Here is a 274,461-nt window from a genome sequence, read left to right as displayed (position 1 = left end):
ACCTCCCTTGCTTCGGTTGTAAATGGGATCTGACGTGCACTTCTCGTATGGGGTGCCAAGGATAAAGTGAAAATAAATGTCCTGAAACATCCAGCCGGAGCTGAGCCCCGTGAGCACAGGGGGGAGGACCTGCCAGAGAAGCGGCTTCTCTGACCCCTGGGAGCCGACAGAGATGGGCCGCAGCTGCTAGCAGGACCCTGGCGGGCAGGCAGACCTGCAGGAGAAGGCAGCTTCCTAAAGGGGTCTCTCTGGAGGCTGGACTGGGGCGTGGGGGGGGAGGGTTGGTGTTGCCTCCTCCCCAGTTCAGCCCACCCACCCACCTTATGCTGGTGGAGGTCCTTGAGTGGGGAACCAAAGCCTTCTACAGTCTGAGATTGTGGGGAGATGGAANGACCTGCAGGAGAAGGCACCTTCCTAAAGGGGTCTCTCTGGAGGCTGGACTGGGGCGTGTGGGGGGAGGGTTGGTGTTGCCTCCTCCCCAGTTCAGCCCACCCACCCACCTTATGCTGGTGGAGGTCCTTGAGTGGGGAACCAAAGCCTTCTACAGTCTGAGATTGTGGGGAGATGGAAAGAGAGAATGTGAGTTGCAATCAGAGGGTGCCTGGTTCTGACTCTGAGAGGTGCAGGCCTCAGAGAGGAAGAGGAGGGAAAGGAGAGAAGAGGGTGCCTATGGGAGAGTATAGGTATCAGGGAGGCTTCATGGGGTCCAGGGGGCCCTGCTGCGCGCTCCGCGCCCCAGGTGGGACACACACAGCGCATGCTGGTCAGGTGACTGTCGGGTCTGCAGCAGGGGCCACCGTATCCTTCCCCACAGGCCTAGCGAGATGTGCTCGGCCTTGCCTTTCAGGTGTTGGTAAGACTTATTTTTTTCACATGGCTGAAGTAGTGCTGAAGCTTTGCTTTGTGACTTCCAAACCCCAACTGCTTCTCTTCCAGGTAGCTGGTGCCAGCCCCTTCTGCTCCTCCTCTTTTTCTCTGCTTGTCGTCATGCCATGCCTCCGTCAAGGTCTTTCTCAAAAGTCACCGCTTCCCTGAAGCCTTCCCTGATCCCCTACCAACTCTCCACTCCGTGTGCTTTTTAAAAGAATGTTTATTGATTTTTTAAAGAGAGAGACAGAGAGAAAGGGAAACATTGATTTGTATTTCTATCCACTCATGCATTCACTGGTTGATTCCCCAATGTACCCCGACCAGGATGGAACCTGCAACCTTGGCACATCTGAATGACGCTCTAACCAACTGAGCTGCCGCGTCAGGCTCACTCCATGGGCTTTGGCCCTCTTCTGACGCCCTAAGTGCCTGCGTCCAGCTCTCTGGTGGTGCTTCTTGCATTCTCTGGCCTGGTTCTGATGTGTCCTTGTCCTAATGTCTTTGGTCACTCTCGTTGTCGTGGCTTCTGCGCTGTGGCCGACACAGCTCAGGTTTGGGAGGTGGAATGACCTGGGTGTAGCTGGTTCCTAGCCATTGGAAACTGGCTGAGGAAGTCAGCTTTCTTGACCTTACTGACCTGTCTGTCAGAGTAGGCTTGAAACGCTGTGCCTGCTTGGGTCCGTAGGACTAAATGAGACCGTCTCCATGCTGCCTACGTCGCTGTCCTCCCTGCCTTCCTGGTGCACGTGAAGCTGATTTTTGGATTAATTTAAATTTGTCACGGAGGAGTTCTTGGTCGCAGTGTTACTCAGTGGCCACAAAATGACTTATTATAAATACACCAAGAAGTGTCTAAGTTCTCATCAGTGCCTCTAATAGGTCCTATGGGAGATTTTGGTCAGTACCTTTGTGTTTGCTGCAAGTGAATTATAGTTGTTCTAGTAAAACTTCCCACTAGCAACAGATGTTGGGACCGAGCTTTTTAACTCTGGTGCTGGTTACCAACACGAGGAAGATGTGGGCAGTGCGTAACTCGAAAACTTGAGAATGAACTTTCTTTCCCAACCTACTCGGTTGGAATGGACACTTCTTCAAATGTGGCAGTTCTGGCCCACAGAGAGGGAGTCAGTAGGTTTGGGTGAACATTAATGAATCTTCTGCCAGTTCGTTTAGAACTAGGTTCTCGATATCACTGAAGCCAGCGCTTCCATTTATTCCCGGATCTGATGACCTTCTCTCTCAGTCCTTGGACACGTGTGAGTGAGAAACGGGACAGAGGGGTCACCGCTGCGTAGGGAAGAGCTTTAGGAGCACACTTCCGTCCTCCTGCTGGTCGGGAATGGGACTGGGGCACGGCTGTCCCATTCTCCGGGCCTCAGCGTCTCCATCTGGCCAATGGGGGCATCCCTGGGTGCCAGCCCGCCCTCCTAGTCCCTCCTTTTTGCTTCTGTGCTTCCGCCTTGCTACGCTCCTTTTGTGTGAAGTTCCTCATTTTAGTGAGTGCTAACACCAGGACGTCTTCTCTAACTTGACAATATCAAGGATTTTTAAAAAAAAATCTTTATTCAAAAGGGGGAAGAGTCAAGAAGATGCAGAATCAGGAAATCACTGAGAGCTGTTCTTAGGGTGGCAAGAAGCAGCTCTTGTGAGATGAGAGGCCTGGCTGGATGGCCACGTCCCCGAGCGAGGCCCTTCCCGGGCTGGGTGTGCCGTGACTGCCCATCCCCGGAACCGGCCCCTGCCGAGGGGCTGGGCAGGTGGGGGCTGTGCGAGCTGAGAGCCAGTGCGTGTCTGAAGTGGGCAGTGGTTGACTCCGCCTGTCATCGGTTGGGAATGTGGGCTCAGTTTTGCCAGGTCTCCTGAGTTTTCAGGAGAAGCTAGAGAGATTCAGATACTTAAAAGTTGGCAACTAATTCAGGTTTTTGATAAATACGGTGTGAGTCAAACAAGATATGTTTGCGAGCTCAATCTGGCCGAGGTGCTGTTCGTTTGTGCCCTGCGCTATGGACAGTGATGTCTTCTCGAGGCCCGGGCTCAGTAGTGCATAGAAAGTGTGCCGTGAATATCTGTAGAGTGAATATCACTCTCAGTGGAGAATGGTTCATAGCCTGCCTGAGCTTTAAAATGAACCTATAGTATAGTCACAGAAATATAAATTCTAGCACAGGGAATGTAGTCAATAACATCATAATAACTTTGTATGGGGTCGGGGGGGTCCTTGAAATATTGGGGTCAGTAGGGGGGGCACTTGGTTAAGGACATGCTTGTCCAGCCCCTGTGCTGGACACCCGACACTAATACAGAAGGATATTGGCTGGCGACTGTGATTGAAAAATAAAAAAAATATTTACTAATAAGTGAAATGAATTTCCAAAAGCCACGCAGGGATTAGTAACACACTTTGTGTGTTGGATTCAGAGCCCACGAATGGGCTGGTAAACTTTTCCAGCATTTGCACCCCAATGAGAGTCTCCCCAGAGTTGTTGATACTTCTGTTCACTGCCAGAAAGTCTCTCCTTGGGAAATTAACTCTCAAGAGAGCTTTCCCCGGTGGGGACCAAGGAGCTTGGAAAAAAATTAAATTAAAAAAGAGGTATTTTTAAACATGGAATTGTTGTATTAAAAAGCAAAAGATACCTTTAGCTGTAGAGGTCTGGGCGCTAGCGACGGGGGCGCGTTTTATTGCAGGCAGGTGGCTGGCTCCTGCTCACCTGACCCCATCGGCCGCCTGGGGGAGGAGCCTGCCCCGGGGCTGTTGGCAGGAAGACTGTGAGAGCCAGCGGGCCAGGGGCAGGGCTTTTTGACGGGACAGGGTGGGTGGGGAGCTGCTGCCCTGTCCGAGCGAGGCCTTCTGAGGTGGCCTCGCCTGAGTCCTCCATGTTCCTCTGAGGACAGTGTCAGGGAACACCAGGAGACAAGAGTCACATTTGTTCCGTCACCTCCCAGCCCAGACGCAGACACCTGGTGGTGGCAGGTCTGGGCACATCTGCAGCTCAGCTAGGCATTGGAGCCTGACTAAGCAGCATTTGGGCCAAGCTGCACCACCCCCCCTTCCCGCTCACCCCCCCGCCCCCCCCAGCTGTCTGCTGGGGGCCAGCCGGCCTGCCACAGGCCTGGCCCAGGTGTCCCAGCTTCCTTCTGCCAGCCCCGGGGTTGCTCCCTATTGAGAGAGAGAGAGAGAGACAGACAGACAGACAGACAGACAGAGGAGGTGAGGCCATTCCAAAGGTGGCGGAGGGTTTTGGTGTCAGAAAACGGTTCCTGTTCTTCTTCTACCTCTGACACAAAGCCAGGGGTTAAAGAGACAAAAATGCCTGCAGATCCTGCCGCATTGCGGGGAATGCGCTGTGCCTGGCATGTGGGGTCTTGACAGCGGAGACTGCCAGAGTCGGGGGTGGGGGGGAGGCTATCTGAGGAAGAGTGATCTGTACAGCTGTAAATTCCAAACTGAAACCCGGGCCTGCTTCCGAGCACCTTCCCCGGGTACGCCGGCCGGCGAAGCGACATGCGAGCATCAGGAGCGGCACCCTCCGCCGTCAGAAAAGGATGCCTATCTTTTGAACGCTTAGCATGGTTCCTCCGAATATAATGCTGGGAGAACACGTGGCAAGTCTGGCTGCCATTGTTTCGACGCGCCTGAGGCGTGGGAAGTTGGCAGCTTCTCCTGCGCCCTGTTGTCTGTGGCCTGTAAACAGTCAGCGACAGGGACGGTTTGAAAAGGGCTGTGTCCCGCCTTCCTAATAGCTCGTTCTCTCGTCACCAAGGCAGTGGGAGGAGAGCGTTAGAGGTGGACACCTCCCTGGACTCTTTCTGTAGTACAAGTGCACCCCTGAACCCAAGGAGCTGAATTTCTCACTTAAGTATGGAAGAAATGCTTAGTGGTTGGAAATCTCTCAGACCAGCCCTTTGCGTCTTGGGTTGAGTTTTATGAGGACAGGTCAGGCTCTGCTGTAATAAATCTGGGGAGGCTGGGGAACATGCATCTGAAGGAAGCTTCTAAGGTCCATACTTTGGGACGCGGTGTCTTCTGCAAATTTACTGACCCGTTATCCAAGTTGAAGGGGAAACTGTTTGGGTTACGGTAGTCCCGAATTAGGTCGTGTTGTTTTTGGAAATTGGGAAGAAAGGGTTAGGGAAGATGGGATGTTGGATGATTTTAAATCCTTCTCAATAACTGATATCAAACTTTAGAAGCCTTTTTTGGGGTGGGGGTTTCACTACATTCTTAGGGGAAAAGAGGACTGTGAAAAAAAACAAACTTAATGTTACCCATTTTACATTGTTTTATTTTTTTAAAGGTTTCATTTGTTTTTAGAGAGAGGGGAAGGGAAGGAGAAAGAGAGGGAGAGAAACATCAATGTGTGGTTGCCTCTCACACACCTCCTACCGGGGACCAGGCCAGCAACCCAGGCATGTGCCCTGACTGGGAATTGAACCGCGAGCCTTTGGTTCACAAGCCTGCGCTCAATCCACTGAGCTATGCCAGCCAGGGCCCGTTTTACTTTTTTTTTTTTAAATATTTTATTTATTTATCTTTAGAGGGGAAGGAGAGAGGGAGAGAAACATCAATGTATGGTTGCCTTTCGTGCATCCCCTGCTGGGAGTTGGCCTGCAGGGAGTTGGCCTGCAGGGAACCGGCCTGCAACCCAGGCATGTACCCTGACTGGGAATCGAACTGCGATCCTCTGGTTCACAGGCCCGCGCTCAATCCACTGAGCTACACCAGTCAGGGCCCGTTTTACATTTTTGAATAAGTAAAACCATCTTTACAAGTCTGACTAAGCAAATTTAGATGAATAGAGGAAATAGATTCCTCTTTCAAAGCTTATCTCTGACACTGAATAAAAATTACTTAGTAGCCCAGAGTTGATAAATGAAGGGTCAAGGCAGACACTGTGCTCTGACCGCATCCTCAGTTCCCATTCAGTCGTTTTCCAGCATAGAGCAGCCACCTCTTCTGGGTCGGTGACCAACCCCAGTCCTGCAGGTGATTGGTTCAGGTAACCTGTACTCAAACCAATCAACACCAAGATGTTTTTGTGGCCACAGGGATTGGTCCCAGAGTGCTCCAATCAGCTCAAAGCTTAGGACTTTGGTCTGGTTATTTGACTTCTCAGAACAAGGGTTCAGAAAAGTTAAGTTCTTCTCCCACAGCTGCGAAGAATGGATGTAATCGCTGGCAGCAGTTTGTGAATAATGCAGGAAAATGGGCAGGGGAACAGAACTGACACCTTGGGATGAGTCAAGTTGCGAGAATTGTGGAGAAATTCAGCTGAAGCTCCGAAAACCAATGCCTGAAGGCTTTGGCCCTTTTCGATTTGAAAACGAGTCAATCACGTTTGTCATTTGTACCAACCTGAGGTTTTTCCCCCTTATTTTCAGTAGAAAGCGTCTCCATGGATAGAGAAACATACATTCAGTTTTCCTGGAGGATTAGTCTGGGTTGAAGGATACATGAAATACCACGCGCCCTCAGTCACGAGAGTCTCGGTTCATCCGTTCAGTTTTAGATGGACATTGGGGACAGGAGATTAGGAGAGAACCTGGCCGGCCTTCAGTCCACAAACCCTGGGCAGAGTGAGGAGCTCCTTCCAACCAAACCATGTGGGTGATGCTTTAGCCATGGTTTTCTTCTTGATCTTAAGTAAAATAATGTCCACAGCGCACTGGCCACACACTTGAATTTTTGAAGAGATTTTCTTCATTCACTTTTGAGATTTTGGAGAGGAGAGACTGTTGATTTCCACTGAATTGGGCACAGTCCTCCTCTTCCGTACACAGTGGGCACTTCATAAATGTGGGCCCCGCCCATATACGAAGAGATTTAAAAACACGTTTTTTGACGTGTAGCTTCTTAAAAAGTAACTTCTTGTAAATGGCATAATTGAAGACTTCAAAAAATGTAATTGCTAACTGCACTTGGAAATCCACTTTGTCAAACGGTGGCTTCTAACACCTTCTCTCCCCACACCAATTCGGTTGTGATACCAGCGTTTCCAGAGGTGTGGCTTTTCATCTGCAAATTACAGCACAAGTTTTAACAGGCCAGTTTTGTCTGTCACCAGGAGTTTAGCAATTAACAGAATGCCCAGCACTAATGGTTTAAAGCAAGCGAGAGGCCTTATGCAGGAAACAGGCCTGAAGGAACTCGGTGAAGGAGCCTCATGGCTCCCCGTTCTGGGCACTGGCTCCCCTCCGGAGCCCAGTCACTGGCAGCTCAATCCAGGATGCCAGCGCGAGGCCAGAAAAGCGAGCCCTGGGCACAGATCCTGCATGTGAACACAATCCGGTGACCTTCCTGACACCCATTCTGGGGTCACACCCCCTCTGAATTACTTCCCCAGCTGGGAGTATGTTCCAGCAACACGCTTTCCTAAAAGCTAGCGGTTGCCCTCGGGAGTCTGACACAGGCCGCCGAACAGCCCGGGGGTAACCTGCAAACACCAGGGCCCCGTGGCGACACCTTTGCTTTGTTCGGTGGGAGCGCGAGAAGCCCAGTCAGGCAGGACACCGATCGCTCTCCGTGAGTGTCAGGAGAGGAAGGGTCCGCCCGTTCAAAGAGGAGAATGTTCTCTTTATCTGCGGTGGCTGCCAAGTCTTAAGTAGTAAAACGTGGAGGTGTGCTTGAGCGAAGAGAAGGCCCTGATGTTTCAAAGATAACAGGGCCGAAGGAAGGAAGAAAAGAGGGTCCGGGGCGTTTGGCAGAGATGCACGTTCACCCCTGGAAAGGTGACCTTTCTCGGAGCCTCGGGGCCCTCAGATCCTGACAGGAGGGTCCGCACACGTCCTCACACTTGCGTTTCTGCGGAGCAGGCTTTCTGCCTGGACCTCCTCTCTCACTTTCTCTCTTCAGGACACTCCCTAATGGGTTGCAGATGTCCCATTTGGTTCGAAGCACGTTTCAGATACATCTGCCCTTCTGGCTTTTATGCAAAAAACACCTGCAAATCTTTATCTTTGGTCAGATTTACCACACGTTTGAGGCTTTGAAATTTTGGTCCGGTGGGAAAGAGGAGCATGTCAGCACCCTCCTTTTCAGTCGGATTCCACAGCGGACAATGGCCTTCAGGGGAGATGGTTTCATTTTTCTTTCAGGGTGATAGTCAGGAAGGCTCAGACCTGCTCAGCTGAAGGCTAATTAATTTCTTTAATCCTATGGTGTCTGTGGAAAAAAATCTATGGTGACTGTGGGTAGACAGCTGCAGTGTGTGTGTGTGTGTATGTGTGTGTTTCTTCCTGTTTTTCTGAGTTTTAACGAAGAAGATGAGACCTCAGCACCAGGAGACAGAGAGCAATGAAATGTTGGCAGACTAACAAGGGTATAGGTTCCAGACCAGCTTCCTTGGATATACCTTGGATATACATCTGATACATTTCCAGTAAGTGAGTAAACCCCTCCAGGCTAAAAGCCACTCCCTTTATTCATTCAACTTTGGGATATTCCTTCCCAGCACAATGGAATGACAAATGCCATTTCAGTAGTTTTGAGATAATAAAATAATGAACTCCTCTGTCACCTCCAGGAAGGCTGGGGAGGAAATTCATGTTCGGTGTGGTTTTATACGGAGGTGGGAAGCTTTGGCTCGCCGAGGTGTCCCAGAAATATGTTTTGAGATGTCACGCTGGACAATACGTTTCGTGTTTTGGAGCCTCGGTTTTCTCATCCGTAAAGTGAGGGAGATGGATTGTAAGTCATTTGTTTAGTCCACGAATAATTGTTCATACTCAGTGCTCTCTGTGAGTCGGGCACTGTACGGAGGCCGAGGACACGACAGACCCAGCCTCTGTCCTGGCGAGGTGCCACTCGGCACGCCTGTCCCTTCTGGTCGTGTCCCCGCTGCCGTTCACTGCCGACAGCGGAGATTGGCTGAGAACTCCCCACCCTACCTGGATCTCCATTAAGTCCTGGGTTTAAGTGTCTGTGTGGTCCGCCCATCCAATAATGTGGGCATGCGATCCTTGCACCTCGTCGGGCGCCACCGTCTCCGCCCTTCCTCACGTCTCTGTTCACACTTTGACGCTGCGGAGACTTCCAGGTTCCTGGCCCCTCTGTTCCTCTCTCAGTCCCTGCCTGGCCTCTCTTTCTTACCTGTGGAGTCAGAACCCCGTGTCTGTCATTCATTTAACTCTCTCCCGTCACCCATGATTCCCTGGCCACCCTAGCCTTCTGTGGCCCCCAGTGCCCAACTCCGAACCTGGACCGGTACTGTCACCAGCCTCCTCAGCTTGGACATGCAGGCTGAGTGTTGACAGAGAAGCAGAGTGACCGCTAATTCCAAGTCTCTCCCTGAGTGCCACATATCCAGGGACATCTGTTCCTTTTATGTCCCTCGGTGATTTGAAATTATACACCCCCAGTTTTAATCTCTCTTCCTCCAGTCTCAGAGGAGGGTGCGCCCCTTCCCCCACCGGCCACACCCTCTGGGACCCTAGCACTAATTAATAATCTCCCTTTATTGTATCTTCCAAGTCTCTCTTTTGTCGAGTTCTTTGGGGCTCAGCCTATAGTCGTTTTTAACTCTGCTAGATTAAGGTGGGAAGAAACGCCCTTATAGTGGACTGTTTGTTATATTATGTTTTTTAATTTATTGATTTTGGAGAGAAAGGAAGGGAGAGAGAGAGAGAGAGACATTGCTTTGTTGTTCCACTAATTTATATATTCATTAGTTGCTTCTTATATGTGCCCTGATGGGGGATCGAACCTGCAACCTTGGTGTGGTGGGATGATGCGCTAACCAACTGAGCTACCTGCCATGGTCGGTTTTTCTGAGTCCGCCGGCTTCTATTTGCCCACTCCTGTCTCCTCCGTCCGATTAGCCTCACCCGTGGAAGTGGAACACAGCTCCCCACAGCTCCCTTTGGCCAATCCCTAGTCTTTTTAGACTCGGTTGAAGCACACCATCCGCCGAGGAGTCTTTGCCGGGAGAGCCGTGTTTTCTCTTTCCACGCTGGGCTAGATGTCCCCGCTCCTCGCTGTACCCTGAGCAGAAGTGTCATTCTCGTATAACTTTTACCTGTCCCCTCCCCGCTAGACTCTGAGCTCCATGGTGGCAAGGGCCGTCTCTGCTAATTTAGTGCCTCCCGGCGTTTTCACAGAGCTTGGCGTACCCTCTGTGCCCAGTGCTCGGTGTTCCAGGAAGGGTCATGGAAGGGCTGAGTGGCAGCCTCAGTGTCCTGTGAGGCTGGAGCTTTGCCTGTGGGCGCTGATGAGGGGCATCGGCCTGTAATCATGTGTGTGTGAGGCAAAGAAGGTTGGAGTCTGTGGGCACGTTTATTTTGTACAGTTGGGAGCTTCCTGTTTTCCCCAATGCCACAGAGAAGTTTTTCAAACTTCTCAAAACTTGAGAAGTTTTTCAAACTTCTCAAAACTTGAGAAGTTTTTCAAACTTCTCAAAACTTGAGAAGTTTTTCAAACTTCTCAAAACTTGAGAAGTTTTTCAAACTATACAGCATTCGCCAGTATAGTCACTTTCTCCTAGTGCGTGGTAGGGGCAGAGTTCTTGTTTCTGTAGCTTTTCTGTGTTCATTGTCTATTACTCTCTTCAAGTTTTCTGTTTCTTCTCCTTTTCACTTTTAAATTTATTTTTAGGGAGAAATGTCCATCTAATCACTCTTTTAAAATTCAGTAGCATAATGGTGCTATTCCGATGCCATTTTTCTCAATTCTGATTTCTCTTAATTAGATTTTCTACTGTGTAGTTAATTTTATTTGTTCCATCAGTGAGCCAACTTCTTTTGCCGTTATTATTTTCTTACTTTTATTTTCCTTAGGATTTCCTTCATGGTCTATTTCTAGAAATTTAAGTTGAGTGCTAAATTATTTTCAGAAAACTATTTCAGGCTACAGATTTAACTCTCAATGTATCACTAACCACATTTTCTGTGATTTCTTATGTACTATTTCCATAACCATGTTCCTAAACCATCTCTTATTATATCGCTATTTTTCTTTGAGTCAGATGTTGTAGAAGGCTTTCCAATATATTAATGACTTTTTTTGTCTTAAACTAGATGACTTCTCACTTTACTTCACCATGAACAAGGATTATAGCTAATATAACTTCTACTCATTTGAATTTATTGAATGGGCCTTACAGTAAACTGATTTGTGTTTCTGTTTATGAAGTCTAATCTACTAATTCCATCTTAAAATTGTAGTGTTCATATTCTCGAAGTATGTTTTGGGGTGCACACTCTGTTTAATCTGTCACAAGCTAATAAGAGTGAATTAAACATCTCTGCAATCTGGTGTGTGTTGGGGGGAGGTGGGGGAGGGGGTTAGGGCTTGGCGATCTTGGAGGGCTGCGTGCAGGCGGGTGCTGATAACTGGACAGCCCCAAATGGAAGAGCTTAAACACAGGAGGGCAGAAAAAGGGACCTCCGTCAACTTTCCTTCTGCCCTGGACTTTCTCCCTCGTCGCACTTACTATTCTGTGTTGTCATTGCTTGTCCGTATTCAGCATCAGATTGAGTCAACCAAGTTCCCCAGGAATCCCGGGACGGTTCAAGACATATTTGTTTACCAGATAAGTAAATACTGCGGGTTTCTCTTGTTAAAATCACCCCGATTGCACTTGTTCTCTGAAGTGGTACCCGATCTAACCCTGCACTAGCTTCGATGTTGGAGATTTCACAACATGCTTTCTCAGTCCCTCTTTTCTGTTTTCGTGCTGACCTGTGGCATATGCTCTGTTGACTTTTGGCTGTTTGGGAGCCAATCACCATATTGTTAATCCTACTAATAATGTCATAAAACACTTTATAACTTTTTTGATCTGTACTTAGTCAAAAAGTGGTATTTTTCAACTCTCTCTCATGGAAAAAAAAAGAAATATTATCGCCTTCTTTCTCTTCCTTTTCCCATTCTTCTGAAATCTAAAATATAACCAGACAACAGGCATATTAGTTCTATATCGCCAAGTGACAGAGCATCCTAAAATGTAGTTGCTTCGAGCAACGACCATGATTGCCTTACAGGACACGACCTAGCCAGGCCCTGTGGCTCGGGGTCTCTAGTACGACTGCATCGGGGGTGTTGGCAGGGGCTGCCATCATCGCAGGGCTTCCCTGAGTGGGGGGATTTGCTTCCAAGCTCACCACATGGTTGTGGGCAGGTGTCGATCCCGGCTGGCTGCTTGCCAGAGTTGTCGATTTCTTGCCACACAGCCCTGTCCGGAAGGCAGTTCGCAACCCGGCAGTGCTTCTTGGCTCGGGGCAAGCAGGGGGGAAAGCAAGAGGGAACAAAGGGTAATGAGCAAGATGGAGGCCGGGAGGTGACACTCCATCACCTCTGCCGTACTTCGTTGGAGGAGTGTCCCTGGGTGCAGCTCACGCTGCGGGGACCAGAACCCTCATCGTTCTTTCACTGATTCTGACTGTGACGGTGCGAACACGTTGAAGAATATCTGTACAAGCAGCACCGCGCTTATTAATGCTGTTAAGTCTCTCCGACTCTTAGAACATCTTCCTGTTTCCTTTACGATGCATCACCCGGCGGCTGGGACTGAACTCGTGTGTCACATCTGCACTGCAGGGGGGTGCAGAGTTTCTCCTTTCTCTTTTAACATGGACTGTTTTCATTTCTTTTTAATTCTCACCTGAGGACATTCTTTCATTGCTTTTAGAGAGGAGGGAGGCGGGTAAGGGATGAAGGAGAGAGAGAGGGAGAGGGGGAAATATCAATGTGAGAGAGAAACATCGATTGGTTGCCTTCTCATATGCTCCCCGACTGGGGATGGAACCCGAAAGCTGAGTATGTGCCCTGACCGGGAGTAGAACTCACAACCTTCTGGTCTACGGGATGACGCTCCGACCAACGGACCCGCACCGGCCAAGGCTCACGCTGACTATTTTAGGAGAGGTATATGAAGCAAGCTTGATTTTAACTCCTTTGATGTGAACTTTTTCCCTGTCCCCAACTGACTATCATATTATAATTATATTTTTCCCTTAAGGTTTAAGGACATATCAGGATATTGTTTCCTTTTTATTGATGTTTTTTTTCTGGGCTAAGGTAGGTCTTCCTGATTTACAGTTTCGGTTCCCTCCCCTCTCAAATTCTGGGAACTTGAGTAATGAATTCTTAACCCGCCGCTCCTCCTGTATCAGGACTCGTACAGCCAGGGTCTGGCTGTCAGGGTAGCATCCTGCCCTTCACGTCTGCTGTCTTCTCTTGCTTCATCTAAGATATTTTGTATGGCTTTGTTGGGCATTTGGTACACCATTCTCCACATTATTATGTGTCTGGCTAAACCCATTCTCTGTAGTTTTCATTCTGCTTTTTACTGCTTTTGACTGCTTTTAATGAAGACCCGATTTCCACTGCTACGGGTGTCGTTTTCACTGATCGATGCAACGAATCCCTTTATCTCATTGGAACTAGCAAGCCGCTTCACCTTCTGGTTAACCTCCTTGAGAAGGAGGTGCCGAATGTTCTCATGGCCCCCATGTTCCTTTCTCCTGTAAGCTTTACTTTTCTGCAAGTCTTTTCCCATGTTTGTCTGGGAGGCTTGAGGGACTGGGTTGCTTAAAAAAAAAACAAACCACATCCCATGATTCATTCGGACATGGAGAGCTCTCCCTGGGCCTGGTGCCAAAGGCTCAATCAGAAGCCTGCCAACGACTCCCTTAGGAAGTTTCTGGATCTGAAAATGAAGACGAGACCAGGAATAGCTGCAGGTTAGCTAACCTAAATCTTCCTTGGAATATCCTATTGAGTATAAATCAATCAGTAGATGCAGGTCTCTCATCCCTCCTCTGCCGAATGGCTGAACAGAGACAATGTCCAGCAGGTCGAGTTCCTCCGTATTAAAGTTGGTGAATCAATCCTTCCTTCCTTCCTGCCTTCCTGCCTTCCTTCCTTCCTTCCTTCTTTCCTTCCTTCCCATGTTTCAACATTTCCTTCTTGCCTTACGCATCTTCAGGGAGCTTCTGGCTCCAATTTATATACCACGGTTATAACCTACCAATGTACCTTTCCCTATGTTGGGCAGTCTTTGCACCCATTTCATCCCTCTGGGTTCACGTTTCTTTCTGCTGGAGTAAATCCTGTGGTAGTCTTTTCAGTAAGGATCTGTGGATGGAAAATGCCTGTACAGTTTGTAACTCTGAAATAGTTCTGCTCTCTCACGCATGAACGATAGCACAGCTGTGTGAGGCCAACCCTTTGGCTTTTAATAATATTGACGAGTGATGAGATTATCATTTTGTAACAGGCAGTCTGTCTTTAGCTCTAATTTTTCCTTCTTATCCTTGATTTTTGTGCAGTTTCGTAATGATGTGTCTAAGAAGAATTTGTTTTCAGTTTTCCTGCTCAGTATTTGGTACCTTCTTTCAGTATGAATGCAAATTCCTGCCAACCTTTCTCCCACTATTGCTCTCCCTCGTTTCCTCTATCCCCTTTCTCCAAACTATGACTAGACGGATGCCAGAAACTCTCCATCCACCACCTGGCGTCCTAAGCTGCTTTATCTTCCTCTGTCTATGCTCCGTTCTGGGTATGTTTCTGAATTTTGTACACAGTTTTCAATTTTCTCCTTTTCTTTTTGTGTCCAGTATGGAGGAGTCTTAGGAGTCTTATTTACATGAACAAGTATATATTCCAATTCTAAGTTTGATGGTAAGTTCTTTTTCATATGCCCATCCTTGTTTCATTCTGCCTATTTTGTTTCATAGCTTTATTTATTTTTTAAAAGATTTTATTTATTTATCTTTAGAGGGGAAGGGAAGGAGAGAGGGAGAGAAACACAATGTATGATTGCCTCTCGTGAGTCCCCTGCTGGGAACTGGCCTGCAAACCAGGCATGTGCCCTGACTGGGAATCGAATCATGATTGTGTGATTTGCAGGCCCGCGCTCAATCCACTGAGCTACACCGGCCAGGGCTTCTTTCATAGCTTTATATTCTTTTATAGATGTTATCCATGCATTGATCTCTTGAAGATCCTGAGGTCATCATTTTTTTTTAAGATTTTATTTATTTGTCTTTAGAGGGGAAGGGGAGGAGAGAGGGAGAGAAACACAATGTATGGTTGCCTCTCATATGTCCCCTGCTGGGAACTGGCCTGCAACCCAGGCATGTACCCTGACTGGGAATCGAACCACGATCGTGTGATTCGCCGGCCCGCGCTCAATCCACTGAGCTACACCAGCCAGGCCCTGAAGTCATCATTTTAAAGCCACTTCCGGACAGTTCTGTTATTGTCATTTCATCTGGAATGAATTTATCGACTCACTGTCGGTTTAAAACCTAATGTGAGAGTGGGGACCAGGTCTAGGGTCACCATATCAAACGTAAATTAAGTTGGGACACCCCTACTCTCGAAAGAAGCCTGAAAAAAAAAAACGCTAAGACTGCCACCTGCACCCAGGGCTCTTAAGAAAGCCACAGAGCCAGGGAGGCGGGGGCAGCGCCACCCAGGGTCCTGGACTTGAGCTCGTGGTTCAGGGTTTGGAACTCCGTTTTGCAATGATGCTGGCTGTGGCTCCCCCCTCTCCCAGGGTATTTTTGAACACATAAACTCTGCTTACCACACGTAAGCTTGTGTTCCTGATAGATTGATGGTCCGTGGAAGCACTTTATCTTCTTTTTGAGCATGGCTGTATATTTTTAGTGTTTTGTTTTTACATCGTATTTATCACTGTCGTGGAGTGAGGGTTGGAGAGGGACTGCACTTAATTCTGACTAAGAGTTTTCTTTTAAAATAATTTCTAACGGATTTGGGAGAGAGAGAGATTTGTCGTTTCACTTATGTACGCATTCAGGGGTTGCGTCTTGCGTGTGCCCTCACCGGCACTGAACCCGCAAGCACGGCACATCGGGACAGCACTCTACCCAGCGGAGCTACCCGACCAGGGTACTAACACCTCTTAAATGTGTACATTTGGCTCCTGAACAGCCCAGGGCACGGGGCACCGGCCCCACGCAGTCAAAAATCCACATACGACTTTGACGCCTCCATAACTTAGCTGCCCCTCCGTATCCGCGGGTACCGAAACCCACAGATGTGTAAAATGGTGGAGACTGTAGATCGACCCAGGCAGTCAATCCGCTGCATCTGCAGAATTCCAACCAGATTGAAAACAGGACAGATATTTATTGAAAAAAAATATGCAAAATTAAGTGGGCCCGTACAGTCTCAACCCACGTTGTTCAAGGCTCCGCAGTAATTGATGTTGGAAGTTCTGTGTATCAGTTATATATCTTCCCTGTCGCTCCATCGCCATGACATGTTCCAATTTCCAAGAACAGTTTTAAAGTTCACTTACAACAAACAAGTGTCGGAGAGGATTCTTTAGAGTTTGTCTTTTATTACCTGTGTTGAAAGTTAGCATCATCCTATGACACATTATCCCGCCCTCCCCCAACCACAGCATCTCTCTCAGCGTAAATACATGCCTCATGAATCTTCAGACTGTGGGTGTTTGTCAAGGGATGAGGCCCTTAGGTTGAACGGCGACCAGCGTGATTTATTTCCGGCCCATGGATCTTGTTTATGGAGATTTGGCCGATTCTCTCAGGCGGAGATGCTCACGGATGACTCTGCCCCTAGCCCAGTGCAGCATCGCGGCCTGGGAGCAACCCAGTGCATGAGACACCAGTCAGCCGAGGCCCCTCCGCACCTGGGGGCTCCGGACCTCAGTGCAGACTGGCCGTTACACAAACCCCTCGTAACAGCCCGAACAAAGCGATAACATGGGGAGAGGGGAGCTGAAGTCCCAGCTGCCGGCTGGGGGAAGGCTCCGAGGTGGTGGTCACTCATAACCTCTCCTTTCCATCCCCCACTCACCAATGATAATTGCAGCTTCTCCTCTCTCCTTCCTTGGCCCCGGGGAAGTCTGTGTGTGTACACATGTGCGTCCTCCCACACACGTCTGCACCTGTAGCTGCAAGATAATAACTTTTCAGAGGACTGTCTTATACCCACTGTCCTGCCCTCCAGGAAGGACTCCTGCCCAGCCTGTGTGCCCTGAGGTGCCGGGAGGCCAGAGAGAAAGGGCTCTTGGGCTCCTGTTAGGAGACAAATGCAGACTCCAGTGGCCAGTGAGGCTGAGTAACAGACAACGGCACCGGGTTCTGTGGGAGCCTCTAGGGCCGTGCAGCCTCGGGGACTGGCCCCACGCAGCCAGCCTGTGCGGGTTCTGAGACCAATGACGCGACAGGAGAGAGGATGCTGGGAAAATGTGGCCGGCAGAAAGAGCCCCTGGTCGGTCCTCATCCACTCAGTTGGGGATTTAAAATGAGGAGAGTCAGACAGATAAAGCCGTCAGTACCCAACCTAGCACGTGCACTCCATGCTAGATGGAGCAGGGGTTGATTGGTTCGCGTCCCTAGATTTGAGGGATGTGACAGAAATGTTGTGTCCTGTTTTGCTAATCTTACTGTATTGGAGTTCTGACACTCGGTTCTCCCTCTCAGTATTCACCCCTCTGACAAGAATGCACTCTGATATTTTTATTGTGTCTGTTCGGCCAGAGTCCTTTCATTTATTTATTTATTTAAGTCCGCCAAACGGTCATCAACAGGTGAATGGACAAATACAACATGACCTTACGTCTGTGTCACGTGTACATGGAAATGGCCCATTATCTCACCTTGAAAAGGGTGGAGCTTTTGTCACGTGCGACCACATGGATGACCGGTGAGGACATTATGCTCAAGTGAAATAGTCATGAAAAAACAAACACTGTATGGTTCCATTTGTTATACGAAGTACCTAAGAGTGGTTAAATCTATAGGGACAGGAAGTAGAATGGTCGTGGTTAAAGGTATAGGGACAGGAAGTAGAATGGTCGTGGTTAAAGGTATAGGGACAGGAAGTAGAATGGTCGTGGTTAAAGGTATAGGGATAGGAAGTAGAATGGTCGTGGTTAAAGGTATAGGGACAGGAAGTAGAATGGTGGTTGCCAGGGGCTGGGGGTGGTGGTGGGTGTGTGTGGGGGGGAATGGGCAATTACTGTTTCGTGGGGAGAAAGCTTCAGTTTTGCAAGACGAAAGAATTCTGGAGATGGATGGCAACGATGGTTGCCCCAAAATGTCAGTACACTTAACACTACTGAATGGTTAAGATACTAAATTCCATGTTATTTTTGCCCCTCTCCTCCCTAACCACACTGAGGGAATCACGACAAAGCAAGCGGGAACATGTAGCAGGGGGACCAGGGACCCTGTCTAATCTGGAGTTAGTCTGGGAGGTCTCCCTGGAGGCGGCGGCGTTGACACCCAGACCACAGAGATGGGTGAAGCGAACTGTGAAAGGGTGTTGGGGCTGGGGTAGGGGCTGAAGAGGGCTCCAGACTTTGAATAGGGGAAGCAGCCACCACCCACCCCTTATCAAGTCCCGTGGGGTTCACCGCAGTCCGCAGGCTTCCTGTGTTCAGTCTCTTCCCACCTGCACACTGATGGCAGGTTGATTTTCCCCTGGGTCCTGTCACTCTCCCACCTCCTCCATGGGTCCTCCCAGGGCTCTTGGCTTTGCTGGCTGAATAAGCCCTCTGCCTGGCCCTCAATGCTGCCTTCACCCGGTCCCGCCCGGCCCCGCCCGGCCCTCTGGCCTCTCTCTTCCTTCTGCTGCCTGTGAACTCTGGCACCAGGCCTGTCCCTCTGTCCTTGTTGGTGGGCTTCTTCGTTCCCTCCTCAGCATTTTTGCTTGTGTCTGTTCTGTTCCGTGCCCCCTGGCCTGGCCCCTTTTGTTCCTTCCGTTACTGCCTCGACTCCTTCCGCTCCCCTGGCATCCGTTCCCTGTCCGGATTCTGGACGGCGGAGTTTTGTGTTTGCTGCCCGGTCCTTTCACTTCACCTCTCCCTCCCCCGCTCCGCACGCATTACCCGGGAACGGAGTCTTACTCGTGTCCCTAGCGCTTACTGCTGTGTCCAAAGAGCCCACGGCATTCCCTGGTGTGCAAACAGTCACCCGATAATAATTAGTCCTTGTGGTCAGCAGCTTATCGCCGGCCGGCAGGAGCCGGCCGACCCGAGGCTGATGCTGACCAGGGGGCAGCCTGTTTTCCCTGGGCGCCGCGCCAGGAGCCCACCTCCAGCACAGTTCCATCTACTCCTCACATTCTTGAGCTGCACATCTCCTGACCAGGCCCTCCAGATGCTTAACAGGATTATCTGCCCAGCAGCACAGCCCTCCCAGGCGAGTGACTTCACCCCGGGCGGGGGGTGCGGGGCGGCGTGCAGGCCAGTAATGGGGCAAAGGCACATTTTTGGGAGAGGCCAGGGGAAATGCTGGCAGGGGCGATGGTGGGGAGGGCGGAGGAGTCAGGTGTGGCCCTGCACTCCTGAGAAGCCAAACGCCTGTTTGAGCTCAGGAGCAAAGCCTCTCTCGCAGACCGGCGTTTTTTGCACAGCACCTCACTGCCTAACTATTCGATTGGCAAATGCAACCACCACCGTGGCGGGCGGGCTGGGGAGAAGTGGGGGCGGAGAGCGAGGAGGCGCAGGGGTTGGGAAATCCACCTGGACGCCATCAGTCTTGCCAGAGTAAACAGAGCTGACAGGAGTGCTTGCCTGCAGCCTGGTACAGGTTAGGGGGGGTCACAGAAAGGGCCCGGTGACCCGCCTGCCTCAAGGTAGAGACGCTCTGGAATCTGTCACAAAGGACAGAGCTGAAAGCTCACTCCTAGCAGAGTGAACTCGGTTCCTGGCATTCCACACAGTGGGGAGTGCACACACCCACTGCACATGGCTTAAATGTAAATCTGAGCTGGGATCAAATACACATGTTTAGAGCCAAACAAACTGCAAAGATTCCCCCCTCCCACCCCCAGTGTGGGGACCCGTTGTTAGAGATGCCACTGGCAATAAAAAAAAAATAGTTGTTCAGAGCTCTTTCTCAGTTTTCGTGAGGGTTTAGAAAGAATAGCCAGATATGTAAGGAGAACCTGCCGCATGGTTATCTCGAATTCTCCCAGCACAGCAGCAGACGCGAAGGTGAGCAGTGATCCTTTAGTAAAATCCTATTTAATAGAAGATGGAAATCTCTCTTCATGAGAACAGAAAACCCAGCCCTGGTCAGGTGGTTCAGTTGGAGGACCGTCCCATAGTCTCAAAAGGTTGCAGGTTCGATCCCCAGTCGAGGTGCAGACCAGAGGCAATCGATCAATGTTTTTCTTTCACATCCATGTTTCTCTCTCTCAAATCAATAAATATAGCCTCAGGTGGGGATTAAAAAAACTAATAATGTATTAAAAAAGGAATAAACCCCCAGGCACTCAGTTCTTTTTTAGGGAGCACACAGGTGACCACACAGCAGCAGCCATTGGTGTGTGTGTCACAAGACACTCCCACACCATCCGAAGTGGTACAGGAATTGTGAACAGAAAGAGTTAGAGTAACTAATAAGGACTTTTCAGATTGGAAGTTTACTCTTCCCTCTAGCAGGCCCCGAGGGGCTGGTATGTGCCCAGAAATTGCCCAAGTGGACAGGGGCAGCCAAATAGTCAAAGTCATGGCTGTGGCCCTGTGGCTCGAAAGACGCACAAACGGTTCCCTGTGAGGCTGAAGAAAAACAGTCACCAGCCTGAACCTGCCTGTGCCCTCCCCAGATGTCCCGGTGATTTGTCCTGTGACCTTGGGCAAGTCACTTCACCAGCCCGTGTCTTATTTCTTCACCCATAAAACAAAGACAGTAAAACCCTGCCGCCTTCGGGGGATTTCTGGCCCTAATGAAGGCTCATAAAGTGCTTTGAGATCCCTGGGATGAAAGTGTCTTCAGAAGAGCGAAGCCCGGTTATTATGCCCCGGCCACGGCATTCCCATGAACGCCACGGTCAGACTCCCACCCCACCTCTCCGCGAAGATTTAATAGCAGAGGGTTGTAATAAAGTTCTCTAGCGACAGAGACCTCCATTACTGATACAGAATACATCGCGGCGCACTAGTATATTAAGGGCTATTATCATGAATAATTAAGGCCAGGTTCTACTTACAGATTAATGAACCAAGCGTCTGTTGCAATGTAGTGAACTTTCTTTGTGGCTCCCCCCCCCACCACCGGCTAACGTCACGAAATGTATTGATTCTCGGGGGACCCTCTAGTTGGCATGGGTTTCCTTCACACGGTGGGTGGGCGACGTGAACTTGCGAGGGTCCTTCTCTACCTATGGTAAGAGGTGAACCTGGCGAGAGGTCTCTTCGTAGGAACGAAAGAAGACAGTTCATCAGTGAGAAGGGAAGGGCTGAGCTACGTGAGGCCCCTACGTTAGTGATCACTCTCGAACACATCTTCCGGTTTAAAAATACCGAGGAACGTCAGAGTCGCATCCGTGGCTCCAGGCTCCCGCCCGTGCCCGTGGGAAGGGGAAGGCAGGCTCACGCGGAGCTTTTGGCCGACCCCGGACAATACTGCTGCTCCCGGGGACGCGTCCACTTTGGAAAGTGGGACCGTAGTGAGGTCCAACGAAAGCCTTTGGATAACTCACTGCGTTTGAGTGTTAAAAACTCACAATTTCTGAATTCCACAGCATTAAAAAAGATGTCTCGCTAGAGGAAGGGGCAAAGCGTGGATTTTAAAGACACATGGCACCGTGGCAGGGCGGCTTGCTTGGCGAGAGCACCATCCCGTGCACCAAAAAAGTGGGTTCATCTCCCAGTCCGGGTGCCCATGGGAGGCAGCCTATTGATGTTTCTCTCCTCCCCCTCCCCTCTAAAAATCAATGAATATGTCCTTGGGTGAAGATTTAAAAAATAAAAATAGACGAAACCCATGGCCAAGAGGAAGCACGGACATAATGTGTCTGTATTAATTGGGGGGATGACTTAGGGTATCACTGCCCCAAGACGATTTTAAGCCAATATCCAAAGTATTCGTGTTTATGCTCTGTGGGACAGTAGGCCGTTCTTTGTAACTTTTTTATATTTTTGAAGTAATGCCACCATTGGAATTGGCCGGTGGAAGGTAGCTAGTAATACCAGTGTGCCTCTGACTGTCTGTGGTGGGAGAGGAGAACCGGTTCCTTTCCGCCGGAGATAAGGGTCGCTTTCAGATTTCTGGAACGCTCTTTGAAAAGGGGGAGGTGCTGGGGGTGTTGCTACTCTCGTGAGCTTTGTGCATCCGGCAAGCAACTCCCCCCGATGGGCCAAATACTGAACAAAAATCATCAGGTCCATTCAGGACCATTGGGTTTATAGATAAGCAGGGTAGACCATCTTTCGAGGCAACCCACAGCTCTTTTCCTGGTTGGAGCCAAGTTTTCCGCACATGCCGAGCCAGGGTCCGCCCGTGCCTTTGCCCAGCAGGTTCCTCCGCCCACCCCTCGTGCTCTGCCTGGCAGACCCCTGCTCCTCCTTCCAGATGCAGGGCTAAACATCGCTGGCTCTGGGGTGTTTCTGAGCAGAGGCAGTGGCTTCCCTCCGATGGCTCTCACACACTCAGCTTGCACCCTGTTCTCTTGTGTGAGCAACACACTCCAGTGCGAGTAGTTTAGTGTTTATTCCCCCCCCACCCCCCGCCCCAGCCGTGAGCTCTCAGGCGCGGGGACCGAATTTTCTTCATGTCCGTTGTGGCTCCAGCAGCAGGGGTGGTGGGACCAAGGGCCAGGTGTCGCATGCAAGTCCAGCAGCTCTAATTCAAACGTTTGCCAACCACCATGACACAGGCACTGACCAATCAGAGCAGATGCTGGCTGTAAACAATCATTAGAGCCCTGGCCGGGTAACTCAGTTGGTTAGAGCATCATCTCGATGAGCTGACGTTGTGGGTTCGATCCCCAGTCAGGGAATCAACCCATGAGTGTGTAAATAAGTGGAATGACAAATCGATGTTTCTCTCTCTCTCTCTCTCTCTCTCTCCTTAAAAATCAATTAAAAAAACCCTGAACACAATCATTAAGCTGTTCTGGAATATAGCCCTCCACAGACTGTGTAACAGATGCTGAATGGTCATTGAGATAAACTCAGCTGTAGCCTGAGCCACAACACGGGGCTTGTACCTGGAGCCAGGTATCACCACTCTCCCACCTGGGAAAGGGGAGAGGCACGCCTCCTCCATGGTGCTGCTGTGCGTGTGAGGTGAGGAATCGGAGGAGGAGGCGCCTCATGCCCAGTGGGAGTTGACCGAGTCTGCGTGTGTCTGTGGCTAAATTGCCTGCTGCTAGAAGCTCTGGAAAAGCCCTTGGTCGTCATTTCTAAAGGGATCATCATGTCTCACGTCATCAGGGATCCTTTGGGGAGTTTGGCCTGGAGCCCCTTCAGAGGAGGTCAAATGGGAGGGTCTGTGTGAAGTGATTTTTCACCGGAGCAGCTGGCCCAGCCTCTATTAACACTGCTGCCTAGCCGGCACCACAGTAGAACTCTGGGGACAGGACCAGACTCGGGTATTTTTGAAAACTCCCTTGAATTATTCCACCGGGCAGCCACTGAATTATTACACCAGCCAGTTTGAGAATCACAGACTAGGGTGTAGGGCTCACAGACTGAGATGGCCACAGAGGCCTGGCAGGTCACAGGGACAAGCCGGAGGAATACAGTTGGGAGTAGTGAGGACTGCAGAAAACTGGAAAGCACGTGTTGTATTTACAGATTTCCAGCTTTTCGAAAACAAACACACTGCTCCAGCCAAATGAAACACAGCTGTGAGCTGGATCTGGCCCCTGGGACCGGGGCTTGCAAACCCCGCCCGCCCTCCAACCGCTCAGAGGCCACCGAGGGTTCTCAGAACAGGTCACCGCCAGGCCTCAGGAAGTGCCGCTGCACCGTAGGCTTCCCAAGGACTTCCCCCGCATTCCACTCCCTTCTCCCCAGGCAGCATCTCCCCAGACGGGGTGGTTAATTGGCTTTTATTTATTTTACGTGCGTTTACATCTCAGGTGCCTAGAAAATATATTTAAAAATGCCGCCGTAGCACATGCCTGTGAGGGTTGAATTTTGCCCTGGCAGAAAGTGTTCCACAGTGATTCCTGCCGCCACAGTTGTTCAATGAAGCTTTTATATAGGTTCTTCCATTTAATGGGGGGGGGGGGAAGTCGATCAGGTCAGCTGCGTGGGTTTTTTTTTTCTTTTTTTTTTCTCCAGCACAATGGTCGAATGTTCTTTATGACAGATCTCTTTTCTAGGCTGTCCTTGCCACGAGACGCATATCTTTCCTGGTAGAGGGCTGGGTGGGGTGTCCCGGCAGCAGCGGGGTGTCACTCTCAATTTTGAAGGCCCAGGTACAACCCCCACGGTGTTCCTTTAAGGTTCTTCGGGTTCAGAAGTGGTTGACTAAACTGGGTGTGGCCCGGGCAAGGCCGAACCAGTCCCGTAACGTTTTCCTCCCAGGTCATCTCCACCCGTTCTTAGGAAGTAATTCCCTCGCCACTCCGAAGCCACGACGTGGAAGGGGTGGCCTGGGGTGGGGTGGCCGGGGCACAGTGTTGAGCAGAACTGGCCCCCCCCCCCCCCGCNCCCCCCCCCCCCCCCCCGGAGGAGGACGACCCCGCTCCGGTTCCTTCGGCAGGTCTCTGGGGTAGCAGCAGAGTTTGTACCCTGTGGTGTCTGAATGTCTCTCGAGAAACTTCCCTGTTTCGTACTGGCTGTTCCTCTATCATTTGTGGAATATCTTTTGCAAATGGAATGGCCTAGATCAATGACGGGAGAAGAAAAACCATCACCGCCATGATGATGAGGATGAGCGAACGGACAAGCATACCTGGAATGAATGAATGATTGAGGAATGAATGAATGAATGAATGAATGGCAGTCACCCTGGAGCCAAGTTCTCATGCACTGAGCGCAGACACGTCTCATGGGGCAACACGAGCACCATGTGCAATTAATTCCATTTTCGGGTTCTCTGCTCTGTGTCACTTGCTGTGTCAGAGCCAGGGAACAAAGATGAACAAGTAAGTTCCTGCCCTCGGGGAGCTCCCTGGAGACGGGGTGACGGAAGACGCCCCAGTGTGCCCGCTGCTCGAACAGAGGTGTACAAGTCCTGTGGGAGCTGAGGAGGAAGTGACTAACTCCGCCTCGGGGCACAGGGAACGTCTGAGAGGAGCTGGGACATCAGGGCTGGGTCTCAGACACACCCTTTCCCAGCAGCAGCCCGACTCCAAGTTGGGGACCCGGGCTGGCCTCCGGGGAAAGGCCCGAGTTGGCCCTGTGCCTGGCTTGCCATCTGCTCTTCTCCCGTCTCCTGCATGGGGAGGGGGAGGGCAGACACAGCCTGGAAAGGCCGCTTCTCTCCTTCCTCCTCCATAAGCCTCCTCCTGCGCATCCATCAGTGGGGTCACCAAGGACCCTGGCGAAGAGAGAGGGCGCTGGGCCTTGGTGGTCAGACTCACCCAGAGAAAAGGCAGGAATGGAAGCCGGGGTGCCGCGGGTTTGCTGTCAGGGTGAGCGGGAGTGGTCCGGGGCGTGGTCCCGTTTACCAGGTGGGGGTCTTTCATCACGGACGTTGGTTGGAATCGTTGGCACATGGAGATAATGAAAAGCAGATAGGCTTTTAGTGAGTCAGTTCGGGTACTGTTTTAAAGTCCTCTGCAGAAAATGGGCCCCTTTATTCTGTGCGCCCCAGGTGGACTCTCCCTTCCCGTGCTCCCCCCACCCCGCTTGTCACGGCATATCAAACCACTTCCTGAAAATTCGGAGAACTGCAAGTTCAAGACCACTCCCCATGTCTCGGGATTTCAACCAGGGCGTGGCTCTCCATGTGCCCAGCAGGCAGCCCCGGGTGGGAGACGCTCGGGATCCGACCTGCAAGCTCTGTGTCCCCCCAGGATGCCACGCAGCACGAGGAGCTGTCACACCCCGTTCCCACCCAGAGACGTGGTGGAGGGGAGGGCGGGCTTTCTGGATTTTTTGTATCTCATGCACGTCTTACATTTTTTTTTTTATTTATTGACTTTAGTGGGGGAAGGAGAGGAAAAATACATTGATTTTGTTGTTTCACTTATACATTCATGGGTGGCTTCTTTTGTGTGCCCTGACCCAGGACCAAACCCACAACCTTGGTGTATCAGGACCACGCTCTAACCAATTGAGCTACTTGGCCAGGGCTCTTACATACAGCGTTTAAAACAAAAGTTGGCCCTGGCTGGTGTGGCTCAGTGGATTGAGTGCAGGCCTGGGAACCAAAGGGTCGCTGGTTTGATTCCCAGTCAGGGCACGTGCCTGGGTTGCGGGCCAGGTCCCCAGTGGGGGATGCACAAGAGGCAACCACACACTGATGTTTCTCTCCCTCTCTCCTTCCCTTTCTCTCTAAAGATAAACAAATAATTTTTTTAAATTGGCTCATGCTATAGATTCTAATTTGGAAACTCTATTTTCCACTTAATCTATCATGAGCATCTTTCCATGTCGATACGTATTAGTTCTACAGCATAATTTTTAGTGCTGAATAGTTTCATTTGATAGACGGGGCATTCCTCCAACACAGCCCTTGCTTCTCACATAGCTCCTCCCTAATTTCTGAAATCTCAAACAGGGTTGCCGGTCAGCCACCGGGAGGGTAGTTGTTTGGATACACTCTTTGCAGGGTCAAAGGCACCCTGTACTTGGAAGGTCTGAGCTGCATGTGGCCGGGTTGTGCCTCAGCCCCAGAAGTCTGGATTCTCATCTATGAAAGATTACTGTTGCCCTGGCTGGTGTGGCTCAGTGGACTGAGCGCCAGCCTGTGAAGCAAAGGGTCCCTGGTTCGATTCCCAGTCAGGGCACGTGCCTGGGTTGCGGGCCAGGTCCCCAGTGGGGGGCGCACAAGAGACAGCCACACACTGATGTTTCTCTTCCCCTCTTCCTCCTCCTTTCTCCTCTCTCTAAAGATAAACAAAATCTTTTTAAAAAGATAAGTGTTAAAAGTCTTCGTCCGCTGATTTAGGCCAAAATGTATCTTAGTTGAATGTATATTTTTGATAGCTAGTTAGGCAGCATATTTGCAATATGGTTACCAGCCAGGTGTGTTTCACCTTGTATGCCTTTAGTCTATTTTTCTACAGAGTTGTCAGTCTTTTCCTTTTTTTGTAACGTGTAAAGTCTGAAACAGTAAAATTATCGGCACTGCCATATTTGGGGCAAATCATGCTTTGCTGTTGACTACTTCCTTTTGATTTTAAGTTTTGTTTTTGTTTTTTTTTAAATGCATGAGTCAAATCTATAATCCGTTCCTTTTTAGTTTTGATCTTTCAGAGCCACTTATATTTTCTTTTGGCCATCCTTATGATTGTGTGTTTAAGTTGACATCTAATTCATATGCCGTAGAAGGTACCATTTTTAAATGCAGAATTGATTGGTTTTTCATATGTTCGCAAGGTTCTACAACTCTCACAACTATCTAATTCCTAAACACTTTCGTCATCCCCCCTCTGAAAAAAGCCCATATCCAGTAGCATCTCTGCTTATTCCCCCTTGTCCTGGCCCTTGAAAACCACTAATCTGCTTTCTGTCTCCATGGATTTGCCTGTTTGGGACATTTTGTGTAAATGGAATCACTCACCATGTGGTCCTTGTGTCTGGCCTCCTTCACCGAGCGTCCTGCTTTCAAGGTTCGTCGTAGAAGGAATCAACGTTTCATTCGTTTTTGTAGCGTTCACTGTATGGCTATACATCTTCTCTATCTATTCGTCACTTGCAATTTTATTAGACGTTTTCTATGAAGGACTATTGCGGTGCCCGACGTGCGGTGGTCAGATGGTCAGCGTCGTTTAGGAACCGGTTACGATGGCAGTTCTCAAGTGTCACTGAGACCAGCGGAGTCACAACCCCTGGGACGGGCAGTGGTGACAGACAATCAGATGCTCAAAGTTGGGGATGGGGTGGAAAACAGAACATTTCAGGGGGAGGAAACAGGAGGGGAAACGCCACAGAAGGCGGCATTATTTAGAGGTAACTTACTTTGTTAAAAATGACTGGGGGAGTCTCAGAGGTAGGAAGGATAAGTCTTCACTCCAAACCCCAGTTCTCCCCACACCTCTTGGTCTTACTGTTAAAACGGCATCACATAGCCCTGGCCGGTGTGGCTCAGCTGGTTGGAGCGTCATAAACTGAGAGGTCCTGGGTTTGATTCTCCGTCAGGGTGCATGCCTGGGTGGCCGGTTCTGTCCCCAGTCAGGGTACGTACGAGAGGCAACTGATTGATGTTTTTTCACATCACTGTTTCTTCCCCCGCCCCTTTCCCTCTCTCTAAAATCAACGAGCGTGTCCTTGTGTGAGGATTAAGAAAAAGGGGGGTAGCATACATGCAAAGAAAACTCACTTGAATATAGCTTTCTTTTGAACCAAAGCCTATTTTATTAAAGACTAGTGTGTCTGAAAAGGAGATTTGACTGAACTTCAAAGACACCAAGCTCGTTCATTCATTACACAGCATCTGTGTCTGTGTAGGTCACTGTCCCCCGCCACCGGGGAGGCACATGAGTGCGGGGGGCCTGAGACCAGCCCATCCCTGAGGATCCTAAAAACTCTGCAGCCCACCTAGTATGGCCGTGAAATGGTTAAGCTGCGGATTCCTGGGAAGGCCGCCGCTGTCGCCGCAGGAAGCTCAGGAGAGCCGATGATATCTGCCCAGTGGGGGAGACATTTCCAAGTTGTTCTCAGCCTGAAAATAGTTCCCTTCAAAAAAAAAAACAACCCCAAAAGCCAGATGCCATAAGAGCTCCCTCATGCAGGCTGCTTGATGGAGAAAGAGTTTATGGGCAAGACGTGCACGGTGCAAAGACAGAGCCCTGCCAGCGCCACGCCGGGCACTCTGCACCCTGTGGGCACACATCTGCAGTCACCGAGGCAGACAGGTCCTCCCCGAGCGCCATGAACCCCGTGGAGAAAGATACGCTCGCAGGGCGAACTCTGGGCAACTGCGCCTAAGAGCCAGAGCCTGTGGCCATGGATCTGAGAACAATGAGCACCAAGGCGGGGGCCTCCCCGTACGGCGTGGGGCACAGGACCCGGGAAGGGACGTGCGGGGCGATGTGAAGTTAAGACAGTGACGGGAGGAGATGGGAACAGAGCCTCGGCGGTGCCGGAGTGGACGTGACCCCCAGATCCTCCGTGTCTCGGGGGTTTTGAATTACAGCCAACACACACACACACACACACACACACACACACACACGATTAGTTTTTCTTACACCATATGGCACATTGCATAAGACGAATTCAAGTGTTAGTAATATAAGGTGCCTGGATGAGACCAGCCCAATAGACAAAAAACTCCAAACACGGGCATTCTTCGTACTGTTCTGAGAAAGAAGCTTCGCAGTGCGTTTTGGACAACGTGGCCTCTGCCCAGAGGCCAGGTCTGCTCTGTGGGTGGGGGTGTCCCCAGAAGCCCGCTCCGGTCTGACAGGGTGGTGCTCATGAGCCAGCAGCAAAGAAAACCCTCCTGGGTCCTCGCTCAGGGGTGGGGCTCCATTTCTGCCAAAGGGCCAGCTCTCAAAACACCCTGAGTTGGTGCAGAGTCGCCGTGCCGGTCCCCGGTGTGCATGGACTGTGGAGCTGGCCACCGAGAAGGAAAAGCCCACCCTCCTCATGTGGTCGGTGGAAATGAGGCCCTTCTGGGGGGGGCCCCCGGGGAAAGCAGGCTCTCACACATGGAAGCTGTGCTCTCTCCCTCCTGTCTGGGGGGTTTCAGAGTCGCCTGTCGAGTCCTCCCCTCGCCCAGGTCCCCCCGGAGAGTGCAGGACTGGTGACTGCAAGGCAAGCCCTTTGCTCGGAGCTGGAGTGGGAGGGACCTTGGGTCTAGGGCAGCCAGAAACCTCCTTGTTTCTGCCACCGACCCGTGTCCTTGGGGGAGCGGGAGGGCCTCCACCCCCTAGTTTTCCAGTTAGAGAAGCGGAAGGCTTTGAAAAGACTTACCCTGAAACCCACACTCCCAGTGGGCCTCCCCCACCCCCGACCCGAAGCAAAGCAGGGCTGCGTCAAGTACAGGTGGAAGCCTGGGGGCAGGACGCTGTGGCCTGTGTGGGTTCCCTGGGGGACCCATGTTGAACCTGGGCAGAAGCAGCCTGGCTCTGGGCTCCTGTTCCAGGCTTCCTCCCTTGGTGCTGTCCCATCCCTGCATCCCCCCACCTAACCAGAAAGCCTTCTAAGTGGTTGCCTTCAGCCCTAAAGGTAGAGTGGCAGAGGTGTGTCTGGGAAAGGTGCATCTGTGTGGCAGGGGCCGCTGGCCCCCCAGGTTGGTGCGGGCAGCTGTGGCCGTTTCAGACAGAGGGCACCTGGGCGGGCGGTGTGGGCAAGCACGCCCCTCCCCCGCCCCAGCCGAAGGGCGATGGCATCGGAGTGCAGATTCGGCCTGTGGGCTGCTCAGGACGCTTTAATCCTCTCCCGCGGCCTTTTCTCTAGGTATTTCCTGAGGACCGTGTGGGGCCTGCAGCAACTAGCTTTGGGTCTGACTAAGCGTTTTCTCTGGTGAGGAGCAAGCCGTGACGAGGCCCCATTCCTGGACGGGTGTACACGGCCGGGGGACAGGCGGAGTGACGATGCATCGGGCCTGGGCCTGGGAGGCCCTCAGGGAAGGGAGGGCCCGGAGGCATGTGGCTGCCCACGTAGGAGTGTGTGTGAACTTGGCCTCAGGACATTGGTGGGCTTCAGAAACCAGAACAAATCCAGAGTTCCCCCCCCCCCCCCCATGGCACCGGAGTTTTCCTCCAGGAATATATTCTTTCTTCATTGTGAAATCTCGGGTCTGGGAGAACCCTACCTGCTGTAACCTATAGGTTATAAAATCATTGTGTCAGAACCTTAACCTTGGGTCCTCTATGCGAGTTCATGGCAATTCATAAGATTTCTGTTGTTTGTGTATGGTGAGATATTTGTCACTAAGAGCCCCAAATGAATTAAAAAGGTGACCTTCCTGGGTCGGCCGTTGACGGGGGTGGGTACAAGGGGGCCCTCTGGCGAGTTGGGAACGTTCTAGACCTTTATCTGGGCGGTGGCTGCATGGGTGAGTGCCTGTGTAAAACTTACAAAGTCATCAGGTGTACACTGAAGCTTCGTGCCTTTTACTCTGGCAAGTAACGCCTCAGTAAAAAAAAAAAAAAAAATTAAAATTCTAAATGTCGTTTCCACTGCTTTGATAACCCGGTCGCTTGGGAGGGGTGCTCTCATTTCCAAAAGCTGCAACACACTTGACGTACACACTTGACATAGACAGCCAGGCCGTCCCTGGCTGTCTCCCTACGCCTCTTGTGCCCAGGCCCTTACCTCACAAAACAGGACCGACTTTTCAGGGTCCGGGGATGATTTTTCCCCATTTGTCATTCTCGTCCGTGGCAAATGTGGACATGTCATTCGGAATGTGGCGCAGGGGCCCTGATGAAATTGGGAAAGCATGCGGAGATAAAGATCACCCTGGGGTGGATCCAGGCACTTCCTGCCACTCTCCAGATGTCTCGGGGCTGGAAGCCGCCCTCCCGGGGGAAGTGACTCAGCCGGCCGCTGCCAGATGTGTAGGAAGCCGCCTCAGACGCACACGCTCGCGCCGTCCCGATCGTGCGCGGCATATGCTCTCCGTCAAGAGTGAGGAATGCGGGCAGGGGCGCATGCCAGGAGTCTCTCAAGCGTGGCCCACCGGCAGGCGGACGGCCCCGTGTGCTGATCTGGCCCGTCAGCAGATGTGCGTCGCTGCAGCGCAGGCTGAGGCTGGTTACAGCGGTCGGTCGGTGACTGGGCTCCGGGACCTCGGGCACACACTCGCCCGAGGTCCCGGGAGACTGGAGCAGTGCAGGGTGGCAGAAACGCCCTGTCCCGCACGGGGCGGCCGTGTGGCACAGACCCGGACCAGCAGACGAGCAGCCCTCTGGCACCCGGTGCAACGTTTTAGTTCCGTGTTATTTGGAGTCATCTTTTTTAAAAATAGATTTTTAGAGAGAGACAAGAGGGGGCAGAGAGAGGGAAACGTCAGTCTGTCGTTCCATTTACTGATGCATTTGTTGGTGGATTCTTGTATGCGCCCTGACCGGGGATGAAATGTGCAACTCTTGTGTATCAGGACGACGCTCTAACCAACTGACACACCTGGCTGGACCTCCTTTGGAGAAATCTCGAATACAGCCACACGGCAGGCTGCTTTGGGAGAACTGTCTGAGTCACTGAGGTTCTCTCCTGCTCTGGCTGCCCAGGGGTCCAGGCTGCCGGCAGGGGCCCCTGGGAACTCCCTGCAGGAAGCCTTCAAGGCCTCTACTCACCCCCTCCTCCCCTTTGCAGAATGCCCCGAGCGGGAATTTGTCCAGCTGTTCTAAACTCACAGAGACAGACTCTGCAAGAGTCCCGCCTGCTCCGAGTACAGAGGGGTGGCCGTGCCTGCCTACTTGCTCACAGGGGCGCGTGCACGCACTTGCACGCACACTTCCACGGGAGAGGGGACAGGCACCACAGACAATGTCATTCAGAGAGAGACAGGCACCGTTGATAAAGCCAGAGGCCTGGTCGGGGAAGCCTCTTCTGTGCCCACAAGCCCTCGGCTGGCCCACGCGCTGTGAGCTGCAGCTCGTGGTATGTGCTTGGCTCTCACGGGCCAATGCAGGTGGGCGGGTGCAGAAATGTTGCCCAACCGCTGTTCCCACCCCTCGCTCGGAGGTCAGGCTCTGCAGCGCTCTGCCCCCAGTGCTTCACCCGCAGACCTCCCGGCCTCGGTGGGATTCATGGATGCCGAGAGCCCTCCGCTCCCCGGGGGCGCCGAGGGAGCTTGGGGTCTGTCGTTTTGGGCAAAGGCACGTTCCCATTCTCTTTTCACCAGAAAAGCCAAGACAACTTCGATCATCACCTCAACTCATCAGCCAACTCTTGCCTATCGTCCCCGTGAAGAGCTTCCTTTGTGATGGTGGCTCTGGTTGCTTGCACGCCGATCCTCCGCCCGGCCTGGCCAGAGGAAGTGCCCCATGCTGCTGTCTCCCTCACCGGCCGTCCCGGGGACACACACTCCGACTGTGTGTGGCGACCCGCCTGCCAGTCCCCACGTCCGTACCAAGCACTCAGAGCAGTTGTTGAAATGTTGAGAAACTCAGTGTTCTTTCCCGTTTCGACCTCAGGTGGGACCACGGGTGACTTCATCTCCTGTTCTGTCTGCCCCCCAGCACCAGGCACCGGGAAGCCCCTTGAGTGTTTCCCTGGGGGTGGGGGGCGGCTAAGTGGCCCTGGCTGCCATGGTAACGGAGGAGGTGACAGGCTATGTCCTGCCACCTGCCCCTGTGTTCCCAGGTTGCTGCCTCCCCATGACACCCGGTCTCCCAAAAGCGTCTTGTCTAATAGCCTGGGTTTCGGGGCCCCTGAAAGGGCAGAAGGGGGCACCTGTCACTTGACATGAGGGTTCGTTTCATAGTCGTACCCTGGGTGTTTCTGCGTGGTCGGTGGGCACGATTCAGATGGTCCGTCATCTGCCGGGGGAAGGACTAGCGCAGGCCTTTGTGTTGTTTCTTCGGCACCTGAAACAGCCCTTCGTACACAAACGTCAGGAACAAACAACTGTTGAATGAATGAGGCGAACCAACCCTCCCGTCTCTGGAAATTCTGGGATTATTTTTCTCTAAGAAGAGCAAACAAGCACAAAGAGAGAGAGAGAGAGGGAACCCCAAACAAACAAACAAACAAAAAAACCCTCTCAAACCATTAACTCTTGATTTTTTGAGTAAATGGTAAAGAAGGGCCTACTTGGGTTTGTTATTCACTTCGCGTCTGCTTCTGACACCCCAGTCACGTGCCAAGCGCTGAGCCCCACAAACGGGGACCCCCGAGCGGATGGCAGAACACAGCCCCACCCTTGAGGGCGCCCCGTCCAATGGCGGACAGACGAGGGCCCCGATAATTACTGCACAATGTGCGGAGTGTTCTCCAGGCCTGCGGAGGGGCTCTGGGAGCCAGGGAGGGAGTGACTAACTTCTGACTCTGCCCTGGGGGCCTCGGGGAAGGCTGGGACTGGAAGCGGCAACAGGAGTCCACATGCCTGACGAGGGGCAGAGAGAGGGAGAGACTCCAAACTCGCGTCTTGGACCACGGTTCCATCAGATTACACACTTACCAGAGCCGCTGACAGAGAGCCAGACGGACAAGCACGTGTTGGCTCTTCTTCCCTCTCCTCCCGGGAGAGATGCTAATGAACAAGAGTGGCCAAAAGGCAGGTGAGAGTGGGAAAGAAACCGGATAATGGGCCAGTGGGACGGGTAGCCCCTTCCCAGTTGAGGGGCCTTGGTTGCATTCCACGTCAGCCATGGGGACGGAGGCCTGATCGCCACGCAGCTTCTCCATGGGGCCGGGCCCTCACGCAGCAGGGGCGCCCGCTGTGACGTCCACTCGGCTGACCGCCTGGCAGCGTGCCTGCCAGCCGCCGTGGCTGCCTAATCACCATGACAGACAGGGCTTCTCGAGACAAAGAATAACTGCTCCCCACAGAGTGTGTGCTGCTTAAAAACCTGTTGGCTGTTAATTGCTGTGGAGCGAGGAATATGCCAAGGTATCTTAATTCAGATCTTACCTCGCCGTGCTGGGGACCTTGTGTTGCTGTGAGTAAGGATGGCCCTCGGTTCCAAGAAGAAAATTAAAGACTGCTGCTCCCGAGATGAGCACAGTCATTTGGATGAAAGAAAACACAGGGTTGCGTTTTGAGATCAGACCTCAACAAGACGGGGCACCACCTCCTGCCCGGAGAGGAACGGCCCACGGGGTGCAGGTCTGGACTGTATGGGAGAATGCCCTGCCCTGGTTACAGCCCCTCTGGCAGGGGGTCTGGACACGCACGCCAGGCATTAGTGAGCTCTTGGGTCTGTAGCTGGGGGCGCCTCTTGTGCACGCCCACTGTGTTGATGGGAAGACTGAGGAGGAGGAGATGGGCGGAAAAGACGTTCCTGGAGGGAGTCGACACCCGCTGCCCCTGAATCTGTCCCTGAGTTTGAGATAAAAATGGCAGAGACCTCTGTGGGGGCTCCGGGCTCATCACACCGCTGCTTCCGAGGGGCAGTGAGGCGGGAGAGGGCGTGACCCCTGGGGCCGGCCTCGTGGGGTTCAGCTCCAGGCTCCGGCCCTTACTTCCTGGCTGCGGGACCTGGGCAAGTTTTTCGCATAAGACGTCGTGCCTTGGTTTCCCCAGCTGTCTCACGGCCCTGGAAATAACAGCTCTTTTCTCATAGGATCACCCCGGGGATTAACGTAGCATTTGTAAAGTTGTTGAAACAATACCTGAGCTGCCGTAACAATTGAGCATTAGGTTTGGTCCGTGTGAAATTACTGACCCAGGACTGCGTCTGACCTACAAGAGCAGTAATTTCATATGGGCTCACTCTAATTTGCCTCGTAATAAAGAAAAGGATGTTATGCATAGGCTATTTATAAAATGATCACACTTAACGTATTTTCATATTTTATTGTTATTACATTAGTTACTTCCACTTAGTTTATTACTTTATCATCATTATATAGAATACCGAATTGTTCTATGCCTGCTTTTCCTTCCCTCACTCGTTTGAGTAGACTTTGAAAGCAATGTGCAGTTCCCTTAAAAAAAATTATGTGTCACGGGGTAGTGTGGGATGTCTTGGGCCTGAATTCGTAACCACGGCCTGTGGCTACGAACCTTGGGGGCAGGAGCCGGCGTCCTGGGGTCAGGGAACTGCGGCCTTGGGCTGCTGGGCAAAGCCGCTTCTGCGGAAAGTGTGGGTGGCACCCCCCAGCCCCTCACTGCCTATCAGAGGAGGCCTGGAGGGGGAGCAGAAGGGGCTGCTTCCCTCTTTGGGGGCCAAGGGAGGGAGGCCTCAGGGCAAACCCTTGTCAAATTGATGGGACTCGGGTTCTGTGTGCTCAGGGACCTACACAGCCCTTGACCCAGCCTGAGGCAGCAGCGTCCAGGGTGGGGTCCGGGGTCTGGGCTGAGCTGTGTGTGGGGGCCACAGGAGACAGGGGCCAGGGCTGCCTCCCCATGCCCTGGCCCCTGGCCTGGAGTTTCAGTCCCAGCTGCAGCATAAAACTGATTCTGCACTTGCCCGTGGTTTACCAGCTGGCTGCTGTGGGGAGGTGAGTCTGGGAGCCAGTGACCACTCCACGCACGGTGTCAGATCCTGCAGCAGCGGCAGGAAGACACAGGCCAGGGGTCTGCAGGGACCGTTCCTGGCCATGGGAGGGACCACCTGCCAGCATCAAGTCCATGGAGAGTGTGTTACTTCTGGGAAGGGAGAGTGTCCCGCGGACTGGGGCCAGTGGGACAATAGCTGCCTTCTACTGCTTCCTGCAGACCCCTAGCACTGGCCCCATTCTGGACGGATGGAGCGAGAGGGAAGGTTGAGAGAGAGGGAGACCCCCAGAACTGCACGCAGGCAAGGCCACAGGCCTAGCCTTGCCTGGAGAGGCCGAGGAGCTTTGAGTAGCTTATAATAACAGCAGAGTTCACCTCAGTGTGTGTGTGTGTGTGTGTGTGTGTGTGTGTGTGGCTGGCACCCTTCAAGTGCTTTAATCTCGTTTAACGCTGGCAGCAGTCCTGTGAAGTAGGTGCTATCATTATCCCCATTTTACAGGGGAGGAAAACAGGGCGCAGAGAGGTCAGGAAACTCGCCTAAGGCGCTTAGCTAGTCAGGGCAGAGCCGGGATTCAAACCCAGGCAGCTGGCTGCGGACTTTGGAGCTTTCACGGGAGACAACGGGAATCAGAAGAACCGAAATAGTTCGGCGGTCATTCAAAGCAACACTCACAGACAGACGGACGAGCAACCAAGTAGCTGAGAAGGTACAGCTGCGGAATGAAGTATCATCAAGGGGGCTACTCCTGCTGAGGAAAGGGGGTGCCCTGGCCAGGTGGTCCGGTTGGTTGGAGCGTCGTCCCGATACGCCAAGGTTGCGAGTTTGATCCCCAGTCGGGCACCTGCAAGACCCCACCAATGAATGCATCAAAAAGTGGAACAGCAAATCGATGCCTCTCTCTCTCTCTCTCTGTCCCATCCTCTGTCTCTCTTAAGATCAACCATATATATGGAGGGTTTGACCAATTAGGACCAAGGGCACGTTTTAGGCAAACGAGACAATTTCTTATTTGCCACCCTAGTGAGTTGAGATTCCCTGATAAATGGCTCCCCATGGCTGCCTTTGCTCCAGCCAGCCTGCGAGGCAGGCATTGTGAGTGGCCTCATTTTGTGGAAAAGGAAAAGGAGGCTCAGAGGGGTTAAATGCGGTGCCCGGGCTTACCCAGCCCCAAGGAGCGGGCGTGTTTGAGACTAGCCCTTACTGGCTTGCGAACCTGAGCTTTGAACTCCACGGTTGCCGAGGAGGACGCCCCCGGGAAGGTGATGTGGGTTTTTAGCGTGTGTTGGGTCTGGTGACACGAGGCAGCCGGCCAGTGTCGAGGTGCCGAGGGAGGGAGAAAGGTGGAGTTGGGACAGCATTTGTTTTCTTGTTGGAACAGACACGGGTACGGGTTTGCCTTCCCTGCGTCCAACGCTTCTGACAGAGGTCCCACCCGGGGACCTACAGGGGGCCTCCTCCACCATCCCTGCATTCCGCACAAGACTGTTTCTTTTAAAGATGTGGTCTTTATTGATTTTTAGAGAAAGAGAGAAATGCTGATTTGTCGTTCCGCTCATTTACGCACTCATGGGTTGATTCTTGTACGTGCCCTGACTGGGTGGAGATCAAACCCATAATCTTGGCATATTGGGTCGACGCCCTAACCCACCGAGTGACCCAGCCAGGGCCCCACACGGCATTGTTTCTGACCAAGGAACTCACTGAAACCGTAGCTGGCCCCTTGCATTTGCTGAGGAGTATTTAGAGTTGCCACGCATCCAGCAAGTCCGTGGTGAACACACTGACGAAGCCCCGCCTGGTCGAACAAGGAAGAGGCAGGTACAGCTAGGGGACAAGGTGGGCACTCACTCTTGCCGTTGAGCGAGGCTGGCCCCCTCCAGGAGGTGATGAGTGTTTACTCGTGTTCCCCTAACGGCCACGAGGGAGGTGATGGAGCCCTGGAGAAGGGAAACAGTGGGGAGAGTCCTTGGGGGAAAATGAGGTGGGCGTCCTCTGTCCTAACAGCTCCTCCCCGCGTGGGGGAGCCAGGGCAGATTGTGCTGAGAAGTCGAGTGGGTAGGAATCATCAGGAGAGGAAGGGCAGAAGGACGTTTCGGCACAGGGACAAGCACGTGCCTGGGAGTGAACCAAGGAACAGGCGCCAAGGTCCAGGAGCAGCGAGCGAGGGTGGAGAAGAGGAAACCAAGGTGGGAGGTGACAGGTTGCAGGCTTTCTCACCACGCTGCCCAGTCAGCCCCTCCTCTCCGGCCACGCGCATCAGCCAGGGATGGAAATGAATGTTCATTCTCTCTAAGGGCTGTTGAGTTTTCATCCAGATTGGTCTCTTCGTTGTGGGACACACGGAAAACGTTTTTTTGAGCAGGGAACTTTCTGTACGGATTCCAGACCCTCCTGTCTCTCTGGGGAAACCGTTCCTGTCCTTTCCTGTCGCCTGCCACTGGGACTCATCGAAAACAAACCCGTATCGCTCACACTGGCACCAAGCACCACGAACGTGTTCACCAGCCCGTTAGTGAGGGCCTCAGAGGAAGAGAGCTGAGGTTTACGCGTTACCCCAGGTCGTCGCTGTTGGGTTGCGTGCGCAGTTGCTGCGAGAGTTCAAATATCTGTGTGCCTGCACCGTGACGCCGGTGGCGTGTGCCCTGGAGACGTCGTTTGATGAGTGTGAATTATGCGTGTGAACTCTCAGGGGGAAGTACGATGGCAGAATATAACTCATCTGTTTGATCCTCATAGAGCGGAACTTAAATCAACACCGCATTTTCCACTCCGCTCCTCGCTCAGTCGCCCCTTTTCCCTGTCAGTACCGCACGGTCTGTCTCCATTCCCCCTTCCTGGGTCCGTGGTGGACGTTGCCATCGGTCTTGAGGACTTGGAAGCACATTTTGGCCTCAGAGGCTTTGCAGCTTCCGACCCCCAAACATCATACTTGGTCGCCAGCCTGGTCTCTTCTCTGTGTTCTCTCTCTTTTCTGACATCGGAACCCCGGGGCCTTGAACACACCCCTCCCGCTCTGTTCCTTCCCAGGTGCAGGCCACGTCGGCAGGCTCGCGTCGGAGAGAACTCCGGCCCTGTTCCTTAACAGCGGAGCCTCTCGTCACGCCCACGTGACAGAAAGAAACATCGATGGCAGAATGGCCAGGTCAGGGATTGCTGTGCCTGCCACGAATCGCCTGCATGGCAGTGTTTTCCAGATCTGAGGAGACGAATTCCCAAAAGGAGCTTGAAGAAACCAGCCCCTGCTCCCAAATGTCCCCGCTGCGAGAGTCCCTGGAGGATTTCTGCGTGCACCAACCAGGTGGTGGAGAGATGCAGCCTTCGGGCACAGGAGGTTTTGCTTTCTAAAGCTTCCGTTTGAACTCGCACCAGACTATTTACATCACACAAATAGTGCGTATGTGTTTATTGCAAAAACAGCCACAGAGTGTAGAGTAAGAGGCGAAAGTCCCAACTCTCCTTTCCAACTCCCTAAGGGTGGTTAATTCCTGTCGGATCTTTAGGACAGTCTTCTGTGCACATATCACTGTGTCTGTCTGTATGTAGTGAGAACATTTTTTGTAAACAAGAGTGAGTTTGTATCATACATATGATTCTGAAATCTGCTTTATTTCTTTATGTGGTTAGTCTGTGTAGGCATGCATAGATATATAGGCTTCCTGTCAACACTTTTAATTATTTCTTTAAATTAAAAAAATTATGGATGAGAGAGAGAGGGAGGGACATCAGTTTCTTGTCCCCCCTAATGCCCTGACCAGGAATCGAACCCACAACCCTGGTATATCATCAAGACGATGCTGTAACCAGCTGAGCTACGTGGCCAGGGCAATACTTATAATTCTACCCCATTCTTTTAGTAGTTGAGTAAGTTTTCATATGTGGACGTCCTACATTTATCAAACTATTCTATAATTACTGGATTTCTACACTATTATAAATAGTGCTCTAAAGATCAGTTTTAGGTGCATGTGCATAAACACTTGTGTATTTATGTGATTGTTTTTACAGGAGAGCTAACCAGAAATGAAATTTCTCAATCTCAGGATATATGTTAGAAGATTTTATGAGAATATTCCCTTCAGTTCCACTAATATGGCATAGTATCAGTTTAATTTTTTGCCAAAATAGCAGTCTTGTACAATTTTTCACATTTCCCTACATATTTATTAGCTGTTTGCATTTCTGCCTATTTATAGGCTTTGCCCATTTTTCTATGAGGTTGTCTTTTTTTTTAAGATTTTATTTATTTATCTTTAGAGGGGAAGGGAAGGAGAGAATTATCAATGTATGGTTGCCTTTGGTGTGTCCCCTGCTGGGAACTGGCCCGCAACCCAGGCATGTGGCCTGACTGGGAATCGAACCACGATCGTGTGGTTCGCAGGCCCGCGCTCAGTCCACTGAGCTACACCAGCCAGGAGAGGTTATCTTTTTTAAAAGTGATTTTTGAGAGTGTGACAAACATTGACTTATTTATCTGCATTCGTGGGTTGCTTCTTGTATGTGCCCTGACCAGGAATCGAACCCACAACCCCGGCGTATCAGGACAGTCCTCTAACCAACTAAGCTACCCAGTGAGGGCCCGTGAGATTGTCCTTTTTATTGATATGAATGTACTTGAATGTGTTTAGTCTGGGGATCCTTGACTGTGCTCGTGCTATTGTACGTGAGGATGGTAAAACTGGAGCACTGAGAATTCCGAAGCAATACTGAACAAACTGGGGAGCCGACTGTATACACCGAGACGGCTGGACCCCACACATTTACACTCAGCGGGTCTTCAGGATGGTGTTGAGGACTCTCAGCCGAGTGGGATTCGTTCCGTCATCTCTCCCCTCAGCCGGCAGTTTCATAACCGTACCATTGGAAATGTCTGTACCAAGCGTTAACTTACAAAGAACTTTCACTGGCCTGGCCAGGTGGCCCCATGGGTTGGGCATCACCCCTGTTTACCAGAAACGGTGTGGGTTCGATTCCCGGTCAGGGCACATGTGGGAGGCAACCAAGTGATGTTTCTCTCTCGCATCTCTCTCTCCCCCCCTCATCTTTCTCCCTCCCTCCCTCTCTCTTCAGTAAACAGATCCTTGGATGAGGATTAAAAATTATTTTTTACTTTACTTTTTTACCGGAAGCTCGGTGGCTTTGACACAGTGGACACGCTGGAGTCACCGTGTCACACAGCACTTGCACCTCTGTCACTCCATTTAATGACCACAGGCCCCCTGGTGGGAGGCGAGACAGGTCCCTCTTGTTCACTGCTGGGCGAACTGAAGCTGAGCCGATTAAACGCCTTGTGCAGGGTCCCTCAGCCAGGGAGAGGCCGGGACTTGAACCCGGGTCTCCTGGGTCTCACTGCCGACCCCTGGTCTCCATCTGCTTTGCTGTATAAAACAGAAACGCCCGGAGGAAGGAGGGGAACGGACAGAAAGACCTTCGGTCACGGTTCTTCGAGAGGGAGCACCAAGGAGAATTGTTCTGCTTATTTGTTTTCGGTTAAAAAAAAGGGATGTTCAGCACCCTTGGACTTAACATTAAGATCTCTTTTGTTAAGTCCCACCATTTTCTATAAACAGGAATTTGTCCTCAAATGTTCCCAGGGGGAAACATACACAGAACAGACACATTCGGAGTCCCTCTTTGGTGAGGGGACGACAGGAGACCAAAACAAAACACTAAGAAGGCACGGATTTTCCTGGAGGACTTGGAAATGGGTAGGGGAGACGGTATGGAAATGTCTGCGTGTCCAGAGCCATGTGGGGCCCGGGAGGAGGGAGGTGTCCCTTCCAGTCAACACCGGCCTGGGCGCTGGGCCCGAGGAGCTGGGGATGGCGGTGCAGGAGACAGGAGGTGGCGTAGGGGTGCTGCCCCCTAACTGCGTGGGTGGCGTAGTGCCTGTATCCTAGGCTGTGTGCATTTCATTTAGAGCCGGGAGTGGGGTAATGTGGCCCATAATAAAGTGTTAACAAGCCTGAGTTTTAGCAGCACCAGAAACCAGATGGGGGGCACGGACGTCTCTGTTCCCAACAGGAAGCCAGCGTCCTGGGAACCCGGCCTCCGTGCCTGCGATAGTTCCTCTTGGTTTTTGCTTGGAATCCTGAAAAATTCTGTGCAGTGAAAGTGATTGCAGGGGGCTGGGGTGCTTTTCTGACTCCCGAGGCCACTCAGCAGTCTCCATCTTGATGGGAACTCGCCCCCTCCTCCCCTTCACTCATGTTTGAACTCGGCGACTCACAGGGTTCTCTGTGAGAAAACCGGTGTTTTAGGGACACGCAGTGAGGACACACACAGACGTGCATTCGGTCACTGTCGCCCGGAGCCGTTTACGAGACCAGCATCCTAGCCACTCTGCTGAGAGGTTTGCATCGAATTCCCAGCTGCTCGGCAGCCCTACCAAAAGCCAAATCCTCCATGGCCCACAGCAGGTCCCCTGGGCTCCGCGCTGGGGCACGCAGTGCCGAGATGCAGGGTCCCACCCCGAGACAGCCGGGTCCTCCACTTGGCCTCTCCAGGCCCAAGTACGAATAGTTCAGACACATACAGCATCTGGCAGAAGTAAGGCTTGCTTGAGTGGGGCGGGTGGGCTACGTGAGTGTCTCACACGAGATGGACAGCGATCTGGACATTTCACCTGCCGTGTCCTAAGGTGTGCTTGAGGGGGGACATTGCTAGGTCACAGAACTACACACTTAGTGATTTTGTAATGAAATAGGGGCGTTGTTTGTGCCGGGCCCTGTACCTACTTTGCATTAGATTTATTTTATTTTTCCGTATCTCCTGCAATTCGAGTGAGTGCGCCTACCCCAGACTAATCCGACGCTAAGCCAGGCGGTGCGTGAAAGCCAGCCCCGTCCCTCTGAGTCGTCACCCCTCAACGCGGCCCTCAGGCCTTCCTCAGGTGAGGGGTCCCCCTCCGGGGAGGCATCGGGAGCCTGCCGGGAGAGCCTGCACCTTCCGCCCTGGTTGGGACTCCCTCGGAGCGATCTCATCGTCCACGAAAGCCGAGGCCTGTCTGGACACGAAGCAGCCGGGGAAGGTCCTCCGGGCAAGGCTTCCCGTAGACGACTTGGCCAAATTCATACGTGAAGTTGAAAATTTGATCCTGCTCGCTGCCAAGTGGGGCTAATTAATTTCCGTAGAGACTGATGATCAGGAAGCACACTATTCACATTATTTCATCAACAATTAATTCGCCGAGCTCGGATTCATTAGTTTCCTGGCATTCGCCATCCTAAACAGTGTTGGAAGGCGTCCTCGGAGGGAGCCCAGCTATTTTAAGGCTCCCGGAGAACATCTGAAGCGCGGTCTCCATGGGGTGCCTCCACCCTGCCCTGGAGAGGACTCATTAGGGAGTGTTTTGTCGTCCCGGGAGGCAGGCCAGGCCAGTGATCCGTTCCTCCCCGGGACGTTCTGGAACTTCGTGGCCTTCCTGGCAGGGCGAAGCTGTGTTCTGGGCCTCATATTAACCACTGCTTCACTAATGAGCCTCGCAAAGGCTCCCAAGGACAGGAGGCTGGCAAGTGAGGCTCCAGCTCTGGGCTTAGGGTCCGTCTCCTCCTGCCCTCCTCCCCTCCTCAGATTCCCTTAGACCGGAGGCCCCCGTGTTCTGGAGCCAAAGGTGCCTAAGTCAGAGCCATTCCCCTGTCAATCAGGAGGCACTGGGTGCAGTCTTGGAAGGCTTCCTGGAGGAAGAACAATATAAATGCTCCACATTTATGAACATGGAGCTCCATAAAGGATGTTAGCCCCCCAAGGGGCCCTATCTGTTATACAATGCCCAGCTCCCAGTACACATCCTGGTGTAGAATAGGTGCTCAATAAATGTGAGAGACAGGAAGAAAGGCAAGGAGGGGAAAAAAGGAAGGGCAGAAAGGACACCCGAAAACTGAGATGACCGTGAGCCATGCCCAGATAGGAGAAATGGGGTGAGGATGGGAGTCTGGGCCGCGCCGCGTGGCCATATGGTGTGTACGGCCGGCGCCTGGGGGTGCCATTCATGGCGCCGTCCACACCCTGCCCAACCACACTCTGCTCTCCTAGCAACACCGGGTAAAGAGAGAGGATTTTAGCTTGGAAGTAAAAAACAGAAAGGTATGTCGAGTGGCTGAAGGAAGCTCAGAGCACCTCCGGTCTCCTCGAGGGTGGAAACCCTCTTTTCGATGTCTCTGCATCTCCCACACGGTGACTCACACGGGGTGGCAGGTGAGAATGCTCCCTGAATTTAGGACAACTTTGGGTTTCCTGCCAGAACACAGGGACCCCAGGCCCCCGTGATGGGGCTGGGACCTTGCCCAGCCCCATGTGAATTTCGGGCCAGCCCGAAAGTGGGCAAGGTATGGTCAGCGGTCCTAATCGGCTCTGAGGCTGGGTCAAGAGACGCTTTCTGTTCTTGAGCCCTGAATGACACCGCGTGGCTCAGTCCTAGCCACGTGGCCCCTAGAACCTTCTCCTGCAAGACTCAGCCTCAAAGAGCGTGTGCCATGCACGGTAGGGGGAAATAAGGTGAAATGGTTTGGAGAGAGCCACATCCGCCCCCCACCCCCACGCCCTTGGCCTGCCAACCTGGCTTGGTGACAAAGGGCGTCTCACTCGGACGGAGGAGGAACCAGAAGGAGCCCTGCAGAGACTCGCTGCCCAAAGCCACAGCCGTGGGCTGGCGCACAGAGCGGCAGGCAGGTTGGCTCACCTGGCCGGGCTCCGCCCTGGTGAATGCTCGAAGGCCGAGGAGAGGCCCGGCCAGGAGATTCTGGCTCTCTTTTTTGGCAGCAGCCACGCACTTGACATTCGAGCTGTTCGTGAATTTCCTTTTTTGTCTATGCATAGTAAATGGTGTGGCCCGAGCTGGCTGCGGCCCAGGGGACAGGCTGCCTCAGCAGCCCCGGACTTGCTGGTCCAGCGCGTCCGCGAGGAGGGACGACGTTCATCCTTCCGCACTCTGCTCCCGGGAGGAGATCGCTCCTTGCTGCTTCTCATTGCCCCCTTGGGAGTTCCCAGAAGCAGGATGCTACTGAGGCTCCGATATATGCAACAGTTTGCAAAAAAAAAAAGTTAAATATTGCCCTCTCTTACCACTGCGAACGGGAAGAAAGGTGTCCAAGTCGAAATAGTTTATGGAAGACAGTTTCCAGGCTGAAGGAGCCAAACAAAGAAATAGTGCACTCAGCTCTGAGGGCGACACGGCCCTTCTTCGCAACTGGAAATTGTGAGGGAGGACCCATAAAAGTGGGGGGACGTCTGCACTCACGTTAGAAGCCGGGTAAGGGCGCCAAGCACACGTCAGAAAACTTCAAGGCACTTGAGGGCTGCTGCGTTGGAAGGTCTGGTACCAAGGCAGCTTCCTCCAGCCTCAGAGCGCTGGCGTCACCGGGGTGTCATGGGAGCTGCTAGCTGAGGCCCATGCTTTTTTTGGGGGGGGGGATCTGAGGAGAGGCTCATGGTGAGGGCAGGAGGGGACACCAGCACCCTAGGTGGAGAGTCTAGGGACCGACACGTTCACCCACAGGGCCATTGCTCTTCCTCCATGCACTTGGGTGCCCGGGCCACTGAACGGCTCTCTGGTTTCAGATCAAGCAGGAAATCAGATGAGACGTGGCAACATGAAGGCCAAGCCGGGCAGGAGGAGGATTCGGAAAGTATTGAACATCCCGTTGTGATTTGTGTTCCGTAGGGACTCGGGAAACTGGTCTAAAGAAAAACTCTCATTGTACAAGAGGGAGAAATACCCAAAGAGGGTATTTCTTTTCCGAGAGCAGGGCCTCGGAGAAGACTGTAGACTCACAGTGACGATAATTGCAACAGTAGTGAACATTTGTTAAATAGTTACTAAACGCCAGATGCAGAGTTCTAAGGAGCTGTAAGGCTCACAGTCAAGCCCATGACACAGCGGTATGGCCATTATCCCCATTTGACAGACGGGGTAACAGAGGCTCAGAGAGGCCAAGGCACTGGTATATAAGGTAGTAGAGCAAGAAGGCATTTCTGAGAATTATTTACTGCCAAAAAAAAAATACATTTTACATGGCATCCGCTTTATTCTCTCTATAAAATCCAGGAATGCTTTCAAGATACAAAACGTGAATTAAGATGAAAGAAAAAACAGGAAGGAAGCCGGGTGACTGATGATAAAATGATGTGAATCGAAAATGTTATGGTGGAATCTGAAGCCCTCGAGGCGGGAAGGAGCAGAATTTATACCTGGGGGGAAAGGAAAACGGAGCCTATGCCCTCATCTGCTGAAGGCATGGGGAGAGGGGGGCCCATGGTAAAGGTCTAGAATTATTAGATGCCCAGGCTCAAGGCTCAATTCTTTCATGGGAAATATCTGCACATTTCCACTCGCCTGGGAGGGTCTGGATTCCATCCTGCCTGGGGAACGGATCAAACCAGATGCCCCCCCCCCCACTGGCTCCCTCCGCCCTTCCATTCTGGAAGTTTCTGTTCTATCGAGTAGCCTCCGTGACTTGGGAGATTTGGGGTGCGGTGATTTGAGGAGAACGAGACTCTTGGATCTCTCTAGCTTTCTTTTATTAAAAATTCCCTCCAGGATCATGCTTTGTCCGTAGGGCCCGTGCCTTCCCCATGCTCAGCCTTTGTACTTCTTTAGAAAAAAATTGGGGGGGGGGGGTATTTATTCATTTAGAGAGAGAGAGCTAGAGAACGTCCATCTGTCGTTCCACTTCCTGTGCGGCTGAATCAAACCTGCAACCCTGGCGGGTGGGGACAACGCTCCAACCAATCGAACTACGCGGCCAGGCCCTCAGCTTTGATGCTTTGGGGCAGGCTTCCTCCGCCTTCCGGTTACCGGGCGCTGGCGTCTGCACACCCTGTGCACTGTGGGATTTCCAGCTGAGCGGCCTCCGGTGGAGGGGGGGGGGATGCTGTCTGACCGCAAAATCAAAACGTGGAAGGACAGAGCAGTGCACAGTGCTAGTGACACTCACTGCCTGTCCCCTGCGTCCCCCGACGCCAGGACAGCCCGGTACCAGGAGCCGATATGTTTTCCCGGTCTGCTTAAGACAGCTTGAGCCGGGCTCTCTATCCCCTGTAACCAACTGCGTGGGTGGGGCCTTCTGACGCGATGCCACGGGGCCTCCAGGCAGCCCCGCTTCTCACAGAGCCGGCAGGTCTTGGACGCAGCATTAATATTAACATCTGTGTCCATCTTCAGATACTTTTGAAGATCTGTCGACAGGAGGAAGATCCATGAGAGGCACATGAAAGGCGCGTCCGTAAACAGGCCTTCGTCCCCCGCCCCCGCCGTGTGCTTTTTAGTTATTTCACTGGTCCTGAGGGGTCCCCAGCCAGGCGACAGACCCTCGGGGCCTCTGAGGCCAAAGGAGATGGGGAGCTGAACGGACGAAGCGACGGGACTTGCTTCCCTCCCCTGTCGCCAACCCCTCCCAGTCTGGCTTCCAAACAGGCAGAAACCCTCTCTCTTAAGACGTTCGACACAGCCTGTTCCCCGGGAAAGGAAAACAGGAGACACGCTCTTTTGTTCCGCGAAGAGCAGGCCCCGCGCTGCCTCGTGCCGTCTCCCCAAATTTGCCACACCTTTTCCTCCACGCAATGTAAAATGCTCACTGATGATTATTTGCTGAATGTCCCTCTCCCTCAGCTGTAGGGTCCACAAGGCAGGGGCCCCTATGTTTCAGTCTCTCTACTCACAGGGGCCCCCCAACAAAGTATTTGTTGGACAATGAATGAATGAATGAATACATCAATGAATGAATGAATGAATGAATGCGTGCATGAATGAATGCATCCAAGAATCAATGAATGCATCAATGAATGCATGACTGAAGGCTTGTTGCTTCTTTGAAGTTCAGGGTGATGAAGGAGTTTCTTCATAGGTTACTTCTGACTGAGGTTTTTTTTCCCTAACGCTTTTCTGTTAATAAAAGGTGGCTGGATTCTCCATCGGTTTCGATCTTAGATTTCTTCAGAGGAGGGGAGGGAAGGGGGGGAGGCTCAGAGCCAGTGGAGGAAGGAGGTGGGGATGTGGTACTGCATTCACACTGCTCGGCTCTGGGTTTGTCTTGCTCCGGAGGCGGGTTGTGTAGGGGAGGGAAGATGGCTACGTTGGCTCGACTTCCAGGGAGGAATCTAACAGATGCAGGTGGTGTGTTCTGGTGAACGGTCAGATTCTGATTCAGGGGAAAGGGACATTACTATGTCCACGCGGCCCAGAATTTTCCAGTTTGCCGTTATCTGGAGACCTTAGAGAACCATGGGGGGAGTGGAATGTGAAGAAAAACAAGTTCTCTCTCCCTCTTTTCCTCATGTAAAAGATGCCTCGTCCGTTGGGGAAATACTGTGTCTCCATGAAAATAGCTCACCGTAATGTGAAGCACATAGTGTGAAGTCCAAAACAAACACGGAAAAAGCAGGACCCGGTGTTGCTGCCGCAGAATAATGACCGCTTGGTTGATACCGGCCCCGCCCGGCAGGGCCTGGCCTGCCTCCCCAGCAGCGTCTTACCATCCCTCCCCCTGCAGCCCCCTGCCCCGTGCCTGGCAGCCGCCCTGCACCCGAGTCTCACTCAGGCTCCCCCCGCTGTCCCCTCCCCTCTCCTGGACAGCTCCCCTCGGCTCTGCCGGTCTCTGTTTAAACGGCTCTCCCTCTAAAACCCTGTCCTAACCCCGCCGTCTGAGGAAGCGCCCCTGAGGTCAAGTACACCCCACGTGCACTTCCCAGTCATCACACTCACCCAACACAGGGTCCGTCTCCCTGTGAGGGTGGACGGCGTCGTTCCTGTCTTGTCCCCAGTACCCAGAGCAGAGCCTGGCACGGGGTCTCAGTAAGCCCAGGCCGACTACAGACCCGACGGAAACAGGCCGCGGTTAGTGGCCGCCAAAGTGGGGTAACTAATGGTGATTCGTTTTCTGCTCTTTTGAATTTTCTACAATAAGCACGGATTATGTCTATGACAGAAAACAGAAGCAATGCTTGGGTGGTAATAAACCTGGAGAGGGCAGAATAGGGGTGCTGCCTTCCCCCCCGTTTCTTGTTTTTGCACAGAACAGTGGGATTTCACCCGTGTTTTTAGGTTTTCATTGAGGACAAAACACCCGAGGCCACGAGCAACTATAACAAGGCCAGTCGGCTGTGCAGGGCTCTGCTATGAGCCCTGAGCAAGGGTCCACTGAATGCCCTGATACCAGCTGTAGAAGTGAAACGGATGGAGGCTGGTGCCAAGGAGGGTCTGGGGCCCTTGTTCCGTACATTTGGGGAAATTTCACTCAGAAACAGTGGCACAGTGGGTAGGCGTGCAAAGCTACAGTGAACTCCGTTCCTCTGGAGGTAAGACTGAAGGAAAAGCCCCATCTTCCAGATGATGACCGAAACCAAAACTAAACAACAGCAACAAAAAAGAAAAAGTGAGAAAAAGAAAACGAGCGCACTGCTTTGCACACCCGAACACGCCCGCAAAGGCTGCGCCCTCTGGTTCGCGCCCTGCAGCCCTCTGAGCTGCTGTGGGCCCTGTGGGTGTAGTTCCAGCAAGCATAATCTTGAGCTGGACAAGAGTCCCAAATCGTCACCCATGAGAGGCGTTCCCCACCAGGGCTCACGGCCACACCCGGCACGTGACTGATGGCACCACGAGAAGACGGAGAAGCAGCACCATTAGGGGGGCTGGTGGGCCCATGCCCACTGACACAACCCCGAGAGGAAAACCGGGCTGTGACATAAACAACCAATACGCAAAAAACTCCCAGGCTCCCGACTGCCTGGTAACTTCGCCCCCGGTGACTGTAATTGAGGGCGGCACCACCAAGCGGGATCAAGGAAGACAGGGCCCCCATATCGTCAGGGGATTCCCGGCAAAAATGTGTTTACAATTTTTTAATTGGTTCTGACGCGTTACTATCCTCATTTATCAGCAGTGGTGGTTTCCCGGTCAAGTCCCATTGCCCACTCTGGACGGACAGAAAGAGAACTCCTTAATGGTTATTTACTTTTTCCATCTGTCATTGCAGAATGGATTTTGTCCCCCTCTCCCCCCTTCCTCCCCCTGCTCCAGACGTAGTTTTTCATGTCACTCCACCGAGCAGACCGGACGCTGGGTGGAGGCAGGGTCCAGCGTGCCCATTTCTGTACGGTGCCAGGGGCTGCGCTGTTGCTGGGTGAGAGAATGCACGAACGAGCGCGTGGATAAACGCTGAGGATGTACTAGCCCAGCTGTCCCAAGTCACTTCCCCTGCAGCACGTCGGTGTCTGGAGGCCAGCGCTCGAAATCCACGTCGTCGATGCGTGTCAGCGTGACGGGAAGCGATTCAACACCCCCTCAGCCGTGCAGGCAGCAGCTCTCAGCGCTGGCTTCCACAACCAGCCGACAATGTGGAAACGGCGTTTCTCCCTGTGAACGGGGCCACGCTGACGGTGTGGGAATGCAAACAGCTCCGACCACGCAATATGTAACCTGTCCTTGGGAAGAAGGAGACCGTGCAGAGTGGCGATCCTCAGATTCTGACGCCTGATCGCCGCAGTGTAGTTTCATGTTTCTTCTGCTAACTCACCTTTCCCTCCGCGAACGACTGTGAAGTCATTCTCTCCCCGAGTCCCCTTATTCAACACCCCCTCACAATTCAAGCTATTATTTCTTTTTATGAGCCAAACGTGGTGGTGGTGGGGGGAATGGTACCCTCCTGGGCACATCTCCTGCGAGACTACAAATTAACAGGCTCATGTCTAGACACCTGTGGGTGTCATTGGACTGCCTGATTTAAGCTGTTTACACCCCACTTCACTTTATTTATCCTTCAACATCAGGTCTCTGTTTAATTAAAATTTGCTTTGCTCCTCCTGGCAGTGCGCAGACGTTATCTCCGTCGCAGCCCAGAAGTGGTTTTGCTCTCAAATAATTCCATCTTTGCCCCCCCCCCCACCCCGTCTGCGCCGCCTGCTGCCCCCAGCGCCGCGGCCGCCCCGGTCCCGGGCTTGCTTTCCTCGGGTCTGCGAAAACCACAGGCGATTGCCAAGGATGCCTCCCGTTTACAAGCTGTTCTCCGGGCGGACGCTGATCTTCCCCAGACGCTAAATCATAATCTTCGTGTTTTTCGCATTTCACATTCTAGCCGCAATTTCAACATCCCATCCCCGTGACATTAGGGAGTGATAAATCAGCAGGCAGGACAGCTCCCCCCGGAACAGGCTGGTACGGGCGGCCCCGGCTCTGCCAACGCCCTGCGTCCTGCCAGATGTCTGCGCCCGCGGGGTTAACCCTTTACCACAGCCCTGCCTCCCTGCCGGCCAGAAGCTTCCCCAGGCAGCCCTTCTTAACAACTTGCAATAGCTTTCATTCCTTGCCTCACCAAACTGAACAGTCCTTTAAGGCAAATAAAAATATTGTCAGACCATAGGGGATGTACGTACATTCTCTTCTTCCATAAGTTAGTCCGCCTTCAAACTTTTTGCTCCCTCCTGTTCGCCGCATTTTCTCAGAGGAGGGCGAGGGTGAGCTGGTTGGAAGGTGGGTGAATAGTACTTCTTCCTAATTTTCTTTTTGCTTGTGTTATTTTTTAAGTCGCTTTATTGAAGTGTAACTCACATACCATGAAGTTCGTCCGTGTTACCGGTACGATTCAGAGGCCTGGGGTGTATTGATAGAATGGTTTCTCTGTCGTGGTCATCTAATTTTAGAATGTTTCTATCGCTCCCTGCCCCCGAAACACCCCTCAGTGCCCATCTGCATGTACTTCTTCTCCAGACCCAGGTAACCGCTAATGTTGCTTCTGTCTCTGTAGGTTTGCCTTTTCTGGGCGTTTCGTAGAAATGGAATCATACAATAGGTGGTCTTTTGTGTCTGGCTTCTTTCACTTAGCCCTAATGCTTTTGAAGCTCAGTGCTAATGGCTTTTATTCCATGGCAAAGCGTTTTGGACTGACCAAGCTGTCCCAGAAGACCGCACGATCGAATGTGTACAGGCTGCTGGCCCCTCTCAGAATGCCGGCTGCGGAGACACGTCCCTCCCAGGCAGGAGGGAGAGAACCTCCCTCCTCCGTTGAGGGTCAAGTTCAAGGTGTGTGTGTTTGGAGGGGAGGGGGGGGGAGAGGCGCGTCACATGCAAAGCAATGTCATTAGCAGTCGGCATTGGTTTTGTTTGAGAGAAAAATCTAAACCGTCCCATCCACCTGTTAATTCCAATGACAGACCGAGACCATTTACCATCATTAGAAAAATACCAGGGCTCTTAAACGCTCTCCTTTTCGTATTACCCAGTGAGATGGCGTATGTTCAAGTATTTTCTGCACTAAAATGATATGTCCGTGGGGAATGTAGTTTTTTAAGGTAACTTAGGTGATAGATACATCACTGAGGGACAGAGAGAGAGAGAGGAAGTCAAAGGCAGGTCAAAGGCAAGCTGACGGAAGGAGTGGGAGAGGGCCTGAGCGCTGTGGGGTGGCAGGGAGGGGCACAAATCCGGGGGGGGTGTCCTGTCTGTCCCCACCCCAGGGACACTCTCCATGGTTAGTGCCATCTCTGCCGCTTTTCGGCTTCTCTTTCAGACTCTCAAGGAGTCATGGAGCTACCTTCAGAAGGGGCCCCCGTCCCCCCGAGGGTCAGGGCCACAGCGTCAGTCTGCAGCCACGACCACACAGGCCAGTCCCCGGGGGAGTTTTGAAACCAAAGCCACGCCCAGGCCAGATCCTGCATCTGTTAGACCAGGGTCTGTGAAGGGCGGGCCTGGGCACCAACATTTTTGGAAACCTCCCCCAGTGATTCTCAAATCAGGGCCAGGAGTGAGAACCAGAGGGCTCAATAGAGCTGCAATGACCACACTCAGGTGGGCTCCCGGACAGTCAGCCCCTGGGACCATCTCCCAGGTCACGCAGGGGCTGCTGGCCCCAGACCACACTTCGCAAAGTAAGAACTTGGGAAAATCCTTTTTTTTTTTTTTTGCCGTGCACGAAGTTGCGTGGGATGTTCTCCTTCTGCTCCAGACCAGAGAAGCTCAATGTCTTGGGCCTCACCCCAGATTTATTGTCAGAAACTTTGGGCTTAGGGTCCAGTGACACATTTTAAATTTTTTCTTACTTATTGATTTGAGAGAGAGAGAGAGAGAGAGAGACATCAGTTTGTTCCACTTATTTATGCATTTATTGATTGCATTTATTGATTGCTTCCCCATGGAGTTTGGGAGCCTCTACCCCACTCCTGTTTCCTAAACATGTGATGCCCCTGAGTACGTATTCCTCCTGGCTAGAACGCCCTACTCCCTGACCCCTCTCCACCCCAGGATCTCCATCAAACTCCTATTCATCCTTCAAAACCCATCTCTTCTGTGATACTTTCTGCGCAGTGTCGGACTGTTAAGTGTTTAACAGTGGGGTGTCCAGAGTCCTGATTGTCTAGCATTTGTTCATTTCAAGGTCAGAAGTCAGAGTTGGGGCGAGTCTCCAAACTGCTGACCTTCACACAGAAGGTCGTCCTTGTTCACACCCTTGTTACACTGAACTTGACCTACATCCCATGCCCACAGCCTCACGTACAACTGGCATCTCCAAGCTGAAACCTGTTCCTCAGTGAGATCACTGTTTTCACTGAAAAGCATCTGTTTTAGGCTGAGTGTGCTACAGTGCGTCATCTGTGTTTTGTCCCGGGATTTGGGGATATGGCCCGGAGAACTATGATGGGGCCTGTCTGCGATTTCGGCAGTCAGAAACACTGTTTCAAGTAGTTTAAAAGTATGCGCAGAAGGGGAAGGTTCCAGATGGTGGCCTCACACAAGGGGGGGAGGGGACCTGGGAGCCCGGGGAAACACTCGCAGCTCTGCCACCGGCCTGGTTCGGGGGCCAGATCCCCCCAAACCCACACTCTCTGAGGCGGAGGAAGGTGCCCCCTTGGCCCATCAGCTCTCTAAAGATCTATTCCATCTCTATTGTTTTTTAATTTTTAAAGATAGAGAGAGAAACATCAACTTATTGTTCCACCTATTTATGCATTCATTGCTTGATACTTCTATGTGCCCTGACTGGGGATTGAACCTGCAACCTTGGCATATCAAGATGAAGAAGCTCTAACCAACTGAGCTACCTGGCCAGGGTCTATCTAACTCTGGTGGTTCAGTTACCGTTTGGACTCCAAATGCTCTTTACCCTGAGAAGAAACCGTGTAATTCAGAAATAACTTTTTTTTGTCTTAAAAAATAACCCTCTTTATTTTACGCAAAGGGCTAAGTACCTAACGTGCCCTCAAAACTCGAGGGCTTGTCTGGTGTCTTGTCCTGCTCTCTCCTGAAAAATTGCCTGACTCGTCCCCGGTCCCGCGGCCCTTCTCTTTAGAAAACAGCGTTGGGATCCATTCGCGGCAGAAGCCCGGGCTTTGCTGATTGAAGGCCACGCAGGAATGTGACAGCAAATTTAATTCGTTTCACATCTACGCACGCACGGGGTCCTGACATACGGATGTCAACCCAAAACGCTGTGTGCTGGCTGTGACCCGCAGCGGCTCAGTCACTCTCTTTAAGACAGGAGACTTGGGTTCGGGTACAGTTTCTTGTGTTGCTAGACCATGGGAAGACTGAACTGTCATTTCTGGGTTCGGGTTTCAATGGGTTAACTTCATCGGAAGAACAATTCGGAAACACTTTTTCCGTCATTCAGTGGATCTTGCCTTTCAGGGATCGCGCTGTTGATTCCATGGAGAAGGAATTTATCCGTACGTTGTACTGTGCGATTTTAAGATATCAATAAACAACCGTGCCGGGAAGAGACCCTTTTCCAGAGATTCTCCCGGAAGGATGAAGTATTTCTGGCAAGTAGGAGGTGAGAGTTCAGAGGGAACTATTCCTTTTGCAATTCGAAAGCATGCATTAGGATAATTGTTCTAGAAAACAGAGGCGATGTGCTGATAAATTTGAGCTCTAATTAGTAGCTTCTTTTTCAGCTCATGGTTTAATTTAACTTCTCCCTTTGGATAATCGGCCCCGACGCAGACCCATCCACTCCGAGACCCTGGGTATCTTCCTGCTCTCGGGTCCGCAACTAGGGTGTCGGCAGTAGGCAGGGGACGAGAACAAAGGATGGCTTTGAATTTAAACAAGTCCTGAATTCCAGGAAAGACCTTGGCAGCGTTTTTATTCATTTCCTCCCGGGGCCTTCTTAGCATTTCCAGCTGAAGGTAGAAAAGTGGAATGAATTCCCTTACCCACAGAAGCCAGCTCTGGCTCCTGCCGTGCGTGCGTGCGTGCACCGGTCCCTCGTTCTCCCGGGCTCAGCTTCCGGAGGGGGGCTCCTCTCCCAGCCTTCTGCCTCACATTCCAAGCCCAGACAACCGTTAACTCCTGCCAACGGTTGCTGTAATGCGTCTAGAACACATCCTCTCCTTTCTCAACTTGATACTGCGTCCTAGCCACCGGGCGAGCTGCGTAAAAATGTGCCATCCCAGGACTCCCGCCCCCTGCCCCCCAGGGTTCTGACTCAGGGTGTCTGAGGTGGGTCCCGAGAAATCTGCGTTTCTGAGATGGCAACCGGATGATTTGAGGGCCTGAGACGATGAGCAGTAGGACCCGGATTGAGAGGGGAAAGTATGTTCCAGGCAGCGAGGCCGGGAGGTGAGAACCCAGGTCAGGAGCTGATGAGAAGGAGAAGGCAGGGCCTTCCCAGACCCTTCGAAACGGGTCGGCTTTGGGGCCTGGGGTGCAGGTGAGTGTCAGCTAAAAATGCCCGTTGGGAGCAGGAAATGAGGGTCGGTAACTGTGGCGAAAAATCGGGGCTGGATTTGACCATGAACTTGTGAGGGAAGAACCCGTCAGTGAGGACAAGAAGGAGGTCAAGATGAAACCTTATTTAAAGTGATTGGGGACAATGAGCCAGCAAATAATATAGGAGGAAGAAAGAAAAGTAGTGTAAAAACTAAGAAAAAAAAGAGAACTTTAAGAAAAAAGGGAAATAGTGGACTATTTCGTAGTCACCTTAGTTTTTTTCTGCCCCCAACAGGGCAGGTACCTAATCAATGTTTTGGAATTTTTTTATTGATTGATTAGAGAGAGAGAGAGATTTGTTGTTCCACTCACTGGTGCATTCGTTGTTTGATTCTTGTATGTGCCCTGACCGGGGATCGAACCCCTGATCTTGGTGTATCGGGACGACGCTCTAACCAACTGAGCTACTTGGTCAGGGGCCCTTGTTTTTCTGAACACAATAGAAGTGCTGCCCGGAAAGGGCAGCGTCTGTGGAGAGGGCCGGGCAGAAGGTAGGTGGGGGAGGAGGGACTGAGTGTTCAGAAGCTTCCGAGGTCTCCCTGCACCAGGGACCGAGGCGTTGCAGGGCGAGGTATGTTGCCTGTGCAAATGAACGATTTTTCCTTTCCTGTTCGATTTTTCCCTGGTGAGGTGACCTTCCTTCCGTGGTTAAAACCATGTCCTCGCCAAAGTGGGTGGCATCGGCTTTCCTGGCCCAGTGACTCAGGACCTCCTATCTCCTGGGGTGATGTTACTGCGTGGTAGCCCCGTCCACACACCCTGACGCTAACCCCGTGGGGCGGGGGCTGCTCCGCACACCCCTCACCTGAGAGGCCAGCCTCGGTGTGCTGGGACTGATATGGGATCAGGCGGGGGTCCGCCTCCTTCTGCCTGATGTGAAAGCCTCGCTCCCTGACCGAGTCTGGGCGTTACAGTCTGCCTCAACTGTATAACTTCCAAAATGACACGGCCTGCTTTCTCCCCAAAGTTCCAGCCTGTTCTTTCTCACTGGGGTGTAGTTTCTTTCGTCACTAAAGACAAAACCCTTGCATCTCGGTCCCCCCCACCCCCACCCCGGGCCTCCCTGTCTGTCTCACTCACCCCTTCGCCAACCACACAGAGTCGGCAGAGGGGCTGCTGGCTGCTCCCCTCGAGGGGGAACCACAGGTCTGCCCCTGCTCCGTGCCTCTCGCCGGCGCAGGAGCACGCCCGGGCCAGCATCGTGGGTGGTCCGCAGCTCTCCCGTCCCAGTGAGAAATCACACTGGCGGCGCCCTTGTCGGAAGGCCAGGCACTGTGGTAGGTGCCTGCTGGAGTTGGTCTCTTCACTCCACCTGGAGCTGCGGGCCCGATGTTATCACGTCTCTGTTGCAGTAACTGTGCCTCGGGGAGGGAAGTGGCTTTAAGGACTCGTCCTGGAGGCCGTCAGAGCTGGCACCCAGCCCCGGTCCACCTGCATCGCAGGACCACCTTCCCGGGCCGTCTCTCAGCACGAGGGGGAAATCAGAGTCCACGCTCCTCTGGCTCAGAACGGGACAGCCTCAGGAAGGAGGTGGGAAGGAAGGAGTAGGAATAGCAACTGCTGAAGACAGTCTATCACTGCTGGGCGTGTGATGGTGAGAAGTGAACTGTGTAAGGGATGGACCCATTAACTCCCACCCTTCCCGGAGTCAGGGTCCCGCTTGGTGGCGTGTCTCTTCCACATGCATGTGCGACACCATTGCTAACGTTTATCCCATCTCTGGACCTGGGCCGAGCGTGTGGCGTGAGTCCTCTCCTTCGTCGCCTCCCCACAGGACGAGGAGGGGAGCATCGTGAAGGTCCACATTTGGCTGGGAGACGAGAAGCAAAGGCAGAGTCTGTGTGTGGAACTCACCCAAGCTGGGCCAGGGCAGAGCCGGGATGCAAGCCCGGATCTGCCCGGGACTTGCCGGGCCCCGCTGCCGAGCACCGCGTCATGTCCCTGGGCTCACCCAGGTCCTGTCACCGAGTCCTCCTGTGCACGCACCCTGCTCTCCCCACATGTGATGGCATCGGCCTCTGTTCTTGTCTGTTTTTCCCTCGGGACTGGGAATGCCCAGAGGCCAGAGATTCTGTCTGATTCATGGCGTCCTCTCCCACCCCTGCTGTGCGGTCGCCGCCAGCAGGGTGTTATTACCGCAGGGAGCTGGGCTGAATCGGGGACTGTTCCCAGCAAAGGGAGGTTTACCTCCCTGCATCGTTCATTCATTCATTCATTCATCACCCATTTGTTCATGCACGCATGCGTTCACTCATACAGTCATTCAACAAGTAGCTATTCAGTGTCTTCACTGTTTTCGTTGCAGGAGGCACAGCAGCGAGGAAAGCAAACCAGAGACGGACCTTCTAGGGGGAGCAGGCAAATGCATTCTCCGGGCCCCGGGCTCAGTTTTGCCTTTTGTTTTTCCTCAAGGCTGGGGCACTTGCAGGTGTTTGCTGGCAAACTTTCTTGTACCTCCTAAGGCTTCCCATGTCTTCTGTGTGCATTGCTCAGGCTAAACACCTAAAGGACCTCATGAAGACGGAACAGCCCTGGCCGGTGTGGCTCAGTTGGTTGGAGCGCCGTCCCGTACACCAAAGGGTCACGGGTTCGAGGACCAGTCAGGGCACATACCCGGGTTGCGGATTTGATCCCCAGTTGGGGTGTGTACAAGAGAGTGACTGATTGCTGTTTCTCTGTCTCTCTCCTCTCTCTAAAAGCAATGAAAAAATGTCCCTGGTGAGGCTAAAAAACAAAACAAAACAAAAACTGAACAGACAAGTAGTTTGTACTGAATAGACAAACTCCGAAGGCTCAAAAGCCACCCAAAGCCTGTGGTGAGTGTCAGCGTCCCTTCGGCTCGTCTCTAATCTGTGTGTCTCGATGGCTAATCCGAGTTACGGGAAACAGCCAGGCCGGGGTGGGGGGGTGGGGGGGGCGGGAGAGCCACAGGCACCCACCCGGCCCTCGGATGAAGGACGGCTACCTGGGGCCAAATCCCCTCTTCCTCCCCCACGTCCACACCCCCAGCCCGGGAGCCCACCTTGCCTCCACCCACTGTTCCCGGCACCATCCTGGGGGGTGGCGGGTCCTGCAGGTGTGTGGGCCTGCTGTTGGGGAAGGAGCTGGTGGGCGGCCACGTGGGGACGTGGAGTCTGCACCTCCCTGGGCACCCATGGGGGGTCCGAGGGACCTAACGCAAGGGGGTGTGGGAGCGGTTGGAGGCCAGGTGGCTCTGCTGTGCGGGGTGCCAGCTCCGGAGTCTGCAAACAGCCTCGGGCTTGCTTGGCGCCCCTCGGCAGGGGGACCTGCAGCAGTGGCCACGCACGTCCTGGGACAGGACTCTGCCACACCCAACACTGTCAGCATGAGGTCATGCTGCCAATGGGAACTTCTTGTCCCTTCAGCTCTGACTAGAGACGGTCCCCACCCTCCGCCCGTCTGTGGGCTCCCAGACTCACCTAATACCTGTGACGTTCAGTGCCAGGCAGCGCCGGGCCCTGCCCCGCAGGCCTCCTCCGCGCCAGGAAGGGTTTCTCCACCCCAGCAGAGCGGGAGCCGCGTCCGGGGGTGGGGGTTGGGTGGTAGGCATTCTCCGCACCAGATNGAACAGGCAAGTACTGAATAGACAAACTCTGAAGGCTCAAAAGCCACCCAAAGCCTGTGGTGAGTGTCAGCGTCCCTTCGGCTCTGTCTCTAATCTGTGTGTCTCGATGGCTAATCCGAGTTACAGGAAACAGCCAGGCCGGGGGTGGGGTGGGGGTGCGGGAGAGCCACAGGCACCCACCCGGCCCTCGGATGAAGGACGGCTACCTGGGGCCAAATCCTCTCTTCCTCCCCCACGTCCACACCCCCAGCCCGGAGCCCACCTTGCCTCCGCCCACTGTTCCGGGCACCATCCCGGGGGGTGGCAGGTCCTGCAGGTGTGTGGGCCTGCTGTTGGGGAAGGAGCTGGTGGGCGGCCACGTGGGGACGTGGAGTCTGCACCTCCCTGGGCACCCATGGGGGGTCCGAGGGACCTAACGCGAGGGGGTGTGGGAGCAGTTGGAGGCCAGGTGGCTCTGCTGTGCGGGGTGCCAGCTCCGGAGTCTGCAAACAGCCTCGGGCTTGCTGGGCGCCCCTCGGCAGGGGGACCTGCAGCAGTGGCCACGCACGTCCTGGGACAGGACTCTGCCACACCCAACACTGTCAGCATGAGGTCATGCTGCCAATAGGAACTTCTTGTCCCTTCAACTCTGACTAGAGACGGTCCCCACCCTCCGCCCGTCTGTGGGCTCCCAGACTCACCTAATACCTGTGACGTTCAGTGCCAGGCAGCGCCAGGCCCTGCCCCGCAGGCCTCCTCCGCGCCAGGAAGGGTTTCTCCACCCCAGCAGAGCGGGAGCCGCGTCCGGGGGTGGGGGTTGGGTGGTAGGCATTCTCCGCACCAGATGCGCCAACTTTCCCGGAAGCAGCCCCACCGTGTCCCTCCTCAGCTTCTCTCTCCCAGTGCTTGGCAGAGGCAGTACAGGAGTTAGGGTCACTGTGGAAACAGACCTGTTGAGGACAAGGGGCCTGGGGGACACCCTAAGGTGTGCACAGTTTCATGGAGCAATTAGGAAGTGAATCTTAGGCTAAGAATGTGGCCTCACACCACAGAATCTGTCTCTTTGTCGTCAGACGATAGACACAAACCTCCTGCTTGGAAGTGAACAGGGGGTGGGGGTGTCTCTGGGTGTCACATCCGTGTCAGACACACTGCGCGCACCACGGGAGTGTGGTAGGCCTGCGCCCGCTGTTGCAGCTGGGGGACACTAGTTGCGTGGTTTATCCTAGGACTTGAGCCCTGTGCATCTGGCTGAGGGGACAGGGAAGGGTCTGGAGCCAATCGGCGTGCACGTGTGTGTGTCTGTGTGCACATATGCGTGTGCGTGTTGGGTAGAGGGCGGGAGAGAGGGTAGAATGGCCTCAGAAGCAGCAGGCTCTGGCCGGTTGGGGTCAGGACTCCTGTGTGAGGTTCAGTGATGGCTGAAGGCAAGAGTGGAGGGTTTTTTGTGTGGGAAGTATAGGGATTCTGGGCATAATGGGGCCGAAGTGTCAGACTGGAAGGGAGAGGGGCGCTTCTCCTCACCCCCTGAGCTCCGTGGGGCAGACCCCAGGCAGCTGGACCGTCTTTGGGAGACGCAGCCTCGGGGCACGCCTGCTGCAGGGCAAGGTCCCTGTGGTCACAGCAGCGCAGGCGCCCCCAAGTGGCTTCTCAGAAGGAGACCAGAGGGGAAGGATGGCATCCAAGAAGGGGAACCCCCAGGACACGCCCCTCACCCCCAGAAGATCCCGGCAAGGTGGTCAGAGCTTTGCCCGTGGTACCTGCGGCAGAGGTCTGCGTGAACGGAAGTACTTCAGACCCCGACATTTTACTTCTCACCTGTCTCCCAATCCAATGACACATGGCGTCTGCCTGCTGATCACAAATCAGTGTTTGTCCAGGGAGGAAATTAGGGGAAACGAGAGAAGCCACAAAAGCCGATCAGAACGACTCACCAGCCGAGCGACAGAAGTCGGTCCTATTTACGTGATAATGATCGTTACACGTGGAGCTTTGTGACTCACGTGGATCCACTTAAACCTCTGCCATGGACCTTTTCCCATGTCAATAAACATTCTTTCTCATTATTTTTTAGTGGTCGCTGAACAGGCCTCTGTTTAGGTCTGCCCCAAAGTATTTGGTCACTCCTTGCCTTGGACATTGAGGTGGCTTTCGGCAGTTTAGCCACGAAACGAGGCTGTGAGGAGAAGCCCCCCGAATTATCATCGTGCGCACACGCTCCTGATGAGTCTCTCAGAGTGAATCCCCAGGGAAATGACTGCTGGCCGTGCGGGGGGCGCGTTTGTAAGGCTTCGGTGCACGCTGGCGAGCTGCCCACCAGAAGGGTTATCGCAAAGTTTAGGCTGTCACCTGCCCAGTGTGGGGAGGCCCGCGGCCCCACCACCTCGCCCCCCGGATTTGGTGTTCTCGGCCTTTGAGAGCCTTCATCAGCTCGGAAGTCGAACGTGATCGTGTCTGATGGTTTCGGTTCCCGTTTCTTTGGTTCCTCGTGAGGGTCAGCAAAACGTCTTCTCGCTGCTTTGTTTCTTCTGTCAGATGTCTGTTCACATCATCTCTTTGTTGTATTGGAGATTTATGATGGACACCAGACATTTCTACGGGGTGTCTTCAGCTTCCTGTCACTAATTTTCAGGAGCTCTTTATACATTATTATTAGCCCCTTATTTTCACATTACAAAGACTTCATTGATCCTGTTTGTCTCTAAGCTTTTTTTTTTCCTTGCGGAAGTTTTAAATTTTTATGTAGTCACAATTGTCAACCTTGCTGTTACATCAAGAAATGCTGGTGTGGCTCAGTGGATTGAGCGCTGGCCTGCAAACCAAAGGGTCACCGGTTTGATTCCCAGTCAGGACACATGCCTGGGTTGTGGGCCAGGTCCCCAGTAGGGGGCGCACAAGAGGCAACCACACATTGATGTTTCTCTCCCTCTCTCTCCCGCCCTTCCCCTCTCTAAAATAAATTAATAAAATCTTAAAAACATATAGAAACATAGTTTTCTATTTCCCCTAATCATTTGTAATATTCTCATTTACATATAATTTTTCACATTGATTTTAGAGAGAGGGGCAGAGGGAGAGAAACATTGATTTGTCATTCCACTCACTGAGGCCCTCATCAGTTGATTCTTGTACGTGCCCTGACCGAGGATCGAACCCACAGCCTCGGCGTATCAGGACGCTGCTGTAACCAACTGAGCTACCCAGGCAGGGCCCACATTTCAATCTGCAATCCTCTTGTATGTCTGACCTAACTAAAGACCCAGTTCAATTTTTTTCAACAGTTGGGCCATTTCCCCTAGCGTGATTGCCGGAACTCTCTCTCTTTTCTCCAAGAGTTGAACTGTGATCATTTTGATTAATTGATTTTCCTGTGTTGATGAACTGTTTGCATTTCTTCTTCGGTGAATGCCTTTGTCTTTCTCCTGTCGGCACCTTCATCTGCTAGGGATTGAGAAGATCACGCTGTACACGGGAGCCACAAACCCTTTTCTGCTTGCTAACGTTGCGAATGTTTTCTCTCATGGATTGACCTGCATGCAGTTTTTGGCTTTGCGTGGTCTCCAGTCCTATTAATCTTCTTATTTACGGGTTCGATTTGCTGGTTATGCTTGGAAAAGCTGCCTGCACGCCAGGGTCGTATACATTGCCACTTACTGTTCATGTAGTTTTCTTCTTTCTTTCCTTCCTTCCACCTTCTATTCTAATTTATATTCTGTCTTGATATGGAATAGCAGGCGAAAACGTAAGTTCGCCTTCTCCCTAAAGAGCTACGCTGTGGTCTCCCTACTTTTTACCAGACAACATCTTACTGTCTGACCTGAGAGGCCACCTGTATCACACTTTGAATTCTTATGCATCCCGGGTCCTGTTCCTCGCCAATATCTTGCCTCTGCACTGTTTTTTTTTTAAAAAAAATTAGTTTCCAGTTAGACATACAATATGATATTAGTTTCAGGCGCACAACAGGGTGATTGGACATTTTTATACCTTACGAAGTAATCGCCCCAATATGTGAAATCCATCCGGTGCCACACAGAGTGATTCTAGTGCGGCTGGCTGTATTCCCCGTGCCGGGCTTTACAGCCCCAAGACCGTTTTTATAACTGCCAATTTGTACTTCTTAATCCCTTTCACCTTTTTTTTTTTTTTTTGCCCAAATCCCCTCCCATCTGGCGACCATCAGTTCCGTCTCTGTCTCTCCGAGTTTGTTTCTGTTTTGTTTATTTTATTTTCCAGATTCCACGTGTAAGTGAAATCATCTGGCGTTTGGTCTTTCTCCGCCTGCCTTCTCTCACTGAGCGGAAACCCTCTGGGGCCATCCGGGTCGTCCCCAGTGGCCTCGGCTGGGTTTGCAATTCGGAGGTTGCCTCCCTGCAAAACCCCGGTCCTGGGTCGCCCCGGAGCTCTCTGCGTTTCCCCTCTGGGGCTGAGGGCTGCTGTGGAGATTATTCAATCCTGCTCGGTCGGCCTCGCTTCACATTCACCGTCTTCGGCCTCCCTGCGGTCACGTCANATCCGTCCGGTGCCACACAGAGTGATTCTAGTGCGGCTGGCTGTATTCCCCGTGCCGGGCTTTACAGCCTCAAGACCGTTTTTATAACTGCCAATTTGTACTTCTTAATCCCTTTCACCTTTTTTTTTTTTTTTGCCCAAATCCCCTCCCATCTGGCGACCATCAGTTCCGTCTCTGTCTCTCCGAGTTTGTTTCTGTTTCGTTTATTTTATTTTCCAGATTCCACGTGTAAGTGAAATCATCTGGCGTTTGGTCTTTCTCTGCCTGCCTTCTCTCACTGAGCGGAAACCCTCTGGGGCCATCCGGGTCGTCCCCAGTGGCCTCGGCTGGGTTTGCAATTCGGAGGTTGCCTCCCTGCAAAACCCCGGTCCTGAGTCGCCCCGGAGCTCTCTGCGTTTCCCCTCTGGGGCTGAGGGCTGCTGTGGAGATTATTCAATCCTGCTCGGTCGGCCTCGCTTCACATTCACCGTCTTCGGCCTCCCTGCGGTCACGTCAACTTCCTTTCTTAATCTTTGTCCGAACCTTCTCCTTCTCCCTCATCCTTTTACCCCCCCACCAGCAGAGAACCTCACTTCTACCGGGAAAAAAAAAGTGAGCTCTGTCGAATCTCTCTCCACCTCCACCCACCTACGACCTCCTGTCATCGGGGACGAGAATCTCCGTGGCAGACGCCCCTGCAACCCCGAAAGGCTCTGCCTCATGACAGCTCGACAAAGCGGCCCGTCCTTGTCCTCAGGGACAGGACAAGAAACCGAGCCCCCCCCCCCACCGCTATTGTCGCCAGTGGCCCAGAAGTGGGATTAGCCTCCTGAATGCGCCTTGAGAGGTCAAGTCCTTGACCGCTCCTCTCTGTGGTCCCTCTCAGCCTTGCTGTGTCGTAACAGATGGGGAGCACAGATGACCTTGGGTTTCACCTTCGTCCTCTGGTGTGGCACTAAAGTCGCTTACGGCTTCCTTCATTCTGCTGTCCCACAAACCTTTGTGGGCGCTTGCCCCTGTGCTGGGGGGACAGCCGGGGGCAACACTGGGCCCCGTCCCCGGCCTGCTGAAGCTGACGGTCCGTTGGGACCCACAGATTCACACCGACAAACAGCCAATAAAGGCCCCGAAAGAGAGGAGCGTGGTTCTGTGGGGGTGGGCAGTTCGGGCCTGGGACGCGGCGGGTGTTGGGAGAGGGCATTCCCATCTGTCTCACAGGCCTTGTATTCATCAATTGGTTCCATATCTGGGAGAGGAAAAAAGGAGCATTATTTATTGATTACCGTCCCCTCCCACCCCACCTGCAGGACACACCTTGTGAGGTTTTTCTCCATGTAAGGCTTTGCGGCACTCCATCAACTTCTCTGACTAACGGTGGGTGGAGACACCTTGAACACAAGGCCCCACGCCCACACCCGTCCTCTAGTCCCTTGAGGGAGGTGATGGGGGCCTGAAGGGAAGCCGGGGCCCCCCCTGAGGAAGCCGGCTTTCTGCCCCCTGTCCTCTGAAACCCCGGCATCGCTGCCTGCCATGCTGGGTCGCGGCTCCCTGGAACCGCCTGGGGGACCAGAATGGGGCCCACAGCGCACGGGCCCTTGGCCTTCGGTGTAAAAGGGAGGTGAAGCCGAGCACACTGCTCCTTTCCGTCCGTGACCCGGTTTGCCGAAGGATGGCACCTCGGAAGAGCAGGGTGGCCATGGACTTGGCTGGGAAAAAGATCTGCAGCATTAGGAGGTGCATGTGACCCTAAATTTAAATTCCAAAGGGGACCCTTTTCCATCCACTGTTTCATTCTAGCTCCCAGATTGGTACGTGGGACACATATTTGTCACTTAATAGTTTGACAGATGAGTAAGAACAAAAACAGCTTAGGCCCCAGTCGGGTAGCTCAGTGGGTTAGAGCATCGCCCTGACACACCCAGGTTGCAGGTTCAATCCCCAGTTGGGGCACCAAAAAAAAAAAAAAAAAAACCCCAGGCAACCAATGAATGCATAAACAAGTGGAACAACAAATCGATGTTTCTCCCCCCACCCCCTCTCTCTCTTTCTCACTCCCTTTTCTCTCAAAAAATATATATATATGTCAATAACATTAGTTTTTCTTAAAAACGACAAAAAGTTTACAATTTTTTTCTGTGAACAGGGATCAGGTTGTGAAAAGAAAAGGAGGTGAATGTCTGGGCCCACCCGAACCACGATGATACAACAAGGGTTCTGATTCCTCGGAGCCCAGGCTGGGCCCGCAGCGCTGCGTGGCGGCCTCACGGGACCCACGGGAGCCCGTGCAGCTGGGCTCCGCCCCACTCGCTGTGAGTTCAAGACCTGGGCAGACAGGGAAGTAGCTCAGGGCAGGCAGCGACCTTTCCGTCCTCATCCCTCGGCACCACGTTGGACAGCTGGCATCTCGCGGGCTCCAGGAAACGCCAGCGATGGTCCCCCCTGGGCAAGCCGGTTACTCCAGAAGTTAAAAAAGAAAATGCAGAAAACAGTGCACATTTTGACTTTTTAAAAGGAGAAAGGACGTTCTTGGCAGCCCTGTTGCGATTCAGAAAGAAAATCCTTTCATCGTGCGCTGATTAAAGGTAAGGCGCGCTCTTCATCTAGACACTCTGCCTGCACGGCCCGCACGCCCCCGCTGGGAAAATGATTGCCAAATGCCGCGGGATGCCCGGGCCACGCCGGTTCCGCCACGGGGCTGGAATTCAGTGCTCGGGACAGATGGAGGTCTGGGAAATCGCTCTCCTTCGAGGAATGTTGCCGACCCTGCGTGATTATCACCCAAACCGCCACTCACACACACACACACACACACACACACACACACACTTCCAAATCCTGACTCATTCCCCTGATCCGCTCCCCCCACAGCTGTCCTGACCGCTCCTCTTGTCCTTGGACTTGAAGACGGGTGCCTGATGTCCTTTGATATCCCCGTACATGACGTCCTAACAAACCCTTCCCTTTAATCAGAGGAACCGGGCGGATGCCACGGTCAGGAGCCGGGCGGGGCGAGCAGGCAGCAGATGCATTCCTGCAGGTCAGACGGAGTGAGTGCATTGGGAACATGCACTTGGCGGAATCTTTAAATTAACCCCGGGATCCAGTATTGAAATAAAACCCCACATTTTTTCCACAGGGCAGAGGCGTCGTAGCCAGCGGCTTTAGCCGTGGCAAGAAGGCAGAAGTCTTCAGGTCACTTGTCATAAATCCGTTCGGAGGGACCGCGTTAACGGGAGGAAGTTCTTGGGCCACGGGGGGTCTCACGTTTTTCATTATCTAAAGAAACGTAAACACCGCCTCCCTATTCAGACACCAAAACGGGCCCGTATGTGTCTACGCATTTCACAGCAGCCTTGCAATATAGGCGTCTATGCTACTTGCGCGCACATATTAATTTTTAAAAACCGTATCACCAGATGCAGGTCCACAGTCAGATGGGAATGGTAGTGGTTTTCTGACAACCCTGCGGCGCTGTTGTAGCCCTTTCTCAAGGGGGATGAGGTGTTTGACAGAGGGTCTGGTCTGGGAGGCGGGGCAGATGGTGGCCCCAGGGCTCAGGTTCTCTCGCAGTGGCCCCTGGAGTCCGGTGTCCAGCACGCCCGCCGTTCCCTCCACCCCCGCTCCAGGCTGCCGCGTGTGGCCGAGGCAGGGCTGTGCCCGGCGTGGCTCTCTGGGTGTGTGACCGGCTTGCTCTGCACCCCCAGGGCCGTCTGCCCAGTCTCAGCAGGGCCCGGGCTCTTCCCCAGCCCACCTTTCCGGGCAAATGTCTCTGCTCCCTCCCAGCCCTCCCTTTTGGCCATCAGCATCGTTTCTGAAACAGGAGCGACCAAATGAACGGCTCTCTCTAGAATTTCTCTCTCTTACCCACACGCAGGCTCCGTAGTCTCTCCCTTTTCCCTTTGGGAGGCAGGGTGAGCAAGACTATTCTTTGCTGGTGTGGCTTTGCCCCTTGGCTCTGCCCCTCACTGACCAGGGCCCCTGAGGAAGGCGGTGAGTTTTTGCTGGAGACGGGCTTGTGGTTGGAAGGGCGCACTCTTCGCTCCCGCGTGGGGACTGGATTGGAGGGGTGCGGGGCGGAGGGTCCGCAGAGAGGAGGCTGTGGGTGTAGCCCAGGGGAAGAATCCCTGGGCGTGGAAAAGAACCGAGATGGCGAGTTGGAGAAAGCAGATGTGTCTGAGGGAAACTGAGGTCAGATCAACAGAACATGACCTGTAGTTTTGACATGACCAGTGCGCGGGAAGAGACGCCCTGGACGGGGAGAAGAGGGCTCTGCCCGACCCGCTCAGGGTTTTGGGGCACAGTGGCAACTCCGGGGCGTGGGTCCTGCTTTCCTCTCCAAGTGGAATGGCGGGAACCAGCCTCTCCCACCTGGAAGCACTTCCCGGTTAGAAAACGATTCCAAGGAGTGGAAACAAGATTTGCTAATACGGCGCGACCCCGATGGAGGTTTCCAAACACGGCCGGAACCGCAAACCCTGTCTGAACAGAGAAGCGCCGCCCCNCTCCCCCCCCCCCCCCCCCCCCCCCCCCCCCCCGGGACATCAGGAAAGGAAATAGGGAAGGGGGGACCCAGGGCCTCCCCACGGGATTGGAATTGCACGCCAGCAAACACAAACCCTCACTGCTCCATTACTTCATGGACAAGGGGCCCCCCCGAAAGGGAGGGGGCGGCCCCGCCACAGTCTTGCAGGAGCAACCTACGTTTTCAAGAAGGCCATGGTCAATACTGGGAAATGCCTCCTGGCGGGAAGCTCGTCATCCCCGGAGACCATTAGACACGGCCGACGTGATGGAGCGAGCATCTCCGCGTCAGACTGTGAATGGATAATGGAACCCACCAGGGGGGATCAATGAGCCGCGGCCATTTGCGGGCACAGAGATGCACGGGTGCTCGGGGAGACGGTTAGTGCGCGGGGTTTGCCTTGGGAGCCCACCCTCTGGCTGTCACATGTGGCGGCGGCCGTAACATCTCTGAGGTCTCTGCGGAGGGGCCCCTCGGAGGCAGTGGCTCTCGGCCAGAGGCCAGTCTGCACCCGAGACGTTTTTGGTGGTCACGGCTGCTGGGGGAGGGGGAGGGGGCTTCAGTTAAAAAACCAGAGATGCTGCCCAATGTCCCACCCTGAGCACAGTCACTTCCAATCTCCATCACAGGGAAGAGCCACCGAGCCCGACCGTCAGCAACTCCCGGGCTGAGAAATGCTGGCCTCGGAGAAAAACGTCTCGGAAGGTGAAAAGGGGCCATAATCAGCAGCACCCCCAGACAGCCCAGTGCTCCGCAGCGTGAGGGGGGACCCTCCCCGTCCGTGGCTCCTTTTCCTTTCTCCACGGCGTCTCTTCATAAGCAGAAAACTTTGGTTTTAGGGCGGTACGGTTTATCAAAACCTTCTTCGTGTGTGTGTGTGTGTGTGTGTGTGTGTGTGTATGTGTGTTCCCCAATAAGACATTTTTTGCCTGTTCTCCTGTTTTTATCCCAGAAACTTCATTGTCTTGGCCTCTATGTTTTAATCCGCAATCCATCTCAAATTAATTTATGGACATGAATCCAGTTTTGTTTTGCTCCGTGTATTGAATAACTTCCTTTTCTTCCATGGAATGGTGTCGGGGCCTTGGTTGAAAATTGACCGTCTTTATCCCCACGGGCCTGCTTCTGGGCGCCGTGCCCGTCTGCTAACCTGTGTGTTCCTCGCTGCGCTACCGCCGAGTTTCCGGTTCCCGTAGTCCCCTCCCCCCACGGGGTCCCCAGGGTAGAACCTGAAACCCAGTGGTGAGTGCCCTTAGGCCCCGGTCTCCCCTTTTAAGATTGCTTTGCCTCCTCTGGGTCCTTCATCTTTCCACATAAAATTGGCCGTGAATGCGTCTATTTCAACCACAAAAAAATGTCCTTTGGGATTTTGATTGGATTCCCATGCGGATAGATTTGGGGGAGAATTAAAGCCTTGGCTAAAACGTGCCTTCCACCGTGTGAACCTGGTGCAGGCGTGAGTGAGGCCCCGGCCCTTTGGGTTTCTTCCTCGCCACGTGTGTGCACACGTGCGTAGGTGCGTGTCCCCACATCGGATGGTTCCGGTCAATAGAGGTTTCTGTGCTCTGCTTCCACGGAGGTGGAAACAGTAACTCCCGCCACTCGCACCTGCCTTTTGGGCTCAGAAGCGGGGCTGTTGGGTGTGGAAGCTGATTTGGGGAAGGGTTATTAGGAGAGGGGCGTGGCTGCCTGTGTCTGGGGTCTCAGGCTGTGGCTGAAATGGTTAGAAGTCTGGGTGAATATTACAGAATGCTGGCAGGGGGGGGGAACCACCTGAGGGGGCTGGTGATTTGACGAAGTGGATAGAAAAGTGTCCCCTCCCCCGTACCCCTGGTCAGATACACCCTGTGGACACTACACCCTCCCCAAAGGAGCACAGGGCCCACTCAGGGCCACAGGCTGCGTCGTGGGGTCTGAAATGTAAGCAGATTGTCCTCCGTGCTATTGTGTGGCTGTTTCCCTGCCGGGGGAAAATGCGCACCCCCCCCCCCAAACAGAGCAGAGCCGTAGCTAACAGGTGTCGGGTATCACGCCCGACACCTGAGTTGCGTTGTCGAGACAACCTTTTGGACCTTTGGGGATAGGTACTATCACCTCGATTTTACAGACGGAGAAATTCAGACCTTGCATGGTGCAGGTCACCAGGGCCCCCGTTAGCAAGGGGAGGGGGCCTTGCCCAGCCCCCCACATCTCCTGGTCTCTCTGCTCATCACCAGTCCGCAGTCAATTGAAACCTCACAGTGTTCAAGGCCCCGAGGCCACATCCTGCTGGGGGAAGCCCTGCTGATGTCGAATTTACCTTCTTGGCATCTTCTCTCCCCTGTACCTCTAACCCAAGGCCAGGGTGAGCGGCTCCGCCAGACTCTGTCTCCCCCGTCCCTTAATGAGCCCAATGAAGATGGAGCGCCATGGCCGCCGGGCCCAGAAATTAGACCTGGGGCGTCCCTGGTGGCCCTCAGGCCATTACCCCTTAGCCTGGGCTCGCTCCCGGGCTTTTACGCGCATTAGCGCACTTGGCCAGGACCTGCCGGCGGCCGCATGCCGGCTGACTTGACAAACCACCGCGCATTTGTGCAGCTGGCCTGCTGTGACGGGAGCTCCTTCCCGGCCGGGCATCCTCGGGGAGCTGCGGGCCGGCCTCCTTCTGCAGGTGGGGAAGCTGAGACCCACCGCCGGGGCCGGCGGGCCTTCTGTCTGCTTGGTTTTCCCCAGAGGCTGGAGCCCAGGTTCCCACCTGGCAGCTGAATGAGGCTCTGAGGCGGGGAGGCCCCATTTGGGGCAGCAGAGTGACGCGGAGACGGCCGATCCATTCATCCCCGCGTGCGGGCCCCTGCAGGGTGTCTTGGACCTGAGGGTTCACAGGGAGCGTCTCAGGTGCCTGGATTCACCGGCGGCAGGTCCAAAGTGACACAAATGTGCGCGTACCCTCCTGGAAGTGGGGCCAGCGGCTGCCCAGGGGCCCCTCGGTCAGCAAGGGGAGGCCGCCTTGCCTCAGCCCCGACACCTCCTGGTCTCTCTGCGGGACAGTGATTAGCAGCCACTGGAACCTCACAGTCCTCAAGGCCCCGGGGCCTCATCCTGCTGGGGGAAGCCCAGGACGGGGCTGTGTCCTTCAGACTTCACCTCTGGTCCACTGGGTGGAGGGAGGGGCTCGATGGAGGGGGAGGAGCTGTCTACCCATCAACCCACCCACCATCCACCCTCGTCACACCTACTATGTGCCACTTTGCCTTTACGCTCTGGACAGACACTGGGGCGGCGCTGGTTGGAAGGCAGTGAAGGCGACGGGTACCCAGCAAAGCATTGGTTCTGCATGAAGAACGCGACACCCAGACACTGGGGCGGGACCTCGGTCCCCCTGAGCCCTGGCCTGTTGTCAGAGGGAAGGATGGACCCAGGCCGGCAAAGCAGCCCCGCCCGCCGGGTCAGCTGCTGGGGGGGGGGCCAATGTTGAGGGCCCCTTCCAGTCCTCCTGTTACGCTCCGGAGAAATCCGTACATCTGCTGGCCATGAGGGGCGGCCGAGGGGTGGTCTAGTCGCTTCTCGGCCGAGAGTCTCCATGCACCTAAGTCTGCAGAACGTCCGACGAATTCCTTTTAAAAACGTCACAAGCTCCCCATACTAAAGCAATGCGTGTCCCTGACTTTCAAAGTCGGGCACCACGGGCCGCCCCCCACCCACGCCTTCCCAAGCCTCAGTCCCCGCTCTCCGATTCTCCCCGCCCAGGACACGTGCTGTGAACCTTGAAGTCTCCACACAGCACGCTCGTGTGCCTAGCCCTCATTATTGAAGTCTTAGATGCCGTCTACCGACGTGCCGTTAGGGAAATCCTGAACAGCCACCCATCCCCGCTCCCTGTCTTCTGTGCTTAAGTGATGTCGTGGTTTTTTGGTCAAATTAATATTTGCATTGTTGTTATGGCGGTTGCATGAATATTGCTCACGGTAAAACATGCAATATATTACGATTTTATTTCCATTGTTGTAACGCTTTTAATTATTACGTTTTTGTTCACTCAGGTTTCGTTTTTAAACCCTCACCTGAGGGTAGGTGAACTGATTAGAGAGAGGGAGAGGAAGGGGGGAGGGTTTTGACAAACATCCATCGGTTGCCTCCCAAACGCACCCTGACCGGGGATGGACCCCGCCAGCCGGGTGTGTGCCGTGACTGGGAATCAAACCCGCGGCCTTGCGGTGTGTGGGGACAACGTTCCAACCAACTGAACCACCCGGCCGGGCTGTTCGCTTAATTTTATATCATAGCGATTCATGACCACAGGTCCAGCGCCTGAACATTCTCAAATGCTCCTTCATGCAAACACGCCAGCCCAGCTGTCCCTTCCGTGGTGTCCCCTTGGGGACAGCCCTCCCAGAGCCAGCGAGGAAGGCGGGCCTCCATACTGCTGTCCACGTTGGGGCTCTCAGCCCCGAGAGAGCGGGTCTCCGGTCTCCTGCAGGGACAGGCCTCCGAGTCTGGGGCCCCAGTGACCCTCATCCAGACTGGAAATCGCCCCTGCTCCCCGCGGCTGCCTGGCCGTTGTCTCTCTCTCGGCCTGTGCTTTGGTTCCTGAGACTTCCTGGCTTGGTGGTGACCTGTCACCTCCCCTGCAGGCAGGCCGGCCGGGTTCCGCTCACACGGTGAAGTCATCTCCAGTTCCTCGACTGTTTTCCATTTCCTGGACCCTGGTGGACATCTGTCCTCTGTCACCTCTCACGGCCTTCCCTGTGCGGCCGGCATCCGATGCGATTCGGGGTCGAGGGGACCATAGACGTGTGCGTTTGCCTTGTGTCGCTAGGAACCCCCTTTGTTCACGTCTCACCTGTATGTCCAGGTCGCAGCCTGGATCCGCTTGGAGAACAACGGGGTGGCGGGGGTCAGTCTGTCCACTCGTCCCTGTGGGCCGCCCACCAGGGGCAGGCCTCAGTCCTCCAGTTTCAGGGCGTCCTTTCCGGACAATTGCGCTTGTCCGTCATGTTGGGATCCCTCCCCTGCTTGTGCTGGGTTGGCGATCACCCCGCTCGGTGCCCTGGTCCTTTCATCCCTCACCTTGTCCCTGACAGGGCCGCCCTTGGCGTGGCCTTGGCCGTGGCCTTGGGTGTGCACCTCAGTTGTGGGTGGAGCCTGTAGAGCAGGTGTCCCTCTCCGTTTGGAGACGGGGTGGAGGGGCCTCGCATCCTGCTGGCGGGACGGAAGGCGGCCGTGGTGCCCATCTGGCCTCCAGGTGGGTTACCTGCCGCACGTGAGACGCCTCCGCTGCTGGCCCGTCCCCTGCGTTTTATCATCGGGGCAGGGTCCGCCTTCCCCCCAGACGCGGGCTCTGTTGCGGGGGCTGCCTTTCCAGGGGCCTTGGCTTTGCAAAGCCCGGGCTCCAGGAGGAGAATGGAGGTGAGAAACCACTGGACTCCTTAAACTCAAGCAGATGACCTGGGATCTATGAAGTAGCGTCTTGCCTATATTTACGTTCATTGCTCTGAAGACAAAGTGCACGGGAGCCCTTCACTCACTGATGCTGCAGCTCCGGCTTCGCCACGCCGACCGAGCTCTCTAACTTAGCGTGAGCCCTCCGTGCGCGGTGGTTTGCTTACTCATTCCCTGTGGTGCGTCCAGCTCTGTAAAACCTGTTTTTAAATAGTAAAGTGACGGCGAGACACTTCATAAAGAGAGAGATTTGAAATCCTGGCTATACGTTCTGGGAATTCGTCAACTACCTCCTAGACACAGGAAAATATAAAGTTCGTGTCGTTAGAAGGAGTGGTGGCTAAAAAAGTAGTTATTGATGGGTCCAAAAGGCATCGAAAGCTCTTTGGTGCTGTCAGGAACACCCCCGGCCCTGGCCGGGTGGCTCAGTCGGTCGGAGCGGCAGTCTGTGCCGTCCAAAAGGCCGCGGGCTGGATTGCGGGTCAGAGCACGTATAGGAGGCAACCGATAGCTGTCCCCCGCCCTGTGTTCCTTTCTCTAAAATCAATAAAACATATCCTTGGGTGAGGATTTAAAAAAGGAGGCCCCATTTCTGTCTAGAAATTAAGGAATGCAAGACAGTGAGCAGGAGGTGAAGGCCGTGTCCGAGGGGAACTCTGCACGGGCCTCGGGGGAGAGTCCCAGCGACCTGCTGGGGGGGCGGGGAGGGCAGAGGCTGGAGTTCTTTTCCTGTGAGGGAAGACCTTGGATGGGGTGGGGGGGCAACATCCGGTCTTGGCTTCCTGCGGGGAGGGGACGCCCCCCTCCTGGAGGCCCGAGTCAGGGAGTCAGGGTCACCGTCGCCAAGAGTGAGCTGCACAGAGGCCAGGAGGGGACGGGGCGCCCTCTCCCCACAGTCGGAGGAGGGAGTGGGAGGAAAACGTGGGTTCCCGGGAGTGAGGCAAGTGCAGATGGGGGGGCCGGGGCAGGGGGCTGAGGGGAGCTCTCGCCACATGGACTCAATTTGCTGTGTAAAACTCAGGTGAGGTCATCCAGCGGCAGTGGCGCGGGGAGGAGGGCGGAGCGGAGTGGGGGGCGGAGAGCGGACCCTTGTTTCTGGAGTTTGGGGCCTCAAATGCGCTGCGGGGGGCTGGGTGGTCGGCCAGGACCAGGCTGTCCGGGATGAGTTGGTTTTTTTTTAAGCAGCCGGTGATGAATTTATGGAGGAGAGAACACAGGGCATTGGTATCATGGCCACTGGTCTATGCGATGATTCAATTCCTGGTTTCACGGTTGCTGCTCCTCGGGGCCGGACTCTTCCAAAGGGATGAATGTCGCGTTATTTCTTCGCACGTCTAGACAGCGCACGTGTTCTGAGGGCGTGGTTTACAGTGTTTTTCACGAAGCGGACCCTCTCGTGTGTCCTGCACCCGGACTGACAAACCCAGGCAGCCCCCACGAGCCTGGCTGTGGCCCCCTTCCAGTCTTGACCGCCCCACCCCCCGCCCCCTCCATGGGGACCCCGCCCCCTCCTTCCCAACAACTCAGGTCAAGTTTGCCTGGAATAGAATGAACTTCAAAGTCGCTCCATTCCTGTTCTGGAAGCCCGTGGGAGGACTTGAAGTCAGCCAGTGTGTCTCGGACGTTGTGGGTGACAGAGATCCCTGGTTCTGTACGCGTCAGGGTGTGTGGGGGCCTTTGCAGAGTTGGGCCGGATGAGCTCTGTGGTCCGGAAGCCTGCAGGAGGTGGGCTCTCAGGAGGGGACCAGGTGGCAGTGGGCTCAGGTCGCCGTGCACCCGGCCCCCCTCCATCACCTCAGCTGCATCTGCTCTTGTCCCCAGCATGGCTGTCAGGGTCAGGAGTCAGGACAAGTCACAGAAGGGGACAATGCTGGCTGAACTGGCACAGGCCTACGAAGCTGTTTTTCCGGCTCTGAGGGTCGCTGGGAGAAGGACGGCACAGCCAACCCCAAGAAAACGAGGGTCACAGGTGGACACAAAGTAACCCAGTCTCCAGATTTACGCCAGGCAGCCCCTCAGGACTTGGCTCAGGGGCCAGCGCTTTGAGGGGTCCGCTCTCTAGACCCCAGGTTTTTCCTAAGACCCCGGGGCTCTGTGTGGAAACCTGCCCACGTGCCTCAAATGTCAGCTCCACAGGACAAGCTCCGAGTCATCTGTGCTGGCCCAGCCCCAAGCCCAAGGCAGGGACACAGTAGGTGCTCAATAAATGTGTCTGATCAGTGAACCCAGTGTACTTCAGAGCACGGGACAAATACTCGAAGTCCTGATTCTCTGCAGGCTGACAGCTGGACTTCTGAGGCCAGAGCTGGAGCGGTGGGTCGGTCCCCCGTTAGAAGGGACACGGGTCCTCTCTCTGAGCTGGGTTTCCTTGTCCCTGAATCAGAGATCACCCCTCACAGCATTGCCATGACAATGCATGTGGGCCTGGCGTGTCACGGGCACACAGTGAACTTTCCTGCCTTGCACACCCAGGGCCTCCTATGGCCTGGGCCCCGGAAGGTGACACGAACCACCAGGTCTACGCTTCAGAGCGCGGGCACACTCTACTGTTGGTGCAGAATCTGCCCCAGCCAGGCTCAGAACCCCATACCCACCTTGGCCAAGGGCATGACAAATCAGATGAGCTTCTAAAGGTCACCAGCAAAAGAAAAAAAATGGCGTCCCTCATGGCCCAGGGGAAGACGTGTCTGGAGCTCCGCATGTTTCCTTCTGGCCAGTTCAGCAACCAGGGGAGCTGTGGGCTGTGAGTGTCCATTACTCATGCAAATAAAACAGCCATGTCCTGGGTGCCAGAGGCTCCCCGCACTTGGGCATCTGTGAGACACGCAGAATCTCAGGTGCTGGCCATCGCCTGCGCACCCAGGGAGTCAGACCCTGCATTCAACCACAGGCCTACCAAGTCTGCGTGCATTTTGAAGGCAGTGAAGTGCTGCTTTGGAGACCTTCAGGGGTCTGCAGTCAACTTCATAGTTTAGGGGTCTACTGTTTCATTTTGTGGTCTTTGCTGCCATCTCGTGGTCATAGTGGCAAATTGCAACAACCTATTAAAGACAGGGCAATCCAGGGGGAGATGCTGTTAAAAACTTTTTTTTTTAATGATTAGAGGCACATAGAGGACAAATGGGAGATTCTTGAAATACCAGATGCTGAGCGCATTGATGCTACATCTGTAAACACGGCAAAATTCTGCCCTTAGAGGGAACTAACCACAAAGGGCAGTAAAGAGAGAAATGGGAAGTTCTTGGGGAATTAATTCCCACCCCCTCACCCCCGCCCCGGAAAAACTGGGACTCATAGAAAATGGATGGAGAAAAGTGAAGTTTGGTTTGGTAGACTAGCAAACACTTCCCCTTTAAAATAGGGAGTCTGTGCTTTATTTTGAGGTTTTATTAGAACGGTTCAGGGATCTCTAATTCCACAGCAGTCACCTCTGCATCCTAGAATTGGTGTCTTTCATAGATTCATTTAGCACGTTTCACAAAGGGGACTGACGCCCACCCCCGAAGGAGAATGGGGACGAGGGGCACATTAGAACATCAGCCCCAGTGGGCGCCTGGAGGTGACAGAGGCAGAGGAATGCGTTCAAACTGGGCCCGATGGCGTCTAAAGCCAGAATCTCTCGCCGGGGAAGGGGGTGCAGACTTCGATGCAACCCTGAGCAAGCACCACGGAGGGAATCAAGGGTGTGTAGCAATGATACTACAGAAAGTATCTCACACCCGGGATTTAACAAAACTTCCTTGCATCCTGCAAGGGACAAGGCCTCACCGGCAGGGGTTCTCTGTCCGCTGTGACCGCACTGGGTGGACACCCACACAGGTGTTTCCCGGGGGGATCCCTGTTTCTTGGGCTCCTGCCTTTGCTGGCTGCCCAGGCAGGATCCCCCGCCCCCGGCCTTAGGTCCAGCCTTGGGGTGCTAATTCACGCCATTCCAGGGGAGTCGGTACTAGAGGACCCTAGCTTCCGTCCCCTGGAATATGCAGTCCGACCAAGGACACCTCATGTCTCTTGGGCCCTTTACCTTGGTATCCTTCACCACGCTCTTCCCTCATCACCTTGCTGATCTAGGTCCTCACATGCCCTCTTTGTAGGCTCCGATTCACTCAGGAAAGGACTGAGTGTATTGGGCAGCTCGGAGACCCCAGGTTCTCTTCCCGTCCAGGGAGAAGTGCATTCAATGCACTTCAATCTCTTGCCACCAGCCACATGCGGCTCTTTACATTTTATATTTGAAAATGAAATAACGTTTAAGAAAATTGAGAGCTGGATTCGGCCCCTTTGAAGGGATTGAGCAATTGTCAGCTGAGGGGGGCTAGCGTTGGACGGCTGCAGGCAGGGACGCCCTTGTCCCAGAAACTCCCGCGGGACCATGGTGCCTTATTCACAGGGGTCGTGGGGGTGGATGGGGAAAAGTTTAAAAAGGATATTACTATAGTACAGGCAGATAAAGAGCCACGAAGGAAGGTAAAGTGATTGAAAAAGGAAAACCAAGTGTGGTATTGGCCTGCAGGGTCCATGGTGGCAGCCGAGGCCTCCAACAGCCACTTCCTTCTCCTTGAAATTCCCCCTTCGGCGCCCTGACGCAGTCTGCTCTTCTGCGTCGTTGCCATGGCGATCAACAGCCCTTCTGGACATCCTTCCGCTAAGAACGCAGGAGGCCCAGGTGTGATCCAGGGTCTCAAGGTGGCCACACTGTAGCAACATTTGGACACTCAACACCATTGAAAAGAACATCTCTGATGCAAGATGCTCGCTAAAGGCTAAAGGTGCTAGCCTGTTCCTTAAAAACTATGAAATGTAGGCCAATGGATTGAAAATAACCCATGTCCGATACACTGATGGTTCTTAAGTTTCCTCACCTCTAGTTGCTATTACTCAGCTTCACCACACGGTGGCAGCATTAGCTTACGAAGGGAAAGGGCAGGAGCCTCAGCGCTGGCTGATAAATGCTTCTAGTTCCAGAAGATGTACCTCTGCCCTTTCTCAGTATCACCACGTGGGGACATACTTAGTTTATGGAAGTAAATGGTGTAAAACTCCTGGCTGATGTGTTTATGGTTTCTACAGGTTCACTCGTGCCGTATTTCAATATCACCGCAAGGAGACATTCGTTTCTAAATTCTGTGGCGGAAAACTGGTAGATATATATTGGGTTGGCCAAAAAGTTTGTTTTTTTTTTTCCCATGTGATGGCTGTAGTAGTGCTTAGTTGTCTTTAACTTCATTCGAAGTAATTTTGTTAGATTGTTTTGTGACAGCTGACCATCAGCGTGTATTAAAAAAAACATACCAAAGTTAGTGAATTTTTTTGCAGCCATTTTTTGAGGGGGGTGAAGGAGAGTTTTTATTACTTTGATGTACAGGAACCACAGGGCACACGCAGCCCAGCTTGGTGGCCAGCTCCTCAGCCTTGGCCCTTCTCCAGCCGCGCAATGCGAGCCACTGACTTGGGACCCAGCACGCTGCCTCCCTGGCGGCGGCGGGTCGCATCATATCTGTCATTGTAGTTGGTCTAGTGGCCTCCACCAGCTTGGCCAGAGCTCCGTTGTCTTCCGAGCTCACCTGTGTGAAGGCGACGGTGGTGCAGGGCTTCCTCCGCACCAGATGCCCCAGCCTGGCCTCCCCTTGATAATGCAGTAGGGGGCCCCCATCTTCCACCCCAGGGCGGGCAGGAAGACCACCAGCTCGTGGGATCCACGTCCTGTGCTGTGACAACCGGCTGGGCCTTCTTGTTCTCCACCAGGGTGGTGATGGTGTTAACCCCTGATTGGAGTTCAGGTGGCCTCTTGGTGGGGACATCCCCTTTGCCGGCAGCTTCTCTCTCGAGCGGCTGTGTAGCTGTTTGGCGGTCCGAGGCCTGGGCGAACTGGTTAAGGCAGGAGGCACTTTCAGCCATTTTAATGTTGGAAATGGGAAAGAATACACACTTTTGCCATATTGTGCTTTATTATTCCAAGAAAGGTTAAAAAACACAATTGAAACACACACACACACACACAATTTATACAGTGTATATGGAGAAGGTGCCGTGACTGATCGGAAAACGAAGTGGTTTGCAAGGTTTCTTGGTACTATTGATATTTGGGCCGGATAATTCTTTGCTGTGGGGCTGTCTTATGCATTGGGAGATGTTTAGCAGCACCCCTGGCCTCTACCCGATAGAAGCCAATAGCGGGAGACAGCCAACATACTCAGAATATCCCAATCAATGAAGTTACTGGTGAAAAGGAAAAATGTGTCTTTTAGTTTATGGAAAAAACTGAACTGAACCCCTGTTCCTAAAGGTTTAACTGTGCAGTTTCTCTGTATCTCCACTAGGTGGCAGCATAAGCTTACAAAAATATATGGCGTGAGCCCCGGCTGGTGTGGCTTGATTGGAGTGTTGTCCTGTACACTGAAAGGTCGTGGGTTTGACTCTGACCAGAGCACATGCCTAGGTTGTGGGTTTGGTCCTGGGTTGGGGGTGTGTACACGGGGCATCCGATGGATGTTTCCCACATCGATGTTTCTCTCCCACCCTTCCCATCTCTCTAAAATCAATAAGCAGTCTTTGGTTGAGGTTAAAAAAATATGGCACAAAAATAACCACTGGCTGACATACTATGATTTCTGTTTGCTTCTGAAATATCTCATGAGCCCGACCAGGTGGCAGCATTAACCTACGAAACGAAATGATATGAAACTAAGCACACTTACGATTCTTAAACGTTTACCGGTGTCATTTCTAAATATCACCACAAGATGGCAGCATTGGCTTACAAATGAACGTGGTACGCAACTAACAGGCTTCTGGTTCCTAAAGGTTTACCTGTGCTATAATATCTCTACGTCACCACGAGGTGGCAGCATTAGCTTACAAAAGCCACCACCCTGCGCGCGCTAATTCCGTATCTCCACCAGAAACCCGACATCGTTTTATTAAAAGTAAAAAAGGAGATCTTGGGGGTAAATGTGAAAAATAAAAAAGGCGTATCTGTAACGAACAACGGCCAAAAAGAATTACAGCATTACCCAGAATTCTAACTGAATATTTCTAGAGTCCAGAAAAGTGGAGTCATCCTGTATTGTAGATAATGAATCGATGCATATTAATTCACTAGTGAATTCTTTCTGTCTTCACTGTTGACATGGTACTCCTTCACGTAATCTTTGTTTTAAAATACAAATATTTCCGGGGTTTTTTCTATACATGTTCAAATGAAAAGATTTCTCTGGCCTCTTCTTGAACCGATTCAATGACTTTCCATCAGCTTCATGTAAAACCTCTACATGCATCCCCAGTGGGCACCTTTCAAGTTCAAGGCAAACCGCCATGGCCAGCATCTGGGATTCATCACGTGTCTGCCTTGTCACCTCCTCGGTGGGCACACGTTTTTCCCAGATGTCCAGATTGGAAAAGCCCAGCAGCTGGGGAGGAGAGCGCTTCGGCCTTCACCCGCTCGGCCCTCTGTGCGCCAGGTATATGCGGATATGAGCCGGAGGGAGATGCTGCCTCCAGGTCAAGTTTAAGTGAACACTCAGCCCACGCAGGGAGGCCGCACCGTGGGCCAAGCCTTGCCCTTTCTCTCTCCAGCCCCCGGCGCCGCCCCAGGATGGGTTGGCGGATGTTTGAGGCCACAGTGGAGTCAGAGCTAGAAAAGGGGAGGCCCTGGTTAAGTGAGTGCTCCGGGGTTATTTACGTCATCGGCATTTGAACTCGGGGCTCCAAAGGCTGCAAGAACTATGATCCGGAACTTATCTCAGGCTTCGGGTTTAAGGACAGAGAGGACCACAGCGTCCCTCTTGTCACTGATCTGTGCAAACCCCCAAATGCCCAAAGATCCTTCAGTTTAGAGTGTGACGCTGGCTTCGCCCTGTGTAGACGGCCGAGTCGAGTAGCCCAGGCCCTTAGTGTGGTCCTTCCCTGCACGGATTGAGGAGCTACAGGTCCTCGGGTCGCTGGGCGGGGGGAGGGGCAACATCGCCGTGAACAGGCTGACGCGGTTCCAGCCGGCACAACTGCAAATTCTGCCACTGAGCTCCTTGCTGTGCAGAGCGTGTGCCCCTGCGAACTGTCTCCCGGGCCCGGAGAACACACGGGCCGCAGGGTGCATGCAGAGGCGTTCACAGAACAGGCCAGGCGAAACGGCAACGTCAACCAGCAAAAGAGAAACAGACTCAGAGAGAACAGGTCGCCAGAGGGGAAGGTGCTGGGCTGGGTGAGGAGGGGGGAGGGATGGAGACGTTCAGACTGGCAATTACAGAGCAGTCCCAGGGTGGGGGGCGAGGTGCAGAGCACAGCCCAGGAGACACGGTCAGGAACGTGTAGCAACCGTGTGTGGGGCCAGGTGGGGACCGGAACTGTCGGGGATCACTCTGCAGGTGTGGGACTGTCTCTCCGCTGTGCTGTGCACCTGGAACTCATACAGAGCAGTACTGAACATAAATTGTCATTAAAAAAATTAAAAAAGATAAAGACTTAAGAATGAAAAAGATTTTCACTAGAGATACGCTCACATTTTCTTGCACACAAAAAAACCCAGCTCTGAGAACAGCCTTTCAAAACAGTGGCAGCTGCGTGTTGCTCTAAGGGCCGGTGTGAAGCGTGTCTAAGTATTAAAAGATGGTTTTATGCATGTTATTCCAGGGGTCGAGAGCTGCCAACACGGCCAGACAAAATTGCAGGGTGCTGTCTGGGTGCGGAGCGTGTGGGGTGGGAAGAGCCGTGAGCAGGCCGAGGGAGGGAACGTCGGACCTCGGCGGATTATAGGGGGTTTGTGTACTGTCTTTTCTCCCAGTTAACGAAGGTGATCTATTTTTTAAAAAAAGGGATTTCAAGACATGCTATTTAATAATAGTACTACAAGTCTAGAATTTAATACCCAATGAATAGAAGAAATGAAAACAGCAAGAAAAGATTTTTCATTTAGTTATTGATTTTAGAGAAAGAGGAAAAGGAGAGAACATTATTTTGTGGTCCCACTTAGTAATGCTTTCACAGGTCAAGTCCTGACCGGGGATCGAACCCTGCAACCTGGGGGCATCAGGAGGACGCTCTAACCAGCTGAGCTACCTGGCCAGGGCCTGAGAGGAGTGTCTCAAATAACATTTGGATCAATGGGGAAATGGAAACTGCAATGACAAGTTTATTAAGGAAATAATCAGAACCACATTACATGATGAAAACAAGGTCTGGAATGAAAACCATGTGCAGGAAGTAAATTCATAATTTCATACGTGTCAGTGATAAACAAAGAAGAATAAAGATAAACCACGCACGGAAGTGAGGAGGTGAAGGAGCACCCATATAAGCGTCTCTGAGCATTTGGGTTGCTGTTGTTTTTTTTAAAAAAATTTTTCAAAACCACAACTACTTTGACAAAGGAGAAAACGCCTATGAAAGATTCTGAGCTTTGAAAACTATGAGAATGGGATGTACAAATTCACACTTGATTAAGTGAAGTGGCAAATCACCAAAATGAACGAGGAGGGAAAATCGAAGATACTATCAGCCCTGAAGAAATGCCAGTAAGTTGTTGAAAAAAATCGCCCCCTACACAGAAGGCACGGAGTTGGATTGGTTTAGGGGGAAGTGTCTTCAGATCCGTGCTATTTAAACAACTCTGGGGCAGGGAGGGGGAAAGGCAGCCCTGGACTGGCGCAGGACGAGGGGGACCGCACCCCCAATCCTAGACTCAGCTGCCTCTGCCTCTTTTGGGGGGCGGGGAAGGGGCAGAGCCTTTAACCCAGTGAAGGCCACAGCCCTCAGCCAATCGGCACTAATTAACCCTCTGGTTGGCTGGTTTTGTCCCCTCCACCAGACTCACTAATTTTCTCCCGTATCAGAGGAAGGATGTTCCTGTCCACAGCTTCCACGGTTAAGAGAGGAAACTGAGGCACAGGGAGGTGCAGTGACCAGCTCGATCCTCACTAGGACGAAGTCAGGGTTAAGACAATCGGGAGCTAATGGCAAAGCAGGGCCTGGGGCCTTTCGCCCTGGAGAAACTCAGGCAGCCAGAAGCGGGCGCCAGGGAGCAGGCGGTAAACTGGGTGTCAGGGGCGCACGGGGGCGCGTGGTCTCCCTGGGTGGACAGGCCGAGGGCCCAGGAAGAGGAGCGTCTTTCTGGAGGGGGCGCTCGGAGGAGGAAGGTGGTTCAGAGCTAAGCGTTGCTGAGTGGGTTGTAGGTCTTGGGAGCCCTCGGGGCCTTTGAAGTCGTATTGAGCGCAGATGCTGACCTGCTGGGAGCCGCTTGGGCAGGAGGACGGGGACGAACCCGGGATGCTGAGGCCTGGGCCATGGGTGCGCAGACTTCTGGCCCCCGTGCAAAATGACACTAAGCGACGCACGAGTGAGCTGGGCCTGTCGTCTGGTGAATTCCCTGGGGGACTGAGCACGCTGTTTATGGCTCCTTGGAGAGACAGTTGCTCTTAATGGAGGTGACGGTGGCTCAGCCCTCTAGGGAGGCGAGCGCCGCCTTTATCAGTCAGGTCCCCAGTAACTGCGGCTCCCGGAGGACCGACATGGTTTGGGAAGACTGCACACAAGGCACGGAGTGGGGAGAGAGGAAACAGCCCAGCGCCCACAGGCCTCTTCCTCCTACGGGGGGTCTCTTGTCCTATGTGGCCTTTCTGCATTTTAGAGACTCCTTGCCTTAAAACATAAACCAAGCCAGTTGCGCCGGAGGGAGGCGATGTTGCCTGTGAGCGAAGGGAGGTTACGCACGAGTCCCAGAAACCTAGAGAGGTGGTGCCTGTCGCCCCTCGCAGAGCCATCCATCCAAAAGCCAGGTGCCTCCCCTTCTGCGCACAGCCAGAAGTGCGGTGTGGCTCCGCTCCCTGCACGCAGACCTCGCTACGCTCAGCTGCCCAGGCAGGTCTTCCCAGCCACTGGGGGTCCTCCCGGTCTCCACGCAACAATATGCGTGGGCGGCCCCAGCGGCCTCATTTGCATACGCCGCGGCTCCGCCAATGGGCTGCGCGGGGGCTTTGATGCGCGTTGTTGCCAGCTGCGTGCGCGCGTGTGTGCGTGTGTGACAGCGGCTGAGGCCGTGGCTGTGGCCGTGGCCGTGGGAGGCGGGCCCGGCGGACCCCAGCGCGCGGGGACCGGCCCGGGCGCCCGCTTCCCCAGCGCGTCGCGGCCACGCGGCCCGGCCAAGCCCAGAGACCACCCATCCCCGGCCGGGCGCAGCCGCGATGTCGGTGGCGGGCCTGAAGAAGCAGTTCCACAAAGCCAGCCAGGTAGGGGGCGCCGAGCCGGGATCGGGGTACTGGGGAGCCGGGTCGCCGAGGCCCCGGGCCTTTGGGAACTGACGCTCCTAGCTCCTTTCTTAGGCTCCATATCTTCCCGCCTAAGAGCGCGCGGGGATAGAGTGAGGGTCGCCGGCTCGCTCCTCCCCAACCCCCGCCCGCGCTCCAGTCGGAGCCGCTGGAATTCGGAGGATCTGTGGGGGCAGAGGAGGTGGCGGGCTGCAGGGTCTCCGCGCGGGTGAGGGTGGGCGTCCCGGGATCTTGCTCAAGCCTCTCTCACCGGGCATTGGGAGGAAGACTCAGGCGGTGCAGTGCTTGCGCAGGCGTCGGCGGGCAGGGGACGCCGTGTGCTGGGTCCCCGGGGCTCGCCCGCGCGCGCGCACGCCGCCCGCGATGGACCTGCTGGACTGCGCCCTGCTCCGGGCGGGGGCTCCCCACCGCCCTTCTTCCTCCCCCACCGTCTCCCCGGGGTGTCCGGGGATGGGTCCCAGGCTCTCTCTCTCCAAAGGCTGCCTGTCAGGTGTGGGGAGGCACAGAGACAGACACGTAAACAAACAAGTGTTAGACACACCTCTGCGCGCAGGATGGCAGACCACGCCGCGGGGGTGGGCGGGGGAGCTTTCGGGGCGGGGGTTGGGGGAGACGTCATCAGAGAATTAAGTGTGAGGAGCTATTTGAGATGGGGGGTGGGGGCAGGGGGGGATGAAGAAGGGTGATCCGAGCCAGGCAGACATGCCGGGAGGTGCGAAGATGGGGTGTGTTGAAGCCCAGTTTGTATTATTCCCACGCTGCAGCCTCCTCCAGCCCGGGCAGAGTGCGCATTGTTAATCTGTGTACACCTGCGCCTTGCATCTGAGGCTCCGCCCCCCCTTGCCCCGCCCGCGCCACTTGCCAAAACCAGGTGGACAGGCTCACTGGAAATCCACATTTCTGAGGTCTCAGCCTGTGTCTTCCACAAACTGGCCCCTGAAAAGCAGCTGGAACAAGAAGATTCTGTGCTTGTTTCAGCCCCAGGTTGGAAGGCACTGCCCTTCCCTCCCTCTCTCCCCTTCCATGAAGACACCTGGTTTCTGGCTTGGGGCCCAGGGCAGACCGAGCTCTCTTCAGGGAGATCAGAGAGAACCGGCTGGTTGGAGAGGGGTGTCGGTGGGCTTCCTGCTGGCCCCGGGCCCTTGAAGGGGTCTGGGGGACATTCAGATGTCACTGGCCTGGGGGCAGGTGTGTATCCTGTGTGCTGACCTGGGGCAGGGGCGTGAAGCCGAGACTGGGCTGCTGGTGGTGTGGCATTTCCAGCCTAAATGGAGGTGTAAAAATATAGGAACAAGTGGAAGTGAGAAAAGGCACAGTGAGTAGACTCGGGAGCTCCCACCCAGGGGCCTGTGTAGCCCTGGGACTTGGTGAGTGTGGTGGTGGCTGGGCAGAGGTGCATGCACACAGAATGAATGAAACTTTTGGGGTGAGGGCCCTGAGAAGGAAGGGCTGGGCAAACGCAGTGGGGAGAAGTGTCACGGAACTAGAAGAGAGGGAGACCAAATGTGGGCAGGGTGGTGACCAGGTCTTGCCGGGGCCCCTTCCCCCCGGGGAAGGGAACTGACCTCTTTGGAAAAATGTCCTTTCACTGTGATAGATGCCCCAGGAACAAACCTCAGCAATGGCTGAGACCTAAGGCCTTGGGGAAATCAGGGTGGTTTCTGACCACTCATCAGCTCGGCAAACAGAGAACGTCTGAGGAAGCTACTGGTATCAGAAACATTCCACGCTGGCCAGCGGCTTGGAGGCTTAACCCGCCCCCCCCTGTAATCAGTCCGTGAGAAATGCAATGAGCAGAGGGTCTAATTTAGCTTTTTTTTGCAGGAGCTGGACTCTTCTGCAACTTTATTCTCTCTGGCCTGGACAATGGCCGTTTTGTGGCCAGAGTCTAGACCTTTCTAAGAATGAATTTGCCATGGGGCAGATGAGGTGGAGAAATTAGACCGGGCTCACTGCGCTAAGAGGGAGCAGGGCGTGTTCATGGCAGGTGTTCATTTTTTTCTTACTTTTCCATGCTGGGAACGGGGGTATGGGGGTGTCCCGGACAATGGTAGGGGTGTAGTAATTCCCAGGCGTCCAGCCGGGCTCTGCCACCCACCAGCTCTGCAACCTTGAGATGCGACCCAGCCCGTCTGGACCTCAGTCTCTCTCTCTCTCTGGGGTGGATCAGAGAACTCAGAGGCGGCGCCTCCACTCTGGAGCTGATGATTTATTTGCACAGCTCTGGAAATATCCTAAATACCACTTAACGGGCAGATGGTGTCTTGTGTGTTTTGTATCTCAGTCCAGTGTGTCTGTGCATATAGTTCCCAGCTCTGAAAAATTTTTAAGCTACCCCCTTGACGTATTTCAGATGAAGACAAAGTTGCTAAGGTCAGTCCTTTGCAGACGAGGGGCCAGGACTGTGGCAAACAGACAGTCTCTCTGTCTCTCAGTGACAGGTGAATTAAAATGACTGATAACCTCCCAGCTTGCTGGTCCTTCTTTGCCACTTCCTCCCTACCTCCGAGGGAAATGTCCCTTCCTTTCAGGGAATGAAGACCTGAGAGCCCAGGGATTCTGCTCAGGCCGGGCCCACGGGGAGCCCAGCAGGAAAGAGGAAGAACAGAATGTAACTCTTGCCAGCAGCATTAGGGACCGGCACCCACATGCATATTCAATTCATTGTTAAAGCTTCTGTTGTTGGGGCACAGCTTGAGTTATTAGAGATATACACAAATGCCTTTTAAAATATGTTTACATACTGGTTTTAGGTGGGGAGGGGGGAGAGAAACATCTACTGTTTGCCTGTCATTTGCACCCTGACTGGGAATCAAACCCACTTTTTTGTAAATGGGATGGATGATGCTCCAACCAGCTGAGCCACACTGGCCAGGGCTACCTACAGATATCTTACAGACAGTATTGTGGTTTCCTGGGAAACGTGGTACCTGACCCATACAGGCCCTGGCTGGTGTGGCTCAATGGATTGAGTGCTGGCCTGGGACCCAAAGGGTCGCCAGTTCGGTTCCCAGTCAGGGCACATGCCTGGGTTGTGGGCCGGGTCCCCAGTAGGGGGTGCACAAGAGGCAACCACACATTGATATTTCCCTCCCTCTCATTCTCCTTCCTTACTTAAAAAAAAAATACTATGTACAATAACCCAGCGGCATTACCACTCAGCAATCCACATTCATTATTGTCGGGGCGGAACCTTCGGCCACAACCTGTCTTCCCAGCCTAAGCGGGTAGTGAGGACACTGTGGGCTTGTGTTAAATTGACTTTTTTTTTTTTGGTCCTTCCCTTAGCAGTGCCCTTCAACCTCTGACGCGGGACCCAGCAACAATAGAGAAAGTGGGAATGTAACACAGTTGGGGGTTTTTTGCAAGGGGGGTCACTTCCCCCCTCTCTCATTTAACGCATTAACCAGAAAAATGAGTGGTCACAGGGGGCCCAGCCGCTGATGGGTAAACACTTCTCAGGAGCAGGTTCTCTGCAGATTACGAGGCCCCCAGGGAGGTGATACATGTGTCTTGTTTCATTTTCTCGTTAGAGACACAGATGAGAATGCACTTTGCAAAATCCATAATGATGTGCTTTTTTTCTCCGGGATGCATTAGGAAATAGGTCAGGCTAAGTAAGGAGCGTGTGCCCCTTCCCCCACAGACTGCTGGACGCATTAATTCATAAACCTGTGCGGCGTTATTTTTTAAAGGCAGGGTGCCGGCGTAGACGTTCAAGCCAAATTGACGGTGGTTTTCGTTGTAGCTGCAGGGCAGGGTGCAATCCGGGCCTTTTTTACGTCTGGGGACCCTTTCCCTGTAAAATCCGTGTCACTTAGGGTATCGCTCGGAAGTTGACATAAAAATGCATCTGAAAGCAGGGATTTGGGGCAGAAGCGATTTTTTTTTTCAGATTCCTGTTACAGTTTTATTAGCAAATGGAACGTAAATTACATTTCCCCACAGCGACCTGGTGTGTGTGTGTGGGGGGCTTTTGTATTTGGGGAAAGTATGGTTGGCACGTGTATCCAGGAAATAAAACTGCCAGCAAACAGAACGGATATCCTATTTTATGTGCCTGCGTAGTAGGTATTCTGTGGCGTGTCCGTCAGCGACACGTGAAGAATTGGATTTTGTTTTCAGCAGAAACCCGGGAAGGGTGTGGAGTTAGGGAGAAGGGCCTGGGGACACAGTGGGCATTGCTGTGGTTCTGGGTGTTCCCTGCCCTTCCCAAGGCCATCCACAGGAAATTTTATCTTATTCTTAATCTTCGCCCGATGATATGTTTTTTTCATTGATTTGAGAGCGAGAGGAAAGGGGTGGGGGAGAGAGACATCGATGGGCTGCTTCTCGCGCACGCCCCGACTCCGGATCGAACCCCGGACCTTTCGGTGTACAGTATGCTCCCACCCACCCAGGGCCGACGGTTTTTTTAAAGGATGAAAAAGAGTATCAGAAGAATAACATTTCGTGGCACAGGACAGTCACACGCAGTCATCAGGTGTCATGGGCACACCCCCGGGCTCATTTGCGTCTGGGCCGTCTCCGGCCACATTCTCCCCTTCGCGGCAGCGGCTGCGTTGAACCGGATGGAGGGCCCAGCCTGAAAGGTTAGCATCTGGCCCTTTGCAGATAAAGCTCGCCGACCTTGGCTCTGAGCCATCTGTCGGGGGGACCCGTGGGTGCTGGGATGCGCCTCCCTGAAGCCCCGGATGGAGCTCTGCAAACGGTTTGTCTGCACCTGCACTTGGGCTGTGCAAATTTTTAAAAACATTTTTTGGAGAATCTCCAGTGACTTCACAAATGTGATCCAGCCCGGTGACCTGGGAAGAGCCTGGCGCTGGAAGACAGCCTTACTTGGTCATTCAGCAGGGTCCTCCTCCTTGTCACCCCTGCTCACGCCTCACCGGCCCACACACACCAGTGCCTCAGAGCAGAGGGTGCTGGGGAGAGGGGCGGCGTCTCTTTCCAGGAACTCCAGAGCGCTTGCAGGTGACCGGCTGCTTGGCAGAGCGCCGTGAGCCTTGCAGTAATTGCTCACCAGGAAAACAGCCCTCTCCGGGTTTCCCGCCCTGCCCTGCCCTGCTGGGTTCAGGCCACTTCCATCATCAGGCCTTTCTTGTTTCAATTATTCCGACTTTATTTTGCCTTCTTCCTCCTGGCCTTGTTTCGAAGGAGTCCCGTGCTATCCCCAGGGGCTCAGCAGGGTTCCCGAGGGCGATGTCGTTTTCGGGGTTAGCGTCCCTGTCTGGCATCACTTGGATGAAACGGGTGTGTTTTTTTTTTGTCTGTGAGCCGTGTTCTGACGGACACGGCTGCGGGTTTCAGCCCCAGGTCCCCGAGCCCGTGGGCACGTCGGGGGTGGGATGTTCTGTAGCCGCAGAGACCCGACCGTGGGCTGTAAGCTTTTCAGAAACTTCACGCGGCAATTATGCGAACCAGATGGTACCCTTTGGAGTTGCCAGACAGACACGCACGTTTGAAAGAAATACCTCCAGTGCATCTAGGGGGGCTCTTCGAGAATGCAGAGCAGCTGAGATGGCCGTCCTTGACAAGGGACGCAGGCAAAAGAAGGCATAATCCGTGAATGCTTTCCCTTTGATTTGCCCCTCAGACCTCGTAGGGGGCACTGGGGAGCGTGCTGGGGCAGGTGTGGGGGAACCGGTGGTGCCTCGGAGGGGAAGTCCCACACAGCTGGTGTCAAGAGTGTTCTGAGCAAAAGCAGCTCCCGGTGCTGGTGGCGTTAAGGTCTGCACGCCCCTGTTTGTTTGGGGTGACGCGGAAGGAGCCGGCCTCACAGAGGCCATCGGGGGAGACACCTCCCACCGAGCGCTGGGCTCTGAGCTCACACTGCGTTCATCGGTCTGGATGAGGGGATTGGACCACATGGGCGCGTCGGGAGAAAGTTTGATTCGGGCCGTCTTGGACAGTCGCGTGGAGGGAAGCTCTTTCCTGAGCGCCTGTGGCTGGGGTCTCTCGAGGCTTTTCCTGTGGTCAGGAAGGGTGCTTTTGCCCAGTCTGGGGCCCACGGGCCGCATGGGGCCTGGGCTGGCTGTGAAGGTGGCCCAACACAAAAGGATACATTTACATGAGACATGATGAGGTTGTTTTGGGGTTACATATCTCGGTGTATTTAACGTACACCGAAACGCCAGAAAAATCAGAGGGCCCTGGAAGAGCTTATGCGGGCTTTCTTCCAGAGCCGCGCCCACCTGGCCCAGCCTGTGCATGGCCCGGGCGGCAGGGCGGACCTTTCTGGGGAAAGGGTGTTGATAGGACATCGAGGATCGGAGCATCTCTCTGCTGTGGCGTTTGTTGAGACCGAAGTGCCACCAGAGTCTCACAGCAAAACTCACAGTCAGAGTCGTGCGTGGGGTGTGTGCACTGGTCTTCCCTGGGCGCTGGTTTCCACAGGATCTGGGTGTCGGGAGGGTGTGCTCGGGAGTGGGACACCTTCAGGGGTGTGGCCCTCGTCACAGCAGGTGCTGTTTGAAATCTGCCCACCAGGCCTGGGGACGGCACGGCTCTGTGTGTTCCCCACGCGCCCGTCTTCCGTCTCCCGCCGCGCACGGAAGACGCTGGCCCTCAGAGGCCTGTGAGGCGGTTGGGAAGTTGGGAAGATGCTGAATCGAGGAACATTAACCGACCCGTGAAAGACGAAATGGGATTGTCTCATGGGAGACAAACCCTTACATTTTTAAAAATGGATTTGAGAGAGAGGGAATCATGGACTTGTTCTCCACCTATTTACGAGTTCGTTCTTTGATTTCCTGCCCGTGCCATGAGTGGGGATCGAACCTACAACTCTGGTGTACCACACCTTCAGTTCAAAGAGGCCCTTACTTCCCGATGCAACGCTATTGGAAGGACACAGCGTCGCCTCGGGGTGTTCCCGTCAAAAACCAGAAGGGATCTGATGAGTCTCCTACAGAGTGAGTGCCTGGCACGTGGGAAGATGTGAAACACCACCTCGAGGACTCGATCTGCCCACTCTGCACCGTGGAAATTCTCAAGGCCCGACGGACACGCTTCTCCAGTAAATGAGCTGCAAAGAACAAGGAGAAATGAGGAGGAAAGGAATTTTTAGGAGACTGGGTAGACACCGCTGATGCCGAGTTCATTCCACTTTTATTTCTGCTACCTGCCCGAGGCGATTTGCTGGGGATGTCGGTGTCCCTTGGCCTGTGGGCTTCTGGGCTTTTATGCTGTGTGCAAAGTAACACGCCGCTCGGCCCTCTGAGCAGAGGGCCAGGGAATTAGTGACCTGGCGAGGGGATGTCTCTGGGATGGGTCCTCAGGCAGTGATGGATGGAGGGGCGTCCACACCCAGCTCCCTTCCTGTCCTGGGGGCCAGGACAATGCTCCGAGCTGCCACTGTCTCCCTGAGGAACTGGCTTTGTGCGTCCCTCCCTGGTGGGACCCCTCTTTGTGGGCTTCCCTTCCTGGGCTCCTGTCCCTGTCTCCCTGCCAGCGTGGCTGGCCCCAGCTCCCAGTAAGCTGTTTGCACTCGGGCCCTGTTTCTGGGGGAAGCCAAACCAAGGGCCAAACCAACTTGGCGCACTGTGCAGGCTTCATCTGCACCCGCTCTCAAACACACCATCTGCAGAAAGGTACGAGTCTGCTGGGGAAACGTGACCGCTGTGTGGACAGCTGAGCATCTTTAGGAATAGTCTTCCGGTTTTTTTTTTTTTAGGTGTGAGCATTGTTTCTGGGTTACGCTGAACGAGGGCTTATCTCTGAGATGTACAAGGAGGGATTTGCCGATGGAATCGTGTGGTATCTGGGATTTGCTTTAAAATAATCAACGGGGGTGGGTGGGGAAGGGTAGGGGGGGTTACTGGTGACATCACGCGGGCGGGATTTCAAGGCTGGGTGATGGCTGTGTTGTGCTTCATTACACGGCTCTGCCCCTGTTTGAGACGTTAAAAAAAATCTCCAAAATTTAATGTTAAGGGAAAATGTAATGAAGCCCCTGAGGCGCAGCCTCCTGGTCCTTCTCCTTCGAGTCAAGATTGTGTTACCCCTCCCCAGCCTTGGCTCCAGGGCACGCCAGCTTTCATTTGGGCTGGTTGCCCCCCAAAACATGGATTTGTTGTCCCACCTCTCGATGCGTTCATTGGTTGATTCTTGGATGTGCTGTGACCGGGGATCAAACCTGCAACCTTGGCGTGTCTGATCATGCTCTAACCTGCTGAGCTATCCAGCCCCGACTTGTACATGCCAGGGAGCCAGAGAGGGGCCTGGGGGTCAAGCCAGGTTGTGGGGCTTCTCCCGTAGAGCGCTGGCCAGCAGCTCTAACGGGCTGCCCACTGGGTTGTGGTGCCCAGGGGGTGGGGGCGAGGTGTTGGGGCAAGAGATACGAAAGTGCCACCCAGGAGGGGAATGGAGAGATCCGAGTCTGCCCTGTCCTTCTCACGGCCCTTCAGTGGCCCCAGGGGATAAACTGCCACTGCTTCCCACCCCTCCTCCATGAGTGTCTGCTCACCCAGCCTGCGGTCCAGGGCACCCTGTCCTGTCCGGCCACACAGAGGGCCAGGCCTGCGGTCCCCTCCGCCCCACCCTGCAGCATGTGGGCGGGAGTGTGTACCCACCTAGCCAGGCCAGGTGGGCCAGAAGGAGCTCCATTCCCCCCCTTCCCTTCGTTTTCAGTGGTGGAGGCTCCGAAAGGGGGAATCGTGGTCCCAGTACGTCACCCTCTCTAGAGTTCATGAAAGCAAGAGACGTGAAAACCAGCTCCGCCCTAACCCGAAAAGACAACGACAACTTGTCAGTCATGGAAGTTTATTTGTGAATCTCGCCACCGTTGCGTTAAAATGAAAACTTCTCCTTGCCCTCGCTCTTTGAAAGAGGCTCACTGTGTAAACTTCACCAGATTTCCCGACAACAGTTCACACCGCTGATGCGGTCCATCCATTTCTCGGAAACATTTTCAGCGTCAGTCACAAGCTGAGTGTGCGTGGTTCTCATCGAGCTGTGGATTCCAGCTGGGAATCCATTTATTTATATTTTCCGCTGTGTCACTTCTTCCTAGCTGTTCATCCAGGAAAGCGGACCTTCTCGGTAATTTGCTGCTCAATTGTGGGTTGAGTGGATAACTTTGTTTTTAAGTTAAGACTTGGTATTTCAGAGGCCCTTGTATAACTTGTCAGCCCCTGTTGAACTCAAGAAGTATACTAAAAAAACGTTTTTTTAAAAAAATTTATTTATTTTTAGAGAGAGGGGAAGGGAAGGAGAGAGGGACAGGAACATCAATGTGTGGTTGCCTCTCTCACGCCCCCTATTGGGGACCTGGCCGGCAACCCAGGCATGTGCCCTGACTGGGAATCGAACCGGTGGCCCTTTGGTTCACAGGCCCGTGTTCAATCCACTGAGCCACACCAGCCGGGCTAAGAACACTTTTAAGCAGAGGATTTAAACTTTTGGAATAGAAAAGAGGACCACCTCCTTTAAACAATACAATTTTTTTTTTAAAAAAAGGCCTCCCTAATTAGCTAGAAAACATGAATAATTCAGGGATTTTGCCCTAGAATAAGTAGACACTAGCCTGTCATTTCCTGAAGGAGTTTGCAGTTCCTTTGGGAGAGCTCCCGCCCCGTCCTGGCCTCTTCCACCAAATCTATTTTAAATCACACTCTTGGGAAAAAAGTCAACCAGAAACAGGGCCCGAGGTACCTCGGGCAGTTTCATCCTTCTGCTCTTTGGTCCGTGCACAGTCTCTGTGTCGGTAGCCACGCCTGGTGCCGGGTCCCAGTGAGGGCCTTAATGTGTGGGACCGGCCACCAAGGCCTTGTGATGAGGGAGAGACAGAAGAGGGTGTCATGGTAGTGTGTAAGGATTTCTTTTTTCCTTACTTGCTCCCACAAAGCGCTTTTTGTTGTTCATGCATGTGTGGTCATCAGGCGGCGCCATGCCCGATGCACAGCCGTGCCTGGTGCCAAACAACCTCGTCCTGTGTCGCGAAAGGCAGAACCGCTTGGAGGAGACAGAAGAGGGGGCGATCTTCGCATCATTCGCATGTGAATAAAACGTCTTTGTTCGTGAAAAAAGAAAAGTGCCTCTTATTGTTTGGGAGCTGTGTGAATTTGAAATGAAACTGATAGGCTCCGTAGTATATCTTTCAGGGGGAAAAATTAGCTTTGCTGATGCAACAACCTCCTTATAATAAGCATGAATCGTAATCGGGAAAACACAAATGCATTGTGGTAAAGTCAGGGCGACTTACGGGCCCTGTGGGAGTTTGTTTATGCGTAAAAGGCCACGTAACAAGGCCGGTGGAGTGGTGATTATCGGCCCACTATTTCGGTGTTGAGCTTCCTGGCAGCCAGAGTGAAAGTCAGAAGCAATGATATAATCCCCCCCCCCCNACCCCCCCCCCCCCCCCCCCCCCCCGCGGTCTGCCCGGCTGACATGGAATGAGTCCACCCCAGGCAGGGATGTGGCAGGGATTGGCTGTCCCAGAAAAGACCAGCCAATCAGAAGCGCAGGTTGAGTCCTGGACGCTGGGGGGGCGGGCACCCCAGTGTGGGCGGTGCCTCACCGAGAGTGCGGGCTACCTGCATCCTGCCGGGTGCCCAGGGCTCTCCAGCTCCTCCGGGAACATTGAAGTGCTCCCAGGCTCTCAGCAAAATGAGAAAAGATAAGGGCAAATAAGGGGGAAAAATGAGTTTCTAGCAAATCCGAACTTACTCGATTTCAGAGATTGTGCGCCTCCTAGAATTGTAGTAGTGAAAAGAAATTTTTGTTTTAAAAAAAATACTTCTTTCCCAGGAACAGGAAAAGTAGGAAAAGCACCTTGTTATTATTAGTAAGTTGTCGTTAATTATTAAATTTTATATTTATTTTTATAACAATATCTCATCATATAATTAGAAAATAATTATATAACTGATTTATAGTAATAAATGTGATTTATAGGACAAATCGATACATGGTGATTTTTACCTCATTAGAGTCTTGGATGGTACCTTTAAATGAGCCAGTTTGTAAAGTGCATTTAAAATAGGTTTCGAATTACAAAAACCAGGTTTATACATACATTTCCAGGGACCGGCCTGAGAGAGCGAAAAGAATGGTAACATTCATTTCCACCTTTTCTCTTATCAGCGTCTCAAAATAGACCCAGTGGCACTTCATTGTTACTATTTATTTGCTGCGATGGACGCCTCCCTTGACTTTAGTCCTTTAACCTTGAACTGAGGTGACAGGGTGGAAACACCCGAGTATTTCGAGCAGAGTTTGGGGGGGAGGTGCCAGGAGTGGAGGGCGAGGAACCTGCCTGACACCTGCTTTGTCTTCTCGGAGGGCGCCAGGGAGCAGGGGCGTGGGCTGGGCACCGGACCCTGTGCATTCCAACCTGCCCTCAGGCATCCTCACCATACGTTTTTTAAAGACATGACTTCTTTTATTTTTCAGTGACACTTAACACTCAATACTATTTGGTGTGCATTTCAAGGGTACGGCCAGGCAGTCAGCAGTCGCTGCATCCTGTCTCCTGTTCAGACGTGGCCGCTTCCTCATCCCTCCGCCCTCTGGGTCTGGGGCCTTAGGAATCCCTGCTTTGCAGGTGTTTCTCTCCGTGGGGCGCACTTGAACTCAGGGCCGTCTGGGCGTCTGCAGAAATCTCGGCTCCAGTCTTGGGTCTTACAGACTCTTCTTGGTTCCGGTCCCGAGCATGTCAGGGATTGTCAGACACCTCAAGAGGAAATTTCCGATGAGCGCTCAGGGTTACTTCTTTGTTTCTCCCTTTTTTTCCTGGACGGTTGGCCTCTGGTCCTTGTTTCCTAGGTGACAGGGCCCTCCGTTCTCCCCAATTCAGCCCAGGCCAATTCCAATTCCAGGCCAGGGCTTTCTGCCCAGCCTTTACATCCCTCCTCGCTCCTGAGTTGCAAGGGGACACTTGCCGCAAAGGGAAAGACTGTTCTCAGCCCACCTCCCTCCTTGGTGGCTCCCTGATGCCTTGGGAGAGTGTGCACCGTCTCAAACGTTGCAGTAATTTCAGTCTCACAGAGAGCTTCCCTCACCTCCCGCTAATGTTAACAATTCAACACCAGGGGCCCTAACTGTTTGTGTTTGTAATTGGGCACTGCCTGGTTCCCAGGCTGATAAAAGCAGAGCTGGAGGACCCCTCGGGCTGGAAGGACAGCCCGAGGGGCCAGGAGAGAGGGGGGTGTGTTTTGTCGCAGTCTCAGTTCGCCCCTCCTCTGTGACCCCTACGGGAGGGGGCGTGCTCTCTCTGGAAAGTATTCCAGTAAAGAAGTGGGCCCTGTTTTCTTTGTCAGAGTTAAATGGCCTAGGAGCCATCTTTGGGTCACATCCCCAGAGGCGGGTGTCTTGTGGCCCACATAATGGCAACATCCGGTTCCGCAGAACTCTCTCACCCGAGGAGGCACACCGTTGGCTTTTTCACATTTTCTCCTGGGATCTGGCTTTCTCGCCGTGTAAGTTGTTGCTCTGTAAAATTAGGGAAGATGACGGAGAAGCCAGGGTGTGTTTGGAAAGAGATCCTTGCCCCAGGAGAAGGCCGAGACGTGGCGGAGACGTTCAGCAACAAAACCCCAGCCATTGCCGATGAAGAGCCACACCCACAAGCTTCGAGCATCGCAAATAAAATCTCTTCCGTGGCCCCTCGGCTGTAGGCCTGGAATGCGCCCGGGCATCCTCAAAGGGCTCTCCCCGCCTGGTGTCTGATGGGCCCTACTGTTGGCTTCCACGTTTGAGAATCTGCATCGCCTGGCCCCGCCTCCTCTCTGCTCTCCCTACCCTTCACAGAGGCCAGGGATGCCGGGGACGGCCCTCCCACCCAGGACGGAGGAGCCTCTGCTCCGAGAGCCAGGAGCCCAGACGGGGACAGTCTACCTCTCCTTGGTTACTCTACCCACCTTGCCTCGTGCCCGGAGGCCCCCCCCCCCATCAATGCTACCTTCGAAATGCCCTTGGACAGGCCTGCTGAAAGGCCGCCCACCTGCAGCCTCTCAGAATCCCTTCTGGGAGTTGCGGACGTGCCCATCGCTTAGTACTATTGCCGGAATGCGTAACCGGGCCTCTTCTATTTTATTGTCTCCATGATTCCTCCTTGCGTTTCAGTCGAGTGTTTAGCTACTAAGACTTTGGTGGAGCTTTGGGCTCCTGGGAAGAAGGATCGTACCTTACTTATCTTCGTTTTTACAGGAGCACCTACTATGTGCCTTACATACAGTAGAAGCATAATAAATATCTGTCGAGTGAGTAAGATTGTGTGTCTTCCCGTGTCCTTAGGTACTTACTCCTTCCAGTGATTTTCTTCAAGGACTTAGACAAAAAAAAGAGAAAAAAAAATCCAACAAGGCAAATCTGAAGGGTTTCTTCCTTCTTGTGTGTTTGTGATAATTTGGGCCAGAAACTGGTCACAGATCATTGTCCAACATGGTTATTTGTCTTTATTTCGGCAGCTCTTCAGCGAAAAAATCAGTGGCATCGAAGGAACGAAACTAGATGACGAATTTCTTGACATGGAGAGGGTAAGAGGGCGTTTTCTTGTCTGCTGTGGCCCGAACCTGACCTTGACCCTGAGAGGGGACAGGTGGATGCAGTGCAGGAGACTAGGGTGGGGGTCCAGGGTGCCCGCGCTCAGGTGGGGGTGGTGGAGTCCAAGAGCCAGGTCTCTCGCACGCCTAAGCCCGGCCTTGGCTATGAAGATGGGGGTGCAGTCACCCCGTTTCTTAGAATGAACGGAAATCAGAGTGCTCCAAAGACGGTCAGTCCTGGCCCACAGCTGAAACGGCCCCAGCCACTGCAACTGTCTGCCTAGGGTGGTCTGTGCGTGTCTGTGGGGTGAGACCGTGCACCTGTATAAATGTGGGTTCCCCGGGCGGAAGCCCCGAGTCGGCCCCCGGGTCCCAGCAGCTGCATCACAAAGCACGTACGCCGTGCTGCCCTAGAGCCAGGTCCGTGACACAGGGTGACGGCGAGGGCCCTGCTCACCTCCCTCAGCCCCGCTGACAGCGAGGCTGAGCTCGCACGTGTGTGGTGGCATGGGGGAGACGACGGCGGGGCTCTCGCAGAAGTGACCTTGTCCCGTTCCAAAGGAAGGCAGCGAGTCTTTGTCCCTGAGCCTGCGTCCCACGTGGGGCGTCCCCGGGAAGCGCCAACCCCCGTCAGCTTCCTTCCCTTTGTCTTAGGGGAAAATGACTCCTCTGTTTGTTTTCCTGGGAAGTCATCGTTGGTCGTTTACCCGCACGTGATGTGTTTGTTTTGTTTTTTAAAGAAAATAGATGTCACCAATAAAGCTGTCACAGAAATTCTTTCCAAAGCCACGGAGTACCTCCAGCCGAATCCAGGTAAAGTCGGAACTTGCCTCGAACTGTTTTTCCATCGCTCCTTCCCTGGGACAGACGGACGCTGGTAGCCCACGCTGACTTGGCACTTGTGTGACATGATCTCGAGACAGTGCCCTCTGTGTCCCCAGAATGAGATCCGGTGTTTTCAAGGCAAGTCCCCCGCCACTCGGGAGCGGACAAGACCTGGAGCCAGGGTCACTCACCTGGAGGAGGGTCTGGTTCAGGCAGCCCGGCTCTGCTCGAGAAGGCTTGTTAAAAGACGCTTCAGAAACGCACTAGACGTTTTTTAAATGTTTGCCTGTCGAGCTGTTTCCTCTTTTTTTATAAAAAAATGTGCGCCACCCTGTTCTAAAGGGGCAGAGTTATTGGAAATGGCTTTCACGTTGTGGTTCCGATGTTCAAGTAACTCGGGCTCCGGAGTTAGTGGCAGCTTCTCCACGACGGGTTTTTGATGCCGGGGTCACAAAGCAGCATTCTCTAAAAATTTTTTTAATATAAAAATATGTTTATTGATTTGAGAGAGGGGAAGGCAGAGAGAGAGAGAGAGAGAGAAACATTTATGTGAGTGAGAAACATCCATTGGCTGCCTCCCTCCCATACGCGCCCGGACCGGGAATCGAACCCACAACCTTTTGGTGCAAAGGACGATGCTCCTGTAACAGAGCCGCCCAGCCAGGGCCAGGGAGCAGCATCCCTGATGGGCCGTAGATTATAGAAACCCGTGGAGGTGTCCAAGCCTTGAATCCTGTGGATTTCTGAAATTGCCTTTACTTTTTAGGAACTGATTATTTACAGTTACTGTGACGTCTCTCCCCTCTCCCTGCCCCGGGCCTTGGTGGTAGGAAGCAGCCCAGGCCGAACCATCTGAAAATCTAGAAAGGAAAACATTTAAAAACATGAATTGTATAAAAATCATGGCCCGGGCGGTTGGTGGGTGTAGCTTTCCTTAGGCCTGTGCAGATGGTTGTGGTTTTAAAGCAGTAACACCTCTCTGCCCGGCCTCGTGAGTGGTGGAGACGAAGCAGGCAAGTTCCTTTTGCTGATAAGTCGGCCAGCGCTTCCCGGGGTTCTGTGACCTGCGGTGAAGCCGCCTGAGATCCTCTCCTCCCGGGACTGACCCTGGGATGGGACGGGGAGACGCTGGCTGGCAGTGAACCTGTCCACATGGCCAGAGGCCCTGGCTGTTCCCGGAGAAGGAGAAAGCAGCCTGACAGCCTCTACTGCAGTGTGACGGCTACACTCACTGGCCGCTCGCTCCACACAGTTCCACCCTGGGAAGGAGGGGCGTGTGTGTGTGTGTGTGAGTCTGTGCGTGCCCACATGCGTGAGCGTGTTGGGAGTGTGACGGTGTTGCAGCCAGAGGCCAGGCAGGTCCGTGCTCGGAGGCCGAGGTGGGCAGGGTTCCCCACAGCCATCCCTGGGAGGGTCTGGAGCCTCGAGGCTTGAGGTGTGGTCCCCGAAACCCGCAGGGAATCCACTCACCCCAGACCGACTGCATCAGACGCTGTGTTGGCACAGGATCCCGGGGGATTGGTAGACAAATACGTGATTATTACAGTAAAAGAAAAGAAAAGCTTATACTTTTACTAGCTAAACTCATCTCACGCCCCGAAGCTGGGATGTGAGTCTGTTCAGTTCACACTCACATTTTTCGCAGCTGCCTTCCGACTGGGCCTGTACTAGTTTTTTCTGGGGTCCAACCAGCCTGCTCTTTAATGGGCAGATGCCTTAGCATCCCCTCTTCTACACCTTCTGTTTCGGGACATTTCAGAGGCATCTTTCCACTCTTTTCAGCAGAGTGCGATGTTTTCCTTTCCCCACACCGACCCAAGTCATGGGCAGGGTGCACCTTGTATAATCTGCCTTCCAGGAGCTCGGCCGGGCTCCCGAGGACGGACGCTGTCTTAGGTCCTGAAAACCCACGCAACGGAGCAGTGAGTCCCCCACTTCAGGAAGGAATGGGGAGCCCCACAGGAGAGACCCCAAAGGGTGCATACAGCCCTTTCTTGCCTCGGGTCCCTGACATTCGGACACGGCAACCTCGATTTCGGGTGCCGCATTTGTTACCTGCTCGGGGTCTGTCGCTCTGCCTCGTCACTCCGCAGAGTTACAAATGATGATGTTTTTAAGCATACAGAGCTAAGCTGGGAATGCTGAACACTGTGTCGAAGATCCGAGGGCAGGTGAAGACCACCGGGTACCCGCAGACGGAGGGTTTGCTGGGCGACTGCATGCTGAAATACGGCCGGGAGCTGGGGGACGGCTCCACCTTCGGTGAGTCTGCCCTGGGGCGCGCCCCTCAGGGGGCTTGTAGGTTATCTGTGAGGCCTTTCAGGGCTTGCAGGGTGGCTGTGAATAGGGTGTGAATTGGGGAAGAACTGAATTTCATATACCAATTCTTCCGGGAGGTTTTAGTACTTTTGCTTCTCAGGGGGTGGTAACAGGGAAGGGATATGGAAGTTGAGAATTCAGATAGGTGGCCAGAGAAATCCATCTTTGAAATGGGGGGGGGGGAGAGAGAGATTTTGAAAACTTTAAAAAAAAGAAACAACCAAATGTCCGCACACCAATTAGTCACAGAGGGCAACAACGTCTGTCAGAGAAGCATAGCGTGGGTTTTTTTTTTTGTTCCCTGTGAATGGGAACGAGGTGGGCTTTTTCTTCATTTTTTAATCTTGAAGGCAAACCCCTGGGGAACAGGTGAGGCTGCCAGGTGTGCCGACGCCCAGGGGCGTCCCTGCCGTGTGGCTGGTCACGGTGACCGGGTGGGGGGCATGGATAGACCAACAGTCTGGTGGCCTCCCAGGTGCCCAGTGACTTACGGGGACTTGGGGTGAGGAAGAGGGCTGATGTCAGGTGGGTGGGTTTATGCTGCTCGGAGGAGGGGCTGAGGGACGCTTTCTTGGGGCCGTGTGGCAGGACCTTCTCTGGGCCCTCCCTGACGTGCAAAAGCCACAGGGGATGCGGACGGAGCCTCAGGCCCCGCTGGAATCTGAAGCACAAACCTTGGGGCAGGGAGACAGAGTGCCTGATCTGTGCAGAGCGCCATCGTTGGGGCCTTCCACGAAAGATACCTGGAAATGTCTCTTTCCAAGCTAAATCACCTGATGTCCTGGGGCATGAGTTGCCAGAGTTGGAGCAGAAGCAGAAGCCCCTGGACTATCTCTGCCTTGTTGGGCAGGGAAGAATCGCCAGGCTGGAAAGGGACATCCACTCTCCATGCGGGTGACTTAGAACCAGATGCCTGAGACTTGGTGAAGGAAGCCGAGCCTCTCAGGGGGCAGGAAGCTGCCAGTGGGCCAGAGGGAGTCCCAGCCATATTTCCACCGAGATTTTGCAGGGTCCTATGACGTACACTATCTACTTCTTTAAAAAGAATTAAGACGATGATGCTATCCCAGCTTTACAGGTGAATAAGCTGTATCCCCCCTCAACCAATAGGTGAGACTGTTGAAGGTCAGAATTTGTTAGACAGACACATTTTATGTCTTCTAGCCTGGGAGTTGGGAGAGACCACAAGCCCTGCCTTTTTACAAACTCAATTTGGAAACGCCCTCCCCAAACAGGAAAACCAGTTCGGTCTGGGGCAGCCTGTCTCAGAGATGTTTGTAAGACAAGCCCCAACGTCACTGTGCGCAGCTGCAAGGACGCGGGTTAGCTGGTGCCCAGGTACCAGGGCTTCATCCCGCCAGAGCCGCCCGTCACGCCCGGGCAGGCCCCGCCCACGCTGCTGGGAACGCCCCCGGTGAGGCTGCAGCCAGGCTTTCTCTGACATCAGGGTGGGATGGGCGGCCTTGGAACCCTCTGAAGGGCAGGGGGCAGCCTCAGGCAGCCAAGATGCGATTTTGTTCCTTTATTTCTATTGTGATCTCTCTTGGTTGACGCTCAGCTCCGATGACGACTCCATCCTTTTATGGTTTACAAAGAGGGGCTGTGTTCTGAGGCCATTCTAAGAAACCCTTGGTACCAGCTCACAAAAGTGCGTGGGTTTTTTTTTTTTTTTGGTTTGTTTTTTTTTTAAATGGATCTTTACCTCCACCTAGTGGCCAGAATGGTGAGTGCCTCGGCTTGTCAGCCTCCAGGTGAGCTTTAGGAAGACATCGTTGAAGGTAGAGAAGAAACGTAGATTTTCAAACAATTTTTTTCCCCGAGTCAGTCTCAGAGCGAAGACCTTGTTAAACCATCCCCTGCGAACTTTGGGAAAGAAAGAAAGATTACCGGCAACCTCTGCGCCCTCTGCTAACGGCTGGCTCCTTTCTACTGGTATTTTCTATCCCAGGCGGCGCACTGATAGAAGTCGGCGAGTCCATGAAGCGCATGGCCGAGGTGAAAGACGCCCTTGATATTAACGTGAAGCAAACATTCATTGACCCACTGCAGTTGCTGCAAGACAAAGATTTAAAAGAGATCGGGGTAAGTTTTCTCGGCTGGAAACGTACCCATTGCTGCTTAAAATGAAGTTCATATTGAAAGCCATTAGGACGGTTCTGTAGGGACCCAGTGAAAGCATCAAAAGATTGTGAGCAGTGAAAGAAAAAAAAAAACGCCCAGTGATGCCCACCCGGCTGCCCGGGCAGGAGCTCCTTGTCTCGTAGCTCATCGAAGCCAGCGAGAAACCAAGCTGAATGCACTTATTTCCATGGCTGTTTCTCACGGGAAAGGAATTCGAAGGCTGCGTAGCGGGTGTTCGATCATGAAACCCATGTTGCAGTCATTCGCTCCTTTGGATACTTTGCATGAATGGTCGGCATTGCCCCCCGGCTTCATTTTTGTTTTGGGAGACTATTGCGGACGGCCACCCAGAGCACGCGCGTGGGTGCGTGTATCGCATGGCTCGTAGCTCGTGCTCAGCTTGCTCTGTCGCTGTCGGGGGGCTCTGTGGGAGACCCACAAGTATTCCTGACTCAGCAGGGGTGTCCAGCCTGCGGCCCCGCACAGCATCGTAAATTGACTTAAAACATTATGAGATTTTTTTTTTTGGTGGTTACACGTCGCACTGTGTTTACTGTGGGGCCCAAGACAATGCTACTTCTTCCCCTGTGGCCCAGAGATGCCAAAAGGCAGGGCACCCCTGTAAGAGGATGGCAGAAACTTGTGTTTTTATCATCTACTTCTTAGTGAGGAGTTGTGCCAAATAGTGCCAAAGGGATCGCCCAGGTTTTGGTGTGGTTAGTGTGGTTGGAAGTTCTTTGGACACGAGCAGAGCCGCAGTGAGGGAGTTCTGTGACAGGCCTCGGACGATGGAATCGGAGTGTGGATGCTGTGTCCTTCTGCCATCCATTCACTCACCCATCGGTCCGTCCGTCTGTCCACTCTCCATCCATCCATTCATTTCATGAATAAAGAACTCCTTGAGAGTTTGCAGGGAACTCTCATGGATGCCAAGGTGCTACCACAGCGAAGTGTGAGGTGGGCTCCCGCCCCCGACGGCGGGGGCCCAGGAGAAAGAACAACTCTTCTCGGAGCAGGACCGGGCGTCTCTGCGCCCCTGAAGGGCTGTTCCCTCTGTCCCTCAGCACCACCTGAAAAAGCTGGAAGGCCGCCGCCTGGATTACGATTATAAGAAGAAGCGAGTAGGTAAGATACCGGATGAAGAAGTCAGACAAGCAGTAGAAAAATTCGAAGAGTCGAAGGAGCTGGCTGAACGAAGCATGTTTAATTTTTTAGAAAACGACGTAAGTATTTAACCCCAAACGGGGCTTTTGTGGGGATGAGCCAGGCTGACTCGATGTTTATGGGGACGTGCTCTGGTGCCTTGGCTGTTGGAAAAGTTTCTAGTGGAAAAGTTTCTTTCCGCTCCCCTTGTCTCCTGCCTCTGAGATAGCTTTGCACATTCAGCAGGTCCCAGTTGGAGTCTCAGATCTTGGGGTGTCCAGTGGACCCCAGGATGACTTCCCAGCTCTGCCGGAGTCGGCCCCAGGGAGGTGGGGGGTCGCGGGAATTAGCCGGTTGACGGCCACTGTACTTGAGGCTGTAGCGTTGCTGGTTTTTCGGGATGCAAAGCCCACGTCAAGGGCCCACCTGCTGGTGGACCCTTCCCAACCCCACATGTGTTGGAAAGAACGCTCATTGCACTCTCTCGTGTGGTCCCGTCACCCTGTACACAGTGCCGAGCGGGTTTCAAAGCAGGTATTAACATGGAAATTCGTTTTCCCGAGGACAGGGCGGCGGGGTGCAGGTTTGCCCAGCACGCAGCCCTGGCTCTGTCAGAGGAAATTTCTTTCTCTTTGTGGCAGATTCTGCTCTGATCTCTTGAGGGTGAGGCGCTGGACTTGTTTTAAAAGTATGTGTCAGAGGCAAAGAGGTGAAGCGTAAGGAATCTGTAGGGTTTTGTAGGGGCCAAGCTGTCACAGGGTTGTTTATTTGGTTTTGGACCTGTGGGGCTGGGCTTGTGTTTTTCCGGCCACAGGGCGCACCAGACAGCAGTGGTGGGCTTTCCTTGTTCCCAGGCTGGTCCCGCCCGGCACAGACCCCCCCTCGGAAAACCACGTCCGTCTGAAATGCATGCTGAGCCCATGTTTGAAATGGTGTCGGAGTGGGTAGGGAAAGTGGGGTGCACGGAGAGAAAGCATGGTTTGTAACAGCGAGTGAAAGCGGTTTGACTCTTGGAGGCAGGCACATCGGTGGGTGGGTTTTCCCCGGGTGAGTCCCTGTGTGGGGGTGGGTGGGGGGGGTAGCGAACAGGGCGGACTTTGCCCCCAGCCGAGGAAGTGATGTGGAGGCTTCCGGGGCTTGGGAAGGAGGCGCGGATCTTGTCTTGTATCTGTGTCTGGAAACGGAGTGGGGGGGGGGGACCGTGCTGGGGCCCCTGTCCCCTCCACCCGGCAGGCCTGCCTCGGGGGCTTCTGGAGATGAGCGTATGAATCCCTCTTTTCTGTTGCAACCAAGGAAACTCCCAGGCCTGCTGGAAATGTCCTCCTATGATGCACTTCCAGGGTTTCAGGGCTTCCTCAGGTGACACAGCTTTTTGATTTTATTTTTTTTACATCCACTCTTATTTGGCCCAGCGTTCCCGAAGGTCTGGCGTCATGGGACAGAGCGGTACCCTGCTCTCTATAGTTTATTCCTTTCAGCTGTGTGCCTTAGGGGAGACCTTGGTACCTGCACGGGGGTGCCAAGCGTCTGCCCTGGCTTCCCTCCCTGCCGAGAAGCTCTTCATTCTCTCCATCTCCTGACTGGACCTAAGTAGAAGGGGACCGAAAGAGACACCCCCGTCAGGAAGCAGTTTATTGGCTCAGGGATGGTTTCCCTCCGAACGTCAAAAGCTTGCTCTCCGCTTCCAGATCTTTAGCTCTGTACCAGGGCCTGCAGGCCAGGACCGGGTGGGACGNGTGGGTGGGTTTTCCCCGGGGTGAGTCCCTGTGTGGGGGTGGGTGGGGGGGGGTAGCGAACAGGGCGGACTTTGCCCCCAGCCGAGGAAGTGATGCGGAGGCTTCCGGGGCTTGGGAAGGAGGCGCGGATCTTGTCTTGTGTCTGTGTCTGGAAACGGAGTGAGGGGGGACCATGCTGGGGCCCCTGTCCCCTCCACCCGGCAGGCCTGCCTCGGGGGCTTCTGGAGATGAGCGTATGAATCCCTCTTTTCTGTTGCAACCAAGGAAGCTCCCAGGCCTGCTGGAAATGTCCTCCTATGATGCACTTCCAGGGTTTCGGGGCTTCCTCAGGGGACACAGCTTTTTGATTTTATCTTTTTTACATCCACTCTTATTTGGCCCAGCGTTCCCGAAGGTCTGGCGTCATGGGACAGAGCGGTACCCTGCTCTCTATAGTTTATTCCTTTCAGCTGTGTGCCTTAGGGGAGACCTTGGTACCTGCACGGGGGTGCCAAGCGTCTGCCCTGGCTTCCCTCCCTGCCGAGAAGCTCTTCATTCTCTCCATCTCCTGACTGGACCTAAGTAGAAGGGGACCGAAAGAGACACCCCCGTCAGGAAGCAGTTTATTGGCTCAGGGATGGTTTCCCTCCGAACGTCAAAAGCTTGCTCTCCGCTTCCAGATCTTTAGCTCTGTACCAGGGCCTGCAGGCCAGGACCGGGTGGGACGCTTTGAGATGGCCCAGAGCCCAGGGGGACGCAGGCTTCCCTGCAGAGCCGGCCTTGGTCCTGCCTCCGACCAGCGCGGGCTCTGGCCCCCCACGGAGTAATTTTCTACTCCTGGTGCAGGTAGAACAGGTCGGCCAGCTGGCTGTGTTCGTGGAGGCCGCCCTAGACTACCACAGGCAGTCTGCCGAGATCCTGGAGGAGCTCCGGGGCAAGCTGCAGACTCGGTAAGAGCCCCCGTGTGCAACCCCGGGGCTGTTAGAGCCGATGGGCGTTGCTCTGTCTTCCCGTCTCTCCATCTCCCTTTCCTGTCACCCGGCTGTATTTCCATATTTCTTCCACGGGTGGGTGTGGGATTGGCCTGAGATAATACGTACGTGGCGGCTTCGGCCGGAAGGACAGAACTGGGAAAAGGGAGCTGGCAGTTTCTCTCCTCTTCCTTTTCTCTAAACCCCTTTTCCGTGACCCGTGTTGAGGGCGGCCAGGCAAAGGTACTCACTGGCCTTGAGTCCAGCCCCCACAGTACTGCCTGAGGCCCCCGCTCCCCAGTAACAAGCTGGGGGTGGCGATGGCGTGCGCTCCCTCCTCAGCCTCCGGGGAGGTGGCGAAGAGGGAGATGAAAAGTGAGTCCGTATCTGGAAAAAGACGTGATTTATGCCGACAACTCAACTCTCAGGCCACATTCGTCATCTTGACTCCGAGAGGCGTGGAGACTGAGAAATTCCTTCTGAGCCATCACAGAGAGATGGCTGTGTGCCTCAAGCCTTCAAGGATCAGCGTGTCTGTCCTACACTGCTTTGAAAATTAGAGATGTCGTATGCGATAGGACATCACTATGATGTCACATGTAGTATGACATCACTGCAACGGCATAGGCACGGTAACCCCGTTCGTTAAAATAAAGGGTTTTTAAAAAGGACCCTATTCTTTGATGACAGAACATTGTCTTACACAGGATTAAGGGCGTGGATACACTTCCAGGGATTTCACGGCGGAGGGGAGACAAAAGGTGTGGATAGTCAGTGAGGCGCCCGCTCTGTGGATGGACGGTGACCTGGAGCTCACACGAGCGAGTTTGCATTTTCTGTCTCCTTTCAGGGAGAAAGAGAAAGAAGGCGGTTTTTATTGTCACCTGCCCAGAGAGACTTTGGAAGAGACACATTTCAAATATGCCGTTGAGCTGTGACATTTGGGACGTTACTGCTAGCGCTTGGGGCTGCTCTAGAATCAGTGTGGGAGTCGCCCCCTGAGTCTGGGACTCCTCGGGGCGCAGTCGACGGTGCTGGGGGCTGCGCGCGGCTCGGCGGCAGCTCGTGACCCGCCTTCCGCTGTGTGTTACAGGATATCGGTCGCATCCACGCTGTCCAAGCGAGAATACAAGCCACGGCCCCTAAAACGGAGTCCTAGTGAGCTCAACGGGGTGCCCAGCGCCTCCACGGCCAAGTTGACAGGTGAGATGCCTGTTCCGTGGGCCCGTGGGCTCCGGGGGGGAAGGCATTTGCCACCACCGAGCATGTGCTCACCTAGTGTGCTGCTCTGTTCTCTGGAACACCCTGAGACCCTGACATTTTTTTTTTTTTAGTTATTTGATAACTCCTCCCCCCTGCCCGTACACCAGAAGGTACCAGGTTCCTGTTGTTCTGCAGCTTGCTTTTGTCATCGCGTCACTGTTTCTTGGAGTCATTTCCGTGTCATGCATATAGGTCACTATTTCTTTAACAGCTTCCTACTTTTCCGTTTACACAGACATGTCCCTACTCACGGCCACGAGGGTGGTTGCCAGCTAAAGCCGATATCTGCAGAATATTTTATGGACACTGATGGGCTAGTCTTCCCTTGGGGATGACGTTGTCTTGCCGAGTGATCGAAAGTTTTAGGTGATAGTAGGTGTCGTGTAACCAAGCTGTCCTCCCTCGAGCGTACGATGCTGTCAGTGCTGAGATGCCTGCCTTCCTGAGCCCAGGTCATTAGACTTCCGTTTTTGCCGAGTGTTCATGGGTAAAAAAGTGGTGCTCCATCTTTTTTTTTTTTTATGGTACTCGATCTTAATCTTTCTGTGACGCACTAGGGGCGTTAAATGGTTTTTCTGTATTTTAACTGGCCATCAGTATTTTTTCGTGTCTGAGTTGTCTGTTCACGTAATTCCTGTTTTCCTCCGGTAACTTCCTTTGTTTCATTGATTCATAAAAATGCTTCACCTATGGGGCGATGAAGGGTTTTTTTTCTCCATTTGTTAGTGAGTTTTTAGCATTCTTCGTATATTCTGAATACAAGTTCTTGGACATATTTGTGGCTTACAGATATTTCCTTTTACTCTACCTTCTTCTTGGTCTCTTTGCAGTGTGTTGGGTATCAAATTTTAAAACTTTTGATGACATCCCATGGACCAATTTTTTTCCTTTTATGTTTGTGCTTTCGGTGTGAGGTCTAAGAGTTTTTTTAAATATTTTATTTATTTTTAGAGAGAGGGAGCAGGAAGGAGAAAGAGAGGGAGAGAAACATTACCCATCCCGCAACCCAGGCATGTGTCCTGACCGGGAACCCAGCTGGCTGTCTTTTGCTTCACAGGCCCGTGCTCAATCCACTGAGCCACACCAGCCAGGGCCAGGTCTAAGAGTTCTTAACTTAGCCTTCGGTCCCAAAGATTTTCTCCCATGTGTTTTTTTCCTCCAGAAATTGTATACTTTTTTACATTTTAGCCCATGATCCACTTTGAGTTAGTTTATGTGTATATGTGAGACTTTGGACAGAGTTCCTGGATTTGACATTTCTCCTCCGTAACACCCTTCCCCTATAGGCTCTGAAGGCAGGATTTTCTTCTCATGCCGCTGCTATGCGTTAAGGGTTTTTTTTTTCCTTTTCTTTTTTTTAAACACTTTTTATTTTTCCATTACAGTGGACATCCATTATTATAGGAAGCAATAACGTGAAATAAAACAGTAATAACTAATAGAACAGCATAGCAGTCACGCTTATTGAATACTTACTGTGGGTCAGGGGATAGACTGATTGCTTCTTACGTGTTTCTAGTATTGCTACGCTTCCCATTTCACAGATGGGTAAGTGCAGTTTTCTCAAAAGGTCACGGAGCCTGTAAGCCACAGAGCTGGGCACGTGCACTGGTATCTCATTTTACGTCATTCAGAAGGAGTCTTGGGGCTGGGTTGGGCTGGGCAGCAGTGTGTAAATTGTTCGAGAGCCCTGGGAATGGATTTATTTTCAAGATTTCCGACCCCAGGGAACCCTCGGCCGGCCTGGGGGCTGCTGTTGGCATCTGGCCTGGAAGAGGGAACCCCGGCGAGGACAGGGGTCTTGGCTTCCTCGTGTAGACCGTGCCTGTCAGGTCTGGGGTTCTTCCTTCTTGGCCAGTAGCTGAGTCCCTTGGGCAGATGACGTTGTTAAACCCGAGTTCACCGTTGCGCAAAAAAAGGTGTCTTTTCAGAAGGCTCAGCGCCGTTTGTCACGGGCCTGTCCCTCCTCTGCACCCCCGCTGCCCCCCCCCCCCCGAGTGGCCCCTTGGTGGTAGTCCTGGTCCCCAGCCCCAGTTTCCCCCCAGCAACCCCGGCCCCGCCTCCTTGATTTGTGGGTGGAATTTGCGAGGGCAGCGGGTCCCGCACGGTTTGTTTCAAAGGCACGGTTTTGAAAGAACTCGGCATTTTACGGCCCGCGTTGATGGGAACTTACTTTCCATTAGGATTCTGAATGATTTGCACACAATGTTTATAAAGTGAAGGAAAAATGTCAAGCATTTCACTGACGATTTAAAGCAAAGCTCCCAGGGTTCTGCCAGAAATGAAATCCAAGAACATTTTCTTCATCATTTCTTCTTCCTCCAGAAGAAAACAATTTTTTTTTGGTAAATTTCAAAAAGGGGGAGATGAAAGAACGTCGGTCAATTAGGCCGAACCTGTCGTGGGGCCCAGATGGAATCTTTGATAATGTCATTTCTAGGCGCTTATGAGAAGGGGTAGAGCCAGCCAGCACTGGAGAAGGGGGCGGGCGGGAGTGGAAATCACATCTTGAAATGATGGATTGCAGACCAAGTCCAAGTGCGGGCCCTGGCTGGGAGAAAGCACCTTCATTCCAAGCCCGTGAGTATGGCGTCCTGACGCCTCATCAGCCTGTGCTGTCCCCAAACAGGGGAGGCCGAGGAGGCCGAGAAGAGCCCTTGAACGGGGCAGAGTGACCGGGTAGTTCCCAGAAAACCACTGGCTTGGAAAAAAACAGTATAAGAACTGGTTGTCTTCGCTCATGTATCTTCCCACCCAGGTCATTTTTTTTTTCATCAGGCCCAGGTTGTCACTTGGTGAATCAATTATAAATGTAAAGACTAGAGGAAAACAGTATATTGTATATATATATTTTTTATCAACACATTTTTATGAAGGTTTTTTTCTTCACTGAAGTTCTTAAAGAGGGTCCAAGTCTGTGTAACCCCAACGGAGGGTTAATGCACTCCAAGCTGGGGTCCGCTTCAGAAATGAGAAAGGCTGAGGCCACGGGTGTGTCAGCGCGATGCCACATAAATCTTTCCCGTGGCTCGCACGAGGACGTTCTAGCCTCCTCTTGGTATGAAAGGGACTTTTATGCACTTCTGGACACTTCTAAGGGGGCTGGGAAATAATGTCTGGAGCCGGCCCTCCCCCTCACTGGAACAAAGTCCCTAGGATTACATGAAAAAAGAAACACGGATTCAAAAGTGAAGTGTGAAGTCTGAACATTAAGAAAGACGTGCGTTTTGCGAAGAGACATACGCCTCTTTTTTTTTTTTACCGAAATTTCCGAAGAGGAAATGAAATTTTCACACGGCAGTGGGGATTGCTTAGTCAGGAGGCCATTTCTTACTTTTCTCTTCTTCCTTTCCCATTCTCGGGTTTCTGGTTTTCTTTTCCCTTGCTTACCCACCCCCTGCCCTGTGTTCCTGTGTGCTGTCAGCTCTAAATTCTGTGGCTGCCGTATTTATCTTTTTACAAGCGCCGAGCATTCTTTGAAAATGGGAAAGTATGTGGGTTGAACATTTTATAATTTTTATATTTAAAAAATTGCCCTGGCTGGTGTAGCTCAGTGGATTGAGTACGGGCCTGCGAACCACACGATCGTGGTTCGATTCCCAGTCAGGGCACATGCCTGGGTTGCAGGTTAGTTCCCAGCAGGGGACACATGAGAGGCAACCATACATTGATGTTTCTTTCCCTCTCTCCTTCCCTTCCCCTCTAAGGATAAATAAATAAAATCTTTAAAAAAGTAAAAATAATAAAAATAATTCTTATAAAAGTTAAAATAAATAAAAAATATTTACTAATTTTAATTTTATTTATTTATTTTTAGAGAGAGGGGAAGGATAGAGGGAAAGATTGATGTGTGGTTGCCTCTCATGCGCCCCCTACTGGAGACCGGGCCCACAACCCAGACGTGTGCCCTGACTGGGAATCAAACTGGCGACTCTGTGGTTCACAGTCCAGTGCTCAATCCACTGAGCTACACCAGCCAGGGCTGTATTTCTTACATATTAAAAACATGAATATGTGAGCTGTGATGATTATGGTTCCATCAGTAGCCGCTGAGATGGGAAAGGGGAGGAGAGCTTTCTGTATTTTTCAGTCCAAAGGAAGATTCGGAGCAGGTTCTCGCCAGGCCAGGAGCGGCTTCCAGCGCCGTTTCCAGTCTGTCGGGAGCAGGGGGTGTTTGGGAGGCCTGCGCGGTGTAACTGCTAACTTAGTTGTGGCGGTTTTTACCACTGCTGGGCGAAAAGGCTGATGTGATTGTATGATCTCAAATGCTGTGTATTGAAGAATCTTAATGTGTGTATATATATATATTATATATATAATATATCTAAGTAATAGATAACATATAGATAATATATATCTATCTATATAGACATAGGTATATATATAGAATATATGTATCTATATCTATTATATATATATCCTAGAATGATGTGTTCGGTCTTCAAGCTAAACTTTCAAATACCATCATCTACATGTTAAATTGAGTGTCATTATAGAAGGAGTGAGGCCTGGAAAAATAGGGTAGCCATCAGCTGTTTCCAGGGACCGTGTGTGGACTCCACACGAATAACACCCCCCACCGTGTGGCCCACTGGATGTAGCCTCAGGCACCAACCCTGACGCCAGATTTTGGGGGATGAGAAGCCCGCCTGGAAGGGATGGCTGATAGCCCCACTAGAGAACGTAGGTATATTCAGGTGCAGCCTCCTGATTTTTAAATATTGGCGACTAACGCACACGGCACGCGAAGCAAAAGAGCAGGCCACACCAAACGCCCCCCGCAAGCTGGTCCCTCTGCCAGGGGTCAGGAGGCCACCCCGGGTCAAGGCTCTCCCTGGTCTTCCCCGGTTCCCTAACTCCGAGTGGCAGACGCAGCTGTGATAGGCCTTCCGGGGCGTTTCGATGTGTAGCAGGAGCCGGCTCCTGAAATCTTCGTGGACCCCCCCTCAGGACTGCAGGTCTTCCTAGAGTATTCCGTTCCACGTCATTTCACTGTAACGTTGGTGAGAGGCGGTAGGAATTCAGCTCCTGTCTGTAGCAGTGAGCCCAGGATCCCGTGGGTGTCACTACGCGTCATTCCGCTTCAAGTCGCAGAACCTGTCCGCAACGCAGAGGACTCACCCAACCCAGCTTTGCAACCTCGAGGGCGCTGACGTTGCTCGTTAAAACCAGTGCAGGTTGTGGAGGGGTGGGTATGAAGGTCAAAACCAACCATGTGAGAAGTTGAATAGGTTGCCCTGGTCAAGGCTGAGTTCCATGGACAGGCCGATTCCATAAACCGCATCTCCTGGGGACGAAGAGAAGGCTCTTATTTCCAGAAAGATAGTTTGTAGAGTTTTACTGGATGTAACTTGGAAGTTCACTGCTGAACTGTCTCAGTCAGCTGGTACTGCTGTGGCAGAATGACACGGAATCAGTGGCTTAAACAACAGACATTTGTCTCTCACAGTTGTGGAGGCTGGGAAGTCCAGGTTCAAGGTGCCAGCAGATTCAGGGCTTGGTGAGGACTCCCTGCTGGGCTTGCAGGCGGCTGCCTTCCCGGTCCCACTTTCGCGTATGAATTTGGGGGGTGATACACACATTCCGTCACTTGCATTAACCATGCATTCATACTTCAAAGTGTGCCGATAAGGAAATCGGGGCCCAGAGCTGACCCAGCACTGGAACCCAAGGATCAGAAAGTTTCTCTCCAGAGTGTCCTTCTAACGGCCAGAAACGCGATGTGCGTGGTGTTGAACAACACGAGTTCTGTAATGTTTATCGGAATCGTACACCCATGCCGCGTCCGGGTCAGCTAGAGGGAACGTGTCCGCTTGGAAAAAGAGTTTGCTCGAGGTTTTTTTCATTAGAAAATGAGATAGCACAACTTTTGAAGGGTACTTGACTCAGTGATGCTGGTTCTAATTTAAGAGACGGCTGAGCTTGGGGCCTGGCCCAGAATCTGGACCAGAAGTAAACGCGAGAGGTTCTGTCTGTTGTTTGGCCCAACATGTCAAGAGAAGGACTCCAGTCAGGGTGGCCTTGGTGGTTGAACCAAAGCCTCCAGACGGAGGGGGACTCAGGTCCCGCTCCCCATCACCTTCCTCCCCGCTCCCCATCGGCCCTGTGGGTGGCACAGTTGTAAGGAAACTCTCAGACCTTGCAGACGTCAGACCAGAAAGGGAGCAGAGTGAGCCCTCCAGCCAAGACGGGGCAGGGGGGTGGGGTGTCACCTGTAGGCCTTCCTGTCGAAGGGGCTTTGGAGTCAGAGGGAGGCCCTGACCCTGGCTCCATACTGCTGGGTCTCGATGTCATCATCCAAAGAATGGGAATTACTCTCCTCCCGACCACGCAGGGTTATTCTAAGGATCAGATCTGGCTCGTGTAAATTGGAGGTGCTGGGCACGCACGGGGCTTGGGGCCGAGAAAGAGCCCACAGTTCAGCGGCTGCCGAATCAGCTAATCAGGATGTCTGATTTCCCAGCCTACAGCCGACTGGAGGCGGCAGAGTAGAAAGGCCTGGTCGCAGCCGGCTCCAAGGGAGGCAAGAGAAAAGCTATAAAAGGCGGGAGCAAGCTCTCACAAGGCTCAGCCGTCTTGGGGATGTGCTAGGAGACAGAGAGCCCTCCACAGGTCAGTGGCTTCCCGGGGGCGCCGCCCCTTGTACCCTGGTCGGAACTCACGATGACGCGAGTTGTGTGGGTGACCTCTCTCTCCGTCCCCTCTCCCCCCCGGCCAGAAGGAGGCTTGAGGGGGTCTACCTGGCCTTTCTGTGGGGGTGCTCTGTGACCAGATGCCTCCAGGGAATGAGGTGCCCAGAGTCAGGGCCCGCCGAGGCGAAGGGAAAATGCCTTGGGCGCCTCGGGTGGTCTAAAAATAACCCGAGTCCAAGCGCCACGGGAGAGCTGTAACTTTTAGTGCCCTCCGGCCCTACTGGCCACCCCACCTCCACCTCCATCCAGGTCAGGGTGAGAAAGTCAGCCCTGGAGAACGGACTCCCTGGTCTCGGCCTGTGCTGGGGAGAGAGGGAGGAAGAGGAGAGGACCCCTGAGCAGGGCCTGCTGGAGGTGACGTGCCAGCCCCCCGGCCGTTACCCCTCTGGGGCTGGTCCGCCACCTGGAGTGGCCACAGTTTTTTTCTTTTAAAATTCTCACCCGAGGATATGCTTATTGATTTTAAACGGATGGCGGGGAGGGGGAGAGAGAGAAAGAGAGAAACACTGATCGGTTGCCTCCCAGAGCTCCTTCCCAGCCTGGCCGATGGCTCAGAAACGGGGCAGAAACTCACGAGCAGGGGTCTGTGACACAGTGAGGCCCCTGCCGCTCCCCTCCCCTTCCCTGACACCCGGTACCTACCAGAGGGCTTCCCTGAGACTTAAACCCACTTAGGATATCTTCCCAGCGGGTGACAAACCCTACAAACCGAGGGTTATTATTCCGTTCCTGTAACTGACTGGGGCCGAAGAATGGTGGAGGCCCGGCCTGAACAGAATGCTCCCAGCATTTCTGGACGTACGAGCGGCATCCCCCAACCCCCCGGCATCAGGGGCTTGGGGATGAAAAGGTGGGGTTGGGGGAGGGGCACTTTGCTGCTGTTAAAATCCCAGGGGACCCCACAGTGTTAGGAATCAGACCGTACAACGGCCAAGAGGGAAGGAACGCTTATTTTAGGGAGCACCTGACTCCCTTACCTGCAGTGACTGACAGCCACCGCAAATGCCCCATATTCCGAGTCCCTCCTCTTTTCTTTTTCCCTGATGGTTGGGCCAGAGCGTGAACACCCAGTGTTTCACAGATACACCCCGTCTTCCCTGTTAAAGTCACCTGTTGTCTCGTGCTGTGTGTGGCACACCTCTGCTCTCCTGGGGTGCTTGGCTGAACGACCCAGGGCAGCGCAGGGCTGGGGTTTCGGCCACGCGTTGCTCGGGCGGCTCTCGCACCCATGTCTGGGAGCACCCCTGGGCGCTGCCTCGCTGAGGTGTCGGGTGCCAGCTCCTGAACCCCAGAGGCCGAGGTGGGTGGCAGAGGGTCCCTCCGGTGGGACCTATCTTTTCCTGTAGGACGGTTTCAGCAGAGGGGAGCCAGGCGCTCCGGCTCCCTGCCCACGAGTGTACGGAGTCCGGTTTGGAAGACCCCGCTGAGGAATGTGGCTGATTCCGCCAGGGCTTTTGGCCCCACCCCAGAACGGACCCAGACTTGCTGAGGAGCCTCCGTTTCAACCAAGGGCGGAAACAACCTAATCTTTTTTCCATTTCTTTTAATGGTGCAAAAAAAAAAAAAAAGTCATCTTGCCTTTCCAGGTGATGCGGTGCCTTCCCATAGAAGGGGTAGGCTATCCATTTATCACTTTGTCAAGTCAGGACTTAAATCCAATCTGGTTGGTCCGGGCTGTGGGTCTTTTTCTTCAAAGGTTCTCTCCTTCCCGCCTCTCTGCCCACTTAGGGTACCCGCCAAGATGTCGCCTGGGTGCAGTGGGGCGTTCATAGGACCCCCTGGGGGCAAGGGAGGGGCTTTGTTCTCCCAGGTCTCCCCCTGTCCACCTCAGGCCTGGGCCTCTGCGCCCCTTCCCCACCTTCAGCAAGAGCTTGTGTCTCTTCTCTGGAAAGAGCCCTTCCCGCTCCACGGCTGGTAATAAAGTCCCCACGCTCTGTGCTCTTTGAGCTCTGGTTCCTCAGAACCCAGACGTCGGGGTGACTCTTGCACGTGCTCTCTCTCCGATCTCATAAAAGCTTCTCTGGCTCGGGCGCCAAAGCCAGAAAGCCTTGGCTTTCGCGGCACTTCCCCACCGAAATGGTATTAGTTTGGAACCGAAAAGCTGAACACGAGCCGCGTTGTGTGTATGCAGGTTCGACCTCTCCCTGCGGGAGGGGGGCCACGGTGCCCTGGGTGGAGGGCACCACAGCGATTGGGGGTGGCAGACGCCCTGGACCTTATTTCAGAATATAGTGCTGCTGGGTGTGTCCCTGCAGACTGCACCCCGAGAGCTGGTGGGGGTGGACGGCCCCAGGATCCACGCCGGTGAGAGCTGCCCCCGGGCCTCGGGCTGTCCAGACGCGGCTGGAGAGCCTGGCGCTCTGGCCCCGTGGAGTCAGGAAACTCTCCCCCACGGCTCTCGCCATGCCAGGTCCTTGGGGGAGATGCGGGGTCTCCGGTTCCCTTGCTGATGGAGTGTGATAGGTCAGTTGTTCTCTTTCTAGCTCCTNGGCTCCCTGCCCACGAGTGTACGGAGTCCAGTTTGGAAGACCCCGCTGAGGAATGTGGCTGATTCCGCCAGGGCTTTTGGCCCCACCCCAGAACAGACCCAGACTTGCTGAGGAGCCTCCGTTTCAACCAAGGGCGGAAACAACCTAATCTTTTTTCCATTTCTTTTAATGGTGCAAAAAAAAAAATGTCATCTTGCCTTTCCAGGTGACGCGATGCCTTCCCATAGAAGGGGTAGGCTATCCATTTATCACTTCGTCAAGTCAGGACTTAAATCCAATCCGGTTGGTCCGGGCTGTGGGTCTTTTTCTTCAAAGGTTCTCTCCTTCCCGCCTCTCTGCCCACTTAGGGTACCTGCCAAGATGTCGCCTGGGTGCAGTGGGGCGTTCATAGGACCCCCTGGGGGCAAGGGAGGGGCTTTGTCCTCCCAGGTCTCCCCCTGTCCACCTCAGGCCTGGGCCTCTGCGCCCCTTCCCCGCCTTCAGCAAGAGCTTGTGTCTCTTCTCTGGAAAGAGCCCTTCCTGCTCCACGGCTGGTAATAAAGTCCCCACGCTCTGTGCTCTTTAAGCTCTGGTTCCTCGGAACCCAGACGTCGGGGTGACTCTTGCACGTGCTCTCTCTCCGATCTCATAAAAGCTTCTCTGGCTCGGGCGCCAAAGCCAGAAAGCCTTGGCTTTCGCGGCACTTCCCCACCGAAATGGTATTAGTTTGGAACCGAAAAGCTGAACACGAGCCGCGTTGTGTGTATGCAGGTTCGACCTCTCCCTGCGGGAGGGGGGCCACGGTGCCCTGGGTGGAGGGCACCACAGCGATTGGGGGTGGCAGACGCCCTGGACCTTATTTCAGAATATAGTGCTGCTGGGTGTGTCCCTGCAGACTGCACCCCGAGAGCTGGTGGGGGTGGACGGCCCCAGGATCCACGCCGGTGAGAGCTGCCCCCGGGCCTCGGGCTGTCCAGACGCGGCTGGAGAGCCTGGCGCTCTGGCCCCGTGGAGTCAGGAAACTCTCCCCCACGGCTCTCGCCATGCCAGGTCCTTGGGGGAGATGCGGGGTCTCCGGTTCACTTGCTGATGGAGTGTGATAGGTCAGTTGTTCTCTTTCTAGCTCCTAGAAAATCTGAGTGGGCAGGGTGGCCAGGGTCCCTGCCTTGAAATACATGAAGGGAGATGTCAATGATGTGCTTTTTCCGATTTGGTCCGTGTGCGTGTGCAGGGCAGGCCGGTGTGCAGGGCACGCCCATGCCTGAACCAGGAGGTGGTGTCCTGGATGAGGGCGGGTCCCCAGTGTGGTGTGCGCTTCCCTCCAAGCAGGCAGCTGACAGAATGGGGGCTACGGATGTATCACTAGCCCTGGGGTCCGTGTGATCGTGGCTTTGGCAATGCTCAGCCATGTCACAGGTCCTGTAGGTGGCGATGTCAGGAGGGCAGGTCAAGGGCTGGGGGGTGGAGCTCTGGTGTCACATTCTGGCTCCTTTTCAGAAAAAGGAAGGTTCGTGGGTGACCCCCCTGACACTGCCATTTTGTGTTGAAGGCAGTGCTCCCCTGAGGCCACATGTCCCCCTTTGAGGGCCTTAGCAAACTGGAGCGGGGGGACCACATCTTCTCAGACACACTCAGTCACACTCACAGCCTCCCCTAGAAACCGTTCTGGGTTCAGAAACCCACAGGCTTGGAACACTGGGGGCACTTCTTTTTGGTCTTCAGATCTTCAATTTTGACTATTTTAGTAAGGAGGAGAGAGTTTAATTTACTTGGCAAAGTTAACATGATACCAACACCCGACCAGAATATACGGAGGAAGTAATTTCACTTTTAAATACAGATGCGAAACTCCTAAGTAGCAACAAACTCAGCCTCGCTAGACGATGAAGGTACATAGCACATAAATGTGTGGTGCCAGGAAGGCATGCCACGACCACTCATTTTTAAAGAATCTTCTAAAAGTAGCCTTATGATTACTCCAAAACATGACCCAGTTAAAATCAAAGTGAGAGCTTTTTGTCGGGGGAGGGAAGCCTGCTATGTTGCTCCTGAAGCTTACCTGGTGGAATGATTTTGTGGAAATAGGAAATTTTGAAACAGGAGCGAATGAGAAGGAACATGCTTTAGGAGTTGTTAACGTGTATGTTAAAGTCGCAGTATTTTCAACGGTTGGTCGTTACTGGAACGGATGAGAGAAACCAGATAGAAAAAGCTTAAAATAGGTCCCAGTGCTCACGGTAATTAAAGATATAAAAAAGATAAAAGTATTTGAAGTCAGTGGAGAAAGAATGGGCTATTTAATAAAATGTGCGGAGGTACCTGCTGAAACATTATGAAAATAAAGAATGCCTTTATTTGCCAAATTCCACATAGATGAAAAGAGAAAAAAAGCTCATGTGAAAAATTAAACGAAAAAAAACTGGGATAAATTTACAGGAACATTTATGTATCATTGTGGAAGAGAAACCATGAATGAAACATGTGATCTATTTGGCTGTTAAAAATTTCCCTATGTGCCAAAACCCCCCCTTCCTAAAAACGAAATGACAAAACCAGATGATACATGAGTAACCATGCTTGGAAAGATAAAGGCTCAGCATTTACGGTATAACAGGGACCCCTAAAGCTCTCGATGCAAAGATACATTTGAATGATAGATACATAAAGGGATAATGTTAAAAGTCCCGGAAAATTTTATGTCCTAGGAATATAGCACAGCCCTTTCCAGGAGTTTACCCTCAGGAATTAATTGCGCACATTTGTAAACATTGGGGTGTTTAGCAAGAGAACACAGAAGAAAAAATAGGCAGTAAGGAAGAAAGGAAGAGAGAGGAAGAGAGGAAGGAAGGAAAGTAGGAAGGGTTCTCAAATGTCCAACAATATGTTGATAAAGACATGTTTTAGTAGTATAGTTGACAACTGGTCTGTGTTGAAAAGTAATCTGGAAAGAAGCCCTGGCTGGTGTGGCTCAGTGGGATGAGTGCTGACTTGTGAACGAACCAGAGGGTCGCCGGTTCGATTCCCAGTCAGGGCACATGCCTGGGTTGAGGGCCAGAGCCCCAGTAGGGGGCACGTGAGAGGCAACCACACATGGATGTTTCTCTCCCTCTCTTCCTCCCTCCCTTCCTGTCTCTCTAAAAATTAATTAATTAACTTTAAAAAAGGAATCTGGAAAGCCACTCGCTGTAACATGTAGGAAGAGTCTTTTACAGAAACGACTGTGAGAACACACACAAATGCACCCACACAGCTGCCTGGATGCTTTTACACCAACATGTGAGGTCAGCATCGGGTATGTCTGCATCCGTGGTTACAGCTGACTTCTTAATTTTGCACACGTCTTTGCTCTTTTGTTTTCTTTTCTCTTTCTCGCCATGACCTCGTTTTCGTTTTGAAAATGTAAAAAGCAGTTGTTTTTTAAAACGTGACTCGGAGGACTTCCGGGTTAGTAGGATGACTCCAAGAGGTCAGGGTGGGCTGTGAATGCTCACGCTCCTGGTCACCACCAGCTCCGGGGGGATGTCCCCGCAACCCAGGCCTTTCCTGCTTCCTTCCCCTCGGAGCATCTGAGCAATCGGTGAGCGATTCCGCCTCATCTCAGCCCATTCAGGGGCAGTTTTACAGGCAGCGTCCAGTCTCCGCAGAGAAACTGGAAGCCCCCGAGGGCCGGGGCTGGGCCTTGCAGTCCCAGAGGTCCCCGGAGGCCTGGCGGAGCTGTGTGGCCACTTCACGGAGGCCGGCTTCCCTGGCATTCCTGGCCGGGAGGACCGATGAGAGAAGCCCTGGTCCCTGGAGATCAGGAGGGGACAGCTGGGATAGCTGAGGAAGACAGAGGCCACCAGCCAGCCCCCGGGGAGCTGGCCGGAGAAAGGCAAGGGCCAGCCCCCACCTGGCCAGTGCCCCGCGGATGACCTGTCCCATTAACTTCTGCTTTTTTGTCTCCCTGTGGTGCGTGCAGGCTCCCCCGCTCCCCTGGACCAGCCCTGCTGCCGCGGCCTCTATGACTTTGAGCCGGAAAACCAAGGAGAATTAGGATTTAAAGAAGGGGACATCATTACGTTAACGAATCAGATAGACGAAAACTGGTACGAAGGGACGCTTCGCGGGGAGTCCGGGTTCTTCCCCATAAATTACGTGGACGTGGTTGTGCCTTTACCTCAGTGATCGTGTGACTCGGACGCCGGACAAGCTCTCGTCACTGAGAGGAAGTCCCCCCCCCNTCTATGACTTTGAGCCGGAAAACCAAGGAGAATTAGGATTTAAAGAAGGGGACATCATTACGTTAACGAATCAGATAGACGAAAACTGGTACGAAGGGACGCTTCGTGGGGAGTCCGGGTTCTTCCCCATAAATTACGTGGACGTGGTTGTGCCTTTACCTCAGTGATCATGTGACTCGGACGCCGGACAAGCTCTCGTCACTGAGAGGAAGTCCCCCCCCCTGTGTGCACCCCCCCACCGTGTGGCGATCTGTGACATCCTCTCGCTGTGACCGGCTTAACCACTTTTGTACGTGTGCTCCCTTTTGTATGTGTATTTTATATCGATTCCATTTGTATAAATGACCGTCTCGGCGTAGCTACCCGAAGACAGAGCTTTTCTTTCTTTGCTGGTTGCCCTAAAAGCCATTGGTCCAACTGACGAGTGTGCTCTCGGGTGCTAGAAATAAATCGCTCCCGTGGCCGTTTTCGGCGGTGCATGGCCAGAGGCAAAACTCAAGATGAAGAAATGCTGGAGGCTCTCTTACTTGACGTGACTGATGGTGGCCGGTCCTTTCCCTGCGTCCTGTGTTTGCTGACCTTGAGTAGCCCAATAAATGCGACAGTGTGTTGGCCAACGGCCTTGGTTATTCTTAACCTGAAGTGGATCTCTAAGTGCAGTGGCCCGGCTGCAAACTCCTGTGCCCCGCAGCTGACTGGGGTCACAGCAGGGACACTCAGCTGTTTGCTCCCCGCCCTCATCAGCAGCAGCCCCCCTACCCCCTGGCCCCCCAGCTGTGGGCTTTCACTTTGCGCCCATCTCAAACCGGGCACACCTCCTTCCAGTCCGGGGTGAAGACCGTCCGGGACACCGTTGAGTTTGCCTGTGAACCAGCCTTTCTCCCGGCGGCACCCAGAGCAGACCTGGTGATCGGATTCCTGAGTTCAGAGAGGGGAGTGTGTCCACCAGGAGCTTCCTCCCCTCTTCCCCTAGGACTCGGCCTGTCCGTGGAGATGGGAGTTCTGAATCCCGACTGAGTGGTGGATTAGAGATAAAGACCCCGCCTTGGGGTTGGGTGCTCCGGTCCTTTGGTGGGTCAGTGCGGTGGGTTGTGGGGTGAGGGGTAAGGGACCCCAGAGAGCTCAGCTGCACCCTCCAATATAGCCTTCTCCAGGAACACGATGGATTCGGTTTCCCCATTTCTCCCTTTGGTCTTCTCGCTTGGTTTGTAATGGGACCTATTTAAATGCCAACGTCTGGTCTACGTGTGCAGGAATGTGGAGGCCGACGCAGGGCGGGGGTATTCGGGGATTGCCCGTGGGAGAGGCTGGGGGTGGGGCCAGGGCAGGTGGCTTTGGACATTGGCGCCTGGGCATGGGGTTTGTTTCTGTGACGACTTTCTCACGTTTCTGCTGGGCGGTCCAGACGTCGGCCCGTTGAGTGGTTTTTACTCCCTTCATCATGTTCTGTCTGGTGGGGTCGTCAACCGGGAGCCCCTTCCCCGTCCTGTGCTGATGCACAGTGATTTTCCATGCAGGTCCGAGGCAGGTGGACCCAGAGGGGTCACGAACAGGCCCTTGGTGGCCTCGGTGTGTGGTCTCAGGGGAGAGCTGAGGGGTCTGCGAAAGGGGCCCACGGCGATGAGACGGTGACGGCGCCCTTCACACTGGGTTCGCTGCGTGGCTGCCGGCAGAGTCAAGGACACGCATTTCCTGCTCCCCCTTTGAGGGCAGAGCAGGGACAGCGGAATTGCAAACCTGCATCTGTTACTCTGTCACATGATGTATGTCCAGATTGGTCGTCTTCTGGACGGGGTCAAAGGGGGTCCTTCCCGGTGGGCGGGGCATTGTTGGCATGGTTACAGCTGCATCTCCACCCTCTGAGTCTCAGATGTGGGGCAGCGGCCTCCTCCCATTTCCAGCATTACTCTAGAAATTTCTTTCATCTCTGTTTAGTGATTTTAGTGGGCAACTGAGTGGCTTGAGGAAACCATTTGAGTTCGAGCCGCGTCTTGGATCGGAAGTCTTCTTACCTGACCTGAAATTTCATGTCAATAACAGTTTTTAAAAAAATTTCTTCTCCGTTTGCCTCATTTAGGAGTGGCTGAACTCGGGCCATTTTGGTCTGAGTTTGCCTGAACCCACATGGGAATTGGGGGACATCTGTGTCATGACGTCTTTTGGTTTCTCTGTTCGTTTTTGAAAACAACAATAAAAATACACCGCTCTGGCTCATATTTCAGGAAGTAGCATTTAGCAATTTCATGGGAAATGCAGAGGACGTCCCACTCTTGCTTTGATGGTAGTAAAACCAGAGGCCCCAGCTGGGATTCTGTCAGTCTGGCCTTGGGGGATTCAAGGGCGTGCTGGGCGCGCCTTCCTGGCGGACGTCCACCATGGCAGGGTGAGGACCGGAGTCGAGGAAACGTCGTGTGGCCGGAGCCACGGAGCCGCAGGAGCAAAGGGTGGGGACAGGAAGACATCCAAAGTGACTCCCAGTTCACGGCTTCTGGGTTTTGCTTTTTTTTAAGAAAAAAGACCATTGATGTTGTCCCCGTTTAGGGGGAATTCTAACCCAGTTGCATGCACATCACAGAACATTTAGACATCCCTTTTCCGTTCAATGGAAGTACAGGTAGAGGGTGGATGTACAGGGTGGCCAGTTTTTATCCACGCTCCCGGTGCCCGTGGCTTCAGGTATGCACCTGCTCGCTGGCAGGTCACAGAACCACAGCGCCAGCCCAGACAGTCCTCCTGATTTTAGACCCACAGGGATTTCCAGCTCCAAATGTTCCAGGTGAAGCCATCATCCTCGCCCTTCCCCCCCTCCCGCCCACCATGTCCCTCCTGCTCTCGTGTTTCCCACGTGAGTGAATGACCCTGATGGCCACCACGCCTGGCCCCGGTCAGAAATCGGGGCACCGGGTGTCAGTGGTCTCTCTCCCTCCTTTACGTCACCCCCCAAGTCCTATCAATTCTGCCTCTCTGACAATTCCCAAATCCAGCTTATGCTCTTACCCCCACTACCACCGATGCGGGATTGGGCTGTCCTTTATCACACTGCGTCTCATTTGCTCCTTACCCCCTTGTGCCCCCAAGACCTCACACACGTCTGGCACAGGGCAGGCTGTTGGTCAATACACACCGCACCCAACATAGACCCTGTCTTGCCGGGGTCCTGGGAAGCCAGGCATAAAAGTGCTTCATCGGCTGTCAAAACCCTCCCCACGTGAGGTGCGTGGTGCAAAACTTAATACGTAGAAATGTTTTTATTGAACCTATAGTTGGGAAAAGGCTTCTCAAGTATTCCTTTGTGGTGTGTCCAAGCCAAATATTGCCAAGCGGAGAGAGTCGGGAACGCGCGGGGAAGCAGACTAAACAGGCGGGCCTCGTTCTTGGGGGGGGGGGCGCAGGGTGAGTGACCTGCAGTCAGCTCTTCTTGAGACGCCTTGCGAGGAAACGGGCGTCCGTCCCGCTTTCAAACGGTTAATTTGCACGCCTGCTCCAATTAATCGATTCTGCAGTTAAACCTTGCTCTCCCTGAGAGAGTAGAGGCGGTGTGTTCAACGTGAATTTTGCAGAAAGCCAAGTGTGAATAGTTGAAGGACTATTGCTTGGTGGTATTTTCTTTTCCTTTAAATTTAACCCTTTCGTGAGTGGCTCTCTTTCTACAAGGCAGCGTGTGCTCCGGTGCCTCCGCAGTCAGCCAGCAATGGACAGGTGGTTAGCTGGACTCACGGCCCCCAGCACAGTACTGCGCAGTGACGCCCGGGGCTCGGGCGCAGAAACCGCAACCAGACGCACGACGGTATTTTTTTTTTTTTTTTTTACCTCTTTGGTGCCTCTCACCGCATTTCCTGGAGCAGCGTCATGCCTCTCCCCAGCAGGCAGTATGTCTCTTTCTATCTTAGAGCCCCTGGTTGTCTCTTGAAAGCTTGAAGCAACAAAGCTAGAACCAAGGGCAGAGTCCGTGGTCTTGAGGGAGACCCCGCGGCTGCCTCTGCGTGGCCGGCGTGAACCCCACGTTGCGGGGAGCCTGGAGGCCCTTCCTGGGCTGCTCCGGAGACGCGAGGGAGAGGGTGTCAGTGCTGTGCTCTCCACCGGGAAGCTGTTGCAAAGTATAAAGGTGACCCCAGAAGCGGCCCTGGGAGAATTTCCTCATTTCACACGTTCGTACCGTGATGGAGAACGTTGGTGGCCAGGGAAGTGAAGGGACTTGCCTGGAACCCCCAGCGTGTGACCCAGACCGGTGGCGGGTTTCCTCAGCCCTCTTCCCGGGGTGTGGCTCCAGCGCTGCAGTGGGGTCTGTGTGGACACGTGTGTGTACATGTGTGTGTGTGTGTCTGAGTGTGAGAACACCTTCCAAGCCCAGGAGGCCAGATGGGGAACTGGCCTTGGGTTTGGGGCCTGGAGACTTTGCTGGCCCCGGGAAGGGCCACCAAATCCAAACTCTGTTCCTCCGAGCACTTCAGGGGACTGACTCCAGCCCTCCCTTGCTCCACCCTCAACCATTTGGAACTTTCTAGAAAGAGTTTAATGCTGCCTTTACCCTCCTGGTGGAGATTTTCATTGGTTCGGATCTGCCTCAAGCTCCTCATTAGATGTGATGGGCCTGGCACCCCGAGGCACTCCTTGGGGTCTCAGGGAAGGACGAGGGGAAGAACCAAAAACAGGGGGACATATGCCCAAGCCCACAGAGTCCCTCCTCCTGTCACACGTCCTCCCAAGTGGCAGACAAGCAGCCAGATGAAGACACACACAACAGACAGAACTCAGTCACCAGTAGCTGAGCCCGTTTTCTGCGTAAGAGCTGCCTGCTGCCTACGAGAGTGTCAGAGATTTCGCCTCTCCCCCAGCATCACCAACTGTCCACAACCAGAGCCTGGAGAGTTCTAATGAGGCAGTTAGGTGGTGAAGGTGCGACGGGACCCGTGAGGTCCCGCCAGCTGTCCCCGAGCGCCCTCAGCTCTCCATGGCTCCCTATTCTCCCAGCCCACAGAGCGTCCTAACCCGAGCCACCTGGTCGGACTGCTGGACCTGCTGGGTGAACAGGAAGGCAGAACTTCCCTCGGGGTACCGGCGATGTCTCCTGCTTTCTCTCCTGACCAACTCTTTCTTGAGTGGCCTCGCTTGATACGCAACCGAGAGAGGCCCAGTCCTGGCCTCCGGTCTTAATGTGGGGCACCCCCCAGGAGGGAGGCAGGCTGCGGAATCGAAGCTGCCGGAGGGAAAAAGAGACAGGAAATCCTGCGGAGCCATCCACACCTTCGAGCCCAGCGGCTCCTGAGTTTCTCCACTGGCTCCCCCAACTCCAAAGGCCGTCTCGGCGTGCCTTCCTGAGTTTCAGGCACCAGGCCTCCGCTCAACACAGCAGCTGCTGCAAAGCATAATATCTCTTTGAATTCTCCATTTCACCTTGAATATTCATGTGACTTTTGCTCCAGACCCCACGACACGCCAGGGCTGGTTTTAGAATGAGAACGATGTGAGCAGGGCCCGCGTCTGCCTGCTGAGGATGCGTGGTGCGAAGCCCACGTACAGCGGCCTCCTCCTCCTCTGTAAGATGGTGTGACACACCGCCCCTGCCCCGAAGGCCTATGTGACGGCGGCCACGTTAAGACAAGGTGCCCGGGGCCCCGTGTTCTGAAGGTTTCTCATCATTCCTCTCCCGACTCACTGGCGTGAGAAGCATGTCCAGTCAGTCCTTGGCATTTGCAGATTCCGTATTTGGGACTCCACCCACTGGGTGAATTTTATTTGTGACCCCCCCCCCCCCAATGAATCAGTACATGCAGCCCTTTTGTGTCATTTCAGGAGGGGTGAGAACTGTGAGTCGCCTGCTAGGCGTGTTCCCGGCAGAGACGGAGGGAGGCCACACTTGGGCTTCTTATCAACAGGTTTACTTTGATTTAACATTTAAAAAATTATTGCTTTGAGAGAGAGAGAAACATTGATTTGTCGCCCCACTTATTGACGCACTCGCTGGTTGATTCTTGTATGTGCCCTGACTGGGGATCGAACCCACCACCTCAGCGTATCTTTACGACACTCTGACCCATGGAGCTACCTGGCCAGGGCCTCCACTGGTGTCCTTTTATGGCCTATGTCATGGGACTTTTCACATTTTTGTCTTTTAGTGGTGACTTCACTGCTCGAAATGGCCAAGCAGCTGAGGGGCTACTTGGTCCCGAGCAGAGATGGCGGGCATTCGCCCTACAGGGAAAGTCCTGCGTTAGGCGAGCCACCTGTGTCCGACAAGCTTCCCTCCCGCACGAGGCACTCGCAGTGCTGGTCACCGCGAGTTCCACGTGAGTGAGTCAGCAGTGGAGGTGAAGTACCACGTTTTGAAAGAGAAACACATCCAAGAAGATTTGTGTGTGGATCAGCGGGCAAAACGGTGTGGCAGGCAGCCGGCAGGAACCTGACCCTACAATTCCCCAAGGAGCAGTATTTCTGTGCTCACAAATTCAGTGACTTTATGGGACATAAACACGGTGACGGAGGAGCGGCTCTGGCCCCTTCCCACCGAATGCCCTCTGCTCACTTCCCACCAGATGCCAGCCGTTTTGCAGGGAGTGGGGAGGTGGACCTGAGATCCTCCTCTGGGCCCCAGGAAGTCCCCAGAGTGAGGAGAGGACCACAGGGACGCGGGCAGGCAGGGCCAGCTCCTCCGGGTCAGGTCGTCACGCCACCTGGAGGGTCGTGCCAACCACAGAAGAGCTCCAGGCCCCAGTCCCGGCTTTGCAGAGCGTTACGTGCTGGTTGTTGCGCCCCTGAGCCTGCGTCCTCCTGGGTGAGGTGGGAATGACGCCCCTGCCCGACGCCACCGACGGAGCTGAGTGGCCCAGGAGGGCGTCCGCACAGGGGCCAGCTCACACTCCGCACCCAAAGAAATGCGGACCCTGGTCCTTGGCTGGCGGCCCATGGCGGACTTTCAGAGCAATCCCCGGTCCCTTGGCTTTATACCGCTGAGACTGGGCCAAGGCCGGCGACACACCGGCTCCCTTCACCTCTACAAGTCCACAGGAAATTCACCCTGGCCCCTCACACCACCATTCCCACCCCAAACCACAGGCTTGGGCGCCCCACTCCTGGGACAGCCAAACTCGGCTCCTACGGGGTGGCTCCGGGTCGCTGACAGCCGGGTGTGGAGTCGCTGGGCCCCCGCGCTGGGCGCCGGGCGCCGGGAGGGGCCCTGGTCTCCGACTCCAGTCAGGCCTGGATGCGGGCACGAGCCAGCGGTTCCGGGCAAACGTCCGTGTGGCCGCCGGGCCGACTGAGCACAGCCGGCGCCCGGGCCCGAGCCGGGTGGGGACGGGGCGGGGGCGGCATCCCCACTCGGGCTCCGGCGGGGGCGGGGCGCCCGGCTGGCTCGCGCGCGGCAGCCTTTCCCCAACGCGGCCGCCGGCGGCGGCGGCGTCGGCGTCGGCAACCCCGGCTCTGGCACCGCGCCTGGCGGCCGGCCCGGGCGAGGGGTGGCTTCCAGGAAGCGGGCGCAGGAGCGCTCCAGCCGCGTCTCGCCGTCCCGCGGCCCCGCGCGCTCCGAGCGCCCGGCCGGGCCCCCCCGCACTCCCTGCGCGCCGACGACCCCGCGCGGGCTGAGGGCGGGCCGGGCGCGCGGTGCACTTGCCCGGCGGTGCAGGTGGCGGCGCGCGCCCTGCGCTCTGGGCCGGGGCCAGCGAGGCGCCGGGCGTCCGGAGGGGCGGGGGAGGCGGGGCGGACGGCCCGGCCCCATTTAACTTCTCGGCGGAGACGCGGCGGGCTGGAGGCCGGCGTCGGGGACGGTCCGGGCCCGGAGTCCGCACCGGGGACCGACGAGGCCGCTGCGCCGTCTCCCTTCAGCGCGCGCCCGGCCCGCCCCTTCCAGAAGCGCCCGCGGTGCCAGGTGGGTGCTGGGCGCGGGAGCCAGGGCGGCTCTCCCAGCCGGGGTGACCCGGGTTGGGGACGCCGTAGTCATTTTGGACAATTCAGACTTTAGAAACGAAGATATCAGTGACTTGGCGATACACACAGGGAAAAATACCGAACCCCTCTGCGGGATCCGGACGCCTCAGAGAGGGACGGGCGGAGGGGCGCCCTGGGGAGTTTTTTGAGGGGCGTCTCAGGTTTGGGGGCGTCTTGGTAGAAAGGGGGAGATAGAAGGCTCGGGCGTCAGAAGGTCCCCAGCTCCTAAGGGGCCGCCGGCGGGAGGGACGCGCCTGGCGCGGAACGTGGGCGCGGGGCGACAGGACTCGGCGGACGCCGGAGGAGCCACCGCGCGGCCGCGGGGAGCCGACGGGACAGACGCGCCCGAGAGCGAGTGAGGGGCGCGCGGGGTCCCCGGCCCCGCCGCCTCCCTGCAGCCGGGAGGTGCCGCCCCGGGTCGGAAGCAGCGGCGCATTTGCGGATCGCATTAGGCCGGGCCCTTAATGCTTTCTCCAGATGGAGAGGAGCCGCCGACCCGCCCCCGGACACCGGCTCCGCCAAGGCGCCCGCGAGGCGAAGCGCGAGGCGAGGGTGACTTCGGCTTTTCCAGTCTCGGCTCGTACTCGTTTCGCCGGGAACTCCCGGGAGGACCCTGGAGAACTCCCCACGCCCCCCCCCCCGCCCCACGGGGTGTCACAGGGTCTCTGCCGGCGCCCCCTCCCTGCTCCGGGAGGCCGTTGGCTGCCTCACAGGCCTCGCTGGCTGCAGCCTGGGGCTCCTAGGGCGCACCGTGTGTCATCGGCAGGGAAAGCCCTGAACTTCCATAAGACGTGCGCTGCCGCCCGGGAGTGGTCACCGACTTGCTGCGTGACCTTCGGCAGGTCCCGTCCCCTCTTTGGGACGGTTCTGTGGGCCCCAGACTCACTTTGGCCGAGGCAGCAGAAGCTGGCAGGTGCCCTAACCCTTGGCTCCGGGTCGGTTTCCTGAGTCCTTTGCCAACGGCCACACCCTGGAGCTGACAAATGAGCTGGAAAGTGGCTGGGGCGGAGACGCCTCGGCCTCTGGAGGCCTGGCGGCGTGGGCCGCTCGCTGGAGGCTCGTCCAGCTGCCCTCCTGACCCTGATGTGGACTCGTCCCACTAGAAAACCCCAGGCAGCCCCATCCTGAACCGACACTAACCTTCCCAATCTTCCTCCGACTTGGGAACTGCACTTAGGGTCGGGAGCTGGTGGGAAACCAACTATTTTCTCTTTTATAGGCTTAAGGCGAGAGCCGTCCAGGACAACGGGATCCATGGCATCCTGCAAGAGCCCCTGGTGGCTGCTGATCTGTGTGGTCTTCACACTCACTGCTCTCTGGCAGGTAACAGGGACGGGGAGGGGCATGGAACGCGTGCCCTGTTGACTTAGGACCTGTATTCTAGGTCCCCTAAGCCCCGCTGGGACTCATGTTTCCGTTGAACCAGAGAGCATGTAATTTTCTCTCTTACCTGCAACGTGTTCTCAGAGGCTGACTTACCTACAGGACTAATAACCTCAATCCCTTGGGTCCTGTCTGAGTCCTGAGCAAGGGCCTTAATGCCACTGTGGGTACCAGAGGTGACCCGGGACAGTCTGGAGTGGCCACCTCCATGTGCCCAGTAGAAGCTGGGCTGCTACGAGCCAGGCCCGAGGCCTGGGCAGAGTTCAGTGTCTGGCTTTAGCTCAGCTACTAAGTAAGTAGTCTAAATTTACTCCTGTCGACACATACCACACGGTCTTGCAGGCTTTTTTTTTTTTTTTTTTTGACTCTTGTGTTTCCCACTGGTCTGGGAGGACCCAGCTCATCTAGTTGATCCTCACTTGCTGACAGGAGTGATGCTAGCCTTGCTGACAGACAGTAGGGAAGGGTGAGGACAGTAGCAAAGTGGATGGCACACGCTTCCTTTATTCCCAGCCACTTCTTCCCATCACCAGCTGATCACCGCTGAGTGGGGACACAAGCCCACACTCGCCAGGTCTCCCAATTTTTCAAGAGGGCTGCACCACCCAGAGTTCCCGTAGAATCTGCTAGTTTTTAAAGCATCGAATGTCAGATGACTGTGTTGGTACCCTGGATGTGGTCAAGCAATCCAAAACCCCAGATCTAAGGGTGTAGGAAACACCTCAGTCAGTGCTGTATCCTGAGGGCTGCCGCGCCCTCCTGAATTGCCCTGTGTGAATTAGAACAGACTAGCCCATTCGGTACCCTGTGCGCCCCCAACTGGGGACTAGGCCCACAACCCAAACATGCACCCTGACTGGGAATCGAACCAGCGACCCTTCGGTTCACAGGCCAGTGGTCAGTCCATTAAGCCGCCCAGCCAGGGCCATAATCATATGTTAACAGGATGTCTTTTGTTAGAACAAAAGTATTCAAGGTGATTTTGTGGTTTCCTGGTCAGCGAGGTGCAGTGTGTGGTTGAAAAGTGGACACTTGCTCTTGAGACCCGTCTGCTGGTCTGAAACTCTCTGGGAGAGCTTCGGAGATGTGTGCTTGGTCGCAAGGGGCTGAGCTTTCAAGTCACAGAGTTTCACGCTGTCTCCTTTCACCCTATAAAATCTGAACGTGCTTTGAGGCTGTCAGTTGACCTCGGGCCAAGGGCAGTGTGTTTCCATGTGTGGGGCACTGTGCACAGAAGGTCATAAAAGGAGATTCTGGGCCAGCAGTCTACATCACCCACAGCGTCCACAGTTCGAATCCCAGCCCCACCACTTCACGACCTGTCATGCGAACATCTCTGTGTCTCAGTTCCCACACCTGTGCCGGGATGGGGAGGGCGGGGGGAGGCAGAATCTATCTCACTGAGAGCAGTTAAATCATTGTGAAGTGGGAGAACATCACAAGCAAAGCCCAGCAGAAACAGCGTCTGGCACACAATGAGTGAACGGTCCAGGTTTAGTGCTCTGAATAGAAACAAGCTTATTTAGAAACAAGCTCAGGGCCTGTCATTTCGCTGTGAAGCTGTAGGGGGCCCTCGTGAGGCATAAGCCCATCAGAGAAGATGGAAGGGGGCGGGGCCTGTAGCTGTGGGCGGGGTTGGCCGGGAAGGTCCTGTCGTGAGCCCTGGGAGAATTCTGGTGAAGGGTAGGTCAGTCCTGGGGTTGGGACTTGGTTATTTCCCCAGGGACAGCCTGGGTCTGAGTCCCAGCTGGCCCTCTGAGGTCCCTGAGAATTTGGGTGTTTGGGGGGTCTTTAAAGGTGTTCTTTAGTTTGTCCCCTTGCCTTACTGACGCAGCCACCAGGGGGCTGGTGGCGTGTGAGGCTGACCGTCAAGGAGTGTGGGATGTGCCAACTAATTGAGTAAAAACTGGATTTTCTTTATTAAATCAGCTAAAATGTAAACTCTTGTGCTCACCGAGCCCCAGGAATCATGATAGATGGCAGAGCCAGCTATGAGGTCAGCAGTCTCGTTTTTTTCTAGCTCCTCCCCGGCCCTTTCTGGAGGCACTCCCTGTCTCCCTCGCCCAGACGGCCGGGAAGGCCTTCCCCTTCTGTCTCAGGGACTCTGGGAGCTTCCTGTGGCTCCAGGCCCTCCCCCCCGAGACCCTGGTCTCCCCTGAGCAGACAGTGGCTCGTGTTCCAGTGCTCCCTTCCAGCCTTCCTCCTCGAGGAGTCCCGACTCATGGGACCTCGACAGGGAGCCAGCCACAGGGGCAGGCTGGCTTGGTCAGATCCAGTCTCGTGAAATCTCAGGATTCTATTCATTGAAAGTCCAGTCCGGTTTAAAATTTTGACCCCACACTTGATTTAAGCCTCCTCTCCCTTCTGTCTCGTTGAGGTGTGAGGCATGGCTCTGAGTCCCCAACGTGGGTCCATGCTGTGGTCCGTTTCCTCATCGCTGCCCGAGGTGGGAACAAGCTCTGGGTCCCTCCCTCCCTCCCTCCCTCCCTCCCTCTCTTCTTTCCTTCCTCACCTGAGGATATGTTTATTCATTTGAGGGAGGGAGACAGAGAGAGAGAGAGAGAAACATTGATGTAAGAGAGAAACATTGATCAGTTGTTTCCTTCATGTGCCCTGACTGGGGATCGAACCCATAAACTTGTGATGCCTGGGACAGCATCCCAACCAACTGAGCCACCCAGTCAGGGCACATCTTGCTTTTCATTATTCTGGGTCCGGCGACTGGGGGGTTAGAAACCAGGAGAGGAGTCAGAGAGAAAGGCAAACAGCTCTTTACTTAACAGGGAGAAAGGCGTACGTAACGGGATGCCTCTTTCTGCTGGTCGCCACTACCTCTGGGGTCTTCGTGGACCCTCTGCCCTCCAGATGGCCTGCATGAATCCTGTGGGGTGCTGCAGCGCCTCCCTTTCCTGAGGCAGGAGGTGCAGCTCAGGCTGCTGGGCGGGGTGCCGGTTCACACGCAGTGCCCATCAGCGAGGGAGGAAGGTAGGGGCTGGCGATAATGGGACTTCTCTGCCCTCTCATAGTGAGCTCCGAAGGAGACATCTGTTTTGTTGGTACTTCTCTTAAGAACGTGGGGTACTCATTGCCATCAGCTTCAGGTTCAAAAATCCCAGGTTTCTGGCCTTGGGAAACGGTCTCCCTGAATATCTCAATACGAAAATTGGACATGTTGGCTCCAGGCTCAGGGCCAGGGCTAGCTGTTCTGGTCTCATGTTCGAAATGGTGTTTTAGGTGGTTCTCGCTGGTTCTGGTCTTAGGGGTGCTCTCTGGGTGTTTTCTGGGCCGTGGCGTTGTCTCCGGTCTTGAGGCAACGTTCTGGTTTCATGGGTTCTGCTCTCAGTAGGGGTGCTGGCCTCAGAGATCCCAGACATTCTGGTGGTTCTTGTCCCGATGGCATTTATGTCTGTGTGGTTGTCACCAGGGTGGCGTCAGCAGTTCTGGTCTTGGTGTCGGCTCCACCCTCACCAGAATGAAGGGGAGCTTCCCTTCTTGTGTGATGTCTGTGACACCCGCGCTTTGTTCTCTTGCTGCCTCTCTGACTTCCACCTCCGCCTCCTTCTTTGGCCCGTCTCTGGCTCTTTTTCACCCTTCGCCCTCTTCTTCCTCCCTCTCCTTGTTTGTCCCCCACACACCTGAGTCACTCTCTCAGAGGCGTCTGCCGGGGGTTCCTCTGGCCGTGGGGGGACCCAGCTCTCAGAAGGATTCAGACTCTCCAATTTAGGCTTTTGACCTTCTCTTCAATCAGGATTGTAGATGCGCCCAAAGGCGACAAGTTGTCCTTTTTTTTTTTACATAAACTGTTCAATAGGAGCACTGAATACAAAACACAATTTTGATCATTCTTTTCTGGTTTTTGTTTCTTTCTTTTTTTTTAAACTCGAGGACCCCTCCAAAAATAAGAGGCGTCTGTCTGCCTCTCATGAGAGAGGCTGAGTCAGTGCATTCACGAGGGGCTGGCCACCTCCGCCTGGAAGTCCCCGGGGCCTCGAGCACTGCTCCCTGCCCCCCACCGCCCTGCTCTGACTCAGGGCCTGGCTCCTCAGTCACCAGACATTGGAGCCAGGATCCTGGGCTCACTGCGAAGGCGTTCTCTTCTGTCTCCCAGACTGTACCCATTCATTCCATCTCAGAAATGTCTCTTCAATCTGTTTTTTCTCCTCTGTTTCCATCGGACCATATGTGTGAAGAGGAGGGTGCGTGGCAGCTAGGGGTATGAGATAAAGGAGGTGAGACAGTTAGTGGCCGCACTGGGGAGGGCCCTGAGCGGCATAATAACCACGTGATAAAGAGGACTTCACACAGTGGGCAGCATACGGGCCTGGGGGCCCTGGCCAGGAGACGATGGGAGGCACCATGAAGACCCCGTTGGACCACCGGGGGCGCCCTTGAACAAAGGATCCTCAGGAGGCTGCTGGTGCTGGTCCCCCCCAACCCCGTCAGTCAGGACAAGAGGGTCCGCTCCGTTCACCACTGTGAATGGGTCAGGACCGAGTCATAGACAAGAGCAAGAGGATGGGAATGTGGAAACCATTTCTGACCCTGAAGCCATGGGACAGGAGACGAGTGATTACATGGGACTGGCAGAGAGAGAGAGAGAGAGAGAGAGAAATTGAAAATTTCTTGAGGTTTTGAGCGAGTCCTAGAGGGCCCAGGAGGGCGAAAATTCACCCTGGTCCTGTGAGTTGGTCGCTTATGTTTGAAGGAGCAATTTCAGGGGGAGGTGTGGATGGCGGACGGCAGGGCCCCGAAGGCAGGAAATGAACAGTCCTGTCTGAGGGAGGGACAGGATCACTGGAAAGGATTTTTTTTTTTTAGCAAAGTGAACATTTAGTATATATGCTCTCTGAGGGGAAGCAGCCAAGGAGAAAGGGGGGGATTAAAGACAGAAGAGGAAAAAACCAATTATAGGTAATTGTTTCGTAACAGAAAGGAAGCAGGCCGCGTGGCACTGGAGTTCCCATCTTATGGAAACCGCGTTTCAAGGCTTACGACGGTCATTGCTCTCAGTTTATTTTGACAAAGATGCTAATTTCCATAAATAGCGCGGCGGTGTAAAGCGATTTCCTCTCCAAGTATTTTATGCTGCTTACTTTCTGGGATTTGTCAGCAGCGAACAACGCCAGCCGGGGTGAGCTGTGCAAGACCACGGGGCCGGCCCCCACGCCTCCAGTTAGACATGAGTTAGAGTTTTATTTTGAGAATTGTTCTTACCCACCGGTAAGAACTCGTTTTATTAGGGAAAAACTTATCATTAGATGAAAGGACTCTTAAGTTCTCTTCACTCTCTCTTTTGAAACTTCCATTGCATGTCCCTCCCCCCTCCTTATTTAAAAACGTAAAACATTCTTGTTCTAAAAATGGAGAAAATGCAGGAAAGGACAAAAAGGAAACAAAAATCACATTGCAGTCTACCAGTTGTTAGGATTTTGTGGTGTTTACTTTTAATATTCTATTCTATTTATTTATGTATTTATCTTTAGAGGGGATGGAGAGAAGGAGAGAAATCTCAATGTATGGTTGCCTCTTGTGTGTCCCCTGCTGGGAACTGGCCTGCAACCCAGGCATGTGCCCTGACTGGGAATCGAACCACGATCCTTTGGTTCGCAGGCCCACACTCAATCCACTGAGCTACACTAGCCAGGGCCAATATTCTTTTCAGAATATTAACACATGTACATATGTATCTTATAAAAAGTGATGACACCATGTTTTGTTTATAACTTTTTAATTAACAACGGGAGGAACATTTCTCCGTGCCATTAAATCTTTTTCTATACTAATATTTAATGTCTTTATAGTATTGTGCTATTTGTTAATATTTTATTAAGTAATTCTTTGCTGCCGAACATGTAGGCTGATCAGCGTTTTGCCCTTGCAAATAATGCCGCCACAAACACACTTTCTTGTGCGTTCTCTGTCATTTCTGCTAAGATCCCATTGGCCAAAGCCACTCACATAGCTGAAGCCATAGTCGGGGGTAGAGAGACCCTCTTACCCACTAGGAGACTAGAGCAGGTTATGCGGCCGAGCCCTGAATCACTGGGGTGGGCAGGTACGCTCTTCTCATAGAGGTAGCGTGTGTGTGTATGTGCATGTGAATGCGTGGGGAGGGGTGGGAATATTGTTTTAAAAGATTTTATTGATTTTTTTAGAGAGAGGGGAAGGGAGAGAGAGGGGAGAGAAACATTGATCAATTGTCTCTTGTTTTCCCATATGCTCTCCAACCGGGGACTGAACCCACAACCCAGGCATGTGTCCTGACCGGGAATCGAACTGGCGGCCTTTCAATTTTCAGTGCACTCAGCTGAGCCACACCGGTCGGGGAGGGGGGGAGGGGAATATTTTTGAGTAATGACCTAATCTAATCTGGCCAGACCCGGCTTTGCGCCGAGGCTGTGTAATTCCGGAAAGCACGCTTGAATCACTGCCCTCACACCCTTGCCATGAACTAGGATCCCAGGGTTGGGGTGAGTCAGCGTGAAGGAGGAATTGGGAGCTGAGTGCCCGCTCGCTGTGGAAAGTCACCCCCCCACCCCCCGCCGTGAGACACGTGCGTGTGTAAGACAGGGAGGCCACGTACCATCGGCCTCCCAACGTCAGCCCTCTTCCCGAGTCTGCAGACGGACGGAGGCCCTCAGCCCCCAGCTCAGGGTGGCGGCAACCCTTCGATGGGGACCCACAGGCGCAAGTGAACGCGTTAACATCCCCCCTTGAGCACGTGCGTGTCTGTGCATTCCTGTTCCCGGAACTGAAGTTTGCAGAAACCGCCGTATCCTTCCTACGAGTGACTCACTGTCGTACTGGTTCCGTTACCCATTTAATTCCAAGTGGTTCCCTGAGGAGAGCGTCTGGCTGAGATCTCATCAGGTAATCTCGTGCCACATTAGGCGGCTGTAGGTACAGTTTGAGAAAAACGCCGCCCTGGCTAGTACACCCTGCTCTCTGCCTGCTGGGCGGATTGACAGATTCTCTGTCTCCGGTATTGGGCTGCAGGGAGGGTTGGTACCGGAGCCTCGGGCATAGGCGCGGGGTGGCCGCCACCTGGCGGGGCTCTGCCGTCCTGCGGGGTGGGGTGGGGGGTCCCTCAGAGCTGCCTGCGTGGTTGGGCATCTCCTTCCTCTCCTCCGACTCACTGACGGGACGGGTCACCTTCGCGGGTTTTCTAGGATGGAATCATCTCTGTCTTTTTGGCGTGAACGCCGCTCTGCCGTGATGTATTGTCTTAGGAGCCCTCAGCGGGATGTGGTTTGCGAATATTCCGTTGAAAAGCGGCATATCTGTATTCATAAGTAATACCGGTCAGTATGACTCAGGTTTTCATACCAAGGTTGTTATTCTCCTCATAAAATGGAAGCGTTTCTCATCGTTTTCTTTTCTTTTCTCCTCTGTTTTCTTCTAAAGATTTCATAGCTTTCCGTGCTGGTGTTTAAATTCCCGATCCATTGCGAATTGTTTTGTATTACGGTGTGAGGTCCAGACTAACTCCTGCCCACGGATGTCTGGCTGCTCTTGTCGGGTCTTGAAATGTCCGTTTTGTCGGTTGACGATGTTATTTAGTTCTCCTCTGTCCTTGGTGATTTTTCTGTCCAGTTATTGAGTCAGGTGCTGAGAGAGGGGTGTTGAAATCCCCAACCCCAACGGGGCCCGTGGCTCTTTTTCCTTCCAGTGTTCTCCGCGTTTGCGCCAGGCGATCTGACGCTCAGCGGTTGGCCGAACACACCTTTGGGATCCCCGTGTTTCTGGGTGGAATGTTCCTCCATGCCCCTCTTTGACCTACCACTCTGGGGGGCAGGCTCATGGGGTAGACCCGTGGTGCGGAAAAACTCAGGGTTTTTGGCCCAGAGAACCTCAAAGATCGTGGAGCACAAAACGGACCTAACAATGGTCTCAGGACACGTGGGGGGCGGGGTCAGAGCTAAGCCTAGTGACACTCCTCTTGTCCATTAGGTGTCTTGCTCTGGACAATTGGTGGCCTCAATGCCAGTGGCTAGTGGCTGAGTCACCCTCCCTGTCACGACCTGAGGCACATCTTTTCTGACTTCCTTTCTTTCTTTTCTCCCTCTTTCTTCCAATGCCATCCCTGTTTACCTTTCTTTCCCAGTATGTTATGTCTGCCAGGGGAGCCCCTGACAGCGTCCTCCCGTGCGGTTGGAGCCCAGTGCGGGGAGGGGGCTGAGCGGGCTTTCAGAAGAAGGGAGCCTCGGGTGTGCAGAGGGAGAACGGTGTTGCCAAAGTGGGGAGCCAGTCAGTGCTGTTTATCGTTCAGAGAAGCCCCGGAGCGCTGTAGCCTGAATACTCCGATCGGCCCTTTTCCGCGTCCGGACCTGGATCCTGCCGTTTCCCCTCCGTGTCCCCACCCCCCGCCCCCCACAGACCAGGTGTCATCTAACGGCTCTCCTCGAAGTAGCTGCTTTCTGAGAAGTGAGCTGTGTTTATTTCTTCAGTTACAAAAATGTGTTGTTTAGAACTCGTAAAGAAACGCAAATCTCTTGTCCCTGGGCCGTCCCCCAGGCGGGGGTCAGGTGGACCTGTTCGGAGTGAGTTGAAGGTACTGACCGGCTCCGTGAAACTGGGTCGTTCCATTGAGCCAAGATGAAGCCGGCATGTGTGGGGAGTGTGGGAGAGAGCGGAGACTCGGTCGGACCTTCTGTTGGTGATGGGCACCACTGGGTTTCTGTCCCTGCCCTTGTCCACGGCCGACTGTTTCCTCCAGGTGGCGCGGTGGGTCGTCCAGACTGGCACTGGGATTCCCACCGCCGTGAATTGCTTGTTTTCCTGCCTTTCGCCAGGAGTGTTTTTCTCCTTGACCTCTCCTTTCTTGGTAGACACCATTTAGATGTGCTGGGTACTAATCCTTCACTGGTTCTCTTTTTTTTCTGTGTTATCACCTCCAATGGTGAACGGAAATGTTTATTTGAGTTTTAATGTCGTTTCTCCCTGGCATATACATTCCTGGAGAGCAGAGATTTGGGTCTCCTTTGTCAGACAGTGTGTCCCCCGTCCCTGGAGCGGGGGACGCGGCCCGTGACAGATGCTCAGAAATATTTACTGACTGAATGGATGGCTGGCTGTGTATTGCCCTAACTATTCGCAGTTTTGTGTGTCCCTTCGATGCCATGCAGTTGTCCTGTTACATATTCTTCTAAATGTTTGACCTCATATATGTATCTATATACATACACACACACACACACACACACACACATATATATTTCGCTCAAGAAAATTCTGTTATGCCCTGTTAAGACTCTGAAGAGAAAGTGAAGGCGTCTTCTAACAGACCGCCACTTACTAACCCGGACACTAGACAGCTCTCTTTACCTCCAGAACTTCCGTTTCCGCCCGTATTTGAAAACGGAGGCCTATGCTAACTGCCCCGTAGGGTTGAGGTGAGACTGAAGTGGAGGAGCCCTGCCGCGCATCTGGTACGTGCCTGGCGCACCGCAGATGCTGGGGGATGTGGCTCGTTCTTCCTGCTAAGGCACCCTCACTGACGGGGGGCAGCGAGTGAGAGCAGGACCCCCGGCAACAGGGGACCGGTTCTCCCCAGGGCTTCCTAGGGGGCGTGTGGGCAGCCCACGATGGCTCTTCCCAGCCTCCTCCTGGCCCCGGCTCTGGCTCTGGCTCGTCCTGCCGCCTCCATCCTCCCGCTCTGGCCTCATCGCCACAGCCTGGGTTTTTCTGCCGGAAGCCAAGCAGCAGGCCACTGTTCCCAACCCATCACAAACCCCTGAGGGGATGGGGACAAGCCTCGTGCCTGCGCCGTCCCGTTTTTCCTTTGGAAGACTTAAAGACGGTTTCTTTCATCGGAACAGAACTGTTTTTAAACAAGGAATCAGACCGCGCACTCCTCACAAGGAAGGTTTGTGATTCACTCACGTTTCAGTCACTCCTAAGCGCAGCCGACACAGTCGGACAGCCCTTTCCTGTTGGCCTGGACCCAGATGACAGGGGGCTGGGAGGTTTGAACGAACAGCCGGACATCAACCAAGTGTGAGCAAGAGTTGTAGTCACAACGTTTGGGTTTGGTCTGCATTGCCGTCGCAGCTGCGGGGGGTGTGGAAGACGTTTGGGGTCTTCGGTTGCACTCAGCGTGGTTCGAAGAACGTTTGGGCTGTTTCAGGGTTTCCAGTTGCAAGGGTCAAGTTGAATCTGGTTGTTCAGCCTCACTGTGGCGTTCACCATGCGAATGTCTCCCACACTGGTGTGACGCTGATGCCGGCCTCCTCCGAGCCAGTAACTGCTGTGGGGGTGGACCTGGTCTTAGGGATGAAGCCTGCAATGCCACGAGGTCTTGATCGTTGCTTCCTGGAGCCCCTTTGGTAGCATCTGCGTGGTCTTGAATCCAAGGCTACATCCTGGAGAGTGTAGAGTGTGGGAACACCCAGCTCTTCCTCCTCGGAGCGTCCAGGGACGTGCGCACTCCTCCAGAGTCCTGCAGGGCATCGCTGTTCAACAGAGGCGCGACTCAAGCCACATTTGTGACTTTGCATTTCTAATGGCCACAGGAAAGCAGGTTAAAACACACACAGGTGGAAATTAGCTGTAGTACTCTATGTCACATTACTCAAAATATCCAGATATTACCGTTTTCAACATTCAATCAAGATAAAAAACTCTTCGCGAAAGACTTCGCTTTCTTTCGCACGAAGTCGGTGAAATCAAGTGTTTGTTTTATCCCTGCAGCCCGCTTTGTTCAGACTAGTCTTTCAGACGCTCGCTGTCCGTGTTTTCCTGAACGAAGGGACACTTGCGTCTGAAAGGGCTCCGGCCGGGTTCGAGTCCGGACAGACGGAGGAGACGCAGACGGGGACACACGTGTCATGCAGGACAATGTCCGACCTCTACGGGTGACGGTTCAAAGATTTCCGGAGTTGCCACACCAGGTCATTGAAAACGTCCGGTTCTCCACAAAAATCGGAGGCACGAAGGAAGCAGGAAAGAACGGCCCCTGCACGTGAAGGGGAAGCCGTCAGCAGACACTTCCCAGAAGCCAGATGGTAGACTTCTTAAACAGACAATTTACATGGGCTGTGCTGCAGATGCGTTCCCGCATTCCTGTTTACAGAAACGGCAGTTTACCACGGAAAAACAGGCAGATTGATGTCAGACTTTTCTTTCACAATTCTCGATTCTAGAAAATGGCAGAATTTTCTATGTATTTATTTATGTGTGTATATATATATATACATATACATATACATATACATATATACATTTACTTTTTTATCCACATGGCATTGATTAGCATGGGTAGATTGAGAACTCTGAGTTTGTCCTATTTCCTTCTAAGTTTTCAGAGACAGAGAGAGAAAGAGAAACATGAATTTTTTGTTCCACTTACTTATGCATTCATCGGTTGTTTCTTGGTGTATCAGGAAGATGCTCTAATCCACTGAGCTACCCAGCCTATATCTTTTATTATTTTGAATATATATACACACAAAATATATAAATATGTATAGAAATACCACAAATATATACATGAGATATATATACACACAAATACGTTTATACCACATATCCAAACATACACAAAGTCACTTGTGTGGCATGAGGTATAAAGGACAGGAGGTGGCCCCAGAGTCGTGATATGAGGAAACCGTGTGCCCGCCTTGGAGCGTACGACACGGAGCCTCATCGATACCCTGGAAGCCTGTCGGGCGACCTTTTCTTATCGCATCTTCCTCTCTGCTCAGAAGTCACCACGGCAGAAGGTACATCTGATGCCAGACCTTTTTCTCCAGCCCCTCGAGCGTGTGACCCAAAACAAGAGACGGCGCGGTGTCGGCCTTCGCTGAATTTTACCCGAATGAAGTCACTGTGTGTCTGGGCTGCTCCGATTCCTTCTCCGTTGGCGTGTGAAGCTGAGACCGTTCGCTGTCCCTGCTCCGCTGAGCTCTGCGGCCCAAATGGACCGCAGTCCATTGACGCGCTCGCCTGCTGGTGGCTCGAGTTCTTGCCGTGTCAGATGGAGGGGGGTGATGTTTTATTCAGGAATTTTGCGTTCATTTCAAGGGTGAGATTGATATGTGATTTCTTGCCTGTCTTCTTGTCTGGTTTTGTTATCAAGGTTATGATCTCATAGGATGAATTATTGGCTGTTCCTTTTCTTTTTCCCTGTGTGTGGAAAGAGTTTTTTAAAGATTGGAACTATTTACACTTGGAATGTTCTGTCCCACGCGTGCGCCTCGAAAATCTTCTGGGTCTCGTGGCTTCACAGGAAGACAGTTAAATACTGAATTTGTTCTGGTTTTTTTTTTCAAGAACCACCGAGATTTTTCTTTTTCCTTTCTTTTCTTTTTTTAAGAGCAGGTTTTAATGATTTCAAATGTTCTCTAAGACGTTTCTGTTTCTCCCACTGTTTCAACTATATTGGCATCATTTTTTCCTCAACTTGAGTTCCCACCTGTGTTGCTTTGTCACGGTCCCTCTCCTCTCCTCTGTGTCCCTTGTGGTCATTTCTCTCTCGGAATATTAGGGCTGCCGAACTAGTCCCCTGCCTTCGGTCTCCCATCCTCTGTCGCCGCTTCTCTAGGATAACACTTTCACGTCTCCATTTAATAGGGATAAACACCGACTTTGTGTCTGCCTACCAGCCCCCCTCACGGACCGGCCCCTCCAACTTCCCTGCACTGCTCTCCAGGCGGTGCTCTGGCTGCGCCTCCTACATTCGCAGCAATGGCATGACTTTGATCATTTTTAAAAAGCCAGTAAAGGAAGAAAACCACTACCCCTTCACCCTGATGTCCGATTATCCCCGTTATGAGGAATTTTGTAGCCCAGTCCCCTCCATGTAACCACGTGGGCAGCAGGATAGGGGAGGTGAAGGGACATGCCGAGGTCCACCGTGCAGGTGAGCTGGACCTCCAGGCCCTCAACTGCAAACCTGGGCCCTTATATTTGACCTCTCTCTAACCTTGAGCGTCCGTCACCAAAGAGAACAGGTGTGCAGCCTCTCCCACTTTGTCTGTAGTTTATAGCTGTGGTTTCCCACACATCCCGTACCATTGGCGAAAGCAATCCAAGTGTCAAACAAATATGGAATGATGTGTTGATTTAAAAAAAAATCCTCGTCTGAGGACATGTTTATTGATTTTAGAGAAAGAGGAAGGGAAAGAGAGAGTGAGGAAGAAACATCCATGGGAGAGGGAAACATCCATCCGTGGCCTCGTGTATGTGCCCCAGCCAGGGACCAAACCTGCGGTGTAGCTATGTGCTGTGACTGGGGATCGAACCCGCAACCTTTTGGTGCACAGGACAAGGCTCCAACCAACTGAACCACCCGGCAAAGGCTGTGAGGTGGAATTAAGCACTCAGAAGATTAGTGATCATTCTGTATAGCATCAATAAACTAAAATTAGACCTTAAAAAGATAATCAACTTTAATCTGTAAACCTGCGCCACGCCAACGCCCTGCTTGGAGCAAACACTGTTGTGTGCCTTCCTCTTTTTTTTTGAAACAAAAATTGTGTGTTTGTAGTGATTTCTTCTGCTGATTGCTGGTCCCAGGGTGTCTTCGTTACCACTGAGTTCCAGGGGTCAATGTAGCGTCTTCATGGTAGGAATCTACCACTCTTTGTTTTCAAGAAGTCCCTCACATTGTAGCCTAAACCCCCAGTTTTTTGTCCTGCATGGGGCTCCTTGTGACGCCTTTTTGTGCCCATGGAGCAAAGACGCCCTGACGCTAACGCACGACCTTCCCGACGCTAACGCACGACCTTCCCAATGCCAACGCACGACCTTCCCAATGCCTTGCTTCCCTGATGAATTCCGAAAGGCCAGGGGCCCAGTGGACCTGGCGGCTCCGCTGACGCATTTGCGCCGAAGACTTCCTGTCCTCGGCTTAGAAAAACAAACCAGTGCACGGTGGATGTAAACGTGTTTGGGCGTCGGTGCACACAGCGCATTTCTCCGTCCTCCTCTCCTCTCGGAAGGCTGCGCTGGGAGAGCCTGCAGGGTCTCAAGCGCACAGACAGGCAGTTTCCGGAGAGAAAGCTGTGGGGTGAGAAGGACCTTGAATAAACAGGAATCTGTTCCTGGCGAGTTTCTGGACTTTGTCAGGGTGGGGGGGGTGGCGTCTTTGGGCCAAACTGGGAAGAGCTGCTAATGCTTTTCGCTCTTTCTCGTTTTTCTTTTGCTACTGAGTTGATACACATTCATGCATGAGGGATGTACACAGATTTGCCAGGAACTCAGCTCTGGTCTCCAAGGCGGGTACAAAGGCCCCCTGCCCACCTAATTCTCCCCGGTGCTGTTGTTTGCAGGGCCTGGGTGGACCGGGCTGTGGCTCCTCTGGAAAAGGAGGCGTAGGAACGGCCAGGGCGTGGCCTGGCTGCCTGCAGAGGGCCGCGGAGGCGGACAGGGACTGGGGGCCAGGGAGCAAAGGGTCAGAGCATGGCTGTAGGTACAGGCAGACCCCAGCCAGGTGCCTGGAGAGTGTAGACACTTGGCAGCTGCGGAAGGAGGCCGTTTAGAAAATCAGAAAATAAAAACGTAGGGATTCCTGGAGGAACCCTGACCTGCCCCCCTCACTCTATATAAAACTGTAATTGGACCCTGACCGCTGTGGCTCCGTGGGTTGGGCAGCGTCCTGCAAAGCAAAAGGTCGCCAGTTCGATTCCTGGTCAGGGTACGTGACTGAGTTTTGGGTTCGGTCCCTGGAGAGGCACGTATGAGAGGTAACTGATGGATGTTGCCCTTCTCTTTCTCTCTCCCTTCCCCTCTCTCTAAAAATAACCAAGTAAAATCTTTTTTAAAAAATGGCAGTTTGTGCCCCCGCCCCAACACTTCCCTCCTCCTCCTCCTGTGTGACCCAGTGTACATTTACTCGTATGTGATGTTCGTTTTCTGCCTCCCTGATCGGACTATAGGTTCTTCAGGAAAAAATGATTCCTGACTGCTGGGTTCTCCATGTCAAAACCAGCCTCGGTCGGTGCACAGTAGGTGCTTACTTAACAGATGCCTACTGAGTGACTAAACAGACTCTATGAACCCCAAGAAGGACTCTGGTATTCCCCTGTGCCACTCCGGTCAGACAAAATACTTATTTGTCCTTTGTTTGAAAGGCAAACATACCTTTTTTTTTTGTTTGCCAGAAAGATGTCCGTGAGTGTTAGCAGGGAAGAGGCATCTTTCAGCTTGGGGTCAAAGTGCAGACGCCAGGGCCCTCCCGGAGAGAAGAGTTAGGACTCCCTTTGTACGTGTTCTTCCCCGGAGGGAAAGGGAGAAATGTCTGTTCCCGAGGCACCTTGTCACCGATGGCTCCCGACGCTGCCCGCCGGGGCTAATTACAGATGTGTGAGTGGGTGGAGGAGGAGGCAGGTGGGAGAAAGAGGGAGAGAAGGCAACAGCGGAGACGTGGTCAGTGGCAGACAGAGGGTCAGTGCTGTGAGTCGTGGTTATTAGACCCAGACTCCCGTTTGCCGAGGTCTGCATTTGAAGAGTTCGAGGCAAGACCGTCTCTGTGTGGCACGTAGCCCCTCGTTCTGAACCTGCGTACCCCAGAGACACCCCAGCCTCTCAGCTCTGGGAGGCACTCACAGGGGTCCCTGCCGGTGTTTCCTTTGGAAGCTGGGGCTCAGGGTAAAGCTGGAGCTGGAAACCACGTGGTATTTTGGCTGAGGTGTCCTCGCACGTTCATGCAAATGCTAGGCCTTCCCGCCCCCGGATCTCCTCGGCTGACAGGTGCCCCACCTGCGTCACTGCAGACGCTTCTGACGAGGTGTTCCTTGGAACCCTGGTGGCCCACGAGGAGACGTCTGAAATGAGGGGGCTGTGATTGGGGACAGCCCCTGCCCAGGGGGCTCAGTTGGTTAGAGCATCGTCTGGATGCTCCAGGGTTGCTCAGCCTGGAGACGGGCTTTTCTTGGTAGCAAAGGGCCCAGGTCAGCTCTGTTCCCACTCGGGGTTCATGACCGAATTTGGGGTGACGTGAGGCGAGGAGAGAGCAATGCCTTTATTGGGCAGTGGAGTGGGGACCCGAACATAGCCTCAATGGCCCGGCACAAGGGGCCAGATCTGCAGGAAATGTGGGTGGGGCGGGCGGTGAGGTTGGCTCCCACTGAGGACTGCGGAGGCGCGGCCTGGCAGTGGCCTGGGGGGACAAGACGGAGTGGCCGCTGCTGCCCGCGTGTCTGGGGCGTGGTGTTTGGCTTCGTTCTCACCGGGGAAAGAGAGGAACGTCTCACCTGCAGAGCTCAGGCTGCGCTGGGACCCGTGTTTAAACTGGCTTGCTGAATTTCAGGGAGAAGCGCGCTGTATTTTTTCTTAAATGGGTGACACGTCCCGTTTGAGGCCCTGGGGCCCCGGTGGCCTCTTTTGGGCGCCTCTCCCCGGGATACCAGCCTCGGTCACAAGGCGGTCTCTGTCCTTTCTGGGGTGGAACGAGCTGGAGCTCGGGGACACACCCTCCAATCGTGTCCTGGAATCGCTTTCTCAAATTTACTTCCTCCTGCCGGAGTCAAAGCCTTCCTTCCACTGGAGGGGCCGGCGGGGAGATAGCTGCATCCCGTGGGACCTGCAGGGGCCATCTGGATTCCGCCCTGCCGGTCCCCAAGGATGCGGCAGGTGTGCTCAGCGGCCGGGGGAGGGTGACGTGTGCTGGCAGCTTCTCCCCGGGGCCCTGGGCCAGGGTCCTGGGCAGGGCACTTCCCGGGCTGGCCTCCCCACCCCGTCCCTTCCCTTCAGCTCCTTCCCTGACCCCTCTGATCACCCCGTCCTGGGAGGGGTCACATGCCACCAAGCCTCCCCACATTTAACCTCCCATCTGGGGGACAGTGTCAGCATGTGTTCTCAGCGGCCCCTCCCCAGCTTGATGGTTGATTTTGGAAGGTGGGGGCGAGCTCTGCCGCCCCTCCTGCAGGAGGACCTGGTTTTCTGGGACCGTTTTCCACGGAGAGGGCGAGGGGATGGAACGGAGCGCGCTGACCTTGTCCTCCCTGGTGGACATCTGTGTGTCCCCAGTAACTGACACCTGACCACCTGTGTCCAGGTTTCTTTGGGTGGGAAATGGCCCCCGCCTCACTGGCAGGCAGGGCGAGCATGAGGACAGATGAGGCAGTTCTCCCAATTCCTGGCTCACAGTGAACTTGAGTTTCCTTCGTTCCCAGCTTTCTGTGCCGAGGGCCGCTACTGATCCTCTCCCGTGCGGCTACCGGAGAGGCCGCCAGAGAAGGGCGGGGACTGGGCTGGCTCTCCGACGCCCCTCATTCTCTGATGCTGTGACTCAGTGTTCACGCTGTTTAGGCTCCTGAATTTAGCGTAGATTCTGTATGTGTTTACAGGGGGGGAGGAGGAGAGGGAGAAGTTGGCGGGGGAGGTGTCGTGGGCCAGGGCACCTCGTCCTTGTGTGCGGAGCAAGGTGTCACTTCAGACTAGTGTGGTCTCTGTGAGCTTGCTAGATTCTGACGGACGTCTGTTGCCTTGGGAGAGAGTGAGCTCCCCATCACTAGAGGCATTCAAGTCGGGGGGCTGCAGGCCATCGTGGCAGGATTGCTGCGGTAGACAGCCACCCCACCCCCACCTCACAGGAAGGCGGCACCATAGAGGAAACCTCCACATAAGCTGAGCAAATTGACTACACGGCGGCTGAACCACTGACACACATTGGGGGCCAGGCAGGTGTCAGGGACTAAATACTGTGTGGGCCGCTCGGAGGGGGGCCAGGGTGATACCCTCCCTTATCTGAGCCTCAACCCAGACCCCTGGCGTGTGTCACCTGGGCCTTCCCTTCTGGGACGGCCGTCTGAGGGCTGATTCTTCTGGGATCAGCCTCACCATAGAGATGGCTGGTCAGGGCTCCACACTGAGACCTCGTTTGTAACCACGCGACCTTGCCTTTCAGGCCGAGGCAGAGACGTCTCCGGGAGCCTACTTCCTGCCGGAGTTTGCACTCTCCCCGCAGGGAAGTTTTCTGGAAGATACCACAGGGGAGCGGTTTCTCACCTATCGCTACGACGACCAGGTAGGAACCTCCTAACAGAGCCTTTTTCCGGCTTTGCCGCCTGCCCACGGGTAGGAAACAGTACCTTCAAAAGGATTCTGTTTTCCCGTCAGCACGACCGGGACCATAGACCCTCGACGCCCAGGTCGGATCCCGAGAGGCTTGAGTGTAGGTTCACCCTCCGTGTTAGGGTGTTGACTCGAGAGTCACTGTTTTGTGTCTTTCCCAGAAATAGATGGCGGGTTCTTTCATTTTAGCGATCACCCAATGGATTGCCTGACACTGAAATTACCCAGAGGTGCCGCTTTCCGATTAAGCACTGCTTTCTTTGCCCTGTCAGCTTTGACCAGCACCCAAGTGGGTTTTCTGGCCAACTAGGCATGCCTGGGTGTGCACACACATGAGCCTGGGCGTGCTGTGTGTGCACACGTGTGTGTGTTTGCACGCTTCACGAAGGCGAGCACATAAATAGTTCACCGTGGCGCCTTCGACAGGCCCTGGGCCGGCAGCTAGTGGGGCCTGACTGTCCGTAAGTTGCCTCCTTCCTGCCTCCACCGTAGATTCTGAGATGACCTCTAGTTGACGGCCCCTCGAAGTCGAGAAAGCAATGATCCAATGGGTTTTCCTTTTTGAGAACTTTAGGGAAACAAATTGAGAAAACAGGGTGTCTGGGATACCGTGAACCCCGACTTTTTTAATGAAAGAGTGCTTGGTGAATGTCTTCTGTAGGCCCTGCAGGTGCGCTGTGTTTAATATAACAACAATATAAAAGCTAGGAAGAGAGCCGGGGGGAGAGAAGCCCGTGCAGATCTGAAATGTGCGTGGGAGGCTCGGACGTCGCGCCCTAGGGCCTGGCGCTCGGGAAAGCCGGGTGAGCAGCGTGTGAGACGCTGCTTCTCTGAAGGGAGAGGAACGCCGTTGACCTTGAACAGGCCCATAGTAGCCCCCACTGTGTGCTGCTACAGGTGATGGGAACAGGCTTGAGCACCAAAACTGGGCGCGTCTCCGGGACGACCTCAGAATAATCAGCCCGACGGTTCGCCCATCTGCCCCAGCCTTGACGCTCTTTCCTCTCAGTTAGGAGCGCGCAGACCGCACGGCACAGTCAGGAGCGTCTCAGGCACTGGGAGAAAGACAAAAATTTCATCCTGCCCTGGCCCACGGTGCACTGTTCAGACTGATTAGGAACACACGGGTTCTGGAGTCGTTGTGCTGGGTTTGAATCCTGATTCTGACAGTTCACTTGCCGTGTGGTTTTGGACGAGTGACTTCGCTCCCCGGTGCCTCAGTTGCCTCATCTGTGAAATGGGGCTATGGACGGTTATCTACCCTGCGGGAATGTTTTAGGGACGAAAGGAGATGATTCATATAGTTCGTGGCCCCCCACAGGGGGGCCTGGTGCATATAAACACTCAATCTAGCTACTGTTACTTCTAATAATATCCCGGCAGAGACTCGACTCAGAGAATCTCAGATGTGCTTCTGCTAAAGCCGATCGAGAATCGCATTCCCGGTGGACCTCACGGACCTCACACGATGTTTTAAATTAAGTTTTTGTTCAGGTGTCCTGTGCACACAGCAAAGGACACGCGTGTCTGAAGTGTAGAACTTGCTGGATTTTGAAGTCTTTTTCTACCTGCATCACCTCCACCCAGATCACGAAACGGAGCGTGTCTAGGCCCCGGGAAGCTCCTTGCGCCCCTCCAGGCCTCGCCCCTCACCCTGTCGCCCCTCACCCCTCACCCCTCACTTACGATGCAGCCGCCGTCTGGTGTCTATCACCGTGGCAGATCGGTTTGCTGTTTTTATTTTCCATGTTGTAGAAATGGCATCACGCGGCACGTGCTCGCTGGTGTCTGGCTTCTCTCACACGGCATCGTGTCTGCGATTCAGCCGCGTTGTTGGGTCCAGCATCATTCAGGGTCGCATGTCTGTCGGTTGTGTTCTTTGGAACAGACTGGCTCCCGTTGGAACAAATTGCCGCCTATTAGGTGGCGCGTGGCATCGCCCCCGCCCAGGGCTTCCCGGCTGCTCCCTGTAAGGTTTGCAGGACGGTCCCTCGGAAGAGCCCAGCCTGGGAGAGGTGTGGGAGGGGGCTGTCTGCCCGAGCAGCCTTCTTCCTTAGCCCCCAGCCGCTGCCCTGCCGTGGCCAGAAAGAGGCGCAGTGCATGTTCTGGGTCACCACCAGGGGCCATACCTGTGCCGTCAGAGCAACCCGAAGCCAGAGTGGCAAAATGCATCGGCTCTGGAGGCTGCCCTCTGGCCCCTGAAGTTGCTGGGTCTGGACGAGGTGCCCTAGGATGCTCCTGTCTGCGAAATACTGGTGTGATCACACGGGAGGCGAGGGCTGCCGGGTGGCTACTTGCTCTCTTCGCCGAGCCTTGGAGGACTCCTTCAAGTATTTTGGTCCCGGCCAATTTTCACGAAGACCTCTAGGTCATGCTTCAAATGGCTCCCGGATTAGGTGTCTGGAAAACGAAGAGCCCAGAGGCCCGTAAAGCCCAGCTGTGATGTGGGCTGTGGTTAACGAGCCGTGGGAAAGGCACACAGGGGTCGGAGAGCAGCTTCTAGGGAGGAAGCTGGGGAGCAGGGTGGGGCGCGCACGGCCAGACCGGCTTGTCCTCGAAACAGCCTCGAATCCAGCATCTCTGACCCTGGCTTCTTCATCTGTTTGGAAGACAGGGAGTGGCCAGAGTTCATGACTTCAGACCCCTTGTGCTCTCCAAAGACCTCTTCTTCCAGACCGCTGGTGGAATATTTGACGTTATGCAGTGTTAATTGGGTCGTTCTCGTTACCCGGGGTGGGCTGGTCAGCCGCACAGTGAACTGTTCCTTAGAGACACGTAGAGTTTTATGGCTGCTGGGGATGGGGGCTCAGACGCCTCGCTTCACAAACCGGGAAAGCGGAGGCTCGGAAAGTGCAAATGACTCGCTCAAGGACGCCTGGGCAGTTGTGCGAAAAACAAAAAAACAAAACAAAAAAACCCTAAGACCATGGCTCTCCAGACCTCAGGCTCCCCACTCTGTGGCCGGTCCTGCCACCCGATTCTGAAGAAGCCACTAGAAGATGACCTTGTTTCTTAAAGATTCTGATCCCACCGTTCTGGTCAAAAGGACTTTGGGGAACTGGGTCAACTCAGGGAGGAGGGACGGATTTAATATGAACAAGCCACTTTTTAAAATCAACGCATCCTTAATTCCTTCAGGAATTTGGAATTAGCCGTGCTGGCAGTGTTTATAAACGTAATTATTATCGCAATCTAAGTGACGTTTTTTCCAACGTCTGGGCAGGACACGAAGTTAAAGTGGCAGGTGGGTGTGTCGGGAGTCCGAGATAGTTCAAGTGCGTTGGTTTGCAACAACTGCCCAAGGCGCGTGTGGTCGGAGACCGGTTGGTCGGCCAGGCGCTGGGGCGTGTTCTTTGGTCCCTCCTGCCCGTGGGTTAGGAGATCTGCCCTACAGGGGCGTGTTCACAGGCAGACAGCTGTCGGTTGGGGCTCAGCAGCAGGGCCTTGAATCCCCCAGTTGGTTCTCTGCCCCATCCCCGACCAAGTCCCTCCGGAGAGCTGCTCAGCCACTGCCTTTCTGGGGGGAAGGGCGGGGGTTCTTGGCATCCTCACCTTCAACTCCCTGCCGCTTTCAAGGAGGGACATCGCCAGTTCTTGTGGGGTCTGATTTAAAAGTCTGTTTGTCTCACAGTGGGAAGTCCCCAGAGAAACAGATAAGCTCTTTGTTTTGAACAAACACTCTTTTAGTTTTGTGTTTTAGCTTTTAGCGTTGGTGAGGCGCAGGGAACCGTGGAAGGTGCCTTGAGTCTTCCCAGATGGTGTGGGCTGGCCCGGACGGGCTTCTTCCCCTGAGGTGGGTGGGCAGGCGCTGCGGGAGCAAGGTCCCAAACCCAGGACCTCACGCACTGCTTACATGATCTGTGGATCATCTTTATGTGTGTGCCGTGGGTGTAGTGCTTGCTTGCACATTGGTGCAGGGCTCACGTTGCCGCCTTCGGGGTGTGGGGCACCCAAAGGCACGAAGAACGTCAATAGCTTGGATTCCAAGGTTCAAGGACGAGACGGTGGGGGTTTACCTAAGTGGTGGACTCCGATTCTCCTAAAATTGCTCCGCAGTCAAGTCTCATGTCAGCTCGAAGCCCCTTAGAGGAGACCCCCTTGATTTCAGGTTGCCTAAGTCCTTTCTCTACCTGTTCGTGCTCCTCATTGCTCTCCCCGCTGTAGACTCCTGATGAGGAGTCCCCGAATAACAACACGGTGTTTGCTTTGCATCTGGTAAGAGCATCAGAATGTTTTTCCAAGCTCGAAGTGCTCTCACCTCTACTCTGATCTACCATTGCTTTTATACTTTCTCTTCCTTGTTTGAGCTCTTAAAGTCTGACTTCTGGGGTCTCCTCCCACCGCCTCCCCTTCACCTTCAGTGGGCATCCTTTTTCAGCATCTCGGTTACTTCCCCAAATCCAAGAATCTGGTGGGAATCATCCCGTGTCTGGGATGAAAATCCTAAGGCGTTGTGACATCATCAGCAGAGTCGCGGTGGGCGTTTCTCTTCCTTGTAGGCTCATTGGCCGGCCTCCCTCCTGTTTGTGTTTTCGTTCCCGTCTCCACCTCCAGGAAGCCAAGGGCTGAGTGTGTGGCCGTGACAGGCCCGTGGAATCGCAGGGTGGGCAGAGTGAGAAGGCAGCGTGGGCGTTCTGACTTCTCAGGAGAGAGGAGCGGAGTCTTACCCGAGGCCACACGGCCAGGCTGCAGCCGGGCCCACGGCCCGCGCTCTGCCCATCTGCTCAGCCGGGACCTTTTCCCATCCCGTCTGTGGGGAGCAGAAGTATGAGAGAAATGTCGGAATGAACGCTTTCGTACCGGCAGTGACAAGAAGACAAAAAAGAAGTCTTTGTGTCATCTCCTTTCTCAACTTCTTTTAAATGGCCCTCTCTCCTTAGGCTGTTCTGACAGACCTAATTTTCCTCGTCCCCTCTTCAACTCTTGATTTACACATTCTTTCTAAGGAGAAGAAATCCGTTTGCCGTGAAGAGGCCTTTCTCAAAGTTACTTCTTCCGAACTTTTTATGAATGTCTTGGCTGGGAGTTTCATTGTGGTTAAAACTCTTGGCGGGCCTCAGAAATATCGCTCCACGTTTCCAAGTTATTTATGTAATACTTTTGAACTCGGGAAGTATCTACAACTTCGGAAACTTCTAGACAAGAAGGATGGACCCAGATCTGGGGTCTGTAGGGCGCTGTGGTCTTCTTCATGGACCCCCACGAGCCGCTCCTAGGGTCCCCGCCCGGGGAGACCTTCCGGTTGTTTCTGGCCGGGTGGAGCGTGGTTTTCAGCAGCAGCCGTGTGAGTTTGAATCGCTCGTTCCTTTGTTAGTGACTCATCGTGGTCAGATGGAGTTAGGTTCCTTAACTATTCCAAAGATTTCATGATCGAAGGAGCAAGCAGGCGCTCGGTCAGTTAGGAGGCAAGGCCACAGTCACTGGACTACCTTGTCGCCCGGCCCTCAGTCAGGCGTACAGCGAGTCCCCATGGGCTTTGGCACCTGTGGACGCTGAATGTCCTGACCAGTGAGCTGTGCGCAAAGTCGGTGACTTCTCAAGCGTGGAAGAGTGAGGTGTCTGCGTGGAGCAGAAGGATCCCGCTTTTGAACTGCGCACGCCTCTTCTTCCTCTAAGGCTGTCTTCCCGGACTCATTGTTGGGGTGCTATGTGACTTTTTTGTAAATTCCTTTCACCGGATAGGTGGAAAGGTGGATGCAGGGTGGGAAAGTTCAAGGCGGTCCCTCAGTGTGGTCAGGGACGCGAAGAGACAGGCCCCTCGCCGCCTGTGTCCAGACGTCTCTTCTCTGTGACATCGGCCAGCTCCTGCTTGAAGACTTGGTGCCTCGAGGTCCCGTGAGCGACGCGACCGTCATCCTCCCTCCCTGGAAGAAGGGAAGCAAGCGGGCTCTCCTGTCTTCCCCGCCCCTGGGTGTGTGGTTCCCTTCCGTGAACGCCGGGCTCCGATTCTGGGCTGGTCTGCCCTCTTCGGGCAGAGCGCGGGGCACGCATGGCGCTTGAGACAGACGAGGCTTGCAGGCTCACGAAGAGGATGGGGGGTAATACCAGGTGAGCCCTGGGTGGGAGCAGCTTATTTCTCTCTGCCAAGGGGGCCCAAAACAGAGATCTAGAGAGGGACAGAAAACGAAGGTGAGTTGGCTTGCTGGCCAGGCACGTGAGAAAGAGCTGGGTCAGGCGGGGGAACGCTTGGCTGGTTCCTTCCAAGCCGAAGTTGGAAGGACTCGGTGTAGAGGCCACGGTGGACTTCCTTCTCTCCCCCGAGGGATTTCAAGCGCTCTGTTTGGATTGGCTGTCTTGGCGTTGGGAAGTGTTTTCTCCTGTGGGGCCTGTTCTGGTTTCTATCACAAGGGTAGGCACGGTTTGCAAAGAAGTTCCTGACAGGCTAAGGCTTTGCGAGGCCCTGGTCGTTCCATGGACACGTTCGTCTGCTCGTGCTCGGGGCTCAGTCACTCGGGACCGCGTTTTCTCGGGTCGGGACTTTGGGAGCTGAGGCATTCTCGAAGGTTCCTCCAGGTGGGGGCAGAGGGCTCTACCCCTGGGAGGCGTGCATGGGGCCCGGTGGAGAAGGACATCGCAAATGCCCATTGTGTTACTCTTTATATTTAGTTACTGTTTATGATGCTCTTCTTAAAAAATCCTCACCTGAGGATATGTTTTATTGATTTTAGAGAGAGAGGAAGAAACACCATTGGTTGCCTCCCCATACATGCCCTGGCCGGGGATTGAACCCGCAACCTTTTGCTGTGGGGATGATGCTCCAATCAATTGAGCCACCCGGCCAGGGCCCTTTTTATAATGCTCTTAATACGCGTCTTACGTAAATGTCTGTAGGGTGGCCAACTGTCCCGGTCTCCGTGGGACTGAGACAGCCCAGGCAAACTGGGACGCTTGGTCACCCCACCTTCCAGCCTGGCCCTGACAGTGCACTCGTGGGCTGCAGTTACCACACGAGATCAGTAGCCCCGTGGCTGTGGTGCTGCGGCTACTGTGCTGGGCAGGATGTGCCAAGGTCAAGTCGGGGACGAGTGTGTGGCTGTCAGGGGTGACCCACTTGGAGTCTGTGGTCAGCATTGCCACCCAGTGAATTTCCAGGCCTGGTCTGATGACCAGACTTTTCCTGTGTTCTTCCACAAGGCTGTTTCTAGAATGTTCCCCTTTGCTTCCTTTCCCCTCGGCCCATTCCCAGCCATCTCTGATACTTTGATCATTAAAACATGATAAATATTCTTTCTAAATAATGACGAAAGAGTGTCCAAGGAGAGTGACTAATAATATTGGGGTCCCTTGACCGTTTGGGGTTCATTTTAATAAAAGAAAGAATTGGGGAAGAGATAGCTAAGACTTCACACTTACGCAACAATGCCGACTTTTGTTTGGTTGTGATTTCCACTCTTGTTTTCTGTTTGTTTTTTCAAGAACTTCACTAAGAGGTGGAAGACATTGCCTTTCCATGAGTCTTCTATAGAGAAATTTTGCTTTCTTGGCGAAACCTTTTCCTTCTTTCATTTTTCGGATCAAGTAAGTCTACAGGATTCTGCCTTGGGAGATGGGCATGTGTTCGGGGGATGAGTTTCACCTCACAAACCCACTCACATACCCAGTCCCCAGCTTCTACACGTGGGTGAGATTGTGCTGTGAGGTGACTGTGAATACAGACCCGTCTATCAGCACAAACACTGAGCAGTAGAGGCTTGACTCGAAACCATAACTCATTAAAATGCCTCATGCTAAATCACGTAATAGGATATTTTTGTGATTAAAAAGGGACAAAAAATGGAGGTTTGACTTGGGCAGAGAACCCTCTCGGCATGTCCCTTGCCATAACTCTCAAACCTGAGGACTTGGACGCTCGTTTACGAACGATGGCCTTGAACGTAAGGCCCAGTCAGTTTGGGTGGTCAGTCAACTCAAAAACGACCATCAGCACCAATACCCAAGGGAACAGGGACATCACTTGGGTATAAGGTGTCCCCACCCTCAGCTAAGCCACAGTGGGCTTAGATGAATTTCTCAGGTTATTTCTCAGATGCAAAGTCCACGTTAAATATTTCTCTGGGAGTAAATTCTGTGCCTCTGTGGATCTCAGTTTGATCAAAGATGACTGGGACCATCATTCTTCCTTTAACTTCCCAGGGACAGAACTGCCGGAGAGCAGGTAACCAGGTGGAGTGGCTTCTGACCGGCAGGCCCTTTCTTGTTTTTCTGTAAGAGGTGGACAACATCTGAAAACTGAATTAAACATGTTGTGTTTAAAAAGGCATGGGACAGCCCTGGCTGGTGTAGCTCAGTGGATTGAGCTACAATCCACTGGCCTGTGAAGCAAAGGGTTGCCGGTTCGATTCCCAGTCAGGGCACATGCCTGGGTTGCAGGCCAGGTCCCCAATAGGGGGCGCATGAAAGGCAACCACACACTGATGCTTCTCTCCCAGTCTTTCTCCTTCCCTTCCCCTCTCTCAAAAAAAAAATAAATTAATAAAATATTTTTTTAAAAAGGCACAGGACATGGCGGAAGATGCTGAGTTGAAGTGCCAGTTGCTAAGACAAGAGCGCTGGTCGCCTGGGATGCGTCCAGCCAGTGGGTGGAACTCCAGGAACAAAGCCAACGGGGTTGACTCTGACCTGCCCTCTGACACCTGGGCTGGGGAAGGACGGGAGTAGAGGGGGTGGAAGCCGGTCAGAGACCCGGGGACGAGAAACCACGGCGCAGCTGCCCGGCAAAGCAGAAAGCGGCCCCATGTCCCCTCAGGCTGAGAGCTGGTGGCGGCGTCTGGGGCCTCGGCGACCTGATCCGTGGCTTTCGCGGTGATGGGAGTTTCCAGAAAGGGAGCTGAGCGTTGAGGAAGAAGGCGTTGAGTTGTTCTGCAGGCCCCTTCTTTTAAAGGCTGTCATGGAGTTTTTCCATTTACAATAGAGTGAAACTAAAAATACTGTTCTGAGGGGGCACCCCCTTCGTGTCCTGGAAAATAACTCGTTTCCCAGCTGGTGTCTGACACACGGGCCATCGCCGTGTGTTTTACCCACCCAATAGATGATTCCTTGGTCAGGTCAAAACACACACGGGATTTGAAGGGACAGCTTGGGACCTGTGTTATTTCTGACCCGTGGATTTTCCTAGAAAGTTCTGTTTGAATCATGGGCAGTAATATATACGAGGGCTATTGCCTTTCCATTGGTTAATGAGTTTGGATTAGAACCTTATTAGAATCTGTAAAAACAGCATTCAGCTCTGTGTTAACCCGTTGATTGTATTCCATTATTTTTATTCCACTGATGCTGCATGGCATTGATTGACTTTTCCTTGTTTGCGCTGGGTTATTTTTCTGCTCCTGAGGGGGGGTTGGGTTTTGAACAGCACTTCACACACACCTGCTTGTCTTTGTTTGTGTTAAAGGGGTCGGTTTCTTTAGAAACTGCCAGCTAAGAACACGGTCTCTCTCTGAATATGCGTCTGGTCAGACTGCCATGGGCACAGATCATGGACATGGCCTGGTCATAAGTGACATTCGGGTTCATCAGAAGCTGTCACAGCAGGCCGCGTGAGGGGAGGCCTTGGAAAGAGCACAGTGCAGCATTGTAGCAGGGAAGCTTTCTTCGAAGGGGTGCCTGAGCTGGCTGGCGTTCATTCCAACCCGCCACATCCTTGCCATTTTCTGCGTTTCATTAAATGTGCCGTCGGGATGGAATCACAGGCCTGAAATGAGAAGGGTGATGCCAAATGCCTCGTTAACCTCTGCTGAGCAAAAATGAACCCAGTCTTCTCTTCCATCAGGGCTACAGTGTGTAACAGGACAGCTTTTGTTTCCAGCGAGCTCGCGTCCCAGCAGGGGACCCAAAGGGACCAAGCTCATCCGAGGTGACGCAGTGGCAGAGGTGTGGGTAGAGAGAACGGCTTTCTCCGGGGGGGATGGGGGAGGCCCGGCATGTGTCTTTCACTTAGGAGAGACTGAGTCACAGCTTCTAGGTGTGAGGGTTTGGGGGGGAGGCTGCACATTATGTGGGTCGAGTGGAACAGCATCTTGTCTCACCGGAGACAGTTTGCGGGTGTAGAGATTTGGAAAAGAGCTCACTCAACCGTGTGCTCCATTTTTTAGTCAGTGCATCTCGGCCTGATGCTCGCTCAGCTCTGTCTGACGGACAGGGCTCTCTCGCTGTGTGGACAAAACATTGCTCCTTCAATGTATGTTGGGCGGGGGGTGGGGGGTGGCTTCATTTTAAAGGACCCTCTCGCTGCTCACGGCCCTCCTACTTCATAAAACAGAGTGCATGATTCTCGCTTTCACAGGAGTAAAAGCGCATTTTGACCTACACTTTGAAAGCTTTTGATTATTTGTTTGGCTGGGTGCCCAGTAAAAGCAGGAAAGTGACTCAAATAACCACAGAATGGCCCAGGGACCCCTTGGCGCTGGGGAGAGACCTGGAACGGGAATGAAGAGCAGGCACTTACTGGAAGGCTAGGCTTCCTACCAGAGGCAGGTGTGATGAACCTCTCAGAATAAAGGGCATGGTCTCTGAAACAAAAGGGTTTTTTTTTTTATGATGATGCTTTTTTTTTTACGGTATGAAACAGCTTATAAAATATAGGCTGTGAGTGCCTCATGACATTAAGTCCAGAGAGTAATTCTTATGGCAACAATTTGTGATGCATCTGTGTGGGTTCGTTAAAGGTGAAGAAGTCCTTGGCATATATTTTTCAGTTTTCAACAAAATTAATAATGTAAATTTTCAGCATAGAAAGAGACAGACAGCCTTGTAAAAGACTGGTATAATATAGATACCAAAACATGAGAGATAACAGAGGAAAGGAAAACTATAACGGCGTGAACCAAATGCTGAAATTCTAAATAAAATGTTCATAAATGGGACTCAGCAGAAGTCTTCTTTGTCGGTGACCCAGGGCGGCTTTCCCGGGGGATGAAGAAACAGTTTAAACTCCAGTCATGATTAGGTTAAAATCCACTCTTTAACAGTTTTTTTTTTTAACAGTAAAATTGCCTGACTAGTTGTCAGGAAGGCATGTGATAAAATCTAACAGGAAATACTAATAATGTTTTTTAGCATACCAGGACTATAAGGGGAAAAAATCTCCTAATGAATATTCTCAACCAGCATCATACTTCTTGTTAAAATATCCTATTGAAACGAGGAAGGGAAAAGAGGATTGTATAATAATTTTAAGTTCTAAACTGGAATACCTAGCCAATGCAATAAGAAAAGATAAAGCAATAGGTGATATAAAACTGTAATTATTTGAAGAAACTCTGATGAATCTAAAAATTAAAAAAGTGAAAATAATATGTAATAATAATTCTTCTATGTTTTCGTCTTTCCGATATATGCTATACTGTCATATATAATAATAAAATAATGAAATAATTAAAACAGTATGTAATAATGGATATGTGTTTATATGTTATTATATGTAACATCATTATTACATATACTAATAATACAATAAAATAATAATACATAAAGGGGCCCGCTTTCTTTATGGGTTCAGGTCATTTACACAGCACATTCCTTCTGACCGTCCCAGGAAAGCAGAGCATTCCTGCAGAGAGAGAGGGGAGACCGCGCCAAGGACACACAACGGTCTTCTGGTTCCTGCTCACACACTTCTGGCTTCCGGGTTTTGTTTCTTCTGATACATGTCCTCTTATGCGTCATTGGCCGGAACTGGGTTTCATGGCCACCCAGGAGTGTCAGGGAGGCTGGGAAGGTGGCAGCAAGATTGTCACGTTGAAGTACAAGTCACTGCCTGTCATTCTGTTAGCAAAAGAGAGAGAGAGGGTGTGGACATCAGGGGTCAACTGTTCGTGTCTGACCCACTTTCTTTTTTATACCCGTGGGAAGGTTCAAGTTGACACAGGCCGAGCAAGTGGGCCAGGATCACCAGCTTTTTGGTAACAGCCTATCAGTGGCGTCTACGTCACGTCTAGGTCCATGCCCCCCGAGGAGGGGCATTTCAGGAAGGACATGGTGGACGCTGGTCACTGTGTACAGGGACCATTACAGGATGAAGCTCCCAGCCTCAGGGGCAGACAGGCCACTTCAGGTACTTAATGGGAAGTTTCCTTATGTACCGTGCTGGATAGAAGAAATCGTTTCCATTAATGGAAGGCAAAGCTTCATCCTAGGTGTTTGGGGGTGGATGGGGAAATCAAAGGGCTGGAGCTTTCTCATAATTTGTCTCTGCTTGCACAGCAAGCTCAAAGCTAACAGAAGTGACAGCTTGGACTGGGCGTCAGAGGACACTGCCAAGATCGTGGCTGAGGTGTCCCTTGGAAATTAAGTTATCGAAGGAAGTGTTGGGCGGCCCTCCTGCTGCAGGGCCCCCGGAGTCCCGGCCGTGGAGAGCCAGCGGTTGCAAACATTCCTGAGGTTTCCTGCTCCCCATCCTCGCCTTCCATCGGGTTCCTGTGTCGCTGTTCTCTCCCGTTCATCTCTCACTCACTCTCTCCTCACTTGGAACGGGCGCCGGAACACGTCGCGTTATCCGGCACCTGCGTGCGAGGCAGCGGCGGAGTTGTGGGCTCGCAGCCCTGGCAGGAGACCCCGCTTCCCGCTCCTTGGATGTCCTGCCCGGTCCGCGGCCAGCTCTGTCCACACGAGTCAGAGAAGGGCCCCACGGCACCTGTCACCATTTGGAGCAGGGCCGGGACCCTCGCTGGAGGAGGCGACCCAAGGTCAGCGTTTACATTCCCCCCGGGTGGGCCCAGGGGGCCGTGAAGAGATTCCTCATTGCTTCTCAGAACATGGTCTCACGTCACAGGATTCAGACCTTGGCTGGGACTTATCCTGGTGGATTTTTTGTTTATTTTTTGTCTACTATTCGGATCCAGTTCATTTTAGTTGAGGCAAACCCACGTCTCCCAAACATCCATTGTTCTCCTCGAGAAGGAGATCAAAGCAATGGTTTTGGGGGGCCATGCAAGGATGGAGGAGTGGCCCCCACTCCGGGGCCAGCCTGCGGGGGCAGCGTCGCAGCTGGCAGACCCAGACTCCCCGGCACCGGCGTGGCAGCCCTCCACGAGCGTCTGCTCAGTGTCTTTGGGTGTCCTCGGGCCCGGGAGACAGACCCTGTGCAGCATTCCCGGCTGTCACACCCCTGAAGCGAAGCGTTTCCTCCACCTCCCTTCCCCGACCCACCTCCGCCACCACGCCCAGCAGATTGCAGGGGCAACCTTCCTTGCCTTCGTCTGAAGGGGACCGTGCCCAGGGGTGCGCTGGCCCTTCCCTCACTGCCTGGTGTGGGGACGGGGGGGACAGCTGCACTCTGCCCTCCGGGAGCTATGGTCTCAGTGGGTGGAAATGGCTTGTTGGCTCATTATCAATGTTGTCACCTGTACATTGGTCACTCACTGGGCTCCTGGTTGGGGATACAAAAAGGTGTAAGTCCCAACAGGCTGTGCTTGACTTTGTGTGACTGGGAAATGATTGATGGGCAGGGGTGGTTCACAGGAAGTAAAAGGAGACAAATGATCTGTGTGTCCTGTGAACTTCTGGAAAGGGGGGCCTTGGGGGCGGGCCTTGGGGTGGGGAGTGTCGTATGTTGGGTTTTCTGCGGGGCAGAGTCTGAGAGGAGGTTGGCACGCAGCTTATTTACCTGGGGACTCCTTGGGGATGACACCCCTGGGAGGCAGGGACGGATGCAGGGTGGGCAGAGGAGGAGCGTGAGCTGTGAACACAGATCTGAATGTAGCCCGCGCCCACCACACCAGGAGCTCGGGAGCACGTGGCCCGGGTTGGACTGAGACGGTCACTGCCTGGGGTTGGGGGCTGTGTGAGGACACTCCCGAAGTGGGGGTCTCCGAGCTTCATCGACCGGGATCCCGGGCAGCCATCTGCCACCACAGGGAGGCTGGCATAAGCCAATGTGTGCACAGCCAGCGTTGTGACCCTTGGGGACACATCAGAGGCCTTGGCAAGAGGCCGAAGGTGGAAGGTTGTGCCTGCCAAGCTAAAGATGTGGGACTCTGAGGGTGTTAGGAATCCACAAACTCGTTTGGGTGGCGAGTGGGTGTGGCAGATGTGAAATGATGTTTTACGGTGACATGATTTAGACACCCAAGGCGAGCTGTGGCCAAAAGGGAAGGCAGGACGGCGGCTGTGGACAAACCATCCGTGGAAGTGAAGACTGTGGGTAGTGGCTGGAATGACCCCGCATCCAAGCCCTCTGTCTCCACATGGACTGTGCAGCTTTTCCTCTTGGTGCTATTTTTTTTTTTTACCATCTGCAAAAATGGTAAGCCTGACAGTCCCTTCCCATCTCTCACAGCGAGTGTGTCTACGTTAAAGTTCTCTCTTTATTTGGGTTCCCTAAATGTGTCCTTGGGAAAGATGGTAAAGGCCACTTTAGGGTAAAACCAGACTTCTGGACGCTTGGCTTTGGGCATTGTCTGATGATTAGTTCCCCGACTCCCAGGGCTTTCCAGATCCCCCCATTTCCACACCGATTTGGAAGCCAGTGGGTTATGGATTCAAACTGAACCAGAATCATGTATCAGTTATTACAAGCTGGAGGGTTTTGTTTTTTAATTGATGACAACGCATCCGGTAACTCAACCCAGCCCCACTTGAGACGGAATTAGCTTTCCTTACGGCACCTAAGCTTCCGCGGAAATACTGGTGAAGACAGGGTGGACGCTAGCCGGCGGGGAAGACAGCGGCCAGTGTGGGCCCAGACTCATCCAGGGCTTGGTGTCGAGACCAGAATATGACAGCCCACGGAAGTAAGACAGTAAGTGGAGGGGGGAAACTTACCCCTCAGGGCCCGGACCCCTTCTATTTCCAACTCGTTCACAGAGGAATTTTCCCGTACTGGAGAAATTCTAATCCCTTGATTCACCGACGGAGGGCACAACTTCTTCTCCAGATCCACTTGTGGTCAAAAGTCTGAACGCTGTGCTGTGTGTATTAACTGAGTTATCAATGCATGTGTTCATTTCGTAATTGTTTTCACGACGTGCTCGTGTCGGTCAAGCACTGTGCTAAGTGCTGGAGATGCACGGGCAGGTCAACCCCCAGCAGATCCCGGAGTTTGCCGAGCTCACAGTCCTGGGAAGAGACGGATATTAATCTAACGGTCACGTGGTTTGCTCTTCAGTGACCGAGCCTGGTCAGGTTCCTCTGTGGAAGTGACAACCGAAAGATGAAAACTGAGCGGACTAAGTGAGCTAGGGAGGTTGGTGGATGGATGCAGCTTCAAGGTCATTATGATTTGGGCGTTTTATATTCTTATGGGCAAAAGAAAAAAGCTAATATACTGACTTAACCACGTGCTGGAGATCGTCCAGTGGGTTAGACGTGGAGCCAGCTTTCTACTGGCCTTGAAGCTGCGTCTCTGATGACAGAGAGACAGACGGGCAGGACTGGGCCCGGAGCCCGGTTGGCCGCCGCGGGGCAGCCGTCTCGGGAGCTCCTGGTCCAGGTAAATCAAACACAGGAGCGACCACACCAAACATACACCCGAAGGTGTTTGTGATGATGTTCTTGGATGTAGGTCTTTTTCCAACGTGTGTGGGTCCTTTCCAAGAGGCTGAGCAGCTGTCCCAGGAAAGTTGCTGGGCATGGCGTGGAGACTGTTAGCGGCAGGAACGTGCGTGTGGAAACCTCACGCTCTGGTGCGGCATCTTGAACACACACAGGGGCAAGGCAGCAGAGGCGCCAGGCTCCAGCTGGGGCTGCACTCTATCCTGACTCCCTACCTCCTCCCCGAGCCCCGGGGGTGAGGCCTACCCCGTGGTGTCCAGTGGAGGGGGAGAGCTGATCCACTTTTGCCCACAACATGGGGGTCAAGCACCAGCCTCGAATAGATCGCGCCTTGTGGGAGGAGTAATGATTCACAATAATAACACAACAAATGTGAATAAGATTCCATGTCCTAACCCCACAGTGTACCCTAAAGTGGTCAAGAAGGACTATTTAGAAGGTAATTTATTGTAGGAAACGCATAGCTATTAAATAACTTTTATTGAGGCTCTTGATGAAATTAAAGGAGACGTTGGACATGTGAGCAGCAAAATGAGATGAAACGGGGGCTGAAAAGTTCATTAAATGCATGATTAACTTAAACGCAGTGTTGATGAATGTGAGGTTATAGTCTCCATCTGTATGTGTGTTTGTGCGAACCCACACACTTATTTTTCCAAGAAAACTTTTGGTTCATCTTCCACCTCCGTGACCACATTTCCAACAGTTACTTACGCCATTGCTGGGTAACAGAACTTCTGTGACAGTGGCCATTTTCTGCATTTGCCCTAATGCCGTGGCCACTCGCCACCTGTGTGCGTAGCGGGTGCTTCTGTGTTGTTGAAGGTCAGCTTATGGTGGCAGCTAAAAATGGGACTTAGACGACACACGCTTTGGAAGGTGCCGTATTCCTTTGGTGACTCTACGTACAACCCGCTTGAGTTTATACGAGTTTATTCCGCCTCCATGCCTGTAAATTATCGACTTTTTGCTCCTGCGTTCATCCATCAAGACTCTGCTCCAGTGACAGGCTCCCAGCCAACACGGTGACCTCTGAGGCTGAGGGTGCTTGCTGTCTCTTGTTCTCTGAGCATTTTCGAGCCTGCTTGCGAGCCTGTGGTTCCCTTTATCTTCCAAGTAGATTAATCTTCTTGGGGGCTGAGTGCGTTGGGCTCAGTGAACGTTGCTGAAAGAGGAAGTGAATTGTAACTTTGCTAAACCCTGACGAACTCTGGAAAACTGAACGGACCCACCCGAGGCCGTCGCTGCCTCACCCGGGAGACTGTCCTCCTGTGTTTTAGTCAAGGCATGGGGATTGTGTTGTCAGCTCTTCCAGACTTAGTGCCATCAGGCTCAGGGGGGACAGAACGTCCCCGTGTTCTCCCGTCACCTGTGGTGACATGCCCCCGGCACCTCGAGCATGCCGATCGCTGGCCAGTCTCCGAGGGACAGGCGTGAGGGAGAAAGCGCGCGCCACCTTCTCCATCACGCACAGTCACAGCTGTCAGATAGTATTTCTTGTGGGCGTTTCAAGAACCTTTGTTTCAAGGTTCTGCCCCTAAAATGTGGTCTGGGTAATAATATTCTCGAGGAGTTGTTGGCACAGAACCCGTGTTTTTCTGTGTGAAATGGCTGACCATGGATGGAAGTAAATCACTAAGAAAAGTCAAAGAAAGGGTTTAAAAAAAAACTTGATACGATTTGACTTGAAAGTTTGTGCTTCTTCTTCTTCTTCTTCTTTTTTTGGAGAGTCCACTGTGGATTGTCAGCGCCGAATGCTTTGAATTTGGTCTGATTCGTGTTCTCGATGGTTGTTTCGTGGTTCTCGATGTCGGGCAAGAGAGGATATAAAGTAGGGTTTTGTAGGAATTGCGTCTTCGCGACTGTCTCGGAATGTGCCTGTGGGGAAGGCAGGCTCCTCCCCTCTCAGGTAACGCCTACGCACAGACATTCTTCCTGTGCACCTCCTCCGAGAAATATGCTTCCTCTTTTTTTCTTTTGCTTTCACTAGAAAAATCTAAAGACAAAGAAATATGTGGAGGCTGGTCTAACAGCTCCATGTGGCCATGTTTGTCACCGTATTTATCACTATTTTTCTGTAGTTTGAGACGTTTCTTGGGTTGGGGTCTGCGAGGCAGGGCTGAGGTGAGGATTTGTGGTCAGGTGATTTACCGGGGAAGTATTTTTAGGGGAACCCGAGGAGGGCGTGGGGAGGCAGGGTGGGGAGGGGTGGGGGAGGCACACAGCTCAGGTGGGGTTTCAGGGGAGTCCTGGCCCCGGCCTCACCCCTCAGAAGCTCTGGAGGGTCAAATTGCTCTGCCGTTTCTCCTGCCTCAATTTTGAACTATATCAGCATGAAGGTGTCTCCCATCCTCTTAGTGTCTGCAAGGATCCCCTCATTTCACTCTTGGGATGGATTTAGAGCGACTTGTTTTTTCAATGCCCTTGCCAAGGAATTCATCAACTTGCTTGTTCTTCCTAATGGACTCGGTTTTAGATTTGCTGATCCCCTTCCGCCTGTGTTTGTGTTCTGTTTCGTAATTGTGGTTGTTAATTTGGTGTTCATTCCTCTTGCCTCGGAGAAGCCTTGGCGGCCGTCATTTGAAAACTCTTCATAGTATTTGTGGGAGATTTCAAACAACAACAAAAAAAATAGAGCAAGAGGTCCAACCAAACTCCGAACCAAGAGTTTGTGAGTGAGGGTGATTGGATGAGGGATCGCGACTGGGCTCAGCTCCCAGGTAGGGGGACAGGCAGGACAAACCCCAGGGGCAAGGTGCCTTCTCAGAAGGCTTCCTGTCCCCTCTTAGTCTCAGGCCTGGGGCAGTGGGGCCTCCATTCCCCACTCACCTCCACACACAGCGTCAGACCATGAGGGTTCTGAGGGCTGCGCTGGCGGTTGCCGTGGGGAGCAGGACTTGGCAAGCGCGTTTGCGTCGGGGAAATAGTGAGAAAGAAGGTGTGATCGGATGAGATGGATGGAGTGTGTTGTGAGCCCTGAGAAAACGGGGCCAGAGACTGGGGCAGACCAGGTCCCGGGCCAGCCCGGAGGTGTCCCTGGGAATTGGCGAAGGGCTTTGAGACGGGGGCGAATACCCAGACCCTGTTGCCAGGAAAGAGTGGACGGAACCCAAGAGTTCTCGGACCCTCAGGGTAATGGCTGGGACAGATGCACTTTTCAGGACAGGAGAGAAAGGACTGAGGAGGGTGCGGGGGGTGGGGGGGTGGGCGGGGATAGGGCACGTTTGTCAAAAAGTGTCTGGCCTGCAGCTTCAGGAATGTGGGTGTTGGACGTATCCTGGTTGAACTGAATTCTTGAACCTGTGTGTGACAGCTTGACTGACATTGTTACGTCCCTTACCCAGCTCATTAACATTTTTTGTGTGTTGTTGTGAAAGCTAGTATTAACCTGGAAGAAAGTATTTACTGTTAATGAAATCTGGGGCGTCGTGCTCTCCTTGAGTAGCCTTGTGGACGTTTATCTGATGTCTGGGAAGTCAGGTCCCAGGAGAACGTATTTTCTTTTGGGTGGTTTTCAATGTGGAGTGGTTAGTATGGTGACCTTCTACGTGAAATCTGTGTTTAATTACCGACGTTTTTGCAAGGCTGGTAGAACTGTACGACTCATTATAAGTCGCGGATTTAGGAACTTGTCAGGAAAATATTTTATGATTTGATTTATGCACGGGGACCGAAGGAAGGCAAGACGTCCTCGAGTCTTTATGGGCTTGCGAACACACTTATCCCTACGATAGTCTCGGCAATGACCAGTCCTGTGGTATAGCGAGTAAACGATATCTTTTCCATCCAAAATATTCTGTCGCTAGAACTTCACTTAGGAAAACAAGATTTGCTAAGAGATTGTTAAGCCTGACAATTTTAACCAAACACTGGAGAAGCATACTGCTTCTCTGGCTGTGTTTTCATAGGTTTCCCTTTAGTGTTTTTTTTCCTGCTTAAGAAAAAACAAAAACAAAAACAAAAACACCAGAACTTTAATGGGGTGCTTTATTGCGTGAAGTGTGCGTGTTTGTTGTATACAATTGGCATGTGTAGATGAGCAAACCAAAGGTCGTTGAACGACATTGCAATTCTGGTGCCATTGGAAAGCAGAGAGGGGCCCGACATCAGGACTCCTCAGGGGTGTGACACAGGGGTCATTGGCAGGGACGTGGGAGGCGCCGTCCGAGCTCTGGGCAGAGTCGCTGTCTCCTGGGGAGTCCTGGTCTCCCAAGCGAGGTGCCCCCTTCCCTTAGGTCCCCTGTGTCTGTCGCTCTCACTGACCGAGGGCTGACTCAGCCTCGCCGCGTCCCTTCAGCCTCCGTCACCTGCTGCTCGTCACCTCCAAGGGGCCTGTGCTCCACCTCCCAGGGCACCGAGCCTTGACCGTCACCAGCCCTCGGTGTAATTTTGGGTGAGAAAACCAACGAATGCACTCGGGGCTGGGACTGTCAGTCAAGAACGCCAATTCCTCATGAACTGATCTTGATAACATCAAATCCTTTTGCAAAACAGACATATAGTGCCAATGGTCAGAAAATAAAACATGGAAGACTCCGTTGGCGTACCGAAGGAACGCTGTGGCCATCTGTCACAGGGCCGGGGAGCCAGGAGGGCTCACTCCGAGGCGGCGGCGTGTGTCTGGGGTCCTTGTCCCTGACGGGCACCGGGGGGAAATGCAGGCTTTGTCTGGGATCTGGCAGAACAGGGTTCTGCCCGGCCCCTCCCCCCACACCTCGGACAGCATTTCGGTTGACTCAGGTTGCGAAGCCTCAGGTATACATACAGAGGCTTCCAAAAACACCTTACCTAATCCAGTTGTGATAGCACGGCCTTTAAATAATGACTTAAGACAGCTCATGGAGACGTTTGACAGGGGACAGTGTGGGACAGCGAACTGACTGACGTACGTGTTGCCCCTTCAGGGTTGTCATCAGACCACACGTGGAGCTGATACCTGTCATCCTATGTTACTGTCACTAGATTTCAGAGCTGGGACTGGCTAAAGTGGGAGGGGCTTCCCGCAGGACACTTCCCACTGGAGACTATAGGCCCCGCCCCCTCCCCATGGCCCTTTCTGCCTCCTGACACCAGAGGATAGGGACTGGAATTATTTCATGTTTTTATGGTAACATTAAGCTACATCCCTCTATTCCAAGTCTGATGAGTTGGCTGCTTCCTTGGCACGAGGGGCTGCTTCCCAGTTTGAGAGAGCAGAAATGGGCATTCCCGGGGTTCTGTCAGATCAGGCAGCGCGGTCCAGCCCGTTGATAGGGGGTCTGGGTGGGGCCCAGAAGCAGCAGAGCCCAGCAGAGCCACGCACAGATGGGGATCCGGGTTCACATGGCTCTCAGCAGGCTGCCGGTCTGGGCCGAAACCGACGAGGGGAAACTCAGCGGTGATGTGCGTTCATCTTGCGTAAATGGAAACGGGAGGGAGCCGGCTCGACTGTGGGTTCGGAAAACTCGTTCCATGGATGGAGATGCTGTGAGAGTTGATCCAGGGTTATGTGCTGTTCTACTTTGGGGTGAAGGCTACCCCCCCCCCCATTTTACTGTGGAGTGTCAGACAGTTTAGGGAACGTACCTGGAGTCACACAGCCTTTAAGTCCTATGTGATGTGGCTTCCAGGGAGGGAGGAGGGAAGGAAGGAAACAAGGAGGGAAGGAAGGAAGGAAGGAAGGAAGGAAGGAAGGAAGGAAGGAAGGAAGGACACTTAGATTGCACGAAAAGAAACCTGGATCCTAGGGGAATGTGTGGCCTATTATTCTCAGACACAGAACCGTAGTCTTGCCGCACCATTTTAAGATGAAAAATGCAAACTCACATGTGTGCAGAGAGAGAGAAAATGTTCATGGAAGCGCTGGGCGGTTGAAGGCAGCAGGCAGTCTGAGGAAGCTGGGGAAGGTTCTTCTGCGGGAGGGGACAGACGGATGCACTCGCTGTCCCCCGCTCTGGGAGGCGTTGACTCGGGGAGCAGGCCGTGTGTGCCGCAGGGGAGACCCCACAAGGGTGACCGTTCAGAAATGACGCGGCGACACGATATTCTGCTCTCGGGGAGGTTTTTTCCCCTCCGCGTTTGTGTTACTGTGACGCTGTTTCCTCAAAGGGGAGGCAGGAGAGCCGGGTGGGAGTCCAGCGTGTTATTTGGGAGTCACTGGAGAAAGAAGAGGGCGTGAGAGGGGCAGAGGAGGCTCCAAAGTGAAAGGCACCACCTTCAAGGCCAAGGGCAAGATGGACCTGGGAGGGCTCCTCTGAGTGCCATGTCCTCTCCTATTTTCAGGGGGGAACTATCTCGCCGATCCAACCAGACATACCCAATGTCTGCATTCATAACATTGCCTATTTTAGTTATTTAGAATAAAGATCCTTTTTTTCTTCCCGGTGAGTAAAGGTGGAGAAGTGATGGAAAGAAACCTGACTCGCACCGTAAACTGAACAGATGGGAGGGGAAAAATAAACGAAAGCAACATTGCCAGGGACTCTCCACTTTCACTCTAAGATGTAGAAGATGACGTGTCTCAGCTTTTCACGTTCAGCCTATCAGCGTGGCGAGTGGCCGAATGAAAAATCAACTGCAGCTGTGTGTGTTTTAAACGTCTACCTCCCCGATGCGGGCTTCCCCACCTAGCAAGCCCAGACAAGTACATTAAACTGCTCCCTGTATCCTTTATGAATTCAAACTTGATGTCATCGGCAGGACGCGGGTGTCTCTGGCGACAGTGGCTGCAGAAAAATCACACCAAACGGTGGCCTAATTGGGAGAGCAAATAGTCTGGGTTTAATGAGCCCTTATTCCCAATGACAGAGTTGATAAGTTGCCAGGTCCTATCCTCGTCTTTCGCGAGACCGTTCCCGAAATATTGCCTCTCCTGGGGGCTGCTCGTGGGGCTATAAATAGGGAGCTTGGCCAGAATCCATAAAACCCACAGTGTCTGCTGAGACCGGGGTGAAAATGATTGGAAAGGCCCCTCCTTGCCTCTAGTCATTATTCCATTTCACATTTGAAGGTCTTTTTTTTTTACGGATCTGTTTCTTAATTTAAATTTTTTTTTTTGTTGGATGAGGTAAGTCGGCCTAAGGAAGCCCGCGCCGTATTGAGTTCGGTCACCGGCTGTGTGCTGCAGTTTCCTTCTTAAAAAGCTCCAGTTCCCCCGCGTGGAACTTGCTTGCTCACTTTGGCCTGACCTGGGCTTTGCGGGGTGCCACGAGAAGGTGGTTCCTGTTTGTTGGCTTGCTTGTTTTCCCACGCAGTCTTCAAAAGCGTTTGCTTTAAAGGAAAAGTTTCCGAGATGCAGAGTAACAACCACAAACACAGAAGACGGTAAAATCACCTGGAGTCCTTTCCCACAGAGGCCGCCCCTGCTAGTGTTCTGATGAACCATTCGCCACTCGCTGCTTTCTCTGTGCACATACGTGTGAACATGTATTAGTAACAGCATAGGTCCTGCTTGGGTGGCTCGGCTGGTGAGAGCATCCTCCCCAGTGTATCAAGGTTGCAGGTTCAATCCCCGGTCAGGGCACCTATGATAACCAACCAATGAAGGCATCAGTAAGTGGAACAACAAATCGATGTTTCTCTCTCTCAAATCAATACATTAAAAAAAATGTAAACAACAACATAGGCTTCTGGGGTGCTGTAATGATTGCCTTTTACCCACTCCCTCCAAAAAAAATTAAAGAAATTTCAAAAACTGTAAAAGTTCAGATTCAAGGAACATCCATTATAGTATCACCTGCCTTCTTCGATGTAACGATTTTGTCTTTGTTGCTCCGGGTACTTGAAGGGGATGGAGGAGAGAAAACATTTCACGGGCATCGCTAGTGTTTTAGTGTTTTGACATTTTTAATATCAAGTATCCGATATATCTGGAATTCATTTTAACACATTTTGAGAAGACGTTATCTATTACTTTAAAAAAAAATCAGCCATCACCCTGCGTGCGGCCCCACACTGCATCCTGACACTCGGGTCTGAGCTTTTAAATTCAGTACCTCGGGCCACTGTCTCCGTGCCAGCCCCACACTCATTTAATTGAGGCAATTTCCCTCTCATTTCCGTCCTTCTGCCGTTTTTCTTCTTGGCTCTTGGAAGCATTTACTCCACCAGATGAACTTTACAATCGCACTGCTACGTTGCAGAAACATTCCCTTTGGGGTTTTGATCGGAGCTGCTATAAATCTATAGATGAATTTGGAAAGAATTAACATTTTACAGGATTGGGTCTACCCATTGGGACAAGCCACCCCCCCGCCCCCCCGCTCCGTTATGCCTACTTTAGGTCTCTTCCTAAAGCTTGGTGACTTTGAATAATAAATGATCATTTCTTATCGCATCTTCATCCGTACCTGCGTCTGCCCGCACAGACGTTTACCTGGAAACTTCCCTTCTGTCTTTCTCCCTGGGGTATGCTGGCGGACCTCAGTGGTGGCAAGGCCAGGAAACACGTCAAACCAAACGCCGTTCACCAAGGGCCCTCCCCTATTTTCCTGGACCCCTGGCGTTTTATGGACTTTGTAGCCTCGGAATGGGGGCTCTCAGGAGGTCCCCCACAGACCCTCGTGCAAAAGAGTTTGCTTGGAGTTGGGGGCCCCCATGTCTGGCGGCCGACACAACAGAATTTCAGGGCTGAGAACTTGTTAGGTACAAGCTGGGACCTCGCTATGTAAGTTATAAAATAATAATAATAATAATAATGATAATAGATATTACTGACATGTAGCCAGCGTATTTAACTTTCAGGATGCTGAAATTTCAGAGTTAAAATCGTGCTTAGAGGTCGCCTGGACAAAACCTTTGGGAGGTGGGAAGTCCTCATACGCCCCGGTTTTCCCTGTAAACCGACCTTGTGAATGTAGCCATTCCAAAAAGCAAAGCGTTTCGTAGGCGACTTGGGTCTCTGTGAGCCCCTTAGAGCAAGACTCTGGAAAAGCCAGGGCGGGGGGTGGGTTGGGTTGGGGTATTTCTGCATACATGTCTGTACTGTGTCGTGGGTTTTCTGTGTCCTAGACTTCAAGAAACACCCGAGCCGATGAAGACAAAGACGGCAACTGGGACGCCTGGGGCGACTGGAGCGACTGCTCGCGGACCTGCGGCGGGGGCGCGTCCTACTCCCTGCGGCGATGCCTGACGGGGCGGTAAGCGCCGCGCCCTGCTCCTCTCGTGGGGTGGGACGTCCGGGGCTCGAGGTCAGCCGAGGCGAGGTCGGACAATCGGCTGGCAAGGACCCGCGATGGCTGTGCCATCGGCTGCCTGAATATTAGCCACAGAGCAGTGTCCCCTTTTCATGGGTGTGACCACACGTGCCCAGCGGCTCCCTGCCCATGGGAGCCGGGGACCTGGAGGGAGGGACGGCCTGGCGTGTTCGGTCACTGGTCCGAAGTAGTCCCGGCTTGGTCACTTGAAGGAGGGATTTCTGTCTTGGAGATCGGAGTGGGGGACGCCACACTTGAGCCTCTCTGTGGCCTCTGAATCTGGGGGAGGGGCGGTGGTCCTGACTAATTTGCTATTAATGGTAAGACTCGGTTGGGGAACGTATGTCATTTACTCGTTGGTTGTTTAAAAAATAGTATGCCCTTGTTTTTGCTTGAAGGAGTTAGAGGAATCTATCTATTCAGGAATATATGAATGATGGCACGAATCCTGTGGTCCTCCAACCAAAATGCTTCCGTGTCCATCAGTTCTCTTATTGATTTTTATAATTCCGTGACTTTCGCCCCTCCGGGGGGGATCTTTCTCACTGTAGTGAAACTGCTGTCGTTTTGCTGAGGGGTGGGTCTCAGGGTGGCGGTGAACTCACGCCTTCTCTTCCTGACGGGACCAGCCGCTCGGCTACTCCCCCCTCCTCTGTACCTGTTCGCACCGGGCATCTGGGCAAAAGGCAGGGAAAAGTGGGACAGTTAGCTCTGTCTGGGATGCAGCGAGCAGGATCTGCTGCTCTCGGGTTTTTAAAGCTGGCTCCTTCCAGGGTGACCACTTCCAGAGACGTTTCCGAGACACCCCCTCCCCTCACCCCGAACCCTGCACGGTCTGCTACCTGCATACCCCCGAGATGCGCCCTTCGCAGCCCCCTCCCTGAGCGATACGGCTCTTCCTTCAGTTCTTGGACCACTGGGCAGACTCCCAGCGTCTCCCATCTTGCCCCTGGTTAACCCTCGAGGCTGTCTCGATATTCCCGAGACTAGCCCCTGTGGGCTGTCTTGCATGGGGTCCACGTCCGTCTAGTTCTCCTGGATTGTGAAACAATCCGAGTCCTGAGACCCAGATCGCCTCTGCTTCCATGGCCCCTGCAGCTCACGGGTCAGCCCTCCCCTTCCTCCGGGGGGTCTCGAGCTAGACAGAGGAGACGCACCCTCTTCTTCCTCTTGGTTTGGGGGTTAGCAGATGGAGGCTCCCCTCCCTTCCGTGTGTTGGTTGGGTGGAGTCAGAGGCGGGACCCCAGCATCGCTGCCTCAGAGAAGTCCCTCGAAGCCCTCCCGCTGTGCGAGACCCCAACTCCAGACCCTCTTTATACCCGGATGTGGGTAAGGCGTTTGACAGCAGTGAATTAAACACGCACGGAGCTGGCCCTGCTGATTCGTCTAGGAAGAGTGTGACAAAATTATAAGTAATTAGAAACGGTGTCCAGGACTCGGCAGCCCTGATCCAGGAGTGTTCCGGGCCGAGGGTCCGAGTGCGGATTGAAGCCCGTAGTGAAGGGGGCAGTGATGGGACCGGAGCGTGTGCTGCCAGGCGCTGGAAGGAAGTTTTGGGGGCTGGAGAAGGCTGAGTGGGCCGGTGCGGGAGGACAAGGCAGGGTCCCGAGTCCCAGTCTCCGACCACCACGTTTCAGAGACAGGCGAAACGTCCAGAAAGCATATTCGGAAATGACAAAATGCTGTCCAATTTTTATCCGGTTAAGAAAGGACGCAAAGAAAAACCCAAGCAGAACCCCACCGTGTTTTGCGTCGGCACCCCTGACGTTGCCCTCACTGAACTCTTCCAGTTTTTTAAGGACTTGCTCTTTTTTAAGGACTGTGTTCTGTAGTCTCCGTCTGTGCCAATCTTCCCCTGTATTCTGACGCTGGCGCTGAGGTCTTAGAATCCCCCCAGGTTGCCCGTTCTCATTCGTCATTTCGTTTGGACAATGTCTGAGGCTAGAAAACATCCCAAACCAAATGTGTTTTTTTTTTTTAATAGTGAGAGAATAAATAGTATGTTCTGTGGTGATATTAACAGCACAGGAAGTGTGGGGGGCGATCGCAGACCTGCGGCCGCGCCCTCCTACTCTGTCTCCGGGAAGAAACGGGGACGGTCCCACCGTTTTTCTGCCTTAAACATTAAAGTAGATGGCTTCACACTAGGGGTAGCAGGTGTGTTCATAATTCACTCATTCCTGCTTCCCACCTTCGAGGCAACCCCTGACCTTGGACACCCAGTCCCCTGTTAAGAACTTTCAACAGAGTGTAGGACGTGCTTCGAGGTAACTAAGAACGAAACCCACTTTCCTTAGAAAGCTTATCGGGTGTTTAATCCTCCACCGCCTGGAGACTTTCTAAGTCTTCATAAACATTGAGTTCTTGCGGTTGATTTTTCTTGGCAGAGAAACCTGGAGGTGTCTCCACGTGAAACCAAACAGAAAGCCGTCCCGAAGCGTTCGGAAGCCCTTCGGGGCCTCTTAGGGCTTTCTCTTTTTTATCGGTGTGCTCCTTTACATCTGCGGTTCAGGCAGGCGGATGAATGTGGCTATTTTGCTCACTTACTTCTCTGTGCACAAAGTTGTTTCAGAGTCGGATCACGTTTGCATGTGGTCGGTTCTTTTCCACGGCAAGCTGTCTGCCTGCCAACCTGTGTCTTTCTCCTGCAGACCTTGGTAAGTTGATCCAGCCTAGTCAGGCGCCAACCTCGGGGAACCCAGGTTTAGGTTAACTACTATTTTTTANGTTCGGAAGCCCTTCGGGGCCTCTTAGGGCTTTCTCTTTTTTATCGGTGCGCTCCTTTACATCTGCGGTTCGGGCAGGCGGATGAATGTGGCTATTTTGCTCACTTACTTCTCTGTGCACAAAGTTGTTTCAGAGTCTGATCACGTTTGCATGTGGTCGGTTCTTTTCCACGGCAAGCTGTCTGCCTGCCAACCTGTGTCTTTCTCCTGCAGACCTTGGTAAGTTGATCCAGCCTAGTCAGGCGCCAACCTCGGGGAACCCAGGTTTAGGTTAACTACTATTTTTTAAAAAAAATTGATACATTTTTTTACTCTTTAAAAAAGACACGCTTCTCAGTTTTTTTAAAAGACTTTATTCATTTATCTTTAGAAGGGAAGGGAAGGAGAGAAGTATCAATGTGTGGTTGCTTCTCATGCATCCCCTGCTGGGAACTGGCCTGCAACCCAGGCATGTGCCCTGACTGGGAATCGAACCACGATCCTTTGGTTGGCAGGCCTGTGCTCAGTCCACTGAGCTACACCAGCCAGGGCTCAGTTTTTAAGACACTAGTTTTTGAGTCAATATATCATGGGGCGAATGTAAGAAATTATAGTGCTGTAAACTCCAGGGGGAATTTTATCAATGTTTTCAATATACCCTCATGTGAAATCAACATGTTTTTTATATATCCTCAAATTTACAGCTTCAGGCATCTTCAGTTTCAGGGTGTGATGGACGTTGTACTGCCCAGAGAGAACATAATTATGACGTGATATTCTTGCATTTTCATATCCTCTCCATGACCATTAGCTCTTGCGGGTCATAATTAGAGTGAAATGAAAAACTTGGAAATAATATTTCCGTGGCTCCGTTGCTTTGAGCCAAAGGAGCTATTTCCAGAGTACGCTGGCAGGTTCCTGCTCAGGGAATTAGGACTCCAACGTCCCTACCTTTCAAAGAGCCTGTGTTTCATTTTATGCCGGTTTCAGAACGTGGCTGTTGGTGTTCACACTGAGCTGTGACCCAGGCGGGGAACCCGTCAGTGGGCCCTGTGAGTGCGGGCGTGGACACGGCGAAGTGGAGTGTTTGAAGCGCCGGCCAGGTGGTTGGGTTAAGAAAATCTTACTCCTGACTTGTTGAGGGATAATCCTTATCTGAGGAAATGTTCACAGATTTCAGATAGAGACAGAGAGAGAGAGAGAAACATCGATTGGTTGCTTCCCATACGCGCCCCAACTGGGGTTTGAACCCACAGCGCCCTGACTGGGAGTCAAGTTCACAACCTTTTGGTGTGTGGGACGATGCTCCAAGTGACTGAGCCTCCTGGCCGGGGCTTCGTAAATCTTCGTAATCCCCGTCCCGGTCCACAGCAGGTTCACCATGAGAAGTGGTCATAGAAAGAGGGAGTCCGAATTGGTACTTTATATTTGGAGGATTCACGAAATCAAAGGGATCTCTTTTAGTATCACTTTGCCACAGCTGTCGTGGTGTTTATACTGGAGATACACATTCGTTTTAGGGTCAGACTTTCAGGCGCTGCCCTCAAGATGCAAGTGACTGCCACACAATTCAGACACGGTGGACAGTGGTGGGTATAGCCCACGACCCCACGGTCCACACGGCAGGGTGGGGAGGCACCCGTAAGCTGGCTTCAGCAGATACGTTCTTTCCTTGGAGTTTTCGACTTCTCTGTACAAAAGCAGTTTGGTATTTCACGTAAATAGCTAAAATGAAGCGATTGCTAAACGTGCACCTGAAAAACCGCTTCTGAAGTTCTCAGACGCTTTTAAAGGGACGGCCACACTGGTTGCAAGTTCCACCAGTGTTTGCGTTCCCGTGTGTGGGGCGATGGGAGCGGTCCCCTGCTTGGTGCCTCTGTCACGGGCCTGCCCCCTTGAAATTAGAATCAGAAACTTTTTAGGGTTATAAGTCATCGTGATACGAAAAGCTTTTGGCTATCACTTCCCGAATCTCTTGGCTGCTTTCCTCCCCTGGGGCTTGCCCAAGGTAAGCAGAGCACTGAAAATCATTCTTTCGCTATTTCTGCAATTTATTTTCTCCCCCCAGAAAAAGCACAGTGGAGTAAGTCATGGAAGTAAAGGGCCTCGTGTGGTTTCCCAGGGCGGGGCGGTCACTTGCCTCTGACCGAGAGAGGCTTCAGTGCCCTCACACGGTTCTGCCGTCGGCCTCCTAGTGTGGTGCTTTTTCAGTGTTTAAAATTGGACGTAACCTCGGAGAGCTTAATACGTTTTAAAATAGGATACCTGTGACAAGTCACAGAGACGGGAATACCCGCTGTTGGAGAAGGCTAAGACTGGGCCAGCCGATTGCGATCATCTAGGAAATTATTCTTTTATTTTTTAAGATTTAATTTATTCATTTTTAGAGAGAGAAGAAGGGAGGGAGAGAGAAAGGGAGAGACACGTCAAAGTGTGTTGCCTCTCACATACCCCCTACTGGAGACCTGGCCTGCAACCCAGTCATGTGCCCTGACTGGGAATCGAACCAGCGACCCTTTGGTTCACCGGTCAGTGCTCAATCCACTGAGCCACACCAGCCAGGGCTAAGCAGATGTTCGGAACTGTGAGTGAGGAGAACGGGCTGAGAGGGAGCCCATGATTGGGCACTCTGTGTCCCAGTTCAGAACTGGCCCTGTCACTGGGGTCACGCTTTTGGAGGGAGCTGTCATGCTGTCTTTCCCGCTCTGAAACTTCTTCTTCCCACGTGTCTTCTAAACAGAAGATGGGAGGAGGCCAGAGACATGTCGTGGCAGGGACAGAAAGTAAGACGTGGCTGGCATAAGATGGAAAGGGAGAAGGCTGCGGCTGAGGGAGGCAAAAGGTGTCTCAGACAGTAACCCACACAATAACCACCACGGGAGAGGAAAATCAGTCACGGGGAGGGTCCCGTGAGTGGGAGGTTTCCTGGGAGAGGAGGTCAGGACAATGAGACGCACCTAAGGGAAGACCAGGGGTCCGGGGGCCGAGGGAGGGAACTCTAACTCAGAACCCACGGGCATTTTTGGAATGAGAGCTGTCATCAAAATCATCACCTTGAGGGGCAATAACATAAAATGGAGTAAAGACAGCCTTTTCAACAAATGGTGTTGGGAGAACTGGACAGCTACATGCGAAAAAATGAAACTTGAGCACCAACTTACACCATACACCAAAATTAATTCAAGGTGGATAAAAGACTTAAATATAAGCCGTGAAACCATTAAAGCCCTAGAGGAGAGCATTGGCAAGAAAATCTCAGATATTCCACGCAGCAATATTTTTACTGATACGTCCCCTAGAGCAAGGGATATAAAGAAAAGAATAAACAAATGGGATCTCATCAAAATTAAAAGCTTCTGCATGGCTAAGGAAAACAGTATCAAGATACAAAGAGAAGCAACAGCTTGGGAAAACATATTTGCCAATGATACCTCAGACAAAGGTTTAATCTCTAAAATATACAAAGAACTCACTCGACTCCACTCAAAGAAGACAAGCAACCCGATTAAAAAATGGGCAGAGGACTTGAACAGACATTTCTCCAAGGAGGACATACAGAGAATCCAGAGACACATGAAAAGATGCTCGATATCACTAGCTATCAGAGAGATGCAAATTAAAACCGCAATGAGATACCACTTAACACCAGTCAGATTGGCTATCATAAACAAAGAAACAAACAACAAGTGCTGGAGAGGTTGTGGGGAAAAGGGGACTCTAGTTCACTGTTGGTGGGATTGCAGACTGGTACAACCACTATGGAAAACAGTATGGAATTTTCTAAGAAAACTAAAAATGAACGTACCTTTTGACCCAGCAATTCCACTCTTGGGAGTATATCCTAAGAACCCTGAAACACCAATCCAAAAGAACCTATGCACCCCGATGTTCATAGCAGCACAATTTACGATAGCCAAGAGTTGGAAGCAGCCTAGATGCCCATCGGTAAATGACTGGATCAAAAAACTATGGTACATTTACACAATGGAATTCTATGCTGCAGAAAGGAAGAAGGAACTACTACCCTTTGCAACATCATGGATGGAACTGGAAAGCATTATGCTGAGTGAAATAAGCCAGGCGGTGAAAGACAAATACCATATGATATCACCGTTAACAGGAGTATAAACAAAACAAACAAGCAAGCAAAATATGACCATTGACACTCAAATACGGAACAGGCTGACAGGGTCCAGAGGGGAGAGGGGAGAGAATCATAGGGGAAAAGGGGAAGGACTCACATGAACAAGTATAAAGGACACATGGACAATAACTAAGGGTGGGGGGCGGAAATGGGAGGGAGGTGGGGAGCATGGGGTGGGGGCCGGGCAGGGTTGGGAATATAAGACAGAAAGCTGTACTTGAACAAGAATTAAATTAAAAATTATTAAAAATAAATAAATAAATAAATAAACAATGCTGATTTTTCAGCCAAAAAAAAAAAATCATCACCTCGAGACCCATTTGCAGGACCACAAATGAAAACCTGGGGTGCCCCAGTCAAAACCGACGGAAAGAAACACAAGTGCATACACTACGCCTTTTACTTCAAATGCTAAAACACATATACAACAACAGCAGCAACAACAAAAAACAACCCTGTCCATGTTCAGGCATAAAAAGGAAACACATGTACAAAATAAAGAAAATCAGATCCCCTCTCCGGTCTTCATAGCAAAGGCCAGCGAAACCTGGCTACAGGTGTCGAGGGATGCGTAGGTTCAGCGACGTGCCCGCCACATACCCTGTTTAAAGCAACCGCCGGAAAGGATACAGCCTACCGAGGGTCAGAGACTCACATGTGAAAAAGTCCTGTCCTAAATGACAGGCAGTCCTACTGATGAGGGAAGTCCCCGGGAGTCCCCAGACAACTTGGGTTAGTTTCTGCAGGGAGAGAGGAAGAGAACTTGTCCTCTGCAGGTAGCCTTTTCCTTCTTTTTCACAGAAAAAAAAAAGACATACATACACACGGTACATTAGTGCCGGTGGTGGTGTGGACTCCGAGGTAAGAACTGCATGCAAATAATAATAGGACATTAATAGAGGCCCCGGAGGAGAGAAGGAAGGCAGAGCAGCCAAAGGGCACAGATGCGTGACCCACGGACACGGATGGCGGTGTGGGGACCGCCTGAGGGAAAGGGGGTGCTGGGGGAAGGGCGGCCAAGGAGGGGAACATTGGGACAACTGTAATAGTGTAAACAATAAAATATAATTTAAAAAAAAGAATTCACTCTCTATTTAAAGTTGCTTTGTAGCCTCCTGATGCATGAAAGTTATTTCTTAGAATTTAAGCTTTGGATTTCTGAGAGGTAACGTGTGCCTATAAAAGTTTTACCAGTGCCTTTTTTTCCCCCTTCTGCTTGCCACTTTAATGAAATCATTGTTTTCCTTTATTTTTTTTTTCCTGTAGGAATTGTGAAGGGCAGAATATTCGATACAGGACATGCAGCAATCATGTAAGTTCTGCAATAAAAACATATAATCTAGTATAGTCATGTTGTGAAGTTACAACATTGTAATGTGTACTGGAAAGCTAATGGTCTCTTGGTACCCTTTGTGGAAATTTTGAATATTTGCTTAATCGACAGCAGGTTTGGTATGTTTCCTACCTTCCATTCTATACTACCTTTTTAGGCCGTTTCACATTCATGATCTAATTTGGTAAGTATTTAATAATTTCCAGCCCTGGCTGGTGTGGTTCAGGGGATTGAGCACTGGACTGGGAAGCAAAGAGTTGCCAGTTCGATTCCCAGTCCGGGCACATGCCTGGGTTGCAGGCCAGGTCCCCAGTAGGGGGCGCAGGAGAGGCAACCACACATTGATGTTTCTCTCCCTCTCTTTCCCCCTCCCTTCCCCTTTCTCTAAGATTAAATAAATAAAATATTAAAGAAAGAAATCTCTAGTTAAAAAATAATTTCTGAATTCATAGCAATAATACATAGTGCCTGTCAATGCCTTCAGGGTTCAGAGTGTTTTATGTACAGCATCTCACCTGGCCCTGGGAGGCTCATGAGATGTGGTTATTTCTCTTTTGTAAATGAGGGGACTGGGGCTGAGGGAGGTGCAATTGATTTCCAAAGGCCACAGAGGAAGAATTTCCAAAAGTCGCAGTGCAGACTTGAACTGGTCTCCCCTGCTCCCAAACACGGTCCTGCCCACCACGAAATGGATCCAGCAGGAGGATGCTAGGTGACTGAAGAGAATCACGCACGAGGAAGGGTGTATAAGCTCTACTCTTTTTTTATTTTTAAGTGTTTTATTTATTGATTTTAGACAGAAAGACAGAAGAGGGACAGAGAGAGAGAGAGAGAGAGAGAGAGAGAGAGAGAAACATTGATTTGTTGTTCTACCTATCAATGGATTCACTGGTTGATTCTTCTATGTGCCCTGACTGGAGATCGAACCTGCAGCCTGGGTGTGTCAGGATGAGGCTCTAACCCGCTGAGCTTCCCGGCCAGGGCCAGACTTTACTCTTTATTTATTTATATATTTTAAAGGTTTTATTTACTTATCTTTAGAGAGGAAGGGAAGGAGAGAAGGAAAGAAATATCAATGTATGGTTGCCTCTCGTGAGTCCCCTGCTGGGAACTGGCCTGCAACCCAGCCATGTGCCCTGACTGGGAATCAAACCGCGATCGTGTGGTTCGCAGGCCCGCGCTCAATCCACTGAGCTGCACCAGCCAGGGCTACTCTTTATTTTTTTTTAATGGAGGCAACATCAGTTTAGAGCATGACACAAGGGTCGGGTTCACGGCATTATAACTCAGTGTCCCTACACATCACAGAGTGCTCACCACCAAAAGTCCAGTGTCACCAAAGGTGAAGGGGTGGCCTTGCTGAAGCAAGAACAACAGGATTCCGGAGCGATGCACAGCACACTCACGTAATTAGTCCCAGAAGCAAGTTGATTTAGTATGTTTTATTTAGCCCCTACCGACTGCCAAACAAGGATTTGAGCCAATGTCTAAAGGCATAAACACAATAAAATAGAAATGTCGAGTGGTGANACCAGCCAGGGCTACTCTTTATTTTTTTTAATGGAGGCGACATCAGTTTAGAGCATGACACAAGGGTCCGGTTCACAGCATTATAACTCAGTGTCCCTACACATCACAGAGTGCTCACCACCAAAAGTCCAGTGTCACCAAAGGTGAAGGGGTGGCCTTGCTGAAGCAAGAACAACAGGATTCCGGAGCGATGCACAGCACACTCACGTAATTAGTCCCAGAAGCAAGTTGATTTAGTATGTTTTATTTAGCCCCTACCGACTGCCAAACAAGGATTTGAGCCAATGTCTAAAGGCATAAACACAATAAAATAGAAATGTCGAGTGGTGAAAAACGGAGAAATAGAAGAAATTAAAATTTAAACTTCTGGCTGATAGTTTATTCGCCATTGTTTGCGGGAAAAATAAGATTAAATTTCTGCCTTACGCTATATATCAAAATAAGTTTCAGATGTAACAGAGTTAAATATAATTGCCACTAGGGAATATAGTCAAAGATATTGTGATAACTAATGCAGTGTCAGACAGGCACTAGGCTTCGTGTGGTCACTTTGGAAGGAGTAGGAATGTCCAATCGGTATGCTGCACACACCTGAAACCCTCAGAATATTGTATGTCAAGTGTAATTGAAAAGTAAATTAAAATATATCATTGTTAACCTATAAAGGAACAAGAAAAAAGCACTTAAGTGTTTATCTTTTCTTAGGGTGGTGGGAAGGCATTTCTGAGCTCATTAATTAGGAAAGAAATCTTAAGAGGAAATATGAGTAGAGCTGGCTACATAAACATTTAAAACTTCTTGACTTCACAAAGCACCACAAGCAAAATTAAATGGGGAAAATATTTCCAATACAAGTGACAGAGAGCCAATGACTTCACTGTGAAATTTAATAGTTTTATCTGTTAAAAATACTAAGGAGACAAATATTCCAGTAGATAAATTAAAGACAGAAAAGAAGACATTTTTGAAGAATCAATACAGTAAGCAAATATACATGAAAACATATTGAATCTACACAGTTAAAAGAAAATACGGATTAAAACGATACAATTCTATTTAATACTTAATGATTGGAAAAGTTTTTAGAAAATTACGATATCCAAACCAAGAAGAGGTATTGAAAAAGGGAACTGATGTAGCCTGACAATTAATAATACTGGATGGCTATTTCACAATATTTTTTAAAAGCCTCTGGAACACACCCTTGTTCTCAGAAATTTTATTTGCAGAGATTTGTCCTTGGAAAATAACCAAAGATTTTTGTAGAGATTTAGGCACAAGAATCTTTGTTATTTATTCTTTTTCCGACTAGATACTGTGTTTCAAAGTTTGTGCAGTAAACATTTATGACTTCTGTAATAAGAAAAAATATAAAATAATATACTGCCTTTCTGTCTGTTGTCTTCAATTGGGAAATTTCTATACACTTAATTAGTTCCCATGAACTGGGAAGTGTTCACGCATTATTGAAGAGTAACATAACGTTTTTCCCATCAGCCTCTTGCTGTGGATGTATCGCGTGGGTGGGGTCACTAGTTAAGTTAAAATCTCCTGGAGTCTTGGAGACCTGTACTATTATTTAAGAGAAAACACTACACGGTGTCTTTCCACCCTCCCGCCAGTAGGAGGCAGCCACTCGGTTCCCAGGAAGCGAGAGCTGGGGGGCCTGGGAACCAGGGAGGAAAGTCAGATGAATTAAACAACACTGATAAGAAAACAGGAACACAAGGCCTCAGAAAGCGCATCAGGTTCGGGTCAAAGTGGAGCCAAATATTTTTATATTTCCATCTCGAGGAAATGGCTCCAGAAGGTGCTAACTCGTGTTCCCTCCCGAAGACCTTGAATCACCCAGAAAAACGAAAAGCATTTCGTTCCATTGTTTCGGAAAGAGAGGGCTTGCACCGGGTGTAGGAAAGTGCATCTGCAGGATGGATAAAATAGAGGCGAACACGGCATCCACACAGGGGACGCTTTCATTACCGTATTTTGCCGTGTACAATGCGCTGCTACGTTTTTGGCCCAAACTTTTAGGGGGAAAAATCTTTCGTGTTAATTATTTAATTCAATCTTAAACTATTTATTTCTATTTAGAAACCAAACTGATTCTCCTATTGCAGGGTATTATTTTGCATGCAGGTAGATATTGTTATTGCTTGCTAGAGCGTAAACAGTAAACAGAAGCATAAATAAAATAATTTTAAAAGTTTACACAGCTACGGAATTAGTCCTGCTCCTGTAAAATGCTCGTCCCTGTTTTTCCCTCAAAAATTTGGGCAAAAAAAAAAAAAGTGTGCGTTATACACGGCACAGTGCGGTACTCGGGAAAACCCAGCGGGGTTGGAGAGTGATGGGAATGCCCGGGGTGGTCACAGTCACAGGCCCTGACTGTGCAGATTCCAGGCTGCAGTTTGGGATGTGTAGACGGAACGAGGTGACTCCCAGGGAAGAGGCTGGTGTGGGTAGGGGGGTCTGGTCTCAGGGGACCCCAGTGGAAGATACACTCAGCCCCGCTGCAGCCCCATCTGCCCGCGTGACAATCTCGTGGCCTCTGCCTCTGTGTCCAGGACTGTCCCCCCGATGCCGAGGACTTCCGGGCTCAGCAGTGCTCGGCCTACAACGATGTCCAGTATCAGGGCCACTACTACGAGTGGCTCCCGCGGTACAACGACCCCGATGCCCCCTGCGCGCTCAAGTGCCACGCACGGGGGCAAAACGTGGTGGTGGAGCTGGCTCCCAAGGTGCTGGACGGAACGCGCTGCCACACGGACTCGCTGGACATGTGCATCAGTGGCATTTGTCAGGTGAGCCACCCCTGCTCCTCGCCCCCTCTGACCCCGCCCCCTTTCCCGTAGGTGCCACACCCACTCTCGATAAAGACATTCTTTTCCTTCTTTTCTTTTGACTGCCTGAAGTACTGTTTTTTCAGCATTTTAATGTCAAAAACACCGTGGAGAGGGTCCCTCACTGTTCGAGTTGTGCTGCTTACTTAGAACAGTTTAATTATTGTCCACTGTAGGGTTGAAAAGATTGCAATTATGAAGCCTCTCCGGGCTCTGTCCAGGCCAGTGGTTCTCCAGCTTGAAATCTCAGGAGCATCACGGGAAGGACTGGCTACAATACAGTGAGCTGGGAGCACGGGCCTGCGAACTAAAGGATCACGGTTCAATTCCCAGTCAGGGCACATGCCTGGGTTACAAGCCAGTTCCCAGCAGGGGGCACACAAGAGGCAGCCATACATTGATATTTCTCTCCCTCTTTCCTTCCTTTCTCTTCCAAAGGTAAATAAGTAAAATCTTTATATATATATAATAAAGAGATGGAGATGCTGGGCCCAGGGACACCCCCACCCCCAGCCTTAGACGGAGAACCACTGCTTTGGAAGGTGAACATTACCGGATTCTCTGAGCCTGGTGACTCTGGGTTTCACTGAAATGAATTCACTCACTGGCTTGGGTCTGGAGGAGCAGTGGCTTCTTTGCTGAACACTGCGCATGAATGCGTTCTTCGCAGATTTTTTGGAGAGGGCTTCGCAGAGCAGCGATGAGTATGGACGAAGCGGCACCCCACACCGCAGTCACGGGTGCGATACGGGGTATTCAGATAGAACAGAGATGGCCGGGAAAGGAGAGGATTCCACTCCATTGTTGTTCATTTCTAGGGTGGGGGGGGAATTTTAAATAATGAATGGCTAGGATTCCACCTACCCTGTCATGCTCCTATTAGAGAAGCAAGCACAGCCAGCGAGCAACCTCACCGCCCACCAAATGTCAGGCTCAGGGATGAACCACAGTTGTGCTCCTCAAACCAGCTTCTCCTTCCTGCATCCAGAAAATGGACTCCAGTTGCTCACCGCAGAGTTCCGGAGCCATTCTGGATTCCTCTCTTTCGACGTGCACGTCTAATCCCCTGCCAAGTCCTGTCAAGTCTAATTTGAAAGTCTGGTTCGAACCCACCGCGCACTCCCTAGTCTGAGCCTTCGCCAGCTGCTCTGGCCGAAAGTCCGTCAGCGCCCTCCTGTCCCGAGGCCTCAGCTTCCGCCCCGTCCCCTGAGATGCACTCCCCACCCCGCAGCCAAAGCGATGGCTGGTTTTGGCTGAGAAATGGGCTTCTTATTTTTATTCATTTACTGTGAACTGTAGTTGACAGACAGTACCGTAGTAGTTTCAAGTATACAGCGTAGTGATTCGACATCCGTGTGCCTCACAAAGCCATTGCCTCATTACATCTCGTGACCGCCTGTCACTGCACCCAGTTACCAGGACGGTATTGACCCTGTCATCTTTGCAGCTCCATCATGACTGTCTTGAACCTCACATCAGTGTGTCCCTTCCCCGCCTCCGGAACCCCTCAAGGGCTTGCCATTGCCCTGATGGCGAAACCAGGACCCTGGCTTTCTTTCCAGGCTGTTCTGGAATTCTCCTCTCCCCTTCTTGGCCTTTTCTTTAAAACAGACTTGATTTTTTGAAATCACAGTAGAATTGACGGGGAGCTACAGGGAGTCTGCGTACGCGCTCCCCCAGCCCCCCACATAGGTGCGGCCTCCCCCGCTGTCAGCTCCCACGTGGCAGGTTCTGTGTGATCAGCCGGTGAACCGCCATCGACCTCTCGTTATCACCCACATTACCCATAAACCTGTCAGAGTCTGTATGTGTCCCCAGAGGCAGAAACCTGTGCCTTGATGTGAAACATCCAGGTTAAAGCAACACCCTGCTGTTAATGGCCCTGCGTTCTCCGTTAAAGATTAAATCGAGCTCCGGTTTCTCGCAGGCTGGGTTTTCCTGCATTAACCAGCAGCAGGCCCGAAAGCTCGGTGGTTTGAACCAGTGAATGATTCATTCTGGTTAACGCTGCTCCTCCAACGTAGGCCAGCAGGGGTCGCTGCCCTTCGAATGTCTGAGACCCACATGTTTTTATGGAATAACAACAGTCCTGAGAGTGGGGTCATGTGACTCGTGCATGGATTCCCTCCATTCTTACAGAAGTGCAGATGCGCAGATGCTTGTATCTCATTGACCAGTGATAGCTGATGACCACGCCCACCTTCTCAGGGGGCGGGGCTGTCCTGCCAGGGCCTGGAAAGCACAGCTCCAGGATAACGTTTTTTCTAACAAAGAAGCCCGTTTTCAGAGATCTTAAGCGGAGCTTGGCTTAGAAAACTGTTTGCTTTTTGGAAGATTAAAGTGGGTTTATTTAGGAATTTCATATATGGCTGAATCTGGAGTAACGTCACCTCTTTTAACACTATCTTTTAGCTGATTAGGACATCCTAGGTAGGCACTGTGAAGCGATCCGCAGCTGAAGTAATGATTCATTTAAATATGGGCGTGGATTCCGACAAGCACTGCTCGTATGTTTTAAATATTTCCCGAGGCTATCTCCAGTCTTGTGGAGCTTGTCTCATTAACTACACTGTAGGATACAAATCTTATCTTATGAATTTATGTTCTGCAGTGCCTGGCCATATAGCAATTCTTGTTTAATAGATGTGAATGCGTTTTATTGATAAAGTTGTCCATTAGTAGGTTTTAAATCATTATAATTAGAGAGCTTGACTCGGGCAGGTGCCGCAGGAGTTGAAAACACTTCAGGCAGCGGTTTTTTTTTCAACTTTTTTTTTCCACTTGGGGCAGTTTTTAAAAGTTGCTCGTTGTTGACGAGGAGGGGGTCCGAGAGCCAGAATCCAGTAGTTTCTCAGCTTCAAGGTCGTTCTGGCTTCTACGCTATGAACCCGAGGTCAGCCAGACGGCCTTCTCAGCTCTTATTTTTCTGTGATGTTTTCACATGCTTTTTTTGGCTGTAAGAGTTGGATGAACTATAGCTTCAAAAAAAAAACAGTACGAAACAAACATACAAGCTCAGGGAGGTGTTCAGTTGCCCAAGATCTTACAAGGCCCTAAAACACTCTTCAGAACAAGCTGTTGCTAACTCCCAGGTCTACGCCCCCTCTGGGCAGCTGGAGGGAGGGCGGTGCTCAGGGTCCCCGGCGCGTGGGGACAGAGCTTGGCCAGTGGACCTCGAGTCTGTCACTGAATCAGGGAATGCTACTCCCGCTGGGGAGAGTGCATGGACACAAGTTGTTCACTTACCGAATCCCAGTCTTCCAAGGGTGTTTCCAAAATCAATCCTCCTAACTTGTTCCCCATGTACTTGGAGATATTAATGTAATGGCCCCGGTCACTGGGTTCCCCAAGGTCCATGGGCTGATAGAAAAGGCAGGGAACCTGTGGCCCAGTGTTCAGATTTGGGTGTCGGATGACCTGGGTTTTAAAACCATTATTGGTCCCGGCCGGATAGCTCAGCTGGTTAGAGTGTCATCCCAATACGCCAAGGTTGCAGGTTTGATCCCCAGTCAGGGTACACACGAGAACCAGACGATGAATGTGTAGATAAGTGGAACAACAGGTATCTCTCTCTCTCATCAATAAGTAAAAAATAAAAACCACTACTGGCAGGATACATTGGCTACGTAGTGTCAAAAAGTCACTTAGCCTCAGCCTATTTGTAAAACAGACGGAAGGTATCACGTCTACTACAAGGTTGCTCTGAAGAGTCCATGAAATAATGTTTGTGATGTGCCTGGCAGGAGGCCAGGCCTGGGGCAAGCGTTCAATAAAAATCGGCTACCGCTCTGAATATTTTATTACTCTTTATAAAACCATGTCATCAGGATGAAAGTATCTTCAAAGTCATTGGATTCAACAGCTCATCAAATAATTTGGTCCCTCCTCCGTTTTTTTTTTTGTCCTGGCCCAAGGTTGGGCACTTATTTGTGGGCCCCTTGGAGGGTGCAAACTTTTTCACAGTGAGCTCCACGAGGCTTCCTTCTGTAGCTTTCGCCACATGCAAGCACCGGGAGCAGACACAAACTCTTCCCTCCTGACAGCGCTGTGTGAACTTAAACATGCCTCTCATCAGCGGCTTTTGCTTCAACTTCCTTGGAACTTTTTCTCAACTCGCTGTGCAGCTTGTGTTTGATTTCTCTCCTTCCCTCCAGCACCGGGACTGTGGGGGGGAAGTAGTTTGCAGGCGAGTGGTTTCCACTTCCTCCAGGCTTACACCCTCTTCAACAGCTAGGATGTAGTGTCTGGTTCGGCACCTCCCCACGCCAGAGCACCAGCACAGGGCTCGGCAGCCTGAAGTGCAGTGCGAGCCCTTCCTGATGTCCCAGTCGCTATCCCGAGAGTACCGCACGTACTTTCTCACGGCGTCCTTACCAGACCCTACGTGAAATACGAGTTATTATCCCTCTTTTCCCCTTGAGGAAAATGTGTCTGAAAGTTTCAGTTGTCCCGCACCCCGCAGCCGGAAAGGGGGCGGCAGGAGGGGCCGGGTTTTGTCCGTGGAGCCGTCTGCCTCCGAAGCCCCTGACATGCCTTTCAACACCAGTCAGAGGAAGATGAGTGAGCATGGGGCAATACATGATCATATTACGAATGTTATATAAATGCCACATTTGTGAAATAAAGAGAAATGCGGGACATGGCCCCTTTTCTCATTTAAGGAAGCACACAGTCAACAAATACGTGTGCGTGGACACAAATAACTCACAAAACCCATAATTCTCAGGAGTCTGAAAGGTAGNTTCCCCTTGAGGAAAATGTGTCTGAAAGTTTCAATTGTCCCGCACCCTGCAGCCGGAAAGGGGGCGGCAGGAGGGGCCGGGTTTTGTCCGTGGAGCTGTCTGCCTCCGAAGCCCCTGACATGCCTTTCAACACCAGTCAGAGGAAGATGAGTGAGCATGGGGCAATACATGATCATATTACGAATGTTATATAAATGCCACATTTGTGAAATAAAGAGAAATGCGGGACATGGCCCCTTTTCTCATTTAAGGAAGCACACAGTCAACAAATACGTGTGCGTGGACACAAATAACTCACAAAACCCATAATTCTCAGGAGTCTGAAAGGTAGCCGTGGAAGCATATTCCATATCAGCTGTTTATCTGATTCACTCCTTTATTACATTTTAAAAATTGTTGATAGAGCCCTGGCCAGGTAGCTCAGTTTGTTGGAGCAGCGTCCTGTACACCAAAAGGTTGTGGGTTCGATCCCCGGTCAGGGCGCATATGGGAGGCAACCGATGGGTGTTTCTTTTCAGATCCATCTCTCTCTCCCTCTCTCTCTCAAATCAATAACAAGCATATGCTTGGGTGAGGATTAACCATGTTGTTTATAAGGACCAATACATAGGTGTAATAACAGAGGGGGAAATCTGTAGGTACAGGTGTCCATAATGATAAAGAGAAGGAGGTGATAAGACACAAGTCTAGAACACAGAGAGAGACAGATACAGACGATGAGATGCGGGTCTGTGGAGGGTGAGGTACAAGCAAAGAACTACTGAAAACGATGGACCAAAGGTGCATCCGTTGAGTTCAGGACGGTGCCCACTTGGGAGGAAATGAGAGGGAGGGAGAGAGAGGTGGGGAGAGGAAACATTTATTATCTGTAAAGTTCCACTCATTTCAGGCACGCAACAGTATCCGAATGGAGCTGTAACGAAGAGAACAAGAGTGGGGGTGTGAGAGGTTGGTGTCAGTCCTTCCCTTTAATGATCGGGGCCTGGCACAGAATTGACGGATACTGGAGACTAGCTTCCTACGGTGCCTAATTTTAGGAGCTGTGTTCTCACCAACGAGAGCCAACTTGTACATTTCAGGAGAACCCTGTAAGTAGGAGAGAAATCGCTTTCCGCCCCCACCGTGTTCTCACCGGGTCCTGACCCCTGCTCTGTCCCAGGCGGTGGGCTGCGACCGGCACCTGGGGAGTCACGCCAAGGAAGACAACTGCGGTGTCTGCGCTGGCGACGGCTCCACCTGCAGGCTGGTGCGGGGACAGTCCAAGGCGCACGTGTCTCCTGAAAAAAGTAGGTTCCCTGCCCCACGCCGTGTTTCCGAGAAACAAAATGTGCTCGACACCCCATGCAATGTTACCGTAAAACGAAATGGGCTTTAGTCCATCTGTTGCTACAATAACATGGTCTTGGTGCTAAGCCTTTTGGTTGGAAGAAACTTGTGACCAGTTTCCTGAAAGTCAAATATCTTCTGAAAGCGAAGTATCCCGTTTTTTTCCCCTGCCTCTTCTCACAGTACTGTTCTCTGAACTTTTGCCAACACAGAGCATGACTACTTTTAAATATTTGCTGATTCTGGGGGGGTAAACCATGAAGTAATAATTTCTTTTATTTGCCTCCCTTTGATTCCTATCAAGGTGGAAAATATGGCCATTGTCGCTCATTTCTACTGTTTAATTTTTCCGTTCGCTACTGAAGGTGTTGACCCACTTTCCTGTTTGGGTGTTTCCCTCACTATCGTGTAAATTACTATTTTTCCTGGATGTCACCCTACCTGTTACACCCGTTCCAGATACTGCTCTCAGTTTGTCATTCGACTTTAAATACCGTTTGCGTTTTTTAGAATCAACAGTGTCTAAATTTTGTATGTCCAGAAAACTCCGCCTTTTCATTTCTGTGATGTCTGCCTCTGTTAATCCTTTGATTTGGGTCGGTACACCTGTCTGTGAAGGACGAGGTAGGAAATGTGTTAGGGATTTGTGGGGCACGCGGTCTCTCGCTCACACACTGAACATTACGCAAAAGCTCCCACAGACAATCTGTGAACAATCAGGCACAACTGCGTTCCAATAAAACTTTATTGACAAAATAGGCTGCAGGCTGATGCTGACCCTTGGGTTGTAGTTTGGTGACTTGTGCCTGAGAACAGCTGACAGATTGGAGAGCATTGTCACCGAAGCCAAAGGAGGAAGTATTGTATTTTGTCGTGTCTAATGCACAGCCACATTTGTGACCCAAGCTTTCAGGTGGGGAAAAAAAACATCTTTGTTTTAATTTCTTAATTAGATTCGTTATTTACTTATATTTAGAGACAAAACCAATTATCTTATTCCAGGGCATTATTTTGCATGCGGATATCGTTATTGCTTTCTTCAGTGATACCTTTAACACGTAGACATAAATAAAAGAATTAAAACCATGTATGTAGCTATGGAATTAGTGTGACCCATGGGAACTGTGCATTCTTATTTTTCCCCACAAGAACTTGGGCAAAAATGGGTGCCTTAGACACAGGAAAATACAGGAAATCCAAAAAGGAGGCCATGGGCAGCCCTGTCAAACCCAGCTGTGAGGTCTCGTGAGATGAAGGCCCCGGCATGCTCTTTGGAGGTTGGAAGATCATTTCTGACGTTGGCGCCCGAGAGAGAGGTCTCGGTGAATTTCAGGCCGACCCGGAAGCCCGATGGCATCGGGTTGATGAGCAACTGGGTGGGAATAGAGAGGGGAGGAGTCTCCCCGGCTGCAAGTCCACGGCAGGTGAAGCGCTGGTTAAGTGTCGGCCTTAAGAAGTGTGAGAATCTCCGTCGGCAAGATGACGTCTTGCCAGGGTCCGAAAGAGATTAGAAATGGAGATAACCCTAACTGAGCCAGGGCAGGAGCGGAGTGAAATGGGGTCGGGAACGGCGTGTTTTTGGAGACGCATGTGCGGGCCCTGAAATGGGAGGGGATGGGCCGGAGTGTGGTGTTGGCAGGAAGGGGGCTCTGTCTGTTTGTGCCTCTTGGAAAGGTAGCGCTCTCTTTCTCTCACCAATTTTCAGTTTTTAAATTATAGATCCTTCCAAAAATCCATTGAAAGGCATCTTTCTCTCCGTGAAAATGCACGCATTCTCCTAAGCTCCAGATTTGCCACGCCGATGTTTTGGAGGGAATCTCAGACCCCTGACGCCAGTTCAGAACATTCCAGCTGAAGAGTCCCTGAACACCCAAGATCTTTGATTGATTTCTGCAAAGAAAGTGTGACGGGGTTGTACAGACCAGACCGATCCTTGAATGCAGCAAGCTGGAGCAGTGACCCGGTCCAAGCAGGGGGCACTGCGAGCGGGTCATCTGATTCGGCCCATGCATGTCCCTCGGCGAAAGCCAACGTCTGCGGAGGTTCCTGCCTGCGTGACCCCTCCGAGCTGCTCGCCCTAGCTTTTCACAATAGCCCCCTCACGTCTGTTACTGCTCTGAAGCTGGCCTGCGAGGCTGGTTTTGGCTGGGATTCTCCACGGGCCATATGGAAGCACTTTCCTAGAATCCTGCCTTGTGTGAAAGAAATGTGGGAAGGGAAGCCATGTCTCTCCCCGAGGGGGCATCCCCAGGCCAGCAGTGTCCGCAGAGCCCCTACGACCTCGTCGTGCCAGGCCGTCCTTCCTAAACGACCTCCCGGGGCCGCACGCTGCGTGAGGACACGCGGGGAGATGCTCTCGGCACAGCTCTCCTCTGGAGACGGCGTGCGTGGTCGCTCCCGGGCTGTCCCCCCCACCACGCAGTGAGGAGATCCAAGGTGTAGGAGCCCAGAGCCAAAGCCTCTGCTATGAGAAAAATCAGAAACCCGTCCAGATACAACACATAAATTTCCTGCGCAGAAGGAGGAGGAGGAGGAGGAGGAGAGAGACTGAGCTAACCCCTGGCACAAACAACTTTGGAGGCTGGAACAGGGGACGAGGGGCCACTCGGTGTTTAGAGAGAGGAAGCGCGAAAAAACAGCCACAAGGAAGGAGACACGTCAGTTTGGGGGGGTCCTGTCTCGGTGCGTAGGGACTCAGTTGTATTTCCAGGCTGGTCCCTTGTATCTTTGCCTTGTCCACGTACGGGCGTGCACGCACGAGGCAAATACATATAAGTTCGCTCAGTTTGTCGGCTCTGGGGTCTTGCACATTTTTACCTGGCGGCAGCTCAGTGCACGTGCTGTCCGTTGCTACAGGGTTGCCGAGGGCCAGGCCGGAACAGCAGCACGTCACTCGGACGTTGTGCAGGAGGTCCGTCCCTTCTTACAAAGCATCTCTGGGTCTTCCCAACGAAAGTGGAGTCCTGGGCTAGGTGAGGGTGGGCCGGCCTCCCGGGGTGATTTGAAGGATGCTTCCTGGTCATTCCCTGTTCCCCAAGGTAAATGTAACTTATTCCCTGGCAAGGAGGGCTGTATCGGCTAGACCCACCTGTCTTCTCAGGACATCTCTTGCTGCTTCCCCGTCATCTTTCTGGAGCAAGACCCTGAGTCATGGTCCTGGCCCGGTAGCTCACTCGGTTAGAGCATCGTCCCTATACACCAAGGTTGCAGGTTCAATCCCCAGCCAGGGCACGTACGAGAATCAGCGAATGAATGCATCAATAAGAGGAACAACACATTGACATCTCTGTCTCTCCCCCCGCCCTCTCAAATAAATTAAAAAAAAAAAGATCCTGAGTAGTAAAGGGATATTTAAACCAAAGACCCTTAATGGGGCAGTTCCTCCTGGTTTAGTTCAACGAGAGAGATCACAGCGTGGAAGATGACCCCGGACTGAACGTCGAGAGCCTGTAGCCTAACATTTCTCACGATCGCGTGTGTCTTCTGTGCCCTCAGCGTGGAGAGAAACAAGATGAGAGCGACACGCAGACCCTGCTGAGAAGGGATGTCAGGGATCCCATTTGTCTCAGAGCGGCCAGACCGACCACGAAGTCCCTGGCTCACAGCTTCCCAGGAGCTGCCCTGCGCTGAGGATAAAACCCATACCCCTGTCCGTGACCTTCAGAGTCTCCCATCATCCGGCTCCGGTGTTTCCTCCTGTGCTGCCGTTCTGCCCCTCGGAAACTAGGCTTCAGGCCCATTACCTTCCTAAGATAAGAAGATTCTAGAATGCCAGGTGCCTTCCCCCTCCCACTTTGTGGGCCTTGGCCGTGACCAGACCCTGCACCTGGAGCTGCTTCTCCCAGTGCTTCAGGCGGCGGCCCTTTCTCTGACCTTGACCTCCAGCGTCACCTGCTCGGTGAGGCTGTCTCAGACCAATCGACCATTGTCACCTCATCACATTGTCTTCCTCCTCTTTTCTGTTAATTTCCTGCTTACCCCCTCCCCGCCTTTTTGGGGGGGGCAAGAAGTAATTATTTCATTTATTTATTAGCCTGACTGGTCGCTCCTGCTAGTCAGACCTTGCGAGAGCGGGGGACTGTGTCTCTTGGGCAATCCCACGTTGCCACATTTTCCAGACGCCTCTGGCAGGTGCATCTGGGCCACCTCTCTGCTTTCCAGCCTCGGATGTCCCTGTAGGGGAAGAAGAAGTGACCTCCCCCTACCCTTCTAGGTTCTTGGCTGAGACTGCCCCCTCCTCGCCCCAGAATATACAGATTAACAGGAGAAAAATGAATGCAGTCATGTGGGTGTGTATGTACTGGAGCCCTACAAAGGTGAGCGATTCAAGGAAGCGGCTGATTCAGGAAGTGTTTCCATAGAAAGCCCGTAAAGTCAGTGAAGAGTTGACAAGGGCCTGGGCCGGGCATAGGAGGAAGATGGTGAAGAAGGCGGAACTCAGTTTGTTTGTGCGGCCTGCTGGGCCGGCAACTCCGTGTCTGACAACAGGGCGCCTCCCGCCGTCCCAGTGCAGAAAGGGTCCACTCCCCACGGAGATGTCCCTCCTTTCAGACGGACGAGGGAGGGTCGGAGGGCCCTCCTTTCACTGGCTGTTTCTCAAGTTCCCCCAATTCAAAATAATCACTGGGCCAAACTGGCATCTTTGGGGGTGACGTGTCCTGAATCCACCCGTCCCACTACAGACCCTGAAGGCTAATGATCATTTGATGGAGAGCAGCAGGCTCTCGATTGCTTGAATGAGGCACAGAGGGCCGACAAAACAGGGTACATGGTGATGCCGTGGGACACCTGGACAGAAAGCGGTCGTGCGGGGCTGCGTGTGACACAGCCCCTCCCTGCGTGCTGTGCAAAAGCTACTCTTACAAGTGGGCGCAGACATGTGTGTGACACTGGGCACCCTGCTCCTGGGAGGCATGTTCAGGCTGTAGATGAACAGGCCTCCGGGCCGGGGGGCAGGAGTTTCTGCTCTGACACCAGGGCTGAGGCTGAGGAGGCGAGAATGCAGGTTCAGGAGGGGGTAGAGGTCGCGCTGCAGCTCGGGGCGGGGCGAAGGGACGTCACCGTCACGGCCAGGCAGGTCTGAGGTGACATGCCCTCGCAGCTGGCTCTAATCCCAACCCCGCTGCGTTCCTTCTCTACCTTTAAAAAAATGGTTACTTGTGGTGTTTGCTTTTCTCCTCTTTGCTGGCTGGGATATTCTGCGTCTCCTCCCTTGATTTGCAAAAGGCAGCTTGTTAGACAGTCCTCTGGGTGTGCAGTCCTTGCAAAAAACACTTGAGAGAAGGTTTGAAATAAAGCCGGTGTTACCCCAATAAATTTAGTTTTTTAAAAAAAAGTGGGAATGAGGTTGTCAAGGTGTAACTAAAATCTCTCTCTCTCTCTCTTTTTTTTTTGTATTACCAGGGCATGTATCTATTTAGGTCGATAGAGTTCTCATTGGACTTTATGGTGAAAACAGTGACCTGATATAAATTCCAGCCCTTCTGTGCTGAAACGAATCGTTGCCTGATGAGTTAATACTGTCCCGACAATTTGTTTCCTGTGCATCTTGCCACTTAGCAAAGCTGTGATCTGCAGCAGGAAATGAGACACAGAACAAAATAACAAGGGACCAGCTGGACTGGAGCGTTTCTGAGTGGGAGGGAATGAGTGCAAAAAAACGTGGTGGCCCTTAGCTCAGCCTGGTGATTGTGAAATCCAGCAGGGGAAACGTGGGTAACAAACCAAAAGAGTGTGAGTTAATACAATTCGAACTTGGTCTTGGGGTACCAGGGTTAAGAGGGTCACGTTCCATGTTCGGTTTTGACCCCAGGTCTACTGATTCTAAGCAAGTCACTCACAAAACTTCCGTTTTCTGAAGTGCAGAAATAGGCTTCTATTAGACCGCATGAGGTCATTTATCTCAAGTGACTTAGCAGCCTGCCTAGGGGCGTACTACAAGCTCAGTGTGGTTTTTAAATACCTGGCACTTCTCAGGACCTCGTTGGACCCTCTCAACAACCCCTCGAAACAGATGTTTTTGGTTTAGCTATCTCGTCTTATGACTAAACCAGGCACAGAGAAGGCGAGAAACGTGCCCAAGGTCACACAGACGTTCCAGCCCAGGTGTCCCGGCTCCAGAGTCTGATCTTAGCCACTATTCCCTATTGCCCGTCCCCAGTAGTTTTGTCAAATAATGCAAATGGCTTTCAAGTGTGATGAGGCGGGGCCCTGGATGACGTGGCACAAAGGTTAACAGTATCAAGGATCTCTTATCCCAAATTTCCATGAAGGTGTTTTGGAATAGTGCCAAACGATGAAAGTGTTCAGCCGGAACCAGTTATCACCATCACCTCCACCTCCACCTCCACCATCACCATCACCATCACCATCACCATCCTCATCATCACCTCCACCACCACCATCACCACCTCCACCAAACCTGGGGGTTCCCAGATGGGACAGAGAAGAAACCTTTTCTTCACTTTGCATGTCAGCAACCGCTGGCCTCTACCCCGTGAGAAACCACAGTGTGTTTAAAGCAGCCTCGGAGCCAGGCTTGCGTGGCCGGCCCGCCCACGAAGCTGAGACGCAGGGCCAGTCCTGAAGCACCGATGAACGTGGCCCACTCCCACAGTGTCCACGGCCCTCTCCCCTCCCTCCGTCCTCGTCCCTCACTCTGGGCCCAGGCCCGGACGGAAGGGGACTTACCCCAAGGCTGTGTGTAACAGACAAGGCAGAGCACGCTAGCAATATGTGTAACAGAACCGACTCTCGGACCAAACAATAACAACAATGAATATTTGTGTATCTGTCGATGACTTAAACATCTTAAAAATTCATAGCTATCAAAATATATAAAGGGAAAAATACCCTGTAGGTATATAAGAAGAAATTGAAACAAGTAAAACGGCTACGAGAGATCACAACATGCTTTCATCAGTAAAAGTTACAGGTGGGCTCTCTACAAAATGACTTAATCGTTACGTGGATACATATGTGTTGAGCATTGCATTTTGAGGGTTCAGACGGTCTTTTCAAGAGTTTATGGACCATCGAGAAAACTGATTCTGTACTAGACTCCAAAGGCTATTGCAAAGAAAAAATCCTCAGCGAAGCAGAAACTGCCGGAAGAGGCCTCGCCCCGTAGCCCCGCCCCCTGCCGCCCCGGCCCCGCCCCCTGCTCCCTCCTGACAGAGAAGGGCAGGCCCCTGTCTTCCTCCCACTGCTCCTTCATCCCTCTGCCAGTGTTGTGGGTCCCACCCCCTCTGCTTCCTCAGGGGCCTCTCTGCACCCATCGCTCCCTCTGTGTCCTTCACCCACCCCCAATTAGGGACAGACATCACCCTGTGTCTTCCATGTTACATAAGGGTGTAATTTTAAGGTGTATGGATGTGCATATGTGCGAGTGTCCAGATGTGTGTTTCTGTGCGGGTGTCTCCTTTTAACGCTGCACGTCTCCCGCTACCACTCTAACCTCCCACTCTCCCTCACGGACAAGAAAGGAAAACCATTGGCACTTCGTGTCTCCACTGTGTCATCGTCATTTACTCCTTAAGCCACAGCCCCCCACCCCCCGCACTACTGAAGCTGCCTTTCCTAAAGCCCATTGACAACCTTTCTACTGTGTTACTGAAGGCACACTATTTAGCCCTGATCGGTGCCGTGTTTGGTGTCACGGCCCCTCCGTCCGTAGAATCCCCTTCTTCCTCACCAGGGCTCTCCCTCCCTTTCCCATCGAGCCAGAGCCATGCCGTCCCCTGCAGAGTGGCGAAGAGATGCTGACAGGTGGCAGATGGCACTGTTGTCCCACAGTCCTTGTGACTTGCAGTGTGCCCTCAGCGTGCCCTGTGTCAGGGCTACTCGGAATGTGGCCACAGCCCTGGCTGGTATGGCTCAGTGGATTGAGCACCAGCCTGCAAACCAAAACGTCGCCGGTTGGATTCCCAGTCAGGGCACAGGCCTGGGTTGCGGGCCAGGTCTCCAGTAGGGGGCGCTTGAGAGGCAGCCACACATTGATGTTTGTCTCCCTCTCTCCCTCCTTTCCCCTTCTCTAAAAATAATAAATAAAATCTTTTTTGAAAAAAAAAAGAACATGGTCACAGACACATGTGTGGTGCCAGGGCCACCCGTGTGAGGCAGGAGGTGGACAACTTCCTGGGCTTCACCATAAACTTCTGGGTCAGGATTTCAGGGGGGCCAAGGGGAGGAAGAAGCTGTGTTTTAACTTTACTTCAGGTCCTTCTGGGGGGTGCTGGTCTATCAAGGTGTCAGCGAGACTTCTTCCACAGATGTCCTCCTGTTCTGAAGGGCGACGGAAACGAGAGGGAAGGTCAGGGCGGGAGGAGACGGCATTGAAAACTTTGCGGTACAGATCGCTTGTCCCACGGTTTAGGGGTGAGGGTCCCCCGAGAGGTGTTCGCGGCTTCTGGCCTTGTCCAGCTGTGCCACCGGGTGTATTTGTCTGCAAAGGTGGTGGTGTGAGCAGCTGAGCATTCAGTGGCCTCTTCCCAGCAAAACATGTCCAACCTTTTCTTTAACGTTACTTAACAGTGTGTTCAAATGAAATCACGTGCATAGTAGCAATATGCCTTAGACGTAGCAGGAGCTTTGCAAAGACTTATGGACCCCACGCTTCGTGTGTGCCCCTGGTTTTGACTGACTTGCGTATTTTGTGGGCCTCCAGTGCTTACCTAGGCTTGATGACATCTGTCCTGTGTCCTCTCCTAGGGGAAGAAAGTGTGATCGCTGTCCCTTTGGGAAGTAGAAGTGTGAGGATCACAGTGAAAGGACCCGCCCCTCTCTGTAAGTAGCATCTAATCTTAGCGTTGTTTTTGTTTCCTGGAAGTTTATTTAGCCAAAAAAAAAAAAAAAGTCTTTGTGTTAATGGGTGTGCGGACAAACATCTCAAGGATTTGGACTCTGGAATAGTCTGTAACAGTAGGGAACGTTTTTCTTCTTATACTCCAGTAGGAAATATGCCAGTTTGGGATTAATCCCTCGGGGGATAGGAACTTGTTATATGTGAAATAAACTTTTTTTAAAAGGTTTTATTTATTTATTTCTAGAGAGGGGAAGGGAGGAAGAAGGGCAGGAAGAGAAATATCAATGAATACTTGCCTCTTGTGCGCCCCCTACTGGGCACCTGGCCCACAACCCAGGCACGTGCCCTGAACTGGGAATTGAACCGGTGACCCTTTGGTTTGCAAGTTGGCGCTCAATTCACTGAGCCACACCAGTCAGGGAGAAATAAACTTATATAGAGAGTAAGCTAGGGATCAAGAGTCTGCTGGAGGTTTCAGCAGTTTGGAACAAAAAACAGAAAGTAAACCACATCAGTGGATGTAGCGGAGGACGAGTAGCTTTGTTGCCAGAAAACCAGGATTGCGACTCTAGAGGCCCTGAACGCCAGCGCCAGCTTCCCAAAGCACTGAAAGTTTTTTTTTCATAATTTTTTTAAAGATTTTATTTATTTATCTTTAGAGGGGAAGGGAAGGAGAGAAGGAGAGAAGGATCAATGTACGGTTGCCTCTCATGAGTCCCCTGCTAGGAACTGGCCTGCAACCCAGGCATGTGTCCTGACTAGGAATCGAACCGTGATCATGTGGTTCGCAGGCCCGCGCTCAATCCACTGAGCTACACCAGCCAGGGCCCCAATGCACTGAAAGTTTTGAGCACACAGGCCTGTGTCACATTGGATTGCTTCTTCAGCCAAAGTCAGGTGGCAGCTCCTCGGCCTCAGCTTCTCTGGGGTCACGGGGCCTGAAGAAACTGAAAACACCAGAGTGGATCTCCTTCTCTGCCCAGGTCTCCTTGTTGCCCCAGGCTGGACTATCTTAGTCTTTTTGAAAGGAAAGTGGGTCTCTGCCAAGGCTCCCCCAGCCTTGGAGAAACCTACTGGGTCCGGCTCTCTCTTTTTATAAAGAGTAAAAAACCTGTTTTAAGTCACACAGATCAAAGTCCACTCAGGCAAACTGCTGCATGCCCCCCCCCTCCCGCCCACCAAGCCACCATTTACACTTTTAAGTTTTTGAAGTTTCTCAGGGTCAGAAGCATCTTACATTTTTAGTAGCTTTTTAAGTGTGTTGTGTGTGTGTGTGTGTGTGTGTGTGTGTTTCCGATACAGAACTAATATTCCGACCAGAAAAGTCCTTGGAGCCTTGGCTGGCGTAGCTAAGTGGATTGAGTGCAGGCTGTGAACCAAAGCATTGCCAGTTTGATTCCCAATCAGGGCACATGCCTGCGTTGCAGGCCAGGTCCCCAGTAGGGGGCGTGTGAGAGGCAACCATACATGGATGTTTCTCTCCTTCCCTTCCTCTCTCTCTAAATATAAATAAAAATAAAATCTTGAAAAAAAGAGTAAAAATTTTTTTTAAAAACTCCTTGGAGAGAAGTTTATATCAAAGTGTTTAAATAAAAATGTAAATGTTTAAAGTCACCAGAGTTGTTGATTAAAATCTTGTAAAAAGTCCTGAGGCCCATTCCAATGCAAATGGTGAAAGCAGGGGCCCGTCTCCCCTGGGCAGGGATGACGAGCGGTGATTCAGAAGCCTCTTTCCCCCTTAAGTTTATGACAGGGATGGTGACGAAGAGAGTGTGACTGATTTCTTTAAACTAAAATGTGACACTGTGTACAGCCGCATCACATGGTCACCTCATCCAAGGCTTTCTTTTGACGAATCGTCAAAACTGGTTTTTTTTAATGAACCTTAATTGGAAAGGCTACGAAGGTTATATTGCCACGATACTTCTTACAGGTAAAGTGGTTGTAGGGACAAAACATGATTTTATATATATATAATCATGATTTATATATAATATAATATATATTATATTATCATATAATAAAACATGATTATATATAATTATATTATTTATTTTATTTAATATATTTATTTTATTTAATCTATTATACATTTTAATATAAGATATTTTATTGCACTTATTAGGCTGACATTGGTTAATTAAGTAGGTTTCAAGGGTGCAATTCTCTAACACATCACCTGTGTGTTACAATGTGTGTTTGCCACCAACAGGCTAGTCTCCTTCCATCACCCTTTACCCACCCCCCACCCCATTTACCCCCTTCTACCACCCCACCTCCTTTCCCTTTGGTCACCACCACACATTTACTTATTTATTTGTTTATTTATTTATTTATTTTTAGAGAGTGGGGAAGGAAAAGAGAGAGGGAGAGAAACATCAGTGTGTGGTTGCCTCTCGAGTGCCCCCTACTGGGGACCTGGCCCACAACCCAGGCATGTGCTCTGACTGGGAATTGAACTGGTGACCCTTTGGTTCACAATCTGGCACTCAGTCCACTGAGTAACAGGAGCCAGGGCAATCACCACACGTTTTTTAACCTTTTTTTTTCAATGGCTGAAAGCCCACATAGCTCTGGGCTGAGAGCTAATCTTTATCCATATAAAAGCCGATCGGATTTTTAGAGAACGGGCCGGAATCGTCCGCATCCCAGTGCTGTGCAGCACTGGCGTGATCGCGTTGTCCAGTAACCACGCTGGGCTAAACAGTTCCGCAGGGCTGAACACTGTTCCCAGCAGCGTGTAGCATCATGCGTGACTATTGTTAAGGAGAGGTGCCTACAGCCCACCACCACAACGTGGCATGTGTGGAGTCTCGTTTGGCTGTAACAAAGAATGAAGTGTGGCCCGCACCGCAACACAGAGCGTTCTGGAGAACATTATACGGTGTGAGGGGAGCCAGGCGGGAAGGGCTAAGGGGATGCCATTTATAGAACAGGTCCAGAGTCGGCTCCTCTGGGGGCATGGAAAGTAGAAGGGGCTGCCCCGGGCTGGGGTGGGGTGGTCTGGAGCCGGGAATGAGAGAAGAGGCTGCTCATGGGTATGGGTTTCTTTGGGGGATGATAAAAGCCTTCTCAATGTGGGCGGTGCTGATGGTTTCAAAGCCCCGTGTATGTACCAGGACCATTAAACCACCTTTAACATGGGTGGGGTGAATTTTATGGCACAAACAAACCAAAAAAATAGGCCATGATGGGGCCTGATTTCTGAAAGGCGGTTCCTAAAAACTCAGCTCCAAAAATAGTGTTAAAAGTCCTAAAAACAAAGGAAGTAGACGGGAAACGGAATAAGTACAAGCAAAACCAAATAAGTAACAACGACAGCTTGGAGGCCACACGCTCATTTCCATGCGTATATGTTCTGGCACCTTCCGCGTAAGTCGACACTCAAAATCGGCACCTTTCCAAGCATGGGGCTCGGGAAAGTCCCCGTTTCTGCCAAGGGGACGGATCTGCAGCTTGGAACCCTTCTGCTCCTGGGCAGCCTGGCATTTGACACTCGAAATGTGCCTGAGAGTTGCCCTGTGCTGCTGTGGCATTGGTTTTTGTTTATAAAGGGTTTAGCCAGCGTTTCTGGACTTCTAAATATAGACGTCTCTGTGTTTTCTTGATTTATACCACTGTGGTCTTGGTGTTTCTTGTTAACAAAGATTTAGTCCTGACATTCATCTTGCTGAGCTGTGAGAAGTCATTTTTTTTTAAAGATCTGTGTTAACGGATCAAAACCTGCGTGGAATTTAATCACATAAGGTCCTTCTGAGCCCTGCCTGCAAGGGTTCAGATCCCGAACATCCAGTCCTGTCCCAAGTGGGGCCCCGGCTTTAGAGCAAACACACGTCTCCAAATTTCCCGGTAGTGCGCCCCTCTGAAAGGGAAGTAATGACAGATTCCTGGAAAGGGGACACTGTGGACACAAAACTCTGTCCTTGAATGTGTGCGACCCTCGAGAAGCCAAGATGCCAGAAAATTGAAAACTTCCGTTGTCCATTGGAAGACATTTTTTTCGGGTCGTCTAAGTCTTGTCTGATGACCACATATGTAGAGATGTGGAAATATAAACGTGGACACTTGCTCTGAGACCTAAGGAAACGGATGCTGAATAAGCGTGTGTATCCCACCGCACACAACCGCGCTCAAAGCGAGACTTTGACGTATTTGTAACTACGCCGTGCTGAACGCCCGTCCCACGGTTTTCCTCGCGATACTTTGGTGGCCTTCTCAGAATTTCAGGAGACCCCCCCTGGGGATGGATGGCCGGACCCTGCATCTTGAAAGAAGCCAAGACTGGTACTTCTCAGGGCAAGCCCTTCAGCAAGGACAAAGTCAAAGACCTCATCCTGTTCCTAGTCACCATTTCTTTCCAGAATCACTAGTAGGGATTCCAGTACTTGAAGGCACCTGCAGAGAGTTGGGGTGGGAAGATTTGGGGGTGGAAGAGCATCTTGATTTCTGTTTCTGTTTTTAGCTGTTGGAGGCTGTGTACCGTGTCTCGCCCGACTGTCCCCCGTGTGGCCGCCCCCACCCCTGCTAAGCACAGGAAGAAAAGGAAGTCCGAGTGGGCGGTGGGAGGGAGGTTCACGCGTGTGCAGGTTTCCCACCCCCCACCCAACCGCAGGCCCTCATTGGGGAAGCTCAGGGAGCTGAAGGGCTTGAGTGGGGAGCTCTTACTGCCCGAGGCTGTGGGAAACAGGAATGCTACAAAGTAACGAACGCTCAGACGGATCCATGAGCCAACCCACCCGTCTGCTGGGTTACTGATGTTCCCATGCTTATTTTCTGCCGCAGANGTGGGCGGTGGGAGGGAGGTTCACGCGTGTGCAGGTTCCCCACCCCCCACCCAACTGCAGGCCCTCAGCGGGGAAGCTCAGGGAGCTGAAGGGCTTGAGCAGGTAGCTCTTACTGCCCGAGGCTGTGGGAAACAGGAATGCTACAAAGTAACGAACGCTCAGACGGATCCATGAGCCAACCCACCCGTCTGCTGGGTTACTGATGTTCCCATGCTTATTTTCTGCCGCAGAAGAGGCACTCAGGGCGAGTCAGTTTGACACCAATATAAAGGACACCTTTGCAAGAGTTAGTGGCTTCGTGAGTCCGCCCCCCCAGGGCCCCCTTGCCTCCATAAACCTGTGTCAGAGCGCCCCACCTGCGTGTGTCCTCCCACTCCTGACCCCTTCTTTCCACGGTTGGTCGGTGTTAGAGTGCCTGCCTCTGCCTCCTGGGTACGGCCCCAGGCTGGGGGGGACCCAGGGCGCTGGAGCCTGGTGAAATAATTGGCGTAAAGGTCTTTTAGGATAAGCCTATGGCTCGGGGAAGAGAGGAGTGCTTTGGGTAATCCACACGCCATTGGAAACTGGCTTCATTCCTCGCGGTCTCACGTTCTTCTCCCCAGGGGTCTGGGGACACTGGAGAAGTCACGGAATAGGCTCCACGTTCGAAAACAGAACGCCAGAAACAACTAATAGCAGAGCCATCCTTTGCTGTAGAGGGGGGGTGTCCCACAATCGCCCCTCCCTCCCAGGTTGCCTTCCTGGAGTCAGACACCGCCCACCCTCTCCTGAACTCCATGTGTGATGAGACTTGGAAAGCCCTCACCCAGTCGCCAAGCCCATCGCAGGCCCTTTGAATTCAGTCAAGCCATTTCGGGCTAAACCCCAGTCTTCTGGGCAGAGGGATTTTGCCCCACCTCGTTCTGCACTTTGCCGTTGCCCGAATGCTCCCTGTTTCTCCTCTTTTTCGTCAGAGGGCTCACGCTTCCGGTCCGGGGCCCTCTGACTACCTCCAGTCTCCCGTCTTCGCCTTTGTTGACAACCCATGTTATCACGCTCGGCTTTCCGTCTCCACTGGAACGAGGAAACGAATGTAATCGCACACTTTCCAGACATGCACCTGCGATGGTGGAGACCAGGGCCAGTGTGGCTGGGGTTTCGAGAGCCCGAGGGTAGCCAGCGTCGACCCCCGACCGCTCATGCCTCCTGCAGATCCAGGCGTTAGTGTCCAGACTTCCAGTCGTCCCAGCGAAGCTCCCGGCCTTCCCGTCAGGGATAATGGGCCCGTCTCCCGGTGCCTGTCACGCTGTGGGTCCAGGGCCTGCACCCCTGCAGCTGCACCGGGGCAGAGAGACTCCCACGAGGCAAAACCTCCAAAGCCTGTGGATCGCAGCCCGTCATGCCGGGCCGTTTGCCTGGGTTTTATCAGCTTCCCATTTCCTTTCCTAGGATTTCTTGACTTTTAGAGAGAGGGGAAAGGAGGGAGAAAGAAAAGGAGAGACACACCAGTGTGTGGCTGCCTCCCGCACGCCCCCTACTGGGGACCTGGCCCTCAAGCCAGGCATGTGTCCTGACTGGGAATCGAACCGGCAACCCTTTGGTTCACAGGCCGGCACTCAATCCTCTGAGCTGCACCAGCCAGAGCTGTTGTGTCCTTAGACATGGTTAAAGCACCTTTGAACACCAGGAATGAAGTGGAGATTTCAGAGCAGAAGAGGGCCTGGACATTGTCTGATCAGACTCCTGTTTCTTGTTTTTTTTTGTTTTTGTTTTTGTTTTTGGTTTTTGTCCTCACCTGAGGATGTGTTTTCAATGATTTAAGGGGGAAAGGGGGAGAGAGAAAAGAGAGAGAGAGAGAAGGAAGAGGGAGAAATATCGATATCAGAGAGAAACATTGATCAGTGGTTTGCCTCTCATACGTGCCCCGACTGGGGATCGAACCTGCAATCTTTATTTCGGCGTATGAGACAATGCCCTAACCCACCGAGCCACCCCACCAGGGCTGACTTCTCGTTTTTTCCAGCATCAAAACCCCAGGGCCGTGACTTCACTGGGAGAGTGCTGGGACCAGGAGCCCAGCTGCCCTGACGGGTCTTTCTTTACTGCGTCTCTCAGCCTCAGACCAAGCCCCTCAGTATGGTGACAGACGGCGTGAGAGAAGCCAAGCAGGGAAAGGACGGGCACCCGTGAAATGAAGCAGAAATGGGACTGTGGTGAGACTGCCAATGATTGCTTCTCTGTAGGACGTCTAGGAAGCACTCCTGGCCCTGGCCGGGGGCCTCAGCCAGCTGGAGCGTTGTCCTGTGTGTGTGCACCAAAAGGTCATGGGTTCAATCCCCGATTGGGGCGAGTATGGGAGGCCACTGATCAATGTTTCTCTCTCTCTCTCTCTCTGCTTCCTCCCTCTCTAAAAGTCACGAAACATGTCCCTGTGTGAGGATTAAAAAATAAATAAGTAAAAAGCATTCTTGTTCACATACCAGAAAACGTACCAGAAGGGGCGGCCGGCACAGGAGCGATCTTTGTGGCGGTGGGCGGGGTCTGGTTTTGGCTGTGGGGGCCTGGGATGCAGTGGCGCGGGCTGTGCTGACGTTGACTCCCAGGTGTCCTTTACTGATCTACGGTGACGTGCGTGGAGCCTGGGTGGGGACCGTTGTGTCCCTCTCACTGACGGACAAGAGATGCACCAGACCTCGCTAAAGTTGCGGCCACTTCCCTCGACTCTCCTGATTTCAACTTAAAGGGTTTTTAAAGCAAATTTAAATTTTAAATTTAAAATCTCAAATTAATCTTAATTTAAGATTTAATTTTAAATCTTAAAATTCTAAATTTTAAATCTTAAAATTCTAAATTTTAAATCTTAAAATTTTAAATCTTAAAATTTTAAATCTTCAAAGTTAAGATTTGTGGTGGTTTTATCCCAAAGAACAGATTTAAATTGTCTGAGGAGGAGATAAAATGAGTGATACAGGTTTACGCTGAGAAATGGCTACGTATTCTTCTTCCCCTTGTGGCCGAGAAGGCGTCAAGGAGTTAAAGAGATGTCCCGAGCCCTGNTTTAAAATCTCAAATTAATCTTAATTTAAGATTTAATTTTAAATCTTAAATTTTTAAAGCAAAGTTAAGATTTGTGGTGGTTTTATCCCAAAGAACAGATTTAAATTGTCTGAGGAGGAGATAAAATGAGTGATACAGGTTTACGCTGAGAAATGGCTACGTATTCTTCTTCCCCTCGTGGCCGAGAAGGCGTCAAGGAGTTAAAGAGATGTCCCGAGCCCTGGTCAGCACCTTGATGAGGGCGGCTAGAAGGTCCAGCGTTTGCAAACTGAGTGGATGTCTGGGTATTGTGCCGACACCACATGTGATCCTAAGGAATAAAAGCCCTTTCTGAAATAAGAGTGTGCTGAAGGTAGTTCTCTCGTTTAGAACAGGCCTCTGGCTGCTCGACGCAGGGCGGGGGGTGGCAGCAATGGGGGAAAGTGGTGCAAACTTCCAGCGATAACCTACGTCAGCGCTGGGGATGTCACGCACGGTGTGGTGACCTGGTGGTAATACTGTATCACGTGTCTGGAATTAGCTCAGAGAAAGACTCTTTAAAACTCTCCCCACAAGAAACAAATTATCATGATACCCAGCAGCGAAGGGGGTTCGCTAGACTTTCTGTGGCGATCCTTTTGCAACAGTTACAAGTGTCACCTCGCGATGCTGCCCACGGGAGACTCCTGGGATGTGATGGGCCGGTGACATCTCTCGTTCGAATTCTATCTCCCACCTGTAGTTATTGAATCAAAGACGCTCCAGGGACACAAAGGGGAACACAGGTTTGGCAGCCCCGGGGTGTTCGTCGTGGAGAACACCACCGTCGAGTTCCAGAGAAGCTCCGAGAGGCAGACCTTTAAGATCCCTGGGCCTCTGACGGCCGACTTCATCTTCAAGGTAGGCGACCCTCCTCGCAGACTTGTAGGCCTCCGGAGTGCAGCGCCCGTTGGAGTTTAAAAAACAGTCGCGGGATCGGCAGGAAGTCCCCAAGGATTGCGTTGACACAGAGTGCGTCCTTCCTGTTTCCTTCTCGGCCTCAATTCCAGAAAGTTGCGCCCCGCCTTCAAGCACCACATCCTAAACCTCCCTAGTTAGCTGTTTTGGTGTTTATAACCTCTGGTTACTGTGCTCGGCTTTAAGGCTCCAGGTGGGGTGGAGTGACGTGGGGTTACCTGCCCCATGGGGGAGGGGGTTGGTGGCTACCTGCCCCACGTCCTAAGCCCGCTCTGTGCTGTTGAAAGTTTTCTTACAAAGGTAAGCGGAGAAGATGGAGGTGCCTCCCTCGCCCGCCTTTTCGGTTTGCCCAGGTCACAACCCGTCGGGCCCTTGTCTCTGCGCCTGTCACAAGGCGCCCTGAGAAGGGCTCCTCCCTGCTGTGACCATGACCCCAGAGATTCTGCTTGCCCTCTGGGAGAATCCGGGTCATTTCCACATCCTCCCTCACAGGGTATAACGTGTCGTGGCCACTGTATTTCCAGGTGACCCCGTGTGGGATTCTTCTGATAAAGTCCCCGATACCTGAGCGTTGGAAAGACAAGCCATTTCAGGGAGGGGTTTTGTCCTATCACTTTTCAGACACTCGTTCTGACATAGGAACAGAGGGAAGAGAACGGCCCTGATTAGGGGGGGATGTCGTCACCCCGGGAAGGGCAGGCTTTCCCGCATGCCCTGTCCCCCTCTGTCCTGTGTCCCTGACACCGAAGGCCTTACGTATCGGTTGCCTTGAAGTAGACACTTAGATTGATATTCACAGACGCCACGCATACCATTCGTGGACGTTGAAGTGCCGTCTTGCAGCGCCTGGAAGCTTCGGCCTGATGTTTTTTCTTCGGCAGCAGCGCCGTGCACGGGGCCGGGGCAGCCGTGACTGCCATCTGTCTTTCTGTCTGTTCTCTCTGGTCTGTCGTTCTTCCTGAATCCTCCGCACGCTCGGCTCGCCATGGGATTTTTCCTTTCAATTCCCAAGTAGTAAACACACACACACACACCCCACAAAGCTGATCTCGTAAAAAATTCTCTTGTGTACTCCTGCACTGAGTAGGGGACATTAGCGCCATGATAGAGTGGGAGAAATCGCTAAAAGTGAACCTTTCCAGTTAATTGTTTGTTTTCAGTATATACAGTTTATGGATATGATGCATATAAACATCTACCTGTGAGATATAGTCTCATATTTCTACATGTGTGTGGGTTCACACGCGTGTGCACAAATGCACACACATAAATGTGCGTGTGTGTGTATATATATTCTAGAGTGGTTATAGATGTATGAATTGATCATTGATTAGTAGCTAATAACTTCAGTGCAGAATTCTAGATGGAAAATTACTGAAGACAATGACTTTATTTCTTCGCATCCGAAGTTGCCTGTGAGAAATCCAATGCCGGTTTGATTTTTAGGTCATCGTTTTCTTTCTTTCGCTTAACTCAGAATTTTTCTTTATCCTCGTTGTTGTAATTTTTTTTTAATGCCTGCCCAGAATCTGGTGGATATTTTTATGCTGAAGAATCCTGTGTTTTTAAGGTTGAGGAAATGCTCAGCAAATCTCGCCTCTCGCAATTCTCTCTCTTTGGAGGGACCCTCGTGGTCTCCAAATAATGCTGATGGACGTTTCTGGGTCTTTCCTCCAGTTCTGTTTTCCAGCTCTGTCTCTTGTTGTGTGGCGTTCTGGGACTTCCCCTAAGCGGGCTCTGGGCGAGAGCTTCCGCGTGGGGGCTGTCGGCCGGCGGCACAGTTGCCCCCGGCTGTCCTGTCTGGTTCCCTCGCACTCCGTTCCCTGGAACGCTCACGCGCCACGCCAGCCGAGTGTGTGCGTGCCCCGGAGCGACTGCGCCTGCGCTTTGAAGGGTTTCTCAGAAGCGCGCGCGTAAAGACGTCGTTATTAAAAATGTGAGAACCTCGTTCATGGGCCGTGGTGTAGGCAAACCCAGATTAAGCCCCCATCCCCGCTCTTGGAGGCATTCAAATCAAACGTATGGGGGGGGGGGGGGAAGGAAAGCAAGTTTTAAAACAAAACAAAACAAAAGACTCGCTCACAGGCATGCAGTTAGTTATGTGGAGAAAAGGCTCCAAGGACATCGAAGGTATTCTGAGCCCCCACATGGGACAGATCCCAGGGGCTGGTGTGCTGGTCTGCCTGGGCGAAGTGTGTGTCCCTGGTTGTGGGAGGCGTGCGAGGCACAAGCTGGCTGCACGCAGCAGGGGCTTCTCACGACTCTCTCCGTCCAGACCAGGTACACGGCGGCCAAGGACAGCACAGTCCAGTTCTTCTTCTACCAGCCCATCAGCCACCAGTGGGGACAGACCGACTTCTTCCCCTGCACTGTCACCTGTGGAGGAGGTGAGGCTCCGACTTGAACCGAGAATAGTCAGAGCCCGGGGTTGGAAGCCAGGGGAAGGGGACTTTAAAAGGGACGTGGTCTCGGAGAGGCCGGCCCGGCTGAAACAAAGATCAGGAGGGCTGCAGGAAGAGAAGGGGGGTGTCGGTTTGGCTGTGGGTGGGGGGCGTCCCGTGACTGCCTGCCCACTTCCGCTTCCTGGCAGAATCCCAGTGCCTTTGTCCCTAGCAGAGAACAGCCACCTGCCTTCTCTCTTTCCCTTTGAGTTTCCTCGGCTCTGCTACAAAATTAAGGAGGGGGGTGGACCGTCCCTCCTCAAATTATAAACACATGGATGCTCCTTGTCTCCTCTGAGAAGTGTGGTTCCACTTAGCACGAAGATCTTTCTTGGATGCGAGGGGCTATATTCTCATGTCTGTTTTTGTTTGTTGGGGAAATAAAGACACACACACATAAAACCCACGAAGAAAGCCTTGTGAAAATTTAATTATACGGGCAATCCCATCTGCGTGATGCGTGTGAATGCCGTTTTGGAGTTTCTGTGGATGAACGGGAAAATCGGCGCACTGGTCTCCGCAGAACTTGGGTGGGCCTTCCCGGTCTGGCCCCCCTTCGTCCGTGTGGGGCACTTGAGTTCCGTCAGGGGAACCTGCCATCTGACCTCATAGACTTTCTGGCTGATACGGCACCTTGGCGACTTTTATTGACTCCGGATTTTCGTTCCTGTGGCTTTGATTTTGCCTTTTCTGACACACACGGGTCTGTCCTGCACGCTGCTCGTGTCCCAGGCTGTGACTCCTAGAAAGCTGTCTAGCGGCTCATAAAATCCTATTCCTCTCGACCATCAGACCAGAGTGTGATTTTAGACCTTTACACCTAAATGTCTGAGGCTGAGAACCATTTTTTCCCCCTGAAGAGCTCGTTCTGGTTTTGAAAAATGACCTTAAAAAAAAAACCAACTCTAACTTAACATGACACTCAGCCAACCTGGAATCAGGTATTTCTGGAGACAGAAACGTCACTTTCCAAGTTTGTTTTTTCAAATGTACGACGGCCCTTGTCCATTTGGGGTGGGTACTTTCTGTGGAGACAGTGCAGACCGAACGTCATAGAATCAGGAGTAGGGTCTTCATTCTTTGCCCTTGGAAGCCCTGGGAGGCCGAGGGAGAGACCTCGGTGGAGGAGGGGTTTCGTTCTTCCCTGTAGGACAGACGGTGCGTGATCCCCCGTTAGAGACGGCGACGGGCATTGGAAGTGCCCGCGAGAGCAAAAGAATGACTAGTTTCCACGGGTAATGGAATCGTACGTGGCCAACAGAAATAGCTGGCCAGCCAGGGCAGCCCTCGAACAGGTAAGGCTGAGGGACCACAGGGGCAAACAGAACAAGCTTCAAAAGCGCAGTCGCAGGAATGTGACCGTTGAGTGAGAAAAGTAGCGAACAGAACAAGACTGAAAACAGCATTATTTGGTTGAAACGGACACACACAAGACAGCGTTGCCCAAGACCAATGTGCTTGAAGGGGGCCAGATGGGGAAGAAGGGGGGCCATAAGGAAGGTGGGGGGGTCCTTGGGTGGTTCTGTGAGGGCAGTGAGATGTGGCAACTCAAGAGAAACGAATAACTATCCTCCTGCACTCAGGTCTGAGCATTTTTTAAAAGGATTTAGTTGTAATAGTTTAGACTGTTAGAATAGGTCGTTCTCCATCTTGCAGTCGTCTTAGAAGAACCTGACCATCTCTATAAAAACCAAAACCCAAACTGATTCCTGGACCCAGCCACTGTGTTTCTGAGTTAACGGGATGGTTACATTTCTGCTACTGTGTTTTTAAATCTCGGTCTGTTTGCTCCTCCCCCCCCAGCCTTACTTTTGGGGGGGGGCCGCCCTGGCGGGGCTGCTAGTGCCGCGGGGTTTCGGTGACCCAGCCCGGCTGAGCATCCGTGAGTTAAGTTCCTTAAAGACGGAAGACAACTGCGCGGCGAGTGGCAGCATCGCGGAGTGAAAACAGAGCACTTGGTCCTCAGACTGTCCCTTTCTCCCTCGGTAGGTTATCAGCTCAACTCGGCCGAGTGTGTGGACACCCGCCTGAAGAGGGTGGTCCCCGACCACTATTGCCACTACTACCCCGAGAACGTGAAGCCCAAGCCCAAGCTGAAAGAGTGCAACATGGACCCCTGCCCATCCAGGTTTGCGCCGCTGCCCGCTCTTTTACTTTCCAAACCCAGGCGTCAGGGGCAGCCCAGGCCGCTGGCCCAGGCAGCAGAGCCAGCCCTGTGCGTCGTCCTACTGGGAACCCACGCCGGGGCGGGTGCCTGCGTTCGCACAGGCCGCCACCGCGGTCCCCGGGAGTTGGGCTCCCGGGCTCCCGCAGCCTGAGCTCGGTCTCTCTCCCTGCACTGTGACATGAACCCCTTCTCACGGACCTCTCTCGGAACATCAGTTCCACCGGTGCTATTTAAGGTCCCTTCACCCCCGTGCCACGTCTGGTCCGTCGGCGGCCAGTCACCAGGGTCTGTGACCTGCCCTTTGAGCTTTTACGCGGTGTCACCCGTGCCCACAGGTGGACTGCGGAAACGTTCACCTTGGACTCAGGATGAATGATGCTGTGTGAGGGAGTCACGCGTGTCCGTGCAAAGCGGGAAAGCTGTGCGTGAACCCTCCTCCTGCCTGATTTAGTACCTGTTGACTCGGATTGCCTGGGGAAGCGTCTTGGCTTCGCTGCAGTATCTTAAAATAACAGCCCGGTATCCAGGCCCAGAATCCCCCTGGGGTCTCCGCCAGCTGGCCCAGGCGGAGGCGTNGCGGGGAGTGGCAGCTTCGCGGAGTGAAAACAGAGTACGCGGTCCTCAGACTGTCCCTTTCTCCCTCGGTAGGTTATCAGCTCAACTCGGCCGAGTGTGTGGACACCCGCCTGAAGAGGGTGGTCCCCGACCACTATTGCCACTACTATCCCGAGAACGTGAAGCCCAAACCCAAGCTGAAAGAGTGCAACATGGACCCCTGCCCATCCAGGTTTGTGCCGCTGCCCGCTCTTTTATTTTCCAAACCCAGGCGTCAGGGGCAGCCCAGGCCGCTGGCCCAGGCAGCAGAGCCAGCCCTGTGCGTCGTCCTACTGGGAACCCACGCCGGGGCGGGTGCCTGCGTTCGCACAGGCCGCCACCGCGGTCCCCGGGAGTTGGGCTCCCGGGCTCCCGCAGCCTGAGCTCGGTCTCTCTCCCTGCACTGTGACATGAACCCCTTCTCACGGACCTCTCTCGGAACATCAGTTCCACCGGTGCTATTTAAGGTCCCTTCACCCCCGTGCCACGTCTGGTCCGTCGGCGGCCAGTCACCAGGGTCTGTGACCTGCCCTTTGAGCTTTTACTCGGTGTCACCCGTGCCCACAGGTGGGCTGCAGAAACGTTCACCTTGGACTCAGGATGAATGATGCTGTGTGAGGGAGTCACGCGTGTCCGTGCAAAGCGGGAAAGCTGTGCGTGAACCCTCCTCCTGCCTAATTTAGTACCTGCTGACTCGGATTGCCTGGGGAAGCGTCTTGGCTTCGCTGCAGTATCTTAAAATAACAGCCCAGTATCGAGGCCCAGAATCCCCCTGGGGTCTCCGCCAGCTGGCCCAGGCGGAGGCGTGGGAGTGGAGCAGGAAGTGTGCCCAGAGGATTTCGTTTCCTATCACTCCCCTGCCCGTTTCCTGTAACCTCACCCTCATTCACAGAGACCTTATGCACTCTGTGAACTGAAATCGTTTTCCAGACCCACCTGGATGACAGGGTGGTGACACCGTCCACGTATTTTATCAGAGTAACCTTGTTAAAATGATAAGTGCGGAATAGACAGGTTGATCCGAGTAAGGAGGAACGTTCTTCTTTGAGGAACACAGGTCACTAGATCCCTTTCCTGTATTTTCCTGGGGAGGACGTGGGTCGGAGGTGGTTCTGGAAGTGAAGAAGAGGGCAGCTGAACTGGGAGAAAGCATGCACACAGCGCTTGGCACACTTAGCTTTCAGCTCGAGAGAGCTCCGTGCCTTGGGCTGTCGAATCAGCGCCAGTCAGTTTAACCAGCGCGTCCGCGGGTTTGGAAATGACGATATCGCGATGGTTTTGTTTGCAGCGACGGGTTTAAGGAGATCATGCCCTACGACCACTTCCAGCCTCTCCCTCGGTGAGTGACAGCGTCCCTATTTCGTATTTTGCTCCAAGTTGTTTGCAAGGAAACGGCCGTGTCTGTCGCAAGAGTCTGGAATGCCGGGGGGGAGGGGTGGCTGGACGGCAGACCCCCTGCAGGCTGGGAGCTCGGTGACAAGAAAGACCTCTCCTCAAACTGGGTGGGGCAGGCCGCCTCCGAAGGCGGTGTTAGCCATCCCTGCAGGTGTGGGGCGCGTCCTACCTGCCTGGGGTTTCGGAGGGAGCTCCCACGTTGCCAGAGATCAGAATTTGTATCCCCGTTTCCACTTAGATGAATAACGTGGTCCTTTCTGATTTGGACTTTCTGTGACTCTAGTAAATAGTGCCCTGTAGTATTTCATCGTTGAGGGGCAGCTGGTGGGTGCTTGCACACTCTGTATTTAGCTAACCCGGCCCTCCCCAGGGTCCCACGAAAGGTAACGAGGGCAGGTGGGTTGTTCCCACTCGGCAGCAGCCGCGGGGTCGGAGGACGGAGGTGCCTGTGGCCGTGGGCCCTGTGTGGCCGTGGAGACTCAGGTCATACGTAACCCTCGGGGCCCCGTGCTCTCCGAGCTGAACCACAAGCGTCTCACGGTCCTTTGTGCTGACCTGAAACAGGCGCGGCCGCCCACTGAGAAATAATGGGCTGTCGTTTGTTTGCTTTTGAGCTGGGAACACAACCCCTGGACGGCGTGCTCGGTGTCCTGCGGCGGGGGCACGCAGCGGCGCAGCTTCGTGTGCGTGGAGGAGTCCTTGCACGGGGAGGTGCTGCAGGTGGAGGAGTGGAAGTGCATGTACGCCCCCAAGCCCAAGGTCATGCAGACCTGCAACCTCTTCGACTGCCCCAAGTGGGTGGCCATGGATTGGTCGCAGGTGAGCCGGGGCCGCGGGCGGGCCGCTCTCCTGACCTCCATGAGTGCCAGCCGCGCGTGAGCGGTTCTTTCGGGTTCGCGTTTCCCCTTTAAAAAAAAAAGATGATTTTGAAAATTACATGCCCCTCCACATATATTTAGCTTGTGACCTAAAATTAATTTGATCACGTTTACGTTACAAAGTATCCCAAACAAGGGTCATCGCTGACATGCTATACGTGCTGACGTTTTCAAATCACACGTTAAAGCATTTTTTAAACAGGGTGTCCACTGGAAGGTCGATGATTCCAGCCTTGCCATCTTTCACTTAAAAACCATGCGAACACATCCTCAAAGGACTTGTATGTTTCACGTTTTCCCCCCTTGAACTCACGTCGTCCATCCACTGTTCTCACAGGAGTTGGTCTGAATTAATGTGCCTTTATGCTGTACAGTCGTCTGTTGGCTGTTCCCCAAGAAAATGTATAGCGATGGAAATGAATTTCTTTGGATTTCCCACGGCGGAAATGCGCCGAGTATTTAAAACGTGTGCCCTTGGATTAAGTTATGGTTATAACACATAATCAAAAGACGGGCGTGTATTTTAAGTTTTTGTCAATCATTATGACACATAAATAGTAAATTTTCACCCCAAATCAGTCTTCCCAGATGATGAGTGAGCCTTAAAAGAGAGTCCCCTGTGAGACCTGGGGTTGCAATAATTGTATGCGTAGTTTTGCCGTGGGTTTCTCCTTTCATTTCGTTTTGCCTTCATCGACACACGAAGACGCCGTGTTCCCGTAGATACATAGGCTGAGGTGAGGGACTGCCTTAGGGCGAGGTCCTGCTCTGAACTCCTGAGTCCCACGCAGAACATCACGCCACGGTCTAGCATCAGAAGTCCGCATCGCGTCTGCCGGCTGCAGGGCTTGATTTCTGCTCTCAGAAGCCATCTGTGTCTGTATGTTTCCCGTGGGCTCGAGCGCCCCGAGGCCAGCACCCCACACCCCCAGGATGTCACCAAAACTCCCGTACCCTCTCGGTGAGAACTGGCAGGCACTGGGGCGTGTTTGGCTCTAAGGAGGAGTTTGGAGACCTCAGCTCTGACAGCCCCGTCGGGGCTACGGAGGAGGAGATGCAGGCCTTTGGATCGGCCACTTCTGGTCACGTTACTCCTCATAACCGTGTTTTCTTTCTCTCCAGGCAGACTTTTTTTTTTTTCTTTCTTGGCCCGTGTGCAACCCCCTCTCCAGAGCATAGAGATTTCATATTGATAAATGTGGGGTAGGTGAGTTGGTTTCCCAGAAGCAGGGTCTGATCTGCCTTCTCCCTCCATTCTTACAGTAGTTGTTGGGCAGTTGTAAGAGGGAATGACGGAGGTTTCCTGGGGTCCTGCCCTCCGTGGGGATGTGTGTGCCCTGAGAAAGGCCTCTTGTCGCCTCTGAGACTTGCCTGGGACCAGGCAGACGGCGGGATGAACCTCTGAGCTTTATGAAGCAGTGGCAAAGTCGTGGTTTTGGCAACAGGAGTGGAATGTTGCCAAAAACATTGGGGCAACATTGTTTCTCTGGGGTGGAATTCCATTCTGCCTCTTAGGAACTGCGTAACCTTGAGCAAGGTCCCTGGGTTGTGGGCAGTATCCATCTGTTTAGTACGAGGTGTGTGGGGAGGGCGAGCGAGGGCACACCTGCAGGACTCTGCCTCTCCCAGGGGTGGATCCAGAATTAGGGAGTCCTGAGCCCAGGCAGTTTGGAGGAGCCTCATTAAGAAAAAATGAACAGCCCTGTCTGTTGCAGCTCAGTGAGTGGACTGAGTGTCAGCCTGTGAACCAAAAGGTCGCTGGTTCGATTCCCTACCGCAGCACATGCCTGGGTTGTGGTCCAGGTCCCCAGGTGGGGGTGCCTCAGAGGTGACTGATGAGCGTGTCTCTCTCTCTCGCTTTCTCTCTCCCTTCCCCGCTCTCTAAAAATAAATAAATAAAATCTTAAAAGCAAAAGCCTTTCCTAAGAAAAAAGCAAAAAGAATACAAAACACAAATACTGGATATCTAAGTGAATGTGTATTTAGAATAAGAAAAGAAGTTAAAAAATTTCTTTTGAAGCTGGCAACAAGCCTAATGTGAACTCTGGACTTGAGTTCATAATAACATATTAGTAACTTTGGTTCATTGGTGATGATAGCCAACCCCCCCTAAAGCGAGGTGTTTAATAACCGGGGGAGGTATGCACGGTGAGGAGGGGATGTTCGAACTAGCTGCTCAATTTTCCTGTGAGCCTAAGATGCTCCTAAAAGTTAAGTCTATTAATTTTTTCAAAAATCACACACACACTGACATAGCCTCACCCATATGTAGATAAATCGAAAAGGTGTGTTGGATTTCCATAACATGAAAATACTCCTCATGACCGAGAGCACCTTCAACATGAAAAATAAGTCACTCAGGAAAATAACTGGCAGTACCAAGGCCACATATGTGGAGAGAATACAGCATAATGTTCCTACTGATTTTAACTGCCTGCTAGGCACACAGTAATTTTCCTAAACTTTTGGACGATAGCTTTGAAAGAACGAGGTCTGGAGCCCGAGGAGAGAGAGAGGATCCCGCGGCGTGGTCGGTCGGAATTGAAATTGGCAGTTTAGACAATGCTCTTCCCCCTTCACAGGTTGTTTTGAATCATGTCACGTAAATGATTCGTCAGATTGGAGGACACTGAGGTTTCCTTCCTATTGGAGCGGGACGACTTCGGGGAGTTCCAACTTTGCTTGCGCTGTGACCCCACCTTCTGTGTTTAATATCCGTGAAGACCGGCGATTTTCACCCTTTTTCAGACCGTCACACAACGTCAACTAATTATAAAATCCCGAGGCACGCCAAAACTGCTTTTCTTGCCAATGTGACAAAACATATTTTTTGCTGATCTAATTACTTTACCAAAAAAAAAGAATAGTAATTACCTACCCTTTTTGCTCTAAAGTGTCTTTTTTATTTTTTAACATTTAAAGTTTTTTTAAACATGACTTTTAAAAAAAATTTTATTTATTTATCTTTAGAGAGGAAGGGAAAGAGAGAAGGAGAGAAATATCAATGTATGGTTGCTTCTGGTGTGTCTCCTGCCGGGAACTGGCCTGCAACCCAGGCATGTGCCCTGACTGGGAATCGAACCGCGATCCTTTGGTTTGCAGGCCCGAGCTCAATCCACTGAGCTACACCAGCCAGGGCTTAAGCGTCTTAAAAAAAAAAATCAGGTGTCTGTACTTGTTTAAAAGGCTTTTTGGCACCAAGAATTAACCAACCAGAGGCAACCTTGTTATGTGATGTGCCCAGTAAGATGCAAGTCTGTTGTAAGACCTGTGTATTTACGGTTCGCGACGGGGCTTTCACATCGATGGCTATGGCTGTGTTGGCTGTTGTCATTTTTCTTTTTGACAGTTGAAGGACAAAGAGGTCAGGGCCCCTGAGTGAATAGTCAGGTGGGGCATGTTTTAAAAATTCCTGCGGCACACCCATTGAAAATCGCTGACGTGGGCAGTGGCTTCTCCTCCGCTGCCTTCCTTTGTGGGTCTCCTGGCGAGCGAGAGTGTCATCGGCTTCTCTTTCCCCCTTTGAAGTGCACGGTGACCTGCGGCCGGGGACTGCGGTACCGGGTGGTGCTGTGCATTGACCACCGCGGCCAGCACGTGGGCGGCTGCAATCCGCAGCTGAAGTCGCACATCAAGGAAGAGTGTATCATTCCCGTCCCGTGCTACAAACCCAGAGGTGGGTAGGCGGTGCGTCTCGGTCTGACACATTGCAGCTTACTAGCTTTCTCATGAAATCATTGAACTGACAGATTCCAGTGGACCTAGGCCGAGAGGCTGGACCTCAGGATTTAACGGGTCCAGAGGGAATACAGAGCTCTTGTTGATTCAGCCCGTATTCTCGGGGCACATACAATAATTTGATGCAGTTTCTGCCTTGGAGAAAAAAACGGGGAAGAGGATGAAGGGGAAGAAGAGCAGGACGCTCTTACCCTTCTCGGTCCCCTGGTGTTTGATTCATGCCTCTCACGGCGACACGAATTTCCTGAGGGAGGGGTGATGTCGTCTTCCTCGAGTCCAGCCGCCTGCCCGGGACAGAGGGAATGAAGGCTTCCTGTTGCCCGTCTGGATCTACAGATACATTTAGAATTTCTTTCCTAGTCCCATTGGCTCCACATGCATTGGCCGAAACGGGCAGCACCCGCGGGTAGGGTGTCTTAGCATCATCTCTCCGAGATATGTTCCTCTCTGTACGTGACCACGCGTTCCCCTAGATGCCAGCAAGGCATGACCAACCCCGACGACTCCCAGTTTCTTGCTGAGAGTGGGAAAAGGATTATTCGCGCCTGCTGGAGCCGGGGAGTCCTCCTTTGTGCATTCGGAGGGGATGGTACCGCCCCCCTTTGTTATTCCCGCATTTGCGATCCATACCCATCATCTCCTGACGAGCTGGTCGGCCAGTATTGACGTGAGGATGTCTGTCTCCCGGAGAAGTCACGGGTCACCCCGCAAGGGGCAGACACTGACTCTGTGCCTTCCTCACGGACGCCTCTTCCCCTTCCTCCTTCACCCTGGTGTGTCCCCACGGCCACTTGGCTGGCGTCTGCGGTTTCCCTGCATCGCCAGACTGTCTCTCCCTTTGCATCTCAGGGGCGTTCAGAGGACAGAAGAGGGCCCAGCTCGCCCTGCATGGGAGCCGTCGGGGGAATGGCCTCCCCGGCACCGATGGCAAGAAGGAAAGTTTGAGTATAAACCTCAGCACAGCTGCTCCCCCTCCCAACCTTTGTGTGGTTTGTGTTTCTCAATTCAATCCTTCACTCGACGGACGGGCAAAAAGAGTTTGTGGCCGAAGGAAGCCCGCTGACGCGGTGGACGTGAGACCTCCTTTAAGGTGCCAACGGCACGTTGGTGTGAATTTGGAAAAGGCGTTTTTGTGTTCACTCGGAGAGTATGTGCAACTGGGCCATGGGATCATTTGGTTCCTTTTGATTATGTGTTAGTTTATGAAATCTGTGATGGCCCTTTTGGGTTCAGTCCAGAAGCCCCCTGGTCCTGTGGCAAAGGGCTCGGCCGGTCTGCCTTGCGGGAGCGTGACCCCTGTAGGGATGGCGTCTTCACCATCTCACAGCCACGTAGCCGGCTCCCTGGGTGATTCACGATCATTAAGCTTGTTGTTTATGTTCTTTTTTTTTCCTTTTTCTTAGAAAAAAGCCCCGTGGAAGCTAAACTGCCCTGGCTGAAACAAGCGCGTGAGCTAGAAGAGACGAGAATAGCAACAGAAGAACCAACGTGAGTGAGTCCAAGGGCCTTTTATGGGAGCGCCCTGGGCACGGCCAGGGCCCAGGATGGATGTGGTTTTCGTCCTCACGGCAGTTCAGGGAAACATTTCCAATCCAAGCGGCCTCAGTCATGCAGACTCCAGAGAGCCCGGGCTGGTGGGAAGCGCTGTTTCACAGTTCAGCAGCCCTGCTCGGCGACAGGATGGTCTTGTTTAACTCCGGGCGGCCCCAGGGGTCTGTTATAACGGAGAAACCGGGGATCATTCCTGGGTCTAGAGGCGTGCACAGGGTTTCACCGAGGACCATCACAGCGATAAAAACATGATTAGGTCATGGCCCGTCTCTGTAAAAGCGATGACCTTGGGCCGTGGCTGGTGTGGCTCACCGGATTGAGCACGAGCTGTGAAACAAAGGGTCACCGGTTCGATTCCCAGTCAGGGCACATGCCTGGCTTGCGGGCCAGGTCCCCAGTAGGGGGTGCATGTGAGAGGCAACCACACATTGATGTTTCTCTCTTTCTTTCTTTCTCCTTCCCTTCCCCAGTCTCTAAAAATAAATAAATAAAACCTTAAAAAAAAAGGTTACCTACTTTTAAGAAAAACAATTACGTTGGGGTAATATCAGGGATGATACCCCAAGCCATGCTGCTCGGGGGGCAACAGGGAGACTAGGGGGCTCCTGAGTGTGCAGCCTAGAACCACCACTTTCGACTACGTGACCTCAGACAAGTCTCGAATAGCCATGTGTCTCATTCTTCAGGTTGGGTTTAATCTCTCCAGGGCCCATTCCCACTCAGAACTTCTGTCTACATGTGACTGGGGGTGTCTGGGTTGAACTGTTATAAGCGGAAATTAAGAATGAAGAGTCTATCCAAGAACCACCCGGGGGGCAGAAGTGGAGGAGCCAAAAGAGAGCCAGAATCAAAGGCGCTCTGAGGCCTGGCCGGGTGGCTGGATTGGCTAGAGCGTCGTTGCCAATGCCAGGGTTGCAGGTTCGATCCCCGGTCAGGACACATGCATAAGCGGACCAGTGAATGTATAAAAAACGTGGAACAACAAGTGTATGTCTTTCTCCCTCTTTTCTTTTCTCTCCCCGCCCCCCGTAAAATCCATAAAAAGAGAAGCAACAATAAGACGAAGGTCCCCTGAGACCCCTAGGAGTCAAGGGGAATTGCAGTGCGGGCGATGGTCACGTGTGATGGGACCACGTATTCCATGTCACACACGTGAGGTCTGTGTGCCGTTTCCCGAGGCAGCAGCTCCGGGTGGTGGAGGAGAGGGGCCTGAGGTACAGGGTCGCCGTCCTTGTCAGGGTGGGGGCATCTGCTTCAACACCCCCCGCCACAGGCAGAGTCACCCAGAGAAGGTCGCTGCGTGTGATCGGCGAGATTTCTCTTCCATCAAACCAAAATACACCTCCTTTAGTTTTCCGCTTTCTGAAACAGGAAGAAACAAAACCCCAAATCTGATCTGTGCCTCACCCCAGGGGACACGTTTTCACAGACTTGGAGAGAGCCGGGTCCCCAGGGTGCGGTCTGTGCTGAGCTCGTCATTCATAGCCTTCCCAGAGAGCCAGCGGTGTTCGTGGGGGGTGGTTTGGAGGTCCCTTCCCCACCTCAGCGCTCTTTCCAGAACACACCCCCCTTTGTCAGCATCTATTGTACCTGTGGTCCCATGAGCCCCCAGGGACCGTGGGTCCCTGCCCCTTGAAGGGACATCCTGCCTCTAAAGGTGTGGGCCCCGGGCGTGGGGCTGCTGTGCCCAGGACGCAGGCTTCTGCGCTCGGACCACAGAAGATGCTGTGGATGCCGTGAGGTGAGCGACCCTGGAGGAACTGACTGAAGAGAGGAGAGTGCTGGGCCCACCGTAGATGCCTGGACACCCAGGGGCAGACGGAGGGTGGGAAGGAGCAGATGCTGTGAACGGAGGAAGACGTGGGCCCCCGGGGAAGGCTCCTCGTTGGGAAGGCCGCAGAGGGGCGCAGCCAGGAGCACTCCGACCTCACAGAGGGCCAGGGCCATTCTGTTCGTCCCTGGAGGGCCTCTTCCATCGAATTCCAGAGCATCACACTCAGAGGAGAGAGAAGGAAATGTGGAAGAGACCGGAGACCTCGGTTTCCAGTTCGGAGGAAATGGGACAATGGGGGTGTGTCTATGGCGCGTGAGCCCTGATCGGCTGACAGGAAGGAGTGTGGGTGGTATGGGTTTGGCTGTTGTTTTTCACTTGAGGTGAGGGCAGTCCTAAACATATTAAACAGACGATAAGGATTTTAGACGAGCCAGTGAACGTCTCCAGACCGCCCAGCGGTACGAGGAGGGTGTTATGCTCACCTCACCGCTCTGCGAACCACAGCCCCGAGCTCCTGTGATTCTGCGGGAGAAGGAACCTGTGGAGAAAAGGGGCGCGCCTGGAAGGGAGTGTGCAGGGGTCTCCCACAGAGGGTCCTCGGGTTCGAAGTCTAGAGCGATGCGTCCCACCAGGGTCTCTGGTTCTCAAACAAACCCCATCTCCGGGCACCACTAACTTTGCCTTCTCCCAGCCCCTGGACATCACTGCTTTACCTTTGGTCTCCACACAGGTATCACCAGCATGTTTAGCAAAGTATCCCAGGAGACTTTGGGGGGTGCCTCCAAGCTTAGGGACCACTGGTTCCGATAGGGTCCCTTTCAGGGTCTAAAAGACTGTTCGATTTATGGACTTGGGAAGGGGCGATGCTGCGTAGTTCTGGTGGGTTCAGGGGGTGGGGGGGGGTCCTTCCCTTTCCCAGCCTGCATTTCCCACCAGCATCCCCTGACCTCACCGGTGGCGCCGTCCCCTACGCCGTCCCTGGGCACAGTTGTGTGTCCTTCCCACTCCCTTCTCCAGGGCAGGTAGGCGGAGCCCACAGCTCCTGCCCCCCTCCCAGCTTTGAGCTGTCCCTGCGTCCCGTCTCCAGTTCCTGGCTGTCTAGTGTGAGGTTTACAGTTCCCTCCCTCCCCTTCCAATGGCTCATTCCCTCGATTTCCGAGCAAAACCGCAGCATAGCTCAGCTTCCAGTTCATCCTTTTATTAGCACTGTCTTTTGTGGTTTGGGGACGCTTGCTTGTTGACAACGCAGGAGAAGATGAACGGAGCCGTATTTCCAACCCCCCCCCCCTGCCCCCGAGCAAAGCCTGCCAGACCCACCCGGGGGAAGATAAATATTTCTGCTCCTGTGGTTTACTGTGGCCCAGGCTCTGAATCTACACAGGGAGTGAGTGTTCAAAGGGCACTTTTTTTCTCTTTTTTTTTTTAAATTAGGAAAATAAAAATGATAGCTTATAAAGCTAAGCCAAGGAAACGGCAGTTCTGACCTTAGCTTTCAGCTGTGGAATGTGTTGACAGTTGGTACGGCTCCTCATTGTTTTAAAAATTCTTCCCTGGAGTTTTCATCATTTTGGGGGGGGGAGGTTCGAGGGGGAGGCCCCCTCTCCAGCCTCCCACGCACGAAGACTGAGGGACATGGGACAGATGGAAGACGGATGCTTCCTGTATTTCCTTCTCTGCCCTGTGAGCATCTCCATTTGTGAAAATCCCTGGCAGTTGCATTTCGGGAATCTGTGCCATGAACAGAGCCAGGAATAACCGCTCACAGTGAGGACTCCGTGGGTGCTGGCTGTCCCCTGGGGTTCCTCCATTCCGTTCTTACCAGGACCCCATGGGGGGGCGGCATTAGTACCCTCCCCCGGGGGAGGAGGGGACCCAGGGCACAGAGATGAAGACACGGTCCCACATCTCAGACCTGGTTAGTATCAGCCGGTGACCCTCTGCAGGGTGGGGGACATCGGGGAGAGCCCCACTTGGACGTCAGGTGACTTGATTCAGGTCTCGCCCATCCTGGGGAGCGTGTGATGGGGAGACAGAGAAGGCAGCGATTACCTGATGGTGCTGGGAGGTGTACAGGTCAGGGACAGCTTCCCGGGAGAAAGGGGCCTCGACCTGCGGTTCAGAGGGGCACCTGGTGTCAGAAGAACCGTGTGTCGGGGACTGGGGGCTGTGTGCAGGGCAGCTGGTCCCTGTGGCTGTACCGGGGTGCTGAGGCATTGAGTGCGGAGGAGAAGGGGTGACCGTGGCCACCAGGAGGCGGCTGGGAAAGTAAGCAGGTCTTGGAGGCAAACATCTGATGACGCATCTCAGATTAACTTTTTTTTTTTAAGTCTACACATCATCCGTGATGCATTTCCACTGACGTCTCTGTTTTTTAAATGAGTGCGTTGACCACAGCTTTCTTTATTCCCAACTTGCTTCCTGAGGGCTCCTGCCTTCGGTTATCAAATCCTGGGATTGGGAGCCAGGAAGATGGGTGTTGCTTCGTGGGGCTCACGTATGGCCCTGGTGTTTCGTGTTTGCTGGTTGGGGCGAACCGCCGTGATGACTGCGGTGAAGCCTCATCTGGGGTGGGAGAGGTCATCAGGGGGTCAAGGGGGGTGGACATCAGTGTGAGAGAGATACTTTCATCGGTTGCTTCCCACATGCGCCTGGACCGGGGATCCAACCTGCAGCCTTTTGGTGGACGAGGTGATGCTCCAACCCACCGAGCCGCCATCTGAGGCCCACCTCCTGATGCTTTGAAACATCAGACCTTATTGCATCTTAAGCCAACATCCCCGCAGCGTTTTCCGGAACCACTGCTACCGCATTACCCCTCGAATAGAGCGCTGTATTCACCAATATTTCAGTGATGGACCCCGTAGCTCCCCACTGAGAATTCACAGTGTGCTTTCGTGTATCATACTCTCTCGGGAAAGTTTTGCAGCGAATAAACCTCTTGAACGTTACTGGGCCCAAAGTCTCCCGAACTGACTCTGTCACTGAACTGGTCTTTCCCTGTCCTTTGTTACTATCCCGCGATGTCAGTGTTGCTTCAGGGTCTCTCACATGGCCCCACTGAATCCGCTTCTCTTTTAAACTCAGGGCGGGGGCCCGTGAGCATGTTCTGTAAAGGGGCCAGACAGCGAATATTCCGCACTCCGCCGGCCAGTCGGCATCTGCTACAAAGACTCACCGGCCATAAGCAGCCGAGGATCCGTTCCAATAAACCGCTGATTGTGGACACTGAAATTAGAATTCTGTGTACTCTTCACATGACACAAAATATTGTCCTTTCTCCCCCCAGTCATTTAGAAGTGCACAATTCCTCCTTAGCTGGCAGGCTGGACAGATGGAGGCAGGGTGGATCTGGACTTCTGGCTGTCGGTTGGCGACCTCGATTTAGTGGGTAATGATTCAGGAGGAGACATAAACGAGTGCCTCGTTCCGCCAGAGTGGGCCGTTCCTTTCATGTTTCCTGCCTCAGATGCTTGGTGTGTATTTATATGTTACAAGGAAGAGAATTTGAAGCTTCATCTGCTCTACAGAAAGCAATGCTCAGCCTACAGTGTGGTTTCTGAATATGTATTTGAGACCGCTGAATGAATAAATCCCTGCGTGTTAGCAAAGGAGAAACTCAATAAAGATTTGTTGACAAAGCCCTGGCTGGTGTGGCTCAGTGGACTGAGCAGGGGCCTGTGAACCAAAGGATCGCGGTTCGATTCCCAGTCAGGGCACATGCCTGGGTTGCAGACCAGGTCCCCAGTAGGGGGCCCGTGAGAGGCAACCATATATTGATGCTTCTCTCCATCTCTTCTTCCCTTCCCCTCTAAAGATAAATAAAATAAAATAAAATAAAAAAGATTTATTGACTAAATATTGGTGAAAATCCTCATGCAATAAAAGTCAGATTAGAAGTTATCGCTACATAGCTGTTTATTATATCTTTTATTTTTAAAAATTGTTTGCATTGGGAAGTGAAGCATCTCATAACTCTTTCTTTTAAAGATTTGTATGTATTTATTTTTAGAGCGAGGGGAAGGGAAGGAGAAGGAGAGGGAAGGAAACATCAATGTGTGGTTGCTTTTCTTGTGCCCCCCTCCTGGGGACCTGGCCCGCAACACAGGCATGTGCCCTGCCTGGGAATCGAACTGGTGACACTTCGGGTCAAAGTCAGGTGCTCACTCCACTGAGCCACACCAGCCAGGGTTTTATTACCACATCTTAACGGTGTTATGCAAATACCAGGGCACCGGATTTGACGCACAGAATGGGTGCAAAACTGTAGCTTCTCTTGTGATGAGACATTCTCTGTGTCACTAATAAGATTAGAAAACTCCCAAAGTACATCGTCGAGCGTCCACTAGTGCACCGCATTCCGCGTGGATTGGATTCCGCCTGAATGACGCTGTAGTTCCCTACACCCAATGCTTCAGTGGCCAGCACCTCACGACTGCCTCCCTGGTTCTCCGCAGGTTTGTCGCGGAGCCCTGGTCCGCCTGCAGCGCCACCTGTGGGCCGGGCGTGCAGGTCCGAGAGGTCAAGTGCCGCGTGCTCCTCACGTTCACGCAGGCGGAGACGGAGCTGCCGGAGGAGGAGTGCGAGGGCCCCAGGCCGCGCACCGAGCGGCCGTGCCTCCTCCAGGCCTGCGAGGACGGCCCCGCCGCCCTCCGGCCGGACGCCTCCCTCCACGACGCAGACAGCGGGATGACTTACCACTGGGAGTACGCGGGGTTTACCCCTTGCACTGCGACCTGTTTGGGAGGTACGGGACCCTTCGCTTCAGGGCGCAGGGATGTGTGTGTGTGGTTTGAGAACTTATGCAAGCAAATGTGCAAATGAGCAAACGTGTACAGGAGGTTATGCTGTTTGAATAACGGGGCACGGTGCTTTTCCTTCTGTTTATTTTTATTGGGATTATTCCAGAAAGAGACAGGATCCTGGGACTGTATCCTGACCCGGTAAAAAGTTATATTCTTGGGCCTAAACAGCTGCATAATGGAGACAGGGAACAGAGTCACTGGTATCGTGGGAGACACGGGAAAATGCAGAGCTGACCGGCGGAGGCAGTCTCGTGCCCCAGGCAGCCCTCCATCAGACCTCAGCCTCAGGAGGGGTCTAGGTTCACGGCCACTTTGAAAGGCTGCCATTGATGGAATCACAGCTTCATCTGCTGTCATCCCAGTTTCAGTCCTCCCGAGGGGCAGGCTGGGTCCTTGGACCTTATCACGCCCCTCGGAGTTGCCCAAGGAGAATGACCAGCTAGCTGCGACTCCGCTGGGCTCCGCTGGAGTGTTGAGCTCTTGTCCTTGGAGCCCGATGCAGCCAGAATGGTGGGCGATGACACTCTTGTGTCCACAGAGCTGCCCCCCACCCCCGCCAGGATGGCTCACCCCTCTTCGATGACTTCTCCCCCCATAAACAGCTTTATGAATATATATTTCACGCACCATCACAATCAATTTGAGAACACGTTACCCCGAAAGTCACTGCCCATTTTCCCGGCCCGTGTCAGCCCCCGTCCTGGGCATCTTGCGTAAACAGAATCACAGCACGTGGCCCTGGGCGACTGGCTGTTTTCATGTAATTGCAATGGGTTCAAGGCAGACCCTGGAGGCAGCGCGACTCCGCCCTTTGTTTGTTCTAAGGACTGAATACTCCTCCGTGGTGTGGAGAGACTGCATTCTGTTTGCCATCCAGATGTCAGACGTTTGAGCTGCTCGCGTGTCTTTGGTGTTATGAGTGGTACAGCTCTGAGCATTCATGCCCACAGTTTTGTATGGCCAGACGTTTTCGTTTCTCTTGGGCATACCCCCAGGGGTAGTAGAATGACCTTTGTCTGGTCCTAGGGTAGTATCATTAAAAATGAGCCCTGACTGGTGCTGCTCAGTGGACTGAGTGCAGGCCTGCGGACCGAAAGGTCGCCAGTTCAATTCCCAGTCAGGGCACATGCCTGGGTTGCAGGTCAGGTCCCCAGTAGGGGGCGTGTGAGAGGCAGCCAGTCGAAGGAGTTTCTCTCCTTCTCTTTCTCCCTCTCTTCCTCTCTCTCTAAAGTAAATGAATAAAATCTTTTTTCTTAAATGAGCCTTGGGTACCTACTGATGCAAATTTTACAGTGGGGAAAGCTGAGGCTCAGAGGCCGTCACACAGTCCAGAACAGAAGATGAACAACTTCATTGTCGCCCTTTACAGAGCGTGGGCTGGATTCTCACGGGGATACAAAGTACAGCTCAGGGAGTATCACCCATCATGCTGTAACAGCTGTGCGTGGTGCCAGGCGGGCCCTGGGAACATCTGGGGACCACCTGGTGCAGGGTCTAACCACTCTGCTGGATGCCTGAAGCCAATAGACACCAATACTGCGTGTCAGTTATAATTGAAAAGCAAAAATTAAAAAAAAAAAAGACAGTGAAAGGCAAAGGAATCAACAAATTATCCTGAGAGGGTGAGAGGCCAGCAGAGGCCTCACCCTGCTGTGAGGGCAGCCTTGATAGTTGGGGGGGCAGGTGCCCAGGTGGGGGAAAGGCTAGAGTGGACCTGAGTGTCCGTGGGTTTGAGTACTTGGGAGGAGGAGGCTCCTGGCTGGTTGTTTCTGGTCACGCGTGTGTGAATGTGTGTGTGTGAACGATTTGCTAGGCGAATGGACAGATGTTGTATTATCCTGCTGGCTACGATGCACTGGTATCTAATTCCAGGTTTTGCACATATGTGTGTGTGTGTGTGTGTGTGTACCTGAATGACATTGATCGATGCAGGTATCCTCCATTAGCAGGGTGCGGCACTAGCCAGCCTTCCTGCAAGGGGGGAAAGGGGAAGGTGAACCGAATTGGCCCACTCTGGGCTCCTCTTGGGGAGATGTGTTCCCGACATGGTACATTAGCAGTCGCTGTTCTGTTCACCTCGAATCCCTTCCCCGTCGTGACTGGCCTCTCGCTGTGGTTCCTTCCAGCTACTCTTGACATAATCGGTCCCTTCCTCTCAGGCTCCGTGGATGTTTATGGCACCGTTCGTAGGGCCAGACGGCTTTCAACAATCGTTAATCTTTACCAGCTGTCTGCCCCACCGGTTTCCGAAAGGAACTCACCTGTCCCAAGTTCTCCGAAGCTTGTGTTTAGGCGTCAAGAATGGCAGTGTTCTCGAACACTCCCCTGGGTCCATGACATAGCTGCAGTGCCTCCTTCTTTTCCGTGATCTGGGAGTTCACACCCTAGCGTGCTGGCCCATCGGCAGAGAGAGAAATACGTGCTAACTCTTCTGCTGCCCCCTCTGGCCCTGGGCGCGCATCTGTACAACCTGTACACACTTAACGTGTGTGCGTGTCTTGTCTGTTTCTGAAATGCATCATGATGTTAACATAGCATCGTGTGAGGCAACCCCACGTGAAGTAGGTGTGGTCTTCAACAGATTTATAGTAGTATGTAAGATGAATTGGAGTTCCTCCAAAGACTATTGCCTTTCCATAGTCTTAAATCATGTATATCACGGACATGATCTGTTTAAAAAAGTTCGAAGACCTGGCTCCTACACGGGTCTAAATCCAGTTCTTCTTTTCCCCTCTTGGGGGCAGCACTGAGGGGAAGGATCATGGCCCCGTGCTGACCGTCATTTTAAATTCCGCTCCCCCACCACTTACTGTTACAGTCCATCCCAGTTCTTAGTTATGAAGTAAATTCTCTCATTTAGACTTTCTTGAGAAAAGAGTCGTCCGCTTCATGAAGATACTGCGATTATTATCAAGAGGTGTTCATCCAGTCTCAAGTTGCTTTACGCTTCCCTCTTTTTTTTTTCTTGTCACAACGAATGAGTCATCTGTTTACTCTTTTCGACCTCAGAGTTTTGTAGGGAATGACCTCCTAGAAAATCTCATGGCAGGATTTGGAGGGTTTAATAGTTTGTTATTCATTTATAGTGGGACGCTGCTGTGGTCTGAGAATGTTACAATTGCTGGCTTTTGGAAATTATTGCAGCTTCTTTATAGACTAGTGTAAGGTCAGTTTTTATTATTGTTCCATGAAGTGCTGAAGGAGGGCGCGTTACATCTATTTCTAGGGCCCAAGGCTAGTTGGTGATTAAGTCAACATCACTTTTTTCTTCAAGTTACTTTTCCATGCTTATGTCACTGCTTGATGTGAGAAGGACGGGGTAGCGTCTTACAGTCCCTGGCAGCTGGCTCGTCCGTTGCTCTGGGGGCCTCTGACTGGGCGTGTGTTCTGTTGTCTGGTGTGCTGATTAGCCGAGATGGGGTTTGCAAGACGCCCCACTCACGCTAACCTTCCACCAACGAAAGGGAGCCTCTTAGCTCATGGATGGGCTGTGCTTGTCCTCTGAGAGTCTGTTTCTGCCCTTCCATCGTTCATCTCTTGATGAAGCCTTTGAATTTTTTTTTTTTTTGGCCAAAAATAGAATGCTGTCTGATGGGGACATTGTGGGAGTCAGATGCCAAGTGTGAGGAGTGCCGCCTCATCTCCCGAAGGGACTCCTTCAAGAGGTGTCGCTGACATCCGCACGCCCTGTCACCTCTTCTGGTGCTTCCCGGTTTTACTGCCCACCTTCTGTTACGTCCGAAAGGAAGGAAACTGATTTTTATCAATTTTGCTTCTACGTTTGAAGACAAAGGTTTTTACGGAACCTCTCGGAGTGCAAAGTGTTAAAATCTCAGCGTAGGTCCAGCGTGTGGGGTGGGAGATGCCCTCGTGGCCATCGTTGAAGAACCCATCCTGGGTCAATAAGTACTCGACGTCATCTGTTACATGTGTCCTCTCTCCAGAGTAACTTTCTTTCAGATGGGGAAGTTTGTCGTGAGCATTCTCAAATGGTTAAAACGAGGTAACTTTGGTGGTTGGAGGTCCACCCACTTGGTCTCCAGAAAACACGCCAAAATAGCCTCTATTTTCCAAAGAATTTTGATTGCAAGGTAAAATAGATGTGCAAGGTTGCTTTCTTTTTCTCAGATTAAAAATAAATGAAGCTTGCCCCAGACAGCTAGCTTGGTCGACGCATCGTCCCGCACACTGAAGTGTGGCAGGTTCAGTCCCCAGATGGAGTGCGTATGGGAGGCAACCAATTGATACGTCCCTCACAGGTGGATGCATTTATCTGTCTCTCCCCCTTCCTTTCTCTCTAAAATCAATAAATATATCCTCAGGTGAGGGTTTTTTAAAAAAATATATAAGTTTATGAAAGATACTTATAGATATGAAATGGTATCCTGCCATGGTCAGGAACCTAAGATTACACACGAAAAAAGCAGGAGAAAAGAACTAAACATCACAAATACAGATTTCATATATACTTTGGCCCATCCTGCATCTTATAAAATATTGTAAAATGATTGGATCAAAACATGGCATTGGGCAAAAGAACCACAATATTATAACATAATGGAACACGCATTCTCGCATGCAACCGGATACATTTGCGTATTTCCACCAGCGTACTCTGTGGCTGTTACAATTTTTATTTGATTTTCCTCATCGGAAGTTAGATTTGGGTTTTGTTCAGTTCTGATTGCCCAAGAATCCCTTACGTCACAATGGACAAAGAACAGAGGTGGAGGCACGGGCGTTGGGGTCAGGCAGCTCGTGTGGCTGCAGAGGACACAGGGACCTTGGTGACAGCTTAAAGGCGAACTGGACGTGCTCACTGCTTTGGGAAGCCGGCTGATGGCACGGCGTTCCGCAATCCTTGGAGACGAAAGGAAGACTGCTGAATAGGGAGGCAGGAAATGTAATTTTTAGTTTCTAATCTACCACTTTTTTTTTTTTTGCTTTTCTAAACGTCCGCTTTCCTTACTATTGAGTAAACAGCGTGGCCCACCTGACTCTATTCTTTGGCCTCACGAGATTACGGCAAGCTCACCCACTACACTTGAAAGCCCCTTGCACGTGCCGAGCGAGCACTTCCCCACTGGGAGGCAGAGCGCAGACCTGTGGCGAAGGGCAGTAACGGTGCCCAGGAGGCCAGACCGTAGTAGAAATGTTCACAGAGGTTATAGGCCAAACTGAGCACCCGTGCAAGGACACAGAGAGAATGGAGCTCCTTAGCAGCTGATCTGAAAGTTCCTCTTAGGGAAACTCGCATGTATCTTTTCAAGGAATGCCTTTGAGGGACCTCCCGGCTTTGAGTGCATGTGAAAGGTGCGCATGTTTGAAGGTTGGGTAGGGAGTCAGGGATGCTCCTGAGTGTTTCAAGGGGAGTGTTTTTGGGGGAAGGAAGTCGAGGGGCTGAGTTTGAAAGGCGCCCCAGAGAATGTCAAAGATGGGGGACTTCGGAAGATGCGTGATCCGCTCCCACGATTCCCCTGAAATGCAACCTTCACCCACGTGATAGAGTCCAAAGGGCTGTGGCTGAAGAGCCAGACACCCTAAAACTCGGTTTCCTTTCTTTCTTTCTTTTTTTTTTTTTGCATCAAAGTCATTTGCATTTTCCCCCTCGTTCCGACCTCCAGGCCATCAGGAAGCCATCGCAGTGTGCTTACACATCCAGACCCAGCAGACAGTCAACGACACCCTGTGTGACAGGGTCCACCGTCCTCCGGCCATGAGCCAGGCCTGCAACACGGAGCCCTGCCCGCCCAGGTAGGTGCGGCCCTGTGCCCCCCGGGCGGGGCCGGGGCAGGAGCCGACTCTCACTCCTATTTTCCACATCCCTGTCTTGATGCCTCCAGGCTCCAAACAACAGCGTACCCAATATGTCCTGGCCCCCTTGCAAAATTCAGTCTGTTTTTCTGTGAAGGGAAACACTGTTCCTCATTTCAAAGTCACAGCTGCAATACGTGTTTTTGAAAGCTTGAGAGTTATGTTGAGGGGGAGGGGGGAAACGACAGCACCACCAGTGGAGACAAAGGGTGGCTGCCAAAATAAAGGTAAGTTCACAAAAAATGGTTTAGGTTCTAGAACGCAGCAGGGTAGGAATAACAGGAACAGGGAATTGCGTAATATTTTCCGTACAAATATTTACTGGCTCCAAGGGCAATAGCAGTGAAATATCACCCCAGGGTGAAACTTACCGCGAGGCTGTGCATCTTTATTTACCCAGAGGCTGACGGATTTGATGTATGCGCCTGGTGTCTCCGAGGGGGGGTGTTGCGAGGTCATTCAGTCTGTGGGGGCCGCTCCCCAGGTCTGCCCTCCTAACTGCTGAGTGTCTGCTGCGATGTGTGGGGTGTGCCTCCCCCTCCCCCAGGGAGGGGGGCACCAGCAGCTTATGGAAACCTGTGGGCTTACTCAATGGGCCCACTGGCCTAAGGGGGCGGGGCCTTCCTCTGCTAGGGCGGGAAGTGGGAAAGCAAGAGGGAAGCAGGGTGTGTTTCCTGTACCAATTTGTCACCCAGTTCTTGAATCAAAAAAAAAAAAAAAGTTCTGTGTTCGGTGGTTCGTTGTTAGTAAGAAGACATCGCGACCCATTTCTTGGTTAAAATGTTCCCTTCCCAGTCCACGGGGCCTCCGACTGACTGGTCTAGTGCTGTGCCTGTTTGCCAGGCAACTCTGGAGCATTTTATTTTATTTTATTTTATTTTTTTAAGATTTTATTTATTTATCTTAGAGGGGAAGGGAAGGAGAGAGAGAGAGAGAAATATCAATGCATGGTTGCCTCTCACGCGTCCCCTGCCGGGAACCGGGAACTGGCCTGCAACCCAGGCATGTGCCCCGACCGGGAATCGAACCTTGACTGTGTGGTTCGAAGGCCCACGCTCAATCCACTGAGCCACACCAGCCAGGGCTGGAGCATTTTAAGTGACGTGGGAATCCACCTGCCTCTTCAAAATTTGGAGGAGTTCAGGTGTCTAGTCCCTCTCTTGAAAAGGGCTTTTCACCGTTTCCTAAAAACTTGCCTATGTTNTAGTGCTGTGCCTGTTTGCCAGGCAACTCTGGAGCATTTTATTTAATTTAATTTAATTTTATTTTATTTTTTAAAGATTTTATTTATTTATCTTAGAGGGGAAGGGAAGGAGAGAGAGAGAGAGAAATATCAATGCATGGTTGCCTCTCACGCGTCCCCTGCTGGGAACCGGGAACTGGCCTGCAACCCAGGCATGTGCCCCGACCGGGAATCGAACCTTGACTGTGTGGTTCGAAGGCCCACGCTCAATCCACTGAGCCACACCAGCCAGGGCTGGAGCATTTTAAGTGACGTGGGAATCCACCTGCCTCTTCAAAGTTTGGAGGAGTTCAGGTGTCTAGTCCCTCTCTTGAAAAGGGCTTTTCACTGTTTCCTAAAAACTTGCCTATGTTGTCTAGGTTTTCAAATATATTATTCAGTTCTCTGTATTCTAACCAGAGTTTGCACCCTCGATATTCCAGGGGCTTACAGAAGTATTTTACAGCTTAAATTTTTTTGTTTTACATCCTTCTATTTTTCTTATAGCTCTTAGGTCTCGCCTCATATGTATTTTTGCTTCTTATTGTCTCCACAGTTGTATAATTGTTATGTCTTCACTGAGAACTTTGGCCTTTGTATATGAAAATTTCAGTTTCTGCCCTATTATATTTGGCTTGAATTTTTCCTCTAATTTAAGCAATAAAACATTTATTATAGAAAATTAGAAAGGAGAAAAACTGAAAACCACTTTTAATACGATTGTCTTTTACAGAAAACTAAGTTATTTTTTTGATAATGAGCACTTATATGAAAAATCAGAGGCAAAAATAGAGAAAATAAAAATCCTATAAAATTAGAGACCATTCCTGTTAACGTTCAGGTATGTAATTATCCAGACTTTTTTCTACATGCATTTATAAATTCATGAAACAATAGGATTGTACTCACTATTTTATCGCCTGCCTTTTTCCTAATAAATGTATAGTATGAATGTCTTGCATGTTAATAACTATACATCTACCTTATTATTTTAATGGCCCCTGGCATTGTGTTGTATCAATAGGCAATATTTATTAAGATTGTCCTCCATTTTGTAAAATTTAATTTAATATTTATTTACTTATTTATTGCTAATACAAATGATGCTGAAACAAAAGTTTTCTTAAGGTACATTTTTTCTTTTTTTAAAAAAAGATTTTATTTATTTAGTTTTAGAGAGAGGGGGAGGGTGGGAGAAAGAGAGGAAGAAAAACATCAGTGTGTGGTTGCCTCTCCCACGCCCCCTACTGGGGACCCAGTCTACCACCCAGGCGTGTGCACTGACTGGGAATCGAACCAGCGACCCTTTGATTTGCAGCCCACGCTCAATCCACTGAGCCACACCAGCCAGGTTAAGGTACATTTTAAGCATTTAACGATTGTGTCCTCACGGTATCTCTGCAATAACAAGTTAAAAATTCATGTTCGCTAATAACGAAACACCCACAGGTAAAAGTAACTGCAGAGAACAACTATTCGCCCAGCAGACGGCAGACTTTTTGAGTGGCTGCCTCTGGGGCTGGTGTGGCTGGATGGAAGCAGACGCACACCCTTTGGGTGGGAGGGCGAATGGGGATTCTCTCCCTCAAAGGCAATTTGGAAAAATGTACCAAAAGCAACTGCCCTGGTTTTTTCATTTTTATAGATGTTCCATGAGAAAACCTGATTTTTCCAAGATCTTACTGGAAGGGAATTGCTGTGTGTGTGTGTATAGTGTGTAGTAAATCCAATCCTAACGTACAAGAATTTTTCCAAATAATGAATCCAGGTGCCCTGACGCTTTCCTGAAATGTGTGTCTCAGCATTTAAAATTTCTTCTGACACCCACATAAATCATCCTGGCATTGAGCTCTGTTCAAAACCAAACCAGGGTGTTGCTATTCATGCATGGCGGTAGGTGAGCATGTGGAGACATCGGCTTCCTTCCTCTCTGGACGTTCCCCAGGGGGTAACATCTTTAACCGCACCTCTGACATTTCTTGCCCCTCAACACCGTCTTTCTGTATTTGAGCTGCAGATAGTGCTGGAGACACTGAGGCTGCAGGTTCTGCAAGCGGAGGGTGAAGCCTGGGGCCCTGGAGAACCTGTGTGCCCGCGTGTAGGCTGTTGAGTGTGGCCTCATCAGACTGTCCCACTTCCCCCCTTGTTCTTTGGTACAGGTGGCACACGGGTGCTTGGGGACCCTGCTCAGCTACCTGTGGTGTTGGGATCCAGACCCGAGACGTGTACTGCCTGCACCCTGGGGAGCCCCCCACCCCTGCTGAGGGGTGCGCGGATGAGAAGCCCCACGCCTTGCAAGCCTGCAATCAGTTCGACTGCCCGCCTGGTTGGCACATTGAAGAATGGCAGCAGGTACTATGGCCGCCTGCTGACTCCCCCGTCCACCAGCCCACCAGTGGGAGAGCCCGGCATTGACGCCCCCTGCTCCTGTGTCCTCAGTGCTCCCGGACGTGCGGTGGGGGGACTCAGAACCGGAGGGTCACCTGCGGGCAGCTGTTAACCGATGGCAGTTTTCTGAACCTCCCAGACGAGTTATGCCAGGGGCCCAAGGCATCGTCCCGTAAGTCCTGTGCCAGGACCGACTGCCCTCCACACCTAGCCGTGGGAGACTGGTCCAAGGTAGGGGCCGTCCCTCCCCAGCCTTCTGCTCCCCGCGTTCTCACCCCTCCTTTGTTTTGGCCGCCAAGTCTTTCCTCTCCAAGGCGAGGACAGAGCGAGACCGGTGTGTGGTGCAGTCTCCATTCCCGAAAGTCACGTCGCACGTCCCAGCTTTGACTCCCGGTGACCTGCAGTGTGATTGCGTGTTAGCCAGGAGCCGCTTCCTCAGTGTCCCCGTGGTGTTTCCATTGGGCTTACAGTGTCCTTAAGCCATGAGATGGCCAGGCAGTCCCTTCGAGCAGACAAATGCTCTCCTTTTTTTCTTTTTAATATATTTTATTGATTATGCCATTACACTTGTCCCATTCCCCCCCTTCATTCCCCTCCACCCCGCACACCCCTCCCCCACCATTCCCCCCTTTCATTTATGTCCATGTGTCACAAATTCTTTAGATTCTGTATTTCCCATAGTATTTCTGCCCTCCTCCTGTCTATTTTCTGCCTATTGTCTATGCTACTTATTCTCTGTACCTTCTCTCCGCTTCTCCTCCTCCCACTCCCCTGTTGCTAACCCTCCATGTGATCTCCATTTCTATGGTTCTGCTCCCGATCTAGCTGTCCTCTTGGTTTGCTTTTGTTTTAGATGTGGTTGTTAATAACTGTGAGTTTGCTGTCCTTTCACTGTTCATATTTTTTATCTTCTTTTTCTTAGATAAGTCCCTATAACATTTCATATAATAAGGGCTTGGTGATGATGAACTTGAACTTGACCTTATCTGAGAAGCACTTTATCCGCCCTTCCATTCTAAATGGAAGCTTTGCTGGATAGAGCAATCTTGGCTGTAGGTCTTTGGATTTCATGACTTAGAATACTTCTTTCCAGCCCCTTCTTGCCTGGAAGGTCTCTTTTGAGAAATCCGCTGACAGTCTGATGGGCACTCCTTTGTGGGTGACTGGCCCCTTATCTCTTGCTGCTTCTAGGATTCTCTCCTTCATTTTAATCTTGGCTAATGTAACTATGAAATGCTCTTCTTCTCCGGAGTCTTTCTTTGCAAAGCCAGGGTGGGTGCAAAATGGTGTCCCAGTAGTGTTCCTCACGAAAGCACAGGCCTGCTCACCCAGGACAGGCAAATCATTCAGGGGGTGAGGTTTTGCTGGGAGAAGTAAGCGCAGATAAAAAAGAGGTTACCCACCTGAGCCAGGGTGACCCGAGACCCGTCAGTTTCCTCAGCAACCATTCTTGGGGGCAGGAAGAGCAGGCTGGTCACACCCCAAGAGGTCAGGCCAAGCGCAGTCAGGAGCCCTCCCCATCCCAGCCGGGCCACCTCTCTGGGAAGCCTCCACCCCTGGGAAGAGGAGCAGGTGTGCACGCATGCAGGAGGGCTGAGCCCACGCCAGCTTTGGCCACCAGAAGCCGGCCTTTAGATTCAGCAGGCACACAGGTGCCAGCAGTTTGGGTTCCCTCCTGGGCTCAGTAGTTTTCCTGTTAGTTAAAAAAGTCTCTGTCATTTGAGAGAGAGGGGAAGGGAGGGAGAAAGAGAGGGAGAGAAACATCGATGTGTGATTGCCTTTTGCACGCCCCCTACTGGGGACCTGGCCCACAACTCAGGCATGTGCCCTGACTGGGAATCGAACCAGTGACCCTTTGATTCCCAGGCCAGCACTCAATCCACTGAGCTGCACCAGCTGGGGCCAGAGTTGGCTGTTTCGGCAGAGACTCGGACAGCAAATTGGCCACCCTCCCTGCAGCTTCCTGCCAGACAAGTCCCTCTGCGGCAGGACGGCTCACTTGGGGGCAGCTGTTCCCCGTGCCACACTGAAATGGGCCAGTCACCTTGGCCCCAGCCAGGCCGAAGAGCCACACCAAAAATCCCCATTTTCCACGGAGCCCGGCCTCTGGCCTGCGGCTGCAGGAATGCCCTCTCCCCAGCACTGGCTCCGCTCATGGCGCGTGTGGGCTTTGCTCCTTCAGTGCTACCGTTGTTTTCCCTGATTTCCTTGGGTCCAAGTTTCAGGCACACAGGTGCTCTCCATTCTTACGCTGCTTCCCAAGTTCTAAGAAAGGAGCCTTGCTCCCAAGGGTGGGCCTTCTTCTCGTGCTCCCCAGGCTTTGGGGGAGCCTGTGATCATTGTGTTTGGCTCTTTATCATTCTAACGTCATGGTGTTCCTTGGCGTTTTTAATTTTTTCTCCTTACGTGGCTGCTGTGGGTTCAATTCCCAGTCAGGGCGCAAACAGGAGGCAGCGGACCCATGTGTCTCTGTCACATCTTTCCCTCCCTCCCCCTCTCTCCCACCCTCCCTCTCTCCTTCCCTCTCTCTCTGTCTCTCTCTTTCTCTTTCCCTTCCTCTCCCTGCCCACCCACATCCCCCCTCTTCTCTCTGAAATCAATAAATATATCCTCAGGCGAGGCATTAAAAATAAAAGAAGCAGAAAGAGCCCACGGGCCTCTGAGCAGAAAAGGTGGACAGGGAATAAACATTCCCTCTTTGGCCTCGTGTTCCCGCGGCGTCCAGCGCCGGGGGACAGAGGGCTCACACGCTGCGACGGGAGAAGAAGCCCGACCCCAGCCTGCTCCCTCGTCTTGGTGGCTCTTCCCGCGCCGCTGATACAGAAGGGGAGGTCCCTCTGACTGGTCTCCTGGAAATATGTCTGGGGCAGGATGATGCCCAGGTGGCCCGGAGGGCGGGGCCGGCAAACTCAGAGCGAAGGGTGGAGGAGGGGTGATAGGGTCAGGCTCCGGATGCACCGCAGTCAGCCAGCAACTGCGTCGTGGAGCAGACGCAAGATAACGGAAATCTCGACGCGATCTACACGGTGCAGTGGACACCGGGCAGGCGGGAGAGGAGAGGCGGGAGGGCATGGAGACGCGCTCGTGTCCTTTTCTTAACAGCAGTCCGCAGATATTCAAGGAAGGTAGACTGTGTCATTAAAAATAACGGCCCGCGCGAATCTCCTGTTAGTGTCTTTCATTCTCTTTCTTCATTTTAGAGGATTCTTTGAGACCGAGTCACTTATGGTGGGGAAAAAATAAGACGTTCAACTACTCTTTTAATTTTACATTAGTTTTTTTCCTAATAGGCCTAATCAAATTGCCAATGCACCTAATATAAAATGTCTAATTACCTCATTAAAATTTCAAATTGCACGTCCACGCAGTGATGATCAAATATCAAGGTTACATGCATAATGAGCATGAAATGTTACTGTTCCTTTGTGTATAGTGGTTTGGGTAGTTGTTTTTATTTTTAAAGTTCCTTTTTTATACATTTCTCTTTCTTGAAGGCTTGGTCTTGGGTACGTATCTTTTTTTAAAAAAAGCAAAGTCATCTTACTATATAAAAATAGCTAAAAAATAAATTAGACATCAAGTATAAGGCAAAAAAAAAACCAAACCCTGTGACAGTAGATTACTGGGAATTAATTGCTATCTCAGAAAGAGGGAAGGGAAGGCACGGAGAAGGGAGGAGAGAGGGGAGCTCTCCATGTCTTCCACGACACAGAGCCCCAGAAGTGGCTTGAGTCCTGGTGCACCCCCACGGGAAGCTCCTTCTCGCGGTTGGCCGCGATGGCGGGCTCACACTGCACTTCATTCTGCCGCGCGGTTCTCGTTCCAGTGCTCCGTCACTTGCGGCGCGGGCACCCAGCGCAGAGAGCAGCTGTGTCAGAGGCTGACCGCCAAGGGCCAGCGCGTCCCCCTCGGCGAGTCCTCGTGCGGCGATCTCCCGGGGCCCCCTCTCCTGAGAGCGTGCCACATGCCGGCGTGCAGCGGTAAGTGCGCGCCCATCCCGTGCAGCTCCGTTCCAACGGCCTCGCTTTCCGGGCATCGACTGGGTGGGTCTGCTCTGTAGGTCGCGCAAGCCAGTCAGAACTCAGAAGGGCTTTAAGCCACAAAGAGTATAATATGGGAGGCCAAGGTCAAGTTCTAGGAAAAGTCAGCTGCAAGGACTGTCCGCCCACGGGACAGCTGTGTCTTTGAGGGTTCCTCACCTGGAGTCTGCTTCCTTATACCCTTGCGTGACCGTGTGTTTTTCCACTTAGAACTCATGAGTGTTCCTTGTAGAAGTCAAGCCACCATACTTTCTGGGGGTTTTTCCCCCCTTTTTTCTGTTTTCTTTTTCTAACCCTGTGTTTAATCTAGAACCAGAAATGCCTTTGGCTTTTAAAAATGGCAGTTTGCCTGGCTGGCATAGCTCAGTGGATTGAGCGTGGGCCTGCGAACCAGACGATCGCGGTTCGATTCCCAGTCAGGGCACATGCCTGGGTTGCAGGCCAGTTCCTTGCAGGCCAACTCCCAGCAGGGGACGCACAAAAGGCAACCACACATTGATGTTTCTCTCCCTCTCTCCTTCCCCTCTGAAGATAAATAAATAAATAAATAAATCTTAAAAACGGCAGTTTGGATACCTCTTCAATTCTTTACGTTATAATGAATTATGATGCCTACGTTAGGACTTACATCAGCTTGGCCTAGAGAGTGCGTAGTATGGCTTAAAAATAACCCGAATATCCCCGATACATATGTGGTAGCATTTGTCTGTACTTCCGGTGTACTTGGGAGAACATATGTTTACATGTGCATGTGTGTGTTCTGTGTAGGGAGGTGACGAGGAAGGAGGTGTACCCTGTCCCTATGGCAACTGCGAATGAGGCAGCAGAGTGTGGTGGGAGGTGGGGACCAGGCCCATCGGACATGCCCAGCTTCTGGGTGTATTTCTAGCTTTATTTTTCACCCCCTTTAACTACTAGCCTACATAATAACATTAATTACCTGGGGTACCCTCCTGAGTTTAAATATGTATAGATATGAAATCTAAGTTTACCAACAACATTCTGGAGAAACGCACGAAACAAGAACCACAGTCATGTTTCCAAAAGCAGTAGCGTTTATTGAGCACTTACGACGGAGAGTTCTTTTCGTGCATCAACTCGTTTAGACCCCACAACATTTCGAGACAGGTATAATCCCCGTTTAGAGACAAGGATTCTAGCAGTTACAGAAGGTAGGAGACCTGGCCAAGGGTCTGCGGCTGCCAGCAGCCCCCGTGCCGCTGACCACGAGTCTGTCTGATTCCTGAGCCCGCGCTCTTAGCCACCTCTCTGTGCTGATTCATGGATGACACGAACTTTTTTTTTTGTCCCCTGGGAAGTCTGTGAGAACAAATGTTTAAAATCTTAGGCTTCCAAGCCCTTGAGAGGCCAGGTTTGATAGGGTCCCGGCGTTCAGGCCTGTCTGTGGCATGTGGCACACCGTCAGGCTTCGAGTGGCTTATCGATCTAATTTTTATTAATTGTGGATGGTTTTACAGCAGTGTGGCTAGACCATAAACTGCCAGAGCGGAGAGTGAAATTCAAGTTAACGCTGGCAGCTCCCTCTAAAATAACAGAATAACATGTGGGACCACATCGTGGTTCTGAGGGCACGCAGTGTGGTACAAGATGAAATGGCAAATTATTCTGGCATGCGGCGGAGGGTTGAGGAAAATGATAAGTCTAACAGAAGGGTAAAAAGAAAAAAAAAAACAAGAGAAAGACAGTAATATTTCTTCTTTGCTCCACCTCACTCCCAGGCTTGCCAACCCGTAGGTCATGGAAGCAGGCAGGAGACAGGAATGCACACTCCCAGCACAGCTAGCGTGCCCGGCGCTGGGCCTCCCCTCCAGCTGCAGCCTGGCCTCGGGCCACCACGTTGCTCAGGGGCCCTTGCTTGCAGCCACGCGGCTTCTCCATCCCCCTTCCTCTCGGCACCATACCGTAGAGCCAGCGAGGAGCTTCTGTTCCCCCATCCTCCCGACCCCTGCGGCGTCTCCACCACCTTCCCACTGTCCCCCCACACTTGGCGCCGGCACCGCCCTGGTGCCTCATGCACAGGCCTACGGGACACTTTCTGCCTCTGTCCAGGACCCTCACTGGCTTGTCAGGACATCAGCCTTGGGAGGTTATTGTCATAAAAACTTTTTGTACTGAGATATTTGTTGGTGTCTTCCTCTTTTTCTTTTTTCTTCCCGCCCCCTGCAGAGATGAAGACAAAACCTGGCGAGCCGGGTCCTCAGATCCTGGGTATGCCGAGAGTCTATATTCAGACGAGGGAAGAGAAGCGCATTAACCTGACGGTCGGCAGCAGGGCCTATTTGCTGCCCAACACCTCCGTGCTCATCAAATGCCCGGTGCGGCGATTCCAGAAGTCACGGATCCGGTGGGAGAAGGATGGCCACTGTGTGCAGAACTCCAAACGCCTGGGCGTCACCAAGTCCGGCTCCCTGAAAATCCACAGCCTCGCGGCCCCCGACAGCGGCCTGTACCGCTGCGTTGCAGGCTCCGCCCAGGAGACCGTCGTCCTCAAGCTCATTGGGACGGACAACCGTCTCATCGCACCCCCGGCCCTGGGAGACGGCGCCCGGGAACTCAGAGCCGAGGGTTTGGGAGCCACGTGGCATCAGAAGACGCAGATGTGGAATGACAAAAATGAGCTCCACCGGGGCGGTGGCCCAGTGAGTCCCCAGCCTTTCCTCAGGGCTCTGCTGGGACCCTGCCCCAGCTCTGCGGGCAACGCGGACTCCTGGGAGTTGAAGACCAAGCAGTTCGAAGCGGCCGTCAGACAGGGAGCCTACAGCACGGACACGGCCCAGTTTGAGGAGCTGATAAGAAACATGAGTCAGCTCATGGAGACCGGGGAGATCAGCGACGACGTGGCCTCACAGGTGATATATCAGCTGGTGGCCGAGCTGGCGAAGGCCCAGCCGGTAAGCCTGCCGTGGAGGGCCACCCAGGGAGAGGTGCCTCCGGAGGCTCGGCTCGGAGGGGACACGGGGCGTGAACCCCAAAGCCCGAGCAAGCTGACGTTCAAGCCGAAGGGACCAGTTCTCGCGAGGCAAAGCCAGCCCACCTCGGTTTCGTTTAATAAAACGGTAACTTCGAGGATCGGAAATACCGTGTACATCACGCAAAAGACGGCGGTCATCAACATCCTGTGTGAGCTTGTCACCCCCAGTGAGGTCACCTACACGTGGACCAAAGATGGAGCATTGTTACGACCCTCAGAAAAGTAAGTAGGGTGAGGGTCCAGTGTTTCCTTTTGCAAGATCTTGTGAATGGTTATTCCAGTTTCCTGGAAGATATTTTCAAATTCCTTCTCTTAAGAATGTGTTTTCAGTCCTGGCTGGTGTGGCTCAGTGGATCGAGTGCCAGCCTGCAAACCAAAGGGTCGCTGGTTCGATTCCCAGTCAGGGTGCGTGCCTGGCTTGTGGGCCAGGTCCCCACTAGGGGCCATGTGAGAGGCAACCACACATGGATGTTTCTCTCCCTCTCTTTCCCCTCTCTCTAAAAATAAATAAATAAATAAAATCTTTTTTTAAAAAGAGAGAATGTGTTTTCAGCAGAATTCTTTAGAAAAGAATTCCCCCCAAATATAAAGTTGTGTTTTTCACAAATGCTTTTAAATTTGTAACATTCAATGGTGTTATTCCTGGTCACTGATACTAGGCACGTCCACAACAGTGGGTACGTGCGACTGAGCTGGAGCATGTGGATAGCCTCTCTCCTTGCAGAGCACTTACCATTAAAACAAAATTGGTCTAAGGCCGATTTAAAAGTAGGCACACGTGCAGTTGTCCTATATTGCAAATCACTGTCCGGTGCTCTGACATATCTTGGACACGGGAGGGGTCATCTGAGCAGACGTCAGCCCCATGAGATGGGCAAGGCTAGGGACCACAGTCTCCTGTGATGTCCCTGAGAAGCAGGAGCCCGTGACTAACTCATGGCCCATCAGAATGAGGGGCCATAGCTCTGACCGCCGCCCACGGTGTTTGGATATCACACAAACTCGAGCCTCAGCGGAAGGACTGAGTATCCGAAGGGGCTTTCTGGGTCACGCAGTTTGCAATGTCATAAAATCCAAAACTAGAAGATGGCACAGTTTCAAGTGTTTGGAGCTGTTCACAGCAAGATAACAAAGTCACATGTTCCTTTATCGTGACCGGTCGGTGCAAATACATCACCATTCGTATGTTTTCTACAAAATAACAGGGAATAACAGACGTATCAATCCCTCTGCATTCCCTCCTGTCTCTAAATCGTGCTACCTAACACTGTAGACGTTTCGCTTTTTTAAATTTGCACTTAAGAGTTCAGGCTGCACCTTATCTGCCTGTGGGGACTGTTCAGAAACAGAAACAAAACAGCAGATGTTAAATTGCTTAGTGGACCACGAGACACCTCAGAAATGCAAGTTTTACTTCATAGCATATCTCTTGGGCATGGAGCCTAATGTGTGGGTCACCAGGAGAAAGCTGGAGTGTAGTTCGATGTGTCGTAATAACTTACTTTAGGCTATGTCTTAGAATGAAAATATAGAACAGGTTTAGTTTTTTAAAATTGTTTGCCTTGGTGATACCTGACATTTCAGAAGTGGAATGAACCTGCTCCCGATCAATAACCTCGGCCATTCTCGAATCTGTTCCGTCCTAGGGACCCTTTAATTGATTGAGGAGCCCAGAGAGTTTCTGTGCATGTGAGTTAGAGCTATCGCTGTTCACCACGTTAGAAATAAAAACCAAGCAACACTGAAAACCTCCGTTTATTAATCCATTTAGAAAGAACCATGATCAGCCATTCATATAAAAGAATGTAATTTTTGTAAAGTAATATTCTCAGAAAATTCACGGGTAACCATGGCATTGTTTTCCATCTTTGCAAATTAATGTCCAGATTAATACAATATGTCTGGATTCTCATACTTCTGCATGAAATCTACTGGGATACGTTTTTCTGGACCAAAGCTTCCAGAGGAAATTTGGCCTCATCCAGAGATGTTTGTTGTTTTTTTTTTTTTTTAAAGGAGGAATAATTTAATAGCCTTTTCAGAGGGTTGTGGACCTTCTTTGATACGACACAAAACTAGGCAAGTGGCATTTCACCCTTGAAGGCTGGTGGGAGTGTGGAATCTAAAATCATACTGATGAAATTTCGGTCATTTTTGTTACAGTGGAATCTAGTCATTTATCTTGTACTCCAAATGGCTCTTTTACCCACACAGACTTTAGAACCTCACACACTGGTCATTCGGAAAATACAGGACCTTCCAAACATTGACGAGCCCCGGGAAACAACTTTAAAAAGCACGCATATTCTCCAACATCACCACCCCTCTCGTTGGAAAAGTATGTGAACCTTGGGCACGTCTTGGAGCTGACCAGGGGGAAGAGGAATTTTCTGAAATTCTAATCCTCCCTTGAAAAGTTCCAGTTTTATCACTGGCCACGAATCCCGTCCGTGGCATTCCTGGAGTTGGCCGGCTCGTTTTCGCTCCTTTTCCAGAAATGCTTGCCAAGCACCCGGGTCCAAGTAACCACCGTCTGCCTCTCTCCAGAAAGAGCGGTGGTCTGGGACGAAAGCAGCTCAGAGCCTCACGCCGACACCCGAGCACCGTGCGGCCGTCCCATTTTGACATACGGAATATTAAAAACATGTGTAGTGCAGGGTCGTAAAATTAGTGAGTTTTACTGCTTCATTAAGAACATCCTTACGGGAAGCAGGCTTTTTTTTTTTCCCCCTGCAAGGGTATGGACGTCAAGAATTACTGTTGCCAGACTTGGGCGGGCACCGCTCTCTCCGTTCCTGCTGAGACGCAGCCATCTGACCCGCCTCTGCCGTTGCTCTCAGCGCAGGGACATGGCCAATGGCGCTTAGTCTGGACCTGAAGGTAGTTTTGGCCTCCACCAAAAACTACAGGCCCTGGGGGCCCTGGGGGCCCTGGGGGCTCCATGGACCCCCCGCTTTGGGTGGTCTGTGGGTCTAGCTCAACAGCCCTCTTAGACGCTGTGAGAAAGCTGAAGTGCTCGTGCACCGGTGGCCATAGACGTCCTACAGGGGACAGGAGAGCAGGCTCAGTGTGCATGCGTGTTCGTGGAACTGAGTGGATCTGAAATAGTGTGACTTCATCAGCTGGAATTAACGTTAGTTGCCGAGGCTGAGACGCCCAGAGGTCAAGTGAAGAAGAGGGTTTAGCGTAGCACTGCCTTCGCGTACGTGTTTCTGCGGACCGTAGGGGTCAGTCATTTGACATTGAAACAAGTCCATATGGGTGGTAAAAGTTTTGTTTTATCTTACCTGGCTGGATGTGCTCACTTGGTTAGAGTGTCATCCCGGTACGCTAAGGTTGCAGGTTCGATCCCCGGTCAGGACACGTACAAGAAGCAGCCAACGCACACATGAATAAGTGGGACAACAAATTGATGTTTCTTTCTCTCTCTCTCCCTCCTGCCCCTTCCCCTCTGTCTCTAAAATCAACTAATATTTTTTTAATGTTTCTGTTTTAATTTTTAAGAGGCTAACAGAATACGATCCATTTTTATTTCCCTTGTTTCCCAACTGAATCCATTGATTTGTCCAACTTGCACTGAATTCGTTTACATGACAGAGGGGCTCACATTTAGATGTATTTTCCTGCCCATGTTGGGGTACACCCACCGAGCAAGAAATCTCAGCTAGGAAGGGCGGGCTGTGGGCGGATCCACTGAGGCTTGTGCCTGTGGGAAGATGGCTTTGTCGTTATTTTAAAATGAAGAAGAAGGTCATGTGGCAGAGGCCAAGGTCAGGTCCCTAAGGAACTCTGTTCCCTCGTTCTGGGGCCCAGGGTGGCCCAGGCCGGCCACGTGGGTGACTCCATCTCCCGTGTGCTCAACTGTCCATCTCTGTGACCTGCACTGTGCCATCAAAGTGAGACCTGCAGACCGAAGGAGTATTTGAGAATTGCTAAATCCCACAAACATATATAGATGAAATAACTTTAAGAAAACTCTGTAGTGTATTTATTTTTCAAGCTAGTTAACTGTTATGGTTAAACTTTTATTCTTTTCCATTTTTAGATTTTAGCTTTAGAAAGAAAGAGAGAGAGAAACATCCGTATGTAGAACATCCACTGGTTGCCTCTTGCCTGCCCCCTACTGGGGACCTGGCCTGTAACCCAGGCACATGCTCTGACTGGGAATCGAACCGGTGACCTTTCAGTTTGTAGGCCGTTACTTAATCCACTGGGCCACACCAACCAGAGCTAAACTTTTGTTCTCAATCAACTGCTCCTTCATAGGGGTTTGGGAGTGAACTAGAGTCTGGCTCTATCATAGCGAGGCCTGCCACACTCTTGTTTTTCTCCCGGGAAAGCTGGCTGTTTTGATTTCTGCCTACTTTTGTATCTTTTTCCATGTATACTGTTTTGTAGAGGGGGGTGGGTGGGGGCTGAGTCTCCCTCCTACACAGAGTCAGTGCCATTATTTTTATCTACTCTGATCATTCATACGTTTTTTTCATCTGAGGTTCTTGACAACTTGCTGTCTAAAAGTCAGTGAGAATGTACAGCTGCGAATAAACTTTGGTCCCTGCTCTGGAAAAGATCACAATCTAATGGGAAGAAATTGATTTTTCATCAAATAAATATACAAACCAGAGCAGAAGGAGGCCAGAGGGAGCCGGAGATAACTCTGGGAGAGTTGGGAAAAGCTTCAGGGGAAATTGCATTTGGTCCAGGGCGCAGTGGGTAGGTCGGAGCTTGCCGGAGGCAGGAAGGACATTCCAAATACAGTGAACACCATATGCAAAAGCTCAGGGCGATGAAAGGTTATGGAACGTTCTGGAAACCGTTAGACGTGCATGCTGGCAGGAGCACAGGGCAAGCAACATGAAGTGACAGGAAATGGCTAAGTGGCCCATGTCATGAAGGGATGTACAGTCTTCAGCAGGCAGAACAGTCCCCATCTGCTCAGATCGGTGAGGTGGATGGGCCAGCGGAGGCAGGAGAATGGGGGCAGGTGACCTGGAAGCCACTCTCAAGTGTTAGAAAGAAAGAGAGAGACAGAGAGAGGGAGAGAGAAAGAAAAAGAAAGAAAGAGAGGGAGGGGGGCAGGGGAGGGAGAAAGGAATAAAGAAGAAAGAGAAAGAGAGAGAAGGGAGGGAGGGAGGGACAGCAGAACACTCTTTCCGGTTCCCTGAATAATCGGCTCACTCACCGGGATGCTCCGGACCAGCTCTGACTCTGCGTGGAGCCCCCAGGTGTACGGCCCTCCCTGGTTGGGAAGCCGTGGGGAACTCCCCCACGCGGCAGCCCTGGTCCTGAGCAGGCGAAATCCAGCCCAGCGCGGCCTCAGCCTGTGCAGTGACAGGCAGCCGGTACCTGTTGCCCTCCCACCGTGAAAATCGGAGGGGGAAAATCCACACCTGCAGCTGGTTAGGGAGGATTCGGGTGGCTGGTGTGTCTTTTTTAGACAATGCAGTAGAGGAGGCTTTGAGTCCACAATGGAAGGAAAGCCTGCTCACGTGCCTGGAGAAGAGAGAAGGCTGGATCGGGCAGCGCCATCCAGCTGTGCCTGTCATGACTGCGCCGTTAAGCCGAGAGGCAGGACTGGTCCGTGTAACTTCCTGCCTGTTGGTCACCTTCTGGGGTCCACGGCACCCTGGGAGTCTGTGCTCTGGCCGTCGTCTTTCTGTGTGACTTGCCGTGGTCTTGGAGCCACTAAACACAGGACGTGACGGCATCCTCTTTCTAACTGCCCTGCAGAATAATCTTGTCCAGATTGGGGAAACTGCAGATACGGAACCCCACGAAGAAGGAACGAGGCGTCTACCGGTGCTCGGTGGCTAACCGTCTGGGTTCCGACGCGGAGAGTTCTTCGGTGCTGTACGCAGGTACTTGACTGCCCAAAGTCGGAACCCGGCCTGCCCGGGATTTTGGGTTGTAACAAACTCTGGAGCAGAAGCTCTCAAACTGCAGTGAGCAGTGGAGCCCCCTGGTGGGGGCGGCTGAAAACACAGATGTCTAGACCCCCCAACTCCCAGGGGTTCTGACCCCGGAGGTTTGAGAGGGGGTCTGAGAATTTAATGTGGTCCCAGGTTGTGCCGATGCTGCTGGCCTGGTGGCCACAGTTAGAACACGGCTCTTCTAGAACTCTCTTTCTGAGAATTGGGAGTGAACAAGAACAAGACCGCATTTAATTGGTGGTGCTCTTTAATTTCTTTTTAAAGAGTCACCAGTCAAGGAAAGAGAACAATTTTCCTTCTGCGATTGGCATAAGCCTCCCAGCGGCACATCCACCAACCCTTACACACACACATGCAGGGCATTGCACCTGTACATCAGTGGGTAGCTTCCCAGCAATGCCCTGAGAATATTCGAGTGTGGTTTCAGTGTGAGCAAGGTTTTTTTTAGGTGGCAAGGTTGCAAGCAGCGCCTCCTTGTGGCCAGCTCATGCTCTGGGACGGCACACAGAGCAAGAGTGCCCTCCTCCCCACTCCCTGCTCTGTGGCTTCCGGTGTCTGTGGCTCTGAGGGGCTGGAATGAGCAGAGGGACAAGGTCAGGGATTCGAACCCAGCACTCAGACACGTCTGTGTTGGGCTTTGTAGTCTATGCATTGAGGGGGTGGGACCAGTTGAATCTGTGGGGCCGGACTCTCAGCCCCCCACCCCCTTCGCCTCGTTCTGGATGGAGGTGGGACCCTCGGAGCTGGATCCTCCTGGGTGGTTCCCACCTCTCCAGGAAACTTCGATTCTGAGGCTCTAAAATCCCTGCGAGGAGTAGAAGTCCCCCCTCCCTTTGCAACTCACAAATCCCCCCTGAAGTCAGTCCTGGAACCACCCAGATTCCTGGGTGAGCTGGTGCAGGGTCCCACGGGGGCCAGAGGACTTGCTGTGACACCTCCCGTCCTCTCCCGGCCCAAGAGGGGCTCCCGGCTTTTCAAGTCTCAGTGTAGCTTTCCATTGCCCCTGGCCCTCTGGGGGAGAATGGAACGTTTGGTCATCCGACCATGCTTGTTCCGGAATTCTCCCCAGAATAGATGGGAACCCGCCATTGAGCTCACCGTCCTTATTCACCCATGCTCTGGGCGTAGGTGCGAAAACAAGTTAAGGAAATGTGGCCCTTCCTTCCGGGTGCTGATGGTGGGATGGGCGGAGGGGTGCTCTAGCAACTTCCTCCCCTCCCCCCCCATAACCAGACCCTTCTCCGCCTCATGCCCATGGCGCCTCGCTGCGGGCTCAGTGGTTCAAGGGTGTTTTCCAACTCTTTTCCCCACCCCCACTGCCAGCTCAGGCACCCCGTGTCTGTCTGGAGTGAGTTCATGAGTCAGTCTGGGGAAAGTGCATAGTTCTCAAAAGCCCGAGGACATTAAAGTCCTTGATGAACTGAGTCCCCGATTCTCTGAGGCCTTGGATGTGTATCGTTTTCACCACCCAAGTTCAATGCGGGGTTTCCTTCTCCAGTTGCCTTTCTGGGGAAAGAGTCGGATGTCCTGGTGGGTGAGGTCCTCCAGGAGCTCCTGCAAGAGGGCCGGCACACCTGTCCCCTTGGCCTCTGCCTTCTGACTCCCTCCTGTGTATCATGGGTACCGAAGAGGGGTGTGATCGTAAAACCACATACCCCTGTAGCCCATGTATGGTTGTTGCAACCAGTGCACCTTGGTAGGTATCTCTTTGTCCGTCCATCCATCTGTCTGTCCACTGAGCACCCCCAGACTGTGCATGTCCCTCCCATCAAAGGGCAGAGAGAGGTGAGACCATTCATGGCTCTCAGAGAGCTCGTCACCCTTTGCCAAGCGCAGCTTGGTTCGCCAAGGAGCCCACACTGTTTGAACCTGACGTGGTGTTTTCTGTTTCCGTCCATTGAAGAGGCGCCTGCCATCTTGTCCCTGGAAAGAAACGTCACCGGCGGGGAGCATGGCCCTGTGTCCACCGTGGTTGGGGGCACCCTGAAGGCAGCCCTGGGAGAAGATGTCACCATCCACTGTCCCGTAAGAGGTGAGTACAGTCACTTCCTGCGCGAGGGCCCTCGGCCGGCTGCCAGGAGACACTGAGACCTCAGTGTGGCTGTGACAACACTCCAATCTGTCAGTGAAATAAGTGACGGTGGGGCAGTCTCTCAGGGGTGAGCTCACGCCAGCTCACAAGACCAGTGGATAAGACAAATTCCCTCTTTTAATTATTTTAGAGAGAGAGGAAGGGGCCGAGAGAGGAAGAGGGAGAAAAATGAATGGGTCCCGATTGGGGATCAGACCCCCAACCTTTTGGGGAACAGGACGACGCTCCGACCTACCGAGCCACCTGGGCAGGGCACACAGAATGCTCCTTCATTGCGTCCCGGTGAGGACTGTAACTGCCTTGCATGCTGTCGTGTTCACACCTCGCATGGGGGACCTGCAGTTTCAGCCCCTTCAGATGCGTCTCCCAGGCAGGCAGTTGTGGGTGAGGGCGCGGCCTGAGCAGTGAGCTCACCAGTTGGACATCGGTTCACGTGTCCCCTGGCTGGACAGAGTCTGCACCAGGAGGGGCCACGTCAGGCAGTGAGTGGGCAACGTCTGGGCCCCCTGGTCCAGGTGCTCTGCCCTGGACTGTCCTCGTGTGAGCCTCTCCTGTCTGTACCTCCATGCGCCTTTCTGCTTTGTTCACAACAGCAGGTAACAGACTTTGTAACAGACTCACTCTTTCCTCGATTAAAGTACCAGCTTCAGTCAGGCCTTGCCTCCATCTCGGGCCTTTCTGGCCCTTTAAACCATAGATTCTTAAGTCTTCACCTGGACCCACGCCTGCCCCAGGCTGAGGTCAGTGTGTGGCACACGTGTGCCCTAGGCGGGCGCTGGCAGGACTATTGGTCTGTTTCTCAGAGACACTGCGAACTCCTCGATAGGAGAATCCACTTTTTTTTTTAAAGATTTTATTTTTTTTTTTAGGGGGGGAGAGAAGAGAAAGGAGAGAGAAAGAGAAGAAACATTGATGTGTAGTTGCCTCTCGTGCGCCCCCTACTGGGGACCTGGCCTGTAACCCAGGCCTGTGCCTTGACTGGGAATTGAACCAGCAACTGTTGAGTTCCCAGGCCAGTGCTCAATCCACTGAGCCACACCAGCCAGGACAGAAGAGCTATTCTTTAAAGGTGACCTTGCATATGCCCTTGAGTTAACTCTGCACAGGTCTTATCTCCCTGGCCCCTGCGTACTAATGGGGTAGCTGGAGGGGCGAGTCTTGCCGCGGCTGCGTCGCAGCAAGCCCTGAACCCGGGCAGCCTAGGCTGCTGCTGTGTCCTGAAAGTCCACTAAGGAAAGGCTCCGAGGCCACACCCCTCCAGGCTTCAGGCTCCGCCCCCGCCCTCGAGCGCCAGGTCCTCGCCCTGCCTCCTCCTCTGGCTCCACAAACAGTGGAAATTTGCTAACCCCCGAGGTATTATTTTTCACCCCTTGGAAGTCCCTGCTGCGTTTGGACGCTTGGAAAAAAGTTCCCTCCAGCTTCCCAACGGACTCCGCCCACAAGTATGCGAGTTTTCTGGCGGAACGCGGCCCCCGTCGCCGGAGGGGCCGGCATGCTCTGGCCGCAGCGCGGAGGGAGGCGGAACGGAACTTTCCGCTGCCAAAGCCACAAGCGTCTGGAGCTCCCTCAGCCCTCCACCTGCGGAGGATTCTGCAGAATAGATCTGACTTCTATTAAGAGAAACCTCAACCTTATTTCTAAATTTCTGACTTTCACGATCATTTACAATCGGGCTTTCTGGGGCCGGGGGTGGGGTGGGGGGGTGGGATGAGCCGCGCAGGGAGGGCTGCACGGTGTAGTGTTCGCTGTCGAGAGTCAGGGGCGAGTTGAGTGGGCATTGGTTTTGGGGATGAAGCTTCCTGCATCCCAGGGTGGCCCATCTCTATCCTGCCCCCGAAGTCCCACCGCTTTCTGCCCGGCCCCGGAGCTCCGCCTCCCTCCCTCCTCCAGGCTCAGCTCTTACTAGAAATGGTCCTGTTTGGTCTTCCCCCTCCCCCCTCCCCCACCCACCTGGCAGGCATCTCCAATGCACCGGACCTCAGGCACTCATAGGGAGTCCTTTCCTTTTGAAAATAAACCCGCCTTGTTTGGAGTTCTGTGCCATTCTAAATAAACCTTAGCGAACTCACTGTGTCTTTTCTCGTGGGCAGAAAGAAGCCAGAGCTAAGCTAGCTTTCTACAGGGAGCGTCATCTTCTTAAAGACAGATGAGGAAGCTGATGAAGGGCCGGAAAATGTGTGCTTTCCAGACAGTTCTGTCACTAGCTCGCCCAGGACGCCCCCCGCCGCCCCGCCCCGCCCCGAAGTAGGAAGTGTGCTGTGTTTGTGGAAGTAAGGACTCTTCACGCCACAGAGGAGCGCATTATCGCATCCGCAGACTTGGAGGCAGCTCTGTGGAGTCCTATTTTCATGTTGCAAATTGAGATGATGTTGGTGAATCAGTAGGATGTGTGTATGCATTTCTCTTTTATTTTTCAGTCGCCCTTCAGACACGTTTCACTGCTATTTGTAATGAGTTCACCTGTTCATCTCTCTCAGACAGAATCATAGTTTCTGCTGTAGTCATCTATGCTTGACTTCACCTGTGTGGTATAGACGTGTAAAGTGATGGTTTCTACTTACTCAGGGATGACATTTCTTTTTCGTTTAAAAAAGATTTTATTTATTTATGTTTAGAGAGACAGGAAGGGAGGGAGAAAGAGAGGGAGAGAGATATTGATGTGCAAGAGATAACTTCGGTCAGTTGTTTCTCACACGCCCCCTACTGGAAACCTGGCACACAACCCAGGCATGTGCCCTGACTGGGGATTGAACTGGAGACCTTTGGGTTTGCGGGCGGCACTCAGTCCACTCAGCCACAGTAAGCCAGGGCTTGACAATGGCATTCTAATACTATGTTGAATTATAAGACCCACAGACCTGTATTTCTAAAGGTTAACAGTTCTAAGTCGCAAGAGTTATTTGTTTCGCTCTTTTAAAAAAAGTTTCTTCTAAAGACAGAAGGGAAAAAAATTTAACTGCACCTTCACTGCCACCTTCTGGTGAGAAAGGGAAATGCCATTTGAGGAAAAGGACCAATAAATAGCAACACGTTTTTTTTCCTCGATGCTCACGAAGAGCCCTGGTGCTCGGCGCGTGTGTGTGTTCTGTGCATTCTCCGTGCTCTGCGTTGCTTGTGTTTCTTGTTCTGAAGCTCACTGAAGGTGCGGCTGGGCTCTGTCTTTGCTCTCAAGGGTTCTTCTTGTGTCAGACTGAATTATTACCTTTCTTTGCCACGTTCAATTGAGCAGCGACCAACTTCCCTTACGGGGGAGGATTTGGAGGACATTTTTGTGGCGCAGCAAGAGAATGCGGTTAAGTTCCGAAACGTGGCCTCGTCTCCCTGACAATTATTTTCCCCCGTCCAAGGAATATTGGTTTATGTTGTATACTGTGGAATTTAGTGGTTAGTGATTTAACATCTTTGTCACAAATCCCTTTGGCCACCTGCCAGAAAAAGAACTATCTCTCCAGAAAAACACATTTGTTCACAAAATTTTGCTTGTAGTTTTCAGAATACTTAAAAAGAGAACCTCTCCCGGCTGAGTGGCATCGGCCCACACACCAAAAGGTTGCAGGTTTGATTCCCAGTCAAGATCTATTTCATCATGGATCTCTCTCTCTCTCTCTAATTATTGGGTAATGATTTCCAAAAAAAGGAAAGAAGGCAATAAAATGCGAAAATAATCATCTTACCACTGTTTTATGAACTGAACATGTTGGTCTTTCCACCCTGTTCTAAGTGAAAGCTCACTTACTTTCTTGATCTGTATTTTTTGACATTTATCCCCGTTACTACATTGATCTCTTTTGTAAACCATAGAAAATTCTTGAAGTAGCTACAATTGTGTCTTAAGTACATCAAACACCTCTTCTCCCGCTGGAGAAGGCAACCCCCCACCCCCGCCACCCTGGTTTCTTTTCTCCTCTTTCTGCGTGTCGTACAGAAGCCTCCTCGGTGACCGCGTGTCCTAATCCTGTGTGTGGTCACGGCAGCCATCACAGGTGCTTGCAACTTCCGTCCGTTTGCTCAGTTTGCCTCCGCTGAGCCCAGGCTGGTTTTTTCAGTGTGCGAAATTGAGGGAAATCTGGTCTCTGTAACCACGTAACCGGAAATCTAAGATAGGACCGATGTAAAAATATAGGCATTCACATCAGCTCCACAGAGGAGAGAAGAGCTGAGGAGGCTGACAGGAGGGAAAAAATTTTTCCCTCATTGCTCACCAGCAATGGAGAGGCGAGCCAGGTCAGTGGCAGGGTAACAGCGTGACCCAAGCGGTGTTTTGGAAGGCACATTGGGTTAAAGCTCAGTGGGTTAGAGCATCATCCCAGTATGCCAAGGTTGTGGGTTCGATTCCTGGTCAGGGCACATATGAGAAATAATCAATGAATGCTTAAATAAGTGGAACAACGAATCGATGTTTCTCTCTCTCAATCATTCAATACATTCTTTAAAAGAGAAAGAAACCACAGAAAGTTTTAAACTGTACTCAGTGAAATTGTATCAAGGATCATTGATTGCATTATTAAGCCAGTTTACTGAGGACATTAAAATCGATTCCATGCCTCTGACTTATCCAAGAGAGAGCAGGCATTCCTGGCATTTAGCCATGGATGTGCCATCGACTGGGGTTCTGGGGCAGGCTTGTCCCCAGGCTGGAGCTGGGTGTTGGCGCACGGAGGTGGAATTAACCATAGAAAGGGAATGCATCACTGAGAGCTAAGCTTAACACTGAGGCTGACAGGCAGTATCTCAATAGGGCAACTATCGAAACCCCATCAGAATTCATGAAAAATAACAACAACTTGCCCTGGCCAGGTGGCTCAGTTGGTTGGAGAGTCATCCCGTAATCGGAAAGGTTGCAGGTTTGATCCCAGTCAGGGCAAGTGCAGGGGGCCGGGTGGGGGCGCCAACAGCTATTTCTGTCTCTCTCCCCCACCCTCCTTGTCTCCCTTCCTCCCTCTGAAACTCATAAACATACTCAAGTGAGAATTTTAAAAATGTATTAAGACATCTTTGTGTCACGGTCCTTTAAAAAAGATAGCAATGAAGCCCCGGCTGGTGTAGCTCAGTGGATTGAGTGCGGGCCTGCGAACCAGAGGATCGCGGTTCAATTCCCAGTCAGGGCACACGCCTGGGTTGCAGGCCAGTTCCCTGCAGGCCAACTCCCAGCAGGGGAGGCACGAAAGGCAACCATACATTGATGTTTCTCTTCCTCTCTCCTTCCCCTCTAAAGATAAATAAATAAAATCTTAAAAAAATAAAATTTAATTTAAAAAAATAGCAATGATTTGAGCCCCTGATTTGTGCCCATTCGAACGGCCTGGGTGGAAGGTGTTTTTTGAGAAAATGGGTTCAGATACATTCAGCTCCTCACCCAAGTCTGCGCACGGTGGGGCAAAAGCAGGCTTCCGGTTGTGAGTTCGCAGAACACAGAGTTTACCTTGTGTTATTATGTATTTATCATTTATCATTTCCCACATGAGCCACACTGGAAGCCTGCGTTCGCCCCACGTTGAATACTTGAGTGTGTGAGCCAAGATTTAATCCCAAATCTGCCGGACCCCAAAGGAACTGGATGGAGAAGGAGACTCAGGCTTGAGAGAGAAGAATGGGAACCCAGCGGGGAGGGGTGTCAGAGGGCTGAGGCAGGACCATGGGGGGACAACCAGGGCCCAACCTCCCCCTCCCCGGGGAGTGGTCCTGTGGGATGCGAGGCCTGGGATGCAGCCCACAGGGTGCCAGCCCCTGTTAGGTGAGCCTGACGCTGCTCATTCACTCTCCAGGCTGATGGGGGCCTTACTGTCTTTTCTTTTCATTTGTTTATTCCTCCTAGTTAGGTACTTGCTCCCTCAACACTCCTGTGTATTCTTTTTCATGACTGATACATCACGCACTGAAGTCATTTTGTTGTCATGGACAGTGTCTGTTCAGGCCCGAGACCCCCTCCTGCCCACCCCTTCCCCACCCTGCCCCGAGAGAGGTGACTCTAATTTGTCTGCGTTGTGGCCTGAGAACCAAGGGCTTTCACAGCTCCCCGGATGGTTCTAATGCGCAGTCAAGTGTGGCTGCTTCCTCCGGCCAGTGGGGCTGCAGAGCCTCCTGGGAACCACCCCCGATGTCTCTAAAGGAAGGAGAGACGCTTCCAGGGAAACGGTGGGGCGTGAGCAGCGACCAAGAGGAGACACTGGAGCTGAAGGGCAGGCTGGGCTGTGGCCCTGGGCTCTGTCTGAACATGGCCTCAGGCGCGTCAATAACTGACAGGTCGGTGTCGTGGGGTCCGCAGAGGAGAACCCGCTTCAGTGTCCGAGAGAGTCGTGGAAACAAGGCTGTGAGAGGGACTTCGCCCTGCCTGGGCAGCGCAGTGGTTGGAGCGTCGTCCCGTACACCGAGAGGTTGTGGGTTCGATCCTTGGTCAGGGTGCCTATGGGAGGCAACCAATTGACATCTCTCTCTCTCTCTCTTTCTCTCCCTCCCTCCTCTCCCCCCTTCCTTCTCCCTCTCTCCCCCTTCCTCTTTCTCTAAAATCAATAAGCATACCCTTGGGTGAGGCTTAAGCAAAAAGAAAAGAAAAGAAAAAGAAAAACAAAAAGATGGACCTTTAAGAATCAGTAGAAATTTTCCAAGCGGTGAAAGAGACCACAAAATACCCCGAGTGGAGGGAACAGAACGTAGAGTCATCTATCGCTCTGCGCAGCGAGGTCCCCGGTCTGGCAAAGGAACCGCTGTGAACGGCGTTGCCTGCGTCTTGACGGAGCCTCGGGGAGGCGGCCCCGCCGGGAAGTGTCACCCCTGGGGCTTACCTGTCAGTCTGCGGGGAGCGGTAGTGACAGGGAGCAGCAGCGGCTGGAAGACCGTGGTGCACGGCTTCTCCTGTTAAGGAACACGACATAGCTGTTTGCTCGTCCGCATCCCGATGTTATTTAGATGAACAGCTAGAATGACTGTGTATCCCGAAAGGCCCCCAGAAGGTCCAGGGCTGCCCCGGTTTGGGCTGCCGTCCAGGTCTCTGCCCTGGACCCCGCCGTTCGCTCCACACACGTCTCTCTGCGTGATCTGCACCGGCTTTGACTTTGAGTCTTGTTCTCCCAGGAAGATGAGGGCGTTTGGGGTTTGGGAATAAAATGTGCACTAGTTATCACGGCCCCTTTCCGGCCTGTGAACGAGACCCCGGAGGGCGGTCCAGCAACGAGCCGTATCGGGCTCGGGAAACACGGCCGGCGGAGCTGTGCAGGGCTGCCTGGTTCCAAGCAGAGCGGGAGTCCAGGGGTCCGGAGAAACCAGGGGTGTGGCCACACCAGGAAGAGGACTTGTCCGCGAGAGGAAGCCTATTCTGAAAACCGGTGAGGAAAGACTCTTGGTTATCGAGTCTGGGATAGACGCTCTGACTCAGATTGTTTCTGAGTCCTCAGATCAAGCAGCTGAGGCCCGTCTGGTCAGATGTTTGCTGGCGATCAGAAGGAACGTCCACAGCCCTTCCCAAAGAGGGTTTGCTGAACGGGAACGGCCACAGCCTTACATTCTGGAGAGAGTTCTGGGGACGGCGGCCCCCCTCCTCGGATGGGTAGCGCCCGATACCCAAAAAGAGCATGGGGGTGTGTATGCGGCTCACTCAGAAGAGCAGAATCCCTCACCGAAGGTCCCAAGTGGGGGCAGGTGGAGCCTGCGGGGGGGGAAGAAGGCGGGGTGCGCTCTTTGTGCCAGGCGCGTGGAGACGTTTTCCTGGACACCGAGGCTGTGAACTCTGGTTTCTTCGTCTCACCTATTCACAGCGGCTCCCTTTTGGGCGGTTCACCTGCTGCATCGGACGGTTGGCGTCTGATTTTATCCGTGGGCAGCATCATGTCCTCATACGCCCTGGAGGGAACTGATGGGGGCTTACGCTTGTAGTTGTCCTGTGGGAAGAAAACCAGACTGTCGTAGGACTCATGTTGTGGGTGCAGCAGACCGACCAGCCAGCCACCGCGCCAGGAAGGATCCGGGCGGCACGTGCCGATGAAAATCCAGCATCGTAGAGCGGTTTGAACAGGCCAAGGATCCGACAGTGAGGAATATGTTTTGCGGGCCTTTCGGAAATGAAGGAAATCTGTTCTTAAACACCGACTGTTTGAAAGACGGCCGGAGGCGCAGGCTTTTTGCGAGGCCCGTTTCCTAGTCCCTCCAGGCCTGAACTTCTTTTTTCCCCACAGGGGTTGCCTTCCAAGAATAATCTGAGCATTGTGGAGATAGAGAGCGTATGGGACGTTTCAGCGCCGTGTGTCTTGGGGGAAATAGCCTGTCTTCGGGGTTAGATAAATAAGTCGAAACACTCTGACATTGTATAGCTGTTTCAATAGAGCAAGCGCTTGCAGGTTTGGAAGACCAGAAAGAGCAGTGGTCCGAAGGGTCTCCTCTGAGTTTCCTTTGGGCCCCTCAGCGCTCTGGGAGTGACCACCCAGGAAGCTTCTGGATGCTTCCTTCCACGGCCTGGAGGACCGTGGACTCCCTGTGCGCGACTGAAAACTCGCCGGGTTTTGTTTCGTGCGGTGCCATCCCTGGCACAGGAGGACGCTCACTGTCTGTCCAAACTCAGTTCCGTTCTCAGGGTCAGGTTCAAGTGTGATTGTCTCCGACCCCTGCAGTTCTCTGGTTTGCAACCTGCAAAGCCCCCGAGTGCCCATTCGTGCCCGTCCTCAGGGGCTGGCACCACCTGGGCCCTCCGTGTCTGGCTCTGTCTCTCTTTGGCCCTCGGTCAACTGAGAGGCAAAACCCACTTTCTGCACTAGTTTCTCCTACTCATAGCAAGACATCCACCATCACCAAGCATTTGGCAAATTTTTTATGAATGAAAAAAAATGGACTGTTTTTTTTTTTATTGACTGGTTTTTACAGAGAGGAAAGGAGAAGGAGAGAAACATCAATCCGTTGCTCCACTTATGGAGGCGTCATTGCTCAATTCTTGTACGTGCCCTGACCGGGGATCGAACCTGCCACCGTGGTGTATTGAGATGATGCTCTAACCAGCTGAGCTGCCCGGCCAGGGCCGTGGCAAATTTTTAAAGCAAGACCGTAGATTCAGGGATCACGGTCGAGGCACCCAGCGTATCATCTTTTATCGCATCGCCTGCTCCTTGCTCTCCCTACCCTCATCCTTCCTCCCCTTCCTCTCCTCACATTTGGGGGAAAGAAATTCTTTTAGTTCCTTGTGCTCCCCTCTGTGTCCAGCGATGTTCCTTACAGTCCCCGCCCCTCACGACACCCTCCCAGACACACTGTTTTCTCGTTCCCCGAAAGGGTCGTCTTCTACAGAAGCCCTAGTGAACAACATCCATTTCCCCGAGCAGTTCACACTCCTCCGGAAGGAGGAGCATCTCACTGCGTGCGCACAGAAAACGGCTTAAAGATGCACGTGAGATGCTTTGCTTTCCAAAAACTTCTCTGTGACCGCCCAGCCCTGGGGACGTCTGTCTGCACGCTCCCCCTGGCTTCACCGGCTTCTCTTTCCTCACCCCCCCCCACCAATGTCAACTTCAAACGCCTCTTCCTTCTGTGCCACCCGCTTTGGCTCCGCCTCCTGGACGTGGACCTGTAAACCCATCAGGTGCTCAGGGGACCATCAGAGCCCTTTAGCGCCCCCGTCTGTTGTAATGAAGCTACAGAGACAGAAATAGCCATTTTCTCCGTTACAGGTGATCAAGCCCCTTGTCCGAGCTGTGCCCGGCGGTTTGGGTTATACTGTCCGTTCTGAAAGGACTCAGGCTTTGTCGTGTTTGTTCTTCTTCCGAAGGTGTCCCAAGGCCCACGGTTAGGTGGGTGAAGAGAGGGGGACCTCTGGGTGACAATGTCTCTGTGCTGGTCAATGGATCCCTGTGGCTGCAGAACGTGTCCCTGGAGAACAGAGGAACCTACGTCTGCAGGGCCACCAACGCGCTCGGGAAGGCGACGGCGACATCGGCCCTGCGCCTCCTGGGTAAGCGTCCACTTTGGGCCGTTTTTCCAGTGCTCCCAGTGGACCGGAACGTTGGCTCTGCAGTGGAGTCGACGCCCTGGACCCGGAACAGTTTTACCTGTTAACTGGGTGCTCTTCTCTGACAAAGCGAAAACATGGGGACATGTTTTCGATAGAAAATTCACTCCCTTTGGAAGTTCACAGAGCTCATCTCCCAAATGGGCACCGGTATGTGCGCTCACCCAGGCGCGAGGGTCCCAGTTTCAAAATTCTGGCTGATATTAGCAGGGAGGGGATCAGCTCCGAGTGGTGGAATCAGTTCTTTCCTCATTTTTTTTCTTCTTCTCACAAATTTTATTCTCCGTGCACACTAACTTAGTTATGGCTCAGTGCTTGGTACGGAGAACCTACCCTAAGTGCTTCAAGCTTGCAAAACTCTTTGGGAGGCCAAGCGAGAGAGAGATGCGGCGTTAAGGACATCAGCAATTCTGCAGTGACGGGTGGTCAGTAGTGAGGGTCTCAGCTCCTTGCAGCCCCAAAGCAGGTAAATTCAGGACCCCCAGACGGGCTTTCAGAGCCCGTGCTAGATTATGCTGACTATGCAGGGACAAGGGTGGCTACGTCATTTCAACCTTTGGACTCTCAAGCAAGTGCCCCCGACCTTTGCAGAATACATCCCCCAGAATATAATTCTGCGGACTGGGGTCTAGAGGCAGAGTTTCTCGGCTTCCGGCCCCTGGGATACAGGGAGAGCAATGTTCGGCTGTCAATCAACAGCCCACCGTCTGTTATTTACAGCCTCATCGTCTAGGGGTATTTACGTAACTTACAAGGACCGGCACAGAAAAATCGCTCCTTTGTAATTACAGAATCTTTTATTACAGAATCATCAGCGTATCGTTCTGTGGCGTGACAATGTCACACTCAAGCACACCGTAGGACATGTTAGGCGAAATGTTCAAATGGAAACTGTAAATCGTTACGCCCCTGTGATTGCCCCACCAACCACACTCAAGCAGGCGCTCCTTCTGCGGGGCCCTGCGTCTCTTCCTCTCTCTCAGACGTAATGCGGCCACCGTTACACGCGCTGTTATCCGTTCATTCCTCATTTGTTGCTGTCCATTCCGGCTGCTGCAGCGAAATACCGTGCACCGGGCGGCCCGTGCACACCAGACATTTATTTCTCACGGTTCTGGAGGCTGAAAGTTCAAGACACCACACGGCAACAGATCCGTGGCTGGTGACAGCTGGCTCCCTGGGTCAGAGTGCGAACCTCTGGGCTGAGTCCTCAGGTGGCGGAAGGAGGGAGGGGGCGCCCTGGGGCCCAATCCCACTCACTGGGGCTCTGGCTGTGGAGCCCGGTCACCTCCCCCCAGCCCCACCTCCTGACACACGGGGTGTAAGTGAAAATCATCTGATTCACGAGATGAACACAAGGATTAGATAAAAAGCTGAGGTTTTCACAGTGCCTAATTCAGTACCTATCCCCGGGAAGCTCCTCCATGAACTTGGATAGTTATAAAAATTGTTTGAAATGAGCAATGATGCTAGGCCGCCCTGCTTTGCAAATGATGCCACACGCAACTTAGGACGGAAATGCAGCCATTGGGAGGGACACCTGGAGAACACCTTGAACGGCTTGGCGGTGGGAGGGAGCCGGTGGCCACAGCTGGTAGCTATCAGCTAGGGTGATGATCACCAGGGGATCTGGCACCTTCTGTGATCTCACACAGGTCTGCCCTCGTCACATCCCAGCTCATCTTTTTACCAGGTGTCAAAGGGCCGGGAAAGGCCCTTGGCAGCGGGCCCAGAATGCCCCAGCGGTAACTATGGCGAGGGGGGCATTGGCTTCCGCTTCCCTGAAGGCCACTCCCCTTTTACCTTCCCAGATGTCTTTTGGGAGAATCATTTTGCCCTGGCAGGACTGACCTGAAATTTGGAGTCAGTGCAGGTGGAAAAGCAAGCAGGGGCGACGATGCCCCTTTGACCTTCCTACTCAAGCCCTAGTCCTTGCTGAGGCATCTTACATTTCTCCACCCGATCCACTTTTTTTTAAATCCTCACTCAAGGTTATGTTCATTGATTTTACACAGAGAGGAAGTGGGGGGGGGAGAGAGAGAGGAAAGAGAGAAACATCGATCGGTCGGTCGCCTCCTGTATGTACCCTGATCGGGGATCGAACCCACAACCTTTTGGAGCACAGGATGATGCTCCAGCCCACTGAGCCACTCGGCCAGGCCATCTGATCCACTTTTGAGAAGTTGAACCCCACTGGAGCACCCTGCAGAGGCCGTTTGCCCCGTCCTCCGCCTGGCTCTGCTGGAGAAAGCCGAGGAGGTTCCCGCGTACCTCCTCCCTCTCCCTGGGATTTTTCTGGTGGTCCCCTCCTAGCCGCCACTCGCAACAGTTATTACCCTAAGTACATTGGGGGAAAATGCGATTTGGAGGACCCCCTTGCCCTCCATGACGGCTGGCTCTCTCTGTGTGCTACTCAAAGAAACAGGCAGGCGGCTCGGCAGAAAACAGCCCGTGGTGGCCCTTGGCCGTGTCCTCCTGTCCAGCCCCATGTCACGTCTCATTTGGGGCTGTTGTGACATTGCACTTCCTTCCTGCAGAGCCTTTCTGGAAGCTTGGTAACTGGACACCGTGTTCTGCCACCTGTGGCCGTGAGGGAGGCCGAGTGCCGAGACTCCGGTGTGTGATGGCCAGCGGGCAGGAAGTGAGCGAGGCCCTCTGCAGCCACCTCCGGAAGCCCCGCACTGGGTTTCAGCCCTGTCACATCCGGGACTGCCCCTCGAGGTACGTGGAGTCCCTCTTCCCGTCTCATCAGTACTGGGTATTTGCTTGTGTTTTTTTAAATATATTTTTTTAGATTTTATTTATTTTTACAGAGAGAGGAAGGGAGGGAGAAAGTGAGGGAGAGGAACATTAATGTGTGGCTGCCTCTTGTGCACCCCCTACTGGGGACCTGGCCGGCAACCCAGGCATGTGCCCTGACTGGGAATCGAACTGGCGATCCTGTGGTTTGCAGGCCAGTGCTCAATCCACTGAGCCACATCAGCCAGTGCTGGGTTTTTGCTTATTTTAAAAAGCCCCGTAATTTGGACTCTGTGCCAGGCATTCTGCTGGAAGACTTGGGTGGATTACGTCACCAGTTTGTAGCCAGTTCTCCGTGTGACAGGTGGGAAACCCGCTGAGGTCACACAGCCTGGCTTCAGAGCCTCTGCCTACAGTCCCTCCCCAGAACCAGCTTCCTTCGGCCCAGGGGTGCTCGTCTGCTCCTTACAATCATCCTCATAAAGCTGAGTTTGGGGGCTTCCTAGTGTGCTCTGTAGTTCACCAGACCCCACTCCTGCAGGTAAAGCCACAAACAACCTTTCTATGGAATAGATGAAACAAATCAAAACATGTTTAAAAACATCTGAAAGGAAACTCACGCTCAACCCACCCCCCACCTGACCGACATCCCCAGTGCCTTCCAGATGCCCCTTGTTCTCCCACGTCCATCCAGTCTTGTCCGTTTCCACTGTCGCCCTGGGGTCCAAGCCATTCTTGTTCCAGGAGCCTCCTGGTTCTCCTCTCCCCCGCTAGGGGGCGCTTTCCACTCTGTAAACAGAATTGTCTTTTCAAGCACAGTTTTGTCATGATTTTACCTCCTCGTGTCTAAGAGGGGTGCCTGGCACATGACAGGTGCTCAGCGAATGTTTGCTGCCAGGTGGAACGAATGTGTGAGAGACTCAAGATCCTTCCATGCTTGGGCCTCAGGCTTCTCATCGGATCTGTCTTCCAACCTGGTTATCTGCACTCCACCTGCACTGTTTTTGTTTCCCTTAGATGTGCCATTCTCCTGACTCAGAGCCTTTGCATGTTCTGTTCCCTCTACCTAGAACACTGTTCCCTCTCTTTTCCCATAGTTAGTTCTATGCATCTATTTTTCTGGGAAACCTTCTCTGACTTCCACCCTCCAGCCTAAACCAAGACTCTGTGCTCTGTGTTTTTTTATATTTCCTCATTGTTCATCAAAGCTCTTACTGCAGTCGGCCTGTCTTGGTCTCCCACTGGGCTGTCATTTCTGTGACAGCAAATCCGTGGCTGTTTGGCTCCACGCTCTATCTGTAGCCCTTAGCACAATGCTGGCCCCAGTCTGCGCTCTTTGAAAATATGTGTGGCCGGAATGAATGAATGATTCTGTAGCCTAGTCCCCAGCAGATAAATGAGCGAAATATTTGGCACCCAAATCCACAAAATAGTAATAATAACAATGACAATAGTTGCATTTACTGAGTGTGAACCTATGAGGCAGGTACTATCGCCCCTGTTTTATGGAGGGGGAAACAGAGGCGTGTTTAATGCTATATCGTTCCTGCCCTGTCATACCCAGAATGGATAACAGGGGTCGTTGGCCCCTGGGTCCCTCTGCATGGAGGGGGAGTGGCCTTCACCAGCCTGTGGGTCTCTTCTCAGAACACAGGTTTTTAAATCTGTAAAAGAAAACGTTTTCGTTCCAAGGAAGACCAGTGATGCTGAATCCAGGTCTGAACTATGATAAAAATGTGTGCAGTCGTAATGGGTTCGCCTCTCTAGTGACACCCCAAAGATGAAGATTTGGTGGCACACGACTTCTGAAATCGTGGTGACATAGAGGATATTGAGAGGCGCCGCCTCGGTTCCGAGGTCCCGTGAAAACACCTGTTGGCAACAAAATCACAGGTTTTGCTAATGCTACTGTGCTTTGTGCCTTTCGTTTTTATAATTCAGGGAAATGTGCCATTGCCCTTATAGCTACGTGACGAAGATGTCATTCCTCCCCCATCCACGTCCGTGGTCCCCTTGGGGAAGCTCAGGTTCACGGTCTCAGGGTAGGGCCCCCCTCGCCCCGAGGTCCCAGGTGCAGCTCAGAGGCCTTCCAGAGCAGGGTGCCTGGTGCCTCCCGGGTGTCCTCTTCCGAGTTCAGTCTCCTGCCACCACTCAGGTGTGACCTGAGGGTCAGACAGCTCCCAGCTCTGTTGGCTTGTGCTGTACACAGCCACAGCCAAGCTGTTTAACCCCGTGGACACTGGCTTCTCCCCAGTAAGAATGGGAAGAGTGTGACGATTATGTAAGAGAATGAGTGACTCTCTCGCTGAGGGAACAGCCACATAATGGCTTTAAAAATAGCATTTTCTCCCCTTTGCTTTCAATGCGTCAAAATCTACCTTTTTGACATTTCCACCTGATTTCGTCCCCTGCTCTACCCTCTGGGCCCACGTGGGTCTCTAATACTTGCTGACGGCTCTACCCCAGCCCACAACGGCCATCTCTCCTTGGTGACCCCATTGTCTCCCTGAGTTGCATCTCTGGGAGTGAGGCCGGGCGTCACCTGTGCCACAGGCCTTTCCCACAGAGGCTGGACACACACTCTCTGAGATGTAGTTTTCGTCCCCAGGTGGTTCGCCAGCTCGTGGTCCGAGTGCTCCGTGTCCTGCGGCACAGGATTCCGCGTCCGGCGCGTGGCGTGTAAGCGCACAAAGGCCAGCGGCTCCGTGTGGGCGCTGCCCGAGGCAGCGTGCGACCCGAAAGGCAGGCCTCCGGGGAGAAGACCGTGCGCCAGCCACCCATGCGTCGTCGAACCGGGGGGCCAGGTAGAGCTCATCACTCCCCCATCATCACCCATTTCTAATAGACTTTCAAATGTTTTTATTTATCAGTGACACTTGACCGTCAGCGTTCTGTGTGTCAGGTGTACAGCACAGCGGTTAGACAGTCCTGTGGTTTACGCAGTGATCCCCCCGTATTTCCACTTCCCTCCTGGCACTACCCACATAGTCATTACATGTTATTGAGTCTGTTCCCTATGCTGTAATTTTCATCTTCTGTACCAATTGTACTTCTCAATCCCTTCACTTTTTTTTTTTTACCAACCACCCCCAGCAACCATCAATCTGTTCTCTGTGTCTACGAATCCGTTTCCAATTTGTGTGTTGGTTTATTTTGTTCTTTAGATTCCACATGTAGGTGAAATCATCTAATACTTTTTTTTTTAATTTGGGGGGGGTGCCAGATCTGATCCGTCTCTAAAACAAATGTGTGCGTCTGATGTCGGGGGTCACATTTGAAAATCACAGGGTCTCTCTGGCTTTCCATGCAAAGGTGCACCAAGGTTGGGACCTTTGACCACAGCAGCTGCGACGTGGCCTGGTCTGGGGCGGCCGAGAGGTGTGGGCTTCTCGGAAAGGCGCAAAGGGCGCTAGCTGCGTGGGCGGGGAAGTGCAGAACCCATGTCCCAAAGGCCTCCTTAACTAATGTCACCAGAAAAGTATTTGGAAACAATTTTAAAGCACTGTGTAGGGAGCTAGGTCAGTCTTCTAGGATGGCCTTAGCAACGTACCACAGACTGGGCGCCTTCCACAGCGGGAATTTGTTTGCCCGCAGTTCTGGAGGCTGCAAGTCCAAGATCATGGTGCTGTTGGGGCAGTTTGGGTGCTGCCTGCCTCCCTCTCTCTGGCCTGTAGGTGGCAGGTGTGAGCTCAAAGGGTGGTGCGGCCTGTCTCCCTCTCTCTGGCCTGTAGGTGGCAGGTGTGAGCTCAAAGGGTGGTGCGGCCTGTCTCCCTCTCTCTGGCCTGTAGGTGGCAGGCGTGAGCTCACAGGGTTGCGTCCCGGCGCTGTGCTTCCCTTCCAGTGTCCGGGACGGTGCCTGGGCCGCGCTGCCGCGAGGATACAGCCGCATCCTGTGGCCTGTCAGCACAACAGCTCCGACTCCGGCTGTGAGGACAGAAGCAACAGGTATGGCCCCGCCCCAGGGCACCGCACGGCCCCTCCTGCCGCCTCAGTAGTATGCATTCCAGTGGAAGGAATTAATGCGTGCTACGGATCATTACACAGGAAGTGGATGTCGCAGGTCCAGAGGCATGCAGATGTATGGAGAGAGGGCAGGAGATTTCTTATGAAGATGGGCCCAGCCCACACGTGGGCACGACCGTTTGGTGTCCTTTTAAACATATTTTGAGCATTCTTTGAATATTTGTTTAACCTTCTGAGTAGAGCTGGTCTCTGTGTCGGGCAACAGCTGAGGGGCACTCAATGTCTGCCTTGTGTTGTCCGAAGAAACGCAAGTTTGGCCCCTTAGACTCCTACTCACCGGGGAAGACCAAGGCCCCCTCCCGTGCTCCCCCCTCTATAAATCCCACAGCCGGTTTGCTGTGTTATGTAAACGCTTGGATGGCGTCTCCCCCTCCTGGCTGATCTGGGCATTGCTTCCCTTAGAGAGTTTCAGATTATCACGGTTTTATCTTACTACATCCCCAGTTCTAGACTCAGCACTCCTTGTGGAATCCGATGGGGGAATACAGCCAGACCTCAGGAAGGACCGTAACCAAGGCAGGGGCAGGCAGCGCGGGGCTTTTCGCCCCTCATTTTTGCAGCTCTGTTTCTGCTCCATTCTTTGTTCTTTCTGAATACTGTCTCCTCCTTTTTCCCCACCTCTCTGACCCATGTGGCCGAATACGGCCCCCACTACCCCAGACTCCAGCAACTTCCAGATTTGTGGGAGAAAGTTATCGAACCAGTCAAGCGAGTGCGCTTCGACAGTCAGCTTTGGCGGGGGGCAGTGCGAATAGACCATCCCGGAGCCCTGGCCTACAGAGCAAGGGCACCCACCCCAAAGTGGCCCCACCAAGGTGGCTCCAAGGGTGAAAATACCTCTTAAAAAAATCAGAGAGCGTTCATTCACTTCCGGTTCTGTCGTGAGGCGGAAGGAACCAGAGTCAGCTTCCTCCTTGGCAGGGGTCTCTGTCGGGTCCGACTGCAGGGCATGCTGTGGCCGGAATGCCCACGACAGAGCGTTTCTCGTAGCTGACAACACGGCACACGCGCACATTCACACCTACACCAGAATATAAACGTGTGTACCCCAGGTGCTTGTAAAAACAGAACTTAAAGTGCGCTGACAGATTTAGAGTGATTTGTGAGTCATTCTCCCCTTCTCGGCCTACATGCGTCTTTCGAGGCGTGTGCCGTGACTTGGTGTTGGGAGTTAGTGGTAACACGCCGTCCGCTGCCTCCATTATGGTCCCGGTGGCCCCGCCACCCTGCATGATAGGCAGCCGTGAGCACCGCAAACCCGCTTCCTGATACCCTGGGCACTAATCATCAAACGCGTGATCGTGATATGTTGAAACTGTGGTCTGGTGAACGGCTTGACTCCCAGCAAGGAGTGACACTCCCTTTTCCCGTTTCCCCCACCTTTTTTTGCTACTTCCACGTCAGATCCACATCTGGAAGGAACTGCCCCTCAGGGGCCTGTGACGCCTGCTGGCACACCGGCCCGTGGAGGCCCTGCACGGCAGCCTGCGGCCGGGGCTTCCAGTCCCGGAGAGTGGACTGCGTGCACGCAAGGAGCTGCAAGCCTGTGCCCGAGAGGCACTGTCATCCCAGGAGGAAGCCGGTGTCCTGGCAGCACTGTGGGGGGCCTTCCTGTGACAGTATGTACCCCTCCCAGGTATCATGACTGCTCCCCCAAAACCCTGCTCCAACTAGACCCTCATGTGGGTACCTCGTCAGTGTTGTGTCTGAGGGCTCGCTCAGGGTGCACGTGGCATGTGGGACAGGGGACATGAGCTGCTTTGACGAGTGTGCAACATCGTGCTCTTCAGAGACACGGCAGTTGACTCGGTAGGGCGCCCGGGGGCACTGCTCACTGCCTTCCAACAAGCATGGGCCGCCGCTGTCTCTTCCCTTCAACAGGAATCCTTGGATGGGACTGAGCAGATAGCAGATGCCCTGACCTTACTCGGGAAGTTTGATCATATATGCATTTCTGTTAGGGGGAGGGTCACGGCTTTCGACAGTTTTTCAAGGGGTCTAGGACCCTGCAAAAGCTGAGTGGTGCTGCTCTGGGCACTGAGAGGGGCAGCCTGGCCGGACCAGACGGGCTGTGAGGTCCCTGGGGAACAGGACGCAGTACCCAGCAGTGAGTGTGGGGCACTTCCAACCGGAGCAAAGCAGCCGCCCTGGCACAAACCCACGTTCTTCCCGGTGCCCGGTGCTCTCCACGTGTGCTTTTCACAGAAGCCGACCATGTTTAGCTCGGCCTGGCATCGGCTGCATGTCAAACGCCTATGGGTTTGTTTTTGTTTTGTTGTCTTTTGTTCACAGGGAACTGCACAGACACAACTTACTACTGTCCGTCTGTGAAGCGTCTCGGTCTGTGCTCGCTGGACCTGTACCGGCAGAGGTGCTGCATGGCGTGCCGGGCCCGGTGAACCTCGGGAGGGGCTGGTCGGGCTGCTCACCCTGAGGACGAGACAGACACGCCCAAGCTCTTTCCGCCATGCAGCTGGTCCGCACACGTGCATTTCTTCAAAAAGTCTCCACCCCACCATCCCACCCTGGTCCAGTCCCCGCCATTACAGTCTTGTCATTTTCCCCGCGGGCGGTTTTTCGTCCCGGTTCTGCGGCTTGGCGTATTCCCGGACTAGCCCGGACACGCGAGCAGGCGTGCGGTGCACGGCACGTGGGACCGCCTCGGCTCCCTCTCAGCAGGCGGTCACCAAGGGCCACGTGTGCGAGGTCACATCCTGCTGCTTCCCGGACGTGTAGACGAGATAGCGGAGAGCATCCGGGGCCTTGGGGAACACCACAAGCGACCACAAGCACGACTCCCTCTTTTCTCGAGTCTTTCGGTTTCTGAATGTTCATAAGGCCTTTAGGCTGTTGGACGCTCAAGCCGGCACTTCCTCCTGCGTTGGCCCTCGTGGAACTTCTGTGGATCCTTCCGTTTAGTCTGTGAGAAAAGAGACGGTCACTCTGGCCAGGCTGGTAACACTGACTGGTCCCAGGAGCGTTGGGGGTGGGGGGCACCCCCGTCCTCGCTCTTTCAAGAACCCCTGGGCGAAAGAAAGAACGTTGCTGCCGGTTACACAACTGCGCAAACCCACCCGAGACCCAACAAGGCACCTTGGGAACCCAAGGAGAGGGAAGGGTAACATTTTCTACTGACTTTGAAGTGTAGTCGACGCTGGAAGAGCTGTGAAGGAGACTTTTTCCGAGCGCTACTTTCTTGCACACAAACAGAAAATGGACACCTAATTTATGCATAAAGTGGTATTCCTGAGGGTTTTTATTCTGGAAAAATTATAAGAAAGTAATCTAACTATGAAGCACGGGAGTTGAAAAAAATTGTTGATGGTACATAATTGTTTTTTAATTGGAACTCATTTTTTTTCCCCAGCAACTCCAAAGCAAGGTTAGAGTTAGGCTGGAAGTTACCGGTAGGATGAGGGTTCGAGGCAGGGTTTGGGGACTGCGTTTAGGATGCCTTTCCATTTCAGCATTGGGTTCGGTTGGGTTGGGAGTTAAGTTAGGGTGGAGGCTGGGGTTGGCTGAGGGACTGAGGGCTGGGGCCAGGTTGGCTCGGACTGGGGTTGGGTTCCCACGGGCCAGCATTGGTGATAACGTCCAGGTTTGGAGTCAGCGTTGCTGCCGAATAGTTTGGGTCTCGCCGTAAACCGTTGGTTCTGAGTCTGGTTTTGTCTCGGCGGGGCTCTTTCCCGCACATTCCACCAGGTGTGGCTTTCACTGTCCCACAACCTGAAATAAGTGTCCCTGCTTCTTCAATTCATTGTCCGGCAGCCTGTACCCACGGCAGCAAAG

The 274,461-nt window shown here is 52.6% G+C and overlaps 2 protein-coding genes and 1 pseudogene across 6 annotated transcripts; 2 read left to right on the top strand and 1 right to left on the bottom strand.

Moving 5' to 3' along the window:
• Positions 1–78,763: 78,763 nt before the first annotated feature.
• On the bottom strand, positions 78,764–79,364 carry LOC118992082 (60S ribosomal protein L7a-like; annotated as a pseudogene).
• A 5,152-nt stretch (positions 79,365–84,516) lies between these two features.
• Positions 84,517–122,559, top strand: SH3GL3 (SH3 domain containing GRB2 like 3, endophilin A3). 4 transcript variants are annotated; one of them, XM_037053511.1, is made up of 10 exons: positions 84,517–84,685; positions 98,134–98,202; positions 98,949–99,021; positions 101,152–101,295; positions 103,301–103,434; positions 104,538–104,696; positions 107,178–107,281; positions 108,396–108,505; positions 121,684–121,749; positions 121,973–122,559. In XM_037053511.1, exons 1-10 carry the CDS (start codon positions 84,641–84,643, stop codon positions 122,110–122,112), a joined length of 1,044 nt encoding a protein of 347 aa, XP_036909406.1. In that variant the 5' UTR covers positions 84,517–84,640; the 3' UTR covers positions 122,113–122,559. The 4 variants fall into 4 exon arrangements, with proteins under 4 accessions (XP_036909406.1, XP_036909405.1, XP_036909407.1 ...); XM_037053510.1 differs by lacking the exon at positions 121,973–122,559 and having other exon boundaries at positions 121,684–121,941; XM_037053512.1 differs by lacking the exons at positions 121,684–121,749; positions 121,973–122,559 and adding an exon at positions 115,029–115,185.
• A 7,092-nt stretch (positions 122,560–129,651) lies between these two features.
• On the top strand, positions 129,652–273,971 carry ADAMTSL3 (ADAMTS like 3). Of its 2 annotated transcripts, none has more exons than XM_037053508.1 (29): positions 129,652–129,809; positions 131,088–131,191; positions 149,100–149,219; positions 173,744–173,871; positions 182,044–182,089; positions 186,205–186,441; positions 192,382–192,508; positions 201,258–201,332; positions 209,893–210,050; positions 212,383–212,494; positions 214,538–214,676; positions 216,598–216,648; positions 217,319–217,523; positions 221,111–221,258; positions 222,724–222,808; positions 229,100–229,389; positions 235,072–235,201; positions 238,643–238,835; positions 238,923–239,102; positions 242,698–242,851; positions 245,099–246,125; positions 251,634–251,761; positions 253,737–253,865; positions 263,671–263,853; positions 266,448–266,631; positions 269,258–269,453; positions 270,491–270,594; positions 272,077–272,291; positions 272,965–273,971. In XM_037053508.1, exons 2-29 carry the CDS (start codon positions 131,123–131,125, stop codon positions 273,069–273,071), a joined length of 4,920 nt encoding a protein of 1,639 aa, XP_036909403.1. In that variant the 5' UTR covers positions 129,652–129,809; positions 131,088–131,122; the 3' UTR covers positions 273,072–273,971. The 2 variants fall into 2 exon arrangements, with proteins under 2 accessions (XP_036909403.1, XP_036909404.1); XM_037053509.1 differs by having other exon boundaries at positions 272,077–272,308.
• Positions 273,972–274,461: the final 490 nt, after the last annotated feature.

This window comes from Sturnira hondurensis, unplaced genomic scaffold (genome assembly GCF_014824575.4).
Source record: "Sturnira hondurensis isolate 20B ecotype Veracruz unplaced genomic scaffold, ASM1482457v3 Scaffold0007865, whole genome shotgun sequence".
Lineage (NCBI taxonomy): Eukaryota > Metazoa > Chordata > Mammalia > Chiroptera > Phyllostomidae > Sturnira > Sturnira hondurensis.
Note: the sequence above shows the minus strand (reverse complement) of the source record. Positions and strands in the feature narration are given on the sequence as shown.

Bases quoted from the DNA above. Each gene is read 5' to 3' on its own strand.
- ADAMTSL3 (XM_037053508.1), top strand. From the start codon at position 131,123: ATGGCATCCTGCAAGAGCCCCTGGTGGCTGCTGATCTGTGTGGTCTTC. The intron at 182,090-186,204 runs GTAAGTTCTGCA...CTCTGTGTCCAG, and splicing joins ACAGGACATGCAGCAATCAT to GACTGTCCCCCCGATGCCGA. The intron at 242,852-245,098 runs GTAAGTGCGCGC...CGCCCCCTGCAG, and splicing joins CCACATGCCGGCGTGCAGCG to AGATGAAGACAAAACCTGGC.
- SH3GL3 (XM_037053511.1), top strand. From the start codon at position 84,641: ATGTCGGTGGCGGGCCTGAAGAAGCAGTTCCACAAAGCCAGCCAG. The intron at 98,203-98,948 runs GTAAGAGGGCGT...TGTTTTTTAAAG, and splicing joins AATTTCTTGACATGGAGAGG to AAAATAGATGTCACCAATAA. The intron at 104,697-107,177 runs GTAAGTATTTAA...CTCCTGGTGCAG, and splicing joins TTAATTTTTTAGAAAACGAC to GTAGAACAGGTCGGCCAGCT.